General features: G+C 42.0%; 1 protein-coding gene and 5 non-coding genes across 8 annotated transcripts; 5 read left to right on the top strand and 1 right to left on the bottom strand.

Annotated features, from left to right (window-relative positions):
• The first annotated feature begins 27,358 nt into the window (after positions 1-27,358).
• Positions 27,359-196,037, top strand: LOC124717253 (zinc finger protein 583-like). Of its 3 annotated transcripts, XM_047244057.1 has the most exons (8): positions 27,370-27,682; positions 35,756-35,818; positions 70,381-70,440; positions 85,253-85,309; positions 96,418-96,480; positions 146,286-146,335; positions 186,084-186,258; positions 195,995-196,037. In XM_047244057.1, the coding sequence occupies exons 1-8, from the start codon at positions 27,680-27,682 to the stop codon at positions 196,001-196,003; spliced, it is 480 nt and encodes a 159-aa protein (XP_047100013.1). In that variant the 5' UTR covers positions 27,370-27,679; the 3' UTR covers positions 196,004-196,037. The 3 variants fall into 3 exon arrangements, with proteins under 3 accessions (XP_047100011.1, XP_047100012.1, XP_047100013.1); XM_047244055.1 differs by lacking the exon at positions 195,995-196,037 and having other exon boundaries at positions 27,359-27,682; positions 186,084-189,513; XM_047244056.1 differs by lacking the exons at positions 85,253-85,309; positions 195,995-196,037 and having other exon boundaries at positions 27,359-27,682; positions 186,084-189,513.
• On the bottom strand, positions 160,482-160,556 carry Trnas-cga. Its single transcript has one exon. It is a non-coding gene; the product is annotated as a tRNA-Ser (tRNA).
• Positions 160,998-161,072, top strand: Trnas-cga. Its single transcript has one exon. It is a non-coding gene; the product is annotated as a tRNA-Ser (tRNA).
• On the top strand, positions 161,299-161,373 carry Trnas-cga. Its single transcript has one exon. It is a non-coding gene; the product is annotated as a tRNA-Ser (tRNA).
• Trnas-cga lies at positions 161,600-161,674 on the top strand. Its single transcript has one exon. It is a non-coding gene; the product is annotated as a tRNA-Ser (tRNA).
• On the top strand, positions 161,901-161,975 carry Trnas-cga. Its single transcript has one exon. It is a non-coding gene; the product is annotated as a tRNA-Ser (tRNA).
• Positions 196,038-270,925: the final 74,888 nt, after the last annotated feature.

The following is a 270,925-nucleotide window of genomic DNA, read 5'->3' as shown; positions in this document are numbered from 1 at the left end:
TTCTTTTTTGCAAAGAATTAAGTGTGTCTACTAAAATTGAGGATGTTTCCAACATTTTAAATGTTTATCTTAATAAGTGGCAGGTAACATGGAAGTCGTGTATGGACACTTGTACAGATGGCGTCCCTTCAATAGTAGGCTACGTTAAGCGCCTTATAAAAAAACAAACTTAAGATGTTATCACAGCTCACTGCTTTCTTCATAGGAAGTCCTCATTAACAAAAACATTGGGAGAAAAAATGAGAGAAGTCTTAGAGCAAGTTGTTCAGATGCTAAATTTTATGAAAACAAGACCAGTTAAAACCAGTTCATACGAAAAATTTTGCATCGATATGGAGTCAGAACACAGACAGTTTCTTTTACACACAGAAGGCAGCTGGTTGTAGAGGGGAAAGTACTTAACCGTGTGCATGAGCTACGACAAGAACTCCTCGTTTTTTTTCCGAACAAATGAAACGTTTACATTTTTATAACCTCTTTCAGAGTGAACTTTGGATTGCCAGATTGCAGTATTTGACCGATATATTTCAGCAGTTCAATATTTTGAACACTAACATGCAAGGGAAAGAAGAAAATATCTTCACATCCAACGACAAAATTAAAGCTTTTCATAGGAAACTACAAATATGCAAAAGAAAAGCTATTCAAGGTATCTTGGAAATGTTCCCGTATGTAAGGAGCACATACGTAAGTGAAATAGTTCCAATAGCAGTGACTAGTGAATTATTTGATACGTTTAGAAGAGAAACAGAATTCAGATTTTCCATCCCTCAACACTGAACATTGCGACTGCATTCAAAACCCATTCATGGAAACTTCAGGTGATTTCGGCTTAATATTAACAGAAGAAGAAGAACTGGCAGCTATATATATATTGATCGTTGACTGATGGTTAAGCATAAGAAATTGTCTCTTGAAGCCTTTTGGATTTCTAAAAAAGAAGAATGTGTGTCGGTATCTAAAAAGGCTCTGAACATTTTACTTCCATTTTCGCCGTCATATTTACGTGAATTAGGATTTTCTGCCCTCACCACAGTTAAGTGTTAAAATGGAGGAGCTCTTCATTGTATTGATGAGGAAATGAGAGTTTGTCTTTCAAATATATCTCCAAACATTGAAGAAATGTTTCTCGTAAACACTAGAAAGCGTAGACGTAGGGTACCTTTCATTTGTACTGCATTATTACTTTTCTCTATAATTTGAATAAATCGTTAGTTTTATTGCATTATTTCATTTCAATACGTTGCACTTAGCAGTCTCTCTTGCCTTTCGTCTTGGCAGGGTTGGAGGCAACGCGACGCTCAGCCGTCACTTGGGTGGCAAACATGCTTCATGAACCTCTCACATTTTGTACACAAAAATAATTTGTTCTTATTGTGATAACGTATATTTTTATTAATAGAAGTCATTTTTTTTTGTAATCTGGACGCAAAAATCAAAATAAAATGACTGTTATTTTACCACAGTACTGATTTCCCGTATTGACGGCAGTAAAATATTCCACAGAAGTGTGTATGTAGTGCGCCCACAATTATTTGGGGCCTTTTAAATGCGCCCGAAGCTCAAAAAGTTCGAGAACCACTGCCTTAGTACGTGACATAAGTTTCCACTCTATAGCTCCACCGAGTCCACAGAGAATTCGTGCTACGTAATGGTCGATATGGAAATGACAAAGAAGTAACTTTTCGAAACATTTTACCAGAAATGAACTCTTGTCGCATTTTGTCGTAAATATCGCTGCTAATATCCGTCTCTTGCCAAATTCTCCGCTCCTAGGTCAAGTGGGAAGCGCCTAAAATGGCCGATAAGAGAGTTATCGATGACCAAACAATCTTATGTAAGTCACTGTAATGTCGTTTGCATTGAGTTAGAAGCTTGTATTTTGAACACAACGAATGGATCAGACACCTTTCCACTCGATAGCTAGACACAGTCCTAACTCCAAAGAGAATTCCTGCTATGTAATGGTCGAACATTACGATAGTCGATATACAAACGATAAAGCATAACTTATTCCTAACGTTTTACTACAAATTTACACTTTTCGCGTTTTGTGGTAAATATTGCTTCTAATCCTCCTCTCTTGCCTCGTCTCTTGCCAAATGTTGCTCTTCTAGGTAAAGTGGGGAACGCGTACAATGGCCGATAAGTGAGTTATCGATTACCAAAATGTCTAATATAGATCTCCGTACTTGTTGGTTGCAATACCTTAGAAGATTTTGTTTTGTACACAGTGAAGATACCAAAAACCTTACTACATGACATAAATTTCCACTACATAGCTCAACCCAGACTTCAGAGGATTTGTGCTATGTAATGGTCGAACATTAGGATAGCCATATATAAATGACAAAGTAGTAACTTTATCGTAACGTTTTGTCCGCAGCTCGTGGTCGTGCGGTAGCGTTCTCGCTTCCCTCGCTCGGGGTCCCAGGTTCGATTCCCGGCGGGGTCAGGGATTTGCTCTGCCTCGTGATGACTGGGTATTGTGTGATGTTCTTAGGTTAGTTAGGTTTAAGTAATTCTAAGTTCTAGGGGACTGTGACCATAGCTGTTAAGTCCCATAGTGCTCAGAGCCATTTTTTATCGTAACGTTTTACTTCTCTAGTTTTGTCGTCAATATTGCTACCAATCCTCGACTCTTGCCAAATAATACGCTTCTAGGTCAAATGGGAATCGCCTGAAATGGCCGATAAGTGTGTTATCGATTACCAAAATGTTTAACATAAATCGCCGTACTTATCGATTGCAGTAAAATAAAAGCTCCTATTTTGCACACAACTAAGGGACGGGACCAGATGCCTTAGTACGTGACATAAATTTCCACTCGATAGCTCCACACAGTCCTCAGAGAATTCGTATTATTTAACGGTCGGACATTACGATAGTCGATATACATGTGACAAAGAAGTAACTTTATCGTTACATTTTGCTACAAATTAACACTTTTCGCATTTTGCCGTAAATATTGCTGCTAATCCTCGTCTCTTGCCAAATATTGCACTCCCAGGGGCCAGTTGTACAATCTCGGGATAAATCCATGGCTACCTAACCGAGAAATAGGCTTACTACTGGTTAACTTTGAGTGCGCATTGTACGTCGCCATCTTATTCCTCGGTTAGTTATTCCTGGAATAGTTCTCATGTCGTGTTATTTTGGCAACAACTGAAGAGCACTCTGGGTATTTCGTGTACGTCGTTTCATATTTATGTAGTCCTTGTCTACAAAAATAGCGTGTCAAACACGAATGATAAACGTTCCAGACCGCAAAACTTTTCGCTTGAGAATACCTTGATGCAGGTAGGTACTGTGAATGAGTTCAAGAGTATAGAACGAAACACGAACACTGTTACAGTTTCATCCATTGAAAATGTTAGTTCAAAACATTTAACTAAATTGATAGGGTACATATATGTATAACTTCCTATCCTGAATTTAGTTAAATGATCAGTCATTAGTTATTTGGCCACTAAGGGATCTTTCTAGATTTCCGTATAAAGTATATGAAAAAATATGCAGCAGTTTTCATTCACAAACAACTTCAAATAGATCGACAGAGAAGCTACAAGAGACAAATGTCTCTGAGCACTATGGGGCTTAGCATCTGACGTAATCAGTCCCCTAGAACTCAGAACTACTTAAACCTAACTAACCTAAGGACATCAGACACATACATCCATGCCCGAGGCAGGATTCGAACCTGCGACCATAGAAGTCGCACGGTTCCGGACTGAAGCACCTAGAACCGCTCGGCCACAACGGCCGGCCAAGAGACAAATGATGATTGTTATTTTTACTTAAAGAAAGAAGCACGGAAATATTAAGAGGTTGTAGATTTGTGGCCCCCATATGTGTAACGTAAGTTCCAAAAATACATGATTGTCACAGAAGGACGCCACAGTCAGTTCGATTGAGATGCAACATTTCTATATGATAGTATTCCATCAAATGTAGATGTAGGGTAGATGGTGCATTGAACTGTAAGTAAGCATGTAAATAGAAGCAACTGTGAAATGCAGTCTGCTTTGTAGTAGGCCTAGTTGGCCTTTATAGTCTCTCCAACAAAGTGTGACAACACAGACCTGATGGAGATTGATCGGACTGAAAATTATTAAAGTCATTACTGGCTAGCTTGCTGTTGTGTTTATATCTTAGAATAACTAATTCATTACAGCAGCAATGGGTGTTATACAGAAAATAAATTGTTTAACACTATTTGTGCATCCATTTTAGCAATTCTTGGGCATAAATAAAACACGTTTCTGTGCTTTAATAATCATTAATTATACTGGGCATATATATAACGAATAATATGGCAAAATTCACAATAAGCATCCATTATCTTTTCTATAATCTTGGGGTGGAAATGTACCTATGACAAATATCAAACTGGAGGCTACTGTTATTCTATCTCACCATAAGTGGATGAGACACTGTTTCATACATAATTTTGGGTTGTACAATTATCTCTAGCACCTGCATTTTATCTGGGAGGGGAAGGGGAAGTAACCAGAGTCCTGGCACTGACACTGTGTTCTTCCTTCTCTTATTCTCATCTCAGCTTATAATTGTCAGTTTTGTTTTCAGAATAAAAATATTTGTTCTCAAATGTGAAAGAATTAGCAGACTTGCAAAGATTGTTGTTGTTGTTGTGGTCTTCAGTCCTGAGACTGGTTTGATGCAGCTCTCCATGCTGCTCTATCCTGTGCAAGCTGCTTCATCTCCCAGTACTTACTGCAACCTACATCCTTCTGAATCTGCTTAGTGTATTCATCTCTTGGTCTCCCTCTACGATTTTTACCCTCCACGCTGCCCTCCAATGCTAAATTTGTGACCCCCTTGATGCCTCAAAACATGTCCTACCAACCGATCTCTTCTTCTAGTCAAGTTGTGCCACAAGCTTCTCTTCTCCCCAATCCTATTCAATACCTCCTCATTAGTTACATGATCTACCCACCGTATCTTCAGCATTCTTCTGTAGCACCACATTTCGAAAGCTTCTATTCTCTTCCTGTCCAAACTAGTTATCGTCCATGTTTCACTTCCATACATGGCTACACTCCATACAAATACTTTCAGAAACGACTTCCTGACACTTAAATCTATACTCGATGTTAATAAATTTCTCTTCTTCAGAAACGATTTCCTTGCCATTGCCAGTCTACATTTTATATCCTCTCTACTTCGACCATCATCAGTTATTTTACTCCCTAAATAGCAAAACTCCTTTACTACTTTAAGTGTCTCATTTCCTAATCTAATTCCCTCAGCATCACCCGATTTAATTCGACTACATTCCATTATCCTCGTTTTGCTTTTGTTGATATTCATCTTATATCCTCCTTTCAAGACACTGTCCATTGCGTTCAACTGCTCTTCCAAGTCCTTTGCTGTCTCTGACAGAATTACAATGTCATCGGCGAACCTCAAAGTTTTTACTTCTTGTCCATGAATTTTAATACCTACTCCAAATTTTTCTTTTGTTTCCTTTACTGCTTGCTCAATATACAGATTGAATAACATCGGGGAGAGGCTACAACCCTGTCTCACTCCTTTCCCAACCACTGCTCCCCTTTCATGCCCCTCGACTCTTATAACTGCCATCTGGTTTCTGTACAAATTGTTAATAGCCTTTCGCTCCCTGTATTTTACCCCTGCCACCTTCAGAATTTGAAAGAGAGTATTCCAGTTAACAATGTCAAAAGCTTTCTCTAAGTCTACAAATGCTAGAAACGTAGGTTTGCCTTTCCTTAATCTTTCTTCTAAGATAAGTCGTAAGGTTAGTATTGCCTCACGTGTTCCACCATTTCTACGGAATCCAAACTGATCTTCCCCGAGGTCCGCTTCTACCAGTTTTTCCATTCGTCTGTAAAGAATTCGCGTTAGTATTTTGCAGCTGTGACTTATTAAACTGATAGTTCGGTAATTTTCACATCTGTCAACACCTGCTTTCTTTGGGATTGGAATTATTATATTCTTCTTGAAGTCTGAGGGTATTTCGCCTGTCTCATACATCTTGCTCACCAGATGGTAGAGTTTTGTCATGACTGGCTCTCCCAAGGCCATTAGTAGTTCTAATGGAATGTTGTCTATTCCCGGGGCCTTGTTTCGACTAAGGTCTTTCAGTGCTCTGTCAAACTCTTCACGCAGTATCTTATCTCCCATCTCGTCTTCATCTACATCCTCTTCCATTTCCATAATATTACCCGCAAGTACATCGCCCTTGTATAGACCCTCTATATACTCCTTCCACCTTTCTGCCTTCCCTTCTTTGCTTAGAACTGGGTTGCCATCTGAGCTCTTGATATTCATACAAGTGGTTCTCTTCTCTCCAAAGGTCTCTTTAATGTTCCTGTAGGCAGTATCTATCTTACCCCTAGTGAGACAAGCCTCTACATCCTTATATTTGTCCTCTAGCCATCCCTGCTTAGCCGTTTTGCACTTCCTGTCGATCTCATTTTTGAGACGCTTGTATTCCTTTTTGCCTGCTTCATTTACTGCATTTTTATATTTTCTCCTTTCATCAATTAAATTCAATATTTCTTCTGTTACCCAAGGATTTCTGTTAGCCCTCGTCTTTTTACCTACTTGATCATCTGCTGCCTTCACTACTTCATCCCTCAGAGCTACCCATTCTTCTTCTACTGTATTTCCTTCCCCCATTCCTGTCAATTGTTCCCTTATGCTCTCCCTGAAACTCTGTACAACCTCTGGTTCTTTCAGTTTATCCAGGTCCCATCTCCTTAAATTCCCACCTTTTTGCAGTTTCTTCAGTTTCAATCTCCAGTTGATAACCAATAGATTGTGGTCAGAATCCACATCTGCCCCTGGAAATGTCTTACAATTTAAAACCTGGTTCCTAAATCTTTGTCTTACCATTATATAATCTATCTGATACCTTTTAGTATCTCCAGGATTCTTCCAGGTATACAACCTTCTTTTATGATTCTTGAACCAAGTGTTAGCTATGATTAAGTTATGCTCTGTGCAAATTCTACAAGGCGGCTTCCTCTTTCATTTCTTCCCCCCAATCCATATTCACCTACTATGTTTCCTTCTCTCCCTTTTCCTACTGACGAATTCCAGTCACCCATGACTATTAAATTTTCGTCTCCCTTCACTACCTGAATAATTTCTTTTACCTCGTCACACATTTCATCAATTTCTTCATCATCTGCAGAGAGTGCTGTTTCAAAAGTACCTTGGCAAGAACCAGAGAAGGGCAAAAGAATTGTATTTGTTAATAAAGGATCAAGAAGCTCAAAATTAGGATCAGAAAATAAAAATTAATGCAAATGATTTCAGAATAAAAATTTATTAATACATATACATTTGTTTATTTTCTTTTCTTTTAATTACATCATAGAACTGAAATAATTAAAAAACTGTCTCTTGTGCATGTTGTCCAGTGTCATACACATCCTTGTAACAATCATGCTGGCTGTTCCCTTGCCAATACCAATAAAATCTCCAATGGACAGAAAGAAATCACCAGAGGCAAAATATCTGAATGTCTGTAGTAGTCTTCTGGAAGAAAGTAAAGAATGAAATGAGATAATTCAAGAGAAATTTAAAAACATAATTTGCAACCACACCTTTCACTGTTACGGTTATGTAGATCCAATAACTAAAGATTCCTGTTTACTGAATGGAATGTACCTATGTTATTGTCACACAGAGATAATATGTATGTGGTTATGTGGATAATACTAATAACTGAGAAGTACAACAGTTATCTGCTATAGCTTTCCTTTTTTCTAAAAATATACTTTCCTATTAATTTTACCATGTTTAATTTAGCTTGAACAAACACAAATTATTTACATGTTTATGGGAATAATGCTAGGTGGTGGAATATTTTGTTGCTCTGAAGCATTCATTAAAAAGATAGAAAGTTATTGTCCCAATGGGATATAAGAGTGAACAATATTTTCTGCGGTAGAGATTAATGTGCTAGCATACTTTTTGTCATATTAAACAGTCACAGTAAGGCATCAGCTTCGGAAAAATGGTGCTTCACACAAGTAAAATATATCATAGTTCAATTTAAGGTACCATCAACTAACTACAGTTTGACGAAGGACACTGAAAATAACTTGATAGTTAAGGAAATTAGAACCATAGCATTCCAGGCACTCCAGCCAACTATGCAGATACCTGGATTTCTGTTCTCTTCTTGTAGCATACAAATACAGCTATTATTTTATGACAAATATGGGTGAGCTTATGTGGATAACACCAATAACAAAGAAACAACAGTTACTTTCTATAGCTGGGGGAGCGTCACTTTTTTAAAAGAAAAAATCTTACTTTCCTCTTAATCTTATTGTGTTAAACTTAGCCTGAATAAGAACCAATAGTTCACTATCATCAGTGAATAATTGTAAGTGGGAGACAATCTTGCTCTGAAGCATTAATGGGCCTGCAATGCTAATATTTTCAATAGAAGGTGGAAAGGTGTTTTGACACTGCTGTGGTGTTTACATAATAGGGGCATTCCCAATAGAAAACAAAGTGGTACAATATTTCTGGCATTGATGAGATTGGGACACAACTGTTTTGTAAAAGCGTTTTGCTTCACGAAAAATCAATGTTTCGCCATAAATAGAAAAAGCTGTTAATCCAAATTGTACACATAATTTGTATGTTTTTTTCCATTTGGTTAAGTCTATTATGTCCTTGTCTGCTAAATAAAGCGAAGTAGTCCTTTTCACTACTACAGCAATTGTAACACATACCAGATAAACACGACAATTTTTCTACGAATCGTCATTTCAATGTGCCAGATTTACATGAATAACATGACGGAATTCCTGAGGTACTGAAATCGAATGCATATTACTACAAATCAACAGTATTATTAAAGAAAACAGAGACAGTCTCACCTGTCTGTCATATGCTCCAGTTTCTCATATACAAGATTGAAAACACAAAGCTTCCTTTGATAAGCGAGAGACGTCTACAGACGTTGAAGTAACCTCTGGCGTGCCACAGGGGAGTGTTATGGGACCATTGCTTTTCACAATATATATAAATGACCTAGTAGATAGTGTCGGAATTTCCATGCGGCTTTTCACAGATGATGCTGTAGTATACAGAGAAGTTGCAGCATTAGAAAATTGTAGCGAAATGCAGGAAGATCTGCAGCGGATAGGCACTTAGTGCAGGGAGTGGCATCTGACCCTTAACATAGACAAATGTAATGTATTGCGAATACATAGAAAGAAGGATCCTACATTATATGATTATATGATAGCGGAACAAACACTGGTAGCACTTACTTCTGTAAAATATCTGTGAGTATGCGTGCGGAACGATTTGAAGTGGAATGATCATATAAAATTAATTGTTGGTAAGGCGGGTACCAGGTTGAGATTCATTGGGAGAGTGCTTAGAAAGTGTACTCCATCAACAAAGGAGGTAGCTGACAAAACACTCGTTCGACCTATACTTGAGTACTGCTCATCAGTGTGGGATCCGTACTAGATCGGATTGACGCAGGAGATAGAGAAGATCCAAAGAAGAGCGGCGCGTCTCGTCACAGGGTTATTTGGTAAGCGTGATAGTGTTACGGAGCTGTTTATCAAACTCAAGTGGCAGGCTCTGCAAGAAAGGCGCTCTGCATCACGGTGTAGCTTGCTGTCCAGATTTCGAGAGGGTGTGTTTCTGGATGAGTTATCAAATATATTGCTTCCCCCTACTTATACCTCTCGAGGAGATCACGAATGTAAAATTAGAGAGATTCGAGCGCGCACGGAGGCATTCCGGGAGTCGTTCTTCCCGCGAACCATACGCGACTGGAACAGGAGAGGGAGGTATTGAAAGTGGCACGTTAAGTGCCCTCCGCCACACACCTTTGGGTGGCTTGCGGAGTATAAATGTAGATGTAGAAATCTGGGTACAAATTCGGAATCAACGTCGTCTCAGTATCTTCTTCTTCCTCATTCTCACGAACACTTCAACCGGAATACCGCCATCACTGTCTGCATCTGTCACTAATCCTGCCATTTTGAAAACTCATTCCCCGGTTAAGCTCGCCAACTGTCCAGGAATCGCCGATTAAGGTATCCTGAGTTTATTCTCTGTTTAGGGGTTATTCCGATTTCGTACAACGCATTTCTCGTGTTATTCCGGGAATAGCGGTTAACCGGTTGCTAACTGGAGATTCTACAACCGGCCCCAGGTCAACTGGGAACGTGCCTACAGTAGCTGATAAGTGAGTTATCGATTATGAAAATATGTAATATACAAGGTGATTATAATTAAAGTTAAGCATTCAAATGCTGTAGAAACAACACCACTGGTCAGAATGACGTCAGTTTGTAACGGAATATTATCAGAGAAAGGGGAAGACGTATGGCAGAAGAAAAAAAAATAGTGTGAAAATTTATCAATAGATGATGCTGTATGTGTCAAAATACGTGTCATGCGCACGACCCATTGAAGTTGGTATAAACACTCCGGGTATACGGTTTTTCCTCCTTCCGTGTGTGCAACGTTCGCCATGTCCGTCTCAACGCAGGTTCGCGCACTGCATGTAAAGCTGTATTACAAGAATAATGACTGTGCACACGTCGCTCTGCAGAAGTTCCGGACACTGAATGGTCTGAAAAAAGGCGTTGGTCCGATAACTGCCGTGGGTCTGGAGAAAATTATTCGGAAATTCGAAAAGACGAGTTCTTTTGGTGTCCAACCTGGCAGAAGGAGGAAACGAATTGATTAGACATCAGTGGAAGCAGCGGCCACAGCAATGCAGGAGGAGACGAGTGGTGGTGTGCAAACGTGTAGCGCATGGAGAATTGTCCGAACATTGGACATACCCATGGGCATGGTGCGTAAAATCCAACGAAACATCCTTCTTTGCAATCCATTTAAAATTACCCTTGTGCACGAGTTGCTTCCTGTTGACCTGCCAGCGAGAGAGACCTTCGCTTTAGAATATCTTGCTTGCTTGAAAGTGAGCAATGATGTACTGTGGAAGATTTTGTGGACAAACAAAGCCCACTTCCAGGATATATCAATACACAGAATTGACGAATATGGGCAACAGAAAATCCACATCCAAATCAACCAGTTCCACTTCATCCTGAAAAGGTCACTGTATGGTGGGGGTTTACAGCACCATTTATCATAGGGCCATATTTTTTTGACGAGACAGGTGCTTCCGGTCCTGTTACCTGCACCATCGCTGGTAAGCGTTATGAGTGTCCAGTTAAGCAGCTGCTGAAGTGCTAATTCGGAAATGCTAGAATTATCAGCCGACATTTCCCTACTACCTGGCCATCCCGATCACCTGATATTAATCCATGTGGCTTCAGGCTGTGGGGCTATCTGAAAGATGTTGTGTTCAGTATTCCGACTGCAAACTTAGCTGCATTGAAGGCACACTTTGTGCAACACATTCTGAATGAGACCCCGGGAACACTTCTATCACTTATGGAACATGCTTGTTTCTCGATTTCAATTTGTTGCAGAAAACGGTGGACAGCACATTGAACATGTTTGGCGGCAGTTGCACGGAAATTAATAATCCGATTTGGTGTTGATTGATGCTTTTCATGCAGTTTCTGGCCTCAGGACAATTAAAAACAGTTGTGAATTATGCTCTTTATCGGTTATTGGACTCAGTAAAATTAAAAACCGATGAGATATATGCTTTCTTTGCGATTTTTGGCCTCGGGAAAATTAAAAACCGATATGAGTGATGCTTTTTTTTGCAGTTTTTGGTCTCTGGACAAAGCCGATTTTTTCCCCATCCGATGTGTGATGAGCATGCCATAGTGGATGGGCTTACATAACTAACAGTATCATGCCTGTACACCTCTGCATACTGAGTAGTACACTTTGTTTAATGACAAACTTACACCTTAGGCGTTGTTTTATGATACATTTGCATGTGTAGTCGACAAGTATTACATTATGATGCTTACAGCGCCATGTATTGCTACATTTGGTAACTATTTACTTTTCTTCTTCTTCCATATGTGTCCCCTTTCTCCGATAATATTCTGTTGCAATTTGACGTCATTCTGACCAGTCGTTTGAAAATTTAACTTTGATTATAATCACCCTGTAAATCGCTGTAATTGTCGATTCCAATGACTTGGAAGCTTCTATGTTGTACACGAAAAAGTGACCAAACTCCTCAGTATGTGACATAAATTTCACTTGATAGCTCTACCGAGTTCTCAGAGAATTCGTGCTACGTAATGGTCGAACATTACTATAGCACATATACAAATGACGAAGAAGTAAATTTATCGTAACATTTTACTACAAATTAACACACCGCGTTTTGTCGTAAATATTGCTGTTAATCCTCGTGTCTTGCCAAATAATACGCTCCTAGATCAAGTGGGAAGCGCCTAAAATGGACGATAAGTGAGTTGTCGGTTACCAAAATATCCAATACAAGTAACTGCAACTGTCGATTGCAATGACTAAGAAGCTTCTATTTTGTACACAACGAAGGGACCAGACATCTTAGTACGTGACATACATATCCACTCGATAGCTCCACCCAGTCCTCAGATAATTCGTGCTATGTAATGGTCGAACATTACGATAGTCGATATACAAACGACAAAGTAGTATCTTTTTCGTAACGTTATACTACAAATTACACTTTCCGCGTTTCGTCGTGAACATTGCCGCTTATCCTCGTCTCTTGCCAGATATTACGCTCCTAGGTCAATTGGGAAGCGCCTACAATGGCCGATAAGCGGGTTATCTATTACAAAAATATATAACGCTGTAATTGTCGATTGCAATGACTTATTAGCTTCTATTCTACACAACTAACGGAGCAGACACCTTAATAAGTGACATAAATATCCTCTCGACAGCTCCACCCAGTGCTCAGACGATTCACGCTATATAATGGTCGTACATTGCTATATTCAATCTTCAAATGACAAAGAAGTAACTTTATCGTTATGTTTTATTACTAATTAACACTTCTCTAGTTTTGTCGTAGATATTGCTGCCAATCCTCGCCTCTTGCCAAAGAATATGCTCCTAGGTCAAGTGTGAATCGATAAAAAGGCCAATAAGTGTGTTATATCAAATATAAATCGCTGTACTTGTCGCCTGCAGTAAATTACAAGCTCATATTTTGTACACAACTAAGGGACCAGACACCTTTAGTACGTGACATAAATTTCCACTAGATAGCTGCACCCAGTCCTCAGAGAATTCATGCTATGCTATGGTCGAACATTACGACAGTTAATATACAAATGACAAAGAAGTAACTTTATCGTCACATGTTACTACAAATTAACACTTTTCGCATTTTGTCCTGAATGTTGCTGCCAATTCTCGTTGCTTGACAAATATTACACTTCTAGGTCAAGTGGGAAGTGCCTACAATGGCTGATAAGTGAGTTATCGATGAATCAAGAATTTGATTTACCATAGATCATTTTATAATGATGTTGGCTTCATCATACAGGACGTACTAGTACATACAGAACAATAAAGTAAACTAGTGTCAGTACATTATAGAATACATTTTAAGCATGGCAGTGTACCAAATTACACAGGAGAAAAAAATGGCTCTGAGCTCTATGGGACTTAACTACTGAGGTCATCAGTCCCCTAGAACTTAGAACTACTTAAACCTAACTAACCTAAGGACGTAACACACATCCATGCCCGAGGCAGGATTCGAACCTGCGATCGTAGCGGTCGCGCTGTTCCAGACTGTAGGGCCTAGAACCGCTCGGCTACACAGGATCGTTTCTAAAAGTTAATGCAATACGCTATACTATAATCTAATATAATATAGTATTGTAATGTTTCCAGAATGAGATTTTTCACTCTGCAGCAGAGTGTGCGCTGATATGAAACTTCCTGGCAGATTAAAACTGTGTGCCCGACCGGGACTCGAAGTCGGGACCTTTGCCTTTCGCGGGCAAGTGCTCTACCATCTAAGCTACCGAAGCACGACTCACGCCCGGTGCTCACAGCCTAAGTAAAGTTTTAATCTGCCAAGAAGTTTCATTGTAATGTTTATTGTATACACTATGGAATTACACACAATTAACCACATCACACAATAATTTGTTATGTGAACAAAGTATCAAATATAAATCGCTGTAATTGGCGATTGCCGTGACTTACAATCTTCCATTTTGTACACAATGGAGGGACCAGACATCTTAGTACGTGGTGTAAGTTTCCACTCGATAGCTAGATACAGTCCTAAGAGAATTCCTACTATAGAATGGTCGACCATGATGATAGTCGATATGCAAATGACAGAGATGTAACTTTTTCGTAACATTTCACTACAAGTTAAAATTTTCAAGTTTTGTCGTAAATATTTGCTGATAATCCTTGTCACGAGCCATGTATTACGCTCCTAGACCAAGTGGGAATCGCCTAGAATGGCCGATAAGTGTGTTATCGATTACCAAAATATCTAATCTAAATCACTTTACTTGTCGATTGTAATGACTTTGAGCTTGTATTTTGTACACAACAAAGTGACCAGACACCTTAGTAAGTAACGTAAGTTTCCACTCGCTAGCTAGATACAGTCCTAAGAGAATTCCTGCTATGTAATGGTCAAACATGATCATAGTCGATATGTAAATGACAGAGATGTAACTTTATCGTAACATTTCACTACAAGTTAACACTTTTCGAGTTTTGTCGTAAATATTGCTGCTAATCCATGTCACTTGCCATGTATTACGCTTCTAGGTCAAGTGGGAAGTGCCTACAATGGCCGATAAGCGAGTTATCTAAGAATCAAAAATCAAGAATTTTATTCGCCATAGATCATTTTACAGTGATATTGGCTTCGTCATACAGGATGTACTAGTACATACGGAATAATAAAATAAACTAGTGTCAGTACATTATAGAATACATTTTAGGCATGGCAGTGTACCAAATTACACAGGAGAGCTTCTAAAAGTTAATGCAATACGCTATACTATAATCTAATATAGTATAGTATTGTATTGTTTATTGTATAAACTATGGAATTACACAAATTAACCACAGCACACAATAATATGTTTTATGGACAAAGTATCCAATATAAATCGCTGTAACTGGCGATTGCCGTGACTTACAATCTTCCATTTTGTACACAATGGAGGTCCAGACACCTTAGTACGTGACGTAAGTTTCCACTCGATAGCTGGATACAGTCCTAAGAGAATTCCTGCTATGTAATGGTCGAACATGATAATACTCGATATGCAAATGACAGAGATGTAACTTTTTCGTAACATTTCACTGGAAGTTAACACTTTTCGAGTTTTGTCGTAAATATTGCTGCTAATCCTTGGCACTTGCCATGTATTACGCTCCTAGGTCAAATGGGAATCGCCTAGAATGGCCGATAAGTGTGTTATCGATTACCAAAATATCTAATATAAATCACCGTACTTGTCGATTGTAATGACTTTGAGCTTGTATTTTGTACACAACGAAGGGACCAGACACCTTAGTACGTCATATAAATTTCCACTCGATAGTTCCACCCAGTCGTCAGAGAATTCCTGCTATGTAATGCTCGAACGTAAGGTGCTCGAATATTACGATAGTCTATATACAAATGACAAAGAAGTAACTTTTTCGTAACATTTTACTGCAAATTAACATTTTCGCGTTCCGTCGTGAACATTGCTGCTAATCCTCGTCTCTTGCCAAATATTACGCTCCTAGGTCTAGTTTGAAGGGCCTACAATGACCGATACAGGGTTATCGATTACCAAAATGTCTAATAAAAGTAGCTCTAATTGTCGATTGCAATTATATAGAAGTTTCTATTTTGTAAACAACGAAGGGACTAGACATCGCAGAACGTGACATGATTTTGCACTCGATTGCGCCAAACAGTCCTCAGAGAAATTGTGATATCTAATTGTCGAACATTGCAAAATGACAAAGAAGTAACTTGTTCGTAACATTTAACTGCAAAGTAACATATTTCACGTTATTTCGTAAATATTGCTGCTAATCCTTGTCTCTTGCCAAATATTACGCTGTTTGTTTTTCAAATATCACGCTCCTTCTATTATTTTTTGCTTTGTTTTTTTTTGTTTTCTCTTGTTACTTTTTTTTCTTTTCTATCTTTTTGTTTCATTTCGACTCCAATGTCGTAGAGAAAGTGCAAAATAAAAATGTCATTCGTTCAACGTGCGAAAACGAAACTGGCTTTTGAAAATAAACGTTCCGTGTTCCCGGAACACGGCACCGATGTAACGTGCAGGTAACGCATATCGAAAAGAAAAAGAACTAAAAGCGAAGTAGTATATAATGTTCTTCATCAATAGACACTAAATGTCCAAAACGGAAGGCTGAAGTAATGGGTTACACAAATACAGCATCTTTTAGTAGAGACGAACTGAAATTCCACTGATATGAAAAACTTTGAAAAAGTAGAAGGAATCTTCCATCAAAGGTAAAAGAAAAAAGTTGTACAAGGAATAACAGTAATAAATCATCTTCGGATAATGATGAAAACAAAAAACGGTGGTTAACAGCGTGCTGATGCAAAGTCTTTTATCCAGTAAAATGAAACTGCCCCTCCGTAAATTAAGGGTCAACAAAATTCCAAGGGCCCGTTATTTGAAATCACATTGCAACCAGTGAAGCTACACATCCGGCTAGCGCGTAATGACTGGAGGTGTGGACACAAATTGTTTTTCAAACTGTCACACAAAACGGCAGAGTCTTGTAAAAATGAAGTCACATCTGTACAAATACGGTAAGAGGATTTAGTGCTACACAACAGATGTCATTGCTGTGAGAGCAAATTTAAAGACGTTGCTAAAGTCCAGACTGTAAACGTAAGGTGTGAAAAGCCATCTGTATCGGGATAAGCAAAAATCTGGCGTAATGTTCATGTTATTTCAGGTGCTGTTTCTCTCGTCCGTGAATGTCCCAGACATAGGTTATGAAATCCAGGTTGTCCGTTAAACCAAAGGCGAAAGTTGCATATTCCCTATGGGCGGAAATACAGATATTTGCATCTCTTTTTGTTGCTGGATAGGGCCGCCAATGAGGTACCAAAATATGGAGAGGGTGGATTTCCCTGCATCAGTGCTATTGATGAGCGCCAGATTACCCCTGGCAGTGATCCCTACTTCCCTGAATCATGGGCACATAAAACGATGTTCAATGGTGTCTTCTGCCGCTCAGTCATCATGTAGTCTCCGTGGTATAAGATTTATCGCATGTAATTTCGCATTCGTAGGTCTAGTACGATTGACAACCTTATACCACGTAGTTTGGACATCACGCATTAACAACGGGCTGGAGATGTTCTTCCATACTGCCAGCCAGTCAAAATGCGACAAACTCTGTGCCCATTTATTTTTGGGTGAATTACTGCGGAGGGCATCTGCAATTTTACTGGCGTTTTTGCGATAAACGTCGGCATCCACCAAATAACTGCTATAAAAATAGTACTTTCGAACATGATTCTATTTGTAGGGTGTAGACTGAATTGAAACGGGTGCCCGTCGGGAGGTTCGTCGATAGGATGTAAAGAGTATCGATCTTGGACTCATTGCATCGTTTTCCATCAGGCAGTTTATTCGACGCAGAAAAAGCGCGGCGAATGAAGATCTATCAGACCGATGTCACCATCTTCCAGAGGGAATATGCATATGCACAAAGCAACTTTTCCCCTCGCCAAATTATCGAATAGACGGCGTGATGAATGGCTCTTTCCAGATCCTGAGGTACTGGCAATACCTGTGACAGAAACCATGCCTTTACCATAATTTGTGTATTAGCGATGGAAATTTTCCGTTAAAACCATATTGCGTTTAGCATTTGCTTGAGTCAACGCACTAATCGACTATAACACTGCTCGCCAATTTAAGGCTTCCATGAGTTGGACGTTTGCCGTCATTAAAACGTCTACAATTTTATGTTGGTCTTTAATGGTATACCAGTTGCGTTGGATAGTCTTCATATCATGGGTGAGAAGTAATAAAATAGATTTGCCCCTGATGCTTTTTCAAACTGTTCGAGGATTAAAGACAGTGCAACAATGTCGTCCGGCCTTTCAATAAAAACACCTAAATCGTCTTCAAGGGCCTTGTAAATCAATGAGCTCGCACCAATAGTGATGCCGTGGCAGATGTTGGAGATTTTACGCAACAGTGGATCGAGCGCAATAGTGAAGAGACTCATAACAGCGGGTATCCTTGCTTGACAGATCTGTGAATATTAACGCTAGCACCCGAGCGTCCATTAAAAAGTATTCTAGATGTCACCGCATTTAAAATATTCTGAATCAGGTTTGGAAATTCCATGCTAAATCCCATACGGATCATCACGTTTCGCCGATACTCGTGGCTAGTTCTATCAAAGGCATTCTTGAAGTCAAGTGAAATGATTGCAGCATTATTGCCATGGAGGGAGGTAGCACAGCCAAGGCAATCACGATATGCAAAAACCGCATGGTGTATGTTCCTCCCAGGAAGAGCATACGTCTGAAACGGACTAATGGCAGCCTTCATAAACCGCTTCAAACGGTTGTACTAACGACGAGAGAGAGCGTAGCTGGGAGTCGCTGTTTTTTTTTTCCTTTTTGGTATGAAAAACTAAGACCGTCTAGTATCTCCTCCGGAACACCGATGCCCTCGTGCAGTTCGTTGACCATTGCAGCAAAAGTGTCTTTTAAAATATCAAAAAGCTTCACATAAAATTCTACTGGAATACCGTCGTTGCACGGAACCTTGGCCTTGAATCGTGTCGGACACATCTTCCACCGTAAACACTTCATTTAAACCTAATCTTTCAGCCCTCGTTAAAGCACATGGAACGTCTCGTAAAAAGTATTGAAGCGCAGCGTCATCCAAAGGCCGATACTGAAAAAAGCGTCTTCAAGTGGTCGAAAATTTCAGTTTGAATATCCTGTTTGTTTGTTATTTTGACGCCAGCGTTCGTGACCCATTCCTTTATAGAAGGTTTGTCACTCTGTAGTCGGTTCCGTTTTAAATGATACATGGATAGTGGCTCAGTCAGCGTAGCATTAAAGGGCCTGCTACGTATGATGCAACCTTTCCCTTTCCGACGCAATGTATTCAAAATTTTTGGCCTAATTTGTCGTAAGGCCGGGAGAAATTCTGGACGATCGGTTACTTTAGAAGTGAGGTCTTTTAAACAATCTTGATAAAACACAAGCGTCATCTTGTCCCAATGGACTTTGTTACGACTGTAATTAACTAAAAGATTCCGTATGGCAGGTCTGGCACGGAAGAGCCACCATTCAAGTTCAGAACGCGCTTGTAAATGCAGTTGCTGCTAAGTTGAATGCACATGTTCTATAAGAGATGTGTCATCTACAATGCTTGTGTTTAATTTCCAGATCGAATGTCAGCGTTCAGAACGTGCATACGGGGTGTGAAAAGTACACAAATAACCACAATGATCAGAAAGAATTGCCGGGGCGATATCTGCGTCCACAATTTGGGACGTTAATACCGTTGAGATAAAAATTCTATCCTCTCTACTATGTCCACAATGATAAAAATGCGTAAACCCTCTTACGTTTGGACGGAAAACAGTCCACGTATTCTTAAGGTGATAAATGTCAATCAAAGTTAGCATTCCAAAACCTTTAATTGGGTTTGGTTCCTGATCGTCATCCCTTAAAAAGCAATTAAAATCACCGCAAATGATCATTTTGCAGCGGTTTCTATAAAATAGTTGACACTGATCACTACTTAAAAAAAGAACTCCGCAATCGCTTGTTTTCCGTTCAGGAAGGAGTGTAAACATTTACAAACAAAAAAAAAAAAAAAAAAAAAAAATGGTTCAAATGGCTCTGAGCACTATGGGACTCAACTACTGAGGTCATTAGTCCCCTAGAACTTAGAACTAGTTAAACCTAACTAACCTAAGGACATCACAAACATCCATGCCCGAGGCAGGATTCGAACCTGCGACCGTAGCGGTCTTGCGGTTCCAGACTGCAGCGCCTTTAACCGCACGGCTACTTCGACCGGCTAAACATTTACAAAAGAGGTATCTTGTGTAACACAACTGCCCATTTGGTAGAAGCTCGACATCTTTGACATCTAAGCCTGGCGACGTTAATATAGCCGTGCCACATTTTGTTTCGGGATCGATAGTGACGATGGCATCATAATCTGAAATACACTACCGGCCATTAAAATTGCTACACCACGAAGATGACGTGCTACAGACGCGAAATTTAACCGACAGGAAGAAGATGCTCTGATGTGCAAATGATTCAGAGCATTCACACAATGTTGGCGCCAGTGGCGACACCTACAACGTGCTGACATGAGGAAAGTTTCCAACCGATTTCTCATACACAAACAACAGTTGACCGGCGTTGCCTGGTGAAACGTTGTTGTGATGCCTCGTGTGAGGAGGAGAAATGCGTACCATCACGTTTCCGACTTTGATAAAGGTCGGATTGTAGCCCATCGCGAATGCGGTTTATCGTATCGCGATATTGCTGCTCGCGTTGGTCGAGATCCAATGACTGTTAGCATAATATGGAATAGGTGGGTTCAGGAGGGTAATACGGAACGCCGTGCTGGATCCCAACGGCCTCGTATCACTAGCAGTCGAGATGACAGGCATCTTATCCGCATGGCTATAACGGGTCGTGCAGCCACGTCTCGATCCCTGAGTCAACAGATGGCGACGTTTGCAAGACAACAACCATCTGCACGAACAGTTCGACATCGTTTGCAGCAGCATGGACTATCAGCTCGGAGACCATGGCTGCGGTTACCCTTGACGCTGCATCACAGACAGGAGTGCCTGCGATGGTGTACTCAACGACGAACCTGGGTACACGAATAGCAAAACGTCATTTTTTCGGATCAATCCAGGTCCTGTTTACAGCATCATGATGGTCGCATCCGTGTTTGGCGACATCGCGGTGAAAGCACATTGGAAGCGTGTATTCGTCATCGCCATACTGGCGTATCATGCGGCGTGATGGCTTGGGGTGCCATTGGTTACACGTCTCTGTCACATCTTGTTCGCATTGACGGCATTTTGAACAGTGGACAGTAGATTTCAGATGTGTTACGACCCGTGGCTCTACCCTTCATTCCATCCCTGCGAAACCCTACATTTCAGCAGGATAATGCACGACCGCATGATACAGGTCCTGTACAGGCCTTTCTGGATACAGAAAATGTTCGACTGCTGCCCTGCCCAGCACATTCTCCAGATCTCTCACCAATTGAAAACGCCTGGTCAATGGTGGCCGAGCAACTGGCTCGTCACTACTCTTGATGAACTGTGGTTTCGTGTTGAAGCTGAATGGGCAGCTGTACCTGTACACACCATCCAAGCTCTGTTTGACTCAATGCCCAGGCGTATCAAGGCCGTTATTACTGCCAGAGGTGGTTGTTCTGGGTACTAATTTCTCAGGATCTATGCACCCAAATTGCGTGAAAATGTAATCACATGTCAGATCTAGTATAATATATTTGTCCAATGAATAGGTGTTTATCATCTTCATTTCTTCTTGGTGTAGCAATTTTAATGGCCAGTAGTGTATTTCCTATTTACACCAAAGCTCTAAGCACCTCGTCTACACAATGTCCACTTGCTAATTTTAGAAATGCACTATACTGTATAAAGGTCAACTGAATACCAACTAAATCAAATTCCAGAATCCTCATTTCGTTAAACATCCATTCACGGATTATGTAAGGGGACGGACGAGCCGCGTTTCCATCAAACAAACACCGCAATGAGATTGCACGATTCATTTTTCGAAGTTACTCACAAGAACGTTGACTGAAGGGGTGAGCTGCTAACCGCTGCTCGACGTAAGCACGGCCCACTGAGCGACGACGGAGGTCGCAAGCAGTCAGCCAACTAGTGTACTTGGTCAGGCGGGAGGCACTTACAATGGTCGATAAGTAAGTTACTGATGACCAAAATATCTGACATAAATCAACGTACTTGTCGATTGCATTAACTTACAAGCTCCTATTTTGTACAGTACAACGGGACCAGATACCAAGCCCGTGACATAAATTTCCACTCGATAGGGCCACCCAGTCCTCAGAGAAATCGTGATATGTTATGGTCGAACATTACGATAGTCGATATACAAATGACAAAGAAATATACTTTTCGTAACATTTTACCACAAGTTAACACTTTTCGCGTTTTGTCATAAATATTGCTGCTAATCCTCGTCTCTTGCTAAATATTACGCTCCGGAAGCGCCTACAATGGCCGATAAGCAAGTTACCGATTACCAAATTCTTCTCCTCTTCTTTTCCTTCAGCATTTTTCCCACGTGCCTGGGGGTCCGTTACATAGCTCCGTTGTTCCAATTTCCCTCTATCACGGGCTGCATCTTGGTGGATGTTCACGCGTTTAAGGTCTTTATGAAACGTATCAGCCCAAAGTTGCTTTGCGTCTTCTGCTGACGACTTCAAGTGTGTAACCCACCTTGGCACTAGAGCCATCACCAACTCATAAAACATGGCCAAGCCATCGAAGACGACTCTCACGCATCTTGTCTTGGATCGGAGCAACACCAAACTGTTTCCTAATTGGAAACGTGATCTGACTTAGTGAGGCCTGCTGTCCACCTTAGCATCTTCGTTTCCACTACACTTAGGCGACGTTCTGTCTCAATTGCAGTTGGCCAGCACTCACAACCATACAAGGCGACTGGTCGGATGACAGTGCGATAGGTTTTTGATTTTAAATTATCTTTCATCCTGCGGCCGCAAGTGACTCCGGTTGTTGTTCGCCACTTCATTAAGGCTGCCTAAGTTCTGGTGCTGACCTCTTTGGTGAGTCGGCCGTCAACTGTGATCGTGGAGCCGTGGTACATAAACTTACTCACACGAGACAGATCTTCACCATTAATCTTGAAGGTACCCATTTCATGGCTGCCTGATGTCATGTGCTCAGTTTTCTTCAAAATATGGCGAAACCGTGTTGCGCCAACTGGTCACTCCATTTTTGAGTTTGGCTCTCCAGATAAAGCTCGTTTTCTGCTGCCAGCACCACGTCGTCAGCATAAAGTAGGGCCCATCTAATCGAAATCGGTGTAATTATCGGTTGCAGTGACTTCGAAGCTTCTATTATGTACACAACGAAGAGACCAGACACCTTTGTACGTGACACAAATTTCCACTCGATAGCGCCACCCAGTCCTCAGAGAAATTGTGATATGTAACGGTGGAACATTACGATAGTCGATATACAGATGACAAAGACATATATTTTTCGTAACATTTTACTACAAGTTAGCACTTATGGCCTTTTTTCGTAATTATTGCTCATAATACTCGTCTATTGCCAAATATTACGGTCCTAGGTCAACTGCATGGCACCCAATATAGGTTAATAGGGGAGTATTCGATAGCCAAAACATGACCTCTAACATGTCGTACTTGTCGACTGCATTGACTTAGAAGCTTCTAATCTGTACAGAACGAAGAGAGCGGATACCTTAGTACATGGCATAAATTTCCACTCGATACCTGTAACAATGCCCGAGGGAAATGTGATGTTCGGGCATTACGATAGTACGAAAACAAATGACAAAAACGGAACTTTTTCTTAAGATTTCATTAGAAATTAATGCTTTTCGTGTTTTATCGTGTAATTCTGCTGCTAGAGCTCGTCTCTTGCGAAATATTATGGTCCTAGCTGAATTGCATTACACATAAAACTTCAATAGGTGATTTCCGATAACCAAACCGTTAGCAGTAAAATGACGCACTTGTCGATTGCATCGACTTTGAAGCTTCTGTTTTGTACAGTACGAAGAGACCGGATACCTTGGTATGTGAAATAAATTTCCACTCGATGCTGTAACCATTCTAGAGAGGAAGGCGTGCAATATGACGTTCTATTACGATAATACATAAACAGATGACAAAAACGGAACGTTTTCCTTAGATTTTATTACAAATCAACACTTCTCGCCGTTTTCTGGCGTAATTCTGCAGCTACACCTCGTCTCGTCCCAAATATTACGGTCCTAGGTCAATTGCATGGCTTTCTAAAACCGGAAAATAAGCGAGTTCTCCATAATCAAGAAATGATTCGTAAAAGCCATAATCAATGATTGCATTGGCTTAGAAGCTTCTATTTTGAAGAGAACGAAGAGACCGGATAGCTTCGTACGTGGCAATAATCCCCGAGATAAATTAATACTTTTTGCATTTTCTCCCGTAATGTTGCTACTACATCATGTCCTTTGCCATATATTGCGGTGCTTGGTCAACTGCATGGCACCTAAAACGGTCAATAAGGAAGTTTTCAGAACGAGATTTTCACTCTGCAGCAGAGTGTGCGCTGACATGAAACTTCCTGGCAGATTAAAACTGTGTGCCCGACCGAGACTCGAACTCGGGACCTTTGCCTTTCGCGGGCAAGTGCTCTACCATCTGAGCAACTGAAGCACGACTCACACCCGGTCCTCACAGCTTCACTTCTGCCAGTATCTCGTCTCCTACCTTCCAAGCTTTACAGAAGCTCTCCTGCAAAACACTTGCCCACGAAAGGCAAAGGTCCCGAGTTCGAGTCTCGGTCGGGCACACAGTTTTAATCTGCCTGGAAGTTTCAAGGAACTTTTCGATTACCAAAACATGAGCTGTAATATGGTGTACTTGTACATTGCTTGACTTAGAAGCTTCTATTTTGTACAGAACAAAGAGACCAGATACCTCTAACCATTCCCAAATGGAAAGCATGCAATGTGAAGTACGGGCATTACGACAGAATGATAAGAAATGACAAGACGGAAAATTTTCCTAAGATTTTATTACAAATTAAAAGTTTTCACGTTTTCTCGTGTAATGTTGCTGCTACACATCATCTCTTGGCATATCTTACGGTCCTAGCTGAACTGCATGGCACCTAAATTAGACAGTGAGTTTTTGATAATTTAATATGCCGTACTTGTCGAATCCATTCACTTAGAAGCTTCTGTTTTGCCTGGAACGAAGAGACCAGATACCTTAGTATGTGACGTAAAATTCCACTACGTGAGTTTTCGATATTACCTGAGCCGTAATATGTCGTACTTGTCGACGAGCTTGACTTAGAAGCTTCTATTTTGCACAGAACGAAGGAACCGGATACCTTAGTATGTGACATACATTTCCACTCGATACCCGTAACCATCCCCTAGATGGTTCAAATGGCTCTGAGCACTATGGGACTTTATATCTGAGGGCATCAGTCCCCTAGACTTAGAACTACTTAAACCTAACTAACCTAAGGACATCACACACATCCATGCCCGAGGCAGGTTTCGAACCTGCGAGCGTAGCAGCAGCACAGTTCTGGACTGAAGCGCCTAAAACCGTTCGGTTGGCATCCCTAGAGAAAGACGCTTAATGTGATGTTTGGGCATTACGATAGTACGAAAACAAATGACAAAAACAGAACGTTCTCTTAAGATATTATTACAAATTAATACCTTTCATGTTTTCTTGTGTAATGTTGCTGCTACACCTCATCTGTTGCCCAAGGTTACTGTCATGGTCATCGATGTTCGTGCTGTGTGAACTGTGGCACCATCTTGTTGGAACCAGACATCACCCTCATCCATTTCTTCAAGTTCTGGAAGAAAAAACTGTTCAATCATCCAAATATAACACTCAGAAGTGACCGTCACTGCCTTATCGTTCTCTTCGAAAAACCATGTGCCAATAATGCCAGGTTTAGATAGCACACATCAGTCACACGCTCTGTATGCAGGGGCTGCTCATGAAGTTGTCGGGGGTTCGTGCCACTCCAGTACCACATATTTTGTTTATTCACGCAGCCAGACCACTCCCAGGATCTATAAATCCCTCCAAATCCTCGAACACCATGCACTCCACCTCGCCTTCTGCATCTGCTTTCTGTCCCCCACATGCATCCTCTATGACCTCATCCCCTTCCCCCACCTCATTTTCCTTGAACACATTCGCACATTACATATTCTCCGTTACCTTGATCCCTCTCACCCCCTGGTGTCTCCCTTCCTCTCCATCCCATTGCTGTGCCTTTACCATTGTGTCCCACCCTCTCTCCATCTCCACACCCTCCGCCTCCTTACCCAATGCAACTTCCACCATCTACCCCTCCTGGATGATGAGCTTCACCCTGTCATCTACCCTTCCTACCAACTCTAACCCCATCTTTCTCCTGCCTCCTCCTCAGGGCTCCCTCTTCTCCGCCTCCCTTCTCCTGAGCGGCTTTCCACTCCTACTCCCCCTCCCTCTCTTGTGCTCCCCTTCAGTGTCTCTGCACTCCATCCTGCCTTGACTTCCCTCTTCATCTCCTGCCCCACCTGTCTCCTGCCTCTTGGTGCACCACTGACGTCCCAGTTTTATTCTTCATTGTGTGTGCTCCAAGTAGGTTTAAAGTGGGTTTTTCTGGAATGTTAATACTGTGGCCAACTTTTAACATGTGCAGTTGACTTCAGTGTCTTTTTTGAGTGCTAAGAATCGCCACCTGTGTTTTTTAAACTTTATGTCGACTTTTTTGATTGTCCCCCATGAACGTCTCTATGTCAGTGTATTTTTACCTCTATTATCTCCCCTTGGCCTGTTTTATGTCCCCCCTTCTTATCGCCTTATATGTAACATTTTATTCTTGTATTAGTTGTCATGTCACTCGGCTGAAGAGCGACGTATTGTGCTGCTGACAGCCCTCCCCTGCCCATATGGGGCAGGGGAATGAAATCACAATAAAAAAAAAAGCAGCCAGACAAATGAAAATTTGCCTCTTCGTTGAAGAACACAAAGTCGTCGTAAGGCAGCTCATTGATCAAGGCTTCATACGCACTTTTTCATGAACGGATGGAGTGTGTGCACCACTGACAGTTTACATGGATGAAATTTCATGAAGAATTCGTCTCACTGTGCGTTCAGAAATTGAAAGAGCAGCTGCATATTTGGGTGTAGATCGCTTGGGAGAATTAAAAATCGACATCCTTACCCTCTCTATGTTTTCATGCATTATGGTGGCTCTTGAAGGTCCTGGTTTCTTTTTCTGCACACTTCCAGTACCCATAAAGGTCTCTACCCGCATAACAGTTGATTTACCATCAGGAACACGACGTGAAGGCGCGATCTTGAACTGTTTCCTGAATGCACGCTCAACTCCGATCACCGAACGTCCATTCGAAAAGTAGGCCACAATGGCGAACGCGCGTTCCTCTCTCGCCCACTGCATGATCGCGACTAAACTAACCTTAAAAGAAACGTATTCCCAGAATCGATCCTGAAGTGTTTACATGACCGCCCAGAAGCGGTAAATACGAACTCGTTTTTAAATCTGCTCAGGTCAAGCAAACATCTGCGATCACACCCATATGCGTTTGTTTGTCATTGATAATCCTGCCGGTAACCATCATGGTCCCAAAGATATATGTTGTTATGGAACTAAATACGAATTTTTATCATTGATGTGTTGTACAGTAACGATGTATGTACACAATATTTATTTAATGAAATCCACATCATTTGTGACACACTATAACAACGCATCATCTCTGTAGCAAATACCCTAAATAACACTGACAACAGCCTGTTGGCATCCCCATCATACAGTTCGGCTGAACCGTAAACAATAGGTAACAGACGTCTGCTGTTGGTGAAGTTGTGACAGGAGCTACATTACAAATGGAATTGTTCAGTAAGCACTCGTGATTTACTTTGCGAAGCAATTCGTGTTGGATATGGTGAGTATATAATAACTGTTGAATGAATTGTGTGCAAATTTCATCGGTGGAAGTTACATATTTGTCACGATTGCACCCCCCCCCCCTATTCATGCCTTCGTCTTCATTTGAAGAGTAACACGTAACACAAACAATTTTAACTGTACACCTTTGTCAGAGTAATATATGTATAACGTTCTACTAACTAGGACGCGTGCAACGTGAAGTAAAATAATGTAGTACGGTTCATACGAAAGCAACATAAAAAATTTAATATGCTATTGAAGACATTGGAAGGCCATTATTTACATGCTACGTCATACACGCCGAGCAGTCCAGTGATCAGCTTCCGACCATATTCAAACAGATAGAAATTTTGCGCTGACGCACCCAATAACGTACAACTAAGCTGTGCAAACATTTAACTCAAGATAAAAAAAAAGATAATTCCAGTTTTTATGAAGCTTTCAGTGGAGGGCCGAAAACTGTCAAGCGAGTTCAACGATAGCCTTGGCAGGACTTAAGTTGGCTTGAAACTGGAACTAGTTATAATGCAGAGGAGATATTTGAGTCAAATGCCCAACTTTTTCCCAATAACACCATTTAAAAATTTCAGGGCTGTGGTGGTCACAATTTCAACGCTTCATGAACTCAAAATTGACAAGCAGTTATTTATGAGTAGTCTGACGTTATTAATGTGTATACATGCCATTAATTTTGTAATCAAATTTCTGTGTACTTTTACGCAACATTTCTAAATATTAACACCCACCCCATTTTCTTTGTGTTTCTTATTGTAGAACAAAACGTTTTTGTACTGGAAATAATTTTGTTTGTTTTTGAGGCTGGGTAGTGTTAAAACAATGAGCCTGAAAATCCAGCTACCTAACATTCATAAACTGTTGCCATGTTTATTTGAAAATGAAGCTATTAGTAGTTTGTGTGTGGTTGAATACTGATACATAATGCGAATTAAGCATGTCTTAGTATTCACAAGTTTGAAATATACAATAACAGTGTAAATGACCTGCTAGCAACTGCTGTCAAGATTAATCTTCAAATAGTGTCATCTACATCACCGTACCCCCTGTTATTACAAGCTGGCTGCACCAGGTTTCTCAGTTATATTTAGAAACTGAGTGTTAGAAGGGCCTGCTGTATGTTTGGTGTTGTGTATCAATTGGTCTTTGTCTTTAATTACTAGATCATCGTGTTCCTTGATAGATTTTCCTGTTTGCTTTCAAATTATGCTCTATGTTGTTTTCATTTTATTTTTGTTCTCTCTTTCTGCTGCTTGATACTTAAATACCTTTTTAACTCGGGTTTCTTTGATACACTGCTAGTGCCATATTTCATAATTTACCTTGAGAAACAGTTGTTCAAGGAGGAGGGAATTTACTTAGAAATGGATTAAGCTTAGAATTAACATTCATTACCTCATATACCTTACTCCAGCTGATGCCTTGCAGATTCCTTCTAAAAGTGTTTGTTGATAGCTCATGAACTGTTCTAATGTTTTTCCTAGTTAACACTCTACACTTTCTATGCGCCAGATGTTTAATACATAACAATGATTTTTTTTTTCTTTTTTTTAAAAAAGTTATATCAGACAGCTGTTGCCTTAGATATGTAAACATATAACAGTTTATACAGATGAAATACCCTGTAGGTTCAATTTTAGCATAATATAAACCTCTCCAGATAAATGCTATGTGCCATCATTGCTGCAAAAGAATTTTTCGAAATCTGGATTAAATTTATTTTCATCTTCTGTTGTCTGATGCAGGGTGGCAGTGCACTGTAAAGCCTAAAATTAGTACACCTCACATTTCTTTATGCATGAATACTTTTTTCTCACTGTGTATAATGAGCTGTGGTTTAGTTTTCCTAGCCTGAGAATTTCTAATTTGGTCCTGGTGATTAAAATGTCTTTTGTGTGTGTGTGTGTGTGTGTGTGTGTGTGTGTGTGTGTGTGTGTGTTTTTCTTTTTAAAGATGTACATTGTTATTCAGATTGCCATTTTCTGTAACAAATAAACTGGTTGTAAATGGGGTGGTGACAATTCCAAAATAATAATTCGCGTGTAAAGAGGAACTGGACATAACCAAAGGATCAAAGTACACCATCCTGGCGACTCTGTTGTGCAAATGTTTCAGACATTTCTTAAAGTAAAACAGATTGAATTAAGTCGGTGCAAGGTTCGTTATGCAGTCTCTAAAATTTAAGTTTTTGTCAACAGTTTTGTATATTTAGGTTTCCAAAATTGCAGGTAGTTTGATGTATGGAGACTGTCAATCTTTTGGCATTAAACAAAGAGTAGACGTACTTCAGGACTTCATCAGTTATGCTCAGGGATTTGTTTGGAGCAATTATAATCATACTAGTGGAATGTGTGAATAACATCTTTCCTGAATTATTTCTCGTTCTGCCCCTTCATCCTCCTTCCTCCCCTCCTCTCTCCAACCCCCCCCTCCCCCCCCTCCCCCCTCCCCCCCTCCCCCCTCTCCCTCCCCCCTCTCCCTCTCCCTCTCCCTCTCCCTCTCCCCTCTCCCTCTCCCTCTCCCTCTCCCTCTCCCTCTCCCCCTCCCCCTCCCTCTCCCCCTCCCCCTCCCCCTCCCCCTCCCCCTCCCCCTCCCCCTCCCCCTCCCTCCCCCCCACACACACCTCCTTGCCAGCCTTCATGCATGTATATTCATCATGTATGGGTGAGGGTGGGGGTGGGGGTCACATGTTCATGTCACAAGTTGATTTATACATATGGTTACATTCTGAACGTTTTGAGGTTTTACAAAAAGAAAGAGAAGAAAAAATACAGATGTGAGTTGGTAATTCCTACCTGCACATTTTACACATTATAGTAATAGAAATTCTTCCTTTTGAGGAGGAGAAAAAGTTGTCAAGGAGAAACTTTCTCAGTTTGTTTTCAAATTTTACTTTGCTGTCTGTGAGAATTTTATATCACTGGTTAAGTGATCAAAAATTTTTTGAAGCACTATGGTCCCCTTTTTGTGCTAAAGACGGCTTTAATGTGGAGTGATGAATGTCTTTTTTTTCCTTCCTGTGTTATAACAGTGAGCATCATTTTTCTTTACATAATTGTTGACACTCTACTTAAACAATTTCTCTAATATGGAGACCAAAATGAGGAGAGATAAATGTCAGTGGTTTTCTGCCTTTTACTTGCTGTCACTTGTAAGTAATAGCTTCACTTTTTGGGAAACACTCCTTTATTGAATGATAAAATGACAATGTGGGTCTTGCAGTTTGTGAAGCAATCTTTTATGAAGACAGATACGGCACTTCATGCAAAGCTCCAGACATTTTTGGCTTCAAGCTTTTTACCATCTTTAACACTTAATAATTTATTGAAACTATTTTCAAGCTACAAACTACTTTCAAATATTCTTTTTTCCTTAATTTGTGAATTTCAATCTGAATGCACCAGTTGCATTTATGAGATAATTATTGATACGAATGGGTAAGTCTCCTTTTTGAATATTACCATACTCTATGTTTCTGCGATTGATTTACTGGTTGTAATCTGTCTTTCCCATTAAGTACAGCATAGAAATTGTAGAGCAATTTACAAACTCTTCTATTCCTACAATATAAACATGTCACCACTTTCCAACCCCTACCATTGGAATGGGAGGTTTCTTAGTCCTGTAGTCCCATGTGCACTAAGTTTGGTTGCACTTACTTTAGTTCTTCTACAAGGGCAGCAGCCTAGATTTATGTGACAGTGGCCTGGTTTGGTAAGTATTTATTTATAATTGTAGTGTGTGTGTGTGTGTAGTTTTTTGTGTCAAAATAGGTGATGATGCAAGTCTTCATGAATTTTGGGGTTATTCTTTTTAGTGTTAGGTAAATGTGTTGTATCATGATTGAAAGGTATCATGAACTTTGGCTCAGGTTATGTTTTTGATATTAGTTGTGTGAGTGAGTTTTGGTTTGTTGCACTGTGAACTTCATTTTTGATAGATAGGATAAGTGAAGGTTTGAGCGTTACAGAAGCATCCAATTCCACACGTCTGCTTTGGCCCGTGACGTCATTAATATGGTGGAAATGACTATTTCCAATGTATACAGAATGACAACAATGTCACTACATACACATGCCAACAAACGTGACCAAAAATTAAAATGAGACAGCAATGTCTTACTCCAAAAATAAGATGAACTAACAGGACAACTGTGGAAAACTGGGGGGCGTAGGGCAGGGACAAGCTAAATATACAACAACAAAAAACACATCACAGTCCCAAAACAATTAATACATAAAAAAATTAAATTACAGCATCGTGCTACACCAACAAAACCACAGGAATCGGACATTTTCCTTGAGCTGTACAACTCAACTATTGATACAAAAAAAACCAAACACCTATAATCTCGAAAAGAAGCAATTGGACATTTCCTTTGACCTATATAGCTCAACCAGAGATATCAATACCAAAAATCGAACACCTGCAACTCCAAAAAGTGGAATCAGACATTTTCTGTGACCTTTATAGCTTATCCTTGACCTGGGTGCGTATGATCCCAGTTGTTTTCATGCCGTAAAACAAAACAAAACAAAACAAAGTAATTTACAGCTCAACTGCAGCCATCTATACCAAAAACCGTCACCTACAACTTTGGAAAGTGGAACCATAACCCCAGAAACTCAAAAACCCAAATACCCCATATTCACTACATCAATTAAAACCTACCATAACCATGCAACACACACACACACACACACACACACACACACACACACACGTCCGACATTGTCATCTCAGAACATAATTACACACTCATGAACTTCACTGTCACATCCATACCTAAGAAAATAGCGAGAAAACGATTAGACTTTTTTCCCTGCTGACAGGCACTAAATTAATCAGACCTGACAAAAATGCAAAAAAAAAAAAAAAAAAAAAAAAAAGAAAATCCTTAACTCACTGAAAACACCTCCAAAACCCACATTACAGCACCAACTACATAAACTCAAATGAACCCAATAGCCCATGTTAAACTCAGTGGGTCCACATCTAACACCAGAGGGCATGATCAGATACAACAGTACGACATCTACAAACACAGCCAACTCAAAAACTCAGTGCCATAATGATGTTACACGCCACAACACTATTATGTCAAGGGTGAAAACAGATGGGTGGAATCAAACGCTTCTGTTGAATGGGAAGTGTCTGATTCCTGTGGTTTTGTTGGTGTAGCAGAATGTTGAAATTTAAATTTTCTTTTATAGTATTTGTTTTTCTTGAGGTGGTGGATAATGGGTTTGATGATTTGTGTGTGTTGTTTTTTGTTCCATTGTCACACCTTGGAGATTCTTAGTCTGAGAGGCTTTTTCCCCCAAATAATAAACAATGTATGTGCAAGTACTGATGCCAATTGCTCCATAGATTCCAGTGCTTAATTTAATATTTGGCCCTCTTATCACCCATATTGCCAAATGCTCTGCTGTTATGCTTTTCGCCATACTTCTTTGAGTTGACACCTCACACCTGATGCGTTAAACGTCATCAAGAATCGTTAATCAGCCCAGAACCCACAAAAACTGTGGTTTAAGTACTAATTTCGTAATTTTTAATTATAGATTTCTCATTCCCCCCCCTCCCCCCCCTGCTCCTGTTAGGATGATACGGGTGTCTTAAACAACATTATGTTTTTTACAAGTAGTAAGTCATATATGTACTAAATCTCTTATCTTTGAAGTACTTTTCTCTTGAATTTCACTTAATTACAGATTCTTTGTTCTCTCTACAGATTTCATCCCCAACATAAAAGGAAATGACATACTTCTGTTTCAGGCCTATATTTTAAAATCTTCTCTTTCACACTTCCTCCCTATTCCTTGCTCCTCCCTTCCCTCTCTCTCTTCCCTCTCTCTTTTGCGCACGTAGACACATACTCAGACACTTGCTTGTTTAAATGCATGATAGAATATGTCTTTAAATATGTCTTTAAATATGTCTGCTTGTGTCTGTATGTGCGGATGGATATGTGCGTGTGTGCGAGTGTATACCTGTCCCTTTTTTCCCCCTAAGGTAAGTCTTTCCGCTCCCGGGATTGGAATGACTCCTTACCCTCTCCCTTAAAACCCACTTCCTTTCGTCTTCCCCTCTCCTTCCCTCTTTCCTGATGAGGCAACAGCTTGTTGCGAAAGCTTGAATTTTGTGTGTATGTTTGTGTTTGTTTGTGTGTCTATCGACCTGCCAGCGCTTTTGTTCGGTAAGTCACCTCATCTTTGTTTTTTTTATATATAATAGAATATGTCTTGGAATATAAAGCTTCCTTAATAGAAATTTTAGTTAATAGTACCCAGTTTGTACTACCTGAAACAGAATATAAGTTACATGGAAAAGAGGAAAGCAACATGAAATTTATTGATTTCACGCAACATTTAATATGGTTGCAATAACATTCCCTTGGCTAATTCGGCAATTATAACGCGGAAAAGAGTATCAGTAGGTATTGGATCATCTTTCCAAATAATCAAAGTAATGCTTCAACTGATGCAGCTCTATCTTTGTCATATTAGACTTAATTAAAAGTTCAAATGCATTAAGTGCTATTAATGTTGTTATGCTTGAAGTGGTAAATGCCAAGTGTCATATGTACACAACCCATAAGAATATGTGAATGACAGTATACTGTCCCTGGGGTGTGACAAATTTTTAACGATGAGTTGGGTGCAATTGTGCATTGTTGGTAGCACCTCTCATTGAATTTTTCAAGATTTCACCCAAACCAAGAGACATCTGCAGTGGAGTGATGAAGGGAAGCATCCTTCATTAGAGGAAAAGCTGCTGTTGCTGAGGATGCTATATTAGCTCATCCCCTTCCAGGCACACGTCTCACTGCTGTGGCAGACACACCATCAGCTGTGATTGGAGCTGTACAACAACAACGTATTTGACATTAGTGGCAATCTCTGGCTTTCTTCAGTGACAGATTATTACCTTCTGTCAGAAGCCAGACAAAGAATTATTGTGCCAGTTAGAGCATTCAGACTGCATCACACAGTTCATCATAGATATTCAGTATGTTGATGGTTAACAGAATGGACCAGCAAATGATCTGTCTCACATTAATGCTGTTGTGAACACGCTTGACTTCTTGGCACATGCTGTCACAGACAACTAACTAAAGACATTCCAGAAAGCACGATAGAGCTTACAACTCTGACATATTCAGATAATAATCTCGTATTTAGTGCCATACTGTGACATATCCATGTCATAAGCATGTGCATTTGTTACAGCAGATAACCATCAGCAAGCAGTTTCCTCTCTCCACAGCTTATATCACCCAGTAGTCAGCGATACTGCACAGCTAGCGGAAGAGGAATTTGTTTGGTCAAGTATCGAGGAAGATTGCAAAGCATCTGTCTTCCATTGCAATGCTAGTCATAACACCAGAATAAGTTGACACATTATAGCTCTGCTTGGCACTTTACCTTTCATATTCAAAGATGTGAGTATGTCTGTATTGATGTCTTTGAACCTTAACCACCATCAAACGGATACCAATACCGTCTCGCAGTGATGATTGTTTCTCTCATTGGGCTGAAGCCTATCCAGTGAAAGATTCAACAGGAGCAACTGTACCTAAAACCTTGTTTCCTGATAATACCTTGTTAGTCACACCTACAGTTTATCAGAATATTTGGATACTCAGATGTGTTAAACAGAATTTTGACTGTTATAAATGGTACTGGTGTGCATGAAGTAAATGCCTTTAAAAACAGCAGATGAGTGGTATGAGAGAAGGAGGTGTGTCTTTTATGGAAGCAGCTGATTTTTCTCCTAATGTAGTTGTTTAAAATAATCCAGAAGTAATTTCCACAACTACTAGTTAGAGTAGACTAGCATTAGTGAGAAATTGTTGTCAGTATATGTTATAAAAGTTGACAGTAGTGGCTGTCTCACTTGACTCAGTCCACATCCTTGATGACACTCTTTCATGGCGAGATTTTGTGTGTGTGTGTGTGTGTGTGTGTGTGTGTGTGTGTGTGTGTGTGTGTGGGAGAGGGAGAGGGAGATCTGTTTTTACTAAATTATCTGGCATGTTCTCCTCTTACAGGAATCCACAGGAGAGAAAGAGGCAGTCCCACTGTGCAGCAGAATAGACATCAAAGAAGAGCCAGTAAGTGATATTAATGCAAATATTCACTGTAGCTTTTCATTAGAGTTTTTCTTTTTGTGCAGCCATTGTGGAATATCAACAATGTAAGGAAAGCTAGATTGATACTTACCTCAAAAATGACACATTAAGTTGCAGATCAACAATTAAAAGACGCTTCCACATTAGATTTCAGCCACAGCTTTCATCAGAAAAAGAAACACACGCATGTGCATTCACACAAACAAGCGCACCTCATGCACACGACCGCCATCTCGTGCAGCTCGGACCAGCTAGTCCTATCTGCAGGTGATGCAGTCATGTGTGCGTGAGGTGTGCTTGCTTGTGTGAATGCATGTGCGTGTGTTTCTTTTTCTGATGAAAGCTGTGGCTGAAATCTAATGTGGAAGCGTCTTTTAATTGTTGATCTGCAACTTAATGTGTCATCTTTGTTAATCATCAATAAAAACTGGTATCTATATGTAGAACTGATCTGTCATAAAGGAAATAATCTAATTGGTAAGTTTTGAGGCACTTCCTTCACGTGGAACAACAACTCAAGAATGCTAGGCTAATTCTTGGTAGGTCTGTTAGTAAAAGAATGATAAACAATAAATGTTAGTTGATAAAGTATGACTACACAGGGGTATGATACCACACAGGCCTCAGTGAGGCAAGTTTTGGTAGATCGAGGCTAAGTGGAAATATAGAAATAACGATGACTAGGTTAATTAATCCCATTACTTTTATCCACACACAATTCATTAAATCCTATCAAAAGAGCCTTTACAGATATCGCACAAGTTAAGTTATTCAAAGAAGACACAAGCAGCCCCTCCTACAAATGCCCCCCCCCCCCCTCTCTCTCTCTCTCTCTCTCTCTCTCTCTCTCTCTCTCTCTCTCTCTCTCTCTCTCTCTCTCTCTCTCTCTCTCTCTCCCCCTCCCTCCATTGTATTGGTACTGCAGTGTAAATGTATGTGTATTCCATCCTAGTAATTTCTGAATGAGAACATTGTCCACAGGTTTAGCATTGTTTAATGGCTTCAACTACTCAACATCTCAACAATCTGATGAACATTTTAATATGAATATTTGTATTGCAACATGGCTCTCTTTTTGTTCTGTTACTTGAGATGTAATCTCAGATATTAATTTAGTTCTTGTGTACCTTTATTCTTAACCACGGCATCTTTTTGTCGTTCTCAGACTCAGGATCGTTTGTTCATGTGTAGCTGTTAAGGTTGTTTACAGCACATTTCAAGTCTCCGTCAAATTGCTTTGGGAATTTCAGTCATATTATTTATAAAACATTCATAAACTCATTTACATGAACAGCATCCTGACTCAATATATTATACCCAAACTCAGAATCATAATTGTCAAGAACAACAAAGGTTAATTACAAGTCTCTTTCCTTTACAAGCTTCAGTTGTTCTCTTTGTGATTTGGAATGTAGTGCACCTCCAAGGTAGGCTGGCACTCCATGATGTAATTATTTTTGTATCTGAGCCAGCATTTCCTTTCTTGAAGTCTCTGCAGATACCACCCCATTTGGAAGACATGCATTGTCTTTGGATTCATACACCACGCATATACAGAAATGATAACCTTGCACAATATCTGCACTTTTATCTGTGACATCTTCTTTTATAATTGTCAGTTGCGAGTATCATTCACTGGTAAGAAGATGTAGGAAAACACAACAGTCTGTGGAGTGATATGCATCTCCATATACGTTGTTGTTCTTCCTTCATTGCTGTATCAAGTTTTTTTACCTGTTTTCTTTCTCTCTTATAGTCCATCTGTATCTTCCCCTACAGTTTCTCTAACCCCTTGGTTACATATTGCCACCCCTCCTTAGCACATTTGGCCTGGACTTATTGCGTGCTGTAGCTCTGGTCAGAGCCACTTTGTCAATGCTGCTCATTACCCACCTAATCCAAAACTGGATTTCAGCTCAACCTCATTGTATCCCCTTACCTATCCATCCTATTCCTCAGACTGTCCCAGTCATTTTTTGACATTGTATCTGTGGCCCGATATCAACTGCAGCTTGTAGATAATGATGTTCCACTGTTGGTTTGTAGAGGAGGCACCAGTGTTTCTTATCCGCTTCTTTCCTAGCCTCCAATGTAACTTGCAATCACACCCCATTTAATAAAACATGCCACTGATGGCTAGGATTTTAATAATAATAACAATAAAATATGTAAAATATTTGTATGTAATAATAATAATAATAATAATAATAATAATAATAATAATAAGTAGGGGAGGCCCGGGAAATGAATAGGCCTCCGTTATGTTCTGCCAGTCGTAAAAGATGACGAAAAGAACAAACCACTAATAGGGCAACCCCCCTTTTAGTGTGATTAGTTGGCTCAGGACAGAACTAATGAAGCCTTGGACAAGTGCTGTCATGGTTGGCGACGACGCTTGAACCCTATGCCCGTCCACAATGGTAACGACACTGCTAGCCACACGGAAAATGATTTAAATCCAAATAGAGGTGTTTTGCAGGATGTGCTTCCTGCAACCACTCTAGAAGGAAAACAAAGACAGAGGATGAGATGGTCAGATGAAGTTAACCGACACCTCATGTTCTGTTATTACCAAGCAACAGACTTAGGAACCAACACAACTGGATATAGATCACAAGTATACACAACATTTATTACCAGATACCCAGAATTAAAATTTTTAACAGAACAACGATTAGCTGATCAGATCCGTGTAATAATAAAAAGCAACAGGATACCCCAGTCAGAATTAGAAAACATCAAACAAGTACAACAAATACTGGAACAAAATAATGTGCTATCAGAAGAAGAAGAAAATACAGTAATGGACTCAAACATACCACAGCAAACAAACAAAGAACAACACGCATCAGTTAAACAATCAGAGGAAAACGAAATCTTAAGACAGCCACCAGAACAAGCACAAATAGAACATGAAGTGACACACATGTTAGATATAGAAGAAAAATTTCAGCTGACATACATAGAATACAAAGACACAAATACAGACATTAGACCATTCTTGCATAGACCACCAAATAACCCACAAGTCAAAACAACAATAACAACTATCAACACAATCATACACAACAAAATAGACGAAAATACAACTATGGAAGAGTTACAACTACTGGTTTATATAGGAGCACTCACTACACTAAATATACACACTAGGCAGAGATCAGAACCAACCAACACACAGAAGAAACCCACAAAACCAGCATGGCAACACAGGCTACAGATCAGAATAGAAAAGCTGAGAATAGACATCAGACACCTAACACAATTTATAAGAAATGAAATATCAGACAAAAAACGAAAAAGGTTTGGTAAAATCTCACAACAAGAAGCGATAGAGCAATTAGATGAATGTTGTTGTTGTCCTGAGACTGGTTTGATGCAGCTCTCCATGCTATTCTATCCTGTGCAAGCTTCTTCATCTCCCAGTACCTACTGCAACCTACATCCTTCTGAATCTGCTTAGTGTAGTGATCTCTTGGTCTCCCTCTACGATTTTTACCCTCCACGCTGCCCTCCAATGCTAAATTTGTGATCCCTTGATGCCTCAAAACATGTCCTACCAACCGATCCCTTCTTCTAGTCAAGTTGTGCCACAAACTCCTCTTCTCCCCAATTCTATTTAACACCTCCTCATTAGTTATGTGATCTACCCATCTAATCTTCAGAATTCTTCTGTAGCAACACATTTCGAAAGCTTCTATTCTCTTCATGTCTAAACTATGTATCGTCCACATTTCACTTCCATACGTGGCTACACTCCATACAAATACTTTCAGAAACGACTTCCTGACACTTAAATCTACTCTTAACATTATCAAATTTCCCTTCCTCAGAAACGGTTTCCTTGCCATTGCCAGTCTACATTTTATATCCTCTCTACTTCGACCATCATCAGTTATTTTGCTCCCCAAATAGAAAAACTCCTTTACTACTTTAAGTGTCTCATTTCCTAATCTAATTCCCGCAGCATCACCCTACTTAATTTGACCACATTTCATTATCCTTGTTTTGCTTTTGTTGATGTTCATCTTATACCCTCCTTTCAAGACACTGTCCATTCTGTTCAACTGCTCTTCCAGGTCCTTTGCTGTCTGGCATAATTACAATGTCATCGTCAAACTTCAAAGCTTTTGTTTCTTCTCTATGGATTTTAATTCCTGCTCTGAATTTTTCTTCTGTTTCCTTTACTGATTGCTCAATATATAGATTGAATAAAATTGGGGAGAGGCTACAACCCTGTGTCATTCCCTTCCCAACCCCTGCTTCCTTTTTGTGCCCCTCGACTTTTATAACTGCCATTTGGTTTCTGTACAAATTCCAAATAGCCTTTCGCTCCCCGTATTTGACCTCTGCCACCTTCAGAATTTGAAAGAGAGTATTCCAGTCAACATTGTCGAAAGCTTTCTCTAAGTTTACAAATGCTAGAAACGTTGGTTTGCCTTTCCTTAATCTATCTTCTAAGATAAATTGTACTGTCAGTATTGCCTCACATGTTCCAACATTTCTGTGGAATCTAAACTGATCCTTCGCGAGGTCGGCTTCTCCCTTTTTTCCCATTCGTCTGTAAAGAATTTGTGTTAGTATTTGTCAGCTTTTACTTACATAAATAGCCATTGTCCTTTTAAACACTACTGCCTGTCATTGATAAATGTGAAGTTGTATATTTTTGATCTCTCTCCTGTACTGCAGCAAAATAGTTGTATCAGTGTAAATAATTTTAAAAAAGTCACAACTCAAAATATAGTCAGAATAGTCTGTACTAAAACATTTGGCACCATGTTGCATATTTTAATGGCTTTTAGTAAATTAACTGCACAGGCAAAGGTTGGGTCCGGTTTCAAGTCATTACATAGCTACAATCTGTTGGTAAGTTTCATTGCAATATGTGAACCACTGTAGAGTTAAATTTACATTTTATCATCTTATACATATCAGATGAATGCAATGTCAGTCAGATTAGTATTTGTTAAGGTTTTCTGTCTGTGGAAAATACTTTATTAATCTAGCAGAAATTAATGATACTACATGGTTATTCCATTCTTATAGTCAGTACCTCATCTAACTTCAGGAATCTGGAAAGTCGCACCGATACCAATTAGGACTATCAATATATGGCGTTTAATGAAGCAGATCATGAACCTGAATGGGAATGGGAAGCCGAGGTCAGTTAGTCTGATCAATGAAAGCATAGTGGGTCACTCTGTGTACTCCCACACTGATAAGATGACCATTTCAGCGTTTAGTCATAGCCAGTACATGGATACCTACATGTCTTAATAGTAAAACTATTAAATTGCACTGTCCTAACTCTTACCATTTTTGACAGTTTCGGGTTTGAAGGCTGAAAGGTGTGTATCCAGTCAATAGATGCCAAATTCCTTGTATTCATAGATCTGCTGCTTAGTAATAAGTTAACCTACTGACCTCAGTTTTTAAGCATTGAGTGCTTAGGCCCCTGAGTTGATATAATGTATAAAAAATAGGATAAGTCATTGAGATTTTTTATGAAAAATGTTGAAAAACACACTTTTCCCATGTTCCTAAAATTCCTGATTTTTTTTAAACAGTAGAGAATCCAGAATGGAATGTAGCAATATTGCTATTCACCACATAGTGGACATGCTGAGTCGCAAATAGGCACAACAAGAAGACAATTACATAATAAGCTTTTGGCCAACAAGGCCTTTGTCAGAAATAGACAACGGGTGCACATTTTCTCTCTCTCTCTCTCTCTCTCTCTCTCTCTCTCTCTCTCTCTCTCTCTCTCTCTCTGTCACACACACACACACACACACACACACACACGATCACAGTCTGTGGCAGCTGAAGCCACACTACGAGAAGCAGCAGCATTGCATGTTGGGAAAGGCAACTGGGTTCGGATAAGGAGGAGGCTGGGGCAGGGAGGGGGAGGGATAGCAGGGTAAGGGTGGGGGATGATGAAGTGCTGCTGGGAATCATGCAGGGATGAGGTGGAGAGAGGGTAGTTCAGCTAGGAGCAGTCAGGAGGTTAAATGTAGAGCAGAGGAGAGGTGTGGAAGCAGAAATAGATAGAAGTAAAAAGTGCGCTAGTGGAATAGAGGGCTGTGTAGTGCTGGAATAGGAACAGGGAAGGGAGTGATGAGTAAGATAATGATGGCGATGACAATGATGGCGATGATGATGTTGGTTTGTGGGGCACTCAACAATGTGGTCATCAGAGCCTGTACAAATTCCCAATTTTTGGATTTGCGGCCTCGCCTCATCCCAATTGATGATACGATGGTGGTGATGATACGATGGTGATGATGATACGATGGTGGTGATGATACGATGGTGGTGATGATACGATGGTGGTGGTGATACGATGGTGGTGGTGATACGATGGTGGTGGTGATACGATGGTGGTGGTGATACGATGGTGGTGGTGATACGATGGTGGTGGTGATACGATGGTGGTGGTGATACGATGGTGGTGGTGATACGATGGTGGTGGTGATACGATGGTGGTGGTGATACGATGGTGGTGGTGATACGATGGTGGTGGTGATACGATGGTGGTGGTGATACGATGGTGGTGGTGATACGATGGTGGTGGTGATACGATGGTGGTGGTGATACGATGGTGGTGGTGATACGATGGTGGTGGTGATACGATGGTGGTGGTGATACGATGGTGGTGGTGATACGATGGTGGTGGTGATACGATGGTGGTGACGATACGATGGTGGTGACGATACGATGGTGGTGACGATACGATGGTGGTGACGATACGATGGTGGTGACGATACGATGGTGGTGACGATACGATGGTGGTGACGATACGATGGTGGTGACGATACGATGGTGGTGACGATACGATGGTGGTGACGATACGATGGTGGTGACGATACGATGGTGGTGACGATACGATGGTGGTGACGATACGATGGTGGTGACGATACGATGGTGGTGACGATACGATGGTGGTGACGATACGATGGTGGTGACGATACGATGGTGGTGACGATACGATGGTGGTGACGATACGATGGTGGTGACGATACGATGGTGGTGACGATACGATGGTGGTGACGATACGATGGTGGTGACGATACGATGGTGGTGACGATACGATGGTGGTGACGATACGATGTTGATGACGATACGATGTTGATGACGATACGATGGTGGTGATACGATGGTGGTGATACGATGGTGGTGATACGATGGTGGTGATACGATGGTGGTGATACGATGGTGGTGATACGATGATACGATGGTGGTGATACGATGATACGATGGTGGTGATACGATGATACGATGGTGATGATACGATACGATGATACGATACGATGATACGATGATGATGATACGATACGATGATGACAACACAAAACACCCAGTCCCCAGCTGGAGAAAATTTCCGTGCTGTCTATGAATAGAACCCGGGATCCAATGATCCAGAAGCAGCAACGCTAGCCACTAGACCATGAGCTGCAGACTGATGGGTAAGGACAATGACTAACAAGATTAAGGCCAGGATGGCGACTGCAGGGAGAGTTCCCACCTGTGCAATTCAGAAGAGCAGGTGTTGGTGGGAAGGATCCATATGGCACAGGCTGTGAAGCAGTTATTGAAATGAAGACTGTTCTATTGGGCAGCATGTGCAGCAACATGGTGGTTCAGTTGTTTCTTGGCCACAGTTAGTCGGTGGCCATTCATGCAGACCGCCAGCTTGTTGGTTGTTACACACACATAGAATGCAGCACAGTGGTTGTAGCTTAACTTGTAGATTACATGACTGGTTTCACAGGTAACCCAATTTTTGTTGGTATAGCTGATATTTGTGACCGCACTGGAGTAGGTGGTGGTGGGAGGATGTATGGGACAGGTCTTGCATCTAGGTCTGTTACAGAGATATGAGCCATGAGGTAAGGGGTTGGGAGGGGGTGTTGTGTAGGGATGGACAAGTGTATTGTGTAGGGCACAATAACTGGCCATAAACGCAACCACCCAGGACACTCCATCAGGGCTGGCTACTGTGCCCTCCACAGAGAGAATTTCTGCTCTTGTAGACCATCACCTTCTACCTATTACCCAGAACCCACCCTCCTATGTAAAAGATACCAACCATTTCATCCAGTGACTCTCCACATTTCCTGTCCCTTTACCACACAGTGCCCTGTTCGTCACTATCGATGCCACCTCCCTTTACACTAACATCCTAATGCCAATGGTCTTACTGCTATTGAACGCTACCTTTCCCAACACCCAATGGATTCCAAACCAGCAACCTCCTGCCTAGTGACCATCCTAATGCCGATGGTCTTACTGCTATTGAACACTACCTTTCCCAACACCCGATGGATTCCAAACCAGCAACCTCCTTCCTGGTCACCATGACCAACTATATCCTCACCCACCATGACTTCTCCTTTCAAGGTATTACCTACATACAAATCTGGGGTATGGCTATGGGCATCTGCATGACACCATCCTATGCCAACCAATTCATGGGCCATCTAGGGGAATCCTTCCTAAACACCTAGAATCCTACCTTGTTTAGATTCACTGATGACATCTTTGTGATCTGGATCGAGGGTGAGGCCATCCTATCCACATTCCATCCAGAACCTCAACAGCTTCTCACCCATTAGCTTCACCTGGTCCTACTCAACCCAACAAGCCACCTTCCTAGGTGTTGACTTCCCCCTCAAAGATGGCTACATCACTGTCTCTGTCCATATCATACCTACCAGCCACCAGCAATACCTCCACTTTGACAGCTGCCACTTATTTCATACAACCTAACCACCCAAGGACGTTGCATTTGCAGTAATGAGCGGTCCCTCTCAACATTTACTGAAGGCCTCACTGAGGCCATTACAAACTGTAATTATGGTCCCAACTTTGTACAAAAACATATCTTCCACGCCTTATCTTTCCAGTCACCCACCACATCCCAAAGTCTCACTGTCCAGCCACAGAGGAGCATTCCCCTCGTAACTCAGTACCACCCAGGACTGGAGCAACTGAATTAATTCTCTGCCAGGGTTTTGACTACCTCTTATCATGCCCTGAAATGAGAAATGTCCTGCCCACTATCCTTCCCCCCACCCCTCCACAGTAGTATTCCACTGGCCCCTTAATCTACACAATATACTCGTCCATCCCTATGCAACCCCTGCTCCCAAACCATTACCTCATGGCTCATATCCCTGTAATAGACCTAGATGCAAGACCTGTCCCATACATCCTCCCACCACCAACTACTCCAGTTCGCTCACAAACATCACTTATCCCATCAATGCTAGGGCTATCTGTGAAATCAGTAGTGATCTACAAGCTAAGCTGCAACCACTGTGCTGCATTCTATATGTGCATGACAACCAACAATCTGCCTGTCCGCGTGAATGGCCACAGACTACCTATGACCAAGAAACAACTGAACCACCCTGTTGCTGAGCATGGTGCCTAACATGACACTCTTCATTTAAATGGCTGCTTCACAGCCTGTGGCATATGGATCCTTACTACCAACACCAGTTTTTCTGAATTGTGCAATTGGGGACTCTCCCTGCAATATATCCTACATTCCTGTAACCCTCCTGGCCTCTACCGTCGTCAGTCATTGTCCTTATCCATTGCCTTCCCTGTTCCAGCACTACACAGCCCTCTATTCCACCAATGAACTTTTTACTTCTCTCCTTCTCCGTTACTTTGCTCACTGTCTAACCTCCCAACTGCATCCAGTTGCCTCTCCCAACATGCACTGCTGCTGCTCGTAGTGTGGCTTCAGCTGCCAGACTGTGGTCATGTGTGTGTAAGTTGCACTGTGTGTGTGTGTGTGTGTGTGTGTGTGGAGGGGGGGGTGTCAATTTTTGACAAAGGCCTTGTTGGCCGAAAGCTTATTTTGTGAAAGACTCTTTGTTGTGCCTATCTGTGACTCGGAATCTCTGCTGTATGATTTTAAGATCATAACTTTTTACAGGGAAATATTTCAGACCTCAGCTCGTACATTGTAACTCTTTAGTCCTAATATTAAGTATAAACAACAACGGAAAGTATTTCACAATACAATTTACAAATCTTATTTTCCATTAAAGATGACTCAATTGAGAAAAAGTCCAGTCACACAAACTTCAAAGTCCTGGGTACATAGGTAGACAATTGAGTCTCAACTTGATTTTTTGCTGAAATGTTTCCATACTTGGTAGCAATCTTAGCTCAGATAAGAATGTCCTAACTCACTCTATTTGTTAGCAAAGAATAAAATGCCACTTACACATACCATCCACATTCAACACTACATGGAATTAAAAAATAAAAACCATTTGTGTTTCTTAAAATTTTTTCCTAACATATATGTGGTACACATGTAGGTCAGAACTGTAAAAAAGTGAGAGTTGAAACCAGTTATCAATTATTTTTTAATGTATGTGTAATTTTGTATTACACTGTTATTTCTTTTCAATGTAAAGGATTAAAAGGTCCAGCTTCGGTGCACAAATGTGGTGATATATTATTATTCTGTTAATGTCAATCAAAAAGACATCAGTGAAATAAAAGATGCAAGCAGTAATGAGAGACATTAATATTTTTTTTACGTATACAGGGTGTTACAAAAAGGTACGGCCAAACTTTCAGGAAACATTCCTAACACACAAAGAAAGAAAATATGTTATGTGGACATGTGTCTGGAAACGCTTACTTTCCATGTTAGAGTTCATTTTATTACTTCTCTTCAAATCACATTAATCATGGAAAGGAAACACACAGCAACAGAACGTACCAACGTGACTTCAAACACTGTGTTACAGGAAATGTTCAAAATGTCCTCCGTTAGCGAGGATACATGCATCCACCCTCCGTCGCATGGAATCCCTGATGCGCTGATGCAGCTCTGGAGAATGGCGTATGTATCACAGCCATCCACAATACGAGCAGGAAGAGTCTCTACATTTGGTACCGGGGTTGGTTAGACAAGAGCTTTCAAATGCTCCCATAAATGAAAGTCAAGAGGGTTGAGGTCAGGAGAGCGTGGAGGCCATGGAAATGGTCCGCCTCAACCAATCCATCGGTCACCGAATCTGTTGTTGAGAAGCATACGAACACTTTGACTGAAATGTGCAAGAGCTCCATCGTGCATGAACCACATGTTGTGTCGTACTTGTAAAGGCACATGTTCTAGCAGCACAAGTAGAGTATCCCGTATGAAATCATGATAATGTGCTCCATTGAGTGTAGGTGGCCCAATCAAGACATCACCAACAAAGCCTGCCCAAACATTCACAGAAAATCTGTGTTGATGACGTGATTGCATAATTCCGTGCAGATTCTCGTCAGCCCACACATGTTGATTGTGAAAATTTGCAATTTGGTCACGTTGGAATGAAGCCTCATCCTTAAAGAGAACATTTTCACTGAAATGAGGATTGACACATTGTTGGATGAACCATTCGCAGAAGTGTACCCGTGGAGGCCAGTCAGCTGCTGATAGTGCCTGCACACACTGTACATGGTATGGAAACAACTGGTTCTCCCATAGCACTCTCCATACAGTGACGCGGTCAACGTTACCTTGTACAGCAGCAACTTCTCTCACGCTGACATTAGGGTTATTGTCAACTGCACGAAGAATTGCCTCGTCCATTGCAGGTGTGCGCATCGTTCTAGGTCTTGCCCAGTCGCAAGTCATAGGCTGGAATGTTCCGTGCTCCCTAAGACGCCGATCAATTGCTTCGAACGTCTTCCTGTCGGGACACCTTCGTTCTGGAAATCTGTCTCGATACAAACGTACCACGCCACGGCTATTGCTCCGTGCTAATCCATACATCAAATGGGCATCTGCCAACTCCGCATTTGTAAACATTGCACTGACTGCAAAACCACGTTCGTGATGAACTCTAACCTGTTGATGCTACGTACTGATGTGCTTGATGCTAGTACTGTAGAGCAATGAGTCACATGTCAACACAAGCACCGAAGTCAACATTACCTTCCTTCAATTGGGCCAACTGGCAGTGAATCGAGGAAGTACAGTACATACTGATGAAACTAAAAATGAGCTCTAACATGGAAATTAAGTGTTTCCGGACACATGTCCACATAACATCTTTTCTTTATTTGTGTGTGAGGAATGTTTCCTGAAAGTTTGGCAGTACCTTTTTGTAACGCCCTGTATACCATTATATATAGACACAAAATTCTAAAAAGAACATTGCATAAACAAATTAGTATATAAAGAAGGAAATAGTATTTTTAAAACTCTTCCACCTTGTTTATCACATTGCGTTTCTTGACATCTTCATCCAAAAACAAAATATGTTCACGTAAAGGTGAGAGAGAGGATCTCTTCTTAGCACTTTTATCAGATTTATACAACTGTGAATTGTGACTTTGTAATGATGGGTTATCAACTTTTCATGTAACATGGGGGATCGGGATCTAAACAGCATCTTTCCTACTGGATACAATTAATCTCAAAATCTTTAAAATTGAGTGAGACCAAGAAAGTTTTCACTGTATTTGAAAATCACATGCTGCTCCACTTGTAACTGTTCCAACAAAACATTTTCTCAGTCTGCTATAGCAATTTTATATCTGTTGAACATCTCTTCATTTGAATTGTGGTAGTAGCAGTGGCTAGAAATGCATGATGTAATTGTGTTTATGGAACTGTCCCGACTGTACTCTACCTGTGTTCCAAGAAACTGTAAAGTGATTTGATCTCTTGTGAAGAAACAAAGAACATCAACACCCAGTATTTTGTGGAGTGTCCATGGTTACGTGTCTTCAGGAGTCAAGGTGTAGTTTTATGGTGGTGTAGCTTCCAAACTGGTTGTTCTGGCTTGGCATTTGACAATTCCTCCATTGCCATCAGAGGGGCTATTCCCATGGCTCAAAGCAAAAAAGTGCCATTCTGCTTCAATCTTAAAATCTTCCTAATGGTAACCCAGGTTTGTGAGGTTCTTGTAATTTTTGTACTGTAGTGCAGCATTTCAACCAAAAATGAAGTTGAGATTTAGTTGTTTACATTCCTGCCAAGGACTTTGATGTTCGTGGAATTTGACACTTTTTTTCTGGTGGAGTCATCTTTAAGTGAAAGTAAGAACTACTAATTGCAGTGTGAAATGTTTTACATTGTTGTTTATACTGATAATAGGACTGAAGGGTCACAGTGCACAAGCTGAAGACTGTACTGTTTTCCTGTGAAAGTTATGATATTTTTAAAAAAATCATGACTTTAAAAGCACAGCATGGAAAAGTGTTTTTCAACAATTTTTTGTAAAAAATCTGAATGATGTATCCTACTTTTCATACATTATGTGAACTCAGTGATCTAAGTACTTGATGCATAAAAAAATTGAGGTATCTAGGTTAACTCTTTACTAAGTAGTAGATCTCTGAAATAGTTTCTGACTAATGACTGGTTCACATCCGTGAACCTTCAAACCTGAATTTTTCAAAAATGGTCAGAGTTACGACAACAGTGCTATTTGGCAGTTTCATTATTGAGAGATATACGTACCCACATACATAGTGTTTTTGTTTCGCATGTTGGTATTCCTGTTGCTATGAGTTTATTTATTTTTTGTCGTTTTTTATTTTTAGTTCACTGTTGCTATTTGAGCTTACGTATTGTCATTTTGTCATTTGGAGATAGAGATTGGAGCTGTGGGTGCTGAGTCAGGGAATTGGAACATTTGCAACATATTCTTCTGTTTGATTTCAGTAGACAGATGAAAAGCGGCAGAGGTAGCCAGAAACATTTGTGCAATATATGAGGAACAGAGCATGGCAAGAAAATGGTTTTCTCATTTTGAGGAGGATTGTTTTGGCATTGTGACTTCCTGCATTGGGGAAGACCTTCAAGGTTTGATGATGATTATTTAAACACATTAATCCACAATGATCCACATTAGTGTAGGTAAGAACTGGCAAATGTGATGAACTGTAATCATTCCATCACTGTGCAACATCTGCATGCAATAGGAGAGGGTTCAAAAATCAGGTGTATGGGTACACAATCACAGAAACTAGCATGTGGCCATATGTGCGTCTCTGCTTGTCCATCATCAGTTGGCTTATTAACAACAATGATCATTCCTGTCCTGTATCATTACTAGTGACAAGCAATTATGTCTTCTAGATCTTGTAATTAAATATTCCCCAAGACATTCAAGTCTCATCTTTATCTACGATAATGATGGAAGCAGGAGAAATGAATTAAAATTTGTGCCACAAATGCTAACATAAGGAAAAGAAAGGAATGATTGAGCCCAAACAAAGAAGCAACTGCCTGTACAAAGACCTGCATGCATCCACAAAAGATATTATTGCAAATTTGGTGGTACAGCGATGGTGTGGAACCACCATAGCTGACACACATTGTCAACAACTGAGATGTTTTGCAGACACAGCCCAAGAACAATGACCAGGAAGACTGTGTGAAGTGATGCTACTAAACAATAACGCCCATCTGCATTCTGCCAGACTGACAAAAAACACAATACTGGAGTTGGGATGGGAACTCATTCTGGGCCCATCTTATTCATCTGATCTTGCTCTCTCAGAATTTCACCTTTTCCACTCTATATCAGACAACCTCTGAAGAACTTGCTTTCTGTATGAAAAAGCACACTGAACATGACTGGATGAGTTCTTCACACACATGATTCTACAATCAGAGAATCGAAAAGTTACCCCATCATTGGCAGTCTGTTGTAAATACTGAAGGGTTGTAGCCTATCCCTAATGTTATTCAATATGTATATTGAGCAAGCAGTAAAGGAAACAAAAGAAAAATTTGGAGTAGGAATTAAAATCCATGGAGAAGAAATAAAAACTTTGAGGTTTACTGATGACATCGTAATTCTGTCAGAGACAGCTAAGGACTTGCAAGAGCAGTTGAATGGAATACACAGTATCTTGAAAGGAGAATATAAGAGGAACATCAACAAAAGCAAAACAAGGGTAATGGAATGTAGTCGAATTAAATCAGCTGATGCTGAGGTAATTAGATTAGGAAATGAGGCATCTAAAGTACTACATGAGTTTTGCTATGTGGGAAGCAAAATAACCGATGACTGTCGAAGTAGAGGGGATGTGAAATGTAGACTGGCTATGGCAAGGAAAGTGTTTCTGAAGATCAGAAATCTGTTAACATGGAGTATAGGTTTAAGTACCAGGAAGTCTTTTCTGAAAGTGGTTATATGGAGTGTAGCCATGTACGGAAGTGAAATATGGACAATAACTAGTTAAGATAAGAAAAGATTAGAAGCTTTCAGACTGTGGTGCTACAGAAGAATGCTGAAGATAGATGGGTACATAACGTAACTAATGAGGAGGTATTCAATAGTATTGGGGAGAAGAGGAGCTTATGGCACAACTTGACTAGAAGAAGGTATTGGTTGGTAGGACATGTTCTGATGCATCAAGGGATCACCAATTTAGTATTGGAGGGGAGCGTGGAGGGTGAAAATTGTAGAGGGAGACCAAGAGATGAATACACTAAACAGATTCAGAAGGATGTAGGTTGCAATAGTTACTAGAAAATGAGGCATGAGTAGCATGGAAAGCTGCAGCCAAACAGTCTCTGGACTGAAGACCACAACAACAACAAAGTCTGTTGTGTTCATTAAACTTGCAGAGAAATTTTCCAAGCCAATACGTTGATGTATCAGGCATTGAGATAACAGAGATTGAAATTTACAATAAGTCATTATTCTTTGTATATATCAGTTCTAGTAGTATTAAAAAAGGAAATGGATAGGTTAAAGTTAGATATAGTGGGAATTAGTGAAGTTCGGTGGCAGGAGGAACAAGACGTTTGGTCAGGTGAATACAGGATTATAAATACAAAATCAAATAGGGGTAATGCAGGAGTAGGTTTAATAATGAATAAAAAAAAAGGAGTGCGGGTAAGCTACTACAAACAGCATAGTGAACGCATTATTGTGGCCAAGATAGACACAAAGCCCATGCCTACCACAGTAGTACAAGTTTATATCCAACTAGCTCTGCAGATGATGAAGAAATTGATGAAATGTATGATGAGATAAAAGAAATTATTCAGGTAGTGAAGGGAGACGAAAATTTAATAGTCATGGGTGACTGGAATTCGAGAGTAGGAAAAGGGAGAGAAGGAAACAGAGTAGGTGAATATGGATTGGGGCTAAGAAATGAAAGAGGAAGCTGCCTGGTAGAGTTTTGCACAGAGCATAACTTAATCATAGCTAACACTTGGTTCAAGAATCATGAAAGAAGGTTGTATACATGGAAGAAGCCTGGAGATATTGGAAGGTATCAGATAGATTATATAATGGTAAGACAGAGATTTAGGAACCAGGGTTAAAATTGTAAGACATTTCCTGGGGCAGATGTGGACTCTGACCACAATCTATTGGTTATGAACTGTAGATTAAAACTGAAAAAACTGCAAAAAGGTGGGAATTTAAGGAGATGGGACCTGGATAAACTGAAAGAACCAGAAGTTGTACAGAGTTTCAGGGAGAGCATAATGGAACAATTGACAGGAATGGGGGAAAGAAGTGCAGTAGAAGAAGAATGGTAGCTTTGGGGGATGAAGTAGTGAAGGCAGCAGAGGATAAAGTAGGTAAAAAGACTAGGGCTGCTAGAAATCGTTGGGTAACAGAAGAAATATTGAACTTAATTGATGGAAGGAGAAAATATAAAAACACAGTAAATGAAGCAGGCAAAAAGGAATACAAAAGTCTCAAAAATGAGATCGACAGGAAGTGCAAAATGGCTAAGGAGGGACTGCTAGAGGACAAAGGTAAGGATGGAGAGGCTTGTCTCACCAGGGGTAAGATAGATACTGCCTACAGGAAAATTAAAGAGACCTTTGGAGAAAAGAGAACCACTTGTATGAATATCAAGAGCTCAGATGGAAACCCAGTTCTAAGCAACGAAGGGAAAGCAGAAAGATGGAAGGAGTACATAAGAGGGTCTATACAAGGGCGATGTACTTGTGGACAATATTATGGAAATAGAAGAGGATGTAGATGAAGATGAAATGGGAGATACGATACTGCGTGAAGAGTTTGACAGAGCACTGAAAGACCTGAGTCGAAACAAGGCCCCGGAACAGACAACATTCCATTAGAACTACTGATGGCATTGGGAGAGCCAGTCCTGACAAAACTCTACCATTTGGTGAGCAAGATGTATGAGACAGGTGAAATACCCTCAGACTTCAAGAAGAATATAATAATTCCAATCCCAAAGAAAGCAGGTGTTGACAGATGTGAAAATTGCTGAACTATCAGTTTAATAAGTCACAGCTGCAAAATACTAACACGAATTCTTTATAGACGAATGGGAAAACTGGTAGAAGCCGAGCTCAGGGAAGATCAGTTTGAATTCCGTAGAAATATTGGAACACGTGAGGTAATACTGACCCTATGACTTATCTTAGAAAATAGATTAAGGAAAGGCAAACCTACATTTCTAGCATTTGTAGACTTACAGAAAGCTTTTGACAATGTTGACTGGAATACTCTCTTTCAAATTCTGAAGGTGGCAGGGATAAAATACAGGGAGCAGCGAAGTGCTATTTACAATTTGTACAGAAACCAGATGGCAGTTACTAGAGTTGAGGGACATGAAAGGGAAGCAGTGGTTGGGAAGGGAGTGAGACAGGGTTGTAGCCTCTCCCCGGTGTTATTCAATCTGTATATTGTGCAAGCAGTAAAGGAAACAAAAGAAAAATTCGGAGTAGGTATTAAAATCCATGGAGAAGAAATAAAAACTTTGAGGTTTGCTGATGACATTGTAATTCTGTCAGAGACAGCAAAGGACTTGGAAGAGCAGTTGAACGGAATAGACATTGTCTTGAAAGGAGGATATAAGGTGAACATCAACAAAAGCAAAACGAGGATAATGGAATGTAGTCGAATTAAGTTGGGTGATGCTGAGGGAATTAGATTAGGAAATGAGACACACAAAGTATTAAAGGAGTTTTGCTATTTGGGGAGGAAAATTACTGATGATGGTCGAAGTAGAGAGGATATAAAATGTAGACTGACAATGGCAAGGAAAGTGTTTCTGAAGAAGAGAAATTTGTTAATATAGAGTATAGATTTAAGTGTCAGGAAGTCGTTTCTGAAAGTATTTGTATGCAGTGTAGCCATGTATGGAAGTGAAACATGGACGATAAATAGTTTGGACAAGAAGAAAATAGAAGCTTTCAAATTTGGTGCTACAGAAGAATGCTGAAGAGTAGATGGGTAGATCACATAACTAATGATGAAGTATTGAATAGAATTGGGTAGAAGAGGAGTTTGTGGCACAACTTGACCAGAAGAAGGGATCGGTTAGTAGGACATGTTACGAGGCATCAAGGGATCACAAATTTAGCATTGGAGGGCAAAAATCGTAGGGGGAGACCAAGAGATGAATACACTAAGGCCATCCTGCCAGGTTGCCTTTACTGTCGCTGGGTGGTACCCCCTGGTTGGAGTGAGTGGCATCAGGATGGATGACACGCAATGAAGCTAGTATGTCATCTCTTTTCAAACACCAGCAGCCTCTAAGCATTCGCAGCCTCAATTCAGTGCACAGAAGTAAACCCCAAACCATTCCCCTCCCTGGCCACACCATGGGAGGAACGTCAGGCTTAGGATGGCAGTGGCTCTTATTCGCCCCGGTACCTTGTGTGTCAGAGAGCTGATGGGGAATGTTTCATGATGATGAAGCCTCAGTTTTCTGTTGAGTATTTAGAGGGCAAGTTTGGGGAGGTGGAGGGCTTGTCCGAGATCTGGGTCAGTCTTGATCAAAACAGTATCCTCTGCTCAGTCACAGGCGTTACTAGCTTGTGGCAAGCTGGGGGATATTTCTGTAACCATCACACCCCATAAGAGCTTAAATATAATCCAGGGTATCATATTTCACAGGGACCTTCTTCTGCAGTCTGACGATGAGCTGTGCGCCAGTTAAAGCAGCAAGTTGTAAATTTCATTCGGCGTGTCCACCGGGGTCTGAGGGATAATCGTGTTGCCACCGGGGCCTTCATCTTGGCCTTCGAGGGTGACACATTGCCCGAAAAGCCCTCCATCCCTCCCCCAATGTGGTGCTTTAAATGCTGGAAGTTTGGCCATATGTTGTCTTCCAGGTGTACTTCCAGCGTCACATGCTTAGATTGCGGACGCCCATCACATCCCAATACTCCATGTGCCCCGCCTCCCATGTGTGTCAACTGCGGAGAGTACCATTCGCTTGCTCGCCTGACTGCAGGATTCTCCAGAAAGAAGGGAAAATCATGGAGTACAAGACCCTGGACTGACTGACCTACACTGAGGCTAAGAGGAAATTTGAACATATACATCCTGTACATATGACATCATTTTACGCCACCGCTACAAACAGTTCTAGCCCCATCAGCTCTGCCAACTCGTCACCTCTCAGAGCCGGATGACTACACCTGCCCCCTTGATGGTGGGGGGGCACTTTCCTCCCTTTTGATCCTGCACCACCTACTTAGGGAGCAACCCCCCCCCTCCCCCCCCCCCTCCAACCATTGGATATATCAGTCCCACTTCTGTGCCGGCGAAGCGTAAGTCTTCTTCGGCTCCTCTCGCTAGGAAGGGGTCCCTTCGGTCACTCGCTTCCCAGGTTTGTGCTAGTGGGAAAGATGACATCCACCAGAGGCCGAAGAGCCAAAGAGCAGCTGGTCATAGGGCTTCACGCTTATCCTCAGTTCTGGAGAGTGAATCAGTGAAGTCCTCCCAGTCAGGAAAACCCAAGGAACAGTGAGAGAAATCCAAAAAGAATGTCCACAAGACCAAGGGAATTGTGGTGGCACTCACACCACCGCAACCTGCAAGCCCTGTGTCTGTGGATGAGGTGGAGATTCTGGTGTCCACTGAGGACCTAGATCTTGCCGGACCCTCAGACACAATAAATATAGACTGCTGAGGCAGTAAGTCAGTGGCAGCAGATGACCCTGAGGTGTAAACTGCCTCATTGAATGTTCCATGCCTTCCCAGTCTCACGATGACATCATCCTTCAGTGGGATTGCGGCGGCTTTTTCCTCCACCTGGCTGAGCTACGGCAACTGTTAAGCCTTACACCTGCTTTCTGCATTGCCCTCCAGGAAACCTAGTTCCTGGCAATGTGGACCCTTGCCCTCCGCGGCTATAAGGGATATTATAGGAACCGTAGCGACTATAATCGAGTGTCAGGCGGAGTTTGTGTTTCTGTCCTAAACTCAGTCTGTAGTGAAACTGTGCCCTTAAAACCTCTCTTGAAGCTGCAGCTGTCAGAATAAGGAAGACACAGGAAATAACTGTCTGCAATGTATATCTTCCTTTGGAGTGTGCAGTACCCCTGAATGTATTAGCTGCACTGGTTGACCAACTCCCTAAACCTTTCCTACTTTTGGGAGATTTCAGCACCCATAACCCCTTGTGGGGTGGCACCTTGCTTGCTGGCTGAGGCAGAGATGTCGAAACTTCACTGTCTCAGTTCGACCTCTGCCTCTTACATACTGGGGGCACCACACATTTCAGTGTGGCTCATTCTAGTTGCTCGGCCACTGATTTATCAGTTTGCAGCCCAGGACTTCTCCCATCAATCCACTGGAGAGCACATGACGACATGTGTGGTAGTGACCACTTCTCCATCTTTCTGTCACTGCCCTGGCATTTGGCCGACGGACACCTGCCCAAATGGGCTTTAAACAAGGCAGACTGGGAAACTTTTACCTCTGCTGTCACCATTGAATCTTCCCCGTACAGGAACATAGATGTGATGGTTCAGCAGGTGGCTACATCAATCCTTCCTCCAGCAGAAAACACGATCCCTCACTCTTTAGGGTGCCCCCGGGGAAGGGCAGTCCCATAGTGGTCTCCAGAAGTCGCTGAAGCAATTAAGGAGCATTGGCAAGCTCTACAGCAGCATAAGCGAGAAGGTCGCCAGAAGTCGCTGAAGCAATTAAGGAGCATCGGCAAGCCCTACAGCAGCATAAATGGCACCCTTCTCTTGAGCACCTCACAAACTTTAAATGGCTCTGTACCTGCATTCGCCAACTTATCAAATGACGGAAGCAGGAGTGTTGGGAGAGAGAAGTCTCGACCATTGTGTGCCATATGTCACCTTCCAAAGTCTGGGCAAGGGTCAAACATGTTTTTGGGTACCAGACCCCAAGAGGTGTTCCCGGTGTTAACATAAGTGGCATGTTATTTACCGATCTGAATGCGATTGCCGAGCACTTTGCTGAGCACTATGCTGGAGCCTCTGCATAGGAGCATTACCCCCCAGCCTTTTGCACTATCAAACGACGACTAGTAGGGAAAGTCTTCTCGTTCACTACACGCCACAGTGAATATTATGATGCCCAATTTACAGAGTGGGAGCTCCTCAGTGCCCTTGCACATTGCCCTGACACTGCTTCTGGACCAGATCGAATCCACAGTCAGATCTCTCATCTGACTACAAGCGACGTCTCCTCATCATCTTCAACCAGCCCCCCAGGGGGTCCACAACTCTTTCGTGGATACGTGCGTGGCGAGCACGGGGCCCCGAGCCATTGCAGCCTTCTTTCTCTCCCGGGCTGCATTTCCTTTCCCTTCCCCTCCTTTCCCCTCCATACCCCTTTCCCCTCGCCCTCTCCTCTCCCTCTATTGGTGTCCTTGCTTATGTTGGCCCCCGCTATCCTTCTGGTTCTGTTGGTTTTACACTCTGGCTTTGTTGCGTAATCATCTCCTCCTTTTGGCATTCCTTGGTCCCCCTCTGGGGTTTGACCTCCATTCCAAAATTTCTCTTCCGTAGTGTGAGCCATTTGGGGAAGAGCACCTTACCTAGTGTCTCCGACGTGTGCCCTCCTAGTATATTCCACCTTTTCTTCTACGTCGTTGTCTGATGCTAGGGTGCATAGCCAGCACGGTAGCCAGCCCGTGTGGTGGGGTCGCTATGTACCCTTTTGGTTGAGCCCCCTGAACACACAGGGATCACACTTCTGATACCTGAGCTGTGACCTCCTCATGCATGCCTTGGAGTGGTTGCTCGTCATCCTGGAGCATCGGAACTCCCGGCAATGGCCGCCGTGCCAGACGGCCCTTGCTGTGGCTGGGTGGCGCCCGTGAGGAGAGCCCCTGATCGGAGTGGGTGGTATCAGGGCGGACGCTATGCAGATGAAACTCATAAGGGTCCAAACCTCTGGCCGCTCTTCTGCGGCCGTCTCTCTGCGTGGTACTGATTCCTCAAGTGCTGCTTCTCTTGCCCCTTCGGCCTTCCCTTCCGTGGCTACCCCCTGGGAGGAGGGTCAGGCCCGTCGTCTAGGGGCAAAACCTTTCCCCCGTTATCTAGTTTGCACCAGGACTGATGGAGATACTTTCACCAGCGTCAAACCTTTATTCTTTGTGGAACACATTGAAGACAAGTTCGGCGAAGTGGACTCCCTGAGCAAGATGCGGTCGGGTTCGTTACTGATAAAAACTGCTTCGGCTGCCCAATCTGCGGCCCTTCGTGCCTGTACCCATCTTGGCACAATTCCCGTGTCCATTACCCCTCACCAGTCTCTAAATATGGTACAAGGTGTGATTTTTCACAGAGACCTCATCCTTCAAACTGATGAGGAACTTCGGGACAATCTCGGACGGCGGGGTGTTCACTTTGTTCGGCGTGTTCAGAAGGGTCCTAAAGATAATCGTATTGATACTGGTGCCTTTATCCTGGCCTTTGAAGGGGATACCCTTCCTGAGAAAGTTAAGATTATGGTCTATCGCTGTGATGTGAAGCCGTACATCCCACCTCCTATGCGGTGTTTTAAGTGCTTGCGTTTTGGCCACATGTCTTCTCGCTGTACCCAGGACCCTCTCTGTGGTGACTGTGGACGTCCACTCCATGAGGGGAGTCCCTGTGTTCCCCCTCCTGTATGTGTAAATTGTCATGGTAGTCATTCTCCACGTTCAGCAGATTGCCCAGTCTATAAGAAAGAAAAAAAGATACAGGAGTATAAGTCCCTTGATCGTTTAAGCTACACAGAGGCCCGTAAGAAATATGCACGATTGCACCCTGTGTCCATGACATCTAGTTACGCCTTGGTTACATCTTCATCCCTTCCTCCCCCTTCCTTACCCCCGTCCCGGACCCCTCTCCTTCCCCCCTCCCCTGCGGCTCCCACACCTTCTCCTCTGGGCGCCGCTCCCCCTCCCCAGCCGGAGAAGTGTCCCACTCCTTCGGCGTCTGCCGGTCAAGGGCGCCTCTCCCGGGATGCCCCTTCCCGGCACCTTCCAGGCCAAAGGTCTGCTGCAGCGCGGCGACCGCGAGAGCCGCGGTCTATCGGCCCCCAGGTCGCCCGGTCTCTTTCTGTTCCTGATCTTGCTGCAGCTGGCTCCATTATGCCACACAGCCCTCCTCGATCTCAGCCTGAAAAGAAGAAGAAACATAAGTCCCGGGACAAAGAGCCTCTGGTGTCACCGGAGGTCCCTTCCCCGGCTTCACAACCGGATTCTGACCTGTCGTTTATGGATGTCGCCCCCTCCTTGTCGGTGACGGGTGGGGACCTGGCGGTATGACTGGATTTAGCGTGTTCAGCCCTCATTTAAACCATCGTTCTGTGGTTCTCCAATGGAATTGTAATGGCTACTATCGTCACCTTCCGGAATTGAAATCCCTTCTTTCGTCCTACTCAGCAGCTTGTGTGGTTCTCCAGGAATCTCATTTTACTGATGCTCACTCACCGACCCTCCGTGGGTTCCGTGTTTTCTGTCGAAATCGGGTCGGACCCTTGCGGGCTTCTGGTGGCGTTTGTACGTTGGTCCGTACAGACATTGCTAGCACGTGGATTCCTCTCCAAACTACATTGGAAGCAGTTGCTGTTAGGGTCCACTTAGACTCTGCAGTCACAGTATGCAATCTTTATCTCCCTCCTGACAGGACTCTTACACCTGCTGCCTTAACCACCCTTCTTCAGCAGCTTCCTCCTCCCTTCCTCCTCCTTGGGGATTTTAATGCTCATCATCCTTTGTGGGGCAGTGCCTTTCCATCTAGACGAGGTCTTCTTATCGACCAATTTATTGCAGACCACGACCTGTGCCTTCTTAATGATGGCTCCCCTACTCATTTCAGTGCTGGTCATGGTACCTTTTCTGCCATTGATCTTTCTCTTTCTTCTCCCTCTCTCCTCCCTTCATTACACTGGTCGCCACACGACGACCTTTGTGATAGTGACCATTTCCCGTTGATTATCACGCTCCCTTCCCGCTCCCCGATGGAGAGGTGACCTCGTTGGTCTTTCCACCGCGCCGATTGGCCTCTATATACTGCACAGGTCGAGTTTTCTCCCTCTTTGTCGGGTTGTATTGATGACGTCCTACGTGACGTGTCTGACGCGATTGTTCGCGCTGCTACCCTTGCTGTCCCGCGCTCATCTGGACAATTTCGTCGTCGGCAAGTCCCGTGGTGGAGTACGGCCATTGCCATTGCCATCCGTGATCGCCGTCGAGCTTTGCAACACTTTAAGAGGCACCCATCTGTAGCCAGCCTTTCTACCTTTAAGCGCCTTCGCGCTAAAGCCCGTTATTTAATCAAACAGAGCAAGCGGATATGTTGGGAACGATTCGTTTCTTCCCTTGGTTCCACTGTCCCTCTGTCACGGGTATGGGCTACACTTCGCTCTCTCCAAGGTTGCCATCGGCAGTCCACCCTCCCAGGCCTTCACCTCCCAGATGGCATTTGTACGGACCCATTAGTTCTTGCAGAACATCTTGCGACCCATTTTGCAGTGGCATCAGCGTCGGCCTCCTATCCAGCTGCTTTCCTTCATCAAAAACAGCAGGCTGAAGCTGTCACCTTATGTTTCACCACTTGTGAGTCAGAATCTTACAACGAACCTTTCACTGAATGGGAATTTCTTTCTGCTCTATCTGCTTCTCATGATACGGCTCCTGGCCCAGATTCCATTCATAACCAGCTGCTTCAACATCTCAGTGCTCCACAACGGCACCATCTTCTTCGGGTGTTTAACCGTATCTGGCTCCAGGGTGACTTCCCTTCTCAGTGGAGGGATAGCATTGTGGTTCCTGTCCTTAAGCCTGGTCAGAACCCCCTATCTGTTGACAGCTATCGGCCAATTAGTTTGACCAATGTTGGTTGTAAGTTACTTGAACGGCTGGTAGCCCGTCGGCTCACTTGGGTCCTCGAATCTCGGGATCTATTGTCCCCTTACCAGTGTGGCTTTCGAGAGGGACGATCTCCAATCGATCATTTGCTTCGCTTGGAATCCGCAGTTCGGCAGGCTTTTTCCCAGCGCCGCCATTTGGTTGCAGTGTTTTTTGACCTTCGCAAGGCCTATGACACGGCCTGGCGCCATCACATCTTACTAACCCTTCATCAGTGGGGTCTTCGGGGCCCACTCCCGATTTTTATCCGCCAGTTCCTGATCCATCGGTCATTCAGAGTTCGAGTTGGTACTGCTTTTAGTTCTCCACGGACCCAGGAGACGGGCATCCCACAGGGTTCTGTCTTGAGTGTCCTTCTTTTCCTCATTGCTATCGATGGACTTGTGGCCTCTGTCGGTCCCTTGGTCGCCCCTGCCCTGTATGTGGATGATTTCTGCATTTGGGTTAGTTCCTCCTCGATGTCATCTGCAGAACGGCAGCTCCAGGTGGCTATACGGCGTGCCTCTGCATGGACCCTCTCCCACGGGTTTCAATTCTCTCCTTTAAAATCGCGGGTGGTCCACTTCTGTCGCCGTACTACGGTCCACCCTGATCCAGAGCTCTATCTCGCTGCACAAAGATTGCCTGTGGTTCCACAGTTTCGTTTCCTAGGTCTTCTTTTCGACAACAAGCTCACTTGGCTGCCCCATATCAGACTCCTGAAGGTAGGATGTTTCTGTAAACTCAATGTCCTTCGCTTCCTTGCCCACTCCTCCTGAGGTGCGGACCGTTCCCTCCTCCTCCGTCTTTATCGTGCTCTAGTTCTGTCACGTTTGGACTATGGTTGTCAAGTCTATGGTTCAGCTGCTCCTTCCACGCTGCACGTGCTGGATCCAGTCCACCATCGTGGTATCCGTTTGGCCACCGGTGCCTTCCCTACTAGCCCTGTTGATAGTCTCCTGGTTGAAGCTGGGATCCCCCCCCCTTTCTGTTCGGCGGTCCCAGCTTCTGGTGTCTTATGCCCTTACTATCCGTTCTTCTCCCGCTCATCCTTCCTATTCTATCCTATTCCCAGACCATGGACGTCGCCCGCCTGACTCCCGCCCTCGGGCGGGTTTACCGGTTGGGCTGCGCCTTGCGTCTCTTACCCGTGATTTTCGGCTTCCTTCTTTGTCCTGTCTTCCTCGCTCCCTCCCCTCCACCCCTCCTTGGTTAGTTCCTCGGCCTCGACTTCGGATGGATCTCCGCCGCGGACCGAAAGATTCCATCCCCCCGGTGGTGTTCCGTACCTTTTTCTGCCAAATTTTATGGGAGTTTCGGGATGCTGTTATTTTTTACACTGATGGCTCTAAATCTGCTGATCATGTTGGGTATGCCTTCACGTCCTCTGTTGGAACGGAAAATCATCTGCTGCCACCTACATGTGGGGTGTTTACTGCGGAATTGATGGCAATTTCCCGGGCCCTTACCTTTATTAAACAATCCCAACACAACCGCGTTTTGTTATGTACGGACTCGATGAGTGGCCTTCTTGCTATTGACCGGTGTTTTTCGCGCCATCCCTTGGTCTCTGCCATCCATGACCATCTCGCTGATCTTCACCGTGCTGCTTGTTCCATTGACTTCTTATGGGTCCCGGGCCATGTGGGTATCCCGGGTAATGAGCTCGCTGATCGTTTGGCTGGGGAAGCAGTTACTTACCCCCCGTTTTCCGTAACCCCTCCTGCAGCGGATTTACGGCTTCAGATCAAATCCCACTTTGCACAGTCATGGGCCAATTCTTGGGAGGCTACTCCACTGTCTAATAAACTTCGTGCCATTAAGGTGAATACAGGCCCATGGCGTTCTTCCTTTAGCCTCTCCCGCAAGGACTCGACCACACTGTGTCGTCTCCGCATTGGCCATACCAGGCTGACCCATGGTTTCCTTTTGCGTGATGAGCCACCCCCGCTATGTGGTTGTGGAGCCTTCCAGTCAGTGGCCCACATTTTGGTTGAATGCCCCCTTCTTTTGGCTCTGCGTGCTAAGTACAGACTCCCCCACACTTTACCTTTGATGTTGGCTGACGATTCCCGGATGGTCTCTCTGGTTCTAGGTTTCCTCCGGGAGAGTGGTTTTTATTCTCAGTTTTAAAGTTTTTAATCTCCCTCTGGTGTTGGGGCAGGGCGGTGAGTGTTTGGGTGTCTCCCACTGTAGGCAGTGTTCAGAGATTCCCGATTCACCTCCCTGACCGGAATCCTCTTTTCTTTCCCTTTTACTCTGTTTTTACCCCTTCTTTTTAAGGCTTGGTTAGTTTTTCTATTCCCATACGTACTTTCTGCATTATAGCAGTTGTACCTTTTAAGTCACAGGTGGTCTTGCCTATGCTGTTTCAGCATAGTGTTGGGTTCGTTCTCTTGCCAACTTCCCTCATTTGTTTTTACTAATGACAACGTGACTGCCCTTTTACGTTTCCCCTTTATCCGTTTTATTTTTCTGACTATACTGAGATGTCCCGTTAGCAGAATGGAGTCTATTTGAAACAAGGGACTGATGACCTTGCTGTTTGGTCCCTTTAACCTCAAACAACCAACCAACCAATCTTCAACCAGATGTGGTGTGATGGGTTCTTTCCGTTGTAATGGTGGGAGAGCACCATCATTCCAGTGCTCAAACACAGTAAAAACCTGCTTGATGTGGGTAGCTATTGGCCCATCAGCCTCACCAACATTCTTTGTAAGCTGCTGGAATGTATGGTGTGTCGGCATTTGGGTTGGGTTGGGCCTTGGAGTGAGGTGCCCTACTGGCTCCATGTCAGGGTGGCTTCCGCCAGGGTCACTGTACCACTGACAGTCTTGTGTCTCTCGAGTCTGCCATCCGAACAGGCTTTTCCAGATGCCAACATCTGGTTGCCATTTTTTTTTTATTTACAAAAAGCGTATGACGTGATCTGGCGACATCATATCCTTGCCATTGCTTTGTACTTTCCATGTCCAAGTTGGTGCCTTCCATAGTTCCCTCCATATCCAGGAGAATGGGGTCGCACATGGCTCTGTATTGAGAGTGTCTCTCTTTTTAGTGGACATTAATGGTCTAGGAGCAGCTGTAGGGCCGTCTGTCTCACTCTCTCTATATGCAGACGATTTCTGCATTTTGTACTGCTCGACCAGTACTGGTGTTGCTGAGCGGTGCCTACAGGGAGCCATCCACAAGGCGCAGTCATGGGCTATAGCCCAGTTTCCAGTTCTTGGCTGCAAAGTTGTATGTTATGCACTTCTCTCAGCATCCTATTGTTCATCCAGAACCAGAACTTTACCTTAATGACAATCCACTCACTGTATTGGAGACATATCGATTCTTAGGACTGGTTTTCGATGCCCCATTGACTCGGCTTCCTCACCTTTGTCAGCTTAAGTGGAAGTGCTGACAGCACCTCGATGCCCTCCGCTGCCTGAGCAAGAACAACTGGGGTGCAGATCGCTCTACGCTGCTGCAGCTCTACAGAGCCCTTTTTCAATACCACCTTGACTGTGGGAGTCTGGTTTATGGTTCGACAGTGCCTTCAGCATTGCATTTACTCAACCCAGTGCACCACTGTAGAGTTCACCCAGTGACAGGAGCTTTTAGGACGAGTCTGGTGACCAGTGTCGTGGTGGAGGCCAGAGTCCCTCCATTGCAAGTTAGGCGTGCACAACTGCTGGCCAGTTACATTGCACATGTTTATAGTTCTCCTGCACATCCAAATTACCGTCTCCTTTTCCCACCCATGGTGGTTTATCTCCCGCATCGGCGGCTCAGGTCAGGGCTACCAATTTCAGTTTGTGTCCTGTCCCTTCTTTCCGAAGTGGAGTCCTTGCCTTTACCACCTATACTTGAGGTCCATTCAAGTACACCTCCATGATGTACACCTAGGCCGTGGCTTCACCTGGACCTCTCACTTGCCCCTAAGGACTCAGTTAACTCTGCGGCTCTCCGCTGCCACTTCCTCTCAATTCTTGACTTGTACCAAGGTCACGAAGTGGTTTAAACTGACGGCTCGATGGCTGATGATCACGATGGCTTCGCATATGTCAATGGAGGACATATTGAACAGCATTCCTTGCCCAATGGCTGCATTGTTTTCACTGCCGAGTTGATGGCTGTTTCTCTTGCTCTTGAGCACATCCGTTCATGCCCTGGGGAGTTGTATCTTCTGTGTACTGACACCTTGAGCAGCCTACAAGCTATCGACCAGTGCTACCCTCGTCGTCCTTTGGTATTGACCATCCAGGAGTCCATCTATGCCCTGTAATGGTCCAGTCATTCAGTAGTGTTTGTCTGGACCCCGGGTCACATCGGCATCCCAGGCAATGAACTTGCCAACAGGCTGGCCAAACAGACTATGTGGAAACTGCTTATGGAGATCGCCGTCTCTGCAACTGACCAGCATTCAGTACTACTCCATAAGGTTTTGCAGCTCTAGGAGACAGAATGGCATAACTTCAGTATGCACAACAAACTGGATGCCATTAAGGAGACTACGAATGTGTGGAATACCTCCACGTGGGCCTCTTGCAGGGACTCTGTGGTTCTCTGTCGGCTTCACATTGGCCACGCTTGGGTGACACACGGCTACCTCCTGTGCCATGATGACTCACCTCAGTGTCGGTGTGGCAATCAGCTGACAGTGGTGCGTATCTTGTTGAGATGTCCATCTTTATCTGCCCTGCGATGGACTCTTCAGTTACCAGACTTGTTGCCATTAATTTTAGCTGACAATGCCTCATCGGCTAATTTAGTTTTATGTTTTATACGTGACAGTGGGTTTTATCATTCTATATAAGTTTTCGTGCATGTCCTTTGTCCCTTTGTGTTCTCCACTGTAATGCTTTTAGACTGGATGTTTTAATGTGTCTCAGAGTGGCTGGCTTTTCCTTTTTATTATTGTGGTCGGTCAGCCATGGTCATTTGCTCTCTCGTTTTTACTCCTTATACCTGTTTCTTCCCCCCCATGAACCATGGACCTTGCCGTTGGTGGGGAGGCTTGCGTGCCTCAGCGATACAGATAGCCGTACCGTAGGTGCAACCAGAACGGAGGGGTATCTGTTGAGAGGCCAGACAAACGTGTGGTTCCTGAAGAGGAGCAGCAGCCTTTTCAGTAGTTGCAAGGGCAACAGTCTGGATGATTGACTGATGTGGCCTTGTAACAATAACCAAAACGGCCTTGCTGTGCTGGTACTGCGAACGGCTGAAAGCAAGGGGAAACTACAGCCGTAATTTTTCCCGAGGGCATGCAGCTTTACTGTATGATTACATGATGATGGCGTCCTCTTGGGTAAAATATTCTGGAGGTAAAATAGTCCCCCATTCGGATCTCCGGGCGGGGACTACTCAAGAGGATGTCGTTATCAGGAGAAAGAAAACTGGCGTTCTACGGATCGGAGCGTGGAATGTCAGATCCCTTAATCGGGCAGGTAGGTTAGAAAATTTAAAAAGGGAAATGGATAGGTTGAAGTTAGATGTAGTGGGAATTAGTGAAGTTCGGTGGCAGGAGGAACAAGACTTCTGGTCAGGTGACTACAGGGTTATAAACACAAAATCAAATAGGGGTAATGCAGGAGTAGGTTTAATAATGAATAGGAAAATAGGAATGCGGGTAAGCTACTACAAACAGCATAGTGAACGCATTATTGTGGCCAAGATAGATACGAAGCCCACACCTACTACAGTAGTACAAGTTTATATGCCAACTGGCTCTGCAGATGACGAAGAAATTGAAGAAATGTATGATGAAATAAAAGAAATTATTCAGATTGTGAAGGGAGACGAAAATTTAATAGTCATGGGTGACTGGTATTCGAGTGTAGGAAAAGGGAGAGAAGGAAACATAGTAGGTGAATATGGATTGGGGGACAGAAATGAAAGAGTAAGCCGCCTGGTCGAATTTTGCACAGAGCACAACATAATCATAACTAACACTTGGTTTAAGAATCATGAAAGAAGGTTATATACATGGAAGAACCCTGGAGATACTAAAAGGTATCAGATAGATTATATAATGGTAAGACAGAGATTTAGGAACCAGGTTTTAAATTGTAAGACATTTCCAGGGGCAGATGTGGACTCTGACCACAATCTATTGGTTATGACCTGTAGATTAAAACTGAAGAAACTGCAAAAAGGTGGGAATTTAAGGAGATGGGACCTGGATAAACTAAAAGAACCAGAGGTTGTACAGAGATTTAGGGAGAGCATAAGGGAGCAATTGACAGGAATGGGGGAAATAAATACAGTAGAAGAAGAATGGGTAGCTTTGAGGGATGAAGTAGTGAAGGCAGCAGAGGATCAAGTAGGTAAAAAGACGAGGGCTAGTAGAAACCCTTGGGTAACAGAAGAAATATTGAATTTAATTGATGAAAGGAGAAAATATAAAAATGCAGTAAGTGAAACAGGCAAAAAGGAATACAAACGTCTCAAAAATGAGATCGACAGGAAGTGCAAAATGGCTAAGCAGGGATGGCTAGAGGACAAATGTAAGGATGTAGAGGCCTATCTCACTAGGGGTAAGATAGATACAGCCTACAGGAAAATTAAAGAGACCTTTGGAGATAAGAGAACGACTTGTATGAATATCAAGAGCTCAGATGGAAACCCAGTTCTAAGCAAAGAAGGGAAAGCAGAAAGGTGGAAGGAGTATATAGAAGGTCTATACAAGGGTGATGTACTTGAGGACAATATTATGGAAATGGAAGAGGATGTCGATGAAGATGAAATGGGAGATATGATACTGCGTGAAGAGTTTGACAGAGCACTGAAAGACCTGAGTCGAAACAAGGCCCCCGGAGTAGACAATATTCCATTGGAACTACTGACGGCAGTGGGAGAGCCAGTCCTGACAAAACTCTACCATCTGGTGAGCAAGATGTATGAAACAGGCGAAATACCCTCAGACTTCAAGAAGAATATAATGATTCCAATCCCAAAGAAAGCAGGTGTTGACAGATGTGAAAATTGCTGAACTATCAGCTTAATATGTCACAGCTGCAAAATACTAACACGAATTCTTTACAGACGAATGGAAAAACTAGTAGAAGCCAACCTTGGGGAAGATCAGTTTGGATTCCGTAGAAACACTGGAACACGTGAGGCAATACTGACCTTACGACTTATCTTAGAAGAAAGATTAAGGAAAGGCAAACCTACGTTTCTAGCATTTGTAGACTTAGAGAAAGCTTTTGACAATGTTGACTGGAATACTCTCTTTCAAATTCTAAAGGTGGCAGGGGTAAAATACAGGGAGCGAAAGGCTATTTACAATTTGTACAGAAACCAGATGGCAGTTATAAGAGTTGAGGGACATGAAAGGGAAGCAGTGGTTGGGAAGGGAGTAAGACAGGGTTGTAGCCTCTCCCCGATGTTGTTCAATCTGTATATTGAGCAAGCAGTAAAGGAAACAAAAGAAAAATTCGGAGTAGGTATTAAAATTCATGGAGAAGAAATAAAAACTTTGAGGTTCGCCGATGACATTGTAATTCTGTCAGAGACAGCAAAGGACTTGGAAGAGCAGTTGAATGGAATGGACAGTGTCTTGAAAGGAGGATATAAGATGAACATCAACAAAAGCAAAACAAGGATAATGGAATGTAGTAGAATTAAATCGGGTGATGTTGAGGGTATTAGATTAGGAAATGAGACACTTAAAGTAGTAAAGGAGTTTTGCTATTTGGGGAGCAAAATAACTGATGATGGTCGAAATAGAGAGGATATAAAATGTAGGCTGGCAATGGCAAGGAAACCGTTTCTGAAGAAGAGGAATTTGTTAACATCCAGTATTGATTTAAGTGTCAGGAAGTCATTTCTGAAAGTATTCTTATGGAGTGTAGCCATGTATGGAAGTGAAACATGGACGATAAATAGTTTGGACAAGAAGAGAATAGAAGCTTTCGAAATGTGGTGCTACAGAAGAATGCTGAAGATTAGATGGATAGATCACATAACTAATGAGGAAGTATTGAATAGGATTGGGGAGAAGAGAAGTTTGTGGCACAACTTGACCAGAAGAAGGGATCGGTTGGTAGGACATGTTCTGAGGCATCAAGGGATTACCAATTTAGTATTGGAGGGCAGCGTGGAGGGTAAAAATCGTAGAGGGAGACCGAGAGGTGAATACACTAAGCAGATTCAGAAGGATGTAGGTTGCAGTAGGTACTGGGAGATGAAAAAGCTTGCACAGGATAGAGTAGCATGGAGAGCTGCATCAAACCAGTCTCAGGACTGAAGACCACAACAACAACAACAACAACAACAACCTGTTTCTTACTTCTCTGTGCAGTTTTCTTTTCCTGTTTTGTCCGTAGTAGTGTTGGTTGTCCTCCTGTCGTTCTTCTGGTTCTTCCATTCTCGAGCTATTGTTCTGTACGTCTCCTTTCTTTTCTTTTTTCCCTTCTCTAATTCTTTTACAGAGAACAAGGGACTGATGGCTTCACAGTTAGGTCCCTTCCCCTCTCCTTTAAACCAACCATCCAAGGGTGGAAGCATTTCCAAAACGGTTAAGTTTGTATACAGTTTGTGTGCTGCTATGGTTAAAGTATACCACCCATGGCAAAATGACGCTATCCAATACGATTGCTGATGCAACTGTGGTGCACCAAAGACCAGAGGTGAGAGTTGTGACTGATGGCTGCAGAGATGTGTACAGTTTGCCCAGATGAACTGAGGGGCTACCATCAGTGTCTGTTCAGTGAACTTTGCTTCATATGGGCCTCTGCAGCAGGCACATGGTTCATCCGCCCGTGATGCCTGCTGTTCACTGGCAACAAAGGCTGGAATTTGCATTCCAGTACTGCAGCTACACATCCACTGAGTGAGTGGCGATAGGTGGCCTTTTCAGATGAATCACATTTTATGCTCCTCAGACTGAAAGCAAACACCTGCAGCAATTTCCGGAAGGGTGCAGGCTGAAGGAAGGACAGAGCATTATAGTCTAGGAAATGTTTTTGTGGTCTTATCTTGGTGATCTCGTAATTCTGGAAGGCACAATAGATCAACACAAGTATGCATCTATCCTTGGGCACCATGTCCATCCCTACATCCAGTTTGTTTTTCTTTGACACAATGGCATCTACCAGCAGGACAATGCATCATGTCACACAGCTCACAGAGTATGTGTGTAGTTTGAAGAGCATAAGGATGAGTGTACTGTAGTCCCCTGGCCACCAAACTCCCCAGATTTAAAGCCAATCGTGGATCTGTGGGATGACCTTTATCGGACTGTTTGCACCATGGATCCTCAACTGGGAAACCTAATGCAGCTGTTCATGGAGCTGGAATGGATCCACACCCCTGCCAGTACCTTCCAGAACCTCATTGACTCTCTTCCTACATGTCTCACACTAGTCAGACAGGCTTTTGACAGGTGGTCATGTTAATGTGACTGGACAATTTTACTTTTCTCCATGAATGTGTATCTGAGTGTACTCATCATGTCTTCTTACTTGCAGATACCAGCTGACCCATATGAGCAACCAGAAAGTGAAGACTTCTATATTGAAGAAGGAAATGTAAGTGTTATCAGTTATTCTTGCCTGTACGTGCTAATATTTTACACAGAGTTTTTGATTAAATAGTGCTATTTTTACATTGTATCAGTGCTAAAAGAGAGAATAACTGATGGTACATGTTGAGGCTAATAAGAAAAGGGATAATGTTGGGTGTCACATTTTGCCAGTTATAAACTTCCCCTCCATCCCAAAACTCCTAATTTTTAATAAATTCCTCCTTATTTGTATTTGAATGTCACAAACTACTATTCTAGAGTAAGAGCTTTTTTTCTTAACTCTAAAGTGCAGTTGTTCCTCTTTTTTTTGTTTCTCGAGCTAGAATGATTATGATTTTCTCTCTAAGCTAAACCTGAACGGTGTCTCTTAATCAACTATGCCTAAATATTTGTTTATTAAATGGCTTCTTTACTGTATAAGCTTTTTGTACTGAAAAAGACAGTGCACAGCTGGTTAAAACATATTTATTAACACACATTGTAATTCTCAGATGACAGACAGGTACAAGAAATGTTGATGGAACTTCTCTATGGTTCTATAGACGATTTAGAGAAGACCCAAACTACAGCACAACACTTGTGTTTCTGCAATGAGATTGGCATCTGCTCCAATGCATGTACTATCACCCTCTTCAGTCTGGTAAAGTACCAACCCACACACTAGATAACTCGTGCATTTTAGAGGGAACACAGTAACTTGCACTCACTCGATGATCGATGGTGACATCAAATAAAGAACATAAATTTTTACCAGCATGACAGATAGTTGCAATTGTGACCATCTAGGTACAAGAAGATTGTTGATAACTCTTTGCTGTAGCCACACAAGGGTTAATGGGATTTATATCATTCTAAAAAAAAACTGTTCCAGTTCCCATATAGCTGCCGGAGTATAGTAATGAGCTTGTAGTTGCGCTTCCAAGACAGATCACGGTGGCTTGATACCTACTTCTGCATCTGCAACTATACACTGAAAAACACTCCGAAGTGAATGGCAGAGGGTACCTCCCAAATGTTCCATTTGTTAGTTCTCAATCCCATTCCGTTCACACAACAAGATTGATTGCTTAACAGTGTATATGTGAGATGCGAGCTGTCTAATCTTGTCTTTATGATCCATATGGGAGCAGTACTTAGGAGGGCTGTGTATATTCAAAGTTTCCTCACATAAAGATGCTTCTTGAAACTTATTTGCACTCACTGAGCAATTGATGTCTATCTTCAAGTGTCCTCCAGTTCAGGTTTTTCAGAATCTCTGTGATGCTATCCTAGTGCTCAAATGAGCCTATGATGATCGATGTTGTTCTTCTTTGTGTACTGGTATATTGGATATCCCATGTTAGTAATGTTTGGTACATGTCCCACATACTTCAGCAATATCCTTGTGTGGGTGTTTTGTAAGTAGTCATTATAGACAGATTAAGGTTTCCTAGTATTCTGCCAGTGAACCGAAATGTGACGTCTGTGTCAAATAAGACTGAACCTGTGTGAGAGTTGATTGATTCCAGTTGTGACTCATTGATATTGTTAGTGTAGATTATTATTATTATTATTATTATTATTATTATTATTATTATTATTATTATTATTATTATTATTATTATTATTAATTTTTCTTTTTTTTTGCGAAGAGCTCAATTTTATTTTTCTGAACATTTAAGTCAAATTACCAATCTATACATCATCATGAAAACTTATCATGATCTGACTGAAAATTGTACAGCTATTTTCAGACAGTGCTTCGTTATAGATAACTGCCTCATCTGCAAAATGTTTGAGGTTACTATTAATATTGTCTGCATAGTTATTAATATGTAACATGAACAGCAAGTGTTCTAACACACTGCCCTGGGGCATACATGAATATTGTCATCCGTAAGTAGACATTATGGATTACCTGTCAGCTCTACTATAAATGTTTGGTTGAAACAGTTGCAGTTAAATTTATTGTGTGACACACAAATCTCAACAGTCAGTTACATGGCAATGATTTTTTGTTTTAGCATGGTTAATATTTCTATTAATGCTCTCCTATCTTCAGGTTTTCACCCAGCATTGTCTGTACCAGGCAAAGTTTTCTCATGAACTCTACACTTTGGGGATATCATTATTCATGGCAACATTCCTTCAGGGTCAAAATTGTATACACACTACTGAATGCTGTCTAATATCTCACATAAAGGAACAAGGTCTCAGTGAATAGTTAAGACAGTATGAAATCTTGAATGATCCATATTTAAAATTTGTGAAGTACATACATTTCGGGGAGTACTGGCGGAACTACACCTCATAAACATCATTGGTGGCAATGGCCTAAATGAATTTCAATTAAGATTTCATTGCATCAAGTTGGCTGTTCTAATAGTAAGTTCCATTAATGTATAAGAAAAAGCCAGTACTATGAGAGATTTTTTAAATTATATTCTACTTGGATATACAGCTGGCTACTGTTTTTGTACATAATTCATAGAGGCAGCCGTCAAATCAAGAAACAAGTTTATCAGTGCCCTCATTGTAGAATTCTGCAAGCCAAGGCGTGCTTTGACACATTCCTTTAACTCATGATGATCTTGAGACTGAAGTGAGTATAGCCATTTCTTTATCTCCATGAACAGTTTTAAATCATTGGATAAAAAAATTCCCAGTTGAAACTGTTTGTGTACAATGGCAGCATGTGCACTAGTGTTATCATGTGCAAAAACAATGCCAGAACTCAACTTCTGTGGCTATACTGAGATCATTTATGGTTTCACAGTAACTTTTGAAATTTATAGTAGTGCTGCTCTTTTTTTTAAAAAAGAGCAAGTACTCCTTTTCTTTGCAAAAAGCATTTGTCACCAGCTGTCTAGCAGAGTATGTTTGGTGGCATTTTAAATGTCCCACTCCAGTCATTGGATTTTTGTATCCAAGTTGACGTATGCAAACTATGTTCCATATCCTGTCACAGTGTGATTGAGGAGTTTGTCTCCTCCTGCATCATACCACATCAGAAACATTACGGCGGCTCCCAGACTCTTCATTTTGTGGTGATCAGTCAGAAGCTTTTGGACCCGTCGTGCACAAAATTTGTGTTAACCAGGATTATCAGTCACGAGTTTGTAAATCTCCGTCTGTGATACCTGAAGAAAAGTGACTGGTAATTCTGCAACAGTGTACCAAAAGTTTTCTCAAATTCTGTCTTTTACATTTGCATCAAGTTCGTTTGTTACAGTAGATGGTTGTCCACTACTTTTTCCATTATGGACATCCATCCAAGCTGAAGCAATCTGTACCACTTTCTTACAGCAATATCACTCATGATATTCTCCTTGTATACTATGCAAAATTCACTATGGATGTCGACAGTTTCCACATTTCTCACACAAAGAAAACAGGCAGCAGGACATTTTTTTACTATGGTGACCATTTTGTCTTTACATGCAGACAGTTCAGTAACTTTTCCACAGAACTGCCATACTCGTACTGAGCCATGTTATACAACTGTTCTGAAACCACTCTGCTACCCCCACTCCTCCGCACAACAGACAGCATCCGTACCTATTTTTCAAAAAGCCCCTGTGTTATACGGTATAGGAATTATTCACCATAGAGGCCTCTTTCAACTATGATGGTTTCACGGACTTCAGTGTGAAAACTATTCATAAACTGAAGATTTTGCAGCAGGTAGTCGATAAATGCATGATGAGAATTATTAAGACAGACTCAAAAACAACAAATTGATCAGAGTGCAGAGTAGAGCTGAAAAAACAGTTATGATGGTTGTTGTAGTTGTTGTTTGGTCTTCGCATTGAAGACTGGTTTGACACGGCTCTCCATGCTACTCTATCCTGTGCAAGCCTCTTCGACTCTGAATAACTACTGCAACTTAAATAATTCTGAAGATGCTTCCTGTTTTCATCTCTTGGTCACCCTCTACGATTTTTTCCCTCCCACACTTCCCTTCCCCCTGCAGGTTTGGGTGTAAGAATAGGTCCGCGGTATTCCTGCCTGTCATAAGAGGCGACTAAAAGGAGACTCAAATGTTTCGGCCCTTATGTGGTAGTCCCCTCTAGGGTTTGACCACGCTATTTCAAAATTATTCTGAAGAATGAGCCAATTGGGGAAGGGCGCCTTACTTGGTGCGTTGTGTCCATCATACATTGAAACCTGTAGCCAGCTTATTTGTCGATGCATTGCAGTCTTGCTTGCTCTGCATCTCTTGGGCGAGGATACATTTCTGGGTGCAATTTCTGCCATGCACTCTGCAGTGTCGCTTTTTGTGCTGATGACGACTGTGGAGCACTTGCCACCTAATATCCAGCATGGTAGCCAGTCCATTGTGGTGGGGCCACCATGTACCCTGTTGATTGTAGCCCCCTGACAACACAGGGATCATTCTACTGATGCCTGCGCCGTTAACTCCCCATTTATGCCAAGGAGTAGATGCCCATCTCCCTGGGGCATCGGGACTCCCAGCAATGGCCATCCTGCCAGGTGGCCCTTGCTGTGCCTGGGTGGTGCCCGTGGGGAGGGCCCTTAGTCGGAAGAGGTGGCATCAGGGCAGATGACACGCAGTGAAGCATGGCACATCTTCTCTTGCTGGTGGCCAACCACCAGGAGTCTCTAAGCGTTAGAGGGCTCACTTTAATGCAAACATGTATGACCCCAAATCGTTTCCCTCCCTGGCCACACCATGGGAGGAACGAAAAGCTAAGAATGACAGTGAGATGTATTTGCCCTGGTATTTAGTCTGTACAAGAGCTGATGGGGAATCCTTTGTGTCAATGAAGCCTCAGTTCTTTGTAGAGCATTTAGAGGACAAGTTCGGGGAGGTGGAGGGCTTGTCTAAAATGCGGTCTGGGTCAGTCTTGATAAAAACAACATCCTCTGCCCAGCCACGAGCAGAAGCCGGGAGATATTTCTGTTTCTATCACGCTGCACAAAAGCTTAAATATGGTCCAGGGCATTATCTTCCACAGGGACCTTCTTTTACAGTCCGATGACAAGCTGCGCGCCAATTTAGAGCGGCGAGGTGTCCATTTCATCCTGCATGTCCACCAGGGTCCGAGGGCTAATGAGGTTGCCACCGGTGCATTCATCTTGGCCTTCGAGAGTGACACATTACCCGAGAAGGTGAAGGTGATGGTCTACTGCTGTGATGTCAAGCCATATATCCCTCCCCCTCCTCGGTGCTTCAAGTGTTGGAAGTTCCGCCATTTGTCTTCCCGCTGTGCTTGCAGCCTCATATGTCGCGATTGTGGTCATCCATCCCATCCCGATACTCCATGTGCCCCACCTCCCATCTGTGTCAACTGCGGATAGCACCATCCCCCTTGCTCGCCGGACTGGAAGATTCTACAGAAGGAACGAAAAATAATGGAATACAAGACCCTGTGCCGACTGACCTACACTGAGGCTAAACAGAAATTTGAACAGCTTCATCCCGTGCACATGGCCTTGTCTTATGCCACCACTGTCACTCCTGTTACAGCTCCATCCGTTGCACCACATACAGTCAGCTCTCAGAGCCGAAGGACCACACCTGCCCCCTTAATGGTGGGTGGCACTTCCCTCCCTGTTGCTCCCACACCACCTACCTCAGGAACAGCACCCCCTCAACCATTGGGGCATCAGTCCCCACTTCTAAGCCGGAGAAGCGTAAGTCTTCTTTGGCTTCGGATCCCTTGGGTCACTCCCTTCCGAGGTTCCTACAAGTGGCAAACCAGACACTCGCCAGGGGCTGAAGAAGCCCCAGGTAGCTGGTCGTAGGGCTTCGCGCTCCTCTTCAGTCCCAGAGACTGAATCAAAGAAGCCCTCCCACCAAGGGCAACCAAAGGAACAGTGTGAGAAATCGAAATCAAAGACTCCCAAGACCAAGTGGAGTGGCACCCACTCCACTGCTACCTATAAGCTCTGCATCTGAGGACGCAGTGGATATTCTGGCATCCGCTGAGTACCTAGATCTCGCCGGTCCCTCAGACATGATGGATGTCGCTCCCGTCAGTACTCAGTCGGTGGCACCAGGTGACCCAGTGGCATAATCTGCCTCCTCGGTCCCTTCACACCTTTCTCGGCCATGGACAATGTCATCCGCCAGTGGAACTGTAGCGGTTTTTTCCAACATCTTGCTGAGCTCTGACAACTTCTCAGCTTTCACCCTTTCCTCTGCATTGCTCTTCAGGAAACTTGGTTTCTGGCGATGCGAAATCTTGTTCTCCGTGGCTGTCGTGGTTATTTTAAGAACCGGGCAGCTTATGAGAGGGTAGCTGGTGGCGCCTGCATCTACGTCCTTCGCTCTCTTTACAGCAAGTCTGTCCCTCTACAAACACTTTTAGATGCTGTCGCTGTTTGGGTGTGGACGCCTCAGGCTGTTACTGACTGCAGTCTCTACCTTCCACCGGATGGTGATGTCCCGCAGCATGTCCTGGCTGCACTGATAGACCAATTGCCGCCACCTTTTTTGTTACTGGGCGACTTCAACGCTCATAACCCTCTGTGGAGTGGATCAGTGGAAACAGGCCAAGGCAGCATCGTTAAGCAAGTATTGTCACAGCTCGACCTTTCTCTTTTAAATACTGGTGCCTTCACACATTTCAATGTGGCGCATGGCATGTAGTCAGCCATCGACCTTTCGATCTGCAGCCCTAGCCTATTACCATCTGTCCAATGGAGTCTGCATGGTGATTTGAATGGTAGTGACAACTTTCTGATCTTTCTGTCACTGCCACAGCATCACTCTTCTGGGCACCCCTGCAGATGGGCTATGAATAAGGCTGACTGGGACTTGTTCTCTTCCACTGCCACTATTGAGCCTCTTTCCAGTGATGCCATTGATGTGGTGGTTCACTCGATCACCACCGGCATCATTACTGCCGCAGAATATGCCATTCTCTGTTCTTCTGGGTCCCCTCAGCAGAGGACTGTGCCCTGTTGGTCATCCTGAGGTCACTGAGGCAATTAAAGATCGCAGGTGGGCGCTCCAGCGTCCCAAGTGACATCCCTCATTGGAACACCTCATCGCCTTTAAACGGCTCCATGTGCGAGCCCACCGCCTCATTCATCAATGTAAGCAGGAGTGCTGGGAAAGGTATCTCTCCACTATTGGTCTCCGTACCTCTCCATCGCAGGTTTGGGCTAAGATCAGGCGACTCTATGGCTATCGGACCCCCATCAGCATACCTGCGCTTTCACTGATTGGAGCAGTCTGTACTGACTCTGACGCAATTGCAAACCGCTTAGCAGAGCATTTTGCTGAGAGTTCCACTTCTGCGAATTACCCATTGGCCTTCCGCTCCCTGAAAGAGCGGTTGGAACATCGGAGCATTTCATTTCACACCCGCCACCCTGAATCGTACAATGCTCCATTCAGTGAGTGGGAATTCCAAAGTGCCCTAGCCGCTTGCCTTGATACGGCTCCCGGGCCAGATCGCATCCACTGTCAGATGCTCAAACACCTCTCAGTGGACTGCCAGTGATGCCTCCTAGACCTTTTCAACCATATCTGGGTTGAGGGTGAGTTTCCGTCGCAATGGCGGGAAAGCATCGTAATCCCTGTGTTGAAACCTGACAAGAACCCACTGGAGGTGGACAGAAACCGCCCCATTAGCCTCACCAACGTTCTTTGTAAGTTGCTTGAATGCATGGTGAGCCGGAGGTTATGTTGGCTACTTGAGTCTCGGGGCCTTCTGGCTGCGTCTCAGGGTGAGTTCCGTAAGGGCTGCTCTGTTGCTGATAATCTGGTGTGCCCGAGTCTGACATCCGTATGGCCTTTGCCAGCCGTCAGCATCTGGTCGCCGTCTTTATTGACATGCGGAAGGCATACTATATGACGTGGCGACATCACATCCTCTCTATGCTTCATGGTTGGGGTCTTTGGGGTCCACTCCAGATTTTCATACAAAATTTTCTGTTGCATCATTCCTTCCACATGCAAGTTGCGGCCTCCCATAGTTCCTCCTGAGTTCAGGAGAATGGGGTACCACAATGATGTGTCTTAAGTGTCTGCCTCTTTTTAATTGCAATTAATGGGCTCACTGCGGCAGTGGGAACGTCTGACTCAGCTTCCTTGTATGCTGACGACTTCTGCCTATACTGTAGCCGCTGAATGGCAACTGCAGGGCACTATCCGCAAGGCACAGTCTTGGGCTGTAGCGCACAGCTTCCAGTTTTTGGCTGCCAAGACCTGCATTACGCATTTCTGCTGGTGACGCACTGTTCACCCTGTTCCACAGCTTTATCTTGACGACGAACCTCTTGCTGTGGTGGAGACACATCAGTTTTTGGGATTGGTTTTTGGATACCCGGTTGACTTGGTTCCCTCATATTCAGCAGGTTAAAAAGACTGGCGGCACCTTAACACTCTCCGTTACTTGTGTCACACCAGCTGGGGTGCTGATCGGTCTGCCCTTCTACAGCTGTACCAGGTGTTAATTCAGTCCTATGTAGATTATGGGAGCCTGGCTCATGGTTTGACATCCCCTTCCGCATTGCAGTTGCTGGACCCCATCCTGCACAGCGGGATCCAACTCGTCTCCTGTTCCCTCAGTCGGTCGTCAATCTTCCGAATGGCGGCCCTGCTCAGGGTGTACAATTGCGGTTCGCGTCAGAGCTCTCCTCTCTGGGCTTGAGGTTTTCCCTCTTCCACCTCTTTTTTGAGCCCATCTGCATATATCCCCATGGCATGTGCCCCACCCGTGCCTTCGGCTCGATTTGGCACAGGGCCCAAAGGACTCAGTCCCTCCTGGGGCCCTCCGTCGCCGCTTTGTTTCAATCCTTGCCGCATCTCAAGGCTCTGACGTTGTCTATACTGACGGTTCTATAGTTGCTGGTCGTGTTGGTTATGCTCTTACTCTAGGGGATCATTATGAACAACACTCATTGCCAACTGGCTGCAGTGTTTTCACTGCCAAGCTGGTCGCCATCTCTCGCGCCCTAGAGTGTATCCGCTCCTGCTCAGGTGAGTCCTTCGTTATCTGTAGTGACTCCCTGAGCAGTTTACGAGCTATCGATCAGTGTTTCCTTCGCTCTCATCTGGTGATGGCTATCCAGGAGTCCCTCCATACTCTTGCCCGTTGCGACCGCTCTGTGGTCTTTGTGTGGACCCCGTGTCATGTCAGCATCCCGGAAAATGAACGTGTTGACACGCTGGCCAAACAGGCTGTCAGTGCACCATCCTTGGAAATTGGCCTTTCAGAGAGTGACCTTAGGTCAGTTTTGTGGCAGAAGGTACTTTGCACCTGGGGTGAAGAATGGCTTGCCCTTCCTTCACCCAACAAACTTAGGGCCATCAAGGAGGCTACCGGTGCGTGGCGCTCCTCCTTGCGGGTCTCTCACAAGGACTATGTTGTCCTCTGCCAGCTGTGCATTGGCCACACTTCGATGACACACAGCTATTTATTGCGCTGCGAGGACCCACCTTTATGTCACTGTGGGTCAGCTTTGACGGTGGCCCACATCTTGTTGGACTGCCTGCTTTTAACTCCGCTCAGGCAGACGTTTGCGGTGCTTGATACGCTTCCTGCACTTTTATCAGATGACATTGCGATGGCCGATTTAGTTTAGAGTTTTATTCATGCAGGGGGTTTTTGTCAATTGATCTAAGTGTTTCTCCTTTTTTGTTTTGAGTCTGGCCTTTGGCCTACGATTTTAGACGGATTTTTAGTGCGTTTCCTGGTGGTTGGCTTTTCCTTTTTTGTTTCTATGGTCAGCCAACCACTGTCACACTCGGTGTGATTTTAATTCCTTTTTGCTGGTCTCCGTCTGTGTCTTTCTTGTCCTGTGTCGTCTCTTGTCATCTCCATTGTTTGTTCTTATTCTTCGTGAGTGTTTCAAGTTCGTGGAAAAAGGGACCTATGGTGCTAGTAGTCTGGTCCCTTCAATCCCACAAAGCAACCAACCACACTTCCCTCCAATACTAAATTGGTGATCCCTTGATGTCTCATAATGTGTCCTGCTAACCGATCCGATCTTCTAGTCAGGTTGTGCCACGTATTTCTTGTCTCCTCTATTATATTCTGTACCACCTCATTAATTACATGATGTATTAATCTAATCTTCAGCATCTTTCAAAAGCTTTGATTCCCTTCTTGTCTAAACTGTTTGTCATCCATGCTTTACTTCCATACTTGGCTACACTCCATACAAATACCTTCAGAAAAGACTTCCTGACACACAAATATATACTATATGTTAACAAATTTCTCTTCTTCTGAAACTCTTTTCTTCAGTCTACATTTTTTATCCTCTCTACTTCGACCATCATCAGTTATTTTGCTCCCCAAATAGAAAAACTCATCTACTACTTTAAGTATCTCGTTTCCTAATCTAATTCCCTCAGCATCACCCAACTTAATTCGACTACATTCCATTATCCTTGTTTTGCTTTTGTTGATGTTCACCTTGTATCCTCCTTTCAAGACACTGTCCATTCCGTTCAACTGCTCTTCCAAGTCCTTTGCTGTCTTGACAGAATTACAATGTCATTAACAAATCTCAAAGTTGTTATTTCTTCCATTGCTTCCCTTTCATCACCCTCAACTCTTACAATGCTGTCTCATTTCTGTACATAGTGTAAATAGTCTTTTGCTCCCTGTATTTCAGCCCTACCACCTGTAGAATTTGAAAAAGAGTATTCCAGTCAACATTGTCAAAAGCTTTCTCTATAATGAGATTTTCACTCTGCAGCAGAGTGTGCTCTTACATGAAACTTCCTGGCAGATTAAAACTGTGTGCCGGATCGAGACTCGAACTTGGGACTTTTGTCTTTCGCAGGGCAAGTGCTGTACCATCTGAGCTACCCAAGCACGACTCACTACCTGTCCTCACAGCTGCCAGTACCTCATTTGCTACCTTCCAAACTTCACAGAAGCTCTTCTGCGAACCTTGCAGAACTAGCTCTCCTGGAAGAAAGGATATTGCAGAGAAATGGCTTAGCCACAGCCTAGGGGATGTTTCCAGAACGAGATTTTCATTCTACAGCGGAAGAAGAGCTTCTGTGAAGTTTGGAAGGTAGGAGACGAGGTACTGGCAGAATTAGAGCTGTGAGGATGGGTTGTGAGTCGTGCTTGGGTATCTCAGATGGTAGAGCACTTGCCCACGAATGACAAAGTTCCTGAGTTTGAGTCTCGGTCTGGCACACAGTTTTAATCAGCTTTCTCCATGTCTACAAATGCTATAAACATAGGTTTATCTTACCTTAACCTGTTTTTCAATATACGTTGTAGGGTCAGTATTGCTTTGCGTGTCACTAAATTTCTCCAGAATCCAAACCAATCTTCTCTGAGAAAGGCTTTCACCAGTTTTCCCATTCATCTGTAAAGCATATAGTTTAGTAATTTTTACATCTGCTGACAAATTCTTTCCATGGAATTGGAATTATTATATTCTTCTTGGAGTTGAAGAGTATTTCACCTGACTCGTACATCTTGCACACGAGATGGAGGAGTATTGTCATGGCTGGCTGTTCAAAGGCTATCAGTTGTTTCGACTTAGGTCATTCAGTACCGTGTCAAATTCTTCCCGCAGTATCATACCTTCCATCCCATTTCCTCTATGTCCGTTTCCATTTCTATAATATTGCTTTCTAGTTCATCAATCTAGTTGTTGTTGTTGTTGTTGTTGTTGTTGTGGTCTTCAGTCCTGAGACTGGTTTGATGCAGCTCTCCATGCTACTCTATCCCGTGCAAGCCTCTTCATCTCCCAGTACTTACTGCAACCTACATCCTTCTGAATCTGCTTAGTGTATTCATCTCCTGGTCGCCCTCTACGATTTTTACCCTCCACGCTGCCCTCCAATGCTAAATTTGTGATCCCTTGATGCCTCAGAACATGTCCTACCAACCGGTCCCTTCTTCTTGTCAAGTTGTGCCACAAACTCCTCTTCCCCCAATCCTATTCAATACCTCCTCATTAGTTATGTGATCTACCCATCTAATCTTCAGCATTCTTCTGTAGCACCACGTTTTGAAAGCTTCTATTCTCTTCTTGTCCAAACTATTTATCGTCCATGTTTGACTTCCATACATGGCTACACTCCATACAAATACTTTCAGAAACGACTTCCTGACACTTAAATCTATACTTTATGTTAACAAATTTCTCTTCTTCAGAAACGATTTCCTTGCCATTGTTAGTCTACATTTTATATCCTCTCTCCTTGCCATTGTTAGTCTACATTTTATATCCTCTCTGCTGTGACCATCATCAGTTATTTTGCTCCCCAAATAGCAAAACTCCTTTACTACTTTAAGTGTCTCATTTCCTAATCTAATTTCATCAGCATCACCCGACTTAATTTGACTACATTCCATTGTCCTCTTTTTGCTTTTGTTGATGTTCATCTTATATCCTCCTTTCAAGACACTATCCATTCCGTTCAGCTGCTCTTCCAAGTCCTTTGCTAAGTCTGACAGATTTACAATGTCATCGGCGAACCTCAAAGTTTTTATTTCTTCTCCATGGATTTTAATACCTACTCCGAATTTTTCTTTTGTTTCCTTCACTGCTTGCTCAATATACAGATTGAATAACATTGGAGACAGGCTACAACCCTGTCTCACTCCCTTCCCAACTGCTGCTTCCCTTTCGTGCCCCTCAACTCTTATAACTGCCATCTGGTTTCTGTACAAATTGTAAATAGCCTTTCGCTCCCTGTATTTTACCCCCGCCACCTTCAGAATTAGAAAGGGAGTATTCCAGTCAACATTGTCAAAAGCTTTCTCTATGTCTACAAATGCTAGAAATGTAGGTTTGCCTTTCCTTAATCTATCAATCTAGTACAGACCCTCTATTTACTCCTTCTGCCTTTCCCTTCGTTGCTTAGCACTAGTTTGCCATCGGAGTTCTTAATGTTCATACAGCTGCTTCTCTTTTCTCCAAATTCCTCTTTAATTTTCCTGTAGGTGGTATCTATATTACCCCTAGTGAAATATGGTTTGAAATCCTTAAATTTGTCCTTTAGCCATTCCCAGAGAGTATGAATATGAAGTGATGATGGGCGAGATGGGTGGCTGGATGCATGGATGTTAGTTACTTAAATGTGATACGAGAGATTATGCTGATGTCTGCAACAGCTGGATGCTAGTAGTGCCACTGATCACATTAAAAAATAAATAACTCACTTTATGCCTCTGTAGTGTTTGTAGTATATTACGTTTTTATGGTTTGTCATTCTTCGATTAAAATCTTCTCTTAACGTCATTCAGGAAAAGTTTGACAAGGGTGCAAGTTCAATAACGACCCATGAAAACCCTTCCTCTAGTTTATACATTATGCCATTGAATTTGGTACTATTAAAGAAAATGGTTCTGTATCTTGTGTTACCCAAGGATTTCTGTTGTGTAGTTGTTATTCTACCGCCTTCACCATTTCGGCTCTCAAAGCTACCCACTCAGCTTCTATTGTGTTACTTTCCGCAGTTTGTCAGTCATTGCCTGATGCTCTCTTTGAAACTGTCAATAACCTGACAAAAATAGCACAAATCATTAAATTGTAGCATATGGGTAAAGGGAGGTTAATTAATGGACGTTAAATTCAGGAGGATGGGGAGAAGGAGATACCTTAGAGACAATTTCTGCTAATTCCTAGAACTAGTATTAAGTGAAGAATGCAGATATGTACTATATAGATGCCTACACACAAGTCTTGTAGGAACTTTGGGGACAAGGTAGGCTGATAACCTTATGCACAGAGGAATTTTAGCAGTCACTCTCCCCACACTCTTTACATAAATGGAATGGGAAGAAATCCTAATATACGAGATAACAGAAAGTATCCTCAGCCACACACTTGTGGAGTGTGTTGGTAGATGTCTATGTTATGGTGAAGTGCTGGTATACCACAGTTGATTTCCTTATGTAGACATTGGCAATGGCAGGCATTTATGTCCTGTGATGATTGCGCCAGAAAATTTAATGGCATGCCAATTCTGTATTTGTGTGGCTGACACATCATGCTCACAAGCCCTCAATACTCTGAGAGGTACTGTTTGCCATCACTGCCATCTCACTGCTTCTTACTTGGAGTGCTAGAGGAATAGGAGGGGAGGATGTACTTTCATATTGCAGCTGTTTGGCTATGAAACAAAATTTGTGTCACTAGACACTGGATAGTTTGTAACACACTGTAAAATGGAAAGCATATAGTTATAGCACAGCACTTCGTACATTCTTTGTGAGTGAGCTTCAGATAAAACTTGTGACTGATATTATTGTTAAAGCCACCAGTGTCACCTATAAGCTTGAACTAGTAGGATATAAAGGGGTTGGACAAAAATAAGAAAACACCAAAGGAAATGTGTGCTTGAACATACAGTAAATGCAGGTGCTAGCCGAGCCTGCAGGTTCCGCTGTTGTAACTGACCACACACAGTACCTGTGCAATGTTCTCAATACTTTGTGGTCAGAACAGTGTTCTGTGTAGATGTGAGTGCAATACATCAGAGCTAAGTGACTCTGAATGTGGACGAATTGTTGGTGTTCATATTGTGGGAGCTTCCGCAAGCGAGATAGTCCCTGTGTTAGGTGTTTCAGGAAGATTTATTCTGCACACAGGGAAGGCGGAATAATATGATCCGCTGAAGTCTGAGACTGCTGGAAGGTGTTTTAAAAGTCATGAAAGGCATGATAGTGCTTTCGGCATTTCCACATTGTTGCCATCCCACCCCCTTATAAGTTCTGTGAAGTTGCATTTACTGTGCCTTTATCACACAAAAAATATTAAGAATAGAATCTCTCAGTGTGAGTGTGTGTGTGTGTGTGTGTGTGTGTGTGTGTGTGTGTGTGTGTGTGTGTGTTTTACGGATGAAGCTACATTAATATAATACACATTAATTTTTGCAGAAAGTGGAAATTTCTGAAGATGATGATGTGTATGAGCCAATAAAGGTGAAGAAAGAGGTAAGTGATGCCTTAGAGTATTTATCTCTGTGTATGCAAGATGTAACTTCCATAACTAATCATGTGGAGGGGCCTGTCATAAAGTTTTATTACTTTGAAAATAAAATAGTTACATAATAAATTTTTTGTTTGTTTACAGGTACATGTTTACAGTCCTGGTACAGAGTCAAATCCTTGTACCATTTTTCTTGCTAGATGAGCTAAAACAAACTAGTACAGTACAGTGGTGAAGTGGATGTGGAGTGCGTCATTCAGTTTTAATTCCCCTAGCAGCATACTATGGTATTGTAGAACAGGGATTTGAATGTGTAGCTAGAGTGCAGACATGTACCTGTAAATGCACAATAAAGGTAAGGACCTTTGTTTTTTAGTGGGGCGATTAAAACTTTAACCCTCAAGCAGGCGCACTGCGATTCATAACACAAGCAGGCAGGTGGTGTACTTTGTACACATCTAAAGAACATCTGTCTTTGTCAGCAAGGTAAACATTTATGAGCAAAATCACACTTTAATCTTAGTTTAATTAAACAACTATGAAATAAACATACATTATATGAGCCAAATCACTGTTTAATTAAACAGTAATAAATGAACTTCTATTATGTTACTCTGTTGTTGCATACAAGTGTTACCCCCAGTAATGACCAACTCTAAGCATTAAACAGAGCAGTTTGCATCAGATCCCAGCCAGCCACTTATTTGATTACTAAGTACCTTGTAGATGACTGCCTCATCATGGGATTGTGCTACTAGCTCATAATGTGGGTCATTTTCGTGCATGCATCATAAATTTTTTTTCACCAAGCGTGATGTTTATTGTCTATTATTGCTGCTCGTTTGGATGTATTACAACACACCTTATCACTGTCTTAGCTGAAGCAATAACAAAGGAATAGGTACAACCTTGCACTTTTAAAACAACACTCGAATGGAAGAAGACAATGTTATTTGTGGTTGGGGTACTTTATACTTACATGCACCTGCTCAAGGATTAAGAGAACACCCTCCTAAATAGGTGAGCGCTAGTTGTACTCATTAGCTTGTTTGATGTACTGAAGTAACTTGCAGTGGCTGTCTTCTGCATGTTACTTATAGCTTGAATCGCTCCACATCCCAGGAGGCTCTCTTTCATGATGTGATGTGTGACGCACGCATTCACATAATTGATTCGCCTTGATGGGCAGTCAATCCACCACCTTCAGTGCAGATGCACAATTATGTTCAACCTCCTGTGGGGATATCAAGAGTAGCGAGCAAGGACGACATCGACAGGGACTGCAGATAGGCAGTGCTAGTTGGGAATGTAGGTCAGTTGAGAGGGTGATGATACAGTCCACGCAGTTGTTATAAACACTGTGTCCAGATCCCAGTTTGAATCCCGGTCCAGCACAGATTTTCACTCATCGCCGCTGATTCTATATAAACCCCCAAATGCAACAGACATAAATATTTCCTTGCTTTTGCTTTCCTTTCTCCTTCTCCACCCTAATTTACATATAATGAATAATCTTGCACTACTGTCTCTCAAATTGTAATATGATAACTAATAATGTGAAAGACCATTGATTACCATACAGAGGAAGAACAGAAATAGACCCAAATGTAAACTTTCGTATCCTCTCTCTCTCTCTCTCTCTCTCTCTCTCTCTCTCTCTCTCTGCGAACCAAATAAAATGCTTATGAACCTGAAAAAAGTCAATCCATAAGTTTAACTAAACATAGTCAAGAACACAACAAGAATCAGCTTAATTTTTCAAGGAACTCCTCGACAGAATAGGAATAGTGACTGATGAGGAAACTCTTCAGTTTCAAGTTGAAAGCTGGTACCTTATTGAAAATGGATGCAGCAGTATACTGCACACCTTTCTGCAACAAGAGTTAGGTAAGTCCAATCTAAATGCAGGTTTGATTTCTAGAGAGGGAGGAAGGTAGGTAGGTAGGAAAATACCCAGTCTCCCAACATGGGTTGACAAAAGGTTTGTGAACTTACACCACTTATTGCCCGAACCGCCCATTCTGAGTCAAAACTATCCTTTTATAATGGGAAGAGTTACCCCAAAATATAATAAAATACGACATATGCAAAGTAGACTAATTTTCATGTCGAACGATCACTCACTTCAGATACCATTCGAATAGTAAAAATGGAAGCATTAAGTCTTTGAACAAGATCCTGAGTGTGGACTGTTCACGACAGCTTACTATCTATCTGAACAACTAGAAGTTTGAACTGTTCAGTTTCACTAATTATATGCCCATTCTGTGAAATTGAGTCAGTTTTTGTTGAATTGTGTGCTAGAAACTGTAAAAACCGAGTCTTAATGTGATTTAGAGTTTATTTTCTACAAGCCATGAACTTATGTCATGAACTGCCCTATTTGAAACTGAGCCAATGTTGCACACAACATCCTTTACTACCAGGCTAGTGTCATCAGCAAACAGAAATATTTCAGAGTTACCTGTAATACTAGTGGACATATCATTTATATAAATAAGGAATAGAAGTGGCCCCAACATTGATACCAGGGACACCCCCCCCTCCCCCGCCACTTCACTGTAACCCACTCAGACCCCACATCACAGCCATTCTCAACACTGTGAATAACAACCTTTTGCTGTCTGATGCTAAAGTAAGAGGTTAACCAATTGTGAGCTACTAGCTTCTACCTAAGAATTAGAAACACAAAAATTCTACATCTGCATATATGCACCACAAATCACCCCACAGTGCGTGGTTGAGGGCAACTTCCACCCCTGCTAGTCATTCCATTTCCTGTTCCATTCACAAATGGTGTGAAGTAAAAACGACTGTCTATATGCTTCCGTATGAGTCTTGCATTCTCTTATCTCATCTTTGTAGACGTTACATGGGATGTGTGTTGGTGGCAGTACAATCATTCTGCAATAAGCTAAAAATGCCAAATCTCTAAATTTTCTCAGTAGTATTTTGTAAAAAGAACTTCATCTTCACACCAGGGATTCCAGTTTGAGCTCATAAGCATTTCCGTAATACTCACATGTTGCCCGAACCTACCAGTAACATATCTAGTAGCGCATCTTTGAATTACATTGCTGTCCTTCCTCAATACAACATGGTAGGTATCTCAAACAATCAAATATTACTCAAGAGTAACTCACAAAAGTGTTCAGTACGCGGTCTGTAGAATTTTTGGAATAAACTGAAGTCAATCCTTTGCCTTCCATACAACCAACCTTACATGCTCATTCCATTTCATTTCGCTTTGCAATTTCATGTCTAGATGTTTAATCGACATAACCGTGTCGAGCAGCAGACCACTAATATTGTATTCGAACATTACGGGATTGATTTTCCTAGTTATCTTCATTAAGTTACATTGCCCCACATTTAAAGTAAGCTACCATTCAGGGCACCAAATAGGAACTCTGTCAAAGAGATCCTGTATCCTCCCGCAGTCATTCAATGGCAATACTTTCTTGTGCACCACAGTACCATCAGCAAACAGTCACAGTTTGCTGCTCATTGTACCCAGAAAATCGTTTATGTATACAATGTATTTAAAAAAATATTTGGTATTTTGAGATGTGGTAGTATGGACCAAAACAAGAAAAATTTGTCCAGTAAACAAGGCTTCTGGAAGGCATACCTTAAGAGCTATGAGCACACTTGTTCGCCTTCACTACTGTAAAACATGTCTTGTCTTCTGAGCAAGCTATGAGCACACGAGTTCATTTTCCCTACTGTAAAACACGCCTCTTCTTCTGAACAAGTGCTCGTAGCTCTTAAGATATGCATATTAGAGCTCATGTTTACCAGACATTTTTGTCTTGTTTTTATTGGTAGTACATACTCTCAAGATATGAAGTACTTTTTTTGACACCCTGTATAAGAAACGCTAGGTCCTAGAACACTTCCCAGAGGCGGTCCTGATCATACCTTCATCTCTTCTTTCAGTACAACATACTGTGTCCTATTATTTAAAAAGTCTTCAAACCAGTCATAAGAAGTATGTCATTTTTCTAATTACTACAAATTTATGCAACTTTATGAAGCAATCCAAGCAGTAGATTTTATCACAGGATAAGTATTTGAATTTCACTGGTGGAATTGTGCACACGGCATATTGTACTCGTAATTCACACCAAATCATACCACAGTAGTGACAGCATCCAGTATTCCCTTCCACACTCTCTACATCATGCAGGTGATGGGATATTTCATACTGCACTTATGTAGGAATGTCAAGAGCAGATGAAACTTGGTGGCATATTGACTGGGTGCCGAACTGGGACTGTAAATTAGAACCCACATTTCTGTGGCTGAATCACTGACCAGGCACATGCTCAACCTGCCATCACAGCTTCACAATAGCCAGTACCTATTCCCCTATTTTCCAAACTCTACAGAAATGACCTGCCTGCCTTGGTGCTATAGCAGTCCTGGAAGAAACAGGAAATGGCTTAGCCACAGCATAGGTTACTTTTTTAGAATGAATCTTTCATTCTGAAGCAGTGTGTTAAGTGCAGAGGAGAAGTGTTGTTGGAACAGCAGCTGTGCCTAGGGGACTCCAACAGGAAGAGCACAGTCTGCAAAAGGTGGTGATCTGGGTTCATATCCTGGTTTCAAAACAGCACAGCTGGCAGTACAGAGTGAAAGATTCGTTGTGGGTCAAGGTTGTTAATACCAACAACTGTTGGTTGTTTGATAATGTTTTATTTGAACTTGATACTGGATATATTTTTTATTTCCATGTTCACTTCATGTAGTAAGCTTGTGCCAATCCGTATTTATATGACCATTTTTTGGTGCCTTTTTTTCTGCATCAAGGAGCAGTGTAGCTCTTCTGGTTATCTTAATCCACAAATTGATGGTATTTTGTTCTTTAGGTGGCCAAAATAGCTGGAAGATAACATCAATGGTGCCAACTGGAGTAACTTAGAAGTAGTGTAGTGAAGTAACTTAAGTCACATAATAAAGATAATACTGCAAGTCCAAAATGCATACAAGTTAGGTTCCTTTTGGAGTATGCTGATGTAATGGCTCAGTATTTAGCAGCCATATACAACCAGTCATTTGTCAAGATTCATGTAGAAGGAATGGAAAGTTGCACAGGTCACACAAACATACAAGAAAAGAAATAGAAGTAATCCACTGAACTCTAGACCTATTTCACTGGCATCAATTTGCAGTAGGAGTTTGGAATGTATCCTATGTTTGGTTATCATAATACCTCAAAGAAAACAATCTATTGACACATAGCCAGCATGGATTCAGGAAATATCATTTTTATGAAACACAGATGCTCTTTATTCACATGAACTAATGACTGGTATTGACAGGAAACTTCATATTGGTTCCACATTACTAGATCTACAGAATGCTTTGACGCTGTTCAAAAAGATTTCAGGCTTGCAGCTGGTCATCGTAAACTTCATTGCTTGATATTTTGGCTGGACAACAGCCAGCCATCTTCAGGTAAGCTGAACGAGGACTGATGAAGACGTTCTCTGCTCCATCTTATATAGTGCGCTGATAGTACTGCCCCGCATGCGTTGCAGTCGCAGAGACAGAAGGGCCACATCACCTGGCGACAGTGCCCTCGCTGGTGGAACTGCAATACTCAGCTGCTGTCAGTATTGTCGCTGGCCGTAGCTATCGAAGTCTTCTGGTGTCTTTGTCTCAAGCAACTTTCAGACATGACGTGATTCCATGCGTTATTCAATTGGTAACCACTGTCAGGGTTCATTAGATTTCCTGCAATGCATATTTCAACAGATGCTTTGACAGTGGACTCCCAAAAAGTTGTTGCTGTGGCCAAAATCGAAGTTTTGTCGTACTCCATTGAATGTCCATTAGAAATACAATGTTCTGCAACTGCAGACTTACTGGGTTGCCGTAGGCGCTGCAGACTTACTGGGTTGCCGTAGGCGAGTGCAATATTGATGTTCTGTACAACGCTCTTCCACTGTATGCGTTGTCTGTCTTATATAGGCCATACCACATTGACATGGTATTTTGCAAATTCCCGCCTTTCGCAGTAACAAATCATACTTCACCAATCACAGCAAATCTGAAATCTTAGAAGGTGGACGAAAAACCACTTTCACATGAGAATTATTAAGAATCCTCGCTATCTTGAAGGAGCTTATATTTTCGTTAATACTCTGCAGTGGGACGCTGGAGTGTTGCTGCATGAAACAGGATCCTTATGAGATAGGATTGATGGACAACATCAGAAACATTCAAAGAAGGATAGCTCATTTTGTATAAACATGAAACATGGGATAGAAAGCAACAGACATAATATGCAAGTTGGGATGGCAGTATTTGTAACAAAGGTGTTTTTCATTGCAGTGAGATCTTTTCACAAAATTTCAGTCACAAACTTTCTGCTCTGAATGCGAAAATATTTTGTTCACTCTCACCTACATATGGAGGAATCAGCATTGGAACAAAATGAGAGATCAGAGTTTGCACCAAAAGATTTAAGTGCTTGTTTTTTCCACGTGCTGTTGGAAAGAGAAGTGATTTAGAGTTTGATTCCAATAGTTTCATCAGAATTTTTTGCCAGTGAAAATTGAAGGTTTTGAAAACATTAAAAAAATGTTACAGTTAATGGATTTTTTTTTTTTTTTTGCCTGATATGTGGCACTTGTTCATCATTGTTAATGTGCACATGTGTTGTTGCTCCACCACCACCACCACCACCACCACCACTACTACCTGTCACTGCAGCGTGACCAGCCTAAGAACAGAATGGACAAGAGGCTTTGGAAGTTGATGGGGATTACAGCTGTGGAGGTGGATGGGAAGAGGTTCAGAGTCTAATACCATATCTTGACATTCTTTGCTAAATCTCACAGAAAAAGCTTTTGATGACACAACTTCATCTGAGCTAGGGAAAGGTTTAAATTTTGCACTGATGCCAAAGCATTTGCTAGTGGTTATTTTTATTACTTCTGTTGAACAGGCTGTTTTTAAACTACCTCCTGATTATGCAGAGGGGGCAAGGAGGGAGGAATGCCATATGTTGACAGGGCACATCCACCCAAGTGTAATGTAGCAGCTGCTCAGAGGGCTTCTTTGTGTTCACTTAGAGGCGATCCAGGTAATGTTATTTTACCTGCCATGAGCAATGCTGCAGTTTTGGACAAGCAAGGTATGTTCAAAGGATGCAGTAATTACTACCCGATTCAGCATATTGTAGGATTGGTGTTGACACCACGAAAAGTGCTGAGAGAAAGACTAACAGTCTTCTGAAGAAAAGTTCCTTTTTGCAAGATACTATCAAGAATCTTAATTCTTAGTGTGCTGTTTCTCTTAGGTTATATGCTTTTCTAAAGCTCTACATGGAAATGGTTCCCATCAGGCCGACTGTAACAATGGTGCTTTGACATATCACGTAGCCAAACACCTTGCTACTCTGTTGAGCTCACTAGTAGATCAGTGTGAGTATCACATTAAGAACATGCAGACTTCTTATGTCAATTAGAGGGAATGCATTTGAATGATCCTGATTATAAAAAAAAAAAGAGAGAGAGAGAGAAAGAGAATGTCGTGTGGCTAGGGCCTCCTGTTGGGTAGACCGGCTGCCTGGTGCAAGTCTTTTGAGTTGATGCCACTTCGGCGACTTGTGCGTCGGTGGTGGTGGTGGTGGTGGTGGTGGTGGTGGTGATGATGATAACACAACACCCAGTCCTTAAGCAGAGTAAATCTCCGAACCAGCCGGGAATTGAGTCTGGACCCTTTAGCATGGCATTCCATAGTGCTGACCCCTCAGCTATTGGGGTCGACAATGACCCTGATAGTCTAGTAAGTTTTGATGTGGTCTCTCTCTCTCTCTCTCTCTCTCTCTCTCTCTCTCTCTCTCTCTCTCTCCCATTCCCATTCCTGTGCCTGATTTGTTACTGTTAATCAAGATTAGGTTCAGTGTTGAATTAACAAACCTGTTTCGACGTGATTGATTTTCACAGATGAAGTTGTGATGGAAGCCCGTTCTCACTTATTATTGTCAGTTTGTTTATGGAAGACCGAGGAACATGCCTTGTAGTCAATGGCTTTGAAACCTGGATTTTTTTTTTCTTTCTTCCACGTACGTAAATCATATTTGTGTTATTTGGCATTTAGAATTTGAACAATTATTTAGAACACCTGAATTCAGTCCACCCAAATATTTCTTTTATGGTGGAGGTGGAAAAGGATGGCTGCTGTCCATTCCATGATGTGTTGGTCAGAAGGAAGGTTGATGGTATATTGGTACATCCTATTTATAGGAAGCTTACTCACACTGGCTTGTTTCTACATACTGATAGTTGTCACCATGGGATGCTTCAGTTTCCTTTTTTTCTTTGTTTGTTGTCATTGGTGTCAACATACTGTGTTGTGATACTAGATGAAAAATAAGTTGTGGAAGTAAAACACTGACTACTTTAAATAATGTAGCCGACAGGTGCACAGTTGCGTTTTACAGTAGTTCACTTTTACTGTTCACAACCCCCCAATAATATGCTGTTATATATGGCCAGTGCACTATTGTTTTAATTTTCCATAAGCCTCATCAATAGTTTGCAGGCAAACCTCTGCATACTGCTACAATAGTTTACTACTGAACATCTACGACCAGTAAAAACCTAACCACAAAGTTCACATTTCTTGAAGAATAGAAAGGTACATATGGAGCAGACACTGTCATTGTTTTAACACATAGCCTAATTGTGTTATGCATATTTCATGGATGCATTGTTGGTGATCTAACCAATACAGGTTCCTCGTCTGAAACTCGGTCGTGGACTGACTGTCTCGGGACCAAAAATCGGGGCCTCATATACCCTCACAATAATACGTGCTGAAACTTCACAATGTTTGATGTTTAATTTATGAAAATTACAATTAAAACTTAACTCATTAAATTAATTCAATACATCGAAAAATTGATTCTTTTTAAAAGTTTCTTCTACTACAAGAGTCAGGCTGAATTATTTGTTTAAATCATGTAATAACAAATATCATTATGCAAATAATACTTTTGATAAAACTGTTAATTACTTTGGAATTAATGAAGGACTGGCTGTGCTAACAGGTTTTCGAATAGAGCCAAATAAATACTTAAAGGATGTTAGTGTTTCATCTTCCAAACGTTTATAATTAATACAGAATTTATATTTGTTTATATGTCAACAATAGAATTTAAATTACGAAACAATTACTGATTTCACCCTGTAACAAAAGATACTAACTAAAGTGCGCGTCATATATGTTGGCGGCCGAGTTTAGGTTTGTTCTGCGCATCTGACGTCACAAAACACAGTCAGCCAATGAACAGAGAATGACGTTGCCAGATCTCGACTGCAGAGCAGAGCACGGACGAGTGTCTTCAGTTTTAGAAACGTTCAGTCATAAATAAAGTAATAGAACAAAAGCAATGTCTTGATAGCAGATTTTCTTTTATAGAAAGTTTGGAAAAAGCGTTCTTTATACCACTGCTTCATATTCTATTAATTAATTAAACCAAACAAGCAATAAGTCTTCTAATTCAGGCGATAGCAAGGAAAGGTGTTTGTATCAATCTCACGAACCGCTTTTTCGCAATAAAGAACAGCGGTAATTGTTTATTTCCTATTGTACTTCGACGAAATGTGAGTAATTCATAATCATACCAACAGTGTTTCTCAGTATTTTGCGTGACGTGTTAGCTACCTCGTGGTGTTACATTGTCGGACGAGTTGCGGTAGCGTAACGGTTAAGGCGTTGGGTTAGTAAGCGAAAGGTGTAGAGTTCAAACCTTGTGCCGTGCTTATTATTTTCTTTATTTAAAAACAATATCGAAGTGTCTTACTTCACGAATTTTATTCGTTTGAATGCAGTTTTTTGAAATTTCTAGTGCTTTGTCTCTTCATTAACCCTTTCGCTGCTGCAGACACGTGCTTCCCGCATTCCGCGCTGTGCACGATTTTGTCATCACTGCACTGCTCGCCTGTGCAGACACATGGTGTTCTCATTGCTTTGACACACTTATCATTCGATTTCACAAAAACTATTTGGTCCAAAAATTAGGTTTTTACACATCTTCTTGACTGATACCTTCCCCCCATAAATGACTTAATTTTTTTTCGATGTTCAACCCAGTTATTGTGCAGCATTAAATATAGTAAACCATTGCACGAAATTTTGAAGAGTTTGCAGAGGTAAATGTCCATAGAGTATACTTTCCGTATGGTCGATTTTGGTTGCCACAATGTTGAGAATGAAATGTGGACAAGGTACCTAAATTTCATATAAAATTTACTGTGTAACAATATCTCATTTAATTTAAGTACCACATAGGTGTCGTATGTAATATTGAGAAATATTCCATCTTTCGCGACTGCAACAAAAGTGTGTCTGCACAGGCGAGCAGTGCAGTGACAAAATCGCGCACAGCGCGGAATGCGGGGAGCACGTCTCTGTAGCAGCGAAAGGCTTAATGCGGCCTTGGTGGCATTACTTCATGAACTGCGCGCTCCCCCCTATACGTAAGCTTGCGAACTATGCTATACTATGGTGCTGCTTCTCTTGGCGCGTGCGTCGTGTGCAACTGGCAACGCTGCAATCTCCTGCGTCTGGGCGGGCATGCGCGAGCCGCCAAGATAAAAGAATTGAACTATAGGAATAGTCAAAATAAATCAGTAAATCAATTACATACGTGCCTTCTGCAGGGAGCATTTCCATCATAATTGGTCATTTTTTATGGAAATATGATATGAAATGTGTTTGTAGACCACTATCTAAGATTAGGATCCTTTAGGTTCCACAAAGGATGATTTTGGTTTGGGTAAGGCGAGTGTCTGCCGTTTTCCTTGCAGTTGTGACATTTCATATATAGATCATAATTTCAGGACTGTGGGGGACCAGTGTACTGAGCACAAGCAGCACACACACTTAAAACAGCCAAGCAAATCTGCAGTTGCAGAACATTGCCTTGGCACCAGTCATTCTAGAGAATATAACAGTACGGAGATTCTGGCATGCACTTCTAGCTACTTGGGAAACGTATTTTTTTTATGTAGGTATTGGAAATGTAGACATTTAGTGTCTCACTTTCTTTGTTCCACTTTTTATTTGATGTGTAACTGCCATTCTTTCTGTATAGGCATGTCTGTCAGAGGAAGAAACCACATCTCCACTTGATGCAGCTCACATAAAAAAGGAACCTGTAAGTAATGACAAACATATGATTCTTTTGTTGCATGAATCTGTACATCAATCAGTAAACTCAAAACTGTGGGAAGGAGTAATTTTTTGAAGTTATTTGCATTGTTATGGAAAGAAATAATAGTATTTCTAGTTGATTTTACATTCATTATAAAATTAACAACTAATAGGAAATAAAACTACATTGGATGTGGACTAAAACCCAAATATTTTCTTTTTACAATAAGTGGTGTTACGAAGTCTCCCAAGTCTGCATCATGGATCGACTCACAGCATCAATTAGCCAATGGCTTTCTCAGTTTCTTAGACATAAACATTAATTTCTGTCCATAAATATTTATAGTGCCATTTTCAAAAAATGGAAATTCTAGGTTGGAACATCAGCAATATTAGGAAAAGGATAGACTGCTACTCACCATAAAAATGACACGCAGACTGGAACAATGAAAAGGCTGTTACACATTTTGCTTTTGGCCAGAGTCTTCTTCAGAAAACATGCATACGTGCACAACCACCATCTCCAGCAGACATTCCAGTCTGAGCTGCTCGAGATGGCAGCCATGTGTGCATGTGCATGTGTCTTTCCTGCCTGCTTGTGCCTTTTCTTTTCTGGAAAAGGCTGTTGCTGCAAACTAAATATGTAATAGTCTTCTCATTGTGCCTGTGTGCAACTCAATTTTAATGACAGCATTTTGTTGCTTTGCATTTATGTATTCTGCTTAGCAGTTTATAAGCACAAGATGTGTTACTGTTCATCTATAAGGTTTCATTTCTGTGTTCATTTCGTTTCTTCAGTTCTGTGACGATATTGTTTTTTTCCAAATAATGTAATACAGTTTTGAACATTAGGTGAGATGAAACAGTCTGTATTGAAAATTCTTCAATATGGGTGAGTTTAAAGTAAAATGAAATAAAAGGAGGAAAAGAAATCCTGTTTAGCTCTCTTAGAACATCTCTCAAGATTTTTTTTGAAAAACCAGTGTTATTAGCCACAAGTGTGCTAAATATTATTTTGTAACATTACTTGAAATTCAGAGATTAGTGGAGTTTGGGTGGTGAAATAAAGGTAACAATCTGAGGCCCTTTCTGTGTGATATGATATACAGGACAGTTATAATTAAACTTTCCCTACTTGAGCCAGTGTAGATTATTTACCATAGGGATACCCAAATTAATAGGAATGATGTTCAGACTGTGTGCTGCAAGATTTGTGTTGTTAGTACTGTTAGTGTCATAATTTGCCTTTAGGCACCAGTACTGGTACTGCAATGTAGGTTTGAAACATGAGCATATGTGCACATTGCAGTTGCAGACTGTCAATATGGGTCTGCACAAGGTGAGTGGCACTTTGCTCGTAAAGTTTTTTTTATCAAAACAACAGCAGTGGTGGTGCTGTTCACAAGTATTGATGCAGTAAAGGAATACAGAGAGGTGTTCTTTCCACACCAGGGTTAAAGAACAAGATTTGGAAGTTTGAATTCACTGGTGATTCGAGAATTACTCCTAGGAGAAGTCGACAACGAATTGTGCCACAAACTGTTGAAGAATTTACTGTTGCCATGGCTGAGAATGCTGGACACAGTGTGTGATCTTCAAGAAGTGCACAAGCTATGTCACAACAGCTGAACACTCTATAGTCTCCCATTCAAAAAGTACTGTGAATGGTATTTGTACAATCTTCTAGGCTGTTGTGGATACGGACTGAGCAATGTTTGTAACCTGGTATGTAAACATTGTATGCAATTAACAAATGTTACCCTCTCATGTAAAGTAAAATTGGTTTCTTTCAATGGTTTATTTATTAATTATTTTCCGCAAGACCTTACAAAAAGTTCACATGAAGTTTCATTGTCCTATGATCATTCATTTCTCATGGGGATCTCTCAAGCATTGAAAATTTAATTATAATCACCCCTTAAGTTACTGAATTTATTATTTTTTGCTTATATTTCCATTAGAATGGTCTCCTTAAATGACTAAGACGAAGTGGTGGACCACACGTAATGGCAATTAGTACAAAAGAAATTACAATGCCATGTATTTTCAGTTATTATTGTTACTATTATTATTATTATTATTATTATTATTATTATTACTGTTATTTTTACTGTTTTGAAGGGGATTCAGAAATGATTTAGAATAGTAGTTTTTTTAACCATATTTATTAATGAATGTGGGTAAGTGCACCTTCGGATATCTTATTATGTTTCCCATTGACATCAATACACCACTGCAACCTTCCTGGCAACTTCATTATTATGCCAAAAAACCACTGTTTGGGGGTATTATGCACCCACTCTTGGACAGCTGCCAGCAATTTTTCACAGTTGCTGAAGCTCTCACTTCGCACAACATCCTTCATGTTATCGAATAAATCATAACCAGATGGAATGAAATGCAGTGAATTATGGCATGTTTGGTAGAACAAGGAACCCCAGTAACGTCAATTTTGTAATAGTGGCATTGCTGGTGTGGGGTCATGTGTTATCGTGCTGGAGGAGTCCTCCTTTCAGCCACTTTTCATGTTACATGTACTGAATCCTGTCTGTCATGTAAGAGTGTCACCATACACCCTGCTCTTGGCAGGTGTTCCATGTGGAAGCCAGCCCATTAGCAATATGCTGAAAGTATCCCAAAAGGTGAAGGTCATCTGCTTACCTTCTGATGGAGTAACATGAAATTTCTTGGGCCTAGGACTCCCAGAATGTTTGCATTGCATAGACTGGAATTTCTTCTTACAAGGGAACCTCCCCATCGCACCCCCCTCAGATTTAGTTATAAGTTGGCACAGTGGATAGGCCTTGATAAACTGAACACAGATCAATTGAGAAAACTGGAAGAAGTTGTGTGGAACTGTGAAAAAATAAGCAAAATATACAAACTGAGTAGTCCATGCGCCACATAGGCAACATCATGACAATGTGAGCTCAGGAGCGCCGTGGTCCCGTGGTAGTGTGAGCAGCTGCAGAACGAGAGGTCCTTGGTTCAAGTTTCCCCACGAGTGAAAATTTTACTTTGTTTATTTTTGCATAGTTATTATCTGTCCGTTCGTTCATTGACATCTCTGTTCACTGTAATAAGTTTAGTGTCTGTGTTTTGCGACCGCACCCCAAAACCGTGCGATTAGAAGACGGAAGGACGTGCCTCTCCAATGGGAACCGAAAACATTTGATCGCAAGGTCATAGGTCAACCGATTCCTCCACAGGAAAACACATCTGATATATTCTATACGATACTAGTGACGGCATGTGCGTCACATGACAGGAATATATTGTCGACCCACCTAACTTGTACACTTGGCGAATGGGTAAAAAGATTCTAGTACCTTGCCCGATTTAGGTTTTCTTGTGGATGTGATAATCACTCCCAAAAAAGTGATGAAAACAGAAGAGTTTGTCACAGAAACTGAAAATAAAATATTAAACTTTTCACTCGATGGAAGATTTGAACCAAGGACCTTTCGTTGCGCAGCTGCTCACGTTACCACGAGACCACAGCGCTCCTGCGTTCCCAGTGTCCTTGATGTTGCATATCTTCCCATGAACTACTCAGTTTGTATATTTTGTTTATTTTTTTCGTAGTTCCACACAACTTCTTCCTGTTTTCTCAATTGATCTGTGTTCAGTTTATCAAGGCCTATCCACTGTGCCAACTTATAACTAAATCTGAGGGGGGTGCGATGGGGAGGTTCCCTTGTTAGTTGTATGATAGTGATACCATGACTTGTCACCAGTTTCCCCGAAAAAATCAGGATCGTCATTCATTTCCAATAGTCTAAAACAGACTTCAACTCTTTTTATCCTTCTAGGCCTGCATCAAGTCCTGTGGAAGCCAGTGTGCACACACCTTTTTCATACCCAAATCATCATAAATAGTGGGGTATGAGGCTATGCCTCTGAGGCCTGTCTACCAGTTTTCATTCATGAAAGTTTACACATGAATCAGCCATAATCAGTTGAGGGCGAACTTCATTGTTGGCAGATGGCCAGTACTCGCATTCTTGCATGCAGATTCCCTTCCACTAGTGAACCTAGTGATCCAGTTGTAGGCAGTCTTTTATGCAGGAGCTTCCTGGCCACACACCACAATTAAACATTTATGTATATCTGTTTTTGACTCCTTCCTTCCCTAAAAACCATGCGGTCCAGCATTGTCCATGACAGTCGCCTTCCCTTTTGTCTATAGCTTTATCAGCTTATCAAAAAACAAGTGCTGTCCTTCCACTAAGCGCATGGTTCACCACCACCAGCTAGTGTCTGCATGGTGTACTAGAATCAGTTCATTATCCAGTGAGAGGACATGCCTGTAGCTTGAGTGGTATTCAAAAAGCAGCACAATTATAAATCATTTCCAAATGCCCCTATTACTACTACTACTACTACTACTACTACTACTACTAATCTGCCTCCATGTTGTTTAGTCCATTGAGCAAGCAATGAAAGAAACCAAGAAAGAATTTGAAGAGGGAATTAAAGTTCAGAGAGAAGAAATTAAATCTTTGAGGTTTGCTGATGACTGAAATTCTGCCAGAGATGACAAAGGACTTGGAAGAGCAAGAGAGTGGAATGGACACTGTCTTAAAAAGATATTGTAGGATAAACACCAACAAAAGTGAAACAAAGGTAATAGGATCTAGTTAAGTTAAATCAGGGGACTTTGAGGGAATTACCGGTAGATCAGTAAATAATACACTCAGAGTAATACATGAGTTTTGCTGTTTGAGCAGCAAAATAACTGGTGATGGATGAAGTGGAGAGGATACAAAATTACAACTGGCAACAGCAGGAAAAGAATTTATGGAAAAAATGGATTTGTTAACATTTAATATCAATTTAAGTGTAAGGAAGCCTTTTCAGGAGGGTCTTATGTGGAGTGTAGCCTTGTATGGAAGTGAAGTTTGGATGATTATCAATTCAGACAAGAACAGAATATAAGCTTTTGAAATATGGTGGTACAGAAGAATGCTGAAGATTAGAGAGGTATCAGATAGCAAATGAGGAGCTACTTAATCAAATTGGGGAGACAAGAAATTTGTGGCACAATTGAGATTTTGTGGAAAAACCCAATTTATTTCCTTTTTACCTACTCTCCATGCAAGTAGTTAGTCATAACGTTGTTGATGCCCTTTATGTATGTTGTGAAACAGTTTGCTCGTGTCACTCAACATATAACACTACCGTCAGCTACTGTTATACCATAACCCCAAAGCTGAAGGCAAATTGTATCATGTAATTACTAGTCAAAGCAATTATAGTATAAAGAAGTAGAGCAGTGTTACCCTCTGGAAGGAATTTAGTTGTGTTGACCATATACCTAATGGAGGTGGCTGATCGGAAGTGAAAATCAGAATTACATAAATATTTAAACAGTAACAAACAATAATTTACCTATCCACAGCATCCAAATGATAATAAAAATGGCCACCAGCCTAATTAGGCATAAGGATGAGTATCATTCTTGTTCAAGGACTGAAAATAAGTAACTTAAATGGGCAAACACAGCCTATAACTTTTGTCAAACAAGAGTGCAAAGAACTCTGGCACCTGTATATGTTCACATTAAGGTTGGAGCTGACAGAGCAGAACAGACTATTTGTGTTAATATAACAGATAACAATACACACTACTACCTTCAGGGCTTATTCAAAGTGAATGATCTCGTAACATTACTATTAATATTCGCTGTAGAATCCTAAATTGGACATAGGTTCAGTCTCTCTTTCTACCAAATACTTTTCTATCTGACATGAAAAAAAAAAAAGAATATTTCACAAGCAAACTGTTTCTCACTGTCCTATGAATGAAAGAAGTTGCTGTTATCATAGATAGTGGTCTTTCTATTAATCATTATTTAGCTTAGCACAAGAGACAAAATCTGTGCCCTGTTGCACTATTAATAAGCACTTTCAATATACAAGAGAAACCCAATACTGTACAGAACTTGACAGGAATAGCAAGAGTAATTGAAACTTTCTATAATTAAGTAACTTTGTGCATTTGGACTACTTTCAATTGGGGGGGGGGGGGGGGCCTTGACCACCGTAGTAGAGCAAAATAAATGCACTTTCATTACATTAGTGAAACAAGCACATGAACATCTAACTCTCAACAGTTGCAGTTCTGAACTTTTCCTGCAGTGAAACACAAAATTGAGATGTTTGTAAGATCCTTTCAACAAACAATATTAATTTTAGCACTCTCTATTGCCATATTAATTTTAATATGCTTTCAATAAAGGACACTCGGTAAGCACTTTAGTGTGGGAGGGACGCTAAGTGGATATGTGACTGAGGATAAATCACAGTAAGTACAAGAGTTCAGTTATAATTTACCTTATATTTGAGTACACTATAACATCCAATGAACTGATCCTTCACTGTACATTACTATAGTTCTTCTGTTTAATTACAGTGATTGCACAATTTGGTGACGAGTGCATGTTGATAGGTGGATTTGCAGGTAGAATTGCTGGACTCTGTCATTTCTTGGGGTCGATGATAGGTATCAATTCCAACATAATTCCAACTTGTTACGGCATCCACCCGAGGCTTTGGCACATTGGAAAATGGCACAAAAAGCACCTCTCGACACCAGCACAATTCACAACCTTTTCGTGAGCTGTTTGTGGTTCATTAGCTCATTCCCGACTGACTCTTGATCCAGCTCTTCTACCTATGCCAACCACAATTTGCGTGTGGTACTAAGATCCATTCTGGAGGGGAACCACACCACCTTTTACATACAAAATAACTAAGAACCCTAAGTGAAGGTCAGGAGTTTACATAACAGCAATCAATCACTTTAAACAAAACGTATTATTTGCACATATTGGTAGTTTTACACAAAATTATTTAAATAAAATTATTCAATTTTAAAGACAACCAAAGAGATTATGTAAGAAAGACAAAACATATCATTTGCTCGTATTGTGCATATTACAGAAATTACACTTCATTACAGTATCAAATTAATCATACACTAATTACAGAAGTTCAATGACGTAATGTTAAACAAAACAGAAAGCTAAATACATCAGCAAATAAATAAAGAAATAAATAAATGAAAATAAAAGGTAGGTTCTGAGCTGTGGTGTTACGAACATGGCAGATTTTATTGGTACACATACTGTTGGGTGTGCTAGGTTGGAGGGTAGACGGGGCACAGGTCATTGTGGTTTAGCCAGTTGGAAAGTATGTACCATCAGTGCGAGCTCTGGCAGCAATGTGATTAGACAACTAGGCATTATAGGTGAAATGCTTCAATCTGCAGATGTTAAAAGGCGTTTTTCTGATTTCAAGGAACACTTCTGAAAAAGCAACCTTTTTTTAAAATAGAATATTTGCCAGAAACTTAAAAAAAAACCATGCCGTGTTTGAACTTCCTTGGTGGGAAACTTTTCAGTTTTGGTGCATTTCACAATGACCTCTGATATGTACTGCACATTATAGATTTGTTTGTGCTTCCGCAAGGTATGTTTAGATGGACCATATTTTACAGAAATATTTGTCTGCAATAGATACGGAATAGAATGACCATGAGAGCAGTTGTTTTTTATTTCTGTGACAATGATTTTATATCAGCTGGTCTGCCTCATGTATCGTTATATCCAAATGGTTTATAAATGTTAAGCTACATTCAGATCTGAGAATCGCAGCTTTAAGGTGTTGAAACCATTCAGTAAACAGTATTTAAGCGATCTTGGCTTTTGAATTATTTCTGTTGCAACTAGTTTCCGACATATTACCTTGTTGTCCATGAAAGGCAGAGAATATTTTGCATTGCAGAGCAAAACCAATCAGTCAGTGAAGCTAGCTCTCTCTCTCTCTCTCTCTCTCTCTCTCTCTCTCTCCCTCTCTCTCCTTGTCTGTAAATACTTCCCTCTCATTCTCACCTGTTTCATACATCTCTCACTGACAGCACTGCAGTCACATGTTCGAGTGCAAACACTATTATTTCGCTTTTGTTTGAAAGTTTGCACTTTCGTATATTGTGTTGTTTTGTTTTGTAGTTTCTTGCTGTTAGTTTGTTTGTATACAGCAAATGAGTTTGTTATTTGCATATAGCAATGAAAACGTGGGCAAATGAGAATACTGTAATGTTTATAATTTTGATTCCTCTAAGATCGGAGCTACGAGACATGGAAAGTAGTGTCTGCGAAAATCACACTGCGAAAAAGGATAGCCGATGATTTGTTGCTGATGAATACAGAATCGTGGTTGACGAAGCTTACAAAAATTGCAAAGGCATCAAAACCTTTGCTAAAATGCGAGGCAAAACAGTTGCGGAAGAAGAGTGGAAGTGCAGGCAACTCTTCATCCACATGTTTGCATTTGATGCCATTGGTTTCATTCTGTTCCAACGTGTGCCTGAAGCAGGAACTGAGAACTTAAACACCAGTTCAGAGGTAAGCAAAAACTTTATTTCTTGTCAACATAAATACAATGATACATTTTTCTAGTATATGTCTTGCCATGCTGTCTGACCATGATCATTTATTACGTAATTCATGTACTGTTCTCCTACTGCTTTAGCCCTCGTACTTACATTCCTCAGGACTTTTTGAAGACATTGTACACAGACTTTGTTGTTTTGCCAAGATCCTTGTAATATTCACCTTGTATCCACACCTTCACTATCAACAATCCCTGGTGGTGAATACAGCATCTGGCTTTGTTCATTATGTTGCAAAAAATTGTGCATATATGCACAAACAAAGCAACTTTTGGCATGTTATCTACTCCTAACTCAATTTTTTTCTAGAAGATACAAAAAATTGTCACCATTAAGCCAAAAGTATTTTCAACAACCGTCCTTGCTCTAAAAATTCTATAATTACACGCACATTTTGATGCATGGGCACTTACTGTTGAAAACATCCTCATAATGTTTTCTGTTAATGGAAATGCATTGTCTGCTACAAATACAACAGGGACTGACATTCCCCTGCCAGGAAGAGGCACAGGTTCCAGTAAATTTAGTGAATGATCCAGTAGTGCTTCACCAAGTACAGTGTGTCTAAAAAATCCATCTGAAATCCTTCCTTGGCATCCAGTGTATGTGTCTGTAAGCAGGCAATTGACAAACAACGCTTTGCTGGAGAACTATTTGTAGTTAAAATTCTTACTACCAGTATTACATGGGCACACAGCAGCTAAGTGCTTTCCATCCATGGTACCAACACAGTTAGATTACCAAATTAAAAAAAGAATAAATACAATAAATACAAAAGCAATATGTATACTAGATATGTAGGATTCAAAAGAAAATGTTGTATTTCAGATAGTGCCAATTGCTAATGATTTATACCCTGTTTTCAGGCCCAGTTACAGACTGACACTAAGGTCATGTTGCAGGGTGTCAGATACCCAGACAGAAGTGACGGCTTCTAGAAGAAACCACAGGAGAAACATGAAAGATCATCATATAGACAGAAATTCAAAAGGAGTGGAAACAGTTAACACCACCTTTACAAATTGATATGGTACAATAACTGTATTAGCGCTAAAGTGGAATTCAAAATCAGTAATTATTTCTATGAAGCAAATCCTGCAATGCTAAGCAGTGCAAGTGGTTCTCCTTTAGGTTCCAGCAAAACTGCATTAGAAATAGTGTATTGTGAAAGTTCTCATGACAGTGATGGACAGGCATTTGCAGAGATTGTATTAATGCTACTGTCATACTTGAAGATTATCTGCAGCAGTGATGAACATTTCAACATACAAGTTTTGCTGTCATCTTCATCAACTGTGTGCAATGTGCTCTTAAACAAAAATAAAACATAAACAAAAATTGTTTTCTTATTTCAAACTTACCTTGATGAATTTCTTAATTTTTTTGTGTTCTTTGTATCTTTTCATTATACAGACGTTTTTCAGAACATTGTACTCTCCACAGGAACACAGCAAATGAATGCAGCCTGAATACTTCATATCTTGTCATACTTGTGTAGTTATTTAATGAATAGCTTACTATTTTTCCAGATTTTACTTACAGCTGCTAACTCAAAATCATGGTAATTTAAGATGTGGCCAATCACATATGTTAGCTGGCACCACTATTGTAAAGAGTGCCAAAAGGCCTAAGTAATTGTAGCTGAGCTCAGATGGATGTTCATCTGATGTAAGTGTATTGACTAAGGACCATGTCTGGTTTGGAATGTATCATTCCCCCCATTGGGGTAGCATGTTTTATTTTAATCTCTTTCTTATGTTCAGGAAGAAATTATAGGCTCTTGGTGCCTTTTTATGCCATGCGTCCATCTGCCATCTTTTAATATGGCATTTATCGATCTAATGTCTTCTTCAGTGATTCGTTCTAGTCAGTCTTCAATCCAACATGTTGCAGCATTGTACATAATGGTAATGTCAATTGGAAACTCACTCGGAACACACAAAAGGCTTCCAGAGTTACAATTCTAAGTGTGCCTGATAACTGTAGGAGCACACCACCCTTCCTGTGCCCCATAGCAGTTCTGTTTATTACCAGGCAGAGTTTACCTGCCCATGTGCTTGTTGTAAAGCATGTAATGGATTCAAAGGGTGCACAGTAGTAGAGTCTCATGTGTTTTAGTGGATGCCTGTAATATGTCAGTTTTTGTAGCAGTTTTTTGGCCTTGTCTGTTGTAGTTTGTAAGTGGCTCTTAAATGAGAGTTCTTTGTCAGTTATAATTCCCTGTTATATTTTTGTCTTCTTTTGTTCTATGTTTTGTTTCTGTTTGCAAGCTTCATCAATGGATTCTGATGCATTTTACTTTAAGTAGGATCTGAAATGTTTTGTTTGGGGTTACCATTAACATATTTTGTGTACACCAGTTGTTCATGTGTTGTTATATACCACTTGCTTTCTTATAAAGTTGTGCTCGGGAGTTTGCTGAGATTACAACCAGCAGTTCATCAGCATATGTTGGGATTCTGTTGGCACAATTACAGACATCTATGAGGTCTAGTAGGGGTTCTATTGCTATATCACAAAAAATGGGCCCACAGATAGATCCTTGTGGGCACCCTTAGTTAATTTTTTGACTACTTTCCAGTTGCCAGCTTGCCACTTGGCATTCTTGCCCCCTGCAGTAAATCTGTAGGCTTTAGTATAGGATCACCAGTATCTACAGCTCCCTAAAACTTCATTTTCACTGGAGCAATATCTCAAAACACTGAGGTACACAAGAGAGACATGCATTTTTGCACGATTCATACGACAAAATTAACACCGTGTGTCATGGTGCAAGTTGCCATGACTGGGTCCTGACCTCAATGGATTACTGTGTGGCAATGTTACATTGGCAACACGTAGTGCCCAATGAAAAACATCTTGCATTTATTAAGGACTACAGACAATATGAAGTGCTGTCGAACAAGCTTGTAACAGATTATAAAAATAACTGTATAAAAAGAGAAATTATATAGAACCTAAACCTGAAGTGCAAAATTGACAAGAGCACTGTGAAGAAGATAAAGAATCTACAATATGCATTTCATCAAGAACACTCCTGTGTGGCAAAGCAAAAAGTGGCTCAGGCCTCAAGTGAAAGATAGGAAATCGTTCACATACGATTCATTAAAATTCATTCTTAATGTGATGGAACCAGGAAGTGCCAGCTTTTTTTTTTTCCAACATTGCAGCACAGACAGCAATCCTGATAATCAAATATATAAGAAACTATCAGCCTCAATTGCGGTAATGAAACCAACCTTTACCTAGGTTTCAGCCCAAATAATTGAGCCTTCTTCAGAAGATATACCTGAATCTATAATTTGTCTAAGAGGGCACGGTCTAGAAATAAAACTAAAACAGCTTGAATAGGTGCAGTCACATTTTAAAAATGTGGTACATAAGTACTAAGTCTACACCAAAACTTGACTTAAGCTCTGGCATGCGCCTAGTCTCCACGGACGCCATGCGGTGGGCCTCGGGTGTCCCGAGATTGGATGTCATCAGTTAATTGTGAACCTGGATTTTGATAGTAAGTTAAATAGGAAGCAGCTCATATGGAACAACAAAACAGTGTACGCATGCTGTGTTGATCTGGCCAACATTGTGAATATAGATGCAGAAGAACTGGGTACTGAAGCTTTTTTAGATATACTAAAAATTTTAAGTACCTCATTGTATATTTCATTGCAAATAAACTGTCATCAGATGTAATGACTGAAATTGCGAGAGTTTACTGAAACTGTCTGCTGTAGGTGTTCTTGTGAGGTCAGCGACATGTGGTGGTGCTGCTGTCAACATTAGGACATTCAAAAATGATGGGTGCTCCTGGAATCTGGAAAATTTTGCCTCTTACTTCAAGCATTTTGCCAATGACATTAATGTTCATGCAATTCTTGACCCATGCCATATGCTGAAATTAGTTTGTAATATTTTAGCTGAAAAGAAAGTGATTAACTCTGAAGCTGGAGATGTGAAGTAGGATTTTATTTTGAAGTTACATTATCTGTAAGAGTGTGAATCATTAAAATTTGCTGATTCACTCTCTAGTTCACATGTGAATTTCTATAATGTGTAGCAGCCCAGACAAACAACTCCAAAGTTACTAATGGCGTTGAATTTCTAAAGTGTTCCAAGCACCCAGATTTTCAGTTTGCCACTGCCACTGTACAATTCATCAGAATTATTGATAAACTGTTTGATGTGTGAAACTCTAGGAATGTTTATGCTAAGGGATTTAAACAAACATGCAGAGCTGAAAATGTAAATTATTTGACTGAATTTCTTTTCCATGCAGAAAACTTCCTTCAAACATTAAGGATTGATGGTGTGTGTGCATTAGTATGTCCACAAAAACAGTTCTGCTGGGATTTTTGATGCACATACATGGTGTTAGAAGCCTCTCACCAGATTTCTGTTTCAGGATACTGAAACACTAAAGTATTTTTTAATATAGACACTCTCACAAGATCATCTAGAACTCTTTTTCTTCGATCAGATCTAAGTTTGCTTGGACCAATACTCCCACCACACTGCAGTTACAGTCTGCTCTGAGAACAATGTTGCTCAAGGGCGATGTTATCGTAAGTGACAAGATGCCACTGAGAAAGTGAGCTCTTTTAGTGTTTGTGAATTCATGTGCCATAAGAAGCAAAGTGATAAAATCACTTATGATAATGAAGAGGCTCTTGATCCAACACTACTCAGTGAATACAGGAAAATGTTATTTATTACATATCAGGGTATCTTGTGAAAAAAATTTTGTACAAATGTTAAGATGTGCTGAGTGCAAATAACTTATTACTGTTCCCTACATGTGCCCAAATGATCACACTTACTACAGGACTCCTGGGCAAATGCAGCTGCATTTACTATGAAGGTTGACAGAGGTGGTTTGCTTCATTCATCTGTAGCTGTGTTTAAATTGTGTAGCATACAGAAAATCCTTTCGTTCTGCTCTAGCGAGAATTACCTTCAACTCAAACCATTTTCATGACTGGCTTATTAATTGTCTGTTGTTTCTTTAGTGAACATGCGAATGGGCTTGAAGAGCATACGCTAGTCTCTGCCGTTGACCGTGAAGATATGCATGAGTCACAGTTAATATGTCATATTGGTACTGTGTATCTTCAGATGAGATTAAAGACACACACACACACACACACACACACACACACACACACACACACACACACACACACAAAGCAACAGCTGCTGCACAGGGTAACTATTCTGACATGAGGCAGAGGTTGGGAAAGCTAATTACATTTAACATTTATGATGTGCAAAAAATAAATAAAAATTAAAATGTGATGTTTACATGTTACTAATTTGACCGCTTCCTTCCTTTCCCAAAATTGTTGCGTAAATTGTAAACATAACATTCTGTTAAGGGATTCATATTAAAATTAAATGTTTTTCCCAGTTAGCAACTGAAATTAGCAACAAAGCAATGGTTTAGCAGTTTTGTTGGCTAATGATGTGTATTGAATTTCTCTTGTTGTGTGTAGAGAGAAATACACTTTGCATCACACGTGCCATTGTTTGAACGTTTGCTATGTATCTGACGAAATAACTATAATAAGAAATTTTTCATGTCAATGTTTGGTCATTTTGTATCGCTATTTAGTTTCGTCGGAAATAAAGTGCAAAAAGTGAAAACTTTTGCACAGAGGTAATATTTTTGAGAAGCATAATGTGTCAACAGCTTTAGCGGCAGTACGGAAATTATGTATTTTATTTTATTTTGTCCTTCAAATCCTACATGTAAAGAATATATACAAGGACATTGGACATGGTTAGGTCTTTCCAAGATAAAATACAGTTTGTATTGCATTCCTAATGACTAGATATTTAACTAATTTAGCAAGGAATAATATATACAACAAACATTAGAGGCAACGTACAAATTTGAAGATTCATAATGCATTTTTGTTTTTGTTGTTTGGTTTCTAGGTACTCTGTCAGACTGTAAAAGCAATGATTAAGTAAATATGCCTTTAGTTCAGCCTTGAAACTATCGACTATACTTACTGATTTAATATTGTTAGGCAGATTACTGTAAATTTTTATCCCAGTATGTAGAGTGTCTTTTTTTGGCACAAAGATGTTCTCCCCTGTTTCATATGAAGATCAGATTGTCTGCCTTGTACTGTATGCATGTATAGCTTCATTTTTTAATAAGATATCTGGGTGTTTATCAATATATTGTTTGATGAAACCAGGTGTTTCGTAGATAAAAATGCAAGGAAGAGTAAGAACTGACAGTTTTTTGAATATGGGTCTGCGTAATTTCCTATTGTTTACCCCTTCAATAATTCTTAATATTCTCTTTTGCATCCTGAAAAGTTTAATATTTGTTGTTGCATTGCCTCAGAAGATTATGCCATATTTAATTACAGAATGCACATAGAAGTAGTATACATTTAACAGGCTGGCTTTGCTGCAACAAGTTTTTAACATCCTTATCATGTAGCAGGTTTTGCTTTGTTTTCTTTGCAAATATTCAATGTGTACCTCACATTTTGTGTTGTTCTCGAGGCAGAGTCCCAGAAATTTTGTGCTGTCAACACTTTCAAGAACTCTGTTCCTTAGTTCTATTTGTATGATTTGGTGGTGTCTTCCATTTAAATTGCAGAAGTTCAGTGCTACTGTCTTTTCTTTGTTTTTAATTAGCTTGTTGTAGCTGAACCACTGTTCTACACTGCTCATTGTTTGAATAGTGGAGTCTCTTAGTTTTTATTCTGTTTTCCCACTAATAAGGAAGCTTGTATCGTCTGCAAATTGGAGGGTAGCTCGGCATACATGTTGAACATAAGATCATTGACATAGAGGAGAAACAGAAAGGGTCCTAATGCTGATCCTTGAGGGACGCCGTACTTCACATCCTGCATAGTAGTAACTGATTTTGTTGTGGTCAGTATATTGCACTTCAACCACCTGTTTGCGACCACATAGGTATGTCCTGAGTCACTCATTGAATGTACCTGTAATTCCTAATTGGTCAAGCTTCTGCAGTAGGACATTGTGGTCAAGCTTAAGAATAATTGCGAAATTGATGTTGTGGGGAAGGGTTAGAAGGTACCAGACAATAGCTAACAGTGAACTATAAACTAAATAAGCACAGCATATAGTGTACATAAATGGTAATTGTATTTTTTATCTATATAGTAGAATAATTTGACACCTTGCCGTGGTTTAACAAGGCGACTGCGACGTCACGCATCATGGCTGCGCTTCGTCTGGTGCTCTCTCACTAACGCTATAGTCACTGTATGTATCTGAAGCAGAGATGCTGTTCCCTACAGGCAGGTATTTATGTATCAACTTTGATTTGCCAGTTACCAAGAGCAGTACACTAATGTTTTAATGCAGCTCGTCCCTTATTACGAGGCATGTATGGAAAGAAAGTACCATTACAGAGAAAAACTCATATTTTTTCCTAACCAAAATTTACTTTTACAGGAAAGGGCATTTCTTAGATTATTTTTCTTGCATAGTTGCCACCATTGTTCAGACTTTTGTCATAGCGGGAAACCAGTTTTTCTATGCCCCCTCTTAAAAAGATGCCGCCAGTGAAGACAGCCACTGCTGAACACCATTTTCGTCGTCGTCGATGCTGTCAGTCTTCCAAAATCACGTTTAAAATTCAGCAACAAATGGAAGACGGAAGGTGTGAGATCGCGTCCGTACGACGGGTGATCAAACTGCTCCCAACCGAATTGTTAAATAGGGATTTGAGTGACACCAGCAGAATGGGGACGTGTGTTGTCTGAAGCAATGCATTGATTGGGCATCCTATGCATTTTGTTTTGAATTGCGTGCAGAAATTTTCTCGGTACTGTTATCGCAGTGCCGTACTACACTGATGGTTTCATCTCTGGGAAGTAACTCAATAATCACAATGCTCTGTCTGTCCCAGAGCACACTGCGCATGATTTCTTGTCAGCACAAGACACATTGTTTTGAATTTTCGTTTTTTGGGGACTGGTAAGTGCCTCCCCTCCTTCAACTGTTCTTTTGATTCTGGAGTGACTTGACAAACCCACGTTTCATCACTGAACCCAATACTGTTTAAGAATTCATCGTGACTTTCTCTGGTAAGAAACGCTTCATTTTGTGGACCTATTTTCAGGACCTAATGGGAACACGATTTGCGAAAATTTATGCGATTTGTGACTATCCCTTCCCTGGTGGCATTGAGAAGCTACATCAAGCATCCGACGAGGCACTCCCCTGGATCGAGTCCATCAAAATCCGAGTGTAATCTGAGCCGTTTTAAAGCTTGTGTACTGTATACAATTTCACATGTTCATCTATATATTTCTTTGTTCTGCTAAATGTGTATTACTGTAATTGATGCATACGATAATAATAATAACCGCATGAGCGTCTAGGGAAGTGATTCCAGTGGTGGTTTCCCGTTACCTTCCACTGGTGATGATGAAATGATAATGAGGACAACACAACACCCAGTCCCTGAGCGGAGAAAGTCTCCGACCCAGCCGGGAATTGAACCCGGGCCCCTTGGCATGAATATTATTACTAAGTTACGTTAAATGAAACATTAAGCTATTCAAATATATTAACAACCATCGACGTATTTCTTAATCACGCTATAGTCGTGCAGCTTTCATTTCAAAAATCGCGTACAGTCACAGCATCTGCGCTGTTGTGCACCGATTGTTGTGTTGTTAATACGCAATACGAAAATAACTGAGGCTGCTTGTTGTTCCGTAGTGAAACATGCGTGTGGAACACGGTTAAAAAGTGCTGAGGGATGTAACTTGTAATGGCACACTTTCCTCTAACATTATCTTCTTTTTATAGAAATAACCGATACCATTTATAGTATAAAGTCTTGTACAGGGTGGTCCATCTTAGGTTTCGGATGATATTATCTTTAAAACTATACAGCGGGTAAAAATAGTGGGTAAGACAAGTTCATAAGCTCAAAGGGGGACATAAAATGATACTACACGTGACCCTCAGCCCCCACCCCCTTGGGTGCAGTGAGGGCAACTTTTAAATCTTAAATGGAAACGCCAATTTTTTATTGCAGATTCGGGTTCTCCATAAAAAAAAGTAATCAAGTTTTTCCTGAACATTTCCTTAAACCATTGAGAGATGGCGCTGAAATCGAGGAAAATTAAAATTGGGGAAGAACTCTGATTTATTTAGATTGATCCGAGAAGAATTTTTTTCGCAATTTTCCTTTTTCCTCGATTTCAGCACCATCTGTCAATGGTTTAAAAAAAGGTTTCAGACAAAACTTGATTACCTTTTTATGGAGAATCCGGATCTGCGATAAAAATGGGTGTTTCCATTTAAGATTTAAAAGTTACCCCATCCCCACCCAAGGGGGCGGGGGCTGGGGGTCACGTGTAGTATCATTTGATGTCCCCTTTTTAGCTTACGAACTTGTCTTACCCACTGTTTTTACCCAATGTATAGTTTTAGAGGTAATCTCATCCGAAACTTCAGATGGATCACCCTGTATAGGTGAACATTATCTCAGCCATTTCAATAAACGAATTTCATGTGATTTTGTATACGGTGTATTATATTTGAGGCTAAAATGTATAAAAAGAAATTAATTTGTTACAATGGATATTTACTAATGGTAAAAAATTATTCTTGTTTTAGAAATATTTGAAATTAGAAATTCTAGCATACTTAAAATTCATATTGTTCATTGCATAATCAAACGCTAATTATTAAATTTATTTCTGGATTCATGTATAAAATAATGATGTGGCTTAGTAAATATTCTCCTTTTGTCAAAAAAGTATGTAAACTCTATTGCGTTGTGAACTCTTTGTAATACTGTGAGTACTGCTGAATGTGTGGGCATGTCCCTGATGAAGACAGATGTATTCATACTATTAACACTAACAATGTAATTTGAATATTAAGTGGAAATTGTAAAAACGATGTGATATTGAAAAAATGTGACAATGAATAACATTCAAGAAAAATACTGGCAAATCTTAATCAGTTATTTAGTCATCAGGAACCCATAACGTTATAAGTCAACATTTCAGCTTCAAGAATGTAACACTAGACGTAACAATGAGAACTAACAACTAGAAGAGAAAATTGAGTAAAAAGTTTTTCTTTTGTAAATCTTGTGCCTCTCGAAGTTTGCGAAACTAATGAAGACTCTAAGAAAAATTTGATAGTGAAAGTGTGGGAGGGTAAGATTACAAACCGTCGAACGCCGGCGGGATATAGGACGGCACGTCACGAAAGAAGAAGAGCAAAATGCGGCACTTGGACGGCAACGTGGATTCTGTTGTTGATCGACTTGTTATCAACGCAGATCATCACAGTTCCAGAACAAACAAATTACTCAGATTCGTATGAGGAAGGAGCTAAGAGATTGCCAGACGAGTTAACGTAATCAATACATTCATTGGCTTCAGTGGGTGAAATCTCTGCATCACGCGTAGCTCCCTCAGAAATATTATCCACTGCTTCAGTTAATAATTTTCTTCACTCTTGTTTGTAATTAAAATACTATATAGGTGGTCACCTAAGAATCGCATGGTAGTGCTGGCATTTTGCCTGATATTCATTCATTCTTTTTAAAATTAAATGACATTCGAAGCTACATTGTTTCTTTGCTCATCTCATTTTTACTTCTGAACTGCAACTGCTCGCACCATTCCAGGTTAGTTGGGCCGCTGGCTGGGCAGTGCTGGCAAAGTTAAATGCGACGGTAAAGCTGTTGTTTCGCGTAATAGCTCGGTCCATGTGCATGTAACACAGCATAAAACGTATCCTTGTAATCGTACTTGTCTGTACTGGTCACAGCTTGGCTTCCGCTTCATGTGAATCGAAATCCAATGAGATTCAAGCAAACGTGGAAGAATACGTGGCGTAATGGTTACATCGGGGTTATTCTTATGACTATAGAACAGGGCTTCACAACATTCGTGCTCGCGGAGCAAGCTGTGAGCAGCAAAGCGCGAGCACGGAGCAGTGCGAGCGCGCTACCCCCACTACCAGACCAGAGCTGAGAGTGGGGAGAGTCACGTGGGGCACACAACAGCTGCCGCCAGTCAATGTAAATCCGCGACCACCTGCAGGGATATCACCCACGAATTATTACTGCGACAATTGAAACAAATAAAGGAGAATGTAAACGTGCCACATAATTTTTATTAGAATAGTGTATGCCTCTACATTCGTATTAATTTGTGAACTATTACACAATAAAAGGTGTCACTGAAGTGTGAGATTCTCGGTTATCTTGTACTTTTTGCCCTTTACAATTGCGTCTATGTTCGGAGTAATTGTTCTTGTGCATCGTAGGCGCAGCGTGCAGTTTAAATTTTGATCAGACAATGCGCTTCTCAGGCGCGTCGTGTTACATTTCATTGCAGAGAACAGTTGTTCACAAACATACGTGGAACCGAACATTGATATTATTGTAGCAGCCAGTTTGTGCAAACGAAGAAATCTATCCTGAGGGAAGTGTCTGTAGAATTCCAAAATGTTTTTCATGTTCTGAAATTTGTCTCTGTATTCTCTGTCACACTGCAGGTCAATAATTTCTTGCTGCAGTTCAGGGTGAATCTCTTAAATATTCGCTGAATATGGAGAGAACAGATCAAAATCACTGTCTAGTGCTGTCAGATCTTGAAAGCACTGATCAAATTCTTCCTTAAGGGCAACTAAACTATGTGAATAACGTTCAGACTCTTTGGGAACATCTTGCATGATGATAATTTAGGAAAATGAGCTAGGTTTCCTGTTTCCAACTGACTCACCCAAAGTGTCAATTTCATTTTAAAAGCTCGTATTCGATCTATGAAATGAGTAATTAGCAGATCTTTACCTTGTATTGGAATGTTCAAAGCATTCAGATGGCTAGTCAAATCTGCTAAGAATGCGAGATCATATTTCCATGAAGGCTCTTTCAATTCAGGAACACACATGTTATTTATTTCCATGAACATATTTATCTCATCTAATAGGCAAAAAAATAGATTTAATAATTCGCCACGACTAAGCCGGCGGACCTCGCTGTAATAAGGCAGGCTGCCACACTGGCTTTCTACATCCTCAAGAAAGCTTTTAAATTTCCTGTGTTGTAGCCCATGCTTCCTTATATAATTGGTTGTACGAACAACTCTCATTGCATTTTTTGGAGTGATACTCTTTGCGCATAAGTTTTCCTGGTGGATCACACAGTAAACGCCCCATATTTCATTCGGCACGGTCAGTTTTTGCATTTTCTCCTTCAACAGCGCAACGAAACCTGATAATTTCCCTGTCATCACTGGTGCACCGTCTGTAGACACTGAAACTGAAGAATTCCATGACAATCCTATATTTTCAACACTTTCTTCAATACTACTTAAAATATCACCTCCGGTTGTAGTGTTCTTCATGGCTACTACATCGAGGAGCTCCTCTCTCACCTGAAGATCTCTTTTAACGCCTCTAATAAATATGGCAAGCTGCGCTGTTCCAGTGATATCAACACTTTCGTCCAGAGCTATAGAATAAGCCATAAAATCTTTACAGATATTTGCAAGCTTGCTCTGGACGTCGTCTGCCATGTTCTGTATGCGACGCATAATGGGCATGTTAGATAATGGCACAATCCGAAACTGTTCAACTTGAGATGGACACAAATGTTCCGCTGCAACTATCAAACATTCTTTTATTAAATCGCCATCAGTGAAGGGGCGCAGGGATTTTGCTAAAAGCAAAGCAATTTTGTAACTCACTCTGAGAGCTGCCTCAGTTGATTTTTCTTCGTCGTCCAGATCTTCTTCGGATAGCTTTCTTTTAAGTTTAATAACTTCCTGTGCACGATCTGGTCCATCACATTTTCCACTTCCATAGTCTTTTGCGTGGTACGACATATAATGTCGCTGCAAATTAAATTTTCTAAAAGAATTCAGCGTTTTGTGACATACTAAACATTTTTCAACACCATCTTTTTCTGTAAACAGTTACAATTCCTCCCAACTGCGAAAGCATGGTTGGGGTTGCACAACAGCGACTTGACATGATCCTTAACCAGCGAAGTGACTGTTAGAGCTGATCTTAGTACTTTAAACGTTACACAGTCGTCGCGATTTCAATAGGCAAACTGCGGCCCTATTCAAACGTGCGCGCGCATTTCCCCTCCCTGCCCTCCCACCCTACTCCGCAGCCTTGCACCTGCTCGCGAGCACATGCCTGAGCGTCGTAGTCGCGCTCAAAACTGGCCAGTTGTAGAGTATAGTGCTGCAGTGTCGGTAGAATCAGAGTGAAAGGGAAGCCTTGAAAACCGGGAAAAGGTCTTGAATTTCCATCAGAAACCTGGATTTTTTAATGACATTAATCTCTTCATTTTTGTATACAAAAACATTTTAAACCAATTTGTGGGCGTTTTTAAAAAAGCAACCAAATGATAGGCTAGACATTTCGAAATTATTTGGATATTTCTGTCTTTATCTCAACGTCTTAAACCGTGTGATTCGACGTAATTTCCTTCCCGACGTGGCTCTCTATTCAAGAGATGCACCGAGCGAGGTGGCGCAGTGGTTAGACACTGGACTCGCATTCGGGAGGACGACGGTTCAATCCCGCGTCCGGCCATCCTGATTTAGGTTTTCCGTGATTTCCCTAAATCGCTCCAGGCAAATGCCGGGATGGTTCCTTTCAAAGGGCACGGCCGACTTCCTTCCCCGTCCTTCCCTAATCCGATAAGACCAATGACCTCGCTGTCTGGTCTCCTTCCCCGAAACAACCAACCAACCAATCAAGAGATGCGATGTTATCGCAGTGCGCGACTCTGCGAAATCGCAGCTTGAAAGAAAATAGAATAGAATAGAAACTTTGTCACATAACATGTCATACACAATCAGATGATTGGGACATAGGTGACTCGTCAGTTTAAAGCTACTTCTAATTGTAAGTATAAAGAATAATTACAGATATTTTGTAATTTTAAGTACCTCAAAATGATTTAAAATAATCATGTTGCAAATAAAGTAAAATTAAGAATAAGTATTTACTTAAAGTACTTTTTTAGCATGACAGAATAAAATTTAACATCAGGCACAGTTATTTATGACAGTCAGTCATACATTCTTCTACACTGTAATAACATTTACTTGCTAGGTATTTTTTTAAAATGATGTCCAAATTTTTCTGGTAATAATTTTCAAATTTTTCATAGACTTTATTTCCCATCCTCATACCCATATAGTAAGGTGTCTTCTCCAGCAGTTAGCATGTGAGCTGGTAACTTATACTGATATTTGTTTCTTGTTTCATAATTATGGTTAAACAGGTTATCCTCAAAAAGTTGTTGGTTTTGTTTAGAAAACTTAACTGTCTCATAGCTACAGAGACCAGGAACAGCCATAAGCTCAAGGGCCTTGAACACAGATCTGCACGATTGTCTTTTTTCTGCACCTGCCATGACACTAATGATTTTTTTTCTGTAGCCTAAAGAGTCTCTAAGTTTGTTTTCTCTGATCCCTAAAAAATTATAACATATCTAATTACAGATATAAAATATGCGTGATATACAACTTTTTGACTGGCGTTTCTATTATACTGCTTATAACATTCATTGCAAATATTAGACTATTGAGACGGTGACACAGGCCTCTACATGGTATGTCCATGAGAAGTTCTTGTTCAGCATTACACCTAGAAATTTGGTACAGTTTGTAGTGGCAAGGTGATTGTCCTCATTGGTATTTCTAGTATATACTATTTCTCACCCAGGCCTCAGTTTCAGCCAGAGACTGCTGAAGATGACTAATTAACTTTTTACTTTGCTTGCAACAGACTATTGCTGTAGAGTTATCCGAATAATGAATAGTGTCTGAATTTATGTTAGTTGGCAGGTCATTTGTATAATGCAAGAACAATATTGGCCTTGTTCTGTCTTTTTCCAACTAGAGAAGAATCTCTTACCAGTTTCTTCTATTACTATTCTTTGTTTCCTGTTTAATAGGTAAGATGACATCCATCTCAGCGAATTTTCACTGAAACCATATGCTTGTAGCTTGTGAAGTAGTAGTTTGTGATCTACTGTGTCAAAGGCTTTACATAGGCCACAAAAGATGCCAGAAACATTCACATTTTTATCTAGACTACTACTAATTTTTGTAATAAGTTCATTAATAGCTTTCACAGTGCAATTTCCTCTTTGGAAACCATGCTGATTGTTCTGGATAATACACTCCTGGAAGTGGAAAAAAGAACACATTGACACCGGTGTGTCAGACCCACCATACTTGCTCCGGCCACTGCGAGAGGGCTGTACAAACAATGATCACACGCGCGGCACAGCGGACACACCAGGAACCGCGGTGTTGGCCGTCGAATGGCGCTAGCTGCGCAGCATTTGTGCACCGCCGCCGTCAGTGTCAGCCAGTTTGCCGTGGCATACGGAGCTCCATCGCAGTCTTTAACACTGGTAGCATGCCGCGACAGCGTGGACGTGAACCGTATGTGCAGTTGACGGACTTTGAGAGAGGGCGTATAGTGGGCATGCGGGAGGCCGGGTGGACGTACCGCCGAATTGCTCAACACGTGGGGCGTGAGGTCTCCACAGTACATCGATGTTGTCGCCAGTGGTCGGCGGAAGGTGCACGTGCCCGTCGACCTGGGACCGGACCGCAGCGACGCACGGATGCACGCCAAGACCGTAGGATCCTACGCAGTGCCGTAGGGGACCGCACCGCCACTTCCCAGCAAATTAGGGACGCTGTTGGTCCTGGGGTATCGGCGAGGACCATTCGCAACCGTCTCCATGAAGCTGGGCTACGGTCCCGCACACCGTTAGGCCGTCTTCCGCTCACGCCCCAACATCGTGCAGCCCGCCTCCAGTGGTGTCGCGCCAGGCGTGAATGGAGGGACGAATGGAGACGTGTCGTCTTCAGCGATGAGAGTCGATTCTGCCTTGGTGCCAATGATGGTCGTATGCGTGTTTGGCGCCGTGCAGGTGAGCGCCACAATCAGGACTGCATACGACCGAGGCACACAGGGCCAACACCCGGCATCATGGTGTGGGGAGCGATCTCCTACACTGGCCATACACCACTGGTGATCGTCGAGGGGACACTGAATAGTGCACGGTACATCCAAACCGTCATCGAACCCATCGTTCTACCATTCATAGACCGGCAAGGGAAGTTGCTGTTCCAACAGGACAATGCACGTCCGCATGTATCCCGTGCCACCCAACGTGCTCTAGAAGGTGTAAGTCAACTACCCTGGCCTGCAAGATCTCCGCATCTGTCCCCCATTGAGCATGTTTGGGACTGGATGAAGCGTCGTCTCACGCGGTCTGCACGTCCAGCATGAACGCTGGTCCAACTGAGGCGCCAGGTGGAAATGGCATGGCAAGCCGTTCCACAGGACTACATCCAGCATCTCTACGATCGTCTCCATGGGAGAATAGCAGCCTGCATTGCTGCGAAAGGTGGATATACACTGTACTAGTGCCGACATTGTGCATGCTCTGTTGCCTGTGTCTATGTGCCTGTGGTTCTGTCAGTGTGATCATGTGATGTATCTGACCCCAGGAATGTGTCAATAAAGTTTCCCCTTCCTGGGACAATGAATTCATGGTGTTCTTATTTCAATTTGCAGGAGTGTATTATGCAGATTATTGAAGTTTACTATATGGTTCCATGCAGCTCTTTCAAATAGTTTGGAAAATATTGATAACAATGAGATTGGTTGATAATTACTCGCTTCATTGTGTCTGCCCATTTTTGTAAATGGGTCGTATTTCAGCATACTTCAGTCAATCGGGAAAACATACTTCCTCGATAGATTGATTCATGATAAGGGACATAGGATGTGCTATACTATGGGTGACTGCCTTCATTATTTTTGTAGGAATTTCATCCCAGCCTACAGAATTTAAATTCTGCAAGGATTTTATGATATCAGCTACTTCAGAATAGGATATATGGTGAATTTAAATGTAGTAGGGTAACATAAACTGGAAACATGGTACACGTTTGGCGGTGAAAGTTCATTAGTTTCCATGGGTTTATGAAGTGGCTCTTAAACGATTCACAGATTTGTGTAGGGTCCTGAACAGTCTCACCTTCAACCACCAGTTCAAGTTTCCGTTGCTTGCCTTTTTTTAATATCTATTTCATACCTTACAATGGTCTATATTGCTTTAGACTTATTTTTAGCGTTTGTAGTGTAATTATTATTAGCCAATTTTTTGGCTTGTCTGACAATTTTATCAAAGATCTACTTATATTGCCTTTCATAATTCAAGAATTCTGTGTCTCAATTGACTTTTGCCTCTATACGAAGTTCTCTTTTCCTCATGCTTGAAATTTGAATACCCCTTATTATCCATGAACCCTTCTTAGGTGTGTCAGTTTTTACAATTATAAAAGGAAAGCATTCATTGAACACCATCAAGAACGCCTCCAGAAATTTATTGAAATTTTCATTTACTGAGGACCCTGCAGTAAATGGCCATGAGATGAGGCTGATTATATTGACGAACATTTCTATTTTTTCCTGTCGAAAATTTCTGATTTTCTTATTTGTGTGCTTTGGGCTAACATAGGGTAATGGCACTAATAGAGCACTGTGGTCTGAGATCCCTAAGTTTACTATACATTTTTCTGTTACTCTGTAGTTTAAGCTACTAGCAACGTTATCTATGCAAGATGCTGACGAGGCAGTTAGCCTTATCATTTCTACAAAATTTAGAATAAAACCATGTGTGGACATCAGCTCCTTCATCGTAAAGGGAAATTTGTCATTTTTTCTCACATCTATATTAAAATCAGTCCAAACAACATTTTTTTACATAGCTTTTCAGTTCTGAGTTGGAGTAAATTTTCAAGTTGGACCAGAAAACTGCAGGAGACTGAGTAACCAATAGTACGATATATGCTGAATATCAGCATGTTATAGTCCTTAAGTTCTACACAGCAACTCTCAAATGTGCATTCTTCATTCAAATTATTGAAATTTTGCTTAATTTAGTATTTTACTGATGAATGAACCAGAATACATGAACCACCATACCCATTGCCTCTACAGAAGCTAGCTGCTACTTCATAATCTGTAAGTTTGTTAAATAAATTTATGTTTTCAGCTCTAAGCCAATGTCCACTTAAACAAATAACCTTTACAGACCATTTTTTTCTCTCTATAAATATTTCTGCGTCATGAACCTTACTGTCCAAATTACTTGATAAACCTCCAATATTCAAATGCATAATAAGATTAGATGTCATCAAAATTATCTACTCTAAACTGGCCAGACACAACATTTTGTAGATTACTTATCTTCATGTTTTTTCCTTCCAGTTTCTACTAAAAAATCCTTAAGATGGCATGATGGTGAAATTTTTCTCTTGTTGTGAGTGGCTCCTATTGATTCTTCTGCTGTTGTTTCTTCTTTTGATTTTGTTGGTTCTTCTGTTGTTCTTGCTTATTCCCTTTTTGCTTGTTCATCTGGCTATGATAGTCCTGATTCTGGCAATGCCGATAGGTGACACGTGGGCCTTTCTGGCCCACCACTCCAGTTCATGCAAATTCTGTTATTGCGACTGTCCAAAATGTGATACTCTTAACTTTCAAACGTATTGAAATGTAACAGAAGTAAAAGCAAATTTCACCCGCGTGGTTAGAGGCGCCATGTCAAGAATTGCGCGGCCCCTTCCGCCGGAGGTTTGAGTCCTTCCTCGGCTATGGGCATGTGAGTGTGTTGTCCTTTTTTAGCGTAAGTTAGTCTAAGTGTTGTATAAGTCTAGGGACCGATGACTTCAGCAGTTTGGTTCTTAGGAATTCACACACACACTTCATTTAAACATAATCAACGAAAACAATTCTAAACTTCCGCAACATTTCTTAAATAATAATGAAAACAAACACTTTCTTATCCTAGAATAATCAGGGAAAATAATCGTTTCTATGAGTGTAATATCCTTTTTTCTACAGTGAGTAAGCGCATGACGAAAAAAATGAATCTGTATGAGTATAAACATGACTACGAAAAGAACATAGTTATATCCTTCTACAATAAAGTGTTTCTCCTGTTCAGTATTTTCAGAATCAGAATAGTCAAACTAGAAAATTAGAAGACATTTCGGCACAACAGACATAATTAACTGGAAATTATTAATTATCGGTAGTCTTCAAGTAGCTGTACTCAAACAGAAATTTTCATCACAAAAGTAAATACAGATCAGTAACAACATGACAGTATAAAATCTAGTTTATATAAAATATCAAAATACCATGAAAATAGAAAATAATACTCTGTACATTTCAGACTGGCCATTGTATATCATTGTCTAGCTCATTCACGAAACAATTTGTTTTTCTTTTGAAGGCAATAAATGTAGATTGTCCTTGAACATTATGCACAAACAGGCTCTTGGCAGTCGACACATTTATTAGCTGTCTTCCTGCGCTGGGGGTAAAGATGACAGTATTTTATTTTCCCCAGCTTATCATCCATCGGAATGGTTGAGACAGTAATCTCAATTTAAAGTGTTTTACATATCCAAGATTTGACGCCATTGTTTACTATAGGGCTTGCTAGCCTAGTTCTCGTGTGTGGTTTCACAAGCTGCAGCCCGATTGTCTAGATAAAAATGAACCTTCGTAACTTTGGGTTAACAACAAAACTTTTGTGATCAATGTAGCTGTTTACCATGGCAACGTTTAGTATTCCACTAAATACTCACAGAGTCCATCTTTTATCCCTTCGTTGTGTTGGATAGAGTGCGCATTTGTGATCCAATGTGTCAACGCTCTTCTCTGTAGCATTGAAAAATGGTTGATTTCAGATTTACCATTTCCATTAGTTCTTTGGAATGGTGCATAGAGGATACAATGTTCAAAACCACCTTACTTTTCAATTTTGAAGAAAACAACGTATTTTTACCATCTAGGAAGAATCCATAGAGTGAATCCCTGAGACATTGTTTTTTGGTGGTGGTGAATTCAGGAGTAAATCCCTTTTTTTTCGCATGGTGCCTAAAGCTCGGTTTACACTAGCAAGTTATTGCAGCAATTTACTTGCCGCGCGAGTTGCGAGTGTAAACATATCGCCAACTCGACTTGCGACTGTAGCAATTTATTGCGGAAGTGACTTGCTGCACGTTTTCTGCTTCCAGTGTGAACACCACCCAAGAAGTATCTGCAAGTAACTTGCAGCTTTTAGGATTTATTTCTATTTCCTGCAAGTAGAAAGGGCAAGTTATAGTAAGTATGTCGTCTGCATAATACCCATATTTAACATTTTACTTAATGTGGTGACTTAATTTTATGCAACCATCTTACAAATTATATGCAAACAAATTTCAGAAATGGAGGAGAAACGGGAATGGATGAAGCAGGATACAGAACATTTTATTGAAGTCGTGGAGAGCTACCCCGAAATATGGAACGTGCATAACCGGGACTTTAAGGATAGAGTGAAGAAGATGAGCGCATTAAATGAAATCTCGTAGATATTCGACACATCTGTGAAAGAAGTACAGAGAAAATAGCATAACTTGCAGACACAACCCCTTTGCCACCTGCATCCACTTGCTTGTTGTTTTAAGAGTCTAAAAAAAGACGATGTGTAATTATTACATGTTCTATTAGCGTGTCACTTTCCATTTTATGAGCCTTAGAAAAAAAAAACATTTTTATAAACATATTCTGTAAAATGCAGTTTATTTCAATAAAAATTTAATTTTATTGTTGTGTTTTCACATACCTTCAAATAATTTTCCCTTTTCAAGACGACTTAAATGGCTCTACATACATCGGGTACTATCAGAGAAATCGTGCTGACTGGAATATGAAACAAGTACATTAGGGACTAGTATGAGTCTCCTACAAAGAAAAGATTTCAAAATTCAAACTTTTTTTGGTTGTATGTTTCACATAAATAAATGAAAAGGCCTATTTTATTCGTAGCTCACCTGTAGCTATAAGTCGTAGAGTGACTTGCTGAAACAGCAGTACGGAAGTTTGTGTCTCGTTTGATATGACGGGCGCTATTAACGTCAACAAACGCTCCAGATCATTTGAGGACATTCTGCAAAAATTTTCAGAAGTATCCATGCTCTCGATACCAAGTTCTTGCAAAAGTTTATTATAGGCACCATTTTGCGATCTTCTCATTATCCACTCTCTAACTCAAATATTTTTCTTCTTCACATTTTTCATTACAAGAGCTGCAGCACATCTCATCCGCCTACTTGTGATTTTATACTTAGGCTGACACTCGTAGTGGTACTGAAAGCATATGTAAATAGTATCAGCAAGTAGTTGACGCAAGTTTCTTGCCAAAGAACTTGCGGAAGAATCTTGCTTAATTCTAGCGCTGCTGTGTAAACACAGCTGCAAGCGGCTCACAATAACTTGCAGCAATAACTTCTGCAAGCGACTTGCTAGTGTAAACCCAGCTTAAGTAGGTCAACCCTCTTTTTACCAGGCTCATTCAAGTCTCCGTTGAGCTAAACTAATTGTCAGCTGTCACAATGCGGTTGCTGCCTTGAATAGGAGCTGTTAAAGTGAGGAAAGCTTGAGTTGGGACCTTTAATTTTTTTTCCACCTTCTTTAATGATTTACAATCAAATCTCATCCAATGTATATATAAGAATTCAAAATGTAGCTGGTACGACCACCAACTAAGTTCATCAACTTTATGCTGTTCTTTCCTGGATTTTTTGTATATGTGTACAGAATCTGTCCGCAGCTCGTGGTCTTGCGGTAGCATTTTCGCTTCCCACACACGGGGTCCCGGGTTCGATTCCTGGCGGGGTCAGGGATTTTCCCTGTCTCGAGATGACTGGGTGTTGTTGTGTCTTCATCATCATCATTCATTCCCATTAGGTTCGGAGGAAGGCAATGGCAAACCACCTCCGCTAGGACCTTGCCTAGTCGGCGGTGCGGGTCTCCCGCATCGTCTCCCTATGCTCCTCGGACTATGGGACATCATCGTCACCATCATCATCAGCATACGAAATCTGCATAACCCCCTGAAACGAAGTAGAGTTTCATCCACAGGCAGCCAATGGCTGACTACATACATCTTCTGACATTGTGCCACAAACTTACAACAAGTTTTCGAAATTGGAGCAGCAAGGCCACTTCTATGTCTCTTATCCCTTGTAGGACAGTCATCAAACCAAAGTGTTGCTTTTGTAGCCGCAAAGTGGGGAAAAGAGGAAAACAGGACGCCCTTTACACCAGACGGAAACGAGAGGCTGGCATGTTTTGATTTGTATATTTAGGTCAGTACCAATAGCCCAGTGGACGTGTCCGATTCGTCCTTTGTTATATCGTAGTAGTTCCTTATATTGGACGACGTGATGCGTGAGTTAGTTTGATTCATGTGTAGTGTAATGAATCGCCAAATCTGTTCCATTCTCTCTCCATTAATGAATTGTTTCCACATGTCTAATGCAGAAGATTCATTGCCGAATCACTGCAGTGTATAGTTATTAACACCTGATAACTAACAAAAAAAAAAAAAAAAAAAAAGGCTCTGAGCACTATGGGACTTAACATTTGAGGTCATCAGCCCCCTAGAACTTAGAACTACTTAAACCTAACTAACCTAAGGACATCACACCCATACCATGCCCGAGGCAGGATTCGAACCTGCGACCGTAGCGGTCGCGCCGTTCCAGTTTGAAGCGCCTAGAACCGCTCGGCCACTCCGGCCGGCTGGTAACTTACATCCGAAAACATTGTGAGCTTGAGGTCTCCCTCTTCTCTCTGGTTCTGTGGCTTTCCATTCTGTTTTTAGCTTCATATACTTTGTCGTGAGCACGTTACCTTCAGTAGCTGATTTCTCGTCGTCCAATTCCTCTTTGTCGTAAGATCTCGGTTTCAGTGTAACTCCACTTTGGGTAATAATCTGGATCATCGTCTATGTCCGAATCTAACAGTGACATTGCAGATGGAGCACGTAATGGTATCTGTTAATTTTCGTCGTCACCCTCTTGAAGCATAATTGTATCACTGTCGCTGCATCTGGAATTACAGTGACTATTGCCAAAATGCGTTTGCCAAAATCTGGTTCATCAGCTCGAATTAGTTTCCTTGCGTGACAGTTTTTAGGTGTACATAGTTGATCAATCTGCACAAATTACGACAACAGTCCGTCAAAATGTGTACATTTATTTGGTGTCACGAAGGTCAAAATAGCCGTCATGTGGCCTGAAATGTCCCATACTATTACAGGAAAAACAAAGTTTTACCTTACCTTGAAACAGATGAGCCCGCAACCAGTGCACCACCCACTCAACAACTAACTGAAACGTATTTACCATTGGCGTTCCGGGCTTTCATGACCTCTAGTGTCCACATCATAACTTCAAGTTGCCGCATTGACTATAAAGGCCTACGTGTCTTGCAAAGGATTAAGCAATGGAAATGGACGGTAGCAGAGACAGATAGTGGAAATCGACCTTAACTTGCAATTGAACAAGTTCATAACATGTTTCCATTACGTGAAAGCAGAATGTAACTCAATGATTTCATTTAGTAGTTCGTTTAACAGTTTCGCTCCCTTTTCTGTCATGTGGGGCAACCTCCATTGGCTCTTTGGTACCAAGTCCCAGCGGCGCGGGATTAGCCGAACGGTCTATGGCGCTGCAATCATGGACTTTGCGGCTGGTCCCGGCGGAAGTTCGAGTCCTTCCTCGGGCATGGGTGTGCGTGTTTGTCCTTACGATACTTTAGGTTAAGTAGTTTGTAAGCTTAGGGACTGATGACCTTGGCAGTAGAGTCCCATAAGATTTCACACACATTTGAACATTTTTGAACCAAGTCCCATTCCTCAATTTCTGGCCTGGCCATAGCAGATGATGTCACTGTGGGCTCTATTGGTGTCTCCAACTCCTATTTTGCAGAGATTTCGAGCTTCGTCCACTGTCAGTCTGCCTCGGGTGATATCCATCTCCTCTCAGAATCATGAATGCTACAATTCTGCCTTTACTATGAAGGAGCTAGACTATGATCTCACTTCAAACCAATCTTCTGACTCAGGGCAGTGCCTTTCTCTTGTGGGTAAGCACTTTATCCTTCATATATACAGTTGTAAGTGGTTTGTCCCACCATCTTTACATCTTGGCTCTGGTACCGCGAGCTGCGGAATTTGATTCCGCGCCAGATGGCATGCAGGTCGAAGATCCCTAGAGGTCTCTGCACTACCGCGCCGTAAACCGTGGTGGCGCGCGCCTCCTGGCCCACATTTAGTGTGAGGGCGCCACAGTGGAACACGTGGTCCCGGCGGCCAATGGCGGCGCCCCCCAATAGAGTAAACCGCCTGCCTCTCGCTCAGCCAGCCAGTCTAATCTTGCGTGCGTCTTTGGACATATAGTCGTGCCTTAGACAGCATATTTACTTTCTTCTTCGGTGTATAAGTGGGTGTGGTTTTCTTGTGATTCAGTTGTTTCCGTCTTGTTGTTGTTTTGTTAGGTCCTTCATTGTTCGTGTCTGTCCTTTTCCATTTATGTTGTTGTTCGTGGGCTGCTCCTCGAGTCCTGCCGCACTTTCCATCACGTCAACCCCGTGACCGTTCTGGTCGCAGTTACATCATTTGGCCTGTTGCTCTTCCTTTCGTTGAGACTATGAAATTCCTGGGGCTCATGCTTGATAGGGAACTCTTTGGACCTCTCATATCTCTTACCTCGCAGCCCACTGTATGCTGTTCCTCAATGCCCTGAGTGTCCTGAATGGTACTTCCTAGGGCGCTGATCGAACCACCCTCCTGCGTTTCTACTGGTCCCTTGTCTGTTCGAAATTCGACTATGGGTGCTTTGTTTATACGTCTGCACGTCCATCCCTCTTATGCCCTCTCATCACTATCTATCATTGTGGCAGCCAGTTGGCCATGGGCGCCATTTACACCAGCCCAGTTGAGAGTCCGTATGCTGAAGCTGCTGAACTACCTTTGTTCTACTACCGTGACTTTCTCCTCAGCAGGTATGCATGCTGTTTGTCTGCCATGTGTGGCCACCCATCCTATGCCTCCTTGCTGATTCCTTTGATCACCAGTATGGGGCTCGTCCTTCTTCTCTGTTACCTCCTGGAGTCCGCTTTTGGCACTTGCTACGGTGCCTTAACTTCACACTACCTGCACCTTTCCCAGTGGGTGTGAACCCTTCACCACTTCGGCTCCATGAAGTGGCCCATGTTAACATTGGCCTTCATTCGATTCCTAAGGACACTACTCCAGCCTCGGTCTATTGCCTTTAGTTTCATGACCTTCACATGGTGCTTTGTGATAGTATCTTTTTATACAGTGATGGCTCTCGGACTAACTGTGGGGTCGGGTGTGCCTTCGTCATTGGCACCCGTGTCTTTCAATATCAGCTTCCGGCACACTCCTCAGTATTTACAGCTGTGCTCTTCTCTGTGTATCAGGCCAGGAGTACATCAGGTGACACAGCCTTTTCAATTGTGTCCTCTGCTCAGACTCACTCAATATCCTTCAAAGTCTATGTGCACTGCACACCACCCATCCCTTAGTGCAGCGGGTCTAGGAAAACTGTCAACTGCTCACTCTTTTGGGAGCCAGTGTGATGTTTCTGTGGGTTCCTGGTCGTGTTGGTCTGCCAAGAAACGAGGCTGCTGACACTGCTGCCAAAGCTGCAGTCCTACAACCTCAGCCTGTGAGTACCTATATTCCCTCTGATAAGCTATGGATCTGTCAGGAGGTGGGTGGTGTCTCTCTGGCATTACCAGTGATCCTCCCTTCATGGGAATAGGCTCTGGCGTGCTCTCGGCCCTCCCGCCGGCAGGAGGTTATTTTAAATCGGCTGCATATTTGTACACATTGCACTCAACTTTTAACTGTCCTCCAATTCCTGATGGAATGTCCATTTTTTAACCTTTTAGGTTCCCATTCAGGTTTTCCGTCTTGAGTTACTTACCATTTTAACAAATGACGTGTGGGCTGTTGACTGCAGCTCACTTTTTATCCGCCATATTGCGAAGGTCATTTAATATTTAGTTTTGGACCTCCATTTCTGTATAGTGTCTTTTTTTAGCCCTTTTTCCCTGTACCTGTTTTTAGCTGTCTTCTATTATATCAATTGGGACTGACATATACTCGCTTTTTAACGCCTCTCTATCTTTGTGTTCTATAGTTTTGACTTCAGCGCGTATGACCCCAGTTGTTTTTGCGCCCTGAAGCAAAGCAAACCAAAGCCAATACATACAGTCGCATTTGAGCAGAAGTCACGTTTCCCAGATGCTGGTGCGAAGACAGTTTCATACCCACACCTAAGCCCAGTAAGGACAAACATTTTCCTTCTATCTACTGCCTGATTTTTCTCATCAGCTGTATTTGCAAGGTGATGGAACGTGTAAGTCATGGCCAGTTGGCATTGTTGCTTGAGTCTTGCAATCCATCAACCACTGCACAACAGGGGTTTCGAGCATGCCCCTCTGCATTTGACCATCTCATCAATTTGTTGACTCATGTTATGAACAGTTTTCTATGGCGATACCAGACTGTGACCATGTTTTATGATTTGGAGAAAGTCTATGACATCTGCTGGACGAATGATGTCCTCCATACTCACTACATATAGGGCTTCCAAGGCCATCTGCCCCATTTCCTTCAGGAATTTTAAAAGACATAGTTTTCAAGGCCTTGTCGAACAACTTTATCGAGGAGGACGGTGTGCGTCATGGCTCCATCCTGAGTGTTGTCCTCTTTGCAATAGCCATTATTCCTATTATGGACTGTCTCCTGCCAGACATCTCTGGCTCCCTGTCTGTCGACGACTTTGCGATTTATTGTTGCAGTTCTGCAGGGACTTGACTTCTTGAGTGGCGTTTTCAGTGATGTCTTGATCGTCTTTATTCGTGGATCATCGACAGTGGCTTTCGCTTTTCCACTGACAAAACCGTTTGTACGAATTTGTGACGGCGCAATAGGTTACTTCCACCATCTTTACATCTGGGGCCTGTTCCTCTTCTGTTTGCTAAAACAACGAAATTCCTGGGGCTCATGCTTGATAGGAAACTTTCTTGGTCTTCCCACGTTTCTTACCTAGCCACATGATATATCTGATCCCTCAGTGTCCTATGTGTCCTAAGCTGCGTGCTTCGTTTATCCCTCTTATCATGCCTGTCAATCTTACGCCGTCTTAACACAGTCCACCATTGAGGAATATGTTTGGCCACTGGAACCTCTTTCATTGGCCTGGTTGAGAGTCTCTCTGCAGAAGATGCTGAACTGCCACCGTCATACCAGCATGATGTCTGCCTCAGCGGATATCCATGCTGTTTATTTACCATGTCTGGTCACCCATCCTGTGGCCCTTTTTATGATGACTCCCTTGACCACCAGCATGGGACGCATCTTTCTTCTCTGTTAATTTGCTTTCAGATACTGATAGGGCAGCTTAACTTCACACTACCTGCCATGTTTCCGATGGGTCTGAACCGTTCAGTGTCTTGTTTTCGTGTGGTAGCCTGCGTTCACCTTGGATGTCATTCGCTTTGTAAGGACATTACTCTTGATTCGATCAACCACTGTAAGTTTCTTGACATTCACACGCAACTTAGCGATAGCACCTTTGTGTATACTGATGGCTCGAAGAATGACTGTGGTGTCAGGTTTGTCTCTGTCATTGGCACCAACCATTTTCGGTATTGGCTTCCAGAACACTGCTCGATCAATACAACAGAACTCTTCGCCCTCTATCAACCCACCCAGAGCATCCGGCGATACAGGCTTTTTAATTGTGTCATATGCTCCGATTCTCTCAGTGGCCCTCAGATCCTCTGTGTGCCGTACACAGTCCATAACTAACAAGGGGAGGCCACGACGATTGGAACGCGGATTTACTGTAAACTTCGTACACTCGTAGTACTTCACGGGGGCAACAAAATGTGTAAGCAGTAGCGCGTACTTCTCAAGCGTTATTGAGAAAATCGCAAGATAATTTCGGTCGTCGAGTATATATCTGTGCGTGGCCATTTTAACCATGAAGCGGCTGCAGCCGAGCGGCGGCGTCACGGTAGCTCAGCGTGTTCTGTCAGAGCGTTAGCAGCCCTTTCTAATAAAAAAAGCTGAGCGAACGGATCATCGAACAAACTGAGCGGGTGTCATCAGACTCCGCTCTGAACAAATTCAGCGAACAATATAGAACAAAATGTATTTTTTTAAAAAGTGTTTGGCGTTCAAGCCGCTGGATCGAGTTCCGTTCGTCAGTTTTTTTTATTTTCAACACAGTCATTTTCTTTACTATTTATATTACAATTGATATAATGGGAAAATACGTGTAACTTTTATTAAATTAACAATATTATTTGGCAGTCTACTAAGTTTTATTATCACAAATAATATAATATTCGTAACTATCGACTAGTAAACGACCAAACGCATAAAGTGATACTGAAAATGTACGCTTGTCCGTGTCTTCAAAGCTTAGTATTTAATCGAAAGAGAACGAGAAAGTGCTTCTCGGAAGACCCTATTAAAATACACGCCATACTGCATAACCAATTATCAGAGCCGATTTTTAAGGAAATACTGCGTTATACATGGTTTGCTTCCAAACTATCGTCTGAAAGAGAGGTTTTTGAAAATGTGAACAAGGTTTGTTTTCCCACAGAAAACGTCAAAAGACGTTGCGTATGCGGTGCCGTTTAACTTTATGTTTACCATGTTTTTACGAAAAATACCATCCTGCAACTTGTAATGTCGAAAGCGACGATTAATTGTACATCTTTCGAAACCCATCTGTGCCGGTCAAAACTTGGAGGTAACAAGTCGTTTCGGGCTCCTTCCAGGTATAAGGGATTTCTCAAATCACGAACAAGCTTACATTTTCAGTATGTCTTTATGCATTTGGTCGTTTAGCAGTCGATAGTTTCGATTATTACATTATTTGTGATAATAAAAATTAGTAGACTGCCAAATAACATTGTAACTTTAATAAAATTTCATCCGATTACACGTACTTTCCCCGTTATATCAATTGTAACATAAATAATAAAGAAAATGACTGTGTTGAAAATAAAAATAAAAACTGACGAACGGAACTCGATCCAGCGGCTTGAACACTAAACACTTTTTTTTTAAAAAAAAACAACATTTTGTTCTATACTGTTCGTTGAATTTCTTCAGGGCGGACATCCGATGACACCCGTTCAGTTTGTTCGATGATCCGTTCGCTCAGTTTTTTTTTTTTTTTTTTTTTATTAGAAAGGGTAACTAACGCTCTGACCGAACATGCTTTTTTTTAAAATCTCAATTTGTTCGTTGATGGTCGTTGCAATTGTTCGGGGCGGACGTCCCCTGACGCCCGTTGAAGTTTATTATTGATCCATTAGCTCAGTTTTTTTATTACAAAGGGCAGCTAACCCTCTGACCGAACACGCTGAGCTACCGTGCCGGCGACATGCTGAGCTACGCTGCCGGCACCATTCGGCTGCAGCCACTTTATGGTTAAAATGGCCATGCACAGATATATATTCGACGACCGACATTATCTTGTGATTTTCTCAATAACGCTTGAGAAGTACGCGCTACTGCTTACACATCTTGTTGTCCTCATGGAGTACTACGAGTGTACGAAGTTTGCAGTAAATCTGCGTTCCAAACGTCGTGGACTCCCCATGTTAGTGCAACCGGTCCAGGAAAGCTTCCACTTGCTCACTGTTGAGGGAGCCCGTCATGTTGGTTTGATGGGAAACAGGGCTGCTGACGCTGCTGCCAATGCTGCAGTCATTCTGCCTTGGCCTTCTAGCTCTTCCATTCTTTTGTATGGTATCTGTGTTGCCATCTGTCGGCGAATGGTGTCAGTTTGGGATCACCACAGGTCTTCTCTTCGTGGGAACAAGCTCTGGGAAATTACACCTCTCCCAGTGCCTTGGCCGACCCCCTCTCGTCGCGAGCATATCATTTTGGGTTGCGTATTGGGCACTGTCTTTTTAGCCATCACTATTTGTTAAGTGGTGATGCCCCACCACTTTGTGCTCGTTATCATCAACCTTTCACGGTTTGCATTTTCTGATCGAATGCCCTGTTTTCATCCGCTTACGTTCCAGTGTATGTTTGTCGTCTGAGGCATTAGCCGTTTAGCGAATGACGCGCGGGCTGTCAAACGCGTTTTGGTTTTTATCCGTCGTAGCAACGTGACGAAGGACATTTAGTCTTCAGTGTGGGACCTCCACTATCTCTATGGCGTATTGTAGCCCTTTCTCCAAGGGGAAGTCCTTCTTTTTAACTTTCTTTCCTTCCATTGATTGGACCTGAGGTGTAGTCGCCTTTGACTTCTTTTACTTATTAGTGCTCTAAGGTTAAGAAATGGGCGCTTATGATCTCAGTTGTTTTTGCGCCCTAAAAAAAACCACACCCAAAAAAACCTCATTACCAGAGTTCATACGAGTCAGTTTATCCATGGCTTATGTACGACACCTAATTACAAACGCATTACGCTCTTCGTACAACGCAACGATAAATATTCCGTCAATGGCGAAATTGGCTTGTCTTTTCTGATAAATATACTTACGCAACGCCCTGAACCTGACACAAAGAAAATTCAGTCGCAAACCAGTGAACAAAGTAAAACTATTTTTATCTCTCACATACAATATTTACTTGCCCTCGCGATGTTATCGTCTTACAAGGTCCCCACGGTGGGATCAACGTTTTGGAACCATCTATACGGTGATATAGGCCAAGATCTCATGTATCGCAGTCTGCAGCCATTCATCCTGGTGCGCCGTCATTTTCGAGTAATCGACGAAAAAAAAAATTCGGAATCTTGCGTGACCGTTCAAAAACTGGTGTTGGATAGACTGTGTTGTGTAATGGATAGGATAGGGACTTCACATGCAGAAGATTATGGGTTCGAACCTCGATCAGCTGCACTAAATTTTTTTTATATTTAAATCTTTATCTAAATGACTGTGATCAGTATTTTTATTCACTTAACTTGTTTAAATGTAGTCTCTTTTTCTCTATTCCTTTGTCACATCATTTTTATCAACATATGAAATTTTAATTTGTTCTAATTTTACTTATATCATTCTTTTTTCTCGGAAGTTTTTATTAATGTGTATTAAATTATATGTATGTGCTATAATATTTAAATATTTGAAAATACCAATCTATCGGTTCAAAAACAAAAGACAATATCATCGATTTATATTGACTGTGCAGTGGTGTCAACAATGTATTTTTTGTTAAAAGATGCGCATTTTTGTATGGTAATCGTCATACAAACATTTTAAACGTATCCTAAATTCCTACTGCACATGGACAAACTAACGCAGATCTAGATTTAAATGAAAGAAGGGATTATAAGTAAAACGAAATTCAGGCAAATGAAGAATAGGAATAATGAATGCAATAACATGGACAAAAGTATAGGGCGATAAACTGAAAGAAAATAAATCAAATTAATACATACAATTAATTAAAATCATATGAACAAAGATTTCATGCAGAAAAAGAATGATAAGAAGAAAAGTAATAGTAAATTAATAAATTTATATGTGAATTAAAATTACAGAATTAAAAATTTACATTTAAGGCAGTTAATTGAATAAAAATAATGATCAGAGTAATTTCCAGAAAGATTTTAAAAATAAAAAAAATTGAAGCACCTGAAAGATTCAAATCCCCAACCTCCTGCATGCAAAAGCTTTAGTCTACCCCTTACACCACACTGCCGGTCTACAAAACACTACTTATTTAAAGCTATCGAGTGTCATGCAGAATTCTGGCATTTTCTTTCTGTCAATTACTCGCAAACAAGGGCCCACCAGGACGAATGGCTGCAGGGTGTGATACCTGAAATCTTAACCTACATCACCACGTAGATGGGTTCAAAGAGTCGACCCCACCACTGGGGACTTCTCCTTGTTAGACGAACAATCGAAATGTAGGTGTCTTTATTGAACTATTTTCCTTGAGTCACTCTGAGTCGATGTAAGAGAGGAAGATGTTGACCAGAATTATCTTAGCATTAAAAATGATATTATAAAAATCTTATCCCCGAGTGCATCAGCCTCTGTAAAAATGAGCCATTACAAAACACCTGTGTTTTCTGTACTGTGTTATTTTCATAACTCATTTGCAAAATTGCTATTCTCCATTTCAAAACTGCTGTTTTCAAATGCTCGATTTCCCCATGATTCATTTCCTTGTCGTATTTTCAGTGCTTTATAGTATGGTAGTATTTAGAGTGCAGTGATTTATTTCAATCGTTACATTTTTTATTTTATCTTCTTTGCAACCACGCAGACTCTATTCAAACAGTCAATTTTTTCAAAAATTAATTGTATCTATTCTTTGTTTTTTAGATCATTTGTGTTGATTTTGGAAATCATTGCATTCAGCTTTGCCATGACGACTTCTGATGAATTGCACAGCTTATACAGAAAGACATTGGCAGAAATGCATATCAGACAGCCTCAGCATGAATTATTACAATGTATATTTGGAGTTTTAGGGTATCATTCTAATGGAAAAATTCTTATCGAGGTCTTTCCCCCTACATCGACTCAGGGTGACCCAGAAAACATAGTTCAGCAAAGAAATCCAGGATTGGATTATTATGCTAAGATGAAAACATTGTGGCAACAACCCAATGATTTCGTAATAACTGGCAAAAAGAATCCAATTGTAATTATACATTCTAGCACCTAATTAAACTTACAGAAGGTGTATAAGTTAAACATTTAAACACGACTTAAATTGTACAGGAGCTTCAGCATCTAGCGATTCTTCCAATGCAAGTGGTACTATAGAAGCAGGTTCGACACCTTCAAATTCGAAACCTGTCAATGTAAACAATCGTTAGTGCAGTCATTTTTATTATCAGAAAATATCACGGAAGCTGACATTTTATGGTGGTTAAGTACAATTTATAATCATTTGTCAAGCCAAAGTTCTGCTACTTACATACAATCATTTCCAGAAATGTTTCCTGACTTCCTGACGCTAACGAAGTGACTGCTTTTGCTGACATCTTTTACAATCTGCGTGGATCTATTGTATCTCGTACGGACAGAAGAAACTGATGACGTTATTGAGGACTTCGCGCGTGCATTTCCGTCTACTTGAGCTCTTACTTGTGATGGCAGTCAGACAATCAGGTGTGTCGATTGTTGCAGCCAAGTGTGAAATATCTGCATTGTGCGTTTCCGTGAAGTGATCTTTACGGCAGAAAGGCGATCTTCAACAGGCTCTATCTGAGGTGCAGCGCAGAGCGTAGCAGTTTCCGAGGTGTAGCGTTTATCACGTCTGCCTAACACGCAGGAAGTCCCGGTTCGCAAAAAAATACGGTTGCGAAGAACAGAAATTGGATAGAGCATTGTTTATGATATTGCTCCTTATGTTCATAGCAAACTTACTGACATGATTAAATAATGTAACAATCTTGTTGTTGAATCTGATGCGATTTTAAACACGGTTTCCCGAAAAACACAAATGGACGTCAATTTATTTGTTTTGATTCATCTTTGAGCATTTTTATGCAATCGATGTCGCGATAGGGAGTTTACGTATATTGTACAAACGTACTGTTAGACTTTGGAATCAAGATGAGCCACATGTTTCAGCCTGGTGTTTTGACTCTGCTTTTATTTAACACGCAAGGGCCAGTGACTTACTATATGCTTTGAAAGGATCTTTTGGTTCGCAGAGGATTCCAAACAATTTGTAGTTGTTGATGTATGGACCAAATGTTAATTTTAAAGTTTGGAAGTACTTGAATAATGAACTAAAAGAAATTTCTGTTAACACAGAACTCTTGCAGTTAGACAGTTGCAGCCTGCATGTAGTTCATGGAACTTTCAAAACCGATGTCACAAACAAATTCAGAAATTGCACCATGTTTAGACTCCTATATTATTTGTTTCACTGTTTGCCTACGTGAAGAAGTTAATATCCAGGATACACAGCTTCCTCAGAGTTTCCTTTGCGCTTCTGTGGCACAAGATAGATCGAAAATTTAAATGTGGCCGAACGAGCTTTAAAATTTTTTCCGCATCTAATCGGTCCAGAATTAAACGCTATGTGATTCAGCGAGTTTTAATACCCTGTTGGAAGCAATTAGAAACACTTTCTTGGGTAGAAAATTGTATTATTGAGACAGCATGTTTATTCTAAGATTTTTTACGATATTTCGAAAGCTTTGTACCTATGGCTCCTTGTATGTCCAATGAATTGTTCATTCTTACCACCTCGTTTATGCAGTGAGCTGTCAGATCAGACATTTTGGTAAATGAAAATTCCCTCATGAAGATCAACATTAAGGATGAGAAGAATCTGATCACGACACAATACTTTGTTTTTGATTTTACTACACAAGATGCCTGGACCTGTCTGACATCTAGATGCGTAATGAAGAAATGCGTTCTTGTATTATTGGTATGATGCTAAAGATACCTAAAAGATCACTGAAATATAAACTTATATGTCCCATTTCACGTTTGGACCCATCAGTAGCTTGAAATCAAGAAATGACTGTAATAAGATTGACAACGTGCCTTCAAATTCTTCTTTCTGGTTAACCAGACCATTTCAAACAAGAATTTATCAATATTATTGTGTAACATTGCCCATATTCAAAAATAAATGACATTGTTCAAAAGAAGCGAAACTGGTGTGGATGAGTTTTGGATGAACGTCATTAAATTGTCACAAAAAGTGTTGTAACTTTGTAGATATTGTGAAAATTATTTTACTAAATTCAGATGGAAGTGCTGTTGCTGAATGAGGTTTTTCCGTGGACTCTTGAATGTAGTGTTGAGAATCAGAGTGAAAAAAGTCTTGTTGCTCATATAAGACATATTTATGTTGCGATCCATGATGTTGGCAGTGTAGACAATTCCAAAATCGACAGGAGCTAATTCTGTCAATGCACAATGCAAGCTCGTTGTACAAAGATGATAGAAAGAAACATCTAATTGAAAATGAAAAACAACAAGAACAAGAATTTACCTGAAATTAACACGCTAGAAACTTAGAAAACAAAAATGTTGTTTTAAAGCAGTTAAAATTACGACAGAAATTGAACATTTGGAAAAGCATTTTCCGTGTAAATATTTTTATTGGTTTTTGATCATATTGTTCATAACGCAATATAAGTTATTTGTCTGCGAAATATGTTATTTAAAGTACCAAAAGCAGAATTTGTTTATGTTCTTGAAATATAGAGAGATTTAATTTATTTCAAATATAATGACTTGTAGATGTCGTATATACAGGACTTAATTGATTTCATAAAACACCATTCAAAATATATAAGTTACACAAGTATAGCAAACTCGCAGTTATTTGGCTTACAGATTATTTGTGTATATTTCGACGTCTTTTTGGAACTCTAAGAGTAAAGAAAATAAGCCTCTTAATTAGAACAAAATAATGTTCCCATTGAAATGCGCTAGTGAGCATGTAACTCACGTGATACTGCCAGGTGATGCTGTGAGTCCGATTTCTACACATCTGTTATTATTGAAATGTTTTTCCTTTTCTCATTTCATCTCCTCCAAATTCCAGAACTCTGCCCTCACAGCGTTTTTCATTATGCCTGTGTGTTATTACGCACACCGAAGCATTAAAATTCGTTGATCAAAGTTTGCAGGACTTTACTGACGTTTTAATGCTGTGGAAACTGAAAACCATCGTCAGAAAAAATATAAATGAATAATTGAAACAGAAGAATGGCTGTTCATTTCTTGATAGTGCAGTAAATCATATGAAACGCAAATGTTATTTTGGAAGTTAATGGTCAATTATCCTCTCTCTCTCTCTCTCTCTCTCTCTCTCTCTCTCTCTCTCTCTGTCTGTGTGTGTGTGTGTGTGTGTGTGTGTGTTTTTAAGGACGGGATGAGAATTCTACTTTCTTGATAAACATTCAAACTGGCACATTTCGCGTAATTATTCACGACTCAAACATAGCTCATACACTGTCCTATCACTTCATATTGGATACTGTAGGCATACAGAAAAATTGAGAAACACGATACACACAACACAAATGATTTGCTGCCAAATTTTGGTTACGCACTCATACAAGGATATTTTTTCGGTAAATAAACCAATTTTAGGTTATTGTTGCTTAGAGAAACTTCATTGAGAAAGTTCTACACGTATCTTCAAGTTTTCTTTCAAGATGAACTGAAACATTCTACAGTCATTAGTTCATGTGATGTGACTGTGTATTTTAATGTAATCATTTCTGTCACGCGCTGGCTGATTAAACCATCAGTTGATTATGAGAAGTTTAGTTTAAAAACGAACAGACAACGTTGATCAAGCGAAAGCAGTTTAAATACAGCGGTACCGGTATCATATTGTGATGTACAGTATCCTCCAATAGCGAAAGCTCGACTTTTCTATTACACTGTACGTGGTGCACATCATATCATGACATGGTTCAACTTTGACGACGTAGCCTATATTTTGGAGATACGTAACTTGTTCTTTCCAGTACCGTATGTTTGCTAACACCGTTGAGTAAAAACAAGTGACGCGGCAACCTGGAAAATGATCATTTTAACCTGAGAAACCTGGAAAAAATCTTTAACTTGAAAATTAAGATTCCAAGAATGGAATCGTACTTACGTTCCGGAGACACCTCGTACTTCTGGATGACTTTCATCATGTAATTGAAAGGACATTTTTTCCCTTTAGGACACACACAGATGAGTGAGTCAAAACATTACTATTGCTCACTGCAAGAGTGAATATCACTTGGGGTGTAGCGGGCATTTGATGTGATAGGGAAAACACATAAACATATGTAAGGAACATTTTATAAGTAACACACACATTTTTTTTATTACACGTTTTTTTCAGTCTGTTTGCAGCCCTTCAAGATAGCCTCCCTGCTTTTCTACGAGAGACCCCAACCACTTCTGTTCATCTGTCGAATGGCTCGGGTAGCGGCTGTAGAAAGCTCTTCCAGATGAAGATTGCGACGTCCACGAATTGGTTTTTTCAACTTTGGGAACAAGTCGAAGTCTTTGGGACTCGTGTCCGGTCAGTAGGGAGGATGCGGCAACACTTACCATCTGCAATCGCCCAGTGTTTGGGCTATAACATTGCCGATATGCGGGCGAGCATTATCGTGGAGAATGGAAGGTCGAGCCTCGAGCAACTGGGGTCAGAGATTACGATAATAAAATACTGTGACACTTGTTCCACGTGGGTCTCTGTCTGTCATGATGATTCCATGGTGGTCTAAGCAAAAATCATCATTTGATTGAGCTTTGATGGAGCACCTCGAAGTGTTTTTGGACGTAGAGGAATCTGAAGCTCTCCACCCATTGGACTGTGGTTTCAGTTCCTGCTCAAAGTCTGTAATCCACGTTTCACCAATAGCGACAATTCGACTTTCTCGACCTTCACGGTCAAATCGTTTGAGAAAGCCTGCATGTCCAGGCATTTCTGCTTATTTATCAGTCAAACTCATCTCGCAGAAATTTTTCTCTTCTTCAACTCTTTTGACAGATTACGGAATACTGATGTTGCGGGATTTCCCGTTGCTTCAGAGAGGTCGCAGTGCGATCTTCAAGAGCATCTGCCACAATTTTCATATTTCGTTCACCTGTTGACATTTTTGGACCTCAGGCCTTGGATTATCGTCTATGCTCATACGAGCGCCTTATCGTCTATGCTCATACGAGCGGCACGAAAACGATTAACCCAACGTGAAACTGTACTACTGACAACTGTAAACTCACTTCAAACGTCGCTAACGCAATTTGGGTTTCTGTTGGAGTTTTTGCTACATAAAGTTTCAGTCTTGTTGTACAACGTTTGGTCTTCAACAGTACCCGACACCCTTGCAGGGTCCATTTCTACCTCTCGCCAATATTCTATTAGAGTACGCATTGAAGAAACAGGAAAAATGTACTTCTTCCTCAAGCGCTCAACTTCATCTGCTGTAATTTTCATTGTTGTTGCATAAAAAAATCCACTGTAATACCTACCCGTGCGTTATTTATGGAATGTCCCTCATATAAGATGAATGGTAAATGTGAAGATATGGCTTGCAAAGGAGGAAATTCACTGAAATGAGGGCAGACCGAGCGTAGTGGTACAGTGGTTAGCATGCTGGACTCGCATTCGGGAGGGCGACAGTTCAGACCCGCGTCCAACCAACCAGATTTAGGTTCTCCGTGATTTTCCTAAAATCGCTTCAGCCAAATGCTGGGGTAGTTTCTTTGAAAGGGCATGGCCAATTTCCTTCCCCATCCTTCCCTCATCTCATCGGACCGATGACTTCGCTGTATGGTCCCATCCTCTAAATCAGCCAACCGACCAACAAAGGGCAGATTGTTATGGTTCAGCACCTGAGATTGTGCAAAACTAGTAGGTTCTTCAGATGCTGCTTCTATGGAAAATATTTGAACACTGTGAAACCATGAGTAGATAATGTGTTGGGTGTCTATGCTTCATCACAGGCCAGAAATTTGTTCGCTCTGTGTTCGGTAGGATAAACAGTGACCTCTGGCCATCTGATGACAGAGTGCAATGCTGGTGCGAGTACAAACGTTTCAGAGCACACCATTCAGTGCTCATTGTTGAACACAGAGATTCACAACAGAGGATCCTCATGTGTTCCCATGTTGACCAAACGACACTGTCAATTACAATTTTTGTGGGCAAAGGATCCGCGAGATTGGACCATAGTTTAATAGAAATGTGTTGCCTGATCAGATCAGTCCTGTTTCTTGTATCCAGATTTGCCCTTGTCAATGTGAAAGGCTGCACAAAAGTGTATCAAGCCATGGGTGGAGGCTGGTGGACACAGTATTATGCTATGGCGGATATTCATCTTGGCGTCCATGGTAGTAATTGAAGGCACCATGCCATCTGTGGACTACATGAGTATAATAGTGGGCCACCTAAATCTCTTCATACATGATTTCTTCCCCAATGATGATGGCATATTCAAGTAGTATAGCTGCCCATGTCGCAAGGCCAGTATCATGCTACAGTGGTTTCCAGTATGTGATAGCGAACTCTCGCCGATTTCTTGGCCATCCAGTTCACCTGATCTGAACACAATGGACAAATCTGAGACACTATCAATTACCAGTTCTGTGACCACAAACCATCAGCCTGTAATTTATGGCAATTATGTGAACCGTTTGTAGACATCTGGTGTCATATGTCTCTGGAAAAATGCCATGGCTTTATGAAATCCATGTCCCAGATGTGTTTCATTGTGCTCAGATCGGATCAGGGGAATTAGATGATCAAGACAACAAAGTCAGTTTATTATCATTACTGCATTCCAAATGTGGATCAACACACTGTTGAACAGGACGTATTGTTGTTGTGGCGTACCAGCATATGTTTCACTGTGCACTTTGTGGGTTTTTTGTGACTTTGTGTCCTTTTGCACAAAATATATTGGCCTATCTTTGAGAATATGAGGATTGTGAACTGTTCCACAGCTAAATTATTATTGCTGCTCTCTCTCTCTCTCTCTCTCTCTCTCTCTCTCTCCAGGGGAAGGCAAATGTCTCAAATTCAACTCTTGGTCTTGCACACAGTTTTAATCTGCCAGGAAACAAATCAGTGCACACATCACTGCAGAGTGAACATTTATTCTGGATACAATCCTCTAAGGCTGTGATTAAGCCATATCCTTTCTTCACATGCTAGTCCGCATAGTCCACAAGGGGTACAGGAGAACTTGTGTGATGTTTGGAAAGCAGGAGATGAGGTACTGGCAGAAGTAAAGCTATGAAGGTGGGTCAAGTGCCATGCTTGCATACGTGTCAGGAGAGCACTTGTTCGTCAAAGAGGAAGGTCCTTGATTTGAGTCCTGGTTGGCACACAGTTGTAATCCGATGGGAAGTTTCAAATCTGTGCACACTCTGCTGCCGACTGAAAATTCATTCTGGAAACGACTGATATATGACATTGATATACAAAGAGCATTCCTACGTTAAAACACACAGATGCCATCTTCAGTGAGAAAAGACGAATTGAGGTACTTGTCAATACGCATGGTGCACTGACATAAGAGACGTAGAGGTGAACTGTACCCCGATTGAATCAGTGCACTAGGTTGACGGCCTTCAGTTTGATACATCAGCCAACCTAACTGAGGCTTTTAAGTTGTTTAGCATTCTCGTTTTTTCAGATGCAAGGCAGATCGTCAATCTCCGCTTAAAAAAAAGTTAAAATGCAACAATACACAGAAAACAGTATACATGACCCACAGATAGATGGTGCAAGTGATTTTCCTCCTTTTGGTAACTTGGTGACACTGGCAGCAGTTAACGTACTCGGCGACCGAAGTTTGAGTAATTGCTAAATGATGGAATAGCAGACACTGCCAGAGGGAGAACAAACGCTACAGAAACAGAACCCTTGGACAATCACAGTCACTGGGAAGTAAGAAGAGAGATTGTATGCATTTGCAGGGTTGGGCAAATCCCTCAAAACTTAGGTTGATAGGAACCCACTTTCTATGAGGAGATGAATTGGCGTTTTATATGAGGTGGATAACCGTTGGCATAGGTTTTGGGTGACTTGCACCTGCCCCCTCTCCATCCATCCTAACTGCCTTCGTTCCCCCAATTATATCCTATTTTCCCCATGAAAAAGGAAAATCTAACTCTTACAGCTGTGAATGCTGTAGTCTATTATTATTGTTATGGGATATCAGCAGGGAGCCTGTGTGTAGGTACTACCAGCTCATGTGTCTATGTTAAATAGCATTTCTCTGCTATGTTCAGATTGTGCAAGTGGACTATAATGGCATGGGCTTCAGTGAGAGTTTTGAACACATTATTGTGAAAGATCTAGTGTAATTTGTTGTATGATTTCCTGAGTTTTTGGAATTGTGTTAATTTATTTACTCTGACTTTTAAGACAGCAAACGTCTGAAAGTTGTGTAAAGTAAATAATGAATTTATTTTGTTGATTTTGCTGTGTTGCTGTCAAAAAATTCTTAAACTATTATTTTAACATCCTATATGTACTATTTGAGTTTAATCACTGCTTACTGTTCACAAATTGTGTGTGCAAGAGGGTATCCATACTGAAAGGTGTGAAAGCATTTTCATTCTTATTCCTTTCCACAGTTGCCCATTTCATAGAGCAGGTTGCTTGTTTCCTTTTAGTGAAGAAATAACTGGGACATGGTGTAGAGCTTCCTCACTTTCATGTCTGTCCATATGTTATTTGGGATATTATGTTAGAGACAATGTACTTTTATATGTTTTGGAATTCTCATTTCAGCTATCTGACCACAGTTTTCATTAGCTTTGCAGATAGTCCAGTTTTCAGCACCATATAGTAACAATGTGTCTCATTATTGCTATTACTATTATTGTTATTATTACTACTACTACTACTAGTACTATTATTATTATTATTATTATTATTATTAATGTTCGTAATCCTTTCAGGAGTTAAAAATTGAAGTGGAGCCAACCAGTTGTGGCAGTGACCAAGAGAGGTACAGTTTTTTGTAGTTCTTTTTAGTTTTTTGCATTGTTGCTTTGGTATTCAGCTTCTTGTTCAAGCAGCTATCTGGACCATCTGTGCAATGTTTTAGAACAACCCCATGATATACATTTTGTAGTGACCTGTACTGTCATTGATTAAAAAATTCCACCTTCTTATTTGCATGCTTCCTGATCTTATTTAATCTATCTTATATGCCAGCACCTTCTGTGCAGTTTTCGAAGGCGAACAGTCTTTTACCCTTATAAAAATATGTACACTCTGTCACTATTTTGTTGCCATTACTTTTTCAGATAGAATATAACATTTAGATCAGCACATTTTACTCAAAATGACAATTGTAACGTTAGTTGCACATAAGAGCTGTCTGAAATGTAATCTCCATTTTCAAGTAGCCTACTTTAGGAAGTCCCCCCCATGAACCTTGGACCTTGCCGCTGGTGGGGAGGCTTCCGTGCCTCAACGATACAGATAGCCGTACTGTAGGTGCAACCACAACGGAGGGGTATCTGTTGAGAGGCGAGACAAACGTGTGGTTCCTGAAGAGGGGCAGCAGCCTTTTCAGTAGTTGCAGGGGCAACAGTCTGGATGATTGACTGATCTGGCCCTGTAACACTAACCAAAACAGCCTTGCTGTGCTGGTACTGCGAACGGCTGAAAGCAAGGGGAAACTGCGGCAGTTTTTTCCTGAGGGCATGCAGCTTTACTGTATGGTTAAATGATGAAGACGTCCTCTTGGATAAAGCATTCCGGAGGTAAAATAGTCCCACATTCGGATCTCCGGGCAGGGACTACTCAAGAGGATGTCGTTATCTGGAGAAAGAAAACTGGCGTTCTACGGATCGGAGCGTGGAATGTCAGATCCCTTAATCGGGCAGGTAGGTTAGAAAATTTAAAAAGGGAAATGGATAGGTTAAATTTAGATTTAGTGGGAATTAGTGAAGTTCGGTGGCAGGAGGAACAAGACTTCTAGTCAGGTGAATACAAGGTTATAAACACAAAATCAAATAGGGGTAATGCAGGAGTAGGTTTAATAATGAACAGGAAAATAGGAATGCGGGTAAACTACTACAAACAGCATAGTGAACGCATTATTGTGGCCAAGATAGATACGAAGCCCACGCCTACCACAGTAGTACAAGTTTCTATGCCTACTAGCTCTGCAGATGACGAAGAAATCGAAGAAAAGTATGATGAAATAAAAGAAATTATTCAGATAGTGAAGGGAGACGAAAATTTAATAGTCATGGGTGACTGGAATTCGTCATCAGGAAAAGGGAGAGAAGGAAACATAGTAGGTGAATATGGATTGAGGGTAAGAAACGAAAGAGGAAACCGCCTGGTAGAATTTTGCACAGAGCAAAACTTAATCATAGCTAACACTTGGTTCAAGAATCATAAAAGAAGATTGTATACATGGAAGAAGCCTGGAGATACTGACAGGTTCCAGATAGATTATATAATGGTAAGACAGAGATTTAGGAACCAGGTTTTAAATTGTAAGACATTTCCAGGGGCAGATGTGGACTCTGACCACAATTTATTGGTTATGACATGTAGATTAAAACTGAAGAAACTGCAAAAAGGTGGTAATTTAAGGAGATGGGACCTGGACAAACTGAAAGAACCAGAGGTTGTATAGAGTTTCAGGGAGAGCATAAGGGAACAACTGACAGGAAAGGGGGAAAGAAATACAGTAGAAGAAGAATGGGTAGCTTTGAGGGATGAAGTGGTGAAGGCAGCAGAGGATCAAGTAGGTAAAAAGACGAGGGCTAGCAGAAATCCTTGGGTAACAGAAGAAATATTGAATTTAATTGATGAAAGGAGAAAATATAAAAATACAGTAAATGAAGCAGGCAAAAAGGAATACAAACGTTTCAAAAATGAGATCGATATGAAGTGCAAAACCGCTAAGCAGGGATGGCTAGAGGACAAATGTAAGGATGTAGAGGCTTATCTCACTAGGAGTAAGATAGATACTGCCTACAGGAAAATTAAAGAGACCTTGGGAGAAAAGAGAACCACTTGTATGAATATCAAGAGCTCAGATGCAAACCCAGTTCTAAGCAAAGAAGGGAAAGCAGAAAGGTGGAAGGAGAATATAGAGGGTCTATACAAGGGCGATGTACTTGAGGATATTATTATGGAAATGGAAGATTCTGCGTGAAGAGTTTGACAGAGCACTGAAAGATCTGAGTCGAAACATAGCTCTGGGAGTAGACAACATTCCTTGGGAGAGCCAGTCCTGACAAAACTCTACCATGTGGTGAGCAAGATGTCTGAGACAGGCGAAATACCCCCAGACTTCAAGAAGAATATAATAATTCCAATCCCAAAGAAAGCAGGTGTTGACAGATGTGAAAATTACCGAACTATCAGTTTAATAAGTCACGGCTGCAAAAGACTAGGGCGAATTCTTTACAGACGAATGGAAAAACTAGTAGAAGCCGACCTCGGGGAAGATCAGTTTGGATTCCGTAGAAATATCGGAACATGTGAGGTAATACTGACCTACGTTTCTAGCATTTGTAGACTTAGAGAAAGCTTTTGAGGATGTTGATTGGAATACTCTCTTTCAAATTCTGAAGGTGGCAGAGGTAAAATACAGGGAGCGAAAGGCTATTTACAATTTGTACAGAAACCAGATTGCTGTTAAAAGAGTCGAGGGACATCAAAGGGAAGCAGTGGTTGGGAAGGGAGTGAGACAGGGTTGTAGCCTCTCCCCGATGTTATTCAATCTGTATATTGAGCAAGCAGTGAAGGAAACAGAAGAAAAATTCGGAGTGGGTAAAATCCATGGAGAAGAAATAAAAACTTTGAGGTTCGCCGATGACACTGTAATTCTGTCAGAGACAGCAAAGGACTTGGAAGAGCAGTTGAACGGAATGGGCAGTGTCTTGAAAGGAGGATATAAGATGAACATCAACAAAAGTAAAACAAGGATAATGGAATGTAGTCGAATTAAGTCGGGTGATGCTGAGGGAATTAGATTAGGAAATGAGACAATTAAAGTAATAAAGGAGTTTTGCTATTTGGTGAGCAAAATGACTGATGATGGACGAAGTAGAGAGGATATAAAATGTAGACTGGCAATGCTAAGGAAAGCATTTCTGAAGAAGAGAAATTTGTTAACATTTTGTATAGGTCTAAGTGTAAGGAAGTCGTTTCTGAAAGTGTTTGTATGGAGTGTAGCCACATATGGAAGTGAAACATGGATGATAAATAGTTTGGACAAGAAGAGAATAGAAGCTTTCGAAATGTGGTGCTACAGAAGAATGCTGAAGATTAGATGGGTAGACCACATAACTAATGAGGAAGTATTGAATAGGATTGGGGAGAAGAGAAGTTTGTGGCACAACTTGACTAGAAGAAGGGATCGGTTGGTAGGACATGTTCTGAGGCATCAAGGGATCACCAGTTTAGTATTGGAGGGAAGCTTGGAGGGTAAAAATTGTAGAGGGAGACCAAGAGATGAATACACTAAGCAGATTCAGAAGGATGTAGGCTGCAGTAGGTACTGGGAGTTGAAGAAGCTTGCACAGGATAGAGTAGTATCGAGAGCTGCATCAAACCAGTCTCAGGACTGAAGACCACAACAACAACAACTTTAGGAAGTACAGGGGGAGGGAAGTGGTCAGTTATTGAAACATTCTCCCTAATTGACTCGTACAGCAGGTCTGTTGGCGTAGAGCCACAATAGGGAGACAGCCACATTGCTTCTTGTTCGCCACAGTGGCTGTTCAAAACGAGCTTTGTAACTGAAGTCCATTCTGTAATGTGGTTTTCAGTGGCACTCCTAAAAGTGTGGACAGTCCACTACGCCTACACATTGGATTGTGGGTGGAAGGGTAAAGTACGGAGGCACTGAAAGCCACATTGTCTATGAAACACTGTAAATGTTGCAAGTGTGAACTGGGGACCATTGCCTATGACTACTGCCGTCAGTAGATTCCCGTGCTGAAGACTTTAATGAATGCCTTAATTTCATTCTCCTCACTCGTAGAATACACCTGCCTCAAATATGAAAGTTTTGGAAAAAGAATCCAAGATACATACATTTCAAAATGGCATCCACATAATCTGCAAACCTGCTCCCAAGAGCGCGCAAAAAAAAAAAAAAAGAAAAAAAAAAAAACAGCCAGTAGTCGCGGTGGCAGGTGAGTATCTTCATGCAGATGATACCCACTATCTGACATACAGCAGTGAAATCACTGTAATGTTGAGGTGGGCAGAACTAACACCAGATGAACGCATTCTCTGTGCCAAGTAGTAGCATGTCATCTTGAGCTGTTCAGTGATGCCTTAAATTAAAATAGCCTTTTGACTGTTTGATGGTCTCATGCTGGTAGTTGATCAGGCTGATCTAAATTCACCTGTATCAACACTTGTCGAAACATATTCTTCTTTGATTCTTCTGCAGTTGTTGGTATGGTAATAGGAAATTCTACTAAAGCATGGCATGCCTCTGTGTTGGTCACACATGACCTCTTGTTGGCTGAAATCAGGTTCTGGATCAGCTGGAAACCTTGGGAATGCACCCTCATTGGTGTGGCAGATGGAAGGCTTGGATCCAGTGTGATACTCATATGCTAATAGAAACATAGTGTACAGCCTAAAGCCTTTGGACTGTCTTATCTGGTAAAGAAGATGGACTGAAAACTGCCAGCAGTGGCTTGTGGTATGTCACGTGTTGAAATTTTACGCCATGTGGATATATGCGGTATTTATATACAATGTAGGGGGCCTCTTTTTTTCTATTTCCACGTAATTCTGCTGGATGGAGTTTTGTGCTTCAGAAATGTATACATTAGAGTGTTTGGAACAATTTTGCTCATTATGGTATGACTCCCTCACTACAATATTGACAGATGTCAGTTCCTAGTATCAGTGGTTTCCCAGGGAATGCAAGATTAATCAAGCTGCAGACTGTTTGAGATTGCAGAACATAAACAGTTAGACACTTGTTTGAGATAGCAGAACATTTTGTCACACTCTGTTGACCATATGAACTTTGCTCCCCTCTTGTGAGATGCATTGAGGGATGCAAGATCTATGCTACATTGTTAGTGAACCTACCACTATTGCAACACACTGGAACATTGCAGATGAACTTTGTTAGAGAGGACTGAGAAGTGATAGGGATGTTGTAAAATCCACAGGAAAGTCCTCAGTGCTGATAGCCAAACGGTCTGTCAAAACAAAACCTGTTGGGACTCCAGATCCAGTGAAAGTGTATAAATGCGCTGGACAGATTGCCCCTTTTAGTTTAGAAAATAAGCTTTGCGGACAAAGGGTCAGAAATGTGTCTGCAACAACTTGAGAATTGCAAGTTTCCACAGACTCTAACAGAGCTCTTTATCTTCCAAACAAGCATTAGCAGAGTTGCCCAGAAACTGATGTGATGAGTGTAATGTTTTGTCCTGTGGGTGATCAATTTCCACCCTGAATCCTTCACAGAGGATGTGGAGGTATAGGTCAGTTGGGGCAAAATGGGTAACTGTGGTTGATTTAACACACATCTTGATATGTATGTCTTTTGCTCAGCCTAATCCAGGAGAAAAAAGTTTGAGAATTTTGTATATGATTCATTAAACGCTTGGAAAGATACCAAAATGGGTTGTCCATCATATGTTTGAAGTTGGCTGGACTGTTATACGGTCAGAGCTGCACAACCCTCAACTCATAGAGGTTATGAAGAAATATTTTCATTGTCAGCGTGACTGTGTGTCTGTAGTTGAAAATACTTCACCACTTTCAAGCAGTCTAGGGTGCCATCAATGTGCAGCAGGGAGTAGACATCTTTCTTCATGATTTTGTCCAGTTGTCGGTAGTTGAGACAAAAACACCATGTGCCATCCTTCGCAAGAACCACAGGAAAATACCAAAGACTCTCTGAAGGTTCATCTTTTCGACTTCCTCCCGAATTATGCAACGTTCAACTGGTGACACCCCACACAAGCATTGGCTAACTATTGGATGATCCCTAGTATTAATATCGTAATTTTACTATGGATTGCTTGATCTGTCTTTTCTCCACTCCAGATTTCAGTGCATTTGAAAATTGGATGAGACTGGTTAACGCATACCGACATTGTTTCTCAGTCAAGCTAGATCCTTTTGGCAGTTCGATAGTAGCTTCCTCCCCTGTGTTGGCTCTAGTGATAGTGTAGCATTATTCTTAGTCAGTGGCACTGAGTTCTCAATCCTGGTTTGGTTCGGCTGTTTGTATGCACATATGTTAAGGGATGAGTTGTTGCTGCTTATGGCAATTGAGGTGTTGAGATCAAAAGAGGGACATGTTACTCGACAGCAGTTTTGATATTCGAGGCCTGTTCAGAAAGTAAGCTCCGATTGATTGCCAAATTGAAACCACAGTGAACATCAGAAATGTTTTACTTGTAACAATTAGCTACACCTTTCAGCTACTTCTCTACGTAGTCGCCGTTCTGACTTAGACTTTTGTCATAGCGTTGTACCAACTTTTCAATAGCCTCATCATAGAAGGCAGCTGCCAGTGCTTTCCGCCAATTCTCCACGCTGACCTACACCTCGTTGCCTGTGTCAAAATGTTGTCTTCAAAGACAGCGGTTCATGTGACCAGAGATGAAACTCAGGGGGAGACAATTGCGGGCTGTATTGTGGGTAACCTAACATTTCCATTTGAAAACGATGCAGGAGCATCTTCATTGCCCCTGCAGAATGCGGCTGAGAATTGTCGTGAAGACGAAACAGCACGACAGTTATGTAATGTTAGCTGCATAGCTTCAGGCGAAATTTCTCACCAGGCCCTCGTACTTGGCGGCAGACACTATTTTCTAGACATCTTTACGCACTCACTGCGAGCTCAGAAATGAGAAGAGCGACGTGATGCTAACTGGGGTTATACTAGAGACACTACCCAACACATCTGTGCAAAGCTTTATCGGATTTTCATAGTCGTTTCCATTTCGCGACCGATCGGAGCTTACTTTCTGAACGCCCCTCGTATATTGAAAAAACGTGATAATCTTGAGTATCATTATTCCACAAACCTTACAGTTACTCCCACAAGCTCATTAGGATGAATACATTGTCATACCAAAATATGTAATCATAGAATAAAGGCATATAACAGAAAATGGTAATAGAAAATGATTGCATATCACCTTTTTGCTTTACAAAACACTCATTTCATGATATATATTATGTAACTAAAATATTATATTTTCAATCAAAATATTCTTTTTAATCATTTCAGCATGTTCATAAACATTCGTATTATCTGTACAAACATTCATAATTAAACAATACATATGAAAGTAGACAGTATAATGGAAGACAATATCCTTTTTAGTGCCTAGGCTTGTAACATGGGAGAGTTAATTCGACAATATTTACTTGTTAAACAACCCAGTTTGTATTGACAGAGACACATGTTCATAAACTTGTCATCTTTGATCACTGTATCAAACTTCAATTTCAGATTCATTGTCTTCCACTCCAACAGTCACTATATTAATGGCACATTTTTTTAGAATATTACCAAAATATTCATGAAACTGGAAGGGGCTAACACCAATCATGCATGAAACATCCTGCAGTGCCTCAGGTTTTAGAGGAATGATATCCATGTACACTCGTGGCACATTATAAAAATGAGGGACTATCCATAGTAACCAGAGGAAATCCGTATTTGACCAGTCCACTATTACTGGGTGAAACAGAGACACATTTTTACTGAACAGTGTATTCAGATACCTTGTTTACTGCATCCCACTACACTGCTTCCATCACATCTCAAGTTCTTTTTTGCAGTATAGGGACTTGTCTCTGTGACAGCTTTTTCTGCATGAGAAGAAATTTTAACAGTGATTTAGACACAGAAAAATCACTGAACAAACCCTATTTTAGAAACAACAGTTATGGAATCGTATGAAAATAACAACCCAAAAATTATAACAAGTCCCCTTTTTGATCTCAATGCCTCAATTAGTGATTCACAGTTCTCTTTGAACAACTATAATGTTTATGGTTGTCACTGATATGTAGTTATAGATTTCTTTTGTTACTTTTAGTAGCTTTTTGCAACTGATGAAAGCTTCACACTTTAACTGAGCATCTAGATTGATGACTGAATATCACTTCATTGATGACAGTGGGATAACAATGTCCTCAACGGCAACTAATCATCAAGAGGACTCTTCATCATGTGTTCTTATGGAACAGCTTCATTAACTTGTAACTCTGATCTTCCACAGTCTATGACTGCTTGGGTTTCCTGCAAGAAGTGCCATCCAAGAGCGACATTACAACTACATCACTCAGCTAAAATGACAAATCTGAAGGGCTGCGTTCTGTCATCGATTGTTATTCCTGCAATACATGTTCCCATCAGCTGGATGTATTTCCCATTTGTGATCTTCACAAATCTACAATCGGTCATGTATCATGAAACATAGTCTTCCTGAGCTAGGAACAGTCAGCATTTAACATTACAGTAAAATAATCCCCTTAGTCAGTGCCTCGACAGGTTGGCTGCCGACGATGACATCAATGAGATTTTCTGACATCTAGTTAACTGTTGTCTATGGAGGATTTTCATTTGTGGTGTCCTCTATAGAGGATTGCCTCAATTAATTTTCCTGAATTTGTAGTTTAGGTAAACTGTTGGTACCTCAGCACAGTGACAAGGAATGGCTTCGGCATCCTCAGGAGCGACCGCATTCAGTGTACAACGATTAGCTTCGTCCTACAGCTCGACTATAACCATGTGCAGTAGACTGGCACTGTTGTGATATTGACATTTTATGTTGTGATAGTTGCTGAAAACTCATTTTCCTTCTCTGGAGCTGTGTACAATGTGTTCAAGACCTCCACAGTGGAAATATACCGGCATATTGTCCTCTGTCCTCCAAATGTCTGTCCCTCTATGAGGCATTATCCTTGACAGACAAGTTGGTTGCAACTGCTTTGGTCCAATGCAATACACCTCTAAGAGCCTTCCACATCGCGGCGCGTCAGCAATCGTTGGTTAATATATTTAAAAAATAGAAACCCACCCCGATTGCGAAAAAAGCACCTTGTGTTAACCTGGGTTTCGGCGTAGATAAGTACACCTTCTTCAGTGCAGAGAACTCTCTTAGCCTAGCCTTTGACTGAAGATAAAAACAATGTATGAGGGGTGTGAAGCAAAGAGGTACAGGTGACACTTCCGTTAAAAATGAGATAAGTGTGTCAACAGCATGATAAGGCATGTAAAATTGTTGTGGCAAAAGGATGCAACTGAAATCCCACAATGTGCACTCCATGGTGATAAAAAAGGAAACTAGTTATAAGATGTCACAAAAGAGGTAAAGCATTCTTTCAGATTTTGGTTCAGTATTGTAAGTCACAATAGGCATGGTGTTCATGTAACTTTACATAAATATTTCGTTGTAGGTCTATAAAGAAATTTTATGGTAAGTGAATTGAGGCACTGAGAACTGTAAGGACCCAAAGCATGGACACAAAGTGGCAATTATACTTTGTGTTTTGGACCTACATAGAAGTAAATATAAAAGAAATTGGTGAGAGAACTTTTTGTGAATATTCTTGTAAACAATGTGAATGTACAGATGGTTCACCATAAGATCAACAGGTGTCAGGAGCATTCATATATTATGAATGAAACACACACAACATTGATGTAATATTCTACAACATTTATTACTTGTTCCCCAAACTAGTTTTCAGGTGTTACACCATCAGCAGGTGCAAAGATAAGTATGTGATGCAGTGAAGTTTTGTTGGATGAAACATATTAAACTGGTGCATCTAAAGAGTATATCAATTTCCAGAGCTGAAAAATGTTTATATTATAATTAGGAGTAAAACAAAAGCCATTATTTCAGTGTAAATGCAAAGTAAGATTATTTGACTAGGATCAAATATGTGACACCTTAACTAATGAACTATATACAAATTACTAGTGTTCATAGAAGAAAATTATAGAACAACAAATTTTGGTTATATATTCCAAAGATGTGGCTGAACAAAATAATCTTGTCTGTAATAGGTCTTAAATTACAAACATTTAAGATATAATAGTGATATTAAGGAGGTGAGTGAAGCAGCTGTGGTTATACAAAGCAAATTTTTTTAACACAACGAGTGAAACTGTGGTTACTGAAATGAAGGAAAGTGGGGCATGTGGATAAGAGGGGTAATTTACAGCACAGCCTGGATGGGATTATGAGTAGTATCTGGAGTTTGAAGTACCAAGTAAGGGAACTGTGTCTGGTCATTCAGTACCAAGCCTGGGCTGATGGGCATGTGTTTGATTAATTTCCATTATTTCAGGATAGTTCATGTTCCTTCCTTTATAGAAGTGCGCTCCAGATCCCTTGTTTCGACTGAAGCCTCCCCGGGCTAAAAAGTCAAAATTTCCTCACACTATCATATCTCATATCCTCCTTATTTAGTTCCTAGTCCCTTTCCATAATATTCTCTTCCAGATTCTTCTATTTCTCCATTCCACTTTCAGCCTTACCTTCTTCGTTTAGTAGTCACTTGCCATTTGAGCTCTTAATAATCAGAAAGCTCCCTCTTAGAAAATTTCTTCAGTCTACCTTATAGTTGGGCATACTTTACAGCTTTGCATTTCTCCTGTAGCCACTTCTCCTTTACCATTTTACACTTCCTGCAATCCCTTTTTATTAAGGCTGTAACTTATTCTATTTAGCCTACTTCATTTGCAAAAATTTTACATCATCTCCTTTCCTCAATTAAATTCAATATCTGTTATGTTGACCAACAATTTCTACTGCGCGTTTCTTGCATAGTTGATTGTCTAGTGCTTGCAGTATCTCAAATATACTCATTCACCTTCTGTTGTCTTCCTTTTGTTTGTTTGCATTAACTAATGCTTATTGCTCCTTTGAAATTCTCCACAATCGTATTTTTAAAAAAATCCTCTTATTTATCCATTTTTGAAATTTCTTCAGTTTTAATCAGCAGGCACGAATTCGAGTGGATACACTGGGAGCAGTAGTAGTTTCTGTTTACACGCAGGATTTAGATTGGTTTTTGTCCTCATGTGCTTCTATAAAGAAGTGAATAGGATCTGCGTATTTAACTGTGTTGACTGGAGCATACGAACTTAATGTTAACTTCTTCATGTAAGTTTTAGTGCAGTTGCATTATGAGAGCTGACTTTGGAGTGTAGTAAAAACCAGAAGTAGCGTAGCACCAGTACTCGCATTGCATCCATCGACTGCTTGTGCTGCAGACAATTATTGACTACAGATGGATACGAACTGCGACAGTTGTGTACAAATGCAGTGGGAATTGACCACTGTCAGTAAACAGTGATGGCTTCAGTCTGCTGCCTTTGGTTCCAGTGGCGTTGGGACACATGAGACTAATGCTTCAGCACCTCTGGTGCGTACTGCACCACCCGGGATTCCGGATCTCTCAGTGCCTTCAGATGCACTTTTCCTGGCCATTTGGGCATAAGGACGGGTTTGAGGTATTGCCCACTGTTAAACGTAAATCTGAGCAAGCATCGAATCCCTTGTCTGTTGGGACTGGAGCCAAGCTACCTGAAAAGTCCTAACAAGTGCTGGGGGTAGGATTACTTTCCATTAGAAGCTCGAATGTTGGGCAGGTGGTGGGACGCCTTTGGTAAATAGCTGAAACTCGGGACAGAAAGCCAATTTCCATTCTGTTTGCCAGCGAGGAACGTCCAAGATGTAGAGGAGGTTCTGGCGGCAGTTACTGAATGGACGTTGTGCACCTAGCTCCAAATTGTGGCTTGTGGCAGTACGAATGATGACTGCAGCCAGGGTTCAGATGCCATCCTCGGTTGCTATGGGCAGCTGGCTGCCTTGGTGAAGGTAGAGTAGAAGGCGTAAACCAGAGGCGCAGACGATTCTGTAATGATCCTGGACGCGAATTTTTCGACTTCTGCTATCGAGCAGAGAATTGAAGGACCTCGCCCCTCCCCCCCCCACCCCCCTCCCTGCTTATAGGTCTGGTGTGCGGTACACAGAACAAGCAGCTACTAAGGCAGCGCAGTACATACGACAGGCATATGTGGTTTCTTTAAGGTAGAGAAATCTCTCCACAGGCTCAACAACGTAAGTCATGGCGGATCGGAGAAACAAAGTGTTAATGTAGTATTGGTAAACTTCAAGAGCGCTTATGGAAACGTTCCTGTACTAATTTCCAGAGATAGGTAGCTGGCTGAAACGAGGTGAAATTCTAAATTTTGATTGGAATATGTAGTCAAAGAATGTGAAGTTGTTACAGATTCTGAATGCGAAATAGTGTGGGTGAAATCAGTTTTATAAGTGGTTTGAACATGGTTATCGTATGATTTTATAGGCACCCCTGCCTCAGTGGCAGCAGTCACGGAACATTTGAGGGGAAACTTGGAGAAGATTTCGTATGAATTTCCTGGTCATGTTATAGTTTTATACGGAGATTTCAATTCAACAGCTATAGACTCGGAGACAGAAGTGATTAAGGTGGATAATAGGGACAGGGAATCATGCGAAATAGTTCTAAAGACCTTATCCGGAAATTGCCTTGAGCGACAAATCAGAGACTGACTCGAGAAGGTAATATACTAGATCTTCTGCTCACTGATGGAATCGAACAGTTTGACTCAGCATAAAACAGGGAATCATTAATCCTAAGGTCATTATAACATCACCGAATATGGCTGAAAGAGGAATGTAAAGAAACGTAGGAAGATATTTATGATTAGCAAGAGCGTTAAAGAAACAGACTTCAGATTACGTGAGCGCTCAACACGAAAACGCATCTCGACGACCGAAAATGTTGAGCTTAAATGGACAAAGTTTAAGAGTGTTGTACAGTACACTCTAGACAAGTACATGCTGTGCAAAATTATGAGGGGTGGAGAAAACTTGCCATGGTTCAAAAGCCATGTTAGAAAGCTACTATGAAAGCCTAACTGCAAAATTTAAACATAGCCAAAGCTTCACACACAAACAAACTGTACGAAGCAAAAATTAGAATAACAAGAGCCATGCATGAAGTGTGCAATGAATTCAAAAGTAAGATTCTATTTATTTTATTTATTTCCATACTTAAGATGTGCTTCATTATCCATCACTGTTATGTAAGAGTTGCTCACTTTGTTCAAAAATGGTTCAAATGTCTCTCAGCACTATGGGACTTAACATCTGATGCCATCAGTCCCCTAGACTTAGAACTCCTTAAACCTAGCCAACCTAAGGACATCACACACATCCATTCCCGAGGCAGGATTCGAACCTGCGACTGTAGCAGCAGCGTGGTTCCAGACTAAAGCGCCTAGAACCGCTCGGCCACAGTGGCCGCTCCCCACTACCATGTGCTGCTCATTTGTGCGAACTTGTTTATTCTGGTTCGACAATGTGGCCTTCCTGCACCCACTGTGACATGAACCTCGTTAATCATGACGCTGTTCCATGTTCTTCGCTAACAGCGAACATGAACAATATACCTTGTGCTTCACAATTAATAAAAGGTTACAGTGACACTTCACGAACCGGTGTTTCGCTGGTGAATGTGCTTGTACAACAATGGTGTGGACAGTGCTCTTATTGGATTTGCTGCAGGACCTGCTTGCGGTGTTACTTTTACAGCCTCACATAAACATTCGCATCGGCTCGATCCAATTAATCTTCCAACTGCATCATGTTTTTATTCACACGCGTTGGACTCGTGGCTCGCTTGCTACACATCATCTTGTAACCACGCCCCATGATGTCTCGTGCAGTCCATGTTTCATGCAACTGACTGCACTACTGGCTGCCACATCAACTGTACGTCAAGATTCGCAACACACACCCAGGCTGCGCATCCTTGCAGCCGCCACACCATCCAGGAGAACAACATGCAGCATCACATCTCAAGCTTTCTCCATTCCGCATGGATATTCCTCATCTTTGGTTCCCTATCGCGGAAGGCACCTCTCACACCTGGGTCGCCCCCCCATTGCGCCGTAACTGAGCGTGTGCAGTCGCGCTACTGCTGGCACGATGCGCGCTTCGGGGACACTGAGTGCAGCTGTCGACATTGCTGTCAACACCCTAACTTACCGTGTCAGATGCAGGAGTCATCTCGATGAACAGGAGAAAGTCTGAAACTTCCTGGCAGATTAAAACTGTGTGCCCGACCGAGACTCGAACTCGGGACCTTTGCCTTTCGCGGGCAAGTGCTCTACCAACTGAGCTACCGAAGCACGACTCACGCCCGGTACTCACAGCTTTACTTCTGCCAGTACCTCGTCTCCTACCTTCCAAACTTTACAGAAGCTCTCCTGCGAACCTTGCAGAACTAGCACTCCTGAAAGAAAGGATATTGCGGAGACATGGCTTAGCCACAGCCTGGGGGATGTTTCCAGAATGAGATTTTCACTCTGCAGCGGAGTGTGCGCTGATATGAAACTTCCTGGCAGATTAAAACTGTGTGCCCGACCGAGACATATCAGCGCACACTCCGCTGCAGAGTGAAAATCTCATTCTGGAAACATCCCCCAGGCTGTGGCTAAGCCATGTCTCCGCAATATCCTTTCTTTCAGGAGTGCTAGTTCTGCAAGGTTCGCAGGAGAGCTTCTGTAAAGTTTGGAAGGTAGGAGACGAGGTACTGGCAGAAGTAAAGCTGTGAGTACCGGGCGTGAGTCGTGCTTCGGTAGCTCAGTTGGTAGAGCACTTGCCCGCGAAAGGCAAAGGTCCCGAGTTCGAGTCTCGGTCGGGCACACAGTTTTAATCTGCCAGGAAGTTTCATATCAGCGCACACTCCGCTGCAGAGTGAAAATCTCATTCTGGAAACATCCCCCAGGCTGTGGCTAAGCCATGTCTCCGCAATATCCTTTCTTTCAGGAGTGCTAGTTCTGCAAGGTTCGCAGGAGAGCTTCTGTAAAGTTTGGAAGGTAGGAGACGAGGTACTGGCAGAAGTAAAGCTGTGAGTACCGGGCGTGAGTCGTGCTTCGGTAGCTCAGTTGGTAGAGCACTTGCCCGCGAAAGGCAAAGGTCCCGAGTTCGAGTCTCGGTCGGGCACACAGTTTTAATCTGCCAGGAAGTTTCATATCAGCGCACACTCCGCTGCAGAGTGAAAATCTCATTCTGGAAACATCCCCCAGGCTGTGGCTAAGCCATGTCTCCGCAATATCCTTTCTTTCAGGAGTGCTAGTTCTGCAAGGTTCGCAGGAGAGCTTCTGTAAAGTTTGGAAGGTAGGAGACGAGGTACTGGCAGAAGTAAAGCTGTGAGTACCGGGCGTGAGTCGTGCTTCGGTAGCTCAGTTGGTAGAGCACTTGCCCGCGAAAGGCAAAGGTCCCGAGTTCGAGTCTCGGTCGGGCACACAGTTTTAATCTGCCAGGAAGTTTCATATCAGCGCACACTCCGCTGCAGAGTGAAAATCTCATTCTGGAAACATCCCCCAGGCTGTGGCTAAGCCATGTCTCCGCAATATCCTTTCTTTCAGGAGTGCTAGTTCTGCAAGGTTCGCAGGAGAGCTTCTGTAAAGTTTGGAAGGTAGGAGACGAGGTACTGGCAGAAGTAAAGCTGTGAGTACCGGGCGTGAGTCGTGCTTCGGTAGCTCAGTTGGTAGAGCACTTGCCCGCGAAAGGCAAAGGTCCCGAGTTCGAGTCTCGGTCGGGCACACAGTTTTAATCTGCCAGGAAGTTTCATATCAGCGCACACTCCGCTGCAGAGTGAAAATCTCATTCAGGAGAAAGTCTCATGGACACTTCACAAACAACAAACTATATACTCTCACAAACTGCCTATTGGCTTCTGTCTCGGGTTCTTCGGCCGACGTTCATCTAATGATTTTTCTGACGTTTCGCCAGCACAAGTGGCTGGCATTGTCTAAGCTTCACCCTCCATTGCCGGTGGTGAGCTGGTGGTGAACAGTTCACCACCGGCAATGGAGGGTGAAGATTTGACAATGCCAGCCACTCGTGCTGGCGAAACGTCAGAAAAATCATTAGATGAACGTCGGCCGAAGAACCCGAGACAGAAGCCAATAGGCAGTTTGTCAACAAGTGGCCAAGAAAGCCTCAACAATTTTGTATATACTCTCAGCCAGAACAGCGGCCTCCACTTTCTCGTTGATACTTTTCTCATGTTCTCACTCTGCAACCTTCACCTTCTCTACTGACAGCTATCAAGCACCACAACTTTGGCTGAAGGCCGCCGATGACTCCGTTATTATCGGTTATAGTTCACAATCCCGCAAACTCGACGTGGAATCCTTCATGTCGTTCACTTGGACGTTCATTATTGCTCACGTGAGCAAACCGGTTCGTGGCGGTGATTTTCCTTGGGCCTGCCATCTCGTTCCTGACTGCACAAGGGCGAGTTAACATACTCGTCTTCCGCATGTTCTGTCAAGGCAATCTGCGACTCTGTTTCCTCGAGAACATGTCATGGGGTCACTGCCCCTCGAGCAGATCGTGTAACTCAACCATCTTTGGCGAGAATTACATGTGACAATGTGTCGATTACATGAAACGTATTCTGGACATTCAACAGCTCCATTGAAACCTCATGCGAAATGGACTTAACTCCACAATGACAGTGAAATGCTTGCCGCCACATCCGCATGGCTGACTTCCTGCGGTACGTTACCTCCTCAACCACCTCCATTACTTGCGTCATGTCGCTACCTGTGGATCTGCTGCAGCCAGACGCCAACATGAGCCACCTGACAGACCCGCTGTGACCACGGAGGCACCACAGGTTACTGACATGCCTTCTTGTTGCACATTGCCCCATACCTCTCAGTGCCACTCCCCTAAGGCCTCGTTTGTTATGTCTGTGATTAAGAATGGAACAGTACACCGCATTAACACGACCCCTGGGCTCAGCGAGGTCGACGCCCTCGCAAGCTAAACCCTGACTGTTTGCGTACAGCAAAGGCCACAGTGGACGAGCTTCTTCAGGTGGGCGTTGTACGTCTTTGGACAGTTGCTGGACATCACTGATTCACATCATCCCCAAAAACGATGGTTCAGTCAGACTTTATGATGATTATTATGCTATCTGCGCTTGCACCATCATAGACAATTATCCTGTACCTAACATTCAGGATTTCACACAGTACCTCACTGGTGATACAGTGTTAATCGTTTTTGACTACAATAAGATCCCTATGTGTCCAGAGGACGTCCACAAGACGATTATAATCACGCCCTTCGGTCTGTACAAGTTCCTCTTTATACCACAAGTTCTCAAAACGCCGTTCAAAAGTGGCAACGGTTTATTGATGGTGTGCTCTTCAGTTCTGATTTTGCTATGCATCCCCTGATGACATTAAAATTCCCACCTAACTTTGACAGCCATTTATCCTAACAGATAGAAAACGGGTCCCAACAGCCCCTATGCTTCTTTTTCTGCAAGCTTACACAATTGCAATGCAAATGGTTCATTTGTTTATGAAGCCTTCTGTTACTTTCGAGAGTACACAGAAAGATGCCTCCTTGTCATGTACACCGATCACTGGCCCCTCATGGATGCTAACTGTAATGCTCCCAAATACAAATGCTACAGATGATACAGACACTTACAGTACATCGCACAATGCAGACTAATGTCCGACATGTAAATGGTACAGACAATGTAGTAGCTTATTACCTCTCACACGTTGACACCATTCTGTCCACTGTGATTATGAGAGATTTGCACAGACTCCACACCTCCATGATCTTCACGATCCCGTGGAAAACCTTCATATCGAACCCAGGCTCATATCGCGTGTGACTCAATTTGGTTCTCTGTGACACACAGCAGAATTCGACATGCCTCTTGTCCCACAAACTTCCCATCACCCAATCTTCTAGCAATATCACAATCTTTCATATCTTGTAGTGCATCCAACCACATGCATTACCACTGAGCGTTTTGTTTGGCTGTATATCGAGAAAGACTTCAGTTGTGGAGAAGAGTGTGTGTTCCCCATCAACAAAGCAAAAACTCACTACACACCCAGCCACCTCTAGGTCGCTTTTAAATACTGAAGGGTCAGTTCCAACACATACATGACGACCATGTTCGCTCCCTGCCTCTCTCAGCCTTGTTGGCTCCCTGCATCTCTGAGCCTGGCTAACATTCATTATATCCTATCGGTCATTGACCACGTGCAGACGACAGACGACCCCCCTTCCAGATATTGTGGCAGAATCAGTTACGAAGGCTCTGGTGACTATTTGGTTCACTCATTTTGGATGCCCCTCATATATCACCACAGACAAGGGCAGACAGTTATTTCTAGAAATTTGCAATTTATGTGCCACCTCACCCCGCATGCCATTTGTATGCCATCTGCAAAGCAGCGAGCTTGTTCAGAGGTGGTTCCATATCCTGAAGGCAGCTGCAATGTGCCACAGAAGCAAGTGGACTGACACTCTCTTCAGGGTACTTCTTGGTGTGTGTAAACTTGACCTGGACACCTCATTATCCAAGCTGCTTTATGGAGAGATGTTGTCACTCCCTGGCGATTTTGTTTTGCACCAGAGTGCCTCCTTGGTAGCTCCTCTGTCTGCCCTCGTTGACTGAAGGGGGGGGGGGGAGGGGGGAAGCAGCTCTGTCGGAACAACAATACCGCTGACCAGTCAGAGTGATGAGCAGCCAGGTCTGTGACTTTGTAATGTATTGTCGTTCATAGTTGTATGACATTTTGATAAAGAGAATTTTGTACTCTGTACCAACGGTGTGCTTTATTATCTGACACTACTGCGTACCACAGTTCCTCAATGTTAATACTGACAGTACTTCTACTACTGCTGCTACTTACAATGATAACAATAATAATAAATGATAATAATAACAATAATGATAGTTGCGGTTATAAAAAGAATTTCTAGTGTACAAGGTGTATGTTTTCTGATGTGCGTTCTGGAAAAGGAAATTATGGAGACTGCACCAGCTAACAAAACTGGGAAATAAGGAAGATCTATTTGGAGAGTAGCATGTACAGGGAAACGAGTGTGTGCAGGGACAATAGTAATCATCAATGTTTCTTTAGGAGATGTGTCATTTACTGTCTTCTGAAGCTGGAGGTGTTATTCATTTTTCTAATTTGATGGGGGAGGTTATTCCAGAATCTGTTTCTTGCTGCTGTGAAGGATTTAGAGAAAGTGACTGAATAGTGGAGTGGAACAGAAACGATTTTGCTCTGATGGGAAAGGGTGTTTCTACCATGTTGTTCAGAGATATATGTTACGGTCGAGGAGAGATATGGGGCACAGTGTACATTGACAAAATAGTAGAGGAGGCAGAGGATATGGAAATCTCTACTCTTGTGTGCATGCAGCCAGGATAGCTCTGCACATGATGGTGACATATGTTCAAAGAGTCAGGCATTCATAAACAGTTCCACGAGCCATGAGCTTTCCTGCGAAATACCTTGCAGACAAAGTCACTGTAATCAATAATTGGAAGTATAAGTGTTTGTGTAAGTCTCTTTCCCTGGTCAAGAGTTAAGAGTTTTTATATTTTGTAGGCCATGGAGAGATGCTGATGCCTTCTTGCACACTGCAGTCATGTGCTCAGTCCAGTTTAGATTTTCATATATTATTACTCTTAGCCGCTTTGCTGAGAGAGAGAGATGTTGATATTCGTCCCATCTAGGCCTAAGGTAGTAAGGATTCCCAATATTTCGGAATAATGAGTCTACAATGACCAACCAGTACCGCTTGGGTTTTGGATGAGTTGAACTTTAACACTATATCCTGCACCCATCTTGATAGCGCATACAGGTCGGCATTGAGATTCTCAATAGCTGTATTCACTTGTATTTGTTTTCCATTTGGTTACAACTGGAGATCATCAACTTACATGTGTATGTATCTGCATTAGGGCAAAACTGTAATGACATATCATTGACATACAAGCAAAATAGTACAGGACCTAATACTGCATTGCGACTATGGCGCCGGACATGACACATTGCTGGCGAAACGTCAAGTATGTGCAAAATCATTGTACTGCGCTTTGTGAGAAATTTAGGTTGTTAAGTTTGGCAAGTAAAATATCGAAGTCGGCAGTGTCAAAGGCTCTGCTGAAGTCTACAAAGCACACGATAGGCGCCTCTTGTGCATCAATGACTAGCTTCAGGTCATCTGTTACCTTTATTAAGGCAGATGTTGTGCTGCAATATTTACGGAAACTTCATTGGTAGTATTGTTAGCTGGTCGTGGATTATATATTCTAAGGCCTTGGACAGTGAGAAAGAATGCAAGAAAGTTGCTAATCAGAGGATGCTGTGGCATCGTCCTTTTTAGGTAGTGCCTTAACTAGTCCATGTTTCCAGGCCTCAGGGAAGACACTTGTGTTTAAGGGGTGGTTTATGATATCTGTTATAGTGGGTAGTAGTGGTCGGTAATAAGCTTCATCATTCGGTCTGTGGTACCATCTTGTCCAGTCATATGCATGCTGGCTTTTTTGGAGATATTGCAAGTAACGTGTTTTAGGTAGTATTTCTCGTGACTACAGTCGTTTACCATTATGAAGTAATCAAAGAGTCTCTGTTTAGTTTGCTGTTCAGTTGTGGTTGTAGGTAATGTGAAGTGCTGTTCCAGTTCTTCGCCTGGGACAATGGGATCAGCTGCAGTTTTTACTTTGGCAATACGAAGACCACACAGTTTTATTCATCGGACAGCTGGTCTATTTCTGTTCTTAGTTGATGCGTGAGTCTAGCATTTCTCACAGTTTGACTGACTCTTCTGCTTCTGCTTGTAAGCAATATGATTTTCTGGCAAAGGGCGCAGATTATACACTATGTGATCAAAAGTATTCGGACACAGAGCTGAAAATGACTTAGAAGTTCGTGGCGCCGTCCATCGGTAATGCTGGAATTCCATATGATGTTGGCTTACCCCTAGCCTTGATGATAGCTTCCACTCGCGCAGGCATACGTTCAGTCAAGTACCGGAAGGTTTTCTGGGGAATGACAGCCCGTTCTTCACGGAGTGCTGCACTGAGGAGAGGTATCGATGTCGGTCGGTGACGCCTGGCACGAAATCGGCGTTACAAAGCATCCGAAAGGTGTTCTATAGGATTCAGGTCAGGACTCTGTGCAGACCAGTCCATTACACGGATGTTATTGCCGTGTAACTACTCCGCCACAGGCCGTGCATTATGAACAGGTGCTCGATCGTGTTGAAAGATGCAATCGCCATCCCGGAATTGCTCTTCAACAGTGGGAAGCAAGAAGGTGCTTAAAACATCAATGTAGGCCTGTGCTGTGATAATGCCACGCAAAACATCAAGGAGTGCAAGCACCCTCCATGAAAAATACGACCACACCATAACACCACCGCCTCCGAATTTTACTGTTGGCACTACACACGCTGGCAAATGACATTCACCGTGCATTCGCCATGCCCACACCCTGCCATGGCATCGCCACATTGTGTATCGCGATTTGTCACTCCACACAGCGTCTTTCCACTGTTCCATCGTGCAATGTTTACTCCCCTTACACCAAGCGAGGCATCGTTCGGCATCTACCCGCGTGCATTCGCTCGATCATGAAATGCAAGTTTTCTCACCTCCCGCCTTTCATAGTACTTGCAATGGATCCTGAAGCAGTTTGGAATTCCTGTGTGATGGTCTGGATGGATTTCTGCCTATTACACATTACGACCTTCTTCAGTTGTCGGCGGTCTCTGTCAGTCAACAGACAAGGTCGGCCTGTACGCTTTTGTATTGTACGTGTCCCTTCACGTTTCCACTTCACTATCACATCGGAAACAGTGGACCTAGGGATGTTTAGGTTTGTGGGAATCTCGCGTACAGAAGTGTGACCAAAGTGACACCCAATCACCTGACCACGTTCGAAGTCCATGAGTTCTGTACAGCTCCCACTCTGCTCTCTCACGATGTCTAATGTCTACTGAGGTAGCTGAGATGGAGTGCCTGACATTAGGTGGTAGCGCAATGCACCTAATATGAAAAAGAAATGTTTTTCGGGGTGTCCAGATACTTTTGATCACGTAGTGTATGTTCACTGTGCAGCGCCTCTGAGATTCATGAGCTGTTTTAGTTTTTCAGCTGGTCAAGATGCAGGTTTGCTTCTTACATTTCCGCTATTTAAGGAGCATATTTGTCATATAAACTATTTCTTGCGCCTCAGCTGCAAGTTAGGACTAATTAATGCATTTGAAGTCTCGGTATGTAGCCAGTTGCGGTTTCTTTCTGGGACATTCTAGTGAATATGACATGAGAATTATGTCACGAGCAGACATACCAGGTGCAGAGAAGTACGAATTCCTGTACTTAGGGATTTCGTTGCAAATATGTCTATGAAAGTGTGATTACTGTTCGTATGATGGGTAGGAGCAAGCTGAAATAGGTAAACATTTGAAAAAGAAAGCGTCCACTTACATTTCACCCTGACTTGACAGAAAAGCCTAAGAAGTTGAGGTTTTATGTTAAATCGGTGGCCAGAGCAGAGCCTTCTGTGCAGACACACTGTGACCATAAAAGAATTGGAACATAGGATGACAAACGGAAGTCCAAAATACAAAAAATGTTTTTCCAAATCTGTTCAGTGAAGAATATTGTACTGTGGTTCTTCCTTTAAATCGTTGTAAGAACGTAAAAATGACAGACACCATAGTATAGGAAAGCAGCTGACATCACACACCAGAGGAAAGGCCACGCTAGATCTGATGGTATACCAAATGGGATACCAATACACTTATACATAGAACATGTGAAAGAATTTTCTCGTCTCCTATCAGCAGTGTACCTTAGGCTGCTGGAGGAGCAAAGCGTTCCTAGTGATTGGAAAAAAACAAAGGTCATACCTGTTTTCAAGAAGGGTCGTTGAACAGACGTCCAGAACTGTAGGATTAAGTCCCTGACATCGGTCCCTTGCACAATTTTGGGACATGTTCCATGCTCACGTGTTATGTCATTTCTGGAAATCGACCATTTTGTGTGTAGGAATGAACATGGGTTTTAAAAGCAAAGATCTTGTGAAACCTCTGCTCACTCTGCTCGTCCACAAGTCTTAGAAAGCAGCAGAAATCGGCGCCCAGTTTGCTGTCGTGTTCCACTGGAAAGAAGAGTTTGTAGCACACAGAATATAGCATGCCATTCTCAGTGAAGAGAAATCTTCGAACGTAAAAGTAAATTCGGGCATACCTCAACGGAGTGTTGCAGGACAATTACTTTTCGTAATACACACTACCTGACAAACAAAATTTCTTTGTGTATGCTGTAGACTTTTCGTGAAAACGTCTTGATGGAATCATAAAACGTTTTTCGTTGATGTTGTCGTCTTCAGTCCAGAGATTGGTTTGATGCAGCTCTCCATGCTAGTCTATCCTGTGCGAGCGCCTTCATATTCGAGTAACTATTGCAACCTACATCCTTCTGAATCTGCTTAGTGAATTCGCCTGTTGGTCTCCCTCTACGATTTTTACCCTCTACGCTGCCCTCCAATACTAAATTGGTGATCCCTTGATGCCTCAGAACGTGTCCTACCAACCAATCCCTTCTTCTAGTCAAGTTGTGCCACAAACTCCTCTTCTCCCCAATTCTATTCAGTACCTCCTCATTAGTTATGTGATCTTTCCATCTAATCTTCAGCATTCTTCTGTAGCATCACATTTCAAAAGCTTCTATTCCCTTCTTGTCTAAACTACTTATCGTCCATATTTCATATCCATACGTGGCTACACTCCGTACAAATGCTTTAAGAAAAGACTTCCTGACACTTAAATCTATACTCGAGGTTAACAAATTTGTCTTTTTCAGAGACGCTTTCATTTCCATAACCATTCTACATTTTATATCCTCTCTACTTCGACCATCATCAGTTATTTTTCTCCCCAAATAGCAAAACTCCTTTACTACTTTAAGTGTCTCATTTCCTAATCTAATTCTCTCAGCATCACCTGACTTAATTCGACCACATCCCATTATCCTCGTTTTGCTTTTGTTGATGTTCATCTTATATCTTCCTTTCAAGACACTGTCCATTCCATTCAACTTCTCTTCCAGGTCTTTTGCTGTTTCTGACAGAGAGACAATGTCATCGGCAAATCGCAAGGTTTTTATTTCTTGTCCATGAATTTTTTAATTCCTACTCCAAATTTTTCTTTCCTTTCCTTTACTGCTTCCTCAATACACAGATTGAATAACATTGGGGGTAGGCTAGAACCCTGTGTCACTTCCTTCTCAACCACTGCTTCTTTTTCATGCACCTCGACTCTTATAACTGCCATCTGCTTTCTGTATTTGACCCCTACCACCTTCAGAATTTGAAAAAGAGTATTCCAGTCAACATTCTCAAAAGCTTTCTCTAAGTCTACAAATGCTAGAAACGTAGGTTTTCCTTTCCTTAATCTATCTTCTAAGACGTCGTAGGGTCAGTATTGCGTCACATGTTCCAATATTTTTACGGAATCCAAACTGATCTTCCCCGAGGTCGGCTTCTACCAGTTTTTCCATTCGTCTATAAAGAATTCGAGTTTGCATCCGTGACCTATTAAACTGATAGTTCGGTAATTTTCACGCCAGTCAACACTTGCTTTCTTTGGGATGGAATTACTATATTATTTTGAAGTCCGATGGCGTTTCACCTGTCTCTTACATGTTACTCACGAGATGGTAGAGTTTTGTCATGCCTGGCTCTCCCAAGTCTACCAGTAGTTCTAATGGAATTTTGTCTACTTCCTTGTTTCGACTTAGATCTTTCAATGCTCTGTCAAACTCCTCACGCAGTATCATGCTGTTTTTTCCACTTCCTTCTCGACTTTACCATAGTTCTCTGCCCCCCCCCCCTCCCCCCAGGGGCTCAGCATTCATTTGCTGAGTACGGGCTTGGCGACCCCGGGGTCCTGAGCTGGGGACTGGTCAGCGCCGCCAGTCTCCTGTCACCGTAACCCCCGGACGTGCTTCAGCGACCACCGCATGGCGCGGCGGTGGAATGTTGTGTGTTGCGGGGAATGGTAATCTTGGCTTGACCGCCTGGATTGCAAGGAAGGTAAACCTCTAAAAAAAAACCTCAATCTTACGGTGTGCTCCGCGCCTATAAGATGTATGGCTGTTGGGGTGGAACAGTCGCAAGCAGGCAACCTCTGGGGCACCTGCCACACCCCAGTTGTATAAGGCTTACTCAGGCACGCGGGGCTCTGTCTGAGCGGACCTTTAGTTCCCTAGCTGCTCCTGGGACCACAATGGACCCTTCGACCTCTACATTTCCCCCTACCAGTGGATTGGGTGGGCCACTGGTAGGGAAACACACCCCATCGAAAAAGCGACTTCGTGCTGCGAGTCCTCCAGCACCTGGTGGTACTAGAGATTTATCAGACTGTCGTAACAGAGCACATGCTGATAACCAGAATGTGTTTTTGATTGTCAAACGGAAGCAAGGTAGCTTTGAGAGGGTTTCTCCATTTTACATCCACAAGAGTCTTGAGGGAATTGCAGGAACACTGAAATCTGTGAAGCGACTGCGCAATAGGACTGTGTTAGTTGAAACTTCTAGTTCCCGTGAAGTCACTTCTCTTTGGAAAGCAACCTGTCGCGGAGAGTACGCTATCGAGACCGAGCTCCACTCCACTTTGAGCTATAGTAAGGGTGTTGTGACATGTAGGGACTTGGTGGATATCCCCAAGGACGAGTTGAAATCTGAGTGGGCTGACGAAGGTATTGTCGACGTGCAGCATATTATGAAACGAGTTGATGGGGACCTAGTCAAATCCGACTCGTTTATTCTCACGTTCAATTGCCCGAGCCTCCCAGAGCATGTTAAAGCGGGTTTCTTACGTTTGTCAGTATGGCCATATTTCCCCAACCCAATGCGCTGTTTTAAATGTCAGCGCTTTGGGCATACTACGTTGGGGTGCAATGGGATAGCCACTTGTGGTAGATGTGGTCAGCCTGCCCATGAAGGAGCCGATTGTTCATCGCCTGTGAAGTGCGTGAATTGCTCTGGGAGTCACCCTGTCTGGAGCCAGGTCTGCCCCATCTGTCTCGAGGAACGGAAGATACAGGAGATCAAAACATCTAAGCGCATCCCCTATGGTGAGGCCAAGAAGCTCTTTAAGGCCATGCAGCCTCCTGTGTTTACAACATCTTTCGCTTCCGCTCTGCAGAAACCGGTACAGTTGGCCACTGTTGCTACACAAACGGAGGTTGCTAGTGTCAGCACTAATACCTGCGTCTGCCAGTGCACTCCCCACAACGTCAGACAAGGCCGTGGTTGCTGACATTGGGGTACTTCCTGCCCCTCCCCATATGGCGCCTTCTGCCCAGGCGAGTAAAGCTCCAACTGTTGACAAGGTTCTGCATTCCAAGCCCCCCAAGACGAAGACGCCGAAGTTGAAGGTTTTGCCACCTGAGGAGACTAGTCAGGGTCAGTCCGATGACGATGCCATCGTACTGTCTGACATCTCCCTCAGGTCGCCATCGGAGCTGATGGACATTGATGTGCCCGGGGGCGATCTTCTCGCCCCAGGAATAAATCTCCGGCCAGTACGGGCTCTCCTCCAAAGCACAGGGGCAGGGTGAAAATTCAGCCACCCTGATCACTGGCTCCCATATTACAGTGGAACCTGATTGGGTTCAGGACGCATGTGGCCGAATTACAACTCCTTGTACGAGAGTGCCCCTTGTGCTTATGTCTCCAAAGACACATTTTCGCGCCACTGATGCTCCTTCCTTACGGGGCTATACCGTGTATCGAAAAGATGATCTGATGGGGGAAAGGGCAAAGGGTGGTGTTGCGGTTTTTGTCCATGACATGCACCACTCATCTGAGCTCCCTCTCGTTACTGACTTGCAAGCAGTTGCAGTTGACCTTCTTGTGGGGCGGAGGCTCACAATCTGTTCCGTTTACTTACCGCCTCAGGATGCAATAGACTCTGAGCCTCTCACAGACCTTATTAGCCAACTCCCCCGCCCATTTCTCCTTCTGGGGGACTTCAATGCTCATAATGTCGTATGGGGCTCTACGACTACTTGCCCCAGGGGTACATTCTGGAAAGCCTCATGGCGTCCAAAGAACTGTGCAGCCTCAACTCTGGTGCTCCCACTCATTTCTGTACTGCTTCTGGGTCGTCGTAAGCTATTGATCTTTCCTTTTGCTCTCCAGCACTCACGGATTCTGCTCTGTGGGAGGTTGCCGCTGACCTCCATTGTAGTGACCACTTCCCCCTTTGGATTCGCCTCCAGGATGAGGCTGTGGCATTACCAGTGCCGCCCATGTGGCACCTCTGCAGAGCTGACTGGACAATTTTCAGCCATTTAGCTGTTTTGGAACACCGTGTCAGCGTCTACGAATGGGTCGACCATATTACAGCCGTGATCTCCCATGCTGCTGAATTGTCGATCCCACGGTCCTCAAGTCATCCCAAGAGGCGTCCTGTCCCTTGGTGGACCACTGAGTGCCGCTCAGCCATCCGAGCCCGCCGTGCAGCTCTGCGCCGCTTCAAGTGCCGTCCCTCGGCTGACAATCTCGCGGCCTTTCGGGTGGCAAGGGCCAAGGCGCAGCGAGTGATTAAAGAGAGCAAACGACGGTTTGGCAATCGTTATTGAACTCCATCTCCCGCTCCACTAGTTCTACGAAAGTATGGGAAGCCATCAGGAGGATTTCCGGGAAACGCAGCCAACTACCTGTCACGGCATTGTTCCATCAGGGATGTCTTCTCACGGCGCCGAGAGACATTGCCCAGACACTGGCCGTGCATTTTGCGGAATCTACCGCCACTATTAACAGTGATCCAGATTTCTGCCGCTACCGCACTGCCATCGAGAGGGATCACTTGGACTTCCGGTCTCCAAATTCTGAACCCTACAACTGCCCCTTCACAATGTGGGAACTGGATTCGGCGCTGTCTGTGGCTCATGATACTGCGCCAGGTGATGATCAAACCCTGTACAGCATGCTGCAGCACTTGTTGCTGCCATCCAAGGAAGTTCTCCTGAATTGTTTTAATATGATATGGTCATCCGGCACATCCCCTGACTCGTGGCGGGAAGCGATTTTGATTCCCCTCCTCAAACCGGGGAAGGACCGAACGCATCCCAGTAGTTATCGGAGTGTTGCTTTGACGAGCTATGTCGGGAAGACGTTGGAACGCATGGTCAACCATCACCTGGTTTGGCTGCTCGAGACCAGGCAGCTCCTTAGCCACTCTCAGTGTGGCTTTCGGAGATGTCGTTCAACTATAGACAACTTGACCCTGCTTGAGGCGGCCATCCAGCAGGCCTCCCTACGTAACCAGCATTGTCTAGGTGTATTCTTTGACATTAATAAGGCGTGTGACACTACTTGGCGCCGCCTTATCCTCAATCAACTCTATCAGTGGGGCTTTCGTGGCCATCTCCCCATCTTCATTCGGTCCTTTCTTTCTGGCCGGCTCTTTCGATATCGGGTTGGTAATGTGCTATCTGATTTGTACGCGCAGGAGAATGGTGTTCCTCAGGGAAGCATTTTAAGTGTCACCCTCTTTGCCATCGCCATTAACAGTATCACGTCCACTATCCGGAGTCCGGCCCAGTGCTCCTTGTTTGTGGACGATTTTGCTGTTTTCTGTTCTTCCTACAGTCTTGTCACTGCTAGTCGCCCGCTGCAGCTTACGATAAAGCGATTAGAGGCATGGACTGCGAAGACGGGTTTTACCTTTTCTGCAGACAAATGTGTGTGTGTTCATTTTAATCGTTCTCGACGTGCTTTTACCTCCTCTGAATTGCGTCTGAGGGACACCATTCTTACTTTTAGAGACACTGTGAGGTTCCTGGGACTCACTTTTGATTCCAAGTTGTCGTGGTTGCCGCACCTTAAAGACCTCAAGGTGCGGGCCCTGAATATTTTGAAGTGTCTGAGCCATCGGTCCTGGGGAGCAGATCGGGCGCGTCTGCTGCTGTTTTATAGGGCTTTCGTCCGGTCGCGCCTTGACTATGGATGCATCGTGTTTGGGTCAGCGAGGCCTTCGTATCTGAAGATTCTTGACGCAGTACACCATGAGGGTATCAGGCTGGCCACTGGTGCCTTCCGTACCAGTCCCATCCCCAGCCTGTGTGCTGAGGCAGGGGAACCGCCGCTCGCCATCCGGCGGAAACTCCTCATGGTGCGACGGGTGTGTCAATTCCTTGCCTGTCCTACCTCCCCTGCGTACCCTACTGTTGCCCGACCGCCTATGGAACGTCTCTTATCCAGTCGTCCCAGGGCAACGAGACCATTTGAGATTCGTGCCAAGCATTTGCTTGAGTCCCTTGGTGTGGAGCGTGTGGCACCCCAACTCCAGGGTTTTACCCGCCTGCCTCCCTGGTTGCTCCAGAGGCCCAGCGTCCTTTTAGACTTGTCAGAGTACCGGAGGAGCTGCACTCCTGCGTTTGTTTTTACCTCCTTATTTTATGATATTTTAAACCAGCATCCCGACCATGTACCAGTAATTACGGATGGCTCTAAACAGGGGGACTCTGTTGGTTGTGCTGTTGTTTCCCCTGATCGAGTCGTCAAGTTACGGCTTCCCGCGGCGTTTACCATCTTTGATGCCGAATTGTTTGCGATCTTGCGGGCATTGGAGCAGATGAGATGTGTTCCCAGTCTTAAGTTTCTCATCTGTTCTGACTCCCTGAGTGCCCTTCAGACCATGCAACATTTGTACCCAGCGGATATGGTCCTCCAGAACATCCATGATGACCTACTCCACCTGCAACGGCAGAGGAAGGAGGCTTCTTTCTGCTGGGTGCCGGGGCACGTGGGTATTAGGGGAAACGAACTGGCGGATGTGGCTGCCAAAGATGCATGTTCCCTTCCTCACGTTGTTGAATGTGCTGTCCCCCTCCATGCTGTTACCTCCCTTTTGCGTTTTCGTGTTATGCGTCAATGGGAAGTGGAGTGGCTGGCAGTTGGTGAAAATAAGCTGCGTTTGGTCAAGGCCACCACGCGGCCATGGCGCACGTCCTACCAGTCATGCAGGCGGGATGAGGTTCTCCTCATTCGCCTCCGCATCGGGCACAGTCCCTTAACGCATGGTTTTTTACTCCGGCGGGAGGACCCCCCAATCTGCAGTGCTTGTGGCGTCCAGATTACTGTCCGCCACATTTTACTTGACTGTCCTTTATTCTCTGATCAGAGGGCGGTGGTTTCCTTGCCACTGGATTTGCCCTCTATTTTGCAAGACGACGCAACGACTGTGGTCTTACGGTTTTGTGTCCTGTCCAATTTGTTGCCCCGGATTTTAGGGAGAGGATTTTAATGTGCTGCTAGGTGACTGGCTCACCCAGGTTTTAGGTAAGAGGTCCGCCAGTCACAATTACCTACTTGTTTCATTTCGATTTCTGTTCTCTTTTCCTTGTGTTTCCTTTCCTTTTTTAGTGCGTTTCATTTCCACTTGTTTTGCCTCTGTGTGTGAGGATTTGGAAATGCGTCAGGCCTGTACCTTTTAGCCGTTCTCCTTGTTCGCTGTCCGTCTTCGTCCTTTCTCCGCATGTGTTCCTGTTTCTATGCGTTTGGGCGCTGATGACCACGCTGTTTAGCGCCCGAAAACCTCAAACCACACACACACACACACACACACACACACACACACACACACACACGCAAATGTTGTCTTGGGACATGGTTTTCCTATCGACGTTTTGTGCCTTTCATCGGGATTGTGAGTTTTGCCGTGCACGCAGTTTTGTAGAAGCTCTGGATCTGCTAAATACCGACGTATTCCTCACATTGTGACTGGAAGAAAACGCCGCAGGAATAAACAATATGAGGAAATAAAGCATAACTAAGGAGCGTAGCCCCGTGCGAGTCCTCTTAATTATTATTTTTATCACACTTGAGTAGTAAGTGAAGCTCCAATAAATTTTTTTTCACAATTTTGGTCACTTTCGCGGACGTTGAGTTTGTCAAACGGAGGTTAAACAGTAATCTTCCATCAAGATCACAAATGTTTACTAAATATTTTGAATCCCATTTTTCTTGTGCTCATTGCGTTGTATTACAACAGTCTTAATTTAATTTCGTATTCTTTGCTACAAATACGTATTGCATTTTAAGATGACCATCTCTGTAATACGCATTTACGAATCCACCTTAGTTCTGCATTAAAATTTGTACCATAGCAGCTGGTCAGCACGAGTTGCGCTCGCGCTTGAGTTGTCAGTACAGAAAGGCAAACAATGAAACTCTACCCTCTCCCACATCGTCTAATCCCGGAGTGACTGTGCTACTTACCCCTCTGTTCCTAAAGTGAGCGGCCAGGTTTGCTTAGCTCGAGGCCGGTTTCACGAAAGTCAATTAAAATTAAACACACGTTAAAATATTACAACATTGCAATGCCTATATTATTGCGAGTTATGATGCAATGAACACAAAATAAGCAGTCTTGCATATGCGGATGACTTAGTTGTGATGGCAGATTCGATTGAAAGTTTGCAAAGTAATATTTCAGAGCTAGATCAGAAATGCAAGGACTATGGTATGAAGATTAGCATCTCCAAAACGAAAGTAATGTCAGTGGGAAAGAAATATAAACGGATTGAGTGCCAAATAGGAGGAACAAAGTTAGAACAGGTGGACGGTTTCAAGTACTTAGGATGCATATTCCCACAGAATGGCAGCATAGTGAAAGAACTGGAAGCGAGGTGTAGCAAAGCTAATGCAGTGAGCGCTCAGCTACGATCTACTCTCTTCTGCAAGAAGGAAGTCAGTACCAAGACTAAGTTATCTGTGCACCGCTCAATCTTTCGACCAACTTTGTTTTATGGGAGCGAAAGCTGGGTGGATTCAGGTTACCTAATCAACAAGGTTGAGGTTACGGATATGAAAGTAGCTAGGATGATTGCAGGTACTAGTAGATGGAAACAATGGCAGGAGGGTGTCCACAATGAGGAAATCAAAGAAAAACTGGGAATGAACTCTATAGATGTAGCAGTCAGGGCGAACAGGCTTAGATGGTGGGGTCATGTTACACGCATGGGAGAAGCAAGGTTACCAAAGAGACTCATGGGTTCAGCAGTAGAGGGTAGGAGGAGTCGGGGCAGACCAAGGAGAAGGTACTTGGATTCGGTTAAGAATGATTTTGAAGTAATAGGTTTAACATCAGAAGAGGCACCAATGTTAGCACTGAATAGGGGATCATGGAGGAACTGTATAAGGGGGGCTATGCTCCAGACTGAACGCTGAAAGGCATAATCAGTCTTAAATGATGATGATGATGATGATGAAGATGCAATGTTTCTTTCGACAAGCATGCAGTACATTACGGCGGCTAAGCCAGCGGACTTCTCTGTGGTATGGTATGTCACCGAACTCTTCCCCAATTTCAGCTAAATATGTGTGAAACTATCTATGTGCAAGCCCGTGGGATCTCAAATAATTAATTCCCCGAATAATCACCTGCATGACGTCCCCCAGTTTTGCTGCTTTTGCATAGAGTACCTCTTGTTCCCCTTTCATTGCAGGTGCTCCGTCTGTTGTCACTGACACCAAACGTTCCCAGTTTAAGCCAGCTGAATCGACAGCTTCTTCAACGGCTTTTAGGATGTCCGCGCCGGTGGTCGTGCTTTTTAAGGATATACCTAAATAGTCCTTCGTTATGTGCAGAGCAGTGTCCACGCCGAGGACATAAATCACTAATTGCGCGGTGTATGAAGTATCTGTGGACTCATCAAGTTCGATGGTAAATGCAATAAACTACCGCACTGCACTCCTTAATTGACGGTAAACGTCACCTGCCATGGCCCTTATACGACGACTTACAGTCCGCCGAGAAAGAGTGATAGCTCGAAACTGATTTGCGTTCAGTGGGCAAAGTAAATCAGTAGCGTCATTGATGCACTCCTTTATAAACTCACCTTCAGCAAATGGTTTTCCAGCTCTCGCTATATTAAGCGCAATCTTATATCTTGCACGTACCGCTGGGCTATCATTGTTGTCGTCCTGAAAAATTGAAAACAGTGCTCTATAAGATTTTAAATCAGTTATATGAGAGACATGACGAAAGAAAGTCGCAGATCTATCGTGACAACAGCAACTTACGTCAGATTCATCTAGTATCGTCAGATCGTTCTTCTTAAGCTCAGTCAATTTCCCCATCCGCTCGGAATCCGACAATAAATTGTACTCGTCCTTGTGAAATTTATTATAATGGCGTTCAATACTAAACTTCCGCTGACCAGCGAGAATACTGCCACACATTAAACATTTCGAATTTTCACGTTTTTGCACAAAGAAAAAAAATTATTCTCTCATTCCTTTTTAAAAGATAGCAAATCTCCACTTCTCCGTTTCCTTGATTCACTCTGCATTTTCCGGTTGTTGAAATACAACGTTCGGTACGTAGTGGTCGCTTCGCATCAACGTCCGCAGCTTAGCCTGGCACTGCACTGCCGCAACCTGCCGGCTGTCGCCACAGCCCCGGTCGACGCCTGCATGCGAGCAGCACACGTGTAGCGCTGTGCGCTCACGAGCCGCGTGCAGCGTTTGCCCGCCCCTGCGTTAGACTATCCCAGCAGGATTCGCGGCCAAACCCAAAATTCCTTATGTTGTCAGCCATGTGTGTACGACCTGTACTCGTAGATCGATTATGTATATTATTGTACAAGGGAGATATGTTACTTGCATGCATGTCCAAAGGACGCATGGTTGACGACGTATGGAAGATTGAGCCTGGGTGTGAGTCGTGCTCGGATAGCCTAAAGATAAGGCGGCCGCTGGCGATTAGCGGAAAATCCTTGTTCCATGATGATGATTTATGGCGGAGGTCATCACCGTCCTTGCATTAATGATATACCGGTGAACATTGTGAAAATCTATGGAAAAAGGGCAATAAACGAAAAACCAACTTTTATCCCCCCCATAAGAACCGTAAAGCAACCCAAATAAAGCGAGCTTCAGAAAAGCTCATTGTAAAATTCCAACGAGACACAGCAGAATAACTAGATAAAATCATGGATAAAATACCTGTAAAGGCTTTGTTAAAAAAGGTAAGATGACCGAGGTTGGATGACTACTTACGAGAGACATTTGAAAAGTCGCTGCAAAAATAAAAACTACTTACGTGTTTGAGGTAAACCTTTTTTATTTTTCGACATAGTCTCCTTTTAGACAGATACTCTTCGTCCAACGCTGTTCTAAATTGTTGATCCCGTCCGAATAATAGGAATTGGCGAAGTCTGCAAAATAGCTATTAGTTGCTGCAATCACCTCCTTGTTTAAATAAAATCTTTGTCCCCCAGCCATTTCTTCAGATTAGGGAACAGATAGTAGTCCGAGGGAGCCAAGTGTGGAGACTAGGGGGGATGTGAAATGAGTTGGAATCCTGTTTCCATTAATTTTGCGACCATAACTGTTGAGGTGTGTGCTGGTGCGTTGTCGTGATGGAAAGGTACTTTCTTGCGGTCCAATCGCCGGCGTTTTTCTTGCAGCTCGGTCTTCAAACGGTCCAATAACCATGAATAATATGCACTTGTAATAGTTTTACCCTTTTCCAGATAGTCGATGAGGATTATCCCTAGAAAATCCCAAAATACAGTCACCATAACCTTTGCAGCCGAACGACTGGTCTTCGCCTTTTTTGGTACAGCTTCTCCCTTTGTAACCCATTGTTTAGATTGTTGTTTGGTCTCAGGAGTATAGTAATGTATCCCTGTTTCATCCACAGTGACGAAACGACGCTTAAAGTCCTGCCGATTCTTCCTGAACAGCTGCAAACCATCCTTGGAACTCTTCACTCGATTCCGTTTTTGGTCAAGCATGAGCAATTGCGGAACCCATCTTGCGGATAGCTTTCTCATGTTCAAATGTTTATGCAAAATTTTAAGTACCCGTTCATTCGAGATTCCCACAGCACTAGCAATCTCACGCACCTTAACTCTTCTGTCATCCATCACCATATCATGGATTTTATCAATGATTTCTGGAGTCGTAACCTCCACAGGGCGTCCAGAACTTTCAGCATTACTTGTGCTCATATGGCCACTCCGAAACTTTTGAAACCAGTTATAAACTGTTCTAATAGAACGTGCAGAGTCACCATAATGTTTATCAAGCTTCTCTTTAGTCTCCTGAGGCGTTTTGCCTTTCATAAAGTAGATTAGATTAGATTAATTATTCATTCCATAGACGCATAAAAGAGGGAATTCTCCTGGGTGTGGAACATGTCAGATAAACACATTACAAAAATGTAATTAGAAAAGCTTGAGTTTCATTAATTTTAATGATCCTCAGTCAATAAAAAGTAAAATTATGAACATGAATTAAATTTAAACTTCTAATATTTACAGGTTTAATACTTACATCTGCTTTCATTAAATCCATCTTTCAGACATTTGCTAGTTTCTTGGCTATTACAACCAAGTATTGTCAAAAATTAAAGCAAATTGTTCATTTCAGTGATCCTCAGGTAAGAAAAGTCAGATTATGTACAAGATTTAAAATTAAACTTCCACTATTTACAAACTTAAGACTTACATCTGCTTTCCATACATCAACCATTCACACAGTAGGCAGTTACTTGGCTGTTACAACCAAGTATGTCAAAAATTAAAGTATAACAAATTTTCATTAAAATGGTCTACTGCACTTGTTGAGAAACTCATGGATGGAATAGAAGGAGCTGGCCACCAAAAATTCTTTTAAATTTTGTTTAAATTGTGCCTTGTCTGAAACTAAACTCTTAACGGTTGCTGGTAACTTATTGAAAATATGTTTTGCTGAATACTGGACTCCTTTCTGGGCAAGGGTAAGTGATTTTAAATCTTTATGTATATTGTTCTTATTCCTAGTATTGATACTATGTACTAAGCAGTTAGTTGGAAAAATAGATGTATTATTTCAAATGGTTCAAATGGCTCTGAGCACTATGGGACTTAACATCTTAGGTCATCAGTCCCCTAGAACTTAGAACTACTTAAACCTAACTAACCTAAGGACATCACACACATCCATGCCCGAGGCGGGATTCGAACCTGCGACCGTAGCAGTCCCGCAGTTCCGGACTGCAGCGCCTAGAACCGCACGGCCACCGCGGCCAGCATGTATTATTTGCAACAAACTTCATTAAGGAATAAATATACTGAGAAGCTGTGGTTAATATGCCCAATTCTCGGAATAGGTTTCACATGATGTTCTTGGATTTACACTACTCATTACTCTTATTATACGCTTCTGTACTCTAAATTTTTTCTCTGTTTGTGGAGTTACCCCAAAATATGATACCATATGACATAATGGAGTGACAATAAGGAAAATACGCCAGTCTTTTTATATTTATGTCTCCTATTGTTTAGGCGCTTTGGCAGTTCGTTAGTAGACTATGTCGCTCCCAACTGAATTTATTATCAAGTTGTAATCCCAAGAATTTTACACTCTCAACTTCTCCTATTTCCATGTCATCATATTTTATACACATACCAGAATGAAATCTCTTGGAAGTTCTGAACTGCATATAGTGGCTCTTTTCAAAGTTTAATGACAGTGAATTGGCTATGAACCACTTATTAATGTCAGTAAAAATTTGATTAGCTACCCTTTCTAAATCTGTATTTAATTTACTATTTATTGCAATGTTTGTATCATAATGTTTCGTAATGTATCATAATGTTTAATCACCACAGGAAATTCTTCTTCATCCATTTTTTGACAATCACTCGACTTCCTTGATTCACACGAACGCCAAACACAAAAAAATAGACCAATATGGCTGAAACTTGGTGTACGTTCTTTCCAAAAATGCTGCTAACTAAGCATGACCTGGATACGCGCCGGTGGTGCCATCTCTCGGACTTTGCACGTACTTCTCAAACGCCCCTCGTATAAATAATAAGTGACCCAACCATTCTGTGACACGTTAAGACCTCACACCAAATATTTTGGGAAGAATTTCTGACACCGCACAAAATCTTAAAACACGAACAACACTCGCCTCGTTATCAGTTAAAACAGAGGGCAGATCCTGTGGGGGATCCAGTTCAAACCTCAAGTCGTCATATAAAACACACTCACTTAACATATGTCGTATTGACAACTATGTACCGCGTATCTGACATGCTGGGGGCTCCTCCCGACGTAGGAGGAAGCCACGTGTCTGTGGGCAACGTCACATTCTAAGCCGTGCAAGGAATACTTCTTCAAAGCGTCGTGGGCGGAAGGAGGTAAACCACAGTCGTACTGAAGTTTTTGTGGAACGTAATTTATTATTACCCGCTTCCAGAGGCAGAGCCTCCCACTAACACGTGACGTTCCTGGTCACAAATTGGTCCGGGTTCGAGTCCCACTACGGCACAAATTTTCACCATCGTCATTCCATTAAACAGCTGATGGTATTCCGAACTCGCAACTGCGAATACATTTCATGTATTAAAATATTACTGTCTCTGTAAGTATGTTTGCTTCAGGAGCTCTTAACGTTAGTTGACTACGTCGGATTCGATTGTTAGGTGTTCTTTATTCGTGTCAGAGGTACGCTAAAATGAACCCACATACAATGCGTACAAAGAAAACTATACAGTATTCACCCAGAATTGGGCAACTTTGATAGCATTGGATGCTGCAGACGTTAAGTCCTTCATGCTACTGCTGGTTGAGCATGAGTTGCATTTGAAGAGATGCCGAGTTGTCTGCAATTCACCGCATTCGTACAGTGTTGTGTTGGCATTTGGCAGTTGGAAGTTCCATTTAAGGAGATTGTCCCTCGATCTTGTGACTTCGGTCCGCAGTCTGTTCAAGGACTTCCAGATGACCCATTTCCCCATCTGTCCAGCCGGAAGGGATTCTTGTTGTGTCATCCAGTTTGACAGGTGTTGGGCATCTTTTTTTCCACTTGGTGAGCCGGGTAGCCGCAGCTGATCCTTGTAAGGGCTGTGAGGTTGTAAGGAAACTCTTCCTGGACTTCAGTCTTGGCTTAGCAGATTAATGTCCAAGAGTGGATGTGACCTGTCTTCTGATGTCACATGGAGCAATCCCAGCGAGACATTCAACTTATCTACATCTACATCCATACTCCGCAAGCCACCTGACGGTGTGTGGCGGAGAGTACCTTGAGTACCTCTATCGGTTCTCCCTTCTATTCCAGTCTCGTATTGTTCGTGGAAAGAAGGATTGTCGGTATGCCTCTGTGTGGGCTTTAATCTCTCTGATTTTGTCCTCATGGTCTCTTCGCGAGATATACGTAGGAGGGAGCAATATACTGCTTGACTCCTCGGTAAAGGTATGTTCTCGAAACTTCAACAAAAGTCCGTACCGAGCTACTGAGCGTCTCTCCTGCAGAGTCTTCCACTGGAGTTCATCTGTCATCTCCGTAACGCTTTCGCGATTACTAAATTATCCTGTAACGAAGCGCGCTGCTCTCCGTTGGATCTTCTCTCTCTCTTCTATCAACCCTATCTGGTATGGATCCCACACTGCTGAGCAGTATTCAAGCAGTGGGCGAACAAGCGTACTGTAACCTACTTCCCTTGTTTTCGGATTGCATTTCCTTAGGGTTCTTCCAATGAAGTTCTGGCATCTGCTTTACCGACGATCAACTTTATTTGATCATTCCATTTTAAATCACTCCTAATGCGTACTCCCAGATAATTTATGGAATTAACTGCTTCCAGTTGCTGACCTGCTATATTGTAGCTAAATGATAAGGTATCTTTCTTTCTATGTATTCGCAGTACATTACACTTGTCTACATTGAGATTCAATAGTCATTCCCTGCACCATGCGTCAATTCGCTGCAGATCCTCCTGCGTTTCGGTACAATTTTCCATTGTTACAACCTCTCGATATACCACAGCATCATCCGCAAAAAGCCTCAGTGAACTTCAGATGTCGTCCACAAGGTCATTTATGTATATTGTGAATAGCAACGGTCCTACGACACTCCCCTGCGGCACACCTGAAATCACTCTTACTGCGGAAGACTTATCTCCATTGAGAATGACATGCTGCATTTTGTTATCTAGGAACTCTTCAATCCAATCAAAAAATTGGTCTGATAGTCCATATGCTCTTACTTTGTTCATTCAACGACTGTGGGAAACTGTATCTAACGCCTTGCGGAAGTCAAGAAACACGGCATCTACCAGGGAACCCGCGTCTATGGCCCTCTGAATCTCGTCGACGAATAGCGCGAGCTGGGTTTCACACGATCGTCTTTTTCGAAACCCATGCTGATTCCTACAGAGTAGATTTGTAGTCTCCAGAAAAATCATTATGTTCGAACATAATATGTGTTCCAAAATTCTACAACTGATCGACGTTAGAGATATAGGTCTATAGTTCTGCACATCTGTTCGACGTCCCTTCTTGAAAACGGGGATGACCTGTGCCATTTTCCAATCCTTTGGAACGCTACGCTCTTCTAGAGACCTACGGTACACCGCTGCAGGAAGGGCGGCAAGTTCCTTCGCGTACTCTGTGTAAACTCGAACTGGTATCCCATCAGGTCCAGCGGCCTATCCTCTTTTGAGCGATTTTAATTGTTACTCTATTCGTCTGTCATCTATTTCGATATCTACCATTTTGTCATCTGTGCGACAATCTAGAGAAGGAACTACAGTGCAGTCTTATGAAATATGGCTGAGCATCGCGAGCCAAACGAATACTTGATTCGGTCGACATGCGGCCAGTGGGCCGCAGTTTGACGACCACCGTGTTATGCCCTTTGTAACATTGTCTGCAAACGCCTGCTGTACACTGTGCATTCACATGTGTATTGTGAGATATTTAAGAACGTATCTTAATATAATTTGTTCATTTGTAATATAGTACTGTTATGGCAAAGCTTTCTGACATAGTTTCTTCCGCAATTCTGCAGTAATAAACCTGCTGGCGTGGGACCGGACGGCACTGGCAGCGGCGGTTCCCTAGGACGCACCACCAAGCAGGAAGCCTTCTGTGAGCATGAAAGCGATGCTCAACATCTCGCCCGCAGCTGCAACATCTGCAGAAAGACACCTCTGCACCTGCAGGACCCGAAGGAGCATAAACAGGTGACCAATGGCCTAAATTCGTTCGCGTGCAGTGTGTGTCACAAAAGGTTCAAAGGAAGAGAACACCTGAAGAAGCACTCCCTCCTCCACAGCGAGCGCCCATATAAATGTGATGTGTGCGGCAAGGCGTTCAGACACTGCGGCACGCTGAAGATGCACTCACGGCGACACACGATGGAACGTCCTTACGTCTGTGAAGTGTGCCACAAGGCGTTCAAGGTTTTCGGCAGCTTCGAGAGTCACTCACGTCTGCACGCAACCGAATGTGTGTACTTCTGTAAAGTGTGTCACAAAACGTTCAAGTGTCTCGGCAACACGAAAAGGCACTCGTGCGTGCCTAAGATCGAACGTCCTTACGTGTGTTCCGTGTGTCACAAAAAGTTCAAAACTGTTCGTGAGTTGAGGAGACATTCACGAGTGCACAAACGCGAACGCCCGTGTATTAGAAACGTGTGTCGTAAGAAATTCACAGGCAGCAACGCCCTTAAGAAGCAGCCCACTGTGCGCGTGAATAAAGGCCCCCAGTCCTGTGACGTATGTCAGAGGATATTCCCGTGCAGGAGCAAACTGAGGGAACATTCCAGAGTGCACACCGGCGAACGTCCGTTCAGTTGCGGCGTCTGCCCCAAGGCATTCAAGCGAAGGTCTTGCCTGAAACGACACATGGGAGTGCACAGACTCTAACGGCCTTATGACTGTGTTGGGTGGTGTAAGACGTTAAAGACTAGATGTGGCTTTAAGGCGCGTGGAATCTCATGTCCTTAGACTACTCTTATGACTGCTTGTGCTGGAAGGGCTAAGTGTTTCTGCAACCTGTCAGTTGGAATCCTCCGGTGCTGCACCTGTGCTAGGGTGACACGTCAGCTGTGTCATCGCTGTGACCATGGTTGTAACATAGCTATATGAATGCGTGGTGTTTATTGCCCATCGAGGCGAATCAATTATATGACGTTGTAGTTTCTGTTATTTCGGACATGTCGGAAAGAACAGACACCACGCAATCATAATAATACAGGATGTATCAAACAGAATCATCCGATATGGAACACCTATACAGGGTGTTTCAAAAAGAACATATGTATTTCGAATGCATTCATTCATTCATTCATATCGTTTTTGCTCTTATGGACAGTGTTTGACCTAATATACCTCATGATGACACAATTTTCACTTCTTTCCTTTCTTCCTTCTCTCTTCCCAAAATCTCATCATCCTCTGACTATGCTCTTGTTACCTTTGTTCCGTCCATAATGCTCCCGTCTTCCTCTTCTCATTTACCATAAATTTTGCGTTCGTAATTTTGTTCCTGAATTCCTTTCTGTCTTTTATCATTTTTTGTTGATCCCCAGCTGCCTTATGTCTTCCTCTATTTCATGATACCAATTTGTTTTAAGGCTTGAATGTTTTACTATATCAAAGATTCTCTTTGTAAGTTTGGTGTTGTCCATTCACTGTATGTGTCCGTAGAAATTTAGTCTGCGTTTTCTGATCATGTCTGTGAGTCTGTCAGTGTGTTGGTATAAATTATTGGTCGGTCTTTTCATCCATATGCCATCTTTGTGTATTGGTCCGAATATTTTCTGAGAATTTTGCCTTCTATTCCTTCTGTCTCTATAATGCCTGATGCTCCAATTGCGGTTGTTTCTGACGTATATAGTGCTTCCGGTAATATAACTGTTTTTAGTGTCTAATTTTGGCCTGTCTTGATATGCTTTTCTTATTATAATGTGACCATGTGAGTTTGTATGCTTTTTGGAGTCTTTCTGTTCGTTCCATGTTGGATGCCTTGTTTGTTACTCCTATTCCACTGAATATTCAAATCTTTCGGCTTTTTTTACGGATCCATACATCGTTTGCATGATGTGTACAACGTTGGTTTGTCGTTCCATGATACGATATCCGAAGACTTGTTTTGGCAGCTATTTCACGTAGGTGTTCGAGTGCTTCCTTTGCCTCCTGTATTATTACCTACTAAGTATGGCTATGTCATCTGCAAATGCCAGACGTTCTATGATTGTTCTTGTTTCACGTGTTCTTCCTAGCTGTATTCCTTTAACTTGTTCTTCCCATTGTTTGACAATTTTGTCTAAGACTATTTTAAACAGGACTGGCGAAGGCCCATCTCCTTGTCGGACACCTGTGTGTATCTGGGAGGGTTCCGAAATTTCTCCCATGAACTTAATCTTCGAGGTGGTGTCTTGTGAGCGTCTGTTGTATAATTGCCCTGCTTTTTCTTTCCATGCCATATTATTCCAGTATGTCAAAGAGCGTTTGTCGATCTATGGAGTCGCATACTTATTTAAAGTCAACAAAGGTAACTACAGTGGTTCTTGTCTGTCTGACTTTCAAATGTGTCCTCAAGTTTCAGATCTGTTCTATGCCTGAATGCATATGTTTATTAAGCTTTAAGACATACGAATATGAAACTTCATACACATATTTACGTTCAGATCACAGATGTTTAATATGTCCTCCATCAGCTACACAAACAGTATCACATCGATACTCAAATTCCTCCCATACTCGGGCAAACATATCCTTCGTCTCTGATGTTATGGCAGTACGGATCCGGTTCTTCAACTCTGCCAGGTTATGTGGCAGTGGTGGTACACAAACGTCTTTAACGAAACCCCACAGGAAGATGTCGGAAGGGGTCAAATCCGGTGACCGTGGAGCCCAGCTGAGGCATGCTAAGTCGGCAGCTCGTTGACGACCAATCCAACGGTCCGGTAGGGTATCAGTCAGATATTCACACACTTGGCGATTCCAGTGAGGGGTTGCCCCGTTTTGTTGAAAAATGAAGTTCTCTTCGTGCAGCCTCGGAAACAACCAGTTTTGTAGCATAGCGAGATACTGCTGACCGTTAACCGTGTTTCCATCAAAGAAGAATGAACCGTAAACAGGTGATCTGGATATCGCACAAAACATATTGACTTTGGGAGTATCTCGTGCATGTTCAATGGCTGCATGTCGGTTCTATAGGCCCCAAGTTCGAACATTGTGTTTATTTACCTAACCACTAACATGGAAAGTCGCTTCATCACTGAACACGATGCGTTGTGCGAAAGTGTTATCATCGTCAACAGCACCAAGAATCTCGTTACAAAATGCCACATGTTTGCGTTGGTCATCAGGACACAGAACTTGTAACAGCTGTAACTTGTACGGCTTCATAACCAACCGACGTCTCAAAACACGCCAAACTGATGTTGTGGGCAGCTGTAACTCCCGACTGGCACGACGAGTTCATTTTGAACGACTACGTTGGAAAGCAGTTTGAGTTTGTGCAACATTTTCTTCAGGAACACGAGTGCGGCCAGGACTCTTTCCTTTACTCACACATCCTGTATCTAGAAACTGTCGATACCATCTGCGAATGTTCTACCCATTCTGAGGATCAATTTGGTACCTCAACCTGAAACGTCTTTGCACTTTCCGTACTCATGGAATTGCACTTCGCAAACTCGAGAACAGAAAATGATTTCTGCTTAGGAGTAGCCATTGCAAAAATATGACGGTTACCAAGCAAAACAAAAGAGAACTGACATCTGGTGGTTATTAATATAAACTGTATTTGTATCTCCAATAGCCGAGCCGAGGCGCAGCGATCGATAGTTTGGACAAAATAATACTTTGTAATATGTATATTATTTTTGAAACACTGTATTTCTGGAACTAGTAAACATATACAATGAATTTTGTGTTTTGATAAACGGGGAACTCGAAAAGTTTATTTTCATACCTTTTCATATATGTTCAATAGCCCCCCCCCCCGTCCCCTCCCTGCACCACACTTTGAAATGCACAGCATATGTCAATGCGATATTCAAATTGTTCTCACACTGAGCGAGCATGTGTTGAGTTACAGCTTCCACAGCTGCTGTTATGCGGTGTCTCAATTCATTCATTGTTGTTGGTAATGGAGGCACATAAACAGAGTCTTTTATAAACCCCCACAAGAAATAACCCACACAGTCAGGTCTGGTGACCTTTGAGGCCAGTAATGTAAGACTGAATCATTTGGTACAGTGCGACCCATCCATCGTTCAGTAATCTTTTGATTTAAAAATTCCCGCACTTTCACATGCCAGTGTGGCGGTGCCCCATCCTGTTGGTAAATGAAGTCCCTCGAATCAGTCTCCAGCTGTGGGAAAAGAAAGTTCTCAACCATACCGAGATATGTGCTTCCTGTAACTGTTCTCAGCAAAGAAAAATGGACCGTACACGAAACTGCACAAAACACATTAGATTTGGATAGTCCCTCTCATGTTGTACAACTTCATGTGGTTTTCCGTACCCCATATTCTCACATTATGACGGTTCACCTTTCCATTTAAATGGAATGTTGCCTTCTTCACTAAACAGTAAGCATGGAAAAAAACTGTCGCCCTCCATCTCGTCAAGAATGGAATTACATAACTCCACAAGTTACTGTTTGTCACCCTCATGAATAGGATGACCAGATGCAATTGTTTAAAAAGGAGGACAAATAGCTTCAACAAGGAGGACAAAGGAAGAAAAAGGAGGACACATCAAACGAGTCAACTGCAGATGAGGATACCAACCGTCAGCTTTGGACAACTCACGTGACTGCCGGGAATTACCGATAAAACTAGTAGTTAATTGGTTCAAATGGCTCTGAGCACTATAGGACAACTTCTGAGGTCATCAGTCCCCTAGAACTTACAACTACTTAAACCTAACTAACCTAAGGACATCACACACATCCATGCCCGAGGCAGGATTCGAACCTGCGACCGTAGCGGTCGCGCGGTTCCAGACTGTAGCGCCTAGAACCGCTCGGTCACTCAGGCCGGCAGTAGTTAATTGATACTGGTGGTCAGGTGGTGATACCCAGAGCAATATTTTGTATTTTATATTAAAAACATTGATTGTGGCGACAGTGTCGCATCAATTGCTTTTATATTTATGCGTAGTTTTAAGATTTAACAAAGACGGTTGCCTAAGCGTCACTCCTGATTGGCTGCTTCCATGTGACCTGTGCAGAGCTGACGGCTGGTATCCTCACCATTGCAGGATGTGATTTTAGTGTATTTTACTTCTGATGAAGCTATATTTAGATATACCGAAACTGTGGTCAAGAATTTTAATAAATCTTTATCCTGCAACTGTTTGGCTGTTATCATTTACCGTGAAGAATTTCAACAAAATGGTTCAAATGGCTCTGAGCACTATGGGACTCTACATCTTAGGTCATAAGTCCCCTAGAACTTAGAACTACTTAAACCTAACTAACCTAAGGACATCACACACACCCATGCCCGAGAATTTCAACAGTAGCTGTTTCAGCCATGTTTAAAATCTTGAAATAAATGAGTTTATTATTTACAGACATAACATTCATATATTCCTTAACAATTATTACTGCTTTAAGAAAAGAGCAATAGAACGGGACGAATTGTAAATTTAGCTGCATTACGCTCAACTTTGCGAAAAAGCCGGACACACTAAAAATCCGTTGGACCGCGAACAAAGAGCTAAAAAGGAGGACATGTCCGGACTAATCCGGACGTCTGGTCATCCTACTCATGAAGAGCTTGCAGTAGCTGAATTTTGTACGGTTTCGTGTGTAAACGTCGACGCAACACGCGCCAGACGGGCATCGGGGGCGTGTTGAGGTGTCGAGCTGCATGGCGAACGGATTTCTGCGGACTCCTGAAACTATGGCGGATGCGTTCGACGTCTGTGTCAGACACTCGGAGACGGCCCGGCGGTTTGCCTTTACACAAGCAACCTGTTTCGCTGAATTGTTCATGCCATCGTCTGATGCTCTATGCTGTAATAGGATCTACACCATACCCAGTAAGAAAGTCACGCGGCACTGCGCAAAACGTAGAACACAAAACGCTTTCTGTTGTCCCGACACCATTTTTGCCAGAACTGAAGCGGGCGCACACTGCTGCTACCTAGCGGGAACCATGTAAACTCGCGAGTTTGCTCTTTCCAACAGTACATTGTTCACGCGCATGTCGCAAATAACGTAGTAGTTATGATTTTTTGGAAATCGGATTATTCCTTTTGATATACCCTCTACTGGTACGTGAAGTACCGATTTTTAATATTGATTAAACAAGGAGGCCGATGAAACTTACATAATTCGGAAGGTACTTCGCGATAAATGTGCACAAAGTAAAAATCGTTTGTACATAGCTGTTAAGAGTGGTAAAAAGAAGTATGTGCTTTCATATTCGAATCTATGATGACACCTTGCCTATCGCGAATTGAAATCTCCAATACGTGAACATCGAAAATTGAACTTCTACCAACCTCTGCCCTGCGTAAACGATCAGGTGCTACGGTAGAAGTGACACACGAAAGTAACACTGTTCCGTGAAATCGCATTCTAGGTATATTCATGTTCACTTGGTTCATTTGCAGTAACACATACATTTCGAGCAGCTACAATGCGACAATTGCTATGTCTATCATGTCAACACTGTAAATCAAAATGTTGTAGTAACGATGTTTGTAAATAACGTTATGTATTTGCGTCGTTATTTCACTTACTTTTCTGGGAGAGTAACTTTGTGGTCATTTGCCGGTGTTACCAGACAATTTGAAGTAAGTTCCTAATTTGTAATGTCTTCATTTTGAATAACCACAACATCTGACTTCCCGTATTATATGGAAAGTACAACCTATTTGTTTTAGGCTATGCCTAGAGGGAGATCGCTAAAGGTTGGGACTGAAAGACAAAGAGCTAGAGCGAGACAATATTTGCACAGATGCTGGCACTGATAATGAAAATTCTATTGTTGTTTTGAAAGATACATTTCAGTATTCACTGAACTTAATTACAAATAATTATACATGAGGTTTAACGAATTTACAGTGCAGATTTTGGTAGTGCAAAACAATTCTCATCTGAGGTTACTGTATGTGATATAACAGCATTCACATTGTGTTGTCGTAAAGAAAAAGTTAATTTCGCTCTGTTGGTATAAACTTTATTTTTTAATGCATTGTATCAAAGACTCAATTGTTATGATCGAACAATAAAAGAGAAACCAAAGAACCATTTCAACAATATTCGTAGCTAAAATGGAGCAGCTTCTGAGGATAAAATTTCAGTTTTACGTCGAGTATATCACTTTAAGATACACAACATTTTTTTAAATCGTAGATCAGGTCCAATGGCTTCTACATATGGTCGTGGACCACGTTATACCCAGTTGTATCTTTATGACACTGTTACTGCTTGCTCTTCGCCCTTCCTTACTCTTGTCCTTATAGCGCTGAGGTAAGAACTAAAAATCTGCAAGTGTTTATGTAATAACTAAGAATCTGCATAGAATAAATTCCAGATAATTAAATAAAGAAATTGAACTTTCGTTAGTTTATAAACACAGGTCGTCGAATGTCGGCCACAGGTGATACTAGTATAACTTGATTCGTCTTGATGGCCAGTGAATGCACCACATTCAGTGCGGATGCTCGATTACGTACGACCCCCTGCGGTAATCTCCAAGTAGCCAATATGGAGGACGTGGGTAGGGACTGTGGACAGATGGCGCTGAATGGGTCGGCCGGGAGTCGTGCCGAGATACTCCGCGCGGTTCCGATAAAGAGTGTGTCCGGGTGGCGCAGTGGTTAAAGCAGCTACCTAGTAAGCAGCAGATCCCAGGTTCGAATCCCAGTCCAACACACGTTTTCAGTCGTCGCGGGTGATGTCTCACAATGTTCTGATGAAGCTGATATCAGTAGTCCCTTCCTTTCCCTTCCCTTTCCTTTCTCTTCCCTCCTCAGTCAATTTACGTAATACAATATAGCTCGCTTCATGTATATAGATTACGGGGATAGCTGTGGTGTCACAAAAGTACCTCGAAGCTGGAGGGACACAGAAGCTGTAAGCAAGAGATATTCATTAAATTTAGTTCTTGCAAGAATCGTATTCAAGGTCGGGACACACATGTCAGGACCGTGTCCGTGCCGAGACACGTCCGAGTATCGGCCGTCACCCGGACTACGAAATACAACATTAAAACAAATGCAGCGTAGCGGGCCCCACTTGACCGGGCCGTGCACGGGGAACGTCAACGGGCCGGGGCCGGGCCGGGCGGGATTCGCCGTGTTTAAATTTTCACGTGACGGACACGGCCTGACGGTGGGGTTGTCTTGTGAGCTGTGCAACTGCGCAAAACTGTTCTGTGTACAAAACATGGATGTGGAACGACTAATAGAGGAAGTTCGTAAGTTTCCTGTTCTTTACGATCAGGGAAGTGAGAACTACAGGAATATCGAGTACAAAGACAGAGTTTGGAAGACAATTGCAACAGATCTACAAGCCAAAGGTAAGATAAAAACTATACAAGTTTTAATACCCGAAAGATATTTATTTACTTTTTATTTTACAAACAGATGTTTGGTTTATGTCATCGTTATATCGCCAAGGCGACATGTTCTTGCCATTCCACAGTCCCTTGTGGAGAGTTCAGGAATTTTTTGAGTTGTTCTCGTACAGCAAATGCAGCATCTGTTGATCTCCCACGAATTCGAGGTAGGTTTCGAAGATTTGATGAACTTCCGGATCCCTCAGCAGTTTCCGTTTGATCCATCCTCTGTTCGGGCACCCTATAACCTTCCATTTTTCGAATAAAGTTGTACAGTACACACGCAGCCGTCACAATCATTGTAAGGTTATTAGGATCTCCCTGAAAGTTTCTTCTAAATATTCGAAATTTCTGTTGCAATATACCGAATGCATTTTCGGATATTCTTCTTGCCCGACTCAAACGATAATTAAATATAGCCTTGTCATTTGTTAAGTTCCTGCCAGGATATGGTCGCATCAAGTATGTTTTGAGAGGGAAAGCTTCATCGCCTACAATTACCATTGGAAGTTCAACATCAGTTCCGGGTAAAGTTTTACTCTTTGGGACGCTAAGCGTATTGTTTTCCAATGACTTTCCAAGATTTGAATTTACTAGAATGCCTCCATCAGAGTTTTTTCCGTACGCTCCCACGTCTATTGCAATAAAATTATAACATGGGTCAACCAGAGCAAGAAGCACAATGGAATATGTTTTTTTGTAATTCCAATAGAGACTTCCTGAGTTGTTTGGAGCCTGTATTGTTACGTGCTTTCCATCTAAAGATCCAATGCAGTTTGGAAACTGCCATTTTGTCCAAAACTCCTCAGCTATAGCATTCCATTTTTCTTCATTCGGCACAGGCATCACCTCTTCTAACAATAAATCGATAACTGTTCTAGAGGTCTCAAGATTTTAAACATGGCTGCAGCAGCAACTGTTAAAATTCTTCACAATAAAGGATGGCAGCCAAAAACAGTTGCAGGATAGAATTTTTTTTTATTAAAATTCTTGACCAAGGTTTCGGTACATATAAATATACCTTCGTCAGAAGTACACTTCTAAAATTACATCATGCACTGGAGAATAATGAAACAATTATGCCAAAAGGCGTCGTCAGTAATTAAAATATCATCTCCATTTGTACAACATGTGTAATGGGCACAGGATCAAAGCGAACAGTTTAACAATGTTACTTCATGTTCTAGAGGTGTCATGGACGATAGCTGCAACTGTGGATTTTCCCAACCTGTAGCTGAAGGAAATAGTTTTAAAGGAATCTCCTGTAGCAAGGAACCTGAAAAAATTGAATGTATAAGATGAGAAATACTGTATAATCTATAAAATATTTGCAGCATTTTAAACATTGTAATATAAATACGCGATTTAAAATATTTTTGCTACAGGTGGAATAGAGGAATGCAAAAAAAATGGGCATCTGTTCGTGACCAACTAAGGAAGACCTTGCAGAAAAGGAAAACTGTTTCAGGACAAGCTGCTGTTCATCAACATAAATACAAGTATGAAGATCTCTTACCGTTCCTGCTACCTTACATGGTAGAACGAGAAACAGTTTCCAATGTTCCTTACACGCAAGACAATAATGAGCATAAACAAGAATCAAATACAGATTCCCAAGAGGGGCAGTCGATTGTTGAAAACGAAAAAGTGTCTACACAAGAAGACATTGCAGATGAAGAATGGATCATTAAAACCCAGGATAGTGAAACAGAGAATTTGATAGAGCGCACTCGGCATTCCCAGACGCCCTCAGCTCATTCGTCCGTCACTTCAAAGAAGAACACGTTTATGAAACCACCACTGAAACGAAAATTTCAGCGTGAGGTTAAACCACAAGAATCTGCATCAAGCCAGCTCATGGCTTACATTTTGGCAGAAAAAAAAGCTGAAAAACAGAGAGATATACAAAACCCAGTTGATGCTTTTTTGGCTGGTATAGCACCAGCCCTAAAATCATTGCATCCACTACTGTTTCATCAAGCTAAAAGTAGGATTTTTTCAATTGTACAAGACTTTGAACTGAAGCAACTCATGAATGACGTATCAGTCCATCAATTCACTCCATCATCCTCCAATTCCTCAGCAAAATCTGTTTCAACACCATACCCTTCACCTGTGGGAAACGAGTCAACAGAACCTACACAGCAGCTTTTGGACCTGCAAAGGGATTCGCACAATTCGTATATAAATAACCAAAGCCATCATCCTCCAAGTTCCCCTGCATCCTCATCAGCTTCAGAAACTAATTCACTGAATAGTCCTCATTTGTTTTTCTTAGGGTAGTAGAAATTTAACTGTATTATTTACTAACGTATGTATTTATCTTTCAATTACTAAAGTAATAAAATAAAAATGCTGTCCTTAAAACTTCTTATTTATTTGTGTTCTGTGTACTTTTCTTTAACCTACCGTAAAAAAACAGCCAGTCGTTCTTTGGGTGAAACTGATACTCTCCAGAACGTGTCATTTTTTCTCAGCCTTGGTTCTAGTTTCTTTAAAAGTTCACAGAAGGTGTACTGCGTCATCCTAAAATATTCATAAAACTTGGTCTCATCATCTACGAGGTGAGAAAATAGTGTTCGAAACTCTCCCTGTACTGGTCTTGTTTTCCAGGCACTGTGGATCCATAATTTTCTTCTTCTTGTTTGCCTTCGTTCGTTTTCCTCTTCGTCTAAAGCAAGTGCTATAAGTCCTAATTCACTATTACGAAAATTAGTGAACATGTTTTACAGCTTTCACAAACAGGAACACAGCTCACCGCGTCCGAGTCACTACAAGGAACAACAGAGACACGGACGTGCCCCGGTCATGTGTGGCCGCTGCAGGAACGGCCCGGAGCACGGCCGTCACTCGTCCGACGCTCGGCCCTGACACGGCCCGGACGTGTGTGTCCCGACCTTCATGCAGTGTAAACGACAGTTATTGAGTGGCTCCAGGTAGGAAGGGTTCTTTTTATTTTAATGGAGAAGCGAAAATTATACACAATATGACAGTGTGTGACAAGGCAACTAACAATATTGACATTTTCGTAGATGACTGTGTATTCATGGGAGCTACGTTAAGGAAAATATGAACACTACCTGTTTTTCCATGCTGGCTGGCGAGGTATATACAGAGCAGAGTACTGGAGAATGCTCTTACGATTCGTTTATCTCGAAAGTTGTTCATCGTAATGTATTTATTTTTATTTTATGTGTTTGCTTTATGCGATATGAAGTGCTTGAAATGAACCATGTGGATAAACTGAGCTTTGACCCTTCCACTGCTTGAAAATTTATGCAATCTGTAATAAACGAAGCCATATCCGGAAACATGAATGCAAAACTATTGTCATTCAGTGGAGCTCTAAAAGCTTAATGGACCCATTCTTACAGTATATTTCACTGAGTCGATGATATCAAAAGAAAAATCTGTTGTAGTGCGCATCATGTAAACTCAAAGGAATAAGTGCAAGCAGCTGATGCCTTATAGAAGAAGGTGGATCGAGCGTTTCCTAACTTCTAGCGCCATTCCTCGTGACTAATATGGGGTACTTTGTTAAGGTTTTCTGAAGTGATTTTAAGCAGTATAAGCTATTTTTGCCGTAGTAGCATATTCTAATGAAGAAGTATTTTGTATGAATGGAAATGTTCCTAGAGATACCAATATTCAGTTTGTGTTTGTGCAAAGTATTATCAAAGTTGCCTAGATTATTCACGACGTTTATCCGTTATTAGAGTTAAAGATTAAAGACAGTGATACCTTCAAGCTGAACCAGAATTGTAGTCTCAAGAAGAGTGTTTTTTAGACGATAAAAGTGCAAATAATCTGTTTGCAATAAAAAGTGATTTTTTACTCGAAGATTAACACTGAACTCTGTATCATATTCCTGTTGTGCATTAGGCAGACGTATACTACTAAAATGTGAGATTTTCCAGGCAGTATTTTAACTCAAGACAAAGGCCATTTCCACTCTAGAATAGCCTTCTGCAACTGGTTTTGAAATAAAAATTTCTGCCAGCTCTCACATTTGGACTCATATATGAAATTTAAAAAAAGTTTTGAAAAATGTTTGCTTCTAGCGAGAGTCAGTCCATTGATCTCATGACTGCAGGCCTATTGCGCCATCCACTTGGCTAACGACGAATTCCTTAACAGTCAGCAAATGCTGCATGTTTAACAGTGCTTCGAAATTTGATAATTTTCAAACACGGTTTTTTCTACCGTTTTTGGTAAATGCATCGCTCGGATTTCCAGCAGTGACCTTCAAATTCTGCAACTGCAAAGAAAATTGAAGAAATCCCTTCTGTAAGGTGCCATTGTTTGATAACACTCATCTCAGAACTGAGTAAATAAAAAATGGAAATGGCCAGCACCCATTCCATCTAAGGGGCATCCAGACTAAAACCCACCACAAGAATTCAGACGGTCATGAGCGAGGTTAAGGAACTGGAGACGCAATATCCAGATCTTCATTAATAAATTCACACTGAAATGTTAAAGGCAAATGCAGAGACGGCCCCACTGAAGAAGACCAGTTCGTAAACTTCACTCATCCTCTTTGCGTCCGAAGCAATGTTCGATCTCCAGTGGCGTGACAGCAATGGGTTGAAGCCGTGTTCCATCTCCTGTGGCGTGACAGCAATGAGTTATTGAACCACAATCTTCTTTCCCTCATTGCATGGTTCCCTCCTGCAGTTTAACGAACGCTGTTGCTAATGTGACTCTGAAGTGTCACAATTGTGTCCAAAGACAATGGGCCACCGATGGCATACTTCAGTCGCTACGTAGTATGGAACTTGGATCGTGGCTCGTTGTAGGCGTATAGACTCTTTTAATTCGCCAAATTCTTGCTTTTGGAAGATGCCAATATATCATTGCGTATATAATTTGTATGTGTCAGCAAACACTCTGCAACCATTCCAGGTGGAACACAAGTACAATTAGGTAGATTTGTAACATTTTCAGGCATTCTCTAACACCATAAATTCATGTAGTTGGCATTGATGGCTGATTGCACTAAGTATATCTCAATGGAGATGGCTCAAATCTACCGTGTGTTTTCTGTAAAAAGTTCTGGTTTTTTCTGACATACAAGTCAATTTATAATGTAGTTAGTGTTGTACTCAAATCAGAGGGAGATTCTGCAAAACACATCCCTGACTCATAAATTACTCGGGACATTAGCCAGTTTCATATCTTCTGGATGCCATCGATTTTCGTGTCTGCTTTGTGGAATGATCCTCTGCCACAAGCTTTGCTATCAGGGAGGCTCCATTTACTTAAATCAGTCCTATTTTATTTGTAACAGGTTCCTTCTTCCATATAGACGTGAACAATAATGGTAATGATACAGACGAATATTCTTCTCGTACTTTGGAGCCCCTGGCTGATAAGAAGAAGGTGATGCTCATTCAAAGTGCAAGTTGCCGGAGGAACGAAATAGAACAAGGTGGCAGCAGAAATGACAAATTATCGCTCATCAACTACGAAACGTGGGTAGGATTTCAGGATGCACAAGGCTGTTATGAACAAGTTACGACGAGCGAACATTACAACAGCGAGCAATGGCAGTCGCATTCCCATCCAGAAAAACTGCAATTTATTGCTGGTAATACCGGTGTAAAAACATTCAAAAGTAAACATTCAGTAAGACAGAGAAAAATCGCCAGCAGAGAAGTTTTCTATACAGACTAGACGTATTAATTCCAAACTTCAACGCTGATTATGTAATTAACAACGAGCAGACTCGATGCCAAAATAGATCAACGTGCAACTGGGAACTCGATTACAAGGGTGCGGGGACCATTTTGGTGAAAATACTTATCAGTACCTCCAAAACTACTCAAGCGGAGTACAGTTTAGCCACTTCAAGGAACTGTTACCACTCGTATTTTTGTGTACGCAAGAGCCTGGCAATACATTTGATCCTCGAGTTGCTGGTACCGTGAAGAAATTAGAAGAAGAATGTAAGAATGTCGTCGTTACTTGTTCCAAGTCAAGAAAACTAACAAAAGAGCTTTACGCAAAAATTTTGGAAACAACGTTAAAACTGTACGTTGCTAACCACAGATTCTTCCTGTTAGCGGATTCGTGGGACGGCCAAACAGATTTGACAGTGTATGAGACACTCAGCAGTGAGGAAGGCGGATAAAGTGTACTTAGAAGATCTTTCCATCCAAATGTACTCCTCTTACTCAACCATGTGATGTATACTTGTATCGGCAAGTCAAAAATCTAATTAAACGATTAGAAAGCTCCCCTGATTTGCTACAACAACAGCGAGAATTATCGTAAAGGGAAGGTGAAATTAAAATTCATTCAATCGCGCAGTATCAATCGAATGCTTCTGTCTTCACCCAATGATTCGATATGCTCGGTAGGCATCAAAATTGACACAGGAAAGATCTTGATTTAAAAAAGTGAATGAAGTATGCTTTCCATTGAAGAATATTTCGGATAAATGCTGTTGCTCAAAAAAAGGCATTCATAACATGTGCAAGGTGTGGACAATATTTATGTTTTAAATGTTTCTTTGACGATTATCAACCAAAAACATGTAATGTAACTGCCTATAACACATTAAAAGCAGATACTTCGTAGCTAGAATTTTCGGAAATTTTAATTTCATTCAAAATGTCACCTAATTATGAAAATTAACTATTTAAGTGCACTCGTGATTCAAATTAATCATAACTAATATTTTATAGACTAATTCTATGTTTTAAAATTGAGTTGCTATATTTTATTTTATAGTTCATAGTTGAATGTTGTGAGAAATAAAATACAGTGAATGAAAATAAATTGGGTAGCAGTGGGAAACGTACTCGAGCCGTCGAATTATCACTCCGTATGCTTCAGAACGTATTCAGAAAACCTTCGAGGACGTCTTCTCTTTTCCTATGACCCACTCAGACGAAGTATTTTAGAAACTGCAAAGATATTCTTGCTTCTGCTCACACAGTTTGAGCCAAATCGGTGAGACCTGTCCCACGCTCTCCCCTTATTAGACACACCCTTCAGAATATTACTGACAGCTGGCCAGCACACAAACATATAGATGTTGAGTGCACTCCGAACATAAAGTCATCTTCATGTGTGTTACCCTTAGTTTCATACGTTTTTATTAAGATACTCCCACTTACGGTACAACAACAGTGCTCTTATAAGGACACATGACCTTTTTTTTGGAAATAATGTAGTTATTTATATCTTTGGCTTCCTTTGGTAGTTCATTATATAGTTTTACATCTCAGCGAAACGCGCTGTTTTGGATCTTCTGCTTATTTTTCCTACCTAGGCGAAGACAGTGACTTGATCTTGTTGTGTTGTTATGAGTAGTGCTGTTTGTGCTATAATTCGAATATGTTCTGAAAGTAACGTGGTGCCATCATCTCCACCTCCTGTAGCAGTTTTATTATTATGTGTAGAAAGAAAGAAATGTATTTCCTCATAGATTAGATTAATATTATAAGGAAATAAAGTATGTGTATTTTACAAGCGTCTTTGTCGTTGGGTTTAACACTGCTTGTGCATTTTCAGAAGTTGCGTAGCCGGTGGTATAAATGGCGCCCAATAAAGATTTCCCTTCCGAAGTTTTACCTTTACCTGGAGGCTGTATTTTTACCGTTCTGCGAATGACGATTTTATGCCATGTGCAATCCTAACGAGAGGCAATCGGCCTTATTAGTTGTGCTTCCTCCTCTTCCGTCACTGGTTAATATTTGCGTACTGGTTTAAAATAACTATCAGACACTGTTACAACTTCGTTGAAGTATATTTCAGTAAAATGTACAAATTTTATCACGAGTTATTCATAAAAGCACTACTTAACGTGCATCTCATACGAAAACAAAACATGTGACAGAAGATGAAAGAACATCGAAAATGTTCAATTTTAATTAAGAGTCCTGTGACCCCTTCAGTGATATTATATCTTAACTTTCCTGTACATCTTTGTGCAATGTAATTACAGATTGTTAATAAAAACTTGTTTCTATCATCAGTTCTTGTACGACTTGTCATAAAAAATTTTCATCTCATTTTTCCGTACATACGTTACATAACATATGCCCCCGAACTGCCTGCTGGAAGCGGAAACCTCAGTACTTTCGTTGATAGCAGATAGTATATGGGTATCTCACTGCATGCACGAAATTACAAATTTTTGTATATACAATCACAAAGCCACAAAGCACTGACACAGATTTCAAGTTAGTTTTTATATTCGCAAGGTACAATTTTGCCTTTCTCACGTCCTTGAATACCATTGGGTTACGATCATGGTTCGGGGATGTAATTCCTTCATTATTGGACTAAGAATAGGCATGGGGGTAGCAGGAATCGCTTTATACATTTTCTTTATTACTGTCACATGTCTACCATTAATGAAAGTTAAAATTTAGATTCTACAGAAACAAAAAATTTTCAGTTATAAAATGCTGAAGACTACGAAAAGTTGATTGTTTTTGAACAGTTTTTGCTTATGAGTTGTAAGAGAGCATCTTCTATATAAACATGCCTGTTAATTATTTCTTAGGAAGTGACTTCATAAAATTTAATTAGTTCATGTCAAAAAAATGGCTCTGAGCACTATGGGACTAAACATCTGAGGTCATCAGTCTCCTAGAACTTAGAACTACTTAAACCTAACTAACCTAAGGACATCACACACACCCATGCCCTAGGCAGGATTCGAACCTGCGATCGTAGTAGTCGCGCGGTTCCGGACTGAAGCGCCTAGAACCGCTCGGCCACCGTGGCCGGTTAGTTCATGTCAATCACTATTGTACAATCATTGTTACGGCTGCATTGTTTCTAACGCCACTTTCCTATCGAGTTGCCCTGTTTTGCATCGACCCTCGGAATGCACAATGTTGTCGGTACTTCAGTTTGCGTGAGTGAATGGGCGGGGCAAGTACACTAGGCCGTGTACCGGTGTTTGCCTCATGCCTTCGTTATGTATACCCAGGCCTGGTGGAAACCGAAGATGGCACAAGGTGTGGTATACACTGCCAAGACATCCGTCCGGTAAGTTGGCCAATTAACTGTGATTCACTTTGACGTAATCCACATTAACTGCGCATACTACTACTCCGTTGGCTCACGGCGCACGTTTACATTCTCACGTATTTGAAATTCTGCTTCCAAGCCTTCTGCTTCCATATATACATTCACGTTCAGAAGAATTAGAAACTTTGAACGACTAGAGATAGGTCATTCATATTCACAGGACATGTACATTAGTATGTTCTGCAGAAATGATTGGCATTTCAGTCACCTCGGTTCAGCATGTGTCCTGTTGCCAAGGCCCTGGTAACTTGTTCCGTGGTTGATGGCGTGGAGGCGGATAAGGCGCGAATGGCATCCCGTGGTACAGCCACCCATGCTGGTTTCACTTGGTTCCAAAGTTCATCTGTTGTGGTTGGGATTGGGTCACACCGCTGCAACCATCGTTTCACCGTATCCCACACATTTTCGATTGGCGACAGGCAGGTGATCTGCCGGGCCACGACAAAAGGCCGACATAAGGTGACACCAAGAAGACACGTGTTCGTGCAGCAACATGAGGTCGTGCACTGTCTTGCTGAAAAATGGCGTCTGGAGTGATGTGCAGAAAGGGTATGGCTAGGGGTTGCAGGATGCCATTCACGTAGATCACACTGCTCACAGAGCCATGGAAACGCAACAACTGTGATTTGTGTTAGTACCAAATAGTACCTCACACTATAGGGCAATCAGTTGGCGTTGTATGTCTTGTGCGAAAGCAGTCGTTGTGATGCCGTTCTCTTTGTCTGCGGCGAATCAAAATGCGGCCGTCATTTTCAAACAAACAGAATCTGGATTCGTCCAATACCACTATCTGGTGCCATTCGTATCCCCAGGGACATCGTTCCATACACCACTGCCGTCTAGCATGTTTCTGCAAACATAAGTGTACTTTTACACCTCTCTTTATATTATAGGGGTTATAGTGGTACATTGAAGTATTTCTTACATTTGTGATCAATGATAACTTTCCTCTATAGTAATTACATCATATGGTTGTCCTTTGTTATCCATCTTGAGCTTTCCACGCGACCTATTATTTCATAATGTACCGTATTGAGTAATTTTCTCAGGGTATGGGAGGTTCAATTCATGGTTTCTTCTTATTATAGGCAAATGAACACATTGCTTGTTATCAATTAGACTTTGGCTATTGGAAAATTTTAACCGAAAATCCATGATCCACACACCTGCATCTAGATACATCAGCTTCCAGGGAAGAGTATACTACTGTATCCACTTACAAGGGAAACCCCTTGTCGCACTTCCTCAAATTTAGTGGTAAAATCGCCCTGCCGGTAGTCCGTCAAAAACTGAATCCAGATCAAGCAGGAAAACAGGAAGAAGGTGTACTGAACTGTGAAAAAAAGAAGCAAAATACAAACACTGAACGGTCCAAGCTGACAATGTGCGAGAACCGCGAAGTCGTGGTTATGTACTAGTCACGGTGTTGGAGTGCAAAGCGGGAGATCCGCGTCCAAATCTCCCTCGTGCCCATTTTCTTTTTCTTTTTTTTCAAAACGTTGTGAACTTCCCATCTGGTCACTGAAGCGTGTGTTCTCCTTCTGTAGTCCTGGCAATTGTCATACTACACATTAGTTATATAATATGAGTCGTGTCGCCGGCCGAAGTGGCCGTGCGGTTAAAGGCGCTGCAGTCTGGAACCGCAGGACCGCTACGGTCGCAGGTTCGAATCCTGCCTCGGGCATGGATGTTTGTGATGTCCTTAGGTTTAACTAGTTCTAAGTTCTAGGGGACTAATGACCTCAGAAGTTGAGTCCCATAGTGCTCAGAGCCATTTTGAGTCGTGTCGTAAGAATGTATTGCCGTCACAAGTAAATGTGGTGAATAGTGATAGCAGGGAAGATGCTGCGTAGACCGCCAAAAATGGTTCAAATGGCTCTAAGCACTATGGGACTTAACATCTGAGGCCATCAGTCCTCTAGACTTAGAACTACTTAAACCTAACTAACCTAAAGACATCACACACATCCATGGCCGAGGCAGGATTCGAACCTGCGACCGTAGCAGCAGTGTGGTTCCGGACTGAAGCGTCTAGAACCGCTCGGTCACAGCGGCCGACGCCATAGGCCTCTAACAGAAATGAAAACAATAAATAAACGGGTGTCAACTACGTTACAACAAAGGAATTCAGGAGGCAAAAGTTCCAAAACGGAACGCAAGAGTCATAACATGAGGTACTTGTGTAGAACAAATAGGAGGAACACACGTCTGGCGGTCTTTCCCGTAACACCTCGCTGTTGCGAACGGTCGTTACGCCACGACGCAGACACAGATTTAATTACAGCGAACAGACGCGTCAGTGACCGGATGGACAGTTCATAATTTTGTGAAAAAAGGAGGCACGAGGGAAATCTGGACACGGACATCCCCCATCGCAGTCCAAGACACTGGCCACATAACCACGAAGCCGGACTGTTCAATTTCGCGCCATGCTGCACATCTTACACTCGGCCCGTTCACTACTTCGATGTTTCTTCATTTTTTCACCGTTCGGTACACCTCCTTCCCGTTTCAATGCTTGATTTATGATCAGTTTTTGACGAGCCATCATACCACTAAACCTAAGGACGGTGCGACTGGGAGTTTCCCTTATTAGAAGCTGTCCTCCAGGTGCAGAAATTAAGACTCTGCGTGATATATATTTTACAAACGGAAAAGATATGACTGCACTACAGCGGAAATGTCTCATTGAAACAGACATGAAAATTGATAGTGTAGTGTAACCTAACATATACAATACCCAGAATGAGATTTTCACTCTGCAGCGGAGTATGCGCTGATATGACCTTTGCAAAGGTCCCGAGTTCGAGTCTCGGTCCGGCACACAGTTTTAATCTGCCAGGAAGTTTCATTCTGGAATCATCCCCAACGCTGTGGCTAAGCCTTGTCTCCGCAATATCCTTTCTTTCAGGAGTGCTAGTTCTCCAAGGTTCGCAGGAGAGCTTCTGTAAAGTTTGGAATGTAGGAGACGAGGTACTGGCAGAAGTAAAGCTGTGAGGACGGGTCGTGAGTCGTGCTTGGGTAGCTCAGGCGGTAGAGCACTTGCACGCGAAAGGCAAAGGTCCCGAGTTCGAGTCTCGGCCCGGCACACAGTTTTAATCTGCCAGGAAGTTTCATATACAATACCGCTCATTAATTTCAGTACACCCAATAAATGACATCTAGTTCTATGTAGATAAGGTCTAATACTGTGGGTACGGTTGAGGAAGCAAAGGAATAGTGCAACAGTTGTACACAAGTCATGATTTTTGTTCGTGGTCATCGAGACACAATAGTATCCAACAAACAATGTTGTGTACATAAACGTTATGTACCTATCTCATATGTTTGTTTACCTATTTACCGACAGTTGCCGCATTTGGTGCACCTGCGTATTTCCCTGCAGCGAACGGCAAGCATTGCTACGATACATAACATGTGCTTCACGCACGTCAGTTCCTTCGTGGGATTGAAGCATGGATCCACGAGTGGAGACATCCATAGAAAAACGTACTGCAGTTGTAACACTTATCCTAACAGGTTTATCTACTCGCCAAATTGCGAAACAGTTTAATGTGTCTATAGGGGGAGTGCAATCTACCCTTCACCGCCAGAAGAGAACAGATAGCAAAAAGGTCATACCACGACCAGGGCGACCTCGTAACACAACTAATAGTGATGATACATGTATCAGAATTAGCAGTAAGAGAAACAGATTCAAAACAGCGCCCCAAACTCACGCAGAATTGGTAGAAATGAACACGACAACAATATCTGTTGCAACAGTAAAAAGGAGACTGACTGAAGCCGGCTGAAAAGGATGTGCCACAGCAAGAAAACCCATTCTAAGGCTCATAAATAAACACAAGAGACTTGCGTGGGTTAGAAAACATCGGGATAGGACATCGGAAGAGTGGACGAAGGTGTTATTCACCGTTGAATCGAAGTTCGAGATTTTTGGAACCAGAAGGAGAATATTTGTTTGCCGATTTATAGGGGAAAGGGTAGCCCAGCAGTATGTTCTACCTACAGTTAAACACGGTGGAGGTTCTATTATGGTTTGGGGATGTTTTGCCGGAGACAGAGTTTACGATATTGTGAAAGTAGAAGGATGTATGGATCAGAAGCAGTATCACCGCATACTTCAGCATCATTTCATAGGGAAAGGGTTCATCTTACAACAGGATAATGACCCAAAACATCGGTCGGCATACTGTACGAACTAATTGCATCAAAGGAAAAACAAAAAATACTAAATGATGTGGTATGGCAGTTCCAAAGCTCCAATTGTAATCCCATTGAAATGGTCTGGGATGAAGTGGACAGACATATCAGGGAAGTTAACATATCCATCATGGAACATCTCTGGAATATTTTTAAGGATGTGTGGAATCATATAGATTCACGATACCTACAAAACCTGATTGACCGCATGCCTAGAGTTTGTGAAGCAGTCATTCATTAAATCCACAGGAGGATACTTTGATGAAAGTAAAGTACCAGGTGATCAAAAAGTCAGTATAAAATTGAAAACTGAATAAATCACGGAATAATGTGGATAGAGAGGTATGAACTGACACACATGCTTGGAATGACATCGGGTTTTATTAGAACCAAAAAAAATACAAAAGTTCAAAAAATGTCCGCAGATGGCGCTTCATCTCATCAGAATAGCAATAATTAGCATAACGAAGTAAGACAAAGCAAAGATGATGTTCTTTACAGGTAATGCTCAATATGTCCACTATCATTCCTCAACAATAGCTGTAGTCGAGGAATAATGTTGTGAACAGCACTGTAAAACATGTCCGGAGTTATGGTGAGGCATTGGCGTCGGATGTTGTCTTTCACCATCCCTAGAGATGTCGGTCGATCACGATACACTTGCGACTTTAGGTAACCCCAAAACCGATAATCGCACGGACTTAGGTCTGGGGACCTGGGAGCCCAAGCATGACGAAAAGTGACGGCTGAGCACACGATCATCACCAAACGACGAGCGCAAGAGTTTTTTCACGGGTCTAGCAGTATTGGGTGGAGCGCCATCCTGCATAAACATCGTATGTTCCAGCAGGTGTTTATCAGCCATGTTGGGGATGACGCGATTCTGCAACATATCGGCGTACCTGTCACCCGTCACGGTAGCAGTTACAAAACCAGAATCAAGCATTTCCTCGAATAAAAAAGGCCCGATAATGGTAGATGTGGTAAATCCAACCCATACCGTGACTTTCTCGCCGTGTAATGGAGTTTCCACAACAGTTCTAGCGTTTTCGGTAGCCCAAATTCTGCAGTTGTGGGCGTTGACAGACCCTCGGAGCGGTCCACAACACGTTACTCAACCAATCGTCATCTTCCGCCATCTTTTGAAACGCCCACGCCGCAAATGCCCTCCGCTTCACTAAATCGCCAGGTAACAGTTCATGATGCCGATGGATTTTGTACGGACAGCATCGGAAGGTACGCCTCAGTGCCAACCAAACAGTAGTGTATGGAATTCCGGTGCGACGTGTAACTGCACGAGCGCTGACTACCCCGTGCATAGACGAACCCGCTACAGTCTCCATTTCTTCCTGAACTGTCTCAGCAGCATTACGCCTTTTGCTCGGCCGGCCACTACGGGGTCTATCGTTTAAACAACTCGTGGCTTCGAACTTCGAAATCATTCTCGCCAGAGCTGCATTTGCCAACGGACCTTTACCCGTTCAAATCCCCTTCCTATGGTGATAGGATCGTAACGCTGAACTAGCACATTCCCCATTCTGATAATACAGCTTCACTAAAAGCGCCTTTTCAGGTAACGTCAACATGCTGCGACTGCTGGCGCATCTGATTCTCTTTCTCATTACAGCTCCTTTTATACACGATTGCCATGCGCAGCCACTGACGTTTTGCTGTCCAGCGGCATCTGTCGGACATTTTGTGAACTTTGTTTTTTTTGGTTCTAGTAAAACCTCATGTCATTCCAAGCATGTGTGTCAATTTTTACCTCTCTATCTACATTATTCCGTGGTTTATTAAGTTTTCAAATTTATGCCGACTTTTTGATCACCCAGTATAATGAGTATGATTGTATTATGTACGTGGAAGTTAATATAATATTCTTTTGTGAGAAATAACGTTTGATTTTGTGTTGTAAATCTAAAATACCGGAGTGCATTGAAATTAAGAAGCGGTAGTGTACCTACTTACTACCTGTACCACATACGTGTTTACAAAGACGACTCCAAAAGGGAGGCGACATGTTACTCACACTTTGTTGTATCAAGACAGTATTTCAAATTCACATTGGTAGTATTTTTCGTACCTCTTCATCTTCAATACCTTATATATCTATGTAAATAGACGTTCATTGTCATTTTACCTTTTTAATAGTGATACATGTGTGTATGTACCTTTGGTAATTTTTCTGTAGTCATACTTATAACTATAAATTTTTACATAGTTAATTTCGTTCTCCTGCGTGGTAAATTTTAGTAATCCATCTCTCTCTCACATTCCTATTCAGAGATATACTAATGTATTGTCTTCATGGACGAGCAATACGGATTGCACTAGTTAGTACAGGTGTTGTGAGTGGTTTTGTGCAAGGGTTATACCATCTGTTTCTGGTTCTGTATTAAATCCATGTAAAATGGAAATGGAGGGGGGGGGCGGTGCTAGGGGGCGAGAGGTTTGCTTTGCTCTATATTGTTGAACGTTTTTACGATTATCGGCGAAAACATACGCTATCAGTTGATGTATAACTCAGTTCCTCAGTCGCTCTTCCATGACGCACTGTACGTATAAGGACACACATTTTCAACTCTTAGATGACAGTTATCGTTACCTTTAGATCCACAATAACGAGTATTTGAACGTGCCTTGCTACTCCACTTCACACACACTCGTACATTCATACATAATTGTACTTTGTATCAGCGGGGTCCTCACGGTTCATACTACTGTACTTGACCATATCCTCCTCTACTAATTGGGACGTCCACCGGTATCTTTCCCGTAAAATTTACCTCCTTTAATTAAGTGATTGACTGCCCATAGATAAGCCAGCGTAGCATTCACACCTAAGCACGATGTTTTCAGAGTAATTTAGAACACATTGTTTCCCAGTCTTGTGAAATATCATTCTTGTACTTTACACATTCCACAAGCACTAAAATTAAACTTATCCTGACGAAGCTCATACTAGTGAGGTCTCGTATTAACTCTCGTGTTGGTAGTATAGCTTGCACAACTCATTGCATTTGTCGCCAGTAAATCTTACTTTTTGAGTATTTTGCTTGAACAATTATGTCGCAATTGCTTCATAATAGTACGATGTACTGTTATGTCTCATAATAGTTACACCTTCCTTGAAGTATATTTCAATAAAATGACCAGTTTTGTCATGAATTATTCAGACAAGCACTACTTGACGTGCAACTCATTCGAAAACACAAAACAAATGACAGAACATTGAAGTGCATCGAAAATGTTCAATTTTAATTAGGTGTCGTTTGACCTCATCAACGATGTAATATCATAACTTTCCTGCACATCTTTGTACTACATAGTTACTAACTGTCAATAAAAATTTGCCTTATCATCAGTCCTTGTACTATTTGTCATTAAAAATTTTCATCTTCTTTTTCAAGTACGTATGTTACCTCTCACTTCTCATTAAACTGTAGTACTGATGAGAGAGAGAGTTAGTATCTTCGTGCTAGATCACTGTACATTTCCAGATACATTCAGTCCATATTAGCACGAGAGTTTGACAACAGGAACCATTAAATGTAACAAACACTTGTTATACGTCTATACTCGGCAAATGCTTGAAGTTCATTTGACACAATGTTTAATTTGTAGTTTTTCTACTGCACTCCATGTATAAAATAAATACTGCAGCACCCATAGACTGTAGTTTCATTACCTTTTAGCATAGTGATTCATCTCCTAAATAAGCTCCACACACGAAATGACTGTGTGTTCAAGTATTTGTTATATCATACTTGAAGATAGACGTAATTCAATGAGACCTGCTGTCCGCCCCCGGTAGCAGAGTGGTCAGCGTGACAGACTATCAATCCTAAGGGCCCGGGTTCGATTCCCGGCTGGGTCGGAGATTTTCTCGGCTCAGGGACTGGGTGTTGTGTTCTCCTAATCATCATCATTTCATCGCCATCGACGCGCAGGTCGCCGAAGTGGCGTCAAATCGAAAGACTTGCACCAGGCGAACGGTCTACCCGACGGGAGGCCCTAGCCACACGACATTTCCAATGAGACCTGCTACCAAGAAAACCCACGGAGTACATACCACAACACTTAGATCGACACAGTCAAAGGGATACATTTCTAAGAAACATTTTAAAATGTCTTCCAGCTATGGAAAATGAATACTGTGTTTTCATTATCAGAGAACCTTCTCTAGAAATCAGTAAATAACAGCTAATAGCGGATTCCTGGCTACCTTGAAATATTTCTGGACTTTATTTTCAAAACACCAGACAATAACCCCATCGCATTATTTGCTCTTAGATGCCATCAGTATGCACTGCTAATATTTTCTTCAATAGAGATCATTCCTGTTCATGCCAAATGAATGACACAGCTCAAGTGACATGAATTTACTTTCCTCGTGTGGCGCCTAGCACTGCAGGCCTACCAGATTAAACGTATCCTGTTCGCTGTGAACTGTCCATATCTCCGTCTGTTACTCAGCCTGTTCCCGATCCTATAGTAACTTTCAAACTTTCGGAGTGTCAGGATTCGTGATGTCAGCAGCAGGCATACTTTCCCTAGCATCTACCGAAAAGACAAATGCATCGAGAAGTACTCAAGTGTTGCAAGGCAAGCAGTCTCCTCCTCAGTTCTTACCAAATCACTCCTTCTACTGCAAGTCACGCTGAGTACCCACAAATAACGAAGATGACGTCACAGGAAATGGTGTGACAGCTCACACTGCAACGGCGCTGTGAGCTTCCTTTGCCACATTCTACTGGAACAGTTGCCAGTATGCTGTTAACTGAAACCATATAGGCGAGCGTTAAAGTTGTCATGCAGCTTATGACAGTAAAGGAGCACCGAGAACGAAATAGGAGTAGGAAACAAAAGTGTTGGGTCAGTAGAGAACATCACTCATTAAATCTGTCATTAATTACATATTAATACATACTGTTTTTATTTGGACTTTTCATGACCCAGTAACAGGAGGAAACTAAAAGTACAGTGGGTCTGTCCAATAGAATGTGCTCTTGTAACTCAAATTTTCTGACCTTTGAGTGAATTACTGACCGCATTATATAGCCATTATCAAAATCACAGTAAACTACCAATCTGTCCATCCCCACTGTCGCTTCATGAACCATGGATCTTGTAGAAATGGGATGGCTTGCATGCCTCAACGATATGGATGGATGTAGTGTAGATTCAATCACAAGACAGAGATATCTGTGCAGAGGCCAGACTAAGAAATAGTCGCTGAGGATAGGAAGCAGTCTTTTCAGAAGTTTGTAAGGTCACAATTTGGATGATTGACTGCCCTGGGCTTGTAACATTAACCAGGGGAAACTCCCCATCGTACACCCCTCAGATTTAGTGAAAACTGGAAGAAGGTGTACTGAACTGTGAAACCAAGGCGAAATAGAAACAGTGAACGGTCCAAGAACAAGAAGTGCGATATAGAGCAGGCGGGAACGGAAATGGCGTCGTGGTTAAGTGGTTACGGTGTGTAGATAGAGAGGTAAAAATTGACACACATGCGTGGAATGACATGGGGTTTTATTAGAGCCACCCCATTTTGCTAGACGCATGGAAGATCTTTTGCGCGCGTCGTTTGGTGATCGTGTGCTCAGCCGACACTTCCGTCATGCTTGGCCTCCCAGGTCCCCAGACCTCAGTCCGTGCGATTATTGGCTTTGGGGTTACCTGAAGTCGCAAGTGTATCGTGATCGACCGACGTCTCTAGGGATGCTGAAAGACAACATACGACGCCAATGCCTCACCATAACTCGAGACATGCTTTACAGTGCTGTTCACAACATTATTCCTCGACTACAGCTATTGTTGAGGAATGATGGTGGACATATTGAGCATTTCCTGTAAAGAACATCATCTTTGCTTTGCCTTCCTTTGTTGTGCTAATTACTGCTATTCTGATCAGATGAAGCGCCGTCTGTCGGATATTCTTTGAACTTCTGTATTTTTTTGGTTGTAATAAAACCCCACGTCATTCCAGGTGTGTGTGTCAATTTGTACCTCTCTATATACATTATTCAGTTTTCAAATTTATACTGACTTTTTGATCACCCGGTATTTTTTCGCTTTTTGCTTTATGCAAAATTGTGTGTGTGTCGTGGTGTGCCGTTCGTCTCCAACAGGGAGGTGTAAGGTAGGGACTTATATTGACAGTTGATTCTGCACAACTACTCCATTAGCAGCCGAAAGGAAGTGGCTTTCGAATGGGAACCGGAAACGTTTGATGACAAGGCGACAAATCAACCGAATTTTCCACTGGAGAACACGTCTGGTGTGTCATACACGGCATTAGTAAAAGTACGTGTGTCATATAATTGGACCCTGTTATCGGCGCACGTGATTTGTACGACTGGTAGGTGAGTGAGATATGCCTGCTTGCTCGACATAAAGGCCCAGGTGTTCGTATGAATGTCAGTGTGATCACTCTCAAGGAGACGATGAAAACTTAATAGTTTGTCACATAAGCTTCAACAAATGAACGCTACAATTTCACAATCACACAGTTTCCCTGTGGTCAGTCAAAACATACGTTTATAACGTTTTTGAAGTTGCGTTCCGTTTTGCAAGCGTTACCTCGTGAATACCTTTGTTGTAGCCGGCCGGTGTGGCCGTGCGGTTATAGGCGCTTCAGTCTGGAACCGCGTGACCGCTACGGTCTCAGGTTCGAATCCTGCCTCGGGTATGGATGTGTGTGATGTCCTTAGGTTAGTTAGGTTTAAGTAGTTATAAGTTCTAGGGGACTGATGACCTCAGATGTTAAGTCCCATAGTGCTCAGAGCCATTTGAACCATCTTTTGAACCTTTGTTGTAACATAGTTCGTACCCGTTTATTTGTTGTTTTCATTTTCGTGAGATGTCTGTGTGCTATCTGGCCTGCTCTCACTATTCATAATATTTACGTGCGACGGTAAAGTATTCTTACCACGTGACTCACATTGTATAACTGCCAATACTATAAAAAGAGAACAAATATTTCAATGATCTTTCGAACAATTCATAATGTAATATACAGGGTGAAGCGAAATTAGCGCACTCGGGATTCGCAGCGCGACTCCCCACATGTCAGCGATAAGAAAATGTCTCTCACAAAATTGCGTCCGGCGAGTACATCCGGCAGAAAAAGGACGTTAAAGAGTGGCAATCTGGCAACACTGTAACCACATGCGCGGTAAATATCTGTGTCAGCACGCACATGCCATGCTGTACAGATGGTGCAGTGGATAGAGTTTTGGGTTAGCACGCAGGAGATCGATGGTTCGATCCTGGGATGAGGTATATGTTTTTTAGTTGGTAAATTTCTGTCATCTTTATCGTCAACAGTGATTGCAGCAGGTCTTCTAGAAAACATCTGCACTTACATACAACAGTCGTAGAAATGGAGGACTGGTCATCTTTGAAAGAAGCCCTTTCCACTTCGTGGGCGTGAATTTATTCGCACGATTTCATCTACCAGATATAAAACCTGTTTTCTTTGTTCCCTCCTCCAATGGTCCCATGGATTAGTACCAACTATTATTCTTGCCTCGTTCAGGTCCATTACATTTCGTTAGGGCCTTACGTTACCAGTAGGTCCAGCAACATCCTTTGCGAATAATGATCAAATTCGGTTACTATTTGTGTTTGCTATCACCATGATCCCACTAATTACGCCTTTCAACGTTGAGTCTGGTAACCGCATACTGTTTAGTACGTGTCTCGATGCATTATTATTATTATTATTTTGGATTATTCTCATTTAAAGAGAGTTTTTGAACTTGAATTCCTTTATGATGATTGTTTATGTTTTTTCTGAGCCCAAATTCTCTTCATTTGTTCACTGTGTTGTTTCTTTCGCTCCACTGTCCATTTGCATCCTGATCCCTTCTGTGTTATGGTGCCAAATTTATGTTTTTTGATGATGTTCCTGAATTCAGTTCTATTTTCTGCATCGTTTACTGTTATGTGTGCTTGTCTGAGGTCCTCTTCAACTTCTTTTATCCATTTTGTTTTTCCCCTGCCTGAATTGATGACTTTAAGAATTCGCTTTGAAATTCTGTTTTCATTCATCCTGTGGATATGTCCGTAGAACTGCATTCTTCTTTTCCTTATTATATCCGTAATCTTGTCTGTGTATTTATATAATTCTGATGTTGGTGTCTTCTTCCAGATTCCTTGCTCTTGTATCGGGCCAAAAATTTTCCTCAGAATTTTCCTTTCTTGTTTCTCAATTTCTTTGATTTTAGTTTGCCCACATATTTGTGTTGTTTCAGATGCATACAGTGCCTCTGGAAATACGACAGTGTTGTAGTGCCTCAATGTTGCGTTAATGGATAGGGACCTTTTGTTATAATAGTTCCACGTGAGTTTATATGCTTTCTGTAGTTTTTTTATTCTTTCCTCATTGGCCTTTAGGTTGATCCCTGATGGCTGGATGATTTCTCCCAGGTACTTAAAATGTGGTACTTGTACGATTTTCCCATGGGTTGTCACAATAGGCAGTGTGTGGTGTGGGACTCTTTCTATGTACTGGGTTTTCTCATACGAAATTTGCAGGCTCGATGCATTATTATTATCACTGTTATTCTATCAATGGAATTGTGGAAACATCACGTCTATTACCGTTAGGGAAACAGTGTAATCCGAAACCGAACAGTTCACGATTAGCGGTGTTGGTTCAAATGGTTCTGAGCACTACGGAACTTACCATCTGAGGTCTTCCGTCCCCTAGGACTTAGAACTACTTAAACCTAACTGACCTAAGGACATCACACACATCCATGCTCGAGGCAGGATTCGAACCTGCGACCGTAGCGGTCGCGCAGTTCCAGACTGAAGCGCCTGGAAACGCTGGACCACAGCGGCCGGCAACGGCGTTGGGATGAAACATGCAGAGCAATATCTGTCAGAGGAGTAACGCGCCTTAGGTGGAACTGTGCAGGACTGACGGCGCGTTTATACTGTATGCGCTGTCCACCAGACAGGGGCTAGTTGCGAGCGGAGTAACGCGCCCGTGACAGACTCCAATGTACAGTCGTGGACAAAACGAGCGAGACCCCTCGCCTTTTCGTTATGCTGATCCGCACACCTTTAAAGTCTGCTACACAGCATAACAGGAAAGGCGACGAAGTGACCCAACATACTATGCAAGCTCACTCAGCTCATGTGCTGAGATAGCTAGCACTGGAGAAACTCGCGCTTCGAAGACGCCACAGCATCGTCCGCCACCACTTCGTGAAAAACGAAATACGTCAAGTATAAGCCAGTGTGTTGTATTCGCTTATCTGTGACTATGACTTGGATCTAAAGTGTGGTTATGGATAGCACGTATGCTCAGATTACGAATCTAACATCATGAATAAAGACAAGGGGAAATAAATTAGGCGTCCTTTCTCTTCCGTAACATCAAATATATTTTAGTTATTCTTTCTTAAATGAACTGCGCAGAAAATCATTCACCAGAAGTGAGTAACTTTTTAGCAACACCAGATGATACTAACAGCTTGCCGGCGCGGGTTAGCCGTGCGCTAAACGGCGTCATATCGCGGACCGCGCGGCTGCTTGCGCCGTCGGTTCGAATTCTTCCCCGGGGCCTGGATGTGTGTTAGGTTCGGTAGGTTGAAGTAGTTCTTGGTATATGGGACTGATGACCTAAGCAGTTTGGTGGCATATTTCTTAGAGTCATTTTTTGACCCTTCGCGTAAATTTTCTTTACATAAACGGCCGTATTTTTAGATTGCGTTGAGATAGCTCTCTTTTTTACACCACCAAAGGACCGTATACCGCAGGAAGTGCGATACATTTCCGGTTATTATGTCCACCCGTACTCGAGGTAAACGGGTTTTAAGGGTTGGGTACATAGACAGACGGTCAAGAAAGTGAGACTAGTAGGGTTCCATTTTTACCGATATACGTGACGAAATCCTAACAAAAAAAATAGCTACCACAGTTACTGAAGATGAGGGCCGCATAATAATTTCCCCTACTCTTTATTCGAAATGTTTCAGTTGCAGTCGATACATCAGCATATTAATTGTAGCTACGCTTTCGATCCAAATCACGTTTACAGGAATGCAAATAAAATCCATTTGCCTATACATGTGGTGATTCAGATCCCAGTACTAATGCCACCGCGTTTTAGAACTGCGACCGTTCCCATTGCTAGCTACCTTATGAAACACTTCGGCTAATGAACGTTTTCTGGCTGTTGCGAGTCTAATGGAGAGCTCGAAACATTTTAGAATACGTTTGGCAGTTATGTCGCTCTTTATTTCCTGCGGTGGTGCAGTATTATCCTACTACATATACTCGCTAATAACAGTATTTTGTTATTTCGATAAACATTCCGAATGATTGTTACATAAGCGGTGACATAAAGGTAGAAAATTCTTGCTTTTGAGTCTAGAAACATTATGCAACAGAAACTGCAGATCATTTTTGCCATTTTCATTGCGAAATTACCGGCTTATTCACGTCTGGGGTAATAATAGAGGGCTGTTTGCTCGGGTTATCTGCTAGCGTAGTGAAATGTGTTTGCTACTGCGAGGGAAGTCTGGTTTGTTTTAGGTTCTAATCTCGATGGAGGCAGATAGACTATCAGTAAAGGAATTTTAAGAAATTCTCGCACCCCCAATAGGTTTTATTGCTACCTTTATTCTGTACCGGCGCCCCATTGATGTCCACATGAAAGTCTTGTAGAATTTCATACATGTTACTGCCTGCTTTTTCCGCTTCTGTCAATAATTGAATTAAGTGTGGCACTGAATGATTTTTAGCTGAATTTCGTCATGGATCTTCACGCATTGCTAAATTTGCACACTTTCATGGTAGGCCAGCAGCGGTAATCCAGTATGACTGGTCTGAACGTTGACACAGAACATTTCGCGGCCGAATGCGCATAATATCTTGCTAATTCGTAACGATTTGGGATACTTTGTCTTACTGGAACAGTTATGTTGTCTCGATAAGCTGAAATTCATTTTTATTAGTACAGTTCATACTAATTAGCGTTTCTTCTTTCATTTATATCTTATACACTCCTGGAAATGGAAAAAAGAACACATTGACACCGGTGTGTCAGACCCACCACACTTGCTCCGGACACTGCGAGAGGGCTGTACAAGCAATGATCACACGCACGGCACAGCGGACACACCAGGAACCGCGGTGTTGGCCGTCGAATGGCGCTAGCTGCGCAGCATTTGTGCACCGCCGCCGTCAGTGTCAGCCAGTTTGCCGTGGAATACGGAGCTCCATCGCAGTCTTTAACACTGGTAGCATGCCGCGACAGCGTGGACGTGAACCGTATGTGCAGTTGACGGACTTTGAGCGAGGGCGTATAGTGGGCATGCGGGAGGCCGGGTGGACGTACCGCCGAATTGCTCAACACGTGGGGCGTGAGGTCTCCACAGTACATCGATGTTGTCGCCAGTGGTCGGCGGAAGGTGCACGTGCCCGTCGACTTGGGACCGGACCGCAGCGACGCACGGATGCACGCCAAGACCGTAGGATCCTACGCAGTGCCGTAGGGGACCGCACCGCCACTTCCCAGCAAATTAGGGACACTGTTGCTCCTGGGGTATCGGCGAGGACCATTCGCAACCGTCTCCATGAAGCTGGGCTACGGTCCCGCACACCGTTAGGCCGTCTTCCGCTCACGCCCCAACATCGTGCAGCCCGCCTCCAGTGGTGTCGCGACAGGCGTGAATGGAGGGACGAATGGAGACGTGTCGTCTTCAGCGATGAGAGTCGCTTCTGCCTTGGTGCCAATGATGGTCGTATGCGTGTTTGGCGCCGTGCAGGTGAGCGCCACAATCAGGACTGCATACGACCGAGGAACACAGGGCCAACACCCGGCATCATGGTGTGGGGAGCGATCTCCTACACTGGCCGTACACCACTGGTGATCGTCGAGGGGACACTGAATAGTGCACGGTACATCCAAACCGTCATCGAACCCATCGTTCTACCATTCCTAGACCGGCAAGGGAACTTGCTGTTCCAAGAGGACAATTCACGTCCGCATGTATCCCGTGCCACCCAACGTGCTCTAGAAGGTGTAAGTCAACTACCCTGGCCAGCAAGATCTCCGGATCTGTCCGCCATTGAGCATGTTTGGGACTGGATGAAGCGTCGTCTCACGCGGTCTGCACGTCCAGCACGAACGCTGGTCCAACTGAGGCGCCAGGTGGAAATGGCATGGCAAGCCGTTCCACAGGACTACATCCAGCATCTCTACGATCGTCTCCATGGGAGAATAGCAGCCTGCATTGCTGCGAAAGGTGGATATACGCTGTACTAGTGCCGACATTGTGCATGCTCTGTTGCCTGTGTCTATGTGCCTGTGGTTCTGTCAGTGTGATCATGTGATGTATCTGACTCCAGGAATGTGTCAATAAAGTTTCCCCTTCCTGGGACAATGAATTCACGGTGTTCTTATTTCAATTTCCAGGAGTGTATTTAGGTGTTCTGGTTAAGACATTAATCAGCATTGATATAGTCTTACACATGATTGAAAACAGTCTGACAAATTTCGGATAGTTTTTCAATTTCACGCCTGTGCATAGTATGTTGGTAGCACTTCGTCGCCTTGCCTGTTATGCTGTGTAGCAGACTTTAAAGGTGTGCGGATCAGCATAACGAAAAGGCGAGGGGTCTCGCTCGTTTTGTCCACGACTGTACATGCGTACACGTATCGAATTTTCTCATTGTAAACCTCTAAACCAGTGTGGAAGACGTATGGCATACACAACCGATGAATATGTGGATCTGCCTCTGGCGTTGGTGCATCTGATAACAGGGTTGGTGTTGCCGCTCGTGAATATGCTGCTAGATATCCTCGTCGACGCCATCCAGATAAACATGTGTTTCGTCGTCTGGGGCTGCGCCTTCGGGAGTCAGGTTCTCTGCTTCCACCACCGTGTGACAGTGGTCGTCCACGGACTCGCCGTACTCCAGGTACTGAAGAAGCTATCTGGAGGTCATACCCCAAGAACCTCAGCGAAGTACACGTAGCGTAGCAAGGCAGCTGCGTGCCTCGCAAAGCACGGTCGTTAACGTGCTGCACGAGCATGGGCTGCACCAACTATCATTATGCTTTCCTGCAACACCTGCATCCTGCAGATCGCCATCAGCGGTCACAGTTCTATGAATGGCTCCAACGATGATTTCGTGAGCACTGTAATAGAGTCAGATGAAGCAGCAGTCACTCCTGAGGGTGTCTTCAATATGCACAATGCCCACCGTTGGTGTGAGGTTAACTCGCACGTCACCCGCGACTGGGGATATCAAGTTCGCTTTGGTATCAACATCTGGGCCGCAATATTGGGCGACAGGTGTTTGGGCCCCTTCATGTTACCTGACCGGTTGACTGCACGAAGGTATCGTGCATTCCTTTCAAACTATCTGCCTGATGTGCTGGAAGATGTTCCACTACATCTTCGGCAGAGGATGATGGTGCACTTCTACACTCTGGAATTAATGTGCGACATTATTTGGACAGAACATTTCCAGGGAAATGGGTCAGGCGTGGAGGTCCAGTTGTATGGCCACCGCTTTCACCTGACGTAAATCCCTGTATTTCTTCCTGTGGGGACATCTGAAAGGCACGTATACTATACTCCGCCGACGAATGTGAAAGAAATGGTAGCTCGTGTTCATGCTACTCTTGTTACAGTTGACGCAACTTAGCTGCGAAGGGTCCAGTGCTGTATGATCCGGCGGGTTGCGCAATGTTTGGATGTATAGGGAGTTCGCTTTGAGCATCTGTTGTTCTGATTACAACGTATTCTATTGTGAAGGTCATGCGGTCATTAATATGGACATTTTTACTGTCACTGGTTGCTAATGTGCGACATCTTAGTGCTCATATTTAAAAAAAAAAATCTTATGGGACTTAACTGCTAAGGTTCAAAAAATGGTTCAAATGGCTCTGAGCACTATGGGACTTAACATCTGAGGTCATCAGTCCCCTAGAACTTAGAACTACTTAAACCTAACTAACCTAAGGACATCACACACACCCATGCCCGAGGGAGGACTCGAACCTCCGCCGGGATCAGCCGCACATTCCATGACTGCAGTGCTCATATTACATGTAGTATAAATGACAAGTATTCTGCTATCATCGTTAGCATGTCGAAATTGATATTGTTTTTGTAGTTATTCTCTCCTGTGACAGGTCATTTCTTTCAGCTGTCTATTTCTTATTTGTGTAACCACGTATTTGTTATGTTTAGCGTTACAAAATGTTGTAAATTTAGGATGCATGTGACCTAAGAAACGGTGTGTATTACAGTATGATATGTCAGAATGGAAGTAGCAAATAAAAATAAAATGCACCCCAACCAAGGATCGAACCCTTGACCTCCTGCATGCTAACCCAAAAGTCTTATCCTCTGCATCAACTGTATACAGCACGACTGATAGCTTTAGTTACCATACATGTGGTTACAGTGTTTGCAGATTGCCGCTCTTTAACGTACTTTTTCTGCTGGATGTATTCGCCGGACGAAATTTTGTGACAGACATTTTTTTATCGGTAGCATGTTAGGATTCGCGCTGCGGAGCTCGAGTGCGCGAATTTCGCTTCACCCTGTATATATTTCGAGGTAGCTTTGAACACGGCTCGCCCCGACGTCATGACCCACGACTTTTTTTTTTTTTTTTACCGTCCAGTGCACCTTCTTCCTGTTTTCGTGCTTGATCTGTGTTCAGTTTTTCACGGGCTATCCACTGGGTCATCTTACCACGAAATCTGAGTGCGGTGCGATGGGGAGTTTCCCTTGTGAGAATGACTGAAAGGAAGAGGAGAATACAGTCTCATATTTCCCAGGGGCTTGAACCCCTGCTACATGGTTTAATGATGTTGGCATTCCTATGGGTAATGTATTATACAGGTAAAATAGTCGCCTATAGGGTTCTCTAGGTAGAGGCTATTTGGGAGAATGTTGTTAGCAGGAGAAACGAAACTGGCGTTAGATGATTCACAATATGGAATGTTTCATCTTTTAAGCGAGTAGGTAGGTTAAGCAGCTTATAGACATAGGATGGTTGAAATTAAACAGAGTGATAATTAGTGAAGTGTGGTGGTAGAAATAACATGGTTTCCTGTCAGATGATTTCAAGGTTTTATAATACGAAATCGAGCAGGGGTAATGAAGGGTTCGATATAATAATGAACAGGAAATAGGCATGAGTGTAAACTTCTATAAAAAGCATAATGGATGCACTATAATAGCCATGATGGACGGGAACAAACACCCTCCTCAGCAATACCATTTTCTATTACTACTAGCACCGCTGATGAAGAGTTTGAGAAAAAGAAAATTATTCGGATCACTAAGGGAGACAAAAACTTAATTGTGAATCTGAAATGAAACTGGATAATAAGAAAAGTAAGAGAAAGAAAAATAGTTAGAGAACATGAACAGAAAAAAAGGAATGAATGGCGAAGCCACCTTGCGGATTTTTACGCAGAGCACAATTTAAAACATTTGGTTTAGGAATCTTGAGAGAAGGTGTATACGTGGAAGAGACCTGGAAACATCGTAATGTTTCACGTAAATAACAATGGCAAGACAGACATCTCGAAACCCGATTACAAAACCTTTCCAAGGGCAAATTTGGACTCTGACCATATTTTTTTTGTTACGACAGGCAAATTAAATCAGAAGAAACTACAGGAAGGTGGAAAGTTAAGCAGATGATAGGTAGATAAATTGAAAGAACCAGAGATTGTTGAAAGTTTCAAAGTATAGAAAGAAATCTAACTCTAAGACATTGTTACAGAAAGAGAAGAGAAAGTAGATGAAGGAGAGGTGTGAGTGAAATCCCTGGGCTAGCAGGACAGACCGGATGCGGTTATATTTTGTGGAAAGGAGCCAAAATAAGTCACTGTCAGTTGCACTCAACATAGAAACTTTGTTTCTTAAAACACACAATCACAGAAGCAAGAATCAAAACTCTCAAGGTTTTACGAAAGACCTCCTTTGATTTTAGATCAGCTGAAGGCCACATAGAAAATTCAAGGCACAAGGCGTAAGCAAGGAATTGTTCTAGAGGTTTCACTTCTTTATAAATTTTTTTTTTAACTTCAACATAAATAGACTGAAAGCCTTAGCTTAAATTTTTCCCATAGAACTCGGCGGAAGGCCTCACATTAATGAAGAACAGTGTTACGGCTTAAGCTCAAGACCAATATTTTCAAAGTTTAATCTAAATAGGCTGAAAACTTGGCTGAAGGCCTCATACTAAAGAATAACAATCTTATGACTTAAGGGTAAGACAAGGAGAGATAAGAGAGATTAAAACTCGACTGAAGGCCACACACCATGCAGAAAACAATTTTACGGCTTAAGGCGTAAAGGGAAGAGCATCTAAATTTCAACTAAAATAGGCTAAAAGCTTTATCCTACAATACACATAAAAACTAGAAAATATTTCTTACAGCTCAAGGCCTAGACAAAATTTTTCAACTTTTGATTTGAAAAGGCTGAAAACTCGGCTGAAGGCCACATACCAACTTGAAACCAATTTACGTCTTTAAGGCCTAGGAATAAGGAATTTTCAATTTTAATTTTGAAAGGCTGAAACTTGGCTGAAGGCCACATACCAAACAAGAAACAGTTTTTTTTACGGCTTGAGGCCTAAGAATAAAAGCCTTGCAATTTTATAAGCTAAAACTCGGCATCACTATGTAAAACACAAGGAGCGGCGCTCAGAAGGTTCCAAGGATCGGCCTAGGAAGGTAACACTAACACACGTTTAGGTGAGACAGGCAGCCAGACCGACAACCTCTTAATCGGAAGGCAACGCAACCGAAAGCCAGCCGACAAACCAACCAACAACATCAGTTCTGCTCCATCCGACCAGCAAAACGACAACAACGTGTCAATAGCACACCGTTCTGGGTGCTGGTGCTCAATCCAGCCAAGTCAGAATAAACGCCCAAAACTACCAACAACGTCTCAGCTGTCGAACTACACGCCGTGCTGGACAGCATCAACACGACGAGGAAAATACACTGGCAAAAGCTATGTCAACGACCAGGGCAGGTCACTGGAACGTCAACGGCCACAAGGCAGAAGATACCGCTGGTACACTTCATTATTGAAGGAATGAATTAAATTAAGTTAAACACCACACAAGAAAATGGCTGCAATTCTAGCCGATTTCAATGCACACGCGTTGTTGCTCGCAGGAATGTAATGCACCAGTGTTCACCCATATCTCACTATCGGTCATGCACACACTATACACACATTGTTTCATAGCACTTCACACACACAGACTGGTGATCTCTGGGCCATTATTTGTACTGCAACTTCCCATTTGCTATCCTGAAAAACTTGAATCAGCATCCCTCCATAATGAGTGGGATGTTGAGCTCAGAAAGAGGAAGAGGTGTTAGTATTGTGCTATGCGTAGCTTGGGGGTAAGTACTTCTAGAAAGGAAAGAAGAAGGAAAAAACGTAAAGTGATGGTGTTATGTGGAATTTTGGGTGTTTTATAATCATCAGTATTATTATTTATTTGTGTAACATTTTTTTATCAAACCCCTACTCTGTTTTATCGAAGTAATTCTTCAATGTATAAAATGTATTGCATAACAGGTACTTTTTTGCTGCCTTTTTAAATAAGCGTATTTTTGCAATTTCTTTGATCTCTTTTGGTTATTCATTGTACACTTTTATTCCTTGGTAGGAAATGCCGTTTTGAGTTTTATGTTTATTTTTTCTTGGTAAATGTAAGTTGAATCTATCTCTTGTTGCATGGTCATGGACGAGCTGTTTGTGCAGTAATTACCAGTGTTAGTTTAGATGTGTACAATGGACTGGTAAATGTATTCACATGCAGCAGTTAAAATCCCCAGTGTTTTGAACAGATCTTTACAATGAGCTCTGCTAGTGTTTATGGTTATTATTCTTATGGCTCTTTTCTGGAGCTTGAAAACTGTGTTCATATTTTGTGTGTGTATTCCCCAAAAAAGAATGCCATAGCTAAAAAATGTAACTAAAAGACACTGCATGTTACACAGTGATGATAGGATTGTAAGGGCATAACATGCTGATGAAATTCTGTTTGCAAGTACCTTTGTGTGTTCACACCACTTCACCTGAGAATCAGTATTCAGTCCTAGAAGTTTAGCATCTGTTACACAGTCTATAGAGGTGCTGTCTACATTTAATTTAACATTGTCATTTTTCCTCTTCAAACTGAAATTCATGGCATTAGTTTTCTTTATGTTCAATGTCACTTTTTTGTTTATTTACCAATCATAAACTTCCTTGAGAGTTTCATTTGCTTTCTCAGCAAGGAGTTCTCTTGTTTTCTCAGTGACTATAATATTGCTGCAATCAGCGAAGAGAATTTTTTCACCATGAGTAACACTACTGGGAAAGTCATTGATGTATATCAGGAATAATATTGGTCCTAATATGCTACCTTGCAGAACCCCTATTTTAATGTATTTTGGTTCTGATAAGTGTTTTACTAAATGTTTGGATCTATTTGAAGTATGTGTTTGCTCTACTCTTTTTACCCTATCTGCTAGGTATGATCGAAACCAGTCATTAGCTACCCGACTTATCCCTAATTCTTCTAATTTATTTAATACAATCTTGTGGTAGACTGTATCAATCGTCTTAGAAAGATCGAAAAATGTGCCTGTGACACACTCATCTTTATCAAGAGCATCAAGTACAACTTTTGTGAATTCTACTGTAGCTCACTCCGTATTTTTGCCATTTCAGAAACGAAACTGTGATTCGCTTAAAAGATTGTATTTATTCAGGTAATTCATTAATCTGTCTTTCATAATTGCTTCTATTATTTTTGAGAATGCTGACAGCAGGGAAATGGGCCAGTAATTCTCTATGTCTTCTGCATTGTCTTTCTTAAGCAAAGGTACAACTCTTGCCTGTTTTAACTGTACTGGAAATGTCCCTGACGTGAAGGATTTATTTATTATATTTGTTAAGGGGCCTCGTATAATCTCTATGCATTGTTTCAGTACACACATTGGTACTGACTTTTTATTTTTTAGTTTTTGAGCAATTTTATTGACTTCATCTCTGTGGTTGGAAGTGACATCATTATATTTAGTGCAACATTATTTACAGGTGTTATATTTGTTTTGGGGAATTTTTGCTGCAGCTTCTCCGCAATACTTGAAAAACGCTCGTTTACATAATTTGCTAAGTGTTGTGGATCATTTATTACCTTATCCCCTCCCTTAACAGTATGTTATTCTGCATTTGTTTTTCTCCCCGTTTCCTTTTTTATATCATTCCAGACTGCTTTGCTTTTATTCTTTGCAGTATATATTATTTTGTCATTAAATGACTGTTTGTATCTATGATAGAAATTTAAGAATTCTGGATCATTGCGAAGCTTTTTCATGGAACTGAGGTGTTTAAGTGTTTTGGAGGACTTCTTAATGCCTGTTGTTATCCAGCTGTTTTTTTTTTTTTTTTTTTTGAGATTTTGGTACAGACATGCATACTCTTGGAAATGCCTTTTCAAATTTCAATTTAAGGAATGTGGAGAATTTAGAGAATTTCATATTCACGTTGGTTTCCTTATACACTTCATCCCAGCTTTGTTTTTCTAGTTCTTTTGAGAAGTCTTGTATTATGATTTCTGACAGATATCTTTTGTAGGCTTGTAGTTTAGGGAGTGATTCGATGCCTGAATGTACTGTTGTTATTTCACTGAGATGGTCTGATAGTCTGAGATCTTTCACAGCTACATCACATTTTTCCCTGTCCTTATTTGTGGCCACATGGTCAATTACTGTTGCAGTCATTGTAGTAACCCTTGTTGCACTATTGACCAATAGGGACATGCCAAAACTTTGAAGGATGTTTATGAAGGTGCTGCTGGATTAATTTATGATTTTAGTGTTGATGTTAATGTCCCCACACAGAATTGACCTTTGTACTTGAAACTTTATCTAGAAATTCTGTTAGTTTATTGAAAAAAGTGTCCACACTACCACAGGAAGTGATTAATTTCTTGGTGATATCAAGCCCTGTTAATTCAATAGCTGTTTTTCTTCACTTACTATCCTGCGGTCATGTGTTGATTTTTCTGATATAAATGCATGATCCTCCACCCCGTGAAGTAGTTCTGCAGTAAGAGTTTGCCGTTTTGTACAACAATAATACCTCATGTCGATTTCTCTACACCAGTGCTCAGTAATACAAACTACTATGCAGTTCAAAGATTAGAGCTAAACTTCTGATAGTTGTATTTTATTTTTTATTGATTGCTTGTTTTTATGTTAGATTGTTAAGTTTGTGAAATGCTCCATGTTACTCTTTCCAATAGTTTGTTTTTCTTTGTGACATCTGGTATGTGTGATATTTCAAGTGTTAAAATCTGTCTTGTGAGTAATTGTTTCAGAATTTTTTAAACTACTGGAGATACTCTTTAGGCAGGGGAACCTGTTGTCTGTATTTATCCTGAAAAAGACCTACTTTTCCTACCTATGACAACAGCTATAACGTAAGTAATAAAAATGTAATTCTGTATACAAGGACGTGGACACTGCTGACAGGAATAAAAACGTATCCTTGCTAGCAGTATGCTGTAATTTTGTGTAAGATCAACTTTCAGTTTCAACGTGTTGCATACAAAGCAGTCAAAACAGCTGTGATCATTGACCTAAGGGAAGTGCAGCTTCAAATCCTTCACTGACACCCAGCGCAGAAACTGCACCTGTGCCGTTTATTTGAGTCACATAACAAAAGTGTATTTTTTTCTCTTCTCATAACTCTGCAAACTTGTATATGTAACGTTTTTTTACACCTTGCAGATTTTATACTTCATACAGAGACAGATATGTTTAATAATGTGTGACAATAATTTCTAGGCCTGTTTACCCTTAGATGTACTGTATAAGGCCATTGTAGTATAGAATCAGTTTGATATTTATCGAAGGAGCATGCCCAAATTTTGATGTAGATTGTGTTAGTTGAAGAGGAAACATTCTAACTTCAAAGGCAGCAAACTATTTGCCAGTATGAAGTGAGCTTTATGAAGTGAACATTGCTTATAATATAATCCTAAAGTGAGCACATATAATACACTGAAGCGCCAAAAGAAAAAGAAAAATAAAAGAAAAGAAAAAAGAGAAAAGAAAACCTGGTATAGGCATGCGTATTGAAAGGCAGAGGTATGTAAGCAGACAGAAAACGGCGCTGCGGTAGGTAACGCCTATATAAGACAACAAGTGTCTGGCGCAGTTGTTAGATCAGTTACTGCTGCTACATTGGCAGGTTATCAACATTTAAGTGTGTTTCAACTTGGTGTGTTAGTCGGCGCACGAGCGAGCTACGAGGTAGCGATGAAGTGGAGATTTTCCCGTACGACCATTTCACGAGTGTACCACGAAAGTCAGGAATCCAGTAAAACATCAAATCTACGTCATAGCTGCGGCCTCAAGAAGATCCTGCAACAACGGGACCAACGACGACTGAAGAGAATCATGCAACGTGACAGAAGTGCAACCCTTCCGCAAATTGCTGCAGATTTGAATGCTGTGCCATCAGCAAGTGTCAGCGCACGAACCATACAACGAAACATCATCGATATGGGCTTTTGGAGCGGAAGGCTCACTCGTGTACCCTCGATGACTGCACAACACAAAGCTTTACACCTCGCCTGGGTCCGTCAGCACCGAAACTGGGCTGTTGATGACAGGAATCATGTTGCCTGGTCGGACGAGTCTCGTTTCAAATTTTATCCAGCGGATGGACGTGTACAGGTATGGAGACAGCCTCATGAGTCCATGGATCCTGCATGTCAGCAGGGACTGTTCAAGATGGTGGAGGCTCTGTAATGGTGTGGGGCGCGTGCAGTTGGACTGAAATGGGACCCCTGATACGTCTAGATACGACTCTGACAGGTGACACGTACACAAGCTTCCTGTCTGATCACCTGCCTCCATTCATGTCCATTGTGCATTCCGTCGGACTTGGGCAGGGCAATACGACACCCAACATGTCCAGAATTGCTACAGAGTGGCTCCAGGAAGACTCTTCTGAGTTTACCGCTGGCTACCGAACTCCCCAGACATGAACATAATTAGGCATATCTGGGACGCCTTGGAATGTGCTGTTCAGAAGAGGTCTCCACCTCCTCGTTCTCTTACGGATTTATGGACAGCTTTGCATGATTCACGGTGTCAGTTCCCTCCAGCTCTACTTCAGACATTAGTCGAGCCCATGCCATGTCGTGTTGCGGCTCTTCTGCGTGCTGGCGGGAGTCCTACGCTATATTAGACAGGTGTACCAGTTTCTTTGGCTCTTCACTGTATAAGAGGTTGTATTGCTTGGATTTGTGAATCTTATAATTAATTACGAGTGAAGTCACCGACAGGCTGTGAGGTGCATGGGACTCGACAATAATCAGTATAGCTCATGTAGCAGAAGCATTATCTCCACCGGTTGGGATTGCTACCCAGAGAAGCTTCGTCCTGTTGGAAGACAGCAGTTCATCCAGTAATCACAGTTCGTGAAAATCAAAGAGACTGCTACAGCAACGGTGAAAGTACCTTCAGATGCGATTCAGATGGGTTCTAAAATTGCAGTGGAAGTCGACGAGGAACTACCACATTATCTGCCACAAGTGCATGCAGTTCTCTGCTAAATAAGAACATATGGATTCCTCCTGTATAAAATATCGTGGAGGTAAAATAGATGCTGGTAACAGTGAAACTGAAAAGAATGTGTAAACAATAATGAACTCGTGTAATAGTGAAACAGGATGAGAATTTAGCCAGGGTATGGCACTGGAGTGGAGGCAGAGGAGAAAATGGTTAGTTCAGTCTAACTAAGCGAAAGGAGTTGAGAGAGACATTGACTGAATTCAATTTTCGGCGTAAGTTAGTCCGTGTGAGCCTACGTTTTGAGAAATCATTGAGAAGTAACTGTACTTGTAAGATGCAAGTGGATCGAAGAAGATACCAGATTGACGTGATTTTGCTAAAACAGTGATCTTGCAATCAAGTTATGAAGTACAAAAGCTGTCCAGGTGCCATCATTGATAGTGACGCGAACTAAGTACTAATGAAATTCCAGTTTAAATTCAAAAAGTTGAAGAGAGATAGACTGAAACGCTGTACCCGAGACAAGCTGAAGAAACCATGGAATACATGTGAAGTAGGAAACAGCGATGCCTCAAGGAATTAGCAGCATTATAATCTGATGAAATTAGCTTAAAATAGTGCTGAAACTGCAGAAGTAAAACACTAGAATTGGAATAGACAGAAAAGAGGCAGTTGTGGATAACAGATGAGATACTTTCATCAATAAAGAAACTATGAAAATGTAAAAATGTGAAAGTGAACAGCAACCAGATATTTCACTCAGAAACGATATTATCTGAAAATGTAAAAAATTATAAAGAAGAGACAGCGGAGGACAGAAGTCATGAGGTAGATAGTCCATAGCTCGTGGTCTTGCAGTAGCATTCTCACTCCCTGCGCATGGGGTCCCGGGTTCGATTCCCGGCAGGGCTGGGGATTTTCTCTGCCTCGTGATGACTGGGTGTTGTGTGTCCTTCATCATGAAAGGGGAATGCTTACAAAAAAGGGGGGATAAAAGGAGGACATAAAAAATACAGGAAATGGAGATGATGGGAGTTAAAATATACACTAATACGGGGACATGCACAGGGGTCAGATAAAAACTCTACATAAAGTTAAAAGAACACAGCTGATAATTTGCTGTGCACTTGAAATCACTAGAGTCAAACACGAGTTAAAAGTCGGCCACAGTATAAAAACCACACAGAGACAGACACTTAAAAAAACACGGGAAACGACAGGGCATGCATGAGGAATAAAAACCGCTGGGAGGGACCTACTGAGGGACTGGAGGCCGGGGAGGAGGAAAAAAGGGGGAGGAAGGTGCAGTGGGGGCTGGGGGGGGGGAAGAGGAAAAAGGAGGGCAGGAAGCGCACCAAGAGGCAGGAGATGGGCGGAGCAGTAGATGAATAGGGAAGACAAGGCAGGATTAAATGCAGAGACACAGAAGGGGAGCTCGGGAGAGGGGATGGGGTGTAGGAGGGGGAAAGTCACTCAGGGGAAGGGAAGGAAAGGGAGGGGAAGGAGAGGGAGCCCTGAGGAGGAGGGAGGAGGAAGGTGGGGCTAGAGTTGGTAGGAGGGGTGTAAGTCAGGGCGAAGCTCATCATCCAGGAAGGGCAGGTGCTGAAAGGTGTTGGGAAAGGAGGTGGAGGGTGTGGAGATGGAGAGAGGGCAGGACGCAACAGTAAAGGCACGGCGATGGGATAGGGGAGGAGAGGATGGAGGACACCAGGGGGTCGGGGGGGGGGGGGGGGGATCAAGTCGATGGATGATATACAGACTGCGGATGCGTTAAGGAAAAGGAGAAGGGCAGGGGCAAGGGGATGAGGTTGTAGAGAATATGCGTGGGGGACGGAAGGCAGATACGGAAGGCGAGGCGGAGTGCATGGTGTTCTAGGATTTGGAAGGGCCTTATAGACTCTGGGAGGTCTGAAAATCCAAGTGACACTAACATAACAAAGGATGGAGCAGATCAAGGATTTGTAGGTGCGAAAGATGGTAGAAGGATGCAGTCCCCATGTCTGGTCGTACGGGAGTTTCAGGAGGCAAGGTCTGTTGTGGGCTTTGTGTTGGATTGTAAGGAGATGGGGAGTCAAGGTGAGGTGGCGGTCAAGGATGAGGCCAAGGTATTTAAGGGTAGGAGTGAGGTGGATAGGACAACCTTAAATGGAGATGGAAGGAGCAGGTACGTCTTCATTGTAGCTGTGGCATTATACAGCCCATGGATGGCTTCTGATTGGTCAACTTGTGATTGATTGGTGATTACAGACTGCTGTCGCATACAGTGTCAATGTCTGCACTGGTGGCGCCACCGCTCACGTGGGAATGCAAATACTCCAAGGAATGTCTTTGCTGCTTCCCTGCATCGAGCGCTCTTTTCCATGCACCACTCAGATAATATCCGCTGTCATGGTTAAAGTTCATTTTGCTCATCCTTATTTCAACAGCCTCCTTAACAACAGAATCCCTGTAAGTGGAGGCATGGGAAAAAATTTTTGTTTCATCAAACAGTATTATGTGTTTGTTAGTGAGACTATGCTCCGCAGTTGCTGATTTCTCTAGTTCTCTATTTTTAATATGCTGCTGGTGCTCTGCACAGCAGTCGGAAATGGTACGAATGGTCTGACCTGTATAATTGCTTCCACACTCAAAGGGGGCATAATAAATTCCAGGGACCATGATGCCGAGACTGTCCTTAACAGGGTACATCATCTCCTTAATTTTCTTAGGACGATGAAAAGTCGATCTACCCAGGAGTCTTCCTGTTTTACGGGATATAGCGCCACAAAAAGGAAGAACCGCAATCGTTGGTTCATCCTGTGAGTGTGCAGCATTTTCACGTTTCCTTTTCTTGGAGACATATGAAAAATAGGGAACCAGAGAAATCGGCAACTGCTGAGCACAGCGTCACTAACAAACAACACACCGTTTGATGAAACAAAAATTTTGTCCCATGCCTTCACATACTGGGATTCTATTATTAAGGAGGCTATTGAAATAACAATGAGCGAGAATAAATTTAACCATGAAAGTGGATATTATGTGAGTGGTGTATGGTAACGAGCGCTCGATGCAGAGAAGCAGCAGATACATTCCTTGCAGTGTTTAATTTCCCACAGGAGCGGTTGCGCCACCAACGCAGACATTGACTCCGTCTGCGACATCAGTATGTAATCGCCAGCCAATCACAAGCCGACCAATCAGAAGCAGTCCACGGGCTATATAAGGCCACTACAGCAGCAGTGAAGACAGTAGTTGCTCCTGACGATGACGATGGACGCTATTCTCAAAAAAATTGGCTCTGAGCACTATGGAACTTAACATCTGAGGTCATCAGTCCCCTAGAACTTAGAACTACTTAAACCTAACTAACCTAAGGACATCACAGAACCTGCGACCGTAGCAGTCGCGCGGTTCCGGACTGACGCGCCTAGAACCGCTCGGCCACCGCGGCCGGCTTATTCTCAAAAGCTCGAGATTTTATCCCGAATTGATGCAGCAAGAAAACCGAGAATGTTTTACATATTGTGTTAATTGAAGGTTGAAGCAATACGTGTGGATCATTAGAACACACTTGTTGATCCGTAATCAATCATTATATCTTAAAAGGTTAGCATGAGTGCCTTGATTGCCCTCACCCCTTGAAACGACCATTTTTGGAGCGGTTAATGAGATTGGAATTAGATTGACGAAGGTTTCGTGTTGGTATCTGGCTGTAGCTCCTTGCTCACTTCAATAAAATGTACCAACCGGCCCAGATTTTATGAGCTGGTGTCAGGCAGGCCATGGGGCTAATGATTATTCTGCGGGTGAGTACTATTCACAGCCCTTCGGTCTGATTTGCATATGTGAACCGTTGTTGTTATTTCTACAAAACTGTAGCCTGTTTCCCTGGTAACCAGAATGATACTGATTATTGTATCTTCGTCTGTCATTATTTAGATTCAGCAGTCAGTAGTTACTATGGCGTGCATCATACGTGGGTGACATGGGAGGTGATGTCACTTGAGCAACACAATAGCCCATTGGCTGAGCCTGAATTTTGGTACTGCACATGTGGCTGTTCTGACTGTAGCGCACTATTGTAGCCATTACTGTTATTATGAGTGACCTGTATGTATTCATACATCATGTGTACGGAGTTAGGTACAGACACAAAAGTTATAGGTTATCTTGCGATTGTCTAACACGTCTTTCTGAGAAATTCGCTTGTACTAATAGCGAGTTTTGTCTAAGTACTTCTCATAATATCTGTGGAGGCTACACTGCTTTGCATGAAATGTTTCAGTACTGAATACCTGTTTCCTAAGCCTTTCTTGGTGGCGTACTGTCCACTGCTTACATAAAAATGCTCCTCCAAATTGTTCGTGTGTTTTGGAAGATTCTGTCGTTTGAGTTGCCCAAAGGCCGCCATCAGCATGAATATAGGCTGTTGTGACGCGAATCTTTTGCTGGTCACTCCAGGATTGAGGTAGCACATCTTTGAAAGCCATAATGTGGGATATGTTTATTTGCCGAAAATACCAGTAATTGCCTATGATTAAGTAAACTTACTTCAAGTCGCACACAGGATACTGGAGGTACAACTCCTACCTCATTGGTACAGGGTTCGGCAATAAATCATTGTTATTAATTTCATTACTGTACATCACAGGATGCGCAACAGGACTATTGTAACTATCATATGTCCTATTAGCAGTTGCTGGGGTGTCTTGAACTATTATTCCAACTGCAGACAGTTCCTGTTCCACTATTTCTAGCTGCACTGCAACTTGGTCATCTCATCCCGGCAAATCATTGCTTATGCTAGACAGTATCTCTGCTAATTCTCTGACTTTATTGATTCACTGGAAGTGTCCATTCGAACATTGCAGCTGTGACCGATTCATTCACAAGAAGTCCTAATTCTGAACTTAATTTTCTATTAATCTCTATGTCGTGCTTATACTGACGATCAGATTGTTTCTGTACTTCTACTGCTCTTCCTTGCTTCGTCTATGTATATACATCTTCCACGAAAGTATAAACTTCATTTTCTAACTTTTGTACAGTATCTCTCAATTGTTTTTGTTTCTTAAACAAAGAACATATGGATTCCGGGAGACTTTTGTGGGCCGTTTTCAGCTGTACAACTTATCCAGTTTAATGCATTACACTGTAGTGATAAATTGTTAAAATTATTAGTCAACTTTGTTGAGTCATCGGATCGTTTTTCTAATTTCTCTGGTGTATTGTTAAAGTTTATTTCTTCTTCAGCGTAATATTGTTTATACTTTCTTCCATTGCCTTGAAAGCTTCGTAGCAGTTTCATAATTCGATCAGCAGGCTGACTATATATTTGAATGTTCGACTCACGTGACTCCATCGGAACATTTACATCACATGAAACATCATCATGCTGAACGGTTACATTAAATGAAGGGTTAAATGAAGGAACATTTATATCACATGAAACATCATCATGCTGAACAATTACATTAAATGAAGGGTTTACTGTGTGCACTTAAAATGTACATAAATTATCGCCAATTACAGTATTTCTGTCGCTTTCAGACCGTGATTGTAGATAAAGTTAGAGAGAACAATCTCTGTAATGGATGAAAGTCTTAATGTTAAAGGCTATGCGCACATGAAAAATGAACTTATTGCTGTCGTTGGTACCATGAATAAGTAATTGATGTAGATTCCTGTTAAAAACTGTCCTCTTTCTTTTATTGTAGTTAGTCTTCACTTTTCATTTTTTCTTTCGTTTGATTTTTGTTTAATATTTACTCCATACTGTCTTGTCTCTCAGAACGGGTTGGACTTGAAACATAAAAAACACACAATGTAAAATATTGATTTATTGATCCATTTCATCTACAGATGCACACTGTGCAAGAGATATTTCGTGTTTATGTTAATATTAACAATTTTAAATGTAATTATATCTTTGCACATAAAATAACTCACAGTAATATATCGACTAATGATGAATACTTAAATAAATGTTGTTGGGCTATGTATTGGGATATAATATACAAATGTTGTTCTGTGTGAGACTACACTGGGTTAACATAGAAAAATTTATTTTTGTAGATATTCATTTACTGTTTAAAATCAGTGGTCAACCAAGTATGACTTCAATTTAGATTTGAAGTGAACAATGTTCTGTACGTGTTTGATGGTATCTGGTAAGACATTGTATAGTTTGAAACTAGGATGGACAAGACTGTCTTGAAACAACTTTGTGTTGGCACTTTGAACATGTACATCCAATTTTTGTCATGTATCATAGCCATGTTTCGTGTGATTTTCAGTGATGAGTGGTCTGTTTGTGTTTAAGTTTTGTTTTAAATAGATTGTATTTTCAGATATATATATATATATATATATATATATATATATATATATATATATATATACACAAGGAAGAGGCAGGATCATCCTTTTTTGAAACAATGTTCTACAGGATTTGCAGTTATCTACCCCCTCCATTATTCTGACAATTTTTTTTTCTGAATGTTGTATGTTTTAATGGCATCTCCAGAATTTCCCCAGAACACAATCCCATATGGGACGTGAGATTGTACAACTGCATAAAAAACACATTGAAGAGTGTTGTAATTTGTACAATTTTTTAATGTCCACAACACAAAACAAGAAGTACTCCATTTTTTTTATTGGTTTGCTCATATGTACTTTCCATTTCAAGTTGTCTTGAAGATGAAGCCCAAGAAATTTGGTACAAGCTTTTTGGTAATTGACCGTTCATAATATCTACATGTCGTGTCACAGTTGTGCTATTATAATTCCTCTGCCCTTCAAATAAAAGGTTGATGGTTAATTATTTGGTTACTAGCAAGAAGAGAAAGTGGAGTCATCATAATGACGAGAGCTATGGGGAAAAGCGGAGTAATCAGTGTGATGCATGACCTCGATCGATATTTCGGTGCCTGTGTGGATTTTGTAATACAATAATTTTTTATAAAATATCGGACTTGGTATGATAAATTTAGAATGAGTGAAGGTTCTATTACTGACCCTGCTGTAAGCACATAAGGCCCAATTCACACAGAAATGGCGCCTGCAATCAAGGGACGTGAGCAGTCCACACTGGAGTGGGGCAGTTATGCTGCGGATGGATCAGAACATGTCATCGCAAGGAGGTACTGATGCACGGGGTCTTTTGTAACTAGCCAATGTTGAGCAGCGAACAAGATATTGAGTACACACGTTAGGATTTAAAAAAGGGAAGAAGCGTGGTACATCTGACGTAATGAAAGAACTGAACATGCATCCTGAATGTATCCAGCATTTTTACAAAATGTCTAAAAAGAGTTACTATAGTCTAAAAAGAGTTACTATACTAAGTTAGACAAAGTGAAGGACAGCTTTCAGAGGAAAGCAACGTAACTGGAATGTTTTGACCACAATCGTATTTTTTTATGTTGCCTTCATTTGAATATAAGCCTAAGTATTGCTGATTTTGTGAGAAATGTTCAAAAAAATAACACACATTTCCAAAATCTGAGCATCTGTAAATCTTTCACTGCATTTGACCAGAAATTCCACGTTACAGGGTATAGTTTCCGACCATGTAATAGAGATTGTGCCCTTATATGTTGTTGTTGTGGTCTTCAGTCCTGAGACTGGTTTGATGCAGCTCTCCATGCTACTCTATCCTGTGCAAGCTTCTTCATCTCCCACCTACTGCAACCTACATCCTTCTGAATCTGCTTAGTGCATTCATTTCTTGGTCTCCCCCTACGATTTTTACCCTCCACGCTGCCCTCCAATACTAAATTGGTGATCCCTTGATGCCTCAGAACATGTCCTACCAACCGATCCCTTCTTCTGGTCAAGTTGTGCCACAAACTTCTCTTCTCCCCAATCCTATTCAATACTTCCTCATTAGTTATGTGATCTACCCATCTAATCTTCAACATTCTTCTGTAGCACCACATTTCGAAAGCTTCTATTCTCTTCTTGTCCAAACTACTTACCGTCCATGTTTCACTTCCATACATGGCTACACTCCATACAAATACTTTCAGAAATGACTTCCTGACACTTGAATCTATACTCGATGTTAACAAATTTCTGTTCTTCAGAAACGCTTTCCTTGCCATTGCCAGTCTACATTTTATATTCTCTCCGACCATCATCAGTTGTTTTGCTCCCCTAATATTAAAACTCCTTTACTATTTAAGTGTCTCATTTCCTAATCTAATTCCCTCAGCATCACCCAACTTAATTCGACTACATTCCATTATCCTCGTTTTGCTTTTGTTGATGTTCATCTTATATCCTCCTTTCAAGACACTGTCCATTCCGTTCAACTGCTCTTCCAGGTCCTTTGCTGTCTCTGACAGAATTACAATGTCATCGGCAAACCTCAAAATTTTTATTTCTTCTCCATGGATTTTAATATCTACTCCGAATTTTTCTTTTGTTTCCTTTACTGCTTGCTCAATATACAGATTGAATAACATTGGGGAGAGGCTACAACCCTGTCTTACTCCCTTCCCAACCACTGCTTCCCTTTCATGTCCCTCGACTCTTATAACTGCCATCTGGTTTCTGTACAGATTGTAAATAGCCTTTCGCTCCCTGTATTTTACCCCTGCCACCTTTAGAATTTGAAAGAGAGTATTCCAGTCAACATTGTCAAAAGCTTTCTCTAAGTCTACAAATGCTAGAAATGTAGGTTTGTCTTTCCTTAATCTTTCTTCTAAGATAAGTCGTAAGGTCAGTATTGCCTCACGTGTTCCAGTATTTCTACGGAATCCAAACTGATCTTCCCCGAGGTCGGCTTCTACCAGTTTTTCCATTCGTCTGTAAAGAATTCGTGTTAGTATTTTGAAGCTGTGGGTTATTAAACTGATTGTTCGGTAATTTTCACATCTGTCAACACCTGCTTTCTTTGGGATTGGAGTTATTATATTCTTCTTGAAATCTGAGGGTATTTCGCCTGTTTCATACATCTTGCTCACCAGATGGTAGAGTTTTGTCAGGCTGTCTCTCCCAAGGCTGTCAGTAGTTCCAATGGAATGTTGTCTACTCCGGGGGCCTTGTTTCGACTCAGGTCTTTCAGTGCTCTGTCAAATTCTTCACGCAGTATCGTATCTCCCATTTCATCTTCATCTACATCCTCTTCCATTTCCATAATATTGTCCTCAAGTACATCGCCCTTGTATAGACCCTCTATATACTCCTTCCACCTTTCTGCTTTCCCTTCTTTGCTTAGAACTGGGTTTCCATCTGAGCTCTTGATGTTCATACAAGTGGTTCTCTTATCTCCAAAGATCTCTTTAATTTTCCTGTAGGCAGTATCTATCTTACCCCTAGTGAGATAAGCCTCTACATCCTTACATTTGTCCTCCAGCCATCCCTACTTAGCCATTTTGCACTTCCTGTCGATCTCATTTTTGAGACGTTTGTATTCCTTTTTGCCTGCTTCATTAACTGCATTTTTATATTTTCTCGTTTCATCAATTAAATTCAATATTTCTTCTGTTACCCAAGGATTTCTAAGAGCCCTGGTCTTTTTACCTATTTCATCCTCTGCTGCCTTCACTACTTCATCCCTCAAAGCTACCCATTCTTCTTCTACTGTATTTCTTTCCCCCATTCCTGTTAATTGTTCCCTTATGCTGTCCCTAAAACTCTGTACAACCTCTGGTTCTTTCAGTTTATCCAGGTCCCATCTTCTTAAATTCCCACCTTTTTGCAGTTTCTCCAGTTTTAATCTACAGGTCATAACCAATAAATTGTGGTCAGAGTCCACATCTGCCCCTGGAAATGTCTTACAATTTAAAACCTGGTTCTTAAATCTCTGTCTTACCATGATATAATCTATCTGAAACCTTTTAGTATCTCCAGGGTTCTTCCATGTATACAACCTTCTATCATGATTCTTAAACCAAGTGTTAGCTATAATTAAGTTGTGCTCTGTGCAAAATTCTACCAGGCGGCTTCCTCTTTCATTTCTTAGCCCCAATCCATATTCACCTACTACGTTTCCTTCTCTCCCTTTTCCTACACCCGAATTCCAGTCACCCATGACTAATAAATTTTCCGTCTCCCTTCACTATCTGAATAATTTCTTTTATATCATCATACATTTCTTCAATTTCTTCGTCATCTGCAGAGCTAGTTGGCATATAAACTTGTACTACTGTAGTAGGCGTGGGCTTCGTGTCTATCTTGGCCACAATAATGCGTTCACTATGCTGTTTGTAGTAGCTTACCTGCATTCCTATTTTCCTATTCATTATTAAACCTACTCCTGCATTACCCCTATTTGACTTTGTGTTTATAACCCTGTAGTCACCTGAACAGAAGTCTTGTTCCTTATAGTCTTGTGCCCTTATAGAGAGTAACAAAATATTCTTTCACCCAGATGTCTGGATCCAAACGCCACGGGGAACAGATTCCTTCTGTGCGAGATGCAAACAGAGGATTTCAGGGCCACGGGTTGCAGAGAGACTCGTTCGACGTAACTGAGTGTTTCTGGCTACACATATCGTGTGACACTGCTGCTACACTAAAGGTAAGGAAAAGTCAGAATAGCCAGCAACCGCGGATTTGTCAAAGCATTGCAAAGAAGCTGAAAGGTACTGGGAAAAGGATTCTGTTGGTAGATAACAGTTTTCCCCATCTTGGTGGTGGTAAGTTCCTGTGGGACTATGCTAGTGGTTCGAAACGTTTACATATTGGTATAGAAGCAACCACAGACAGAGTGTGGCGTATTGCGATAGAGATCGAGAATGCAGCTAAAAGTATTAAAGTGCGGTTTATGGGGGTGGACTGGGATTAACTTGTTGTGCAAAAGCGTATATCATGCAGCAATTGACCGCCGAGTATCACTCGAGCCGTCCTCCTCCGGACATTTACTGTGTTGCTCTTACTCTATACATTACAACAGTGTACAATGACTCTGCACTCCGTGTGAAATCAGGTGACACATCCCTGTCTACAGCACTCCACCATTACAAATTTTTTCGAACTAGAGATGGTACTAGCCATTGTGTTGGAAAGACTAAACAGATGGCTGCCTTGTGTTAAAGCTGTGTATAGAGTCATTGCAAAGTATCTAAGTATGAACAGAGCGCATGCAAACGACTTAGAACAGTGAGTCAGTATGGTGAAAACTAATGTACTGCCAATAAGTTTGAGAGAAATACATACTGAATTCGGTGCTTACAAGAAGGCTTTATTTTCTATATTCTGTACTGGCGTTAAGATAAAGAAAGGACCAGTTGGTGTAGTGCATCCTGTGTATGATTACTGAATAAAGAAATGTATACAGGGTGTTACAAAAAGGTAGGCCAAACTTTCAGGAAACATTCCTCACACTCAAATAAAGAAAAGATGTTATGTGGACATGTGTCCGGAAACGCTTAATTTCCATGTTAGAGCTCATTTTAGTTTCGTCAGTATGTTCTTCCACCTACTGTCAATGGAGCACGTTATCATGATTTCATACGGGATACTCTACCTGTGCTGCTAGAACATGTGCCTTTACAAGTACGACACAACATGTGGTTCATGCACGATGGAGCTCCTGCACATTTCAGTCGAAGTGTTCGTACGCTTCTCAACAACAGATTCGGTGACCGATGGATTGGTAGAGGCGAGCCAATTCCATGGCCTCCACGCTCTCCTGACCTCAACCCTCTTGACTTTCATTTATGGGGGCTTTTGAAAGCTCTTGTCTACTCAACCCCGATACCAAATGTAGAGACTCTTCGTGCTCGTAATGTGGACGGCTGTGATACAATACGCCATTCTCCAGGGCTGCATCAGCGCATCAGGGATTCCATGCGACGGAGGGTGGATGCATGTATCCTCGCTAACGGAGGACATTTTGAACATTTCCTGTAACAAAGTGTTTGAAGTCACGCTGGTACGTTCTGTTGCTGTGTGTTTCCATTCCATGATTAATGTGATTTGAAGAGAAGTAATAAAATGAGCTCTAACATGGAAAGTAAGCGTTTCCAGACACATGTGCACATAACATATTTTCTTTCTTTGTGTGTGAGGAATGTTTCCTGAAAGTTTGGCCGTACCTTTTTGTAACACCCTGTATAACTATGTACGTGTTTTTTTTTAATTTCATACTGTGGTGTCACCGCCAGACACCACACTTGCTAGGTGGTAGCCTTTTAATCGGCCGCGGTCCGTTAGTATACGTCGGACCCGCGTGTCGCCACTGTCAGTGATTGCAGACCGAGCGCCGCCACACGGCAGGTCTAGAGAGACGTCCTAGCACTCACCCCAGTGGTACAACCGACTTTGCTAGCGATGGTTCACTGAAAAAATTACGCTCTCATTTGCCGAGACGATAGTTAGCATAGCCTTCAGCTACGTCATTTGCTACGACCTAGCAAGGCGCCATTACCAGTTTATATTGAGATTGTTATTTATCTTGGGATGCTTGTACCGTCAGACCGATGTTCTACAATTATGAATTAAAGTTAAGTATTACATCAACTACGTACTTTATTTGCTACTCTAAATTCCCTTAACTGTTCCAGACCTCACGCCAGTCTGCGTGAGCTTAACGCGTGCCTTTCGGCATCCTCGCATAGTGACTTGGCTGTCTTGCCAAGTCACAACACATACCTCTTATTATATTGCAAGCACTAAAGCTATTGCCCAGTATTTTCTCTGGAAACGGGCAACAGCAGAAAATTATGTCATTTAACTAAAGTCTCCGTAAAAGCCTATTGCACGGCAGTATCTGAAATTGTCGGTATCGTGGAAAGGGCATAGCGTTAATTATTTTCTATAAAAACCCTTTGCACGCCGGTACCTGGCATAGCAGGTGTCATGGCCCAGTGGGTGAAGCATCAAGACTGTTGTAAGCGACTGGAGCTGTGACGGTACCCGAGAAAACCGGAAGAAGGAGAATGGCGCACTCCTTCCCGACAACATACGTGCAATAATTGTAGGCCCATCCAACTGCAGGAAGACAGATGTTCTCATGTCGATGCTAACACATCCGGATGGAGTCCGCTTTGAGCATGTATGTGTATTTTAAAAAGCACTGTTTCAGCCCAAATACCAACTATTACAGGAGATTCTGCAGGGTGTAGATGGTGTGACATACATGACATTGAGTGAGAGCAGCGATATCCCTCCACCGGAAAAAGTAAACCCAAACACAGCATTCATATTTGACGATGTTGCTGCGGAAAACCAAGATCAAGTTAGGCGATATTTCTGTTTCGGTCGCCATATGGCTGTTGATGTATTTTATCTGAGTCAGACGTATTTCAGAATCCCAAAACGCCTAGTGAGGGATAAAGCAAACTTAATTATAGCATTCAAACAGGACAATTTGTGTTTAAAACACATTTACCAGGCTCGTGTAGGAACCGACATGTCATTCAATGATTTTGTAAAGATATGTGCAGATTGTTGGATCAATCAGAGTATGGGTTTCACGTTACTGATAAAAGAAGAAAACTCGATGATGGCAGGTACAGACGGAACTTCCAGGAGTTACTGTACATATAGTCACACAAAGAGGTGAATATCTCAGTATACGCATCACCAAGGATAAATTCACACACATGCTGGAAGCTCAATTTCATAGAATTGGTGTAAATAGACAAAACATTCGCTTCTGAGGCTGAACAATACACTGAATGATCGGGTTAATGCAGTCGAGAAGAAAGTAAACGGTTTAACTGAAGGGGGGATAGCTGTCATTGAGAACAGGACATTGTACGAATAGGTTACCGCAATTGAAAAGAAACAGGCAACTTAACTGAAGGAGGAATAGCTGTTACCGAGAAGGGGGAGCAGCGGAAGAAGAAGGATATATAAAACCTCACGCTGCACAGAAGTCCGATTAGTATACGCCGGGATGTCATCGAGGCACGGAAGGCCGTTCGCGAGAAGTTACGGTTGCTGAGGTTAGGCATTTGAAGCTGGAGCAGACATTGCGAGAAACCTTCAGAACCAGTTACTGAACCTCTCGATGAACTTTCAGTGAAATTCCGCAACGACGACGATGACGCTATTGCCGATTTCATTAAACGTCACAGCGACGCTAGGATAGACAAAACTCTTAGTGTTAGTGGTGAGAAATCATACATGTTGGGCACACAGTCTATAACTTTAAATCAATAAACGATACAGATCGTCGATAAACCGTTTCAAAGAACACCCGGTCTACTGAACCTTATTTTCCCAAGACCCACAAAAACTGTAAATTATTCGTCTAAAAATCTGGACATGTATCGTGAAATACTGCTTTTAACTGATCTGCATAAGAATGCAAAAAGTCGAAGCAATGTGAAATACAAATCCATTATAAGACCTATTTTGGATGGTGAAAAAAAATAGCAGTGGTGATGGTATTGACATTCAGCATAAAAGAGTGAGCAATTGACTCCCACAGTATATATATATTATGACGACCCCAATGAACTAATAGACCGGCTAAGACTGCTCATGGCATCAGCTGCCACTGGTAATACAGCTCATTCGAATGAAGTTGTTTCGGTAATTTCTGAACTTAGAGAGAGAGGCATCATCGAATAAGTATGGAGACTGTAGTTCGAAAACTGCACAAACCAGCATGCAAAACATACCCACGAAGATATGTCATGATTAAAGGTTTGGACGACCTGTGGCAGACAGATCTTGTCGACATGAGAGAGTACTCACGTGTGAATAACGGATTCAAATGTATTTTAATGGTCATTGATACTTATTCTACATATGCCTGGACATTACCTGTAAAAGCGAAAACAGAGAAGGAAGTCGCGCACATGTTTGACGGGTTGCTGCAGACGGGGACGAATCGAAGCCCACATAGTCTTCAAACAGATCATGGCGGTGAGTCTTACAATAAGTATTTCAAGACTGAGATGGAGCGGTATGGAATACATCACCCATCTGAAGGCGAGTATCGTGGTACATCTGAACAGAACAGTGAAAACCCGGATGTGCATGCAATTCAGTCTTCAGTGGCTCACACAGATGGATCGATATCCTCCCGCACATAATAGCATAGTACAATCGTAACAAACATCACATAATAAAAATGAGACCAATCGATGTTTGTGATAATAAACTTCTAGATACAGTATACAATCGTATTAAAATGGTAGATCCGAGCAAACAGCAACTTAATGTAGGTGATTTAGTACGTATTCCAAAACACAAGACGACATTTGACAAATCATACCTGCCTAACTGGTCAACCGAGATATTCACAGTTTCCAAAGTGCAGAGAGAGAATCCTGGAACCTACCTCTTAAAGGACAGCAGTGCTACTGAAATTGCAGGATGCCTTTACACACAAGAGTTACAGAAGAGCTTGGAACCAGATGTGTATCTCGTATGGCGTCGAGGGAATAGAGCGTTGGTTAAATGGCTTAATTTTCCCATATCACAAAACAGCTGGATCGACGCTGACGGTTTGTTATATGACAGAGAGCGCAGACGAAAAGCACCTCAGTAGCATAACATGCGTGATCGGAGATGCATAGAAGAGGAGGCGGTATTCTCGACAAACTACCAGTCGAATTACACATTCCTGGATATAACAACTGTGGACCTGAGACACGATTTTGTAAACCCATTTGAAAGACCTAAAAGTAAGTGCAACTGTATTTTTTATGATGGTAATAAGATCTTGCATTATTTATTTTTATGATACAATTATCATATTTGCAGTAATAAACAATTTTTCAGAGTATTTATTAATTCTTCACAAACAAGGCATTTCGTAGAAATGAGATCAAGGTTTCCTAATATGAGACAGTAATAATATTTTGCTTTAATTATTTTATTACATAATAATGACATATGAATACACAATTTTTACATGTTCTTAATTTTATCATACAATTATCGTATTTGCAGTATTAAACAATCATTCAGAGTAGTTACTACATCTTCACAAACAAGGCATTTCGTAAAAATGAGATCAAGGTTTTCCTAATATGAGACAGTAATAATATTTTGCTTTGATTATTTTATTACATGATAATCACATATGAATATACAGTTTTTACATGTTCATTCATTTCTGTTATCCTTCACTCATTTCACACTACTTGGGTTTATATTTACGACATCCGGGGCAAACAAAATTGTCTTCTGTGACAGCGCAATCTTCGTGAGCCCAGCGATAACATTTCGTGCACTGTGCCCATTTCTCCCCGTGTCTGCCTTCAGAAAAGCGCCCAGTACAGAACAGACACTCCGCGTCATCGTCATGACTGCTGTCTGAATCCCCACTGTCATCAAGATGGACATCGGATGCCGAGTCACTAGACGATTCTTCTGCTTTAGGTCTACGATTGGAAGATTTTCCACTCTTCTCCCCAAATAACTTTCTCGCTGCTTTCTTAGCTTCAGCCTCTGATTTCTTCTGCTTAGATTCTTGCAGTTGCTGCACATAAGGAGTTGAAGTTAGTAACGCAGCAGAGCACGAACGCGATGTTTGACCTATTTGACTAACTCCAGGTGGTTTTGCGATGTGTGGGGGAGGTCTGATGTCTGCCGGGCTGACAGCTTTACCATCTCCATCAGTAGTTTCATTTTCGTTTTTGGCATCTCTTTCTTGAAGAGCGTCAGCATGGCGATGAATTGAAAATTCATGTTCCCTACAGATGTTTCTGTTGCATGGGATGAGACCTGTTTTTCTGAAGGCATTCACAGATGCTTCCATTGTTGCTGCTCGGTTGTAAGCTGCCCCAAATAACTTGGCTATTAATAACGGGGTGATAACACGACCTGTGTTACTTGCCAACCACGTTTCTATCTCTTGGTCATAGTAGGTTTTCAAAGGCCCCATAAATCCGACGTCAAGTGGCTGCATTTTATGCGTTGAGTGAGGTGGCAAACATACAATATGAACATTGTTTTAACGTGCTTCATCTGACACATCGAGATTCTTTGTGGGGAATAATGCCCATCAAGAATCAAAATGACAGCGTCATTTGAAGATGGCTTTACATGACTCACAAAATGATCAAACCACTGAGTAAATATATGAGTTTGTATCCAGCCACTTGGATGACTACAATACTACAATAAATGATAAAATATTGTTCTCTCATGATAGTATTGCGTAAATTACATATAAAAAGTCGTGAGAGAACGGGTTCCCCCAATATGCGATAGGTATCGTAATATGCGACACTGTCGCGTATTTGGATCCCCATACTATCGCATATTAGGAATTTCACCATCTTACACAAAAAACCACGCACTTGCTAACAACGATCGTTGGAAAATGAACCTAATTGCCAATAATTATAGGTAATACCATTACAAATAACAACAATAAAAGAGTACAGTAATATCCACTCGCCTTTAATCTGAAATATTGCCTCAACACCGATGTCGCAAAAACTCCAAACACAAGAAATTTTGTATCAACCTCTACGTACTGTGTCCGGCTCAACTACGGCGTCCTTCTCGCTGTGTCGTCGTCTGGCACGCAGTAGACGTGTTTAAGAAACTCTCAACCGGAGTGCAACCCCTAACGTGAGCACAGTTGGGGTGTCTCATATTAAGGAACTATCGCATAATAGGCACCTTTCCTCTACTTCAAATATGATTAGCACGCGGTGATAAGGGAATAAATTTATTCGAGGAAGCGTGTATGGAACACGACATTGCTTATGTAGCAAATAAAGCTCGTCACACAGCCGATCGAATTTTAGCTGACAAAGCTAAGGCAATACGTGCCAGAAAGGATATTGGTATAGGTCAACGCATTGCAGCATTTGCAGTGAAAAAAACTATGCGTGGTAAAGTTAAGTAGGGTTTGGGTACGAAGAAGTTCAGCCAACTCATGAACACTGCACGTAGAGCGCTAAGGAACCAAAGGGTACATGAAAAATTGTATCCTGACAGCGTTGTAAGCAGAGAAAAGCGCCCTGAAGTGGAAAGGAGTGAGAGAAAAAGTTCAATTAAACCACCCAAGGTTCTACCAATACCGAAGACGGCAGGTGCAATTATTCCATTCCTTATTCCTGCATTAGCCGGACTCTCAGCTGTGGGTTCACTGGCTGGGGGTGCTACGGCTGTTGCCAGCACAGTCAAGAATGTACAAAGCTCTCAGGGGCAACGGCAGGAGCCACAAAGACATAACCGCATGATGGAGGCAGCAGCCATTGGAAAATGGCTATACTTGAAACCATATAAGAAAGGACTAGGTCTATTCACAAATAAAAAAAGCCACATAGCAGTCCTACCAGACAGGGCGCTTACAAATACAGATCTGCTTAAGTTTATTACGAAGAAATTCAACATTCCGAGGTGTGTTTATGCGGAATACGTTACCAAAGACTATGGGGAAACCAGGAGAATGAGGAATTGCGAATCTGGAGCTGTAGCAGGAGGACCTGGAACTCACTGGGTAGCATATGTTAAAAAAAGAAATAAAAATAACGTTTACTATTTCCACTCAATCAGCGGCCTGCAACCTCCAGAAGAATTACAACGATACTTCACAGGCAGAAGACATGTCTTCTACAATTTACATTTCTGTGTGGTCATCTATGCATCATGTTCCTTCTCACTTTTATGAATGATATATAAGGCTGGGTATTAAACACCCATTCACCAGTCGTACGTTTAGATGCAACGTCATACACTCTGACATTAAAAGAACGATCGTCTGTACCAGGTGCGAATTACTTCCCACCAACTGAGTTAAGCGTTGGAGATTGGAACATCGCGCTGATTGGACTGGAGACATACAACAACATCGAAAATATCGCAGAGGTTAACAATAAACTGCATCTGGAAATTAATGGCAAAGAAGAAATCGTAGAAATTGAACCTAGTGGATACGATATTGACGATTTAAACGAAGTTTTTCAACATCAGTACTCTTAAATCTGATATAAGGACGTTGAATGCTTCGATTCACTTTAAGCAGAAAGGTTCAATAGGCCCACTACTGTGTTTCACAAAGGGACAGGTTTTGAAGATGGATCCCAATAAATTTTACAAATCTGATGAGACAGTGGATATTCTCCCTGTTAGTACGATTGTGTTGAGTGTAACTTTGCAACGAACTCATATCCCAATGATAGATTGGTTCATTCAATTTACGGATTCTTCCCATCTGTTGGAACAGGGTATAAGATTGTTGAGACTCCTACCGCCGTAATATACCTTCCAGCGACAGTTCAGACATTGGACTATCTGGAGCTGCGTATTATGGATCAGAATAACCAATGTGTTGACTTTCGTGGTGAAGAAATCATTGTACAACTATATCTACGACAAGATGGACGTAAGGTATAAAACCAGCACATGCAGCGCACAACATAGCACTTCACAGCAGAACCACAAGGTGGTAACACGTGCGAAATACAAGTTTCTTAAATCAGTAGGCTTGAAACCTCGCAATGACGTCGTCGCTCAATATATCTCACTCAGTGGAACGTGATGACCGAAACATACACCAGGAATACTTCTCGCATAGACCTTATGCTTCAACGACATTTAACAAGAACGTTGAAATTAGGATTTTAATCCAGCATCAACACGCTTTAACTCTTCCATGCAAGAGTTTCATATATTTGGACAGATCCTTTATGAAAAAGGATGGTAGTCATACAGTGGGATGAAGGCTTACACACAATTCTTTGGCATTCCTGTTCCAGGAAATACATTATGAACTTAATGGGGTAGAGATTGATCATACACGTAAAGTCGGCATAGCATCAACCCTTAAAACTTATGTCTCATCATCACCCTCGGATTTGAATGGCTTAGAAAGTGCAGGATGGTTCATAGACGAGCCTATGGGCAGAAGAGCAGAAGAGTACTGCCGATTTACTGCATGCATACCACTAAAAATGCTTATGGAGAATTTTAAGGACAAGCAGCGATTTATTATGAATGGTAAACAGGAGCTTATTCTGGTACGGATTGCAACAAATAGCAAGTCATACATTCAAGGAGTTCAAGAGGAGAATCAGATCATCATCAGTAAAATTATATCGAAAATGCTGCACATCACTGTGGCAGGCGAGGAGCGTTTGAAGCTTTTAAAAGTACTGAATACTGGTACATATCTGTCATTAACTTTCCGCTCATTGGAGGTTTTTGAGTATCCGGTGCTACCGACAGCGAGCAGGTAAACATGAACTATTAAAACCTAGAAACACCAAGATTCATCATACTTGAATTCCAAACCAATAGGAGGGGGAATTTACCAAATGATTCCGCCATATTTGACAACTGTCATTTAACTAATGTCAGAGTCTACTTGAATTCCGAATTCTGTCCATATGACAATTTACTGCTACAGTGGGATTGGAATGTATACAGTCTAGCATTCGACATGTATGTAAGATTCCGTGCTTCTTAGTATGAAGGTGTTGAAGAGGAAGGATGCCAACTCAGTCTACGGAAATTTAACGAGCTGGCACCAGTCATCGTGATAGACTGTTCTAATCAGAATGAGATAATTAAATCAGGACCGATAGATGTACAAATCGAATTTGAATCTTCATCAAATTTCCCAGAACACACTGCAGCGTATGCTCTAGTTCTACATGATCGTGTGATTAACTGTTGCCCACTTTCTGGTGCTGTGCAGCATGCTGTATAAATGACCAAGAGCTGTTACATGCTTACAAGGGAACCTCCCCATCGCACCCACCTCAGATTAAGTTATAAGTTGGCACAGGCCTTGAAAAACTGAACACAGATCAATCGAAAAAACAGGAAGAAGTTGTGTGGAACTATGAAAAAAATAAGCAAAATATACAAACTGAGTAGTCCATGAGGAAGATAAGTTACATCAAGGACAGTGTAAGGCGAGGGGCACGTGGTCGCGTGGTTAGCTACGGAACGAGAGGTCCTTGGTTCAAGTCTTCCCTGGAGCGAAAATTTTACTGTATTTATTTTCGCAAAGTTATGAGCTGTCCGTTCGTTCACTGACGTCTCTGTTCACTGTAATAAGTTTAGTGTCTGTGTTTTGCGACGTACCGCAAAACCGTGCGATTAGTAGACGAAAGGACCTGCCTCTCCAATGGGAACCGAAAACATTTGATCGCAAGGTCATAGGTCAACCGATTTCTCCACAGGAAAACAAGTCTGATATATTCTATACGACATTGGTGACGGCATGTGCATCACATTACAGGAATATGTTGTCGACCCACCTAACTTGTACACTTGGCGAATGGGTAAAAAGATTCTTCTACCTTGCCCGATTTAGGTTTCCTAGTGGATGTGACAATCACTCCCAAAAAAGTGATGAAAACATAAGAGTTTGTCACATAAACTGCAAAAAATGAATGCAACTGTTTTCAGTCGCTCTGTTTTCCCTGTGCTCTGTCAAAACATATGTTTTTAACGTTTTCAAATTTTTCCGTGTGTAGACTGTCAAATCCTTCATATGTCCAAGCAAATATAAACATGTCCAGGAATTTTGGAGAGCGAAGTTGATTATGTGTGAGTGCCTGAACTTTGATAATTGTCTGAAAATAAAAAATTAAACTTTTCACTCGAGGGAAGTCTTGAATCAAGGACCTCTCGTTCCTCAGCTGCCCACGCTAACCACGGGACCACGGCACTCCTGAGCTCAGACTATCCTTGATGTTGCCTATCTTGCAAATGGACTACTCAGTTTGTATATTTTGCTTATTTTTTTCATAGTTCCACATAACTTCTTCCAGTTTTTTCGATTGATCTGTGTTCAGTTTTTCAAGGCCTGTCCACTGTACCAACTTATAACTAAATCTGAAGGGGTGCGATGAGGACGTTCCCTTGTTAGAACATTTCACAGTGACAACTTGCAGTGTGAACGTCGTTGTCGACATTCAAAGTTTCTATGATGATGATTGTAGACAATAACGTATTTAAAGATGTTGCAGTCATAGCATACACAGGAGATGCTGGTAAATAGAGACATTCTCAGTAAGAATTGCATCACCGAGGAGTATCAAGGATGTAAACTGTGCTAAAACATGGACTCCGCTGGGAAGATACTGGTCTACCTTATAAAGCAGGGCTTCACAACATACGTGCTCACGGAGCAAGCTGTGAGCAGCAAGGCGCGAGCACGGAGCAGCGCGAGCACGCTACCCCCACTACCGGACCAGAGCGGAGAGTGGGGAAAGTCACGTGGGGCACACAACAGCTGCCGCCAGTCAATGTAAATCCGCGGCCACCTGCAGGGATATCACTTACGAATTATTACTGTGACAACTGAAACAAATAAAGGAGAATGTACACATGCCACATAATTTTATTAGCTTAGTGTATGCCTCTACATTCGTATTAATTTGTGAACTGTTACACAATAAAAGGTGTCACTGAAGTGAGGGATTCTCTGTTATCTTGTACTTTTTGCCCTTTACAATTGCGTCTATGTTTGGAGTAATTGTTCTTGTGCATCGTAGGCGCAGCGTGCAGTTTAAATTGCGATCAGACAATGCGTTTCTCAGGCGCGTCTTGTTACATTTCATTGCAGAGAACAGTTATTCACAGACATACATGGAACCGAACATTGATATTATTGTAGCCGCCAGTTTGTGCAAATGAGGAAATCTATCCTGAGGGAAGTGTCTGTAAAATTCCAAAATGTTTTTCTTGTTCTGAAATTTGTCTCTGTATTCTCTGTCACACTGCAGGTCAATAATTTCTAGTTGCAGCTCAGGACGAATCTCTTCAATATTCGCTGAATATGGAGAGGAGAACAGATCAGAATCACTGGCTAGTGCTGTCAGATCTTGAAAGCGTTGATCAAATTTTTCCTTAAGGGCAACTAAACTATGTGAATAACGTTCACAGTCTTTGTGAACATCTTGCACGGATGATAATTTAGGAAAATGAGCTAGATTTCCTGTTTCCAGCTGACTCACCCAAAGTGTCAGTTTCATTTTAAAAGCTCGTATTCGATCTATGAAATGAGTAATTAGCAGATCTTTACCTTGTAGTGAAATGTTCAAAGCATTCAGATGGCCAGTCGAATCTGCTAAGAACGTGAGATCACATTTCCATGAAGGCTCTTTCAATGCAGGAACACACATGTTATTTATTTCCATGAACATATTTATCTCATCTAATAGGCAAAAATTCGATTTAATAATTCGCCACGACTAAGCCAGCGGACCTCGCTGTAATAAGGCAGGCTACCATACTGGCTTTCTACATCCTCAAGAAAGCTTTTAAATTGCCTGTGTTGTAGCCCATGCTTCCTTATATAATTGGTTGTACGAACAACAACACTCATCACATTTTTAGAGTGATACTATTTGCACGTAAGTTTTCGTGGTGGATCACACAGTAACGCCCCTTATTTCATTCGGCACGGTCAGTTTTTGCATTTTCTCCTTCAACAGCGCAACGAAACCTAATTTTTTCCCTGTCATCGCTGGTGCACCGTCTGTAGACACTGAAACTAAAGTATTCCACGACAATCCTATATTTTCAACACTTTCTTCAACACTACTTAAAATATCATCTCCGGTTGTAGTGTTCTTCATGGCTACTACATCGAGGAGCTCCTCCCTCACCTGAAGATCTCTATTAACACCTCTAATAAATATGGAAAGCTGCCCTGTTCCAGTGATATCAACACTTTCGTCCAGAGCTAGAGAATACGCCATTAAATCTTTATAGATATTTGCAAGCTGGGTCTGGATGTCGTCTGCCATGTCCTGTATGTGACACATAATGGTCATGTCAGATAATGGCACAATCCGAAACTGTTCAACTTGAGATGGACACAAATGTTCCGCTGCAACTACCTAACATCTTTTATTAAATCGCCATCAGTGAAGGGGCGCAGGGATTTTGCTAAAAACAAAGCAATTTTGTAGCTCACTCTGAGAGCTACCTCAGTTGATTTTTCTTTGTCATCCAGATCTTCTTCGGATAGCTTCCTTTTAAGTTTAATAACTTCCTGTGCACGATCTGGTCCATCACATTTTCCACTTCCGTAGTCTTTCACGTGGTACGACATATAACGTCGCTGCAAATTAAATTTCCTAAAAGAATTCAGCGTTTTGTGACATACTAAACATTTTGCAACACCATCTTTTTCTGTAAACAGATACAATTCCTCCCAATGGGGGTTGAACTGCGAAAGCATGGTAGGGGTTATACAACGGCGACTTGACATGATTCTTAACCAGCGAAGTGACTGTTAGAGCTGATCGTAGTACTTTTAACGTTACACAGTCGGCGCGAATTCAATAGGCACGCTGCGGTCCTATTCATACACGCGCGCATTTCCCCTCCCTCCCCTCCCTCCCTACTCCGCGACCTTGCACCTGCTCGCGAGCACGTGCCTGAGCAGACGCGAATACTCGCGCTAAAAACCGGCCAGTTGTTAGGTTAGGGTTTTTTTTTAACGTCCCGTCGACAACGAGGTCATTAGAGATGGAACGCAAGATCGGGTTAGGGAAGGATGGGGAAGGAAATCGGCCGTGCCCTTTCAAAGGAACCATCCTGGCATTTGCCTGAAACGATTTAGGGAAATCACGGAAAACCTAAATCAGGATGGCTGGAGACGGGATTGAACCGTCGTCCTCCCGAATGCGAGTCCAGTGTGCTAACCACTGCGCCACCTCTCTTAGTGGCCAGTTGTTAAGCCCTGTTATAAAGAAATGATGACTTCACTTCGAATATTCGATCATCCTGAGGCCATCATCTACGTCAAAGGCAAGTAGAAGATCACATTGATCCAGCGAATCTTCAAGTTTGCATCCATTCAAGACCTGGAATTCTACGGGTGCCCTGCTATCCAAAAGTTCGAGAGGAAGAAGATGTGTGTAAATAGTGTTGTGTCTGCTTATGAAAACGTAAAATTACTTTTAAGTTGTATTAATGAAAATAAATGAATTTTTTACCTCACATTCTGTGTTTTTCTTTCTTTCTACCTGTCTCCTACTTAGATAGCATGTAGCTTTGCCCAGATCCTATGCCTGTGACTTTGGAGATATAATTTCAACCATGTCTGCTATATGTCTTTAGAAGCGGACACGATCACTTGCTTCCTCTTCCCAAAAACCTGTATGTGCAACACGATAAGCGAAATCCCATGCAATCATTACATATATTTTGTTTTCCTCCACCTTAAACGTAACCCCCCCCCCCCCACCCTCATGCTTTAAAGTAATATCTTGTGCATCTTGCACAGCTTTTGTAAGGGTGGGGATTTGTGAAATAACAACAAAGATGTATGGTAATGAATAACAATTTTTTATTTTGTCATAAATACTCACAGTAGTAATACAGCTTTACATCCACAAATCTTGTTGTTTTTACAGTACACAAAGTAATACTGCTTTTAAATTCACAATTCATGTAACTGTTTGAATTTTTTTAAATTTAAAGTTCATAATTTTTAAAAATAATAGTATTGATTGAAAATTTTTTTGTACTTTACATTGCAGTACTGGTTACAATTGTAAATGAGGAGATTGAAAGCTCAGAAGAAATTAAATCGAGAATAGGACAGGCCAGAAGTATCTTTAATAAGATGAAAAATGCATTCTGTTCGAGAGACATTTGTTTAAACACAAAAATGAGGTTGCTAAGATGCTATGTATTCTCAAAATTATTATACGGAATGGAAGCGTGGACATTGAAAAAGAAGGACATGAACAGTTTAGAAGCTTTTGAAATGTGGGCATATAGAAGAATACTTAGAATTAGTTGGGTGTCGAGGATTACTAATCAAGATGTCCTAAGAAGAATGGGAAAGGAAAAATAATTAATTAAAATTATTAAAGTAAGGAAGCTACAATATTTAGGCCATGTTATTAGGGGAGTAAATTACAAAATATTGCAAATAATACTAGAAGGGAAAATTTGTGGGAAGAGAACGAGGGGTAGAAGACGGACATCCTGGATTGACAATTTAAAAAATTGGTACAACTGTTCAACGTCAGAACTCCTTAGATCAGCCAAATCAAGATCAGAAATTGCCATGATGACAGCCAACCTTCTTAGAGGAGACGGCACATGAAGAAGAAGAACTGGTTACAACTATTGCAGAGGTATAGTTTCTGTCACACTGATACTGTTACTAGTGAAATTCTAACCAAACGGAAGACTTAATTTATGCTTCGAACTGGGTACCTCTAAACATTTTCCACCTCAAGCAGCTGAAATGATTTAATAATACAATGAAGTGGACAGCCCTAAAATGTTCATCCAAAACAGCTACACTAAAATGAACTGGGTGGAACTCACACTTAAAACTAGTATAACTTGGATAGCAAGCGGTAGGTGAAACTTAAAAACTATTCTATTTACACATGAACTCACACATGCACATGAAGCTCAAAAGCGAGAAATAATATGGTAAACTATTTTTCCTTCATTTTCATTTTTTCGACTTTTTTGATGATTTTGGTTCAATTTCTTAAACCTTTTATATACATTGCACGTTTTTAATTTTTTTCCTAGCACATACTGCTTATATAGCATTGACTAGATATTATGGTACCTATTTAGAAAATATATGAAACTTCCTGGCAGATTAAAACTTCTGCCAGTACCTCGTCTCCTACCTGGCAGAAGTAAAGCTGTGAGTAGCGGGTGTGAGTCATGCTTCGGTAGCTCAGATGGTAAAGCACTTGCCCGCGAAAGGCAAAGGTCCCGAGTTCGAGTCTCGGTCGGGCACACATTTTTAATCTGCCAGGAAGTTTCATATCAGCGCACACTCCGCTGCAGAGTGAAAATCTCATTCCAGAAAATATATATTTACACACAGGCATACATATTTACACAAACGTCCACACTCAAACGCACCCTCAAGCATATAAATAGACACACATAAACATCACACATTCAGGCACGCCATACATCACACATATAATATTTAAACTACGATAAAAGAGCCATACGATTAGGTACAAGCTCTCACTCAGCGCACACACTCACTCACTCTCCCTCATTCACATCATCGGAACCCCCCACCCCTTCTCACACTTCAAGTAAACAGTGTGCGTGTGGGAGGGTTTCGATCTCATCATCACAAATGGCTCTTTTATCGTCATGAGGTGACAATCCGGCTTTAGATTGCAGCACAGTGTACACCTCATGATCTCGTGATCGAATATTAATTTGCTGTAGCAAATGCGGCGGTTGTGGCGGATTACCTCGAACGCCCCCATACAGGCACTACAAGTAGTCTTTGACCATGAGGACACATGATGCCACACATCGCACACCCTTAGCACGCCTCTGAGTGGCTCCATCTATGGTACAATATGCACACATTTTGGATCTTAGACCCACAAACTCCACAATTGGCAGTCCACCCGCCTCATCTCTCATTAAGGTGATAACCTTCTTGTTCTGAGGGACAATACTGTAAGGATTATCGGCTGCATATCCCGATGTGTCGAAATGATTACTGTGGCATCTATTTACTACATATGGATCGCAGTTCATCACCCAGTAGCTGAAGCTGTCTGTTTCCATATAAAGTAACTTTGGCTCCACGAAACGAGTTTTAGCAAACTCATAGTGGAATCGGTACCCGTGGAGTTTGGAGATATCCAATATGCACGTACCCAAATAGACTGCTTTTGTAAACTCTACTGAAACCTTCAACACTCCACAGCAACAATTGAAAATTGTGACCCACTTATAATTTGGTCTGGCGATACTGTTTCTTATGCTCCAACGCCCATCCCATTCAGTCCTACTCAAAATATCACGTTCATTTCTCACATTCTGTACAGTTTTACCGAAAATTGAAGTATTCATTAATTTGGAAGTCGTTTTCAAAATCACTAGTCGTGACCACCCTCTTTTCAGTATTCAATACACTCCTTCAACCAGGGGGACTAATTGAAGGAACCAGCCCGAGTGATTCTACCTAGCTCCATTCCTAAGCTGAGACACTGCTGGAGATTACGATAATGAATTACATACCTCTTTTGCGTCCAACAGTGGTGATCATTTTAGGGATAGTGCTTCCTCATGGAACTTGTTGCTCTGGACATAACAGCAAGTCACTTGTCATTTCATGCAAACTAACAGGTTATATGAGGTCTGCCTCCACCACATACCCTACTTCAGAATCACCGCTGGCCCCAATATTTTTCCACCTAATCTCTCTAATTCGTTTCCGGGCACCCATTGAAACCCACCAACCAGCAGTGTCTGCATCATGGCATGCTTGTATAAGTTATTCACATCCAAATATAGAATGTACTCGAATCGAGAGATGCGTTAAACCTACACCCATACGTGGATTATTTGCCTTGGCGTATCTATGGAGACACTGGCAAAGTCCTCCATGAATCCCACGCTCAAAGAAGAGAAGCATATTGGCATCAGTCAAAAGTTCGATGCTGCACCTCGTTTTCTTGAGCATTGCGTCGTGGGACCACCCAGGTGCTGTGTAATAAAAGGTGGGGTCCAGAGAGTATGTGGCCATACACATACTCTGGAACTTTTCAAAAACATCCGCAAGCAATTGAACGTCGGTGTCAAGTATAGTCTTGCGTATTCACCCAAATTTGGAATGCTGAATTCCCTCCAGACATTCACGGCATGCTCATAATCTGCACTGCTTATGGCATCGCCTGTGGGAGTCCTGGTAAGTGCAGAAATGTCGGATAGTCTGGATCCATCGAGTTTCGCCTTAGTATCCAGATACTCAAAAGGGAAAACTCCTTTCCTAGTCACAAGGTGAAACTTTTCCTCCTTGGGGTAAGCAGATCAGGTGATGTGCATATCCACTCGAGGGAGAATTTCAACGAGTTTGTGGAGTGGCGCCTGCATAAAACGTAGTGTGGCAAGGAAGTGCAGCAAAATTTTTTGCGTCATTCGTTTGGAGGATAAAATATACTTCTCAACATTCTCAGACGGGACACTGACCGGATTTTTCTCCCAACCGAAATTAACCAATTGCTCAACTACAAACTGAGCATCATACCCACTTAAGCTATGAAAGAAAACGAGTATGAGTTGTGGTAACTGATACTTCAAATTGCATGCGTTGTGAGCTGCACTGCGGAACTTCCTCGTAAGATGACAATGATCACTTTGCAAAGTTTCAGCTTTTCTATCTAACGGCAGCCCACAAATATGACAGCTAATCGCATCATTGTAAAATTTTTTATCCTCTTCCGATTCAGTCATGGGGATGTTGGCGCTGTAAAGCCTATCAACATCCCATGAGAGTTTCTCGAGCTGAGTATGCAACTAAACCGCAGGATTGAAACTTCCTGGCAGATTAAAACTGTGTGCCGGACTGAGACTCGAACTCGGGACCTTTGCCTTTCATGGGCAAGTGCTCTACCAACTGAGCTACCCAAGCACAATTCACTCCCCGTCCTCACAGCTTTACTTCTGCCAGTACCTCGTCTCCTACCTTCCAAACTTAACAGAAGCTCTCCTGCGAACCTTTCTTTCAGGAGTGTTAGTGCTGCAGGTTCGCAGGAGAGCTTCTGTTAAGTTTGGAAGGTAGGAGACGAGGTACTGGCAGAAGTAAAGCTGTGAGGACGTGGCGTGAGTCGTGCTTGGGTAGGTCAGTTGGTAGAACACTTGCCCATGAAAGGCAAAGGTCCGGAGTTCGAGTCTCGGTCCGGCACACAGTTTTAATCTGGCAAGAAGTTTCATATCAGTGCGCACTCCGCTGCAGAGTGAAAATCTCATTCTCGAAACTGCAGGATTATCCCTGACATAAGATTCATAGCGGTTAAAACTTGAATCATGTTGTTGTTGTTGTTGTTGTGGTCTTCAGTCCTGAGACTGGTTTGATGCAGCTCTCCATGCTACTCCATTCATGCGAGTTTCTTCATTTCCCATTATCTACTGCAACCTACATCCTTCTGAATCTGATGAGAGTATTCATCTCTTGGTCTCCCTCTACAATTTTTCCCCTCGACGCTTTATTTGTGTCTATTTCACAGCTATTTGGAAAGAATGTTGTAGATAACATATCAGCCATATTTGTCAACGAATGTTTAATTATCATACGATCCCTTTCACTGGGGGAATAAGGTCTCTCACTGCTGTGGCAAGAGAGCGGCGCGTAGCTAACGCCACCTTGTCCATAGATGGCATCGGTATAACGTAGCGAGAGAAGTCAGGGTTGTACAAGAGGCAGTTATAAGCGCGGAAACCATGCGACAATAATGTCTTACTTCATAAAATTGTTTACAGACTTCCAGGACATGTCAGACTTCTTGCAATGTTAACTCACAGTGGTAAGAAAAGCAATACAGGTTTCGACATGACAAGTCTGACCATTCCCTTGTCAGATCGTCTAGGGCAGGGCTTAACAACTGGCCGGTACTCGCGTCTGCTCAGGCACGTGCTCGCGAGCAGGTGCAAGGTCCCGGAGTAGGGAGGGAGGGGAGGGAGGGGAAATGCGCGCGCACGTTTGAATGTGATTTCGCGTTCTTAGCAGATTTAACTAGCCATCTGAATGCTTTGAACATTTTACTACAAGGTAAAGATCTGCTAATTACTCATTTCATAGATCGAATACAAGCTTTTAAAATGAAATTGACACTTTGGGTGAGTCAGCTGGAAACAGGAAATCTAGCTCATTTTCCTAAATTATCATCCATGCAAGATGTTCACAAAGACTGTGAACGTTATTCACATAGTTTAGTTGATCAGCGCTTTCAAGACCTGACAGCACTAGACAGTGAGTTTGATCTGTTCTCTCCATATTCAGCGAATATTTAAGAGATTCGTCCTGAGCTGCAGCAAGAAATTATTGACCTGCAGTGTGACAGAGAATACAGAGACAAATTTCAGAACAAGAAAAACATTTTGGAATTCTACAGACACTCAGGATAGATTTCCTCGTTTGCACAAACTGGCGGCTACAATAATATCAATGTTCGGTTCCACGTATGTTTATGAACAACTGTTCTCTGCAATGAAATGTAACAAGATGCGTCTGAGAAACGCATTGTCTGATCGAAATTTAAACTGCATGCTGCGCCTACGATGCACAAGAACAATTACTGCGAACATAGACGCAATTGTAAAGGGCAAAAAGTACAAGATAACCGAGAATCCCACACTTCAGTGACACCTTTTATTGTATAACAGTTCACAAATTAATGTGAATGTAGAGACATACACTAAGCTAATAAAATTATGTGGCATGTGTACATTCTCCTTTATTTGTTTCATTTGTCACAGTAATAATTCGTGAGTGATATCCCTGCAGGTGGCTGCGGATTTACATCGACTGGCGGCAGCTGTTGTGTGCCCCACGTGACTCTCCCCATTCTCCGCTCTGGTCTGGTAGTGGGGGTAGCGTGCTCGCGCTGCTCCGTGCTCGCGCCTTGCTGCTCACAGCTTGCTCCGCGAGCATGTATGTTGTGAAGCCCTGGTCTAGGGCTTTCAGGGGCTGTGCCTCTAACAGTGGGAAGCATGCTTCTGGGATCCTGGCTGGGTCACGATACCCCCAGCCGAATTCTCTATTCTATTAAAGGGGATACGCCCCTCAATGGCCCTAGCAACCTCCAGATATTATAGAGTGGCCATGATGCTGCTAATCTGATGTCCTTCACTATCAGAACGGGATAGAGCATTACCGCTAGCCACAGGTTCTTTGTCATTAATAATACTACAGCTAGGTGACGACTGTGTCCAGCTAGTGCATGAGGGCGCTGGGGCTGAGGCGCCTTCAGGGTGGAGGGGTATCCATCCTGGTACACATACCTTGTATGTATGTGGATTCTGACAAGGCTCATACGATGATGATAAGGATGAAAGAGGAGGATGCTGCGGTGCTACTGGGTCAGCGCGATGGGAACAGCCAGGCTGCGGCAGTGGCTCCCGATGTTGTTGTAGGCCCGACCCGGTAACTTGAGGAGCGGTGGTTTGTTGCTTGGCACATGGACGTCAAAGCGGCGGTGCCGGGGCGACAGCGACCGCAGCGGCTTCCCGCACAGCGAGTAGCGGCGCCCTTATAGGCGAGGCGTGCCTTAACGGGCACCGCTTTAGCGCGGAAGACCATTTAGCCGCCACCGGCATTCGCACCACACTGTGTTGAGGTTGTTGAGACGCGACCACTGTTGACGAGGAGACAAAATAAATAATAGTTAAGTACATTGTTTACCACAGCTGGCGCAGTGAAAGAAAGAATTCTGACGATCACATGGTTATAAGCCGAGTGAGTAATTACCTTTTTCGCTCAGGCTCCAGGGCACTAACACTTGATCGGGCGACTCTATTGCACCCTCAAAAAAGTCATTCTAATCATCATCTAGTAGAGCCAGATCAGAGCGCCTTTGTCTGTCCTCATCTGTCTCGCCTACAGCAACAACAACAACAACAACAAACAAGATAAAAACCAGTTTGTTACAGAAAAAAACTTGCCATAGTACTAGAGGCATTTAATCATTTTTTTAAAACTACAAGTATGATGCTTGAGCATCCCATTATTTGCTGGAGGCTGTTCCTGTATCTGCTGATGAACAGTCTCCAGCTGCATGTTCAACAAATCGAAGTCCTCCAGAGCTGTTCATGTAACAGGACGAGACATAATTTTATTTATTTTGAATGTCGAGTTAGACAGAAAGATCACACATGGATTTTTTTTCTATACTTACGTGAGTGTTGTTGTTGTTGTTTATCCACAGCTGGAGGCTGTTCCGCGTAGCATTGCTGCTGCTGCAGTACATAGTTGTTTTCAGCCCCCAGCAGTGCCTCCAGCTCAATTTCAAGTGAGCTAGAGGAACTAAAAAAGAAGTATGAAATAAGACAGTTTTGAATAGCTACTATACAAGAACAAATTACGATGAAAATTATCCTCACAAGGCAATTCAGGCTGTGAACGCAACACAGGAGGCTGGACTTCCAGAGTCTGTCACGTTCCAGCCCCCTTCTGTCCCTCCTCAGACTCCAAGACAAAATCCTGGAGTTGTACTATAACAAGAAGACGGAATTAATAAGGCGAATTTATCATACACACGAAACTATTTACTCACTTGGTAATCCTGTCTCCAGAACTTTAAGCCTCTTGTTACTACATTCTGAAACGTTGCTGCAGCCACCTGTCTTCATATCGCGCAGAGGAAAGAACAAATAAACACACAGACACGATGGAATGCACAACAAGGCGGACAGCAGTGGACTGAGGACGATTGGGGTTGGTTGAGGGTTTATACACAGACCGAGGGGACCAATGAGAGAGGTTCATTTGAACTGACAGCCAATGAGAAGCTTTTACCAAACGTTACTATTTCTGGAAGGGCTTGATGCGGCCATTGTCTCTCTCTCTCTCTCTCTCTCTCTCCAAGTAACAAGAATGATTTATGATTAATGGTGTTTTCGCAAGTGTGCACGGACATGAAGAAGGCTTTTAGTTGTGAGAACATTTAACGTTTCTGACACGTATGTTGACAGTATGACATCACCATTTCCAGGAAGGTAACATGTGATGTCTCGTTAGGACCATCAGGAAGAATGTGTACAGTGTTATTCTGGGATATTTTCGTGAACAGTTTCTGAAAGCAGTTCAACAGATTTCTATAGCATGCGTCTGTTCAGAGGGAGATTTGGCTGTCAGCTACATCGACATGAGACGTGTGTATAACATTGATAACCTTTTAGCTGTGCCATGCTTTTGTTCCTTGAAGGCAGGTCGCCACTGACGTTAATAACGTGTGCTGATCCATGTTTTGAACAGTCTCTCCTGTCAGGACAAGAATTTCTATGCAGACATGCTGAGACGTCATGAAAGCTCCTACAACAAAAGCGATTGTTAGCAATTTGGGCAACACTTTATGATTTACGTGAAGGTGTGCTATGTAAATGACAGGCTGTCTCTTTAGGATCGCTAGGAAGAATGGATACTGTGTTATTCTGGGATATTTTCGTAAATAGTTTCTGAAAGCAGTGCAAAAGATTTCGATAGTGTGTCCAGAGGAAGACTTTGCTGCCATTTACATAGACATGAAATGTCAGTATAACACTGAGAACCTTTTCGCCATGCCTGCAAGGGTGGGTCGCTATGAAAACATGTCGCTCGGTAATTAGGCCATGCCATAGAGCTGTCACGTAGAGAACCTCTCGATGAGTCGTTGTTCACATCACGGGCATCAGTCAGATGCGTCTCGCCTGTGGGACAGGCTGGCATGCATAGCAATTAGAGGAGCATGTCTCCCAGTGTTGACACTAACCAATGCTGGACCCACAGGTACAAAGGCGATGTGTCAGCACAGCCATGGTGGCCAGGTAAACACATTACCACCCTCTCCAGGTGTACATGCCCAGACGCGTCTCGCCGGTGGGACAGGCAGACAGGCAGGGCCAGCGTGTGCGTTTGACACAGTCGGTCATCATTGTACCTTGGAGCTCTGTAACAAACAGATCGCTGATGTGTCGAGGTTGAATTTCTTAATGATACTTCGAAAGCATTTCTACTTGCAGTGAGTGTTTGTGCACTGCATTATTTCGGCTGTTTAAGCGTTGTGAGTGTGTTTGCAGAGCATTATACGTGCGTTATATTGATAATTTTATGCAAAGTGAAGGTGTCTGCACGTCAGTGTACTGCATTATTTTGTGAACGTGTTTGTAGGTTGTGCAATGCCTTATTTCGGTAATTTACGAGTTGTTTTTGTGTCTGTACATCAGTGCACTGCATTATTTCGGTGATTTACGAGTAGTTTACAGGTCTGTAAACTGTATATTGTGACCCCAAGCACGTCAGGGCGATTGTTTTGTATCAACATAATAAATAAACTACGTGAAATCCGTCCCTAAATAAATTGTTCCATAAATAAATCGAGTACTACCTTCCTCTCTCCACCAGCCCAGAACAGGCTGAGTCGTTTTCCCGCCATTTTTCCTCTCCAGACCGGCAGCTTGGATTACATCACAGGAGGGATGACGGCGTCTCTAGAGACAGTGCTGTGTACTAGGTCAGCTGGACTCCGGACCCCATGGCGAACACACCAGATGGAGGCACTGCCTCAAATTGTTTAAATAAAGACATACGTCCGTCCTATCCAGCACAGCCCTGGGACCTACAAATTCCCGCCAAAATTCGAAATTCCCATCAAAATTCGAAATTCCCACCAATATGGTAGGTTGGGGGGAGAGTTGGGGTTGGGGGAGGGGGAGAGCAGGCTGGGGCACACATGCAGCTGAGAAAAACACGTGACATCATCTGGGGGCAGGGGTAGGCGTTGTCGGGGGTGGGGGGATTAATTGATCAATTTAATTAATTTGCATATCAATTTGATATCAAAATTGCACCGAGAACCCCACTACCCTACTTCTAACATGAGAGCAAAAAACGATTTCTCAAATTCAGATTTCGTCTTTCGGAAGATTTCTCACATGTAAACGTAGTGTGTATGAATTATTTAATTTGTTCATATGGAGGTGTCGTCAAACGGCGCTATGTCCCCGTCACCCATCCGCACTGCGCCACATCTGAGTGAATTGGGCCTGAGGCTGTCGTAATGGCGACTGGTCAATGGCATCACTGTATTAGCACTCTCCAGCTAACATAGTGGCTCACCGTCAGAAAGACTGCAAAAATGAAAGTCAATGTCAGGACAAGAAATGGTGATAATATTGAATAAAACATCATTTCTCTTAAGACCGTGTTATTAATCTAAGAAGTACAAAGATAAAATGGTACTACCTTACAATAGACGTCGTGCCAATGCGGCACGAGAAAAATACTGTGCAAAACACGCATTGTAAAAAAACTGACATTTTACAAAAACAGCTCATTTACGCAGATTTGGACAAAGGATTTGAAAGATCGACTCATAAAGCCGTGGCGATCGGTCGGTCGATTGCGATTGACGGGTTGAGCACCCTTGTTTTAATGAAAATGTGTTAACGGGAACATTAAAACACGAAGAAAAGGCAGTTAAGAAATGGCCTCCGCTTTAGTTGCTCGTGCAACGCGTTATCGATTAGATTTAATTTATGCTTTCTCGTCTGCATGTTGTACAAAAGCATTTGCATAAAATGTAACCATCCTTTTTATAAGCAATCTCATTGTTACTACATCTCATTCTGAACCAGACGCCTACCACAAATTTATTCCATTCCATTAAGAGTTTATCCCCTCAACAGTAGTGCTTTCTATAGGATCTTAAATTAGTAATAATTATACATTACTTTGTATAGCATCCGCTGATTGGCATACGTCGCACAACAGTATCTTCCTGTGAGCTGTTAACAAACAATGCAGCTTTACTTTAAGAGAACGGAAAGATTTAGGGGTTTAATCCAAACATTACTAATGTTTACCGCGTGCTGTTCGAGAGTGGAACGGTCGATATTGCTGACTTTGATACCAGATTCGTCTTCCATTCGAAATGCTGACTGTATTAAAAATATAAAATCGTCGCTAGTGGTAGCAATTTTTTTTTAGAATGAATTCAAACGTCTCAATGCTTGCCATTCCATTGGCTCTATTGAGCTGCCCTCAGCCTTTCTATAATTATTTGCACCTCTGTTAGTCGTAAAGTCTGTACTTTCGATTCTCAAGAGAAGCATGTGCAGCAGAGTGTTTTGTTACACAGTTCCAGTGGCTGAGAAGTGCCGTCATTTATGAATCTATGCTTTACATTTCGTACATTTATAGGTATATTAAGTGTATATACATTGATCAGGCAGAACATCATGACCAGCGACCTACTGTCAATATAAACCCGCCCAGGCGATTGCAGCGTCACCTGGCGAGCAATGAGTGTTAGTCAGACACACACACAAGGTGCATGTAATATCAGTGAACATGCTGTAAAATGGGGAAGGTTTGTAATCTATTTGAGTTTGACCGAAGGCAGATTGTAATGGCCTGGAGGCTCGACACGAACATTTCGGAAACTGCAAGACTTTTCGGGTGTTCGAGGAGTGTTGTGGTGACTGTCTTCAACACGTGGCGAAACTGAGGTGAAACAACGCCGAGTCGGCGTGAGGCTGGGGAGCCAACCTTCATTACGATGTCGGAAATCGTAGGCTGGGCAGACTGGTAATAAAGGACAGGCAGTGAACTGTGGCGCAACTAACATCAGATTTTAGTGACTCTGTAGGCTTCCCCAGCATAATAACGCTTGAAGGCCTTTTTGGGTTTACTGAGGGATCAGTTCTTAGCGTGACTCAGCAGCAGAAGCAGCGTTCTCCTGTACATGGAGAACAGTTGGACCTCTGAAATATTGAATCGAGGTGTTTTTAGTATCCGGCGCAAACCCAAAGAGACTTTGAAGAGATTTTAGTGCTGGGCAGAGTACAAGTGTGTCTGAACACACAGTGCACAGAACACTCCTAACGATGAGCCTTCGCAGTCAACGACCCATGACGTCGGCAACTACGATTGAAATGGGCATGTGACCATTGGCACTGGACGTTGGCACAGTGCAGAGCGAGCGTTGCATGGTCTGCTGAATCCCGATACCTTCTTCATCATGGGAAGGTGCGAATCCGTCGTCTACCAGGGGAACAGCTCCTTCACGTCTGTACTGCTGGACGAAGACAAGCTGGCGGCGGCTCCATTATGCTCTGTGGGAACATTCACATGGACATCCATGGGTCCAGCGGAGCTTGTGCAAGGCACTATGGGGCCAAGGAGTATAGTACACTGGTTGCAGACCACGCACACCCCTTCATGACGATCACGTTTCCTGATGGCAGTGGCGTTTTTCAGCAAGATAATGCGCCATGTCACAAGGCCAGGAGTGTTATGGAATGCTGCGAGGAAAACAGCAGCAAAAATTCAATTGATGTCCCGGCCCCCCAGCTCGCCATATCTGAACCCTGTCGAACACATCTGGGATGTGGTTGGACATTGCATCAGAGCTCATTGCCCCCCTTCTCGAATTTATGGGAATTAGGTGACTGTCTGCAGATGTGGTGCCAGCTCAATCCGGCGACCTACCATGGCCTCATTGCTTCCATGCCACGATGCATTGTCGCTGTTATCCATGCCAAAGATAGCAGATTGACTATTAGGTAGGTGATCATAATGTTCTGGCTGATCAGTGTAAAGCCCTGTGTTTGCTTTTCCCATTTGTCTATTACGTTTCCACGTAATATTTCTGTGTTTCCATTGCCCATTCCTTGCCTTGTCTGTTAGAGACAGTGCATATGCGTGGTGCTTTGGCTTTTGGACACGGATTCTTTGAGGAGTAGCGGCAGTTTAGGCAAGATTTGTGTGGATACTAAGTAGCTTCTGCTGGACGAAAGTGACGTTAGGGGAGACTGGTCAGCAGCTCTTGTACCGGTAGCCGAGAGTTAGGCTTGCTTTCAATCTAACCATTCAAAGGAATCTCTAGTTCAAGCACAAGTAGATTTCATAACCCCGACTCATTTGCCTAGGATCTCAGTTTTCTATGAAAAAGACATATTTTAGGATGTTTTAATATAAATTTTCCAATTCTACAGCTTTCATATTTCCATATGCTTGAGTAGCATAGTTATCTGCGTTGATAATCTGCACAGTAGCCTATTTCTGTTTTATATTTTTTGTGTGAAGTATATTTGTGTCTATTGTACCTATGTGACGATATACACAAATCAAAAAAAAAATTTACATCACCTCGGTTCCGAGAGTTCCGGAACCTGTACAGAAAACTGGAATAGAGATCAACATAAACATCACTTCCGCCCTTTTTATTGTTCATGAAAACCACACATGCATGTTGTACCACCATATAGCGAGACCTTCAGACGTGGTGGTCAAGATTGCTGTACACACCGGTACCTCCAGTACCCAGTATCACTCCCTCTTGCATTGATGCATGCCTGTATTCGTTGTGGCCTACTATCTACAACTTCATCAAGGCACTGTTGGTCCAGATTGTCCCTCTCCTCAACGGCGATTCGGCGTAAATCCCTCAAAGTGGTTGGTGGGTCACGTCGTCCATAAACAGCGCTTTTGAATCTATCCCAGGCATGTTCGATAGGGTTCATGTCTAGAGTACATGTTGGTCGCTCTATTCAAGCGATGACGTTATCCTGAAGGAAGTCATTCACAAGATGTGCGCGATCGGCGCGCGAATTGTCGTCTATGGAGAAGAATGCCTCGCTGATATTCTGCCGATATGGTTGCACTGCCGGTCGGAGGATGGCATTCACGTCTCGTACAGCTATTATGGCGCCTTCCATGACCACGAGCGGCATAAGTCGGCGCCCCATATTTCCACCCCAAAACATCAGGGAACCTCCACCTTGCTGCACTTGCTGGACAGTGTGTCTAAGGCATTCAGCCTGACCGGGTTGCCTCCAAACACGTCTCCGGCGATTGTCTGGTTGAAGGCATATGCGACACTCGTCAGTGAAGAGAATATGATGCCAATCCTGAGCGGTCTATTCGGCATGTTGTTGGGTCCATCTGTACCACGTTGCATGGTGTCGTGGTCGCAAAGATGGACCTCGCTATGGACGTCGGGAGTGAAGTTGCGAATCGTGCAGCCTATTGCGCACAGTTTGAGTCGTAACACGACGTCCTGTGGCTGTACGAATAGCATTATTCGACGTGGAGGCGTTGCTATCAGGGTTCTTCGGAGTCATAATCCACTGAGGTAGTAGCCCTTGGGCGGCCTGAGCGAGGGATGTCATCGACAGTTCCTGTCTTTCTGTATCTTCTCCATGTCCGAACAATATCGCTTTGGTTCACTTCGAGACTCCTGGACACTTTTCTTGTTGAGAGCACTTCCTGGCACAAAGTAACAATGCGGATGCTATCAAACTGGGGTGTTAACCATCCAGGCATGGTTGAACTACAGACAACACAACCCGTGTCTCTCCTTCTTGGTGGAATGACTGGAACTGATCGGCTGTCGGACCCCTTCCGTGTAATAGGCGCTGCTCACGCATGGTTCTTTACATCTTTGGGCGGGTTTAGTGACGTCTCTGAACAGTCAAAGGGATTGTGTCTGTGATACAATATCCACTGTCAACGTCTATCTTCAGGAGTTCTGGGAACTGGGGTGATGCAAAACTTTTTTTTTTTGATTTGTGTACTATGTAACAGGTCAAACGTGTGAACATTGTTTCGTTGCGTTAGGTCTGTATGTGACGAATAGTGGGTCTAGCGTCGCTAAGTTCATTAAATAGTGTATTATTTTTTGTGGAGTAATTTGCAGTAGAAGAACTTTTAGCAACAGTATTTCATTAGCATGTTGAGCTACAAAGTGGATAGGGGAACTTGATCGCATGTAAAGTATGCTAGCGGCAAGACGAATTCAATACTTTCGCGATAAGAAAGGAAATATTACTTACTGAAATGCTTATGAATTGATGGGAAATATTCTTACGTCTGCTCACGTGATTATGACTAGTGTCTTTCTACGAGAGTTGAGAGAATTTCTACTGACTTATGAAATGCCACATGGCTGTTGAATGATGTTTTTATGCTTTGCTTTGTACATAGGTGCTTATTTCATTTGATATCTGGTTTCCAGCTGTGTTGCAGCATTGGTTTTATAAAATAAAATTAAATGCATTTGCTAATGTGAACACTTTTTGTCAATAGATCTGTTAAATAATAATTTTATGATCCACATTCTTCAAAAAAGGAGCACTTGGAAAGGAA

The sequence above is a fragment of the Schistocerca piceifrons genome, chromosome 9 (assembly GCF_021461385.2).
Source record: "Schistocerca piceifrons isolate TAMUIC-IGC-003096 chromosome 9, iqSchPice1.1, whole genome shotgun sequence".
Taxonomy (NCBI): Eukaryota; Metazoa; Arthropoda; class Insecta; order Orthoptera; family Acrididae; genus Schistocerca; species Schistocerca piceifrons.
This window is presented reverse-complemented; position numbering and strand designations above follow the sequence as displayed.

Coding starts and splice junctions, on each gene's coding strand:
- LOC124717253 (XM_047244055.1), top strand. Junction 35,819..70,380: donor TAGACATCAAAGAAGAGCCA/GTAAGTGATATT, acceptor TCTTACTTGCAG/ATACCAGCTGACCCATATGA. Junction 146,336..186,083: donor TGTGGCAGTGACCAAGAGAG/GTACAGTTTTTT, acceptor GCAATTCTGCAG/TAATAAACCTGCTGGCGTGG.